Below are 244,440 nucleotides of genomic sequence, written 5' to 3' on the forward strand. Positions count from 1 at the left end.
AGTGAATTGAGAGATGCCAGAATTGTTACCATATTCAAGAAAGGAGATGGGTCGGATTGCAGCAGTTATCGTGGTATTGCATTCCTGTCCAAAGCTGGGAAGATCCTTGCCCATATTCACTCCAATAGACTCACTTTTCTCACTGTAGAGATTCTCTCTCGGTCCCAAAGTGGTTTCAGAGCACTCGGAAGTATGATAAATATATATCTTTTTTGCCAGATAGTTTTAGGAAAAGAACGCCGAGATCTTTACATGGCTTTCATTGATCTTTGATTCAATCAATATAGTGGCCCTATGGAAGATCCTGATGAGATTTGGATAGCTGTTAAAATTTGTTACCATTGTTAAATTCCCTCTGGATGACATGGTAGTAGCTGTCCTAAGCGATGGTTGAGAAACGGACCTTTTCCTTATTAGAACTGGAGTTGAGCAAGGATGTGTGACTGTGCCAGTACTCTTTTCCATCTATATTGCAGCTGTTCTACATCTCATTGGTGGTAAGCTTCCATCTGGGGTTGGCATCCAGTATCATATGGATGGGAATCTCTTTAACATCAACCAGTTATGTTCCAAATTCAAGATAACTAACACCTCCATTACTGATCTTGAATATAGTGATGATTGTGTCATATGTGCCCACTTAATTGAAGAGCTCCAGCTCACTCCTGGTTGCTTCTGTGAAGCAGATGAAGTGCTTGGGCTCACTGTCAGTTTCATAACAATCAAGATACTTTACCAACCCATCCCAAGCCAACCAACTGCTTCTCCACATATTACAATAAGAGGCCAGTCCTTGGAGAATGCTGACAGTATCCCCTACCTGGGTAGCAATCTTTCCCAAAAAGTAAATATAGACAATGATATTCAACATCTGATAAAGTATGCCCATGCTGCCTTTAGAAATCTCCAAACTCCTGTCTTGACCCAAACCAAGTCATCAGGACCCAAACAAAACTTCTTGTCTTCCATATTTGTTGTCATTCCTACCCTGTTGTATGGATGTGAAACCTGGATGACATACTGGAAACACCTGAAAGCTTTGGGACATTTACCACAAGCCAATCCTCCATATTTTCTGAAGGACAGAAGAACAAATGCCAGCATGCTGGCTCAAGCAAACTCTACCAGCACTGAAGCCATGTTTATATGGCACCTGCTGTATTGGACAAGATGCATCTTAAGGATGCCTGGCAACTGGTTCTCAAAATGGGTCTTATACTTTCCACCCGCCAATGGTCCCCATTATAGAGGTGGGCAGGAGAGAGATTCAAGAACACCTTGAAAGCCAATTTGAAGAAATGTGATATTAACTTCAACTTGTGGGAGACTTGAGCATTGAATCACTTCTAATGGCACTGAGATATAGGACAAGGTATAAATCACTGAGCAAATTTCCTTCAGTATGGAAGTGGATAATTAAGACTGACAAAGGAAAAGAGCTGTGATCCAGCATTACCAGGAAGGACCTACTCCTTTCTCCTGGAACCATTTGCCACATCTGCAACTGATCATGTGAATATCAGGTGGGCCTCCTTAGCCATCTCTGGTCTCATGACTCCCCTATTTACTGGAAGACATTTGCCCTGTATCAAGGGACCAGTGTTGCTGCCGATATTAAATAAGACCCAAATACCAGCAACAAGGCTTTTGATCTCACAGCAAATCTCAGGGTTACCATTCATTCCTTCGTGCTCAGTGTGGACCTTTCTGAAGCAAAAGCAAAGTTTTGTCTGCTCCCTGTCATTCACATTCTAGCCTGTGGTGCCAGGACCGTGCCACGGGGTGAGGGCCTCAGGATGGAGAGGCTTTCGGAAGGTGGGTTGGAAGCAAACTCCATCTACTCTTTTCCGTGATTTGTCTACTCAAGGCAGGCAACTGTTCACCCTTAGTCTTGAAGAGGTTTCTCCAATCCCAGGAGGCCTTCCAAGACTATACTACTTACTAGTTTGACAGGACTTGGACTGGGGCCTGCTTTGATAGCTTCAGTCCCTTTGACTTCAGTGGTGATGCTATTATAAAGGAAGAACTTTAAAATTTCCTCAGCCTTTGAGTGAACATCCGTATTCAAGATGTTGCTGTGCCCATTTTGCTGAGGTTTACTATGCTCCAGACCTGCAAGCATGAGTGAAAGAGCAGAAGGGACCTTCCCACCTCTTGCACAGTGGAAGCCAGGGAACTTCATCAATCCCACAGACCTTCTCTTAGTCCCACCACCTCCTTGGGTCATACTTGAGCTGTAGTGTTTCCATCTCAGCAAGTATTTATTCCCCAGGTGAGTTTTTGGGTGCTTTGCAGGTGTGGTTGGCAGGCTAATAAAAACCAGACTGAAAATTTCAAAAGGAAAGGGCTTTAAATGTGGTAATATAGTTTTTGTGGGATGCTGAAGTTCTGGAAATAAGAGTTTGGGAAAAGCATCACTATGGTCTGAGCCTGTTTTTAGGATAAGTGAGGTTATCTCAGCACTAAAAAATCCTGGCCAATGCTGAAGTATCTTAAATCCTTTTGGTTTCATTCAAACAGCATGAGATTGGTTCTGCTTCCCCCTTCTCATACCTAGGTGTGGTGGCCTAGGAGGGTGGGAAATACCCTGCCTCTCCTCCACCTACCTCCAATCCAGGTGATGAAAATACCCCAGTATTAGCACAAACCCAGTCCACTGGTCATGAGGTGCGCACTACTCATCTCTTCATTCAGCAGTGGTTGACCTGCAGAGTTGTGTTCCCAATACTGGGACTCAGCTTAACAAGCTTGGGTAGGTGGCCCTTGCAGTATGAAGCCTAGCAAACACACAGGTGCTCCTGTTGCCAGAGATGCCTCCTCCAAGCATATCACATTCAGGTGGGCACAAAGAGGACATGTGGGAGAAACTCCCCCTGTTTCTGAGTGCAGTCTGTGAGAGCATAACTGCATGTGGGCATGCATTTGGCTCATGGAGGAGCTTTCAGTGAGGACTTGAATATTGGCAAGCTGCTTTTCTCAGTTAACCCTTTTCCTGCCCCTCAAGTGCTGGGGGAAGGTGGGGTGTCTAGAACTGGCTTTAAAAAAAAGTCCCATTACAGCCTTGCAGTAATATTCCTACTTGTCATGAAAAATAGCCAGGAAGCTAGGTGGGAGCACTGGGCTGACACTTCTCTTTTGGTACATGCTATACCCTTTGCCAAGCTGTTGCTTGCCATTCAGAAGAGGAGGAAAGGCTGCTCACTGCTGCACAGCCCAGGGGAGCCGAGTAGGGATTCCCACTCTTTCAAGGGGCACTCTCCACACTGTGGACAGCTGCGCTCTACTCTCCCGGCCCCAGCTAGGGAGCAAGGACTGGCTCTCATGCATCATCATGACTTTGGCCCTTCCCTAGGCCAGGGGTTCCCAAGATTTTTATGCTGACCAGCAGTGACCAGCGTACTGTGGGCAGGCAGCCAACCCTTTTTTATACTCATAAAAATGTTGGCTGCTGGTCTGCAGTATGCCAATCACTTCCAGCCCAGTTTGCCAGTCTGTGGTCACTTCTGGTCTGGCATCCAAATCTCCTGCAGACTGACAACCAATCTTTCATGGCCTGGTACCCAGCCACAGCATGGGGGTTGGGAGCTCCTGCCCTAGGCTATGTGGGGCAGGAAGCAGAGAGCATGGCCTGGGGCACAGGCTGGGTGGTAATTGGTGCATAGGAGTAGATAGGGAGATAGCTGGGGGGTGGGAATAGAGTCATGGAGGATGTTGAAAGAGGAAGGGAATGCAGGACAAAGTGGGGATGTGCAGGAGATGGGGGCAGAGAAGGAGGCTGTGGGCCAGCACAAGGCAACTAAAGATGTACAAGGGGTTGTGGGGTAGGAGTGTGGACAGCTGTTGGGCAGGGCAGGGCCACCCCTCTTCAGCTGGAGATTTAGGACCCTGGTGAACTTGTGGTTAATTCTCATCACTCATGAGGAATTTGACCCACCCGCTGATTTAGGAGCTGCTGCCTTTCTCTTCCCCATGCCCTGTCCTGTTCCAAACTGAAGTGCCCACATCTTGCTCAACAGCCCAACTTGTTGCCTCTTGCATTTGCTGAACCCTGTCCCAGAGCAAGCTCCCTGCCCAGGAATGACAGGGTGTGCTACACCTCTGACCTTGTGCCCTCTTTTAGCACGAGGACCCAGGCCTCCTATTTCTGCAGATAGCCCTTTATAGGGCCTTCTGGCTTCAGCACCCATTTCTCACTGTGTCTGAAGCAAAGACCCCTTCAGAGACATAATATTACCGCTCAGAAGTAGACACACAGGCAGATAAGTAGTGATACAAGGCATTTACTTGTAACTGTTTTCTGGTCCTCGGGTTATTATTTCAGTATACACGGTCACTTCAACAAAGGGAAAGAAGTAAGGAAAGAAAACTTATAAAGCAAGAAAAGAGGAACTAGAGCTTCAGGATAAACACAACACCCCTAAACAATACCCCAATTTAGCTTTGTTTGGTAAGCACCTAACTAAATAGGAAAGTTTTAGTGCTTCCAAAAGATGTCCAGGCTCAGGGTCTGCTGGGCCTCAAGAGGGAGCAAGCTTCACGATGACTGTCAAGAAGGAAGTTTCTTTGTTTTCGTCAAGTACACTGGGTACATCAATGGTACTTGGAGGTTGCTCTCTTTTGACTTTAAGTATCACAATGGACCACAAGGGAGAAAGCAGTCCCACAGATACGCAAGGCCCAAACCATTTAGGACCTTACTAGTCCAAATCAACACCTTGAATCACACCCATAAAGCTCCTGGGACCCATTGCAGACCCTGGAGCAACAGAATTACGTGCTTCTAGTGACCCACCGCCATCAGAAGCAGGGCTGCCGTGTTCTGCACCAGCTGCAGCTTTGAGAAGATCTTCAGGTGCAGTTCCATGCACAGCACGTTGCAGGAATGCAGCCCTGAGGTGACCAAGGTATGGATGATGGTGGCCGGATCCAAATCTGAGCAAAAGGGTTGCAACCTTCCAAGCAGATGTTGTTGGTGGAAGGTGCTCCTAACCATAGCTGCCACCTGCAGATTCAGTTGCAGCGGAGGACCCCCATGGCAGAGGGTCAAACTAGATGATCTACTCAGGTCCCTTCCAACCCTAGAAACTATGAAGACTGAAAACTTGACTGACAAAGGGAGGCTGGACTCTGTCAATGGTAAGTGTCCCAATGCCCCCTAACTCACCACCATCACTTGTCTTACCTGGATTCAGCTTCAAATTGATTTGCCTGTATCCCATTCCCAACTGCATCCATGCAGTGGGAAAGGACAGACTGCAGGGCCTGGGGCAGATGAGAGAGCGAGAGAGATTTTGCTGAGTGTCATCAGCACAGACATGGCACCTCACTCCAAATCTCTGCAGTCTCACCCAGTAGCCTTGTATACACTTTGCATGGGAATGGGCAACGAGACAGAGCCTGTGATCGCCACAGGAAAGGTCCCAAGGGGGTAACGAACACAACCCTCTGGGACCACTCTGCTAGGAGAGAGAAGAACCAATTTAGACCAGTCCCACGAATACCCACCAGGCCATAAAAACACTTTATCAGCACCTCATGCTCGAGCACGTATTAGAGCAGGGGTGTCAAGGTTGTCAAACTCCACTCAGCACCTGTCCTTCAGTAGCAGAGTAAGTGGGGACAGCAGGGTGAATGGCATCAGGGAGCTACACAGACACTGCTTGCACCCCCCAATCAGGCCCTGCCCCTGCTCACATCCTCCCTAAATTCCCAGCTCAGGGAGCCCTGAGGGACAGATGACATGGGTCCACAGGCCAGATCTAGCTTGCGGACCATATATATTTAACACCTCTGAGTTAGAGGGCAATGAATCCAAGCTTACAGGACAGCCCATATGGCAGTTGATGGTCTCCCCCCTACTCCAGTTTCATTGTGTGTGGCTTTTTTACATTGTGTTTGCACTGCTGTCACTAAGCGGATATGCACTGCCTAGAATACAGGTGGGCACCATTACGTTGCATGCTTACCATAGCCTCCATTTTGACTGAGAGGCTTGTCAACACATGCCAGGTAAGCTTTTGCCAACTTATGTGATGATAATGGGATGCTTGATGTGCAAGACATTCAGTAAGTAATCTCAGTTTGAGCCTAGGAAAATGGACCTATCTGGCCAATTTGCAGCTCAACCTTCTTGACAGCAAGTTCCCCACACTTGAATCAGTTCCCTTGGTCTCAGGAGGTCTACCTGGCAGTGTTCATACCATCTGTCGCACTCCAGCAAACGAGACTGCATGCCTCTGCTTTAGGTTCTCTGAGTGTCAGAGATTGAGTTCTTCTAAGTGTGATTTTTGGTTTGTCTAACAATGGTACATTTGACTAACTTTTCTTATGAGAAAAAGTTTAAATGATCTACTTATTAACTGCACTGTATGAATGAAGTGACCCTGTGTTAGAAGGGAACCATGTTCTGTACTGGGCTGTATTAACAGAAGTGTCTTGCAAATCAAGGGGAGTAACTCTTCCACTCTGTTCAGCACTTGTGAAGCCTTACCTGGAGAACTATGTTCAGTTTTGGGCCCCACAGTTCAAGGAGGATATAGATGGACTGGAAAGAGTCCAGCAGAGAGCAACAAAAATGTATTAGAGACCTGGGAAGCAAAACTTATGAGGAAAGGCTGAAAGAGGTAGGAGTTATTTAGTTTGGAGAAGAGGAGAGTGAAGGGGGATTTGATAAGTCTCAAGAGACCTTAAGGGAATGGAGGGGCTGCAGCTGCAGGGGACAGAGGTAAGAGCAATGACTTCAAGCTGATGCAGAGGGAACTTGGATTGAAGATTAGGAGCTTTTCAACTCTGATGGTAGTCAAGCACTGGAGCTGGCTACCTAGGGAAGTTGTGGAATCTCCACCATTGGACATTTTCAAGACAGGTTGGACCGAGACTTGGCTGGATTAGTCAGGATGATCCTGGCTTGTACAGGGGGCTGGGTTAGATGACCTTGTGAGGTCCCTTTCAGACCTATTTTCCTATGATCCTGCATTTGATAGGCTCCTTTTTTATATATATATAATTAAATAACTTATTTATAAGGCAACTGAAGTTTTGGGGGTATAAGACCCAAGGAGCCCATCTAAACTAGGATAAAGTAATCTTTATGGGACTACCAGTCACCACATGTTATAAAGTAGTTACAGTGTCAGACTAAAGGAACATTGCTTAGCGTGCTCTCTCTAATGCAATGACAAATACCAGAAAAATAAAGAGTTTAAATTTTATATAAGCCTTTATTTACAACTTGTTTAACAACTGTACACTTTTCTGTCGCCTTGGAAGCATTATTGTTTTTGACTGGGAAAAAAAGCATTATTAAACATTTCATTTCTAATGACCATTACCTTGTATCTTTTTGTCTATATACAGATATGTATATTAATACCACTACCATGACAATCTGGTAGTTACAGAATAAGAATTCATAGGTGAACTGAAAAAGGGAAATGAATGCTTTGACACTCTAGAAATCCATCTCTTACAGAAATATATCACTGGCAATTTCACAAACAGTTATTTTGGTAACTGGTCAACACCTAATTTAGGACAGTCAAACAAGCTGCTACTGAGAAAAAAAAGTCTCCTACGCAGCACACATTAAGTTAGTATACTGGAAACATGCTTGAGATCACTTAGGTCTGACAGAAATTTGCAGTCACTCCATGATAAAGATACTTAGATAACTTAATTAAAATGAACAGTCAGCATGTTTACTGGAAGTTACCAGTTTCATATGACACTTCTCTATTGGAATTAAGGGACTCAAATAGCAGTGTCAAGCTAGACACTTTTGAGGAAGAGATTAAAATGCCTGGGGCCTGGAAAGCAACTCTGATGAGAAACTTTTGACGTGCACAGCCAGACTGCAGTAATGAGGAACAGCTCCCATACACCGATATAGCTGTTACTCCAACAGACTACACATGGCCCCTCCACCTACTACTCACACATCCTGCTGCAGTGAGGAAAGCAGGCATGTCTACACAATCAGTCCTAAACACTTACCAAGAGAACCATGGTTAAGACTTAAAGGTCAAATACTAGGCTCAAGGGATTATTCACTGCACCTTCCAGAACTGCCAGGCCCAGCACTGCTGTCTATCATGACCAGATCCCTGAGGCCAGAACACCCCCATTCCTCCCCCAACAGAATAGCTAAGTGGTATTGTCTGTACCCCATGCCCTGACCTCTCCCTCCAGCTCCAGTCTGGCTCAGCTGGACTTAGAGGGTTGCGAGGGGCATGGCTCCATGTTCTCAGTGACAATGGTGGCAGTTCTTCCTGGCTGGATGACTTGGGCTAGCATCAGCCAGAGCCCCCAGGATTCAGGAACTTCTGGTGGGGCATTCAAGAGTGGGGATGGGCAGCAGGAGTCAGGCTACTACCTCTCCCCCAGCAAGAGAGAGCAAGGAACACAGTATGGGACTCCATGCCTGACTTTTCTGCCACAGGACAATGGACAACTGCTACTGGGGCAGAAGCAGGGACATGTGCCACAGAGGGAAGGCAGCAGAGTGACACATCTTCTGAGTCCCTTTTTACCTCAATATTCCTGCAGCAGGTGCAGGCTTGCTCAAGTGTCTGTCCCATGACTGCGCACACACAGCACGCACTGAGTCCTAGGGTTGCCTGGGACTTGCACATGAATACCAGGGGCAGCACGTGGGCCAAGGTCCTTGATGAACCTGGAGCTGGGGTCGCTTGAGAATAGGACTTCTGCTCCCTCCCAACAGTGTTACAGTACTCAGTATCGCAAACTTTCTTGAGACCTTTTTGCAAATTCTATGGCTTGAAAGCCAGCCCCTACCTCTGGGAGGTTAGATAGTAGGCAAATTAACCTAGCATTCAACAGTATTTCAGATGTATCTCCTCATGTTTTGTATCTTACCGGTACTGTTCATCCACGTACAAAATGAAAATACAGTAGTATAAATATGTGGAAATTTTAAACTTTAAATAAAGAGCATTTAAAATTAATATTGGCAGAACAAAGCATTTTGAGTTATACTGTCTATATACTGCTAATCTTAGAGCAATATTTCATGGTACAAAAAAAAACAAACAAAAAAAACAGGCATGCTAGTGCAATTTGGAAATGAAATAACTAAGACTGGGATACGAACAAACAGTACAGGTAAAGTATAAATAAGGCAAATAATAAGCTGGCAAGGACATTTTGCATAATACTGAGAGTCAGAAAGTGTCGACTGCTTCTCAATTAGTTACCTCCATTCATGTTCCTTTCTAGATTTGTTTGACAATTGTACACAAAGAAAAGTGTTTCTGAAAGAAACTGACAACACACCTAAATGTAGAGAGAAAATACAACAGCCACAAACTACTGTGTATATACATTAAGTAGGCAACATTTGTAAATAAAATATTGCATGATAGCTTGATGGGGTGTGGCATTTATCAGAGGAACTTTGCTTGAAACATGGGTTGGCTAAGCACCACTTCAAAAGCATTTTCTCTTGGGAGAAATTTTCTTGGCTTTATTTGAATGTTAAAAAAACCCAAAGTGAATCCTTTTAAAGGCCCAGGTGCTTTAAAATAGCAACAGTAATTGAAAAGTGCATTTATGACCTCATTAAGACTACATGTTTTATAGCGCAGCACAGGAAAAAGCATTGCAGGAAGTTTATATGTTAATACTGTTAATTAGAAATAAGTAGTGAAAGTGGATAGACTGAAAGTAAAATGGAGCGCTGAAAGGGCTACATCAATGTGCCAAATGCCTTCTCTGAACTTCTGAATACTGGGTTTTTTTCCTCCAGCAGTCTCACAAGGAGACTTTCTTTGGGGAAGGAAGGGAAGAAGAGGGAGACAGCAAAACTACTCCCCTGGATGGCAAGCTTCTTTGCAAGTGGATCTCTCTCTTTGCAATCAGATGCCCATGAGTCTTAAGTGGTGGAACTGGTTAAGTTTGGGTTATGCAGTCTGGACAGAAAAGCAAGTCATGCACTGAACAGTCCCTGTTTGATAAATAATGCTGCAGGTCATGCAATCACATCACTGCAAATAAAAAAATAAAAGAAGAAAGTTAAAAAGCAGCAAACATTTCATTACCATTATAATATGAGAACAGAACAGGTATTTTCAAAGCAGTTTAAAAGCAAGCCTGTCTTTAGCTGCACGTCTGCTGGCTCCAGGGAAACATTTCCTTTTGGGCTTCAACTATAAGCTTCTTAAGGTAACTAGAGGAATCAACAGAATGAATAATGTGCTAAGCACTGAACAAGGGAACAAACGTGATTCTTGTAGGATGTCCAAACTAAGACAAATCCAAACTTTAACACCAGACTGAACGACTTAACCCAACATCTTGCTCAGAATGCCTCCTAAACCATACACAGTGCACAAAATTATACAAAGTTAGCCTCCACATGCCTCACTCATTCCTGCTACCTGTAGTGGTCATTAAAACACATTTCCTGAAGGAAAAGGTGCCTCTCCAATACTAGGAGTTGTAATCAACCAGAAAGGCAATGGGAGTTGTCCTCTCACCAATTCTGATACATGAGAACTTTTTAAACACTGGTCACAAGATAAAAATATTAGGCTGCTTGCAGGCGTGAAAAAAACAAACAGTACTTTACTTTCAGCTTGGTGCACCCCTGCACCAAGTGCAACACATACCCAGTCGAGACATTAGTTTGACCCAGCTTGCCCAACATCTGTATAGACTGGGTATTTCAGCGGGGATTTTTGGTGTTTTTATCCGACAGCTGACTGAATCAGTTATTAGATAAAAGCACCAAAAAGTTCTGCTGGAGCACCCGATCTATACAGATACTGGGGAGGCAGATCAAACTAACATGATGCCTCTTCCAGTAAAGCTGTGTTTTGTTCAGTTTTTTCCCCATGTCTGTCAGCAGCCTCCATGATTAGGGGGTTCAGTATTAAACAGTTGTGTTTGATACCTAACTACATAGCAGTCTTGCATTCATTTTACACTGACAGCCTTTGGGCATCTCAAAACCTTCTTAAAAAAATCAAATTGAATTCTTCCTGAGAAAATACATAGGACTAAGAAATTCCAGAATATTTCCATCACAGTGTAAGGAGAAAAATAGTTTCATTGGAAGGACTTTGCATCCCATGAATTTTCATCTCACTCCCCCTAGTCATAGTCAATTCTAAACATGTCTTGTGGCAAGAGATACTGGATTGAATTTACTAGAGAAAATATTACATTAAGATAATACTTGCAAAATTTAGAACTAAACATGTCTGTCTGATTGATGATTTAATTCTGCAGAAGCCAAAAGTAAACCATTTAACTCAAGTTGGTTACAGATAATAGTACCCTTCCAAGCCCCAAACTGGCTTTACTGTCCTTTTTTTTCCATCCTTGCCCTCCACACCTAGAGAGAAGAGGTTGTATCTGGTGAAATGTCATAAAAAATGCATAAAATGAACATACACAAAGCATAATCCTGATAAAACCTATATGGAGCGATGTAGGCTTGCTTTGTGTGCGTTATTCACTCCAGCACTGCTAAGTGAGCATGCACAAAGTGATGCAATGTTTGGAAATAATACTAGAAAAATTTAGTCCTGAAAATTTTAAGCAGACAACTTTCTTTGGGTATATGTGATTAGACCAACTAAATAGTTGTAAAAATTGTTGGTCTAATAAAAGATATCACATTTACCCAACAAACCTGTGTCCTTAGACCAATATGGCTACAACCAGCACTCCTGAAAATGTTAAACGTTCAAGTTAAGTAAGATTGCATAGGTTGGTTTAAACAAACAGCCTGTTCTTTGCTCTCACCTGCATGTGAGATGCTTGTACAAGAGAACTGGTGAAGTCCACAGCTAACATAATTTAATAGAACAGATGTGAAAATTTACCCTTGAAGTTGTTAGTGAAAGACCTTCAAAAACTTCCCTGATTCTGCAAAGCTGAATAGGACTCTTCAGGATGTACCAAATGCCCTATGATTCTACAAGGAAGGCTTTAAGTGCTCTTCTGACGAGAAAAGTTCACATGGCAATACTGGAAACGAACCCATTCATTTATTCTTCCAGGAATCACTGCCACAGCAGAGGTTCCTCCCCCTCCCCCTCCGCAAAAAAGTTAGCAAACCACTTGCTACTAAAGCATCATTTTATAAGCTGGAATAAATGCAATATAGAGGGGCAGTTCTGCAGTTGGTGTAAGCTGTCATTGCTCCAGTGACTTCATCAGAGCACTGACAAGATACCCCAGCAGAGGGATCTACCTAGAGAGAAGATTCACTTCCCTGTCCACATCCAGGTCTCTCCTCCATACCGCCGCCCCTCAACCCCCAGTCTAGTTTCAAACAACTGCGGTGACAGTATTTCACAACTTCCCTGGGGGTTGATCCATAGGGAGATATCCCCCACGGACATCCAGTGTAGAGTTTTCCATTGCTCTATTTAATCTTATTCTCTGTATCTAACTCTCCTTATACTATATCCATCTCTGTAGTTTTTACATCTCTTGTCCACCTCAGCTGCAGCATCAGTTGGGAAGAAAAGATGGCCTACAGCCCTTCCCCCAAATCTTTCCTATCTAGTCATGATCAGCAATGTTGGATGTATCTACCCATGTTTTTCTTCTTAATTCAAGCACCATTTATAAGTTAGCATTAAAGCAAAATAGATGTGTAGTTCCTTCTAGCTTTTAGCTAAGCAAATCCCTCACCAACATTTTATATGGTCTTTGCTGAAACTCCTTCAGTGTAACATGTTTCCGGCTGGTACTGAGTCCAGAACAGCACACAGCATATTAGTGAGCCATGGTGAGAAGAAGTAGCCTTAACATTTACTTCACAATTTCATGAAACCTTCATACATTTTGTTTGGGATGGTAACTTAATCTGCTAATTTGCTGATGACAGTGATTATTATTATTACTTTGATTTTCCTACATATATTCCATTGCAAAGGATTCGAGTTACATTTGCACTCCCTGTGCCACACTGCATTCATTACTCTTCGCAGCTTCTGTTTACTTGTAAAAATATTTGCTGTGATATCAGATTCAAAATTGCGATAATTTCTAACCCTGTCATGCTTGCAATGGGTCTTCATAGTGAAGAGAAATCAACAAGGCTCTACAGATAAATTCTAGGCAAGCACTTTGAACTGTGCAACACTCATTCCTGCAAGAAAGTGGCTCCAAACCTGTTGAGTGAGAGTACGTCCAATAATGGCTATAAGAATGGCAATATAAAAGCAAAAAGCAGCGCAAAGGGCACATTTTTAACTGTTGGGAAGATGGAACCAGGCACTTCACATCTACTTGAAACCTGAGCTTTCACCTTCTGCTCCTGTTCAGAAGTTGCTCCAGTCCTTCACTGAAGAACATGTCTATGCTTAACAATACGTGCTGTTGCTACAAAGGGCATGTGTTTTTAAAGTCCTGTTTTACCCCCCAGTACTTCCATTTTGTCTGAGCAGTGCTTTACGCTGCTGCCTCTCTGACATGTTAGACAACCAGCTCAGCAGCAAGCCAAGATTACTGGGATCACAGTAATCAAACAGCTTCAAATAGTGGAATCAGCATGTAGTACTAGCAACTCTCCAGGGAGCTGTGCTATCTTCATCAGTTCTCTAAGTGGCTTTGCATACACAACAAGCAGTGACACAGATCATTGACTTTGTCAGCAGCAACCAGGCTACAGAACCACTTTGGAGCAACTGCATTACTTGAACAAGCATTTACCAACAGAAGGTGAACTCCTGGTTCCAATGGGATCAATAGCAAATGTCCATTGCCTTCAGTAGGTTCAGGATTTCACCTAGAGCATTTACCATGAGCTTTTTCTGATGTCAGCTGTGTTTGGATTAGTTTGACAAGCTGCCTTGAATCTGTTGTTCACTGTTAGTTTTACGTCTCTTGTCCACCTCAGCTGCAGCATCAGTTGGGAAGAAAAGATGGACTACAGCCCTTCCCCCAAATCTTTCCTAGCTAGTCACGATCAGCAATGTTGGATATATCTACCCATTTTTTTTTTCTTAATTCAAGCACCATTTATAAGTTAGCATTAAAGCAAAAATAGATGTGTGGTTCCTTCTAGCTTTTAGCTAAGCAAATCCCTCACCAACCTTTTATACGGTCTTTTCTGAAACTCCTTCAGTTTAACATGTTTCCGGCACTCTACCCAATGAAATGGTAGAGCTGGTTGCAAAGAAGACAGCTCTGGAGAGTCACCATGTCAGGTTTAAAGTCTGCGAGACTGGCATGGCTGAAATGACAACTCCACTGTTCTGGAGACAAGAGGAATGCCTCTTGGCAGGGTTTCTCAATCCATCAGGTAGGTGATAGTCCAAATTAATTTAAAAAATGTAGCAGCCACGAGGGCCGACTCATTTGGTATTCTGCTTCATGCCATTCACAAAAAATACTAAGGAACACACTTCTCCAGAGAGTTTATACCCGAAAAGCCTCCCAGAATGATGTTGCTTTTCGTTTCCTCTGCTGAGGAAAGAAGTTTTTAATTGTCAAAGTCACTGACAAACATCTGTTGTCTTCCTGGACAGGGAAGAAATGTCTTCTGCTCATAACTGAGGACTTTCAGTGTCAAGCGCTCACCAGAGCCAACCAGGACCTCTAGGAAGCCTTCAAGTTTCCTGAGAACAGCACACAGCTGCTGCCAAAATAGTTTAACACTTTTTGCTTGGATTTCTTTTTTCAGGGAAGATGGCGAGGGGTTAGTCTTTTTGGTAAAGAAGTGGTTGGGTATTTTTAACTCAACCAGAATTTACCCCTTGTGCTGCACAGAGCTCACACACTAGACTCTGCCAAATGTCTCCTTTTTATTTGGGAGAGGCACTAAGCAGGAAAGTAATTTTGTTCACCGTCCTGATGCATGCAGGGAAGCATACAAGGCCTGTCCAGAACCAGTCTCAAGGCAGTATTAATCAAATCTCTCACATCGGATTCACCTTTTCATTTTTAAGGGAAAACACACATAATATTTCACCTAAAACTAAAGCAAGTGCAATTATTTCAAGAAAGGGTTTTTGAAAGCTATTTTCCATCGAGCACAAATGAGTTCATTTTAAGACCATGCTGAGAACACACTGAAAATATGACTGTATTTGCACATCTTTCAAATTCTTATTTAGTTAGATTCATATTTAACTAAATTAGTAGACAAACTTGGGAGACAAAACTTCCCTACTGAAAATTTTGGAATTATTTTCATCTGCAAGTAGTTTTTGGCAGCTCATAATGGAAAGGAAGAGCCTGACAGACAAAAATGGCAATATAGCTTTAAATATGCTTGGGTTCCTTTCTAGGAACGTTGTATTCCTTATTTAGAAACATTAAATTTACTTATAAAAATGATTAACACTGGCTACTTTACACAAAGTACTTACAAGTTAGGATGACCAGTGTGGCCTCTACAAAAGACTAAAAAGACTTCGCAAAAACTTTGTACTCATTTTGTTATATGGAGTTCATGAAATTTTTCTTCAGCATTTTGTTTCTTAACACAAAATACAGCAAAACAAATACTAGTTTATGGAGCTAACGAGAGTCCTAAACTGCCTTTTATGCTGTTAGGATAAGCAGCTGTTGTAGTGCAAATACAACTCTCTTACCTAAACCTGCAGGCACAGAACAGAGGGCAGACCACCTCTATAAATATTTTAATCTCTACACGCATAACATCATAAAACAATTCTTTCTATATGATGGGTTTTTGTACTGTAGGAAAAATCAAGATCAAGATGAATTTTTAAGCATATATTTTAATGCATATTTTTAACTTGGAGTAGTTTTAAACAGTTAGTTTTCAATCAAAAGTTCAGATTAAAATATAACTTGGGATACTTACAAAAACGAACATAAGCTATATTTAATGGGGTTTATTGAAAGTAAAAATAATTAGACACTAGATTGTATGCACAACGAAGGGCAAGGATTTTTTTTCTCTCTCAAGGTAAAATTGTCACAAGGTGTACACAGACTAAGTAAGCTTCCCTAGGAGTAAATATATTATGTCCAATACTGACAGGCATTATAGGTTGAGCAACTTCAACTCACCAAGAAGTTAGTGGGCTTAGGGTAAGCAGAATCATGCAAAAAGTGCTCAGCACTTCGCAAGACTGGGTCCTAACCTAACATTAACCACGAAAGCCAGTCACCTGTCTCACTGACCAAAGGGAAGGCATTACAAAAATGGTGAGACACGTAATTAGACAACTACCTGTTAAAAATAAGTACAACAAATGACACAGCCAGTTTTCGACAAAGTCAGCAACAAACTTGCCTCAAGGCACTGATACCATTTATAAGGCAATTGATATAATTATCTTCCAAATCAGTGTTTTAGAAGTAAGTTTTTTAGTGGTGGATGACAATTTGAGCACAGTAATATCAATAGTATTCAGCTGGGCCTCAGTCCATAATGTCTTGTTACAGAATTACACCACTTTAAAATAAATGCCTTTGTTTAAACCAATGAAGCAGTAGCATATTCAACCACTCCAAATATTTCTTAATTTGTTTTTGAATCAACCTGACAAAGAAGAGTGGGGAAAAATATCTGAACAACAATCACCTCTGTCAACAAACAGCAGAGGATACTGGTGAATAAATAAAGCAGATGTGAAACGTTTTAAGGGAAGATGAACTAAAGAAGAGGCTCCCAAATCATCCCACTTCCCAACTGATGCCAAGTGCCAAAAACAGGAGAGACTTCTGCTCATAAAAGAACCAACTCATTTTTGTACCAGAAGCATCCAATACTGGGTGCCATGGGCTGTTGCTATGGGGCACCAATGCCAGTGCCTAGGTCTTTCTGCAGCCAACATGGTTTTCAACAGCTTCATACAGTAATTCTGCATTTCTGTTAACTGTTTTCAGAGATTTTAACCACAGATTACTACACAGTCAAAAGGAAACTAATTCCCTTTAAACAAAGCATCTCATAAAGGATGGTAACGTAGGTAGGCACAAATATACCATTTGTGACAGGAAATGTATGTTTGCAATAATAACCTATGTGAGGCTTTAGGTAAGAGATGAGGGCATCATATACAGTAAAAAGACTCCATTATTATACAGCAACTCTTCTAGATGTTTTCAAAATTTTGGCAAATTTAAAATGGCAAAGAGAGAAAGAGAGAGAGGAAGACTCCAAAAATAAGAGCAAATGGTATTAAAACAATGAGATACCATACTGAAACCCTTCCTGAACTGAAGAACAACTGTGGTAACAAGGCGGGGGGGGAGGGGAGAGAGAGAGAGAGAGAGGGAGAAGATGCTGGTTGAGTTTCCTGAAATGTTGTCACGTGCAACAGAAGTATGCCTGGATCACAGGGTAGTTTCCTTTCTAAAGGCAAGGTTTTTCTACCTTGCTGTAGCTGGCTGGACGTGTCCAGGGTACGATCTCCTTGTGCTGGTGGCTTGCCTTTGTCTAGCCAGGAAGGACTGTCCTGAGCCTGTACTAGCCAGTCTATCTTCTGCTGCTTTTTTATGCAGAGTCATTCCCTAGGAATAAACAGAAACTCATTAGTGAACCTACTGTGCCTGTACACAGTGCTATACTTATGGGAGATGTGGTCTGTACATCCGAAAGTCTGTAAAACTAGTAAGTCAGAATTACAAAACAGAAAACTTAGGCTCCCTCTTCCATGAAGTGATACTTCTGTCTTTGTGGCTTGAAATCATCTTGCTTTTTAACACTGTAAGCTTATGCTTAATTTATCATAATCATAATCTCCTTCAGCATTTGACAGTTACTTAATTTATGACAAGGGTGTTTAGAAAATACAGGTATGCACTCTTTCCCAGTAATCACTTTACATACAAGTCAGTGGTTGCTAAGGTTTTCTACCCAATGAACCATCATAACCCTCAAACTCTCTCATGACCAGCCTGTCCCCTCTCCTTTAAAATTTTAATTGAAGGGGGAAGAAAGTGAATGTGCATCATGTTCTTAGGGATTATTGGTGGTCTACAGCTCAAAGGCTGGGTACCCTGCAATGGGTTATATGTAATTAAAAGTAAATGCATCCACCCTTCAGAATGCACACAGAAAAATGTGTTTCAAAACAGTATACGTTAAATAAATGAAAAAAGGTTCACAATACATGCCACAAAAACAACACAGCTTAAGGTTTTTAATCCTTGTATTTTTGGAATTCCTTACCATATTGTACCAGGCACTAACAATAAACTTCTCCTCCATTTCTCTTTGACTCTTCGTTTTCTCATATTCTTTCTAGTAAAGAAAAATTACCACAAGTTGAAAGCTGTTTGGTAAAAGTGGATGGTAAATATTAGAAAGATAGTCTCTGTGTTCACTCAAAATGCCTAGTTAAAACAGAAAAGTCACCTAGAAAAGGTGATGGGGAAACGGGCAGATTATTACCTCTAATGAATGGAACATTCGGTCACGTTCCTGCAGTTGATTCTTCAGAGCCTGTATCTCAGGAGCTGCACCCTGGTTCTGCTTAGGATCTAAAGTTCGGATAACCTGCAAGAGGTAAACACCACAGTGTAAGTGGATGCCCCGAAGTGGATCTCTCAAAGCACTTCTAAATTAAATAAAAGGTGCCAGGAGCCAAAGGATTATAAACAGGGATCCAGGTTTTCCTTTTGCCACAGAAAAACACAGATTTTCACATTTAAAGGAGAAAATCATGGATACCACGGGTTTCCTGTTGTAGGCTGGCAAAGTTCCAGCCTGCAAAGGGCTGCAAGGACCAAGATGCACATGGCCAGCAATACAGCCAGGGCACGGTGGAAAGCAGCTCCCCCAACTGCCTGCAGGTAAGTCTATAAGGGGGAGAGGGGGGCAGAAGTGACGCATGGGGAGGAGGGACAGACTCAGGCAGCCACAGCAAAGGAGGGAGTGGGGCAGGGTTGGGGGAGCCACCCAGCCACAGTGGGAATGCATGGCCATGGGGCCTGGCTGGGGGAGTGGGACGGAACCACAGGTGGCTCATCTGGGGAGTGGCGGGGGGCTCACTCCCCCATGCTGTGCACTTCGGGGACAAGGGCATGTGCCCCCCACCTAGATTTGTGCATGGAGCAAGGGAAGATGCGGGCTGCCTGCTGCAGGCTTGGGGTTCCCCACCCTGCTGCCCTCCACCCAGGAGCCTCTGTGGCCCAGTGGGCAGGACCCAGCTCAGGAAGGTAGAGCAGGGCGGGGAGGTTCAGTACTGCTACTGCTGCTGCTGGGAGCCCTGTGCCAGCTGCACGGCCAAGGTGAGGCATGCCCTGCCTGTCTAGCAGCAGCAGAGAGGCATAACTCCATGTCACACGCTGCCTCCCTCATTGCTGTTGGGCAGGCAGAGGGTACTTTGCCATGGCAGTGCAGCTTGTGTGGGGTTCCTGGAGGTGGCAGTGGCTGCAGCAGTCAGCCTCCCTGCCCTCTCCCACAAGGTCTCACCTGCTGGGCCACAGAGGCCCCTGGGGGGAGGGTAGCAGGGCAGGGAGCCCCAAGCCTGTGGTGAGCAGCCCGCATCCTCCCCCACCCCCACAGACTCTGCTCAGCTACACTCCAGCTGTGCCACCTGTGGGTGGTGGTGGTGGAAGGGTCTCCACACTCTGCCCCAGCTGCAGCAGCCACCAGGTCCCATAGCCCTGGCAGCTGGGGGCTCCCTCTGGCAGAGCTGGAGGGGTAGAGCAGGTGGCTGTGGGTTGGGAGTGAGGGACACTGGAATGACTGCTGGGAGACGGCATAACTTGGGAGTGAGGGGCAACAGCAGGGGCAGGGCACCAACAGATCAGGGCTGCTCAGTGCCACAAAGCGGGGGGGAGGGGGAGATGCAGAGGCAACAACAGTGACAGTTAGATCCATGTCTTGGTGAGGGCAGGAGGAGCTCTTATTTTCCATGATAAAAAACCAAAAATCAAATACCAAAATACTGACTGAGGCACTGGCAGGTTTCCAAATTGCTTTAAATTTGTAACTATATCAAAACATTGTGTTCAACTGATACATACATACACACACACACACACACACACACACACACACACGAGCGAGAGAGGTTTTATTTTAATTGTGGAAAAATGCAGATTTGGGGGTTTCAAATCAGAGAACTTTGGATTTTTTTTTTATCAGAGAATTTGGTACTTTTAAACTGAGAAAACAAGGATCCCTGAATATAACCATGCAAGACAGGTCTCAGGCACATTAAACTTAATGGTTCAAAGAAACTGAACAGAATTCGAGAAGAACATGCTGTTCTGAGAAGATGAATCCTTTAATCCAATCTTCCCCCTCATGCTAGGGCAGTGGTAGCAAATACCCTTCCACAGCCCAAATCCCTTAGGCAGGATAATATAAAGTCTACTACTGAACATAACAGCAACTGTTCTCTGCTGCATACCAAGAGCCTCCATCAAAACAAAGCTATCAGGGGAAGAAAGTAAAAGCTTATAGGCTTGAGAAACTACAGAAGCACAGAGAACAAGTTTTCCCTCTCAACCTTCACTGTCACAGTGTTAGGGTGTGGAGCATATTTCCCTGCAGGCTTCACTTCATTGCTAAGGTGCATTTGCAGTCACTATTTTCTTCTCAACTCCTGACCCTGAACTCAAGGACTCCTTCTCTCTGGAAAGGAATGGCAGAAACTGGCTTTGAGCTGCTACACTGGTTTCCCCTGGCAGCCCTGCTGCAGTGAAGAACTGGGACCCCAAGGGGATGCACAACAGATAAAGATCCCATCATTAAAGTTTGAAGGGGAGATACAGCTATCCAGCTTGATTTTTATATGGCACATAGTCCAGCGGCATCGGAATGTCTTCTACAATTGCAAGAAGAGAGTGAGTGAGAGTTTTAAAAAACGAGTGGGGCAAGACCAATTAAATTTTTTCCTCATTTCTTTCTTTCATTAATTTCTATTTCAGAACCCTGCACAGCTAATGAGGATAGAGTGATGTCAGGTAATGAAATGTCAAATAGGATATACTGGAACAAAATGATCATTTAAAATTTAAATAGGTCACCTCTACCGGGTGGTATTCACCCAAGATCTCTTAAGGAGATTAATTATTAAAAGTGTCTATTGAGCTGTTAAGAAAGCATATATTTTGTTGGTAAACCTAGCTGCTGCACTGGTGAGTAGTAATCATCATACCCATCTTGATAAAAGACCTTGGAAAATATTAGGGAATGACCATTGGCCTCCAAAAGGGTAAATTAGTTGAAAAATAAATTGAAGAAGGTGCATCATATGCGCCTAGATTGATATATAAACTGGATAAGCTTTACATAAAGGGAAACCATACCTCTCTACACCTATTAGAATGTTTTCAGGGACAACCAGTGGCATAACAGATAAGAGAAAAAGTGACAAATATCATTTGTTTGAACGCTGCAAAAACTTTTGGCATCCTTCACAAGGAGCAAATGTGGAAACTATGAAGTTACAAGAAGATGAGTAATAATGTTCTATAAAGGTCTAGGAGCTCATTTAATGGGTTCTAAAATTCTATCTACTTGGAAGAAACTTTGTCATCATCACAAACAGATCAGTGAAAACACATAAGGATATATGAAAGACTAAGAGTAAAAACATCAAAACACCAGTACATCCCCACACCCTAAATACTATGGTCAGTTATAGCCACTTGATTTCAAAAAAGACATAGGAAAGAGTGTAAAAAAAAAAAAGTCAAGAATAGAACATGATTAGAAGCAAGGGATAAGTAAAAGGTGATATAATGTGGGATTATATAAAAAGTTAATGGGTATACATGAACTCTGAAGGTAATGCCTGAAGCATACAGCAGAAAGGTCAAATATCTGATCTACAAGCTGAATTCAGCCCCAGAGCCCTTGAGGCTCTTAGAGGGGCCAGAAATTCAGGAGTGGTCCTGTTTCAGAAGGTGAGTCTAGATCTGGTCTGTGAGGCTCCTTGCAGTCTGAATTTGGCCAAGGGGGCTAGGTGAGTTTAACAATCTTGGTACAGAGCTCAGAAAGATTAAAAAAAAATGATTACTGTATTTACTTGAATATAAGATGATCCTGAACAAAAGACGAACCTCCCCCACCCAGTAATTAGATTTTATATAAGGAAAATTTATAAATGTGTTACAATTTTCCAGGTGTAGAAACTAATTATTGGAGTTCTATCTTGATTTTGTCTTCCTCTCACTACTACAGCAGGGAAATTAATTTGGGGGGAAGGAAGAGCAGCAGGCATCCCCTGTGCTCTCTGCTCCCCTAATTTCTTCACCCTGCAGCCACTTCCTGCCCTCCCTGTCAGACCCTGCTTTCCCTGAGCACATGGAAGGGAGGGAAAATCATTGATAACATAACATTTATACTTGTTTTAAAATGAGGCCTTCTGTCTGTTTCAGGTTTATCTGTGCTTGCTTTGAGCTGAGTGCACCTGTCCCTTTAAGGTTCATCTGTGCTACTTCTTGGGGTGGTAGACTCCTTTTCCTTCCTCACTCGCACCTAATCCAGACTGTTAATAAATATAATTAAAAAAGAGAGTCACTAAGATATGTGGGCAGGGGAGAAAGTTTTCACTAGAACAGAACCCAGCGGAAAGAAACAATCAAGAATTGACTTTGTGCTTGTATCAAAAGAAATAGGGATAAGGAAGAAAGAAACCATACACGTGGCTTTTAGTGATCACTGGATGCTGAAGGTAGAAATGAGTGTTGCTGAGAGTCCCATGAAAGGGAAGGGACCATGGACATTAAGTGTGTGACTATTACAAGACAGCGAGATATGTCAAGCATATACAAGACAGTATGAGGGGTGGATATTTTAGGAGTACCAGCGAATGGTGGATGATGCTGAGAAGAGAATGGGAGACTTCTTCAGGGAGGAAGGCTGAAGATGCATGGGGGGAAAACATAAAAGAGCTAAGAGAGCTGCAAAGAAAGATACAGGAGCTGCTACAGGAAACTGCAATAAGACGACAGGTATGAAAAGAGACAGAAGAAAAAAGGTAAGAGCTAGAAACCTGGTTTAAAAGAAAGACGAGAGAGAAAATGTTCTCAGCACAAGCACCCTGGATGGGAGAAAACAAAGAGCGGTCCCAATACTTTTTGCCGAGAGTGAAAGTGGCAAAGGGAGGGCTTAAAGCAGTGCACAAAAGTGGTGGTGTCTGGGTGGAAAAGCAGGTGAAAGGGCTGGAGACAAGATTTTATGAAGAGCTACACCAGAAGAAGGAAACAGACAGGAAGATGATGATGATGGATTTCTTGGAAAAGACTGAAGAGAAAGTAGAGGAGGAGGAAGCAAAGAAGATGAAAGAGAAGATAATCTTAAAGGAAGTGGAGGAACATTTTAAAATCTTTAAAAGAGGGAAATCACCAGGAGCAAACAGACCGCCTAGGAAATTTTACAAGAAGTTTTGGGCATGCATAGGGAATGATATAGTGGAAGTGTTCAAGGAAATAGCAGAAACAGGAGAAGCAGGGAAAGATTTTACAAGAGGCATTGTGATCTTACTCTTTAAGAAAAGGGAGAAGGAACTCTTGAAAAACTGGAGATCAATTATGCTCCTTAAAATGGACTATAAATTAAGGGCTAAGATGCATTGAGGACGAGGAAAAACCTCCAGAAGATAATACATGAAGACCAAGTATGTACAGTCCTAGGCAAGAGGATCTCTGAAGTGATGGAAGTCATCAGAGATGCACTGTCCCACATCCGAGAGAGAAAAACAACAGTTATAGCAAACCTAGATTTAGAAAAACCATCTGACAAAGTGCATCGAGACTGCATATTCAAACTGCTAAGAAAAAGCAGGGTTCCCAGAGAAATTAATAGGCTGGATAAGGTTACTGTACAGAGCAGCAGACCAAATTAATGGGCACCTAAGCCGGGCCTTTAAAATCCATACAGGGATGAGACAAGGATGCCCCCTGTTACCAGTACTATTTGAGTAGCAAGGAACCGTCAGCACAAAGAATAAGAGAAGACAAGGTCATAAATGGAGTAAAAATATCAGAAGGGGGTGTGGTAAAATGCCTACTATACATGTATAGACAAGGTCATTTGGGTAAACCAGATTTACCCAAAAAACCTTGTTTGCCTATGCCCTTAGACAAATACAGCTACAACCTACACCCCTTCTATAAATGAATGGCATAAATATAGTAGTTAGAGATAGACTTTCAATGGAAAGGACGTTAAAGCATACAGCAGGGTATGGGGAAGTGATGGGAGCTAAACTAAATAGATCCAAAGGCACAATAATGGGAGTGGGGAACTGGAGGGACTTGGAGAAGTTGGGCCTTCAAAAAGGAGAGGGAGAAATCAGAGTGCTACGAATCTCAATGGATGCCAAAGGGAAGGTAATACGGCGTGGGAAAAGGCGATGGCAAAGCTATAGCAAATACACTGTTCTTTGCCAGAAAAGTGGCAGCATTACACATCCTCGTTAATTAGCAAGGAGTCAGGGGAGGGGCACTCTGAAGCGCTTTGGGTTAGAGTACAAGGCAGTCAAGGGGAAAGGGACTTAACGGTGGGAGTCTACTACAGACCTCCCAACCAGGGAGAAGAGCTTGACCAGGAATTCTTGGGCCAGCTCACAGAGGTAGTGAAGGCTAAGGATGTGGTAGTCACGGGGGACCTGAACTTCCCAGACATCTGCTGGGAAGAACAGTCAGCCAGGTCTGAACGCTCACGTAGGTTCTTGCCCAGAGTGCAGGACCTCCACCTAACCCAGGAGGTGCACAGCCCCACCTTGTTGGACCTGGTGCTGGCCATGGGTGATGACCTGGTGAGGGGGCTGCGGGTGCTCAACCACCTGGGCGACAGCGATCATCGCCTGCTGGAATTCACCATCCAGCACAAGGTGGCAAAGGCATGCAGTAAGGCAGCGGCCCTAGATTTTAGGAGGGCAGACTTCAACGAGCTAAGGAGGATAGTTGGAGAAGCGCTGAGGTCCCGGAGGGGAGGGGAGCCAGGTGTCCAAGGAGAGTGGTCACTCCTTAAGGAGACGATCCTCCAAGCCCAAAGGAAGGTAATCCCAACAAGGATCAAAGGGAGCAGGAGAGCACACAAGCCTCCGTGGCTCACCAAAAGCATCCGGGAATGTCTCCTTGCTAAAAAGGAGGCTTACACCCAATGGAAAGAAGGGGTCATCACCAAGGAGGGCTATTCTGTAGTTGCTCGGGGATGTAGGGGGGTAGTTAGGAAGGCCAAGGCAGGGATGGAACTGGGACTAGCTTCCCAGATTAAGGACAATAAGAAGTCCTTTTTTAAATACATAGGGGGTAAAAAGAAGGTCCCGGGTAATGTGGGGCCCTTGCAGGATGCGATGGGAAACTTGGTCGTCACACCAGACGGCAAAGCTAACATGTTTAATGATTTCTTTGCCTCCGTTTTCCCAGGTAGGGACCAGAACAGCCACCTCCCTGCTGGGCCCCCCTCGGGCCCCGGGGGAGGCACACCTGGGCCATGGGTTAGCGAGGATTTAGTGAGGGAGCTTCTGGAGGGGTTGGACGTAGTCAAGTCAGCCGGCCCAGATGATCTCCACCCTAGAGTTCTAAAGGAACTGGCCGAGGTCATTGCAAGTCCCCTGGCACGGCTTTACAAGCACTCGTGGTGCTCTGGTGAGGTACCGGAGGACTGGAAGAGGGCCAATGTGGTCCCCATCTTCAAAAAAGGCAGGAAGGAGGACCCGGGAAACTATAGGCCAGTTAGTCTTACTTTGATCCTAGGCAAGCTGTTCGAGAAAATTATGCTGGCACACATCCAGGAGGGGCCAGCAGGGTACTGCATGCTTAGGGGCAACCAACATGGGTTCATCAGTGGCAGGTCCTGTCAGACCAACCTGGTGGCCTTTTACGATCAGCTCACCAGATCATTAGATGCAGGGATAGCAGTGGATATAGTCTTCCTGGACTTCCGGAAGGCTTTTGACACTGTCTCTCACCCCGTTCTCATTAAGAAACTGGGGGGCTGTGGTATCGACACCCACACAGTCACATGGGTCGCCAACTGGCTGGAGGGCGCACCCAGAGGGTGGTAGTGGATGGGTCCTTCTCAACCTGGAAAGACGTGGGCAGTGGGGTCCCCCAGGGCTCGGTCCGCGGGCCCGCACTTTTCAACATCTTCATAAGTGATTTGGATGAGGGGGTAAAAAGCACCCTGTTCAAATTTGCTGATGACACTAAGATGTGGGAGGACGCGGGCACACTGGAAGGATGCAACAGGCTACAATCAGACCTAGACAGGTTACAGAGGTGGGCGGACGAGAATAGGATGGGTTTCAACACAGACAAGTGCAAGGTGATGCACCTCGGGAGGAACAACCGGCACCATACCTACAGATTGGGGAACTCCCCTCTTGTCAGTATGGAGGCGGAAAGGGATCTGGGAGTCATCATTGACTCCAAGATGAACATGGGCCTGCAGTGTGGGGAGGCAGTTAGGAAGGCGAACCCTACCCTGTCACGCATCCACAGATGCATCTCAAGCAGGTCCAAAGGGGTGATGCTCCCCCTCTATGTGGCACTGGTCAGGCCACAGCTGGAGTATTGCGTCCAGTTCTGGGCGCCACACTTCAAGAGGGATGTCGACAGCATGGAGAGGGTCCAGAGGAGGGCCACTCGTATGATCAGGGGACAACAGGGCAGGCCCTATGAGGAGAGGCTACGGGACCTGAATCTGTTCAGCCTCCACAAGAGAAGGCTGAGGGGGGATCTTGTGGCCTGTTATAAACTAGTCAGGGGGGATCAGCAGGCATTGGGGGAGTCCCTGTTCCCCCGAGCACCACCAGGAGTGACCAGGAATAACGGTCACAAGCTGGCAGAGGGTAGGTTTAGGTTAGCTATCAGGAGGCGCTACTTCACGGTCAGGGCAGCTAGGGTCTGGAACCAGCTTCCAAGAGAAGTGGTGCTGGCTTCTACCCTGGGGGTGTTTAAGATGAGGTTAGATGAACATCTTGCTGGGGTCATTTGACCCCAGTATTCTTTTCTGCCATGGCAGGGGGTCGGACTAGATGATCTGCTCAGGTCCCTTCCGACCCTAGAAACTATGAATTTAAGGCTATGCTACTGCTGACTGTTCTATATATGGGAATTGTATTCCCACTGACATGACGGCAGATAGCAAAAGTACAGAGGGAAATATGCATGTTCTTCTGAAATGCCAGAAGAGAAAGCTGAAGTGTATGAAGCAAGAGAGATGGGGGCTCCTGGACTCGTGATTGTTCATCTATGTGAAATTTGCAGGCGAGATATACAAAGCGTTAGTAATGGAGGGAGAGGGGAAAGCAGCATATATCACCCAATTTCACACAGCTACAATTTTGAGGAAACAGGGAGTAAGTAAGACCTCTGTGAAGAGACCATGGGCATGGCAACTGCCAATTCATTACATCAGGATGGAAGGTTTCATGCAGAGGTATAAAATAGGAAAGGTAGGGCTGGAGGTCCTGAAGGATCATAAAAAACTGATGATAGCAATAAGGGAGAGAGACAGTATGGCACCAGAGGGAAACTTCACAGGGTAAGTGAAGAAGGTGTGGGGAGCAGTGGCAGGTAAAAAGGGGAACATGCTTACCTACCATGGGTTGTAAGAAATATCTTGCCAGTGAGAGAAGTATGACACAGATGGGACTTGACAAACTCATCAAGGTGCCCAAGAGAGAGGTGTGGGGAAGAAGAAATGGTAGGATGTGTTTTGGGAGTGTACATAGTCATTTGAGCCTAGTTTTTCATTTAAGCCCAGTTTTTCTCCTGCCCAGGCAGGGGGTTGGACTTGACGATCTACAAGGTCCCTTCCGACCCTACTTCTATGATATGCAAAGGGGGCGTGAGAAAGGGTCTGCCACTTTGAGTGTCTCCAAAATAAACCTGTTTTTAGCACAGGAGATGGTACTATAGGGATTCGCACCAAAGGGACTGGAGGAAATGTTATTAAGGATTTTATTAGCATGTGTTAACATTAGTTTATGGCAAGTAAGAAACCTCTGGATGTTTAGGGGTTGGCTTTCACTGAGAGTGCCTGAAACTGGGGCTGCATGAACTGAAATACTACATTGATCTGGACAAGGAAGAGATTGGGGAGGAAGAGGTGGAGAAGAAGTGCAGGAAAATGGATTGGGCACACTTGTTTCACTAAAGCAGCAGAGAGGGTTGATGGGAGGGTTAGAGAGTTTCAGGTGGTTACTGAAGTAACAGTTCTTTCATGGGGTTTTGTATGAAGAAAAAAAGAGTCCTGTAAGGGTTTGTTTTTTATGGGAACTTGATGCATGTTGTTTAAGGGTTTAAAATATGTACCTGTATGTTTTTGATAGGTAGTTCTTTCTGTGCTATTATGTCTTGGTAAAACAAGGATGTTCAATATGTGTAGCTTTGTAAATGTAGTGATGTGTGCTTTTAATAAAAATTGTAAAAAAAAAAAAGTTTTTCATAGGCATCTTTTGGCTAAGATCAAGAATTCTGGCATCAAGGGGAGGGTGTCAGGGCTGGTTCTGGCCCTTCTGGTGTCAACCTGGTATTGTAGTACCTCCAGGCCTGGTGCCAGTTCCCTCTTTGGGGAGCAACTGCCCATTTTGTTTTTTTTTGTTGTAAGGGCCACTCATATATACACACAAAAAAAGAAGGTTCCCATCAGCATGTCTGCCCAATGTGAGCCACGCTCAGTGTCGGCTGCATTTAATCAACTTCACAGATGTTTTCCATACCTGAGCACATGCTACTGTGGCAGCAGTTTAATGATCAACAATGTATTTAATAAAATTTCATTATATGCAAATATAGGACTGTTCTCCCATTCTGACTGTGGAAGAACCTCATCTTGTATTCAAGTAAATACAGTAGCTATTTATAGAACCACTAAGGAACTCATCTAAAACTAGAGCAGATAATACGCATTTAGAATGGTCAAAATGCAGTCTATATTAGAGTGGTTTACTGATACAGGAACACCAGCCTTCTAAAGCACTCCTAGAATGGATACAGATGTGCTTTGTACCCATAACGTAAAATTGCACTGAACCCCTAGCAAAGGAAGCAATATTGGTACTTGTTCAAGCAAACTACGCTTTTGCAACCACTTTTGCAGGGCCTCTGTGACCAGAGGGTGAGAAGGTACATTCTGCAGCCGCAGTTTTTAGTCTCAGAAATCCCATATGCAGTGCAGATATCATATATATATATATATATATATATATATATATATATATATATATATATAGGTACAGCTTGTTTTGGTCAGTGATCATGCGCAGGATGGTGGTTTTACTGACACAAAGCACAGTGCTTCTTTTGCTGAAGCAATAAGTTACTGCCAAGTTAGCTTTCATTTATTGCGGGGCAAGAGCCTACGCACAGGCACATACAGTTCCTGCTTTCATTTACTTTATGGTAACCCATTTGTGTGTTAGCCAGGGGACTATTAGGACTGAAAAATACAAGCCCCATGGCCTTCCTCTACTGTGCTGCAAAGCACTGTTGAATCTGCTATTTATTTTTATTACTGTGGAAAGAGGGCAAGATGCAGCAGAAATGATCAGCTTTGAGCACGCCACACTTACACTTTTAGCCTTTTCCAAGTACTTTTTGTATCGCTCCTCCATTTGCTTCATTTCTTCCTCTTTTTTCCGCAATGCTTCCTGTAATTCTTCAATTTTGAGTGCTGCACACAGAGGTAGAAAAACCCCACATTTCAGAAAAAACACATTATGGATACATATACTTTAATACTGTGCGTTTCACATATTTAATCCCATAGTTAGTATTTATTTTTTCAGTTAAGAAAAGCCCCAGTCAGGATAGAAAAATATTCTGATGCAGAAGATACAATCAATAGCTCAGGTACACATGTGGGGAGAAAGGAGTCTACTCAATTCCCCTGTAATAAAACCATTTAGTCAATGGAGCTTAATGTTTCAGAAGCTGGGGAGGGGAAGCAGGGGGCAGATGCTTTTGACACAGCTGCACCACAGGTCACCACTTCCAGTATGGGAAGGAAGGTGGCTGCTACATGTCAGAGACAGAGGAAGGAGAAAGGCAGGGAGGGCTTCAAAGGGGATCATCATAATGGAGTAGGCCAAGGAAGGGGACATGCCAGGCTGAGTTGCTTGCCACTGATCCCCTGTGCTATAGATTAGATCCAGTCAATCCAGAGGCTGGATCTGGCCCACAGGCTATAGGTTAAGCAGCACTGTGTTAAAAAAAATTAGCTTGTAGACCAGTGATTCTCAACCCAGCTGGGGGCCACTGCTGCCACCACCACGGTACTGCCCTGTGTGCCTCTTCAGGAGGCATGTTGGAGCCAAACTGAGAAGCAGGTGCAGCAAAAAGGATCACCTGCTTACATTACAGAGACAAGTGCAACATTTTCTGCTGCTGTTCTTCCTGGTTTGGCTCCAGCAAGCCTCCTGAAAACAGAGACACATGGGGCACTTTCACTCTTTAGGAGCAGCAGCCTGGAGCTGAATGCTGTTGCAATCAGGTAGAACTGCCCTGCATGCCTCTGTTTCCAGGAGGTATGCTGGGGCCAAACCAGAAAGAGGTGCAGCAGAAATGGGGCACATAGGCTTGCCTTTCTGCTGCAGTTGCTTTGCAGTTCAGCTCTGGAATGCTTCCTGAAAAAAATGGAGGTGTGCAGGGCAGTTCTATCTGCTCCATACACCTCAGTTTCCAGAAGACACTGTGCAGGGTTGGACTGGGAAGGGATACAGCAAAATCATAGAACCATCCGTAGAGACCAGTCTTTAGTAGCAACTAGTGTGTTGATTTTAGTTAAGCAGGAAAAGGAGGGTGAGCCAGTTAAAAAATTAGGCTCTGTCCCTGCTCTATGCAGCCATAATTCTGGATGGATACATTTTTTCATTCTGTCTCTGAAAAATAAGTTGCATATAATTTTCTGGGGCAGTTTTATATGAGAAAATATGGTAATAGCAAAATACTATTTAGTCATTTATAAATGGGTTTTAGTGTATGGCTGTGACAATCAAAATGGCCTGATTGTCCAAAGCCACATTTTTTTGACTAACCAAAAATAAAATACAATAATGCCTTTAAACATTTACACTCCATTAACTTAAAAGTTATACGGATTTTTTTTGTTAAAGACCCTCCCCTACATGCAAAAGATTAAAAAAATGAAACAAAACATGAGTTCTGATGTAGGAAAACTCACAGCTGTTGTTATATCTTGGTTCTAAATCTTCAATAATAGCTCTTTTCTTCTGTAGTTCATTGTTAGCTTCATGGAGCTTTTCACTGTTGCAAATTACAAAAGCATACATTATTTTTCTAACACTCTTTTCCAGGTAAAATAAAAGTCAAACAATGAGAAAATCCAGGTGCTACATTTCTGAGAGATTACAGCACAGCTTACTTTTGGCAATGAGGCATGACAGCAAATGACAAGTGGCTTCAATGTCCCAAGAATGGAAATGTTTAAAAAAAACAGAAGAAAAGGAATTTCTATAGATGATCAGTTATAACATTAAAGAGCTCAATTAGCTGTCCATAAATCTACAATTATTTCATAATTTATAATCAATTGCACAAAGCATGCTTGAAATGAATGATTCGGATAGCTGTGATATTGAGGAAGACTGGCTTAAAACCCCCAAAGCGAACGAGGCCACACCTTTTGTAAGCCAGTTAAACAAGTAATCAGATCTTTAGATAACTACTGCCATTCGGAAAAGTGTAAAATCAACAGAAGTGCATAAATAGTAAAACAAAAGGGTCACACTCACTAAAATGTTATCTTTTATTCCATAATGTATACTAAAAAGTAAACAATATTGTTCAAATTAAAATGGTTCCTTCAGCGCAATATTAATTTTTCCTCTCGGTTTAAGTTTTATAAAAAAGTTTAAATCCTAAGGCCATAAATGGTGGGTTTTTTTACAACTGTTTTTCTTTGGCGAAGCATTTTGGTAGGAAATGCAAATAATGCTTGAATAATAGACTCAAATATTCCTGGGCTGTTTGCATTTCTTTTCCTTATAGATCTTCCAAATACATTATCAAGTGTTTGCCTTACCACTATTGTTACTGGCTAAGCATTGCCTGCATGCCAAAAATAGTTATTTTTCTTTCACATGACAAACACAATATGGAAAAATCTGTATCACTTACAGGTGTTCTTCAAGTTTCTTTTTCAGAAGAATTGACTAAAACAGAAAGTTAAGTATTAGTGATTTCAACATGCTATTGAACTTCAAAAATCCTAGCAGTTATGCTCAAATATATTATATATACAGCAGTTCCACATTACAATTAATTACCTTTTCTTGACCGATAAACAGCCTTACTGAAAGCTGAAGGCTTTACAAGTATTTTTCTGTACTGAATCATTATGGAATAGGTCCATTAATTACAAATAAAACTTCTTTCCTCCCTCCCTTCCTTCTGCTATTATATGACAGTTTGCAAGTTAGACCCCAAGTAGTTTTTTTGAAATGTATAGATACTGCAGCAAAACTTGCTTAATTGGTTGTCTTGCTAATACATTAAAATAACATCAGATAATAATCCAAGAAAATCCTAGTCTCATGGAAACTATAGCCAACCCACGCTTAGTACTCTTATTAGGTTCCTGAAAAAACGAGCATTAAACCAAGCGAGCGTTAAGAGAAACTGAAAGTATTTGACAATCCAAGATGGTGACTGCAAGTGTTTAACGACCCACGATGGCGACCACAAGTGTTAGAATGAAACTTGCTGAGCACCGAGTAGAACCAGGTATCAATTTAAAAATCACCATTATAGCGAAATAGCACTAAGTGAAACAGCGTTAAGCACGGTTTCCTGTAACGGGAATTTTGCCGTTAAGGTTATTAGCACCAAGAATGTCTCCTGAACTTTTAGCTTTCTCTGTTTTCCCATCTTTACTATTTTACTACAGCTGCGGAAATATCTTGCACCTAAATCAGATCTGTAATTTTTAGTTCGTGATACTGTAACTTTATACATTGAAGCATTAATCAAAACCATAAATGCCAGTAAAGGGAAAATTATGTTAAGTAAATAGAAAGCCATACTCACAATAGCCTTCAGCAGAAACCCATGCCAAGAGACAGAGATGACATATTAGTACGAAGCAAAAACAGCAGCCAAGAAAAGAAACTATTTAGTAATTCATGAACATCAACAGTTAAAGCTATGCATTTTTTCAGACGTGCACATTTTTCCTTCTCTGTTCTCATTAGTAGTTTCATTATCCTTTTCCTGGAGAATTAAAAAACTACACAATTTTTCCACACTATACTGAAGTATATCAAAGCTTTCCCACTTCCACACTAGAAACAAACCATGTAAAAGCATAAAAAAGCAAATATATAAACCATCAAGCTAAACCAGAAATTCCAAGAGAGAGCAGCTGCTGTTTAAAAAATATCATTTTAAAAGCAGATGCTATGTTAGTAACATAGAAACAATATGCAGACTTTTTTGGACTGAGATCAACATTTAAAAACATATGTATTTTTAGAGAATGACTCTGAACTGGCCCTCCCATGTCAGATTAATCTATACTACTAATTTCATTCTGAAGGGATTATTAAATACAAGTAAAAAATGCAAGATATCTGGGCCAGACTCTTTCTGCTCTGTGTTTATCCAGCACCCAATTAAGATGCGGTCGTGATTCATGACACAGGCTTCTAAGTGCTACTACAACAAAACTACACAACCAAATAAGGATCACTCTAACTCTTAGTAGGAGTCTGAGCACTTTAAAACATAATCTTTGTGCTTTTGTTCCCAAGATAAGTTCTGTATTTCAAAGTGGGATTTTCTTGTTACGCACTCTAAGCAGGAAGCACATTTTGGCCCATGTCCTTTGATAATGTGAACTGGCTTAACTTCACTGATTCCAATGAAGTTGCAACAATTCATGCCAGCTAAGGCTAAAACCTTGTGTGGGTTATGCCCTTTTGTCCTTGGAATTTTTCCAATTTGTTTTCTAGTGTCTGTAGGAATTATAATGGAAAATGAGCATTTAGCTAATTTTTAATCTTCTGTTACATATGTTGTTGTATATTATCATCTGGCAAAGAGGGTGTGGCTATCATAAGGTCTTTTAACCTGGGTGCCAAAGGGCTTGATCTACTCCCATTTACTTCACTGAGGAAGGATCAGATCATTAAGAGCAACCGGTCTCCTCAAACCGTCTTGGGACCAGAAATTTAAACCTGGATTCAAATCTAGGTACTCCTATCAGCACTCTGATTCAGTTAACATAAAAGTGATAAGTAACTGGCAAAGAGCTGATTTTTCTTGCATGCAACCACTTTCCTTTATCATTATTTATAATGTATCCAAGCTGTGAATGGTGCTTTAAAAACCACCTGCCCTTGAGAACACATATTCTAATATACATAATAGAAAGGTATAAATGTAAGAACCGAGAGTTACAACTTACTACTGACAAAAGATAAAACTAAAGGTGCATTGTGCATTCTGTACATATGCTTTGTACTCTACTGCAGTCAAGCTGTTGTGGGCAGGGAACTCTAGCAGTTATACAACACAATTTAACTGCTCTAGTTTGCTGTACCCCACCCCCATAGATAGATATATAGATATATATATATATATATATATATATATATGCACCATGTAGAAACTTTGGGGACAGTGACAAATGCACCTGAGAAAAGTGGTTAACCAATTCATTCTCGATGCGTTAAAAAAGCCATTCAAAGAGCGCTGTCAACCTGAAAAATCACCTTTCCCCCTCAGAATATTGCATCTATTGTAGCTACATGTAATCTCTGAAAGTGCTGAAACTGGCGAGGAGGAGAAAACTTATTTTCTCCATTAAAAAAAGTGAAGTTTACAATATGTGCAAATGTTATAACTGGCTGCAAGTGGCCCTGCTCAAAACTCACATTCACAGTAGGAGAAATGTCCTAAATTAAAATGCAACTGTGAGCAGAGCCCCACAAACTAATTTGCTTCCTTTTCCCAAATGGGAAACTGTTTTATTCCTTTATATGAAATTATTCTAGAGTAATTACAAGTTTCCTTTAACTTACTGTCATTACACCAAAAAAGGTTTGTCCATTTTAAATCAGTTGGTCACAGAATAACTACAAAAGAAACTCCACAAATATATTCAGGATTTTTTAAAGGCATTTAATATGTAACTTGTCTCTACTATAAAAGAAACTAAGAGGGGGAAGAAATCCTTGGCAAAGCAGTTAACAGTTTAAAGACAGAAAAGAAAGAACAGGTTTTGGTCTTGAAACCCTCAAAATAGAAACATTTCCATCTCCACATCTGACTCCTCCATGGCTAGGGACAGACATTCAAAAAGCTGGAGCATGAATTGATTCAACCTTTGCAGGTTAGTTTAACTTGCCTAGGCTGAACAGCAAAGACATGGGCAGATGCCTGTAGTTGCTCAGGCCAGGTGCCAGGGGTGCTAGAGTGTGCCCACAGCTGCAGGAGAGCTATGCTGGAGGGGTGAGGGGGGGCATGGTCAGTCCGGGCCGAACTGGCCAGAGAGGGGTTTAATTTCCCCCTCCCTGTCTCACTGGCAGGGACCCGAGCCAGGTCTGCTCACTGCTGTAGTAGTGGGCCGGTCTGGCCCCTGAGGCAGAGGGGGCAGGGAGGCGGGTTATTCCACTCTCCCTCTGGTGCCCGGTGAAGGGGATAGGAGCAGGCTTATTCTGCCACTCTGCGGAGGTCAGGGCGGGCAGACCCAGCTGTGGTCCCCCAAGTTGGGGTAGAGGGATAAATAACCCTCCTCCATGCCTCCTCTGCCTCAGGGGCCATGCTGGCCTGCTGCTGCAGCAACAAGGGGGGAGCGCCCAGCAGATCCAACTCAGGTTCCTGCCAGTGGGACAGGGAGGGGGGAATAAAACCCCCTCTGGCCAGACACGGGACCCTGCCTGTCCTTACCTGGCTGGGGAGCAGAGGGGCAGGGTCAGCCCTGCTGGGCTGGAGCAGAGAGCCCAGCCCAAAGAGCATGCTGCGATGCTGTGGGTCTCTGGTTTAAGTTAAACCAGGAAGGGGTCTGGGACAGACACTGCATAAACTGGTTTTAGCCAAATCAGTTAAATCTAATACTACATTCAACCAGGTTCATCTCAAACCGGTTTCAGCCATTTTCAGACTGGTTCATGTGCACCGAACATCTGTTCTGTTACAGGTTTAAGCCAGTTTCTGATCACTTAATACTGGTTTATCTGTAATGTTTGTCCCTAGCCCATATTTGGGTTTCTAACAGAAATACGTGACTTAAGAAATAAAAAAGTTCTACTTCTTCTGGTGACAGGAAAAGGAACTAATTGTATGACGGGTTATTTTTTGTAAATCCATTTTCAAATAAAATACTATGCCGTTTTTTCACCTTTTCAGGTTGGTTGTACTTCCACTGTAAATGTACAAGAAATAAATCTGCCAACATTCGTGGAAAAGACAGAGATAAGGTGAAAAGTTTGAACATAACCACACAGACAATTAATACCATGTAATAATCTGTGCATCACTACCCTTTCCCACCACCCTCACATTTTTAAAGGAGCATTCTTACCAAAGTAGAATTGCTCTCCACATTCAATCAAAACGTAAGTACCTGTCTATGCTCTGAAGCTGTAAGATGCACCCCAACAATTATGATCTGTCCCTTCAGATCAATAGAGTTTCCATGGCCTGGTCTCTAAGGCTAAGTACAGACATTTGGGGAGGTTAAATCCGGTTCAAAATGGTTGCCTGATTTAAACTTAACTCACCCCAGTGCTGAACTTACACTTACAGACCTGGTCTCAGTGGCCAGCAATCAGTCTAATCCTGTAACTGAACTGAAGTTCCATGCACACAAACCAATCTAAAAATGGCAGAACTTGGTTTAAGATAAACCTGGTTCTATGTAGTATCAAACTTATGCAATTTTGGAATTTCTGTCCACTTCCCCTGCACAGCCACAAGACTGGGAAAACACAACCCCAGTGATGCTGTTTTTACTCCCCACTCCCTGATCTATTCCCCCCCAATCCCTTGTTCCCACTCTCCCAAGCCAGCCTTCTCAATCCCCATCCCACAAGCTGCTCTGGGTACAGATGCTTTTATCAGTATTCTCTGCTACCAGAGCCAAGCAAGTAAATCCAGTGGGAGGAGGGGCAGGAGGCACAGGGGTATACATTTACTGGCAGGACCCCACCCCACCTGCAGGTCACGCTGCCCCCCTTCCCCCCCCGCCATTCTCTGGCAGAGCCCTGATTTCCTCCAGCCTGCTGTAACCCCAACCCCCCAGCTAGTCCGCCCATTCTGAATTACCTGAAATCAGGCAGCCATTTTGAACTGATTTAACCTCCCCCCTAACACTCCCAAATGTCTGTATTTAGCCCAGGGGTGGGCAAAATGGCAGATCCAGCTGGTAGCTGGACTCCATTTCCCAGCAGTCCCTGCCCACATTACTGTGGCCAGTTCCCATGGAGATCCCAGGAGGGACAGGGTGGGGTTTCCATGGAGATCAGCCCAAACAGCACGGGCAGGATGTGCGGCTGGGCAGATAGCTATTCCAGTGCTGGGGCTGGGATTTTGTAGCCGTGACAGTGTGGTCAGGAGCCAGGGCAGAGTTGCGATCCACAGGTATAGGTAGCAGATGGCAGCTCTGCCCCAGCTCTGGACTATGCTATCATAGCTGCAAAATCCCAGCCCCAGCACAGCTCCTTGCCCAGCATGCCCTGCTAGATCTGCTTTGGCTGGTGTCCTGCCCTGAGAAGGGGGTTGGACTGGATGACCTCCTGAAGTCCTTTCCAACCCTACTGTTCTATGATTCTACCCTGCAATCAGAGGTAGAAGTGCAACACAAGATGGCATGCTGGATCCTGCCTGGGCTATCAGCAGCAGAAAACTGCAGCAGTATGGGCTTCAGCCTGTCCTGTACCACAGACTCTGATACAAGTGGCTAAGTGTTCAGGTAGACTTGTGCAGCTCTACTTGAAGCCCATCACCCTGCAGCTCCACCTCTTTTGTGCCCAAACTCACTCAGGTTTGCTGAGGTGCTGGGGTCACTCTGATGTAGACATATTCAAAAATCACTTCCTAGATTAAAGTCTCATCCAGAATGACTACCAGGGATTTAAAATTAATAAAATGAATTAAATTGGATACTTATTTACAGTGTTTCCAGTACTAATGATTTTCACTAACACATATTGCTTGAATATACACATTAAACCAACAAAGAAAGCTTTATTTTGCTAACTGTTGCAATTGCTAAAATAGATGTGCTTTGTGGATAATTTGACTGTCATCAGTTCAGGACTCCTCTGGGTTTCTAAACAAAGTAACATGAAGTGTAAAAGGTGATTTTTTTTAGCTTATGTCAACTGAGCCATTTATGTTTAAAATACTATTCCAAGTTTTCATATAAAAAGAAATGACTATATTTACTGAAATTCAAAATGAATCTGAATTTAAAACAACTGACACTCCTCCCCTCAAAAAATTATATTCTATACATGGAAATTATAAATGTGCTATAATTTTCAATGTATAGAATCTAAGGAATCAAAGATAATCTTAAATTTGCCCCCCGCACTGGCATGGTGCAAAAAGCAGTGGTAAGGGGCAAGGGGCCAAACCTTCCACCCCTAGCTCCCCCCACCATTTGTTCTTGCGTGCTTGCCCCCACCCCACCATGCTGTCTGTCCCTCTGTGCCTGTACCTGCCCCCCACCCTTTTGTCCCCTTGCAGCCTGCCTCCTCCTGCTGTCCCCTGAAGCCTGCCTCCCCGTTCTCCACTGCAGTCTGCCCACCCACTCCCTGCTTCCCCTGCATTTTGACTCCCAACCATTTTCTCCTGCAGCCTGTCCCCCCAGCCCCTGTTCAACCCCTTCTGCTGCAACTCTGCTCCTCTGGGGCAGCCAGCAGAAGCATGGCTGTAGCCTGGCCTCAGCCCATTCTGGCCAAGGAGAAGCAGCAGTAGCTCCCAGCCAGACTGGTTTGGAGCTGGAGCCAGAGCAGAAAGTAAGAGGGGAGAGGAGAGGAGAGGTACAGGGAAAAAATGCATCCCCCCACACCCATCCCCCCAGTTTCCTCTGTGCTGCCCCTGGCTGTATGTCCCTTCTACTGCCCAAATGAGCCATTCCAGCCCAGGGCAGGCAGCACCTTGCCTCTGGCTTCAGCTCCAGAACTGGAGTCAAAGCTGGAGCTGAGCTGCCACCACCTGTCCTGTGGCCTAAACTCGAATCCAAGATGAAGCTTTTTCTTCCCTATGCTAACTGGGGGTCAAAAAAACCTCAGCTTAGATTTGAATAAATATGATAACTCAGTAACGGTAAGTTTAAAAAGTCGAAGAAGACAGCTGGACAGACTCCTGATGTTTCGTGAAAACTAACTAGACACAAAAGTTGGAGCATCGGTTGCTTAAAAAGGGTGAAATTGTTTCACTAAATGGGAATTTTCCTATTGACTTGAGTTCAATGGTGATTTACCAATAATTCCAATTAAAAATAAAAACAGATCTTTGATTGCCAGGCATGCTTAGAGGATACCCACCTAAAACCCTGGAAGACAACCAATTAAAATAGCCATCAACTAATGTTAGCTTCTAAAGAGACATTCAGTATGAGAACATCTATTTTTTCTGAGACCTCATCTCAGGAATTTAGGGGTAACCATAAAATTACCACTGGTCCATCTAGTCCAGTATCCTGTCTTTACACAGTGGGGGAAAATGAGGGGCAGGGGCAAACAGGGCACATCCAAAATTTTTCACAGGTTATTCCTCTTCTATTGAAACTTCCGCTGATTTTTTTTTTTTTTTTTTGCAAACTGTCCAAAAAGATACCAAAGTCTTGTTCCTGTGTGGTAACAATTAACAGAGCCCATTATCATGCATGTATATTTTGAGTTTATTTTGTCCCATGTGCATCGTATCTTTTTAATTTTAACGAGGACTAGAATCTACAGAGAAATGCGGAGAAATATATATTCAAATAATTTCACTAATACTAAGTAAAGGTGGTCAACTCTTGCCAAGGCATAGGTGTAAGCCACAGACTGCATGCTGGCACTGAAAGCTCTCTTTCCTGGGAAGGAAAACACTTTCCTTCTGCTTGTCTTACACAGTTAGCTGAAGAGCTGGTGTTACCCTTAATGCTGAAACTGAGGGGTCAATTAACTTCAACTTCCTAGAATCCTAATTTTGGGGAACTAGAAATTATGCTGAATTTACCAAAGGAAGAGGCAGAAAGATGAAACAAATATGGAACGTACTTCACTCCTTTCTCTGTTCTAGGCAAGAGTCTCATTTTACAAAGAGAAGGCATAGTTCCTTTTAGGTCACCCCCCTTAAACTAAAACTAGGAAAACAAAGAACCGTAACCTGGAATCTGCAACTCCACTATATCTTCATGACATGGCATAGCATGGAACTACCAACACATGAAAGGCAACTAGGATAACTGTGGGTATCAAAATACAGATTTTGTGTGCGTTTCTACTTACATCTTCAGTTTTTGAGCCTTGTTCCTGCACAGATTTCTGCAATTCTTCAACCTGGGATTGTACTTCCAGAAGTCTCTGATTTACTAGCCTGAAAAAGAGAGAAAATCCTAAATAATTATTTCTCTCTTTTACAACTTATTTTTCTGTATACTTTTTAAATATACTAACATTTCAGCACATTGCAGATCTGGAGGCACACATTTTGTACCCATGAGAATTGGCCCAATTGCACGCAAGTTGCAAAGTTACACTGAATTTATTTAAAGTCTCAACAGGATTTACAGAAAGTATGGCCTTACTGCTCTGCTCTTCCCCCAAAACAACTCCAGTGGTGAACACTTCAGGCACAGACAGGATTAACTGGAATGGATGCATGCCCAGAGATTACTTCTAACTCAGCACCACAGGAAGCTGTAACACTCATTCCTGCTGCATCAAAGCTACTACTGTTTTTTCTCATGAAGAGAAACTGTGATGCCTGTCCCTTCCAAGGGGAGAATAAGTTTTAAAAAATAAGTAATTTTAAACCTATTATATGTTTAAAAATATTAACAGAAAATTATTTTAATAATGCTGCCATTTAACAACATGCAGTATAGTCAGAAAGTTCAGGATAACTCTTAGTGGTGGCTTAAAAAAAGTAAGAGTGACTATAAAGCAGTTGATTTTTCTGAACAAATATGGTGAAAACTCTTGGATGAGGCATGAGCAGGCAGAACTAAACTCTTTCTTAATTTCCTTACAATGCTTTGCAGCTTATAGGAACGGATCCTTAGAAAGCACATTTTCTCCACAAAGACTCTCCTAACTGATGAAGTTGGGGATGTAGATGTGTTATGATGGTACTGGAGTTCCAGTGACAGAACTCCAGTATGATACATTTTATAGCTTGCATGGCTACTGCTGATTTTTGTCACAGGTACAGCTGTGTATGAGATCTTTGTGATGGCCAAAGGGGAAGTAATTTATTTATTAAGCACCACACACTTATTCTAGGGTAAAACTTAGATGTAGTTCTTTGATGTTTATTCAGAATTACTCACCAGGTCTCTTGCTGGAGTGTAGCACTATTACTTGCTAGCTTCCTGCACTAGAGATCTGCAGAGGTAATTCATATATGAGACTGGGCAGGAGAAGGGGATCGGAGTGGCACTCAGAGAGGATGCAGGGCTAATTTGTGGCATGTCTGACAAAAAGGTTGGCCCCAACAGGTTAGACCATGTGGAATCAATAGTACATAGGAACAACAAGGAGTATGTTCAAAACGTCATATACTAAATAGAAAAGTTCAGTCATCAGGTTTCTTTTAATTCAGAACCTGAGTCAATTGAGTGAAGAGGTCTATCTGGTCAATCAGCTTCTTGACAAAACTCTAAAGTTTTCACTAAGAAATTCCAGTACTTGTGACCCCAAATTTTGCATTGTTTCCACAGGAGACGGCAACAAAGACCCAATTCCACTCATTTTAATCCTCCAAGTAACAAGAAAACCCTGCATGGCAAGAATTAACCAAACGAGATTTGCTGATAACCTGGAGCCAGCGCACCTTCATTTAGGCTCCAAATGATGATAACAGGCCGCACAACATTAAAATGTATGAATATTTAGGGAAGCATGTGCTGGAATAGAAACAATTATTTTCCTACCTGTTTTCGGTCTCCAGTTCATTTTTCCGCAGATTTGCATCATCTAGCAGGCTCTGCAACAAGGCAATCTTTTCATTGTCAGAACCTTCTTGGTTAAGCTTTAGCATTTTGTTCTCATGTTGGAGACGAATGAGTTTCTCCCTTGGGAAACAAAATAAAAAGGCTGCTAGAAAAATCTTGCCACTCTGTGGGGGCATCTGCACTTCATTAATGTGCCTTAGGTACTCTGAATTTACTTTATTACTTTCTTAATAAAGTAAGAACTAAATGAGCAGTACCTAAAGTTACTTTGCATTAACACCAGCACACCATTAATTAATGACGCTTACTGCGCATTAGCCTAATAACACTACTATTCGCACTATTGAGCAGTGTTATTAGGTCAATGTGCAGTAAGCATCTCATGTAGACATGCCCAGTATGGAGGAAAACAATTTACCTCAGGAAGTGTGACTACAGCATATAGGTCACGTTTTCCTTGCTCAGTTTGAGACACAAATACACAAAACAAAATTACACATTTAAATTTCCATAATACAACGTTATAAGATCACTAAATCTGCTTAGAACCTGGAGTTTTGTGTGCAGGTTAACTATGGTTAGAAAATAGCTGGGACGCGGTTTAGAATTCAGTGTTCATTATATCACTAATGACATCTATCAATATGCACAGAGTCAGGAGAGTTAGTTAACTTTCAGTTGCAGTCATTGAGTAACCTCCTAAGCACAGATTCACGCACGCTCACTGAAGCATTAAAAATGATGGCTATCAGGGTCCGCTGCAGATGCCTTGTGTTGGGCATGTGGCTCCCCTAGTCTCCCCATTTCCAGGTTATGATCCCCAGGACCTCTGCCTCATCTCTCCTCCCTCTTTCCTGCCATATCTTGATGTTATGGTAATTGTTGGGAGGATGAATGGTATCTTGAGTGTTGGTCTGCCTGACTAGAGTTGTTCTTCTGCAGGGCTCCACCACCCTTACACTCTGCCCCTTTCCCCTTGGGTGACAAGTTGTACTTCTCCGTTGGTGGAGAGGGTGAGTCACTAGACCTCTGCTCCTCCACCAATTACTTGCTCCACAAAACATCTGTCCCTTCCAGATACGTCTCTCTCTTCCGGTTTACATGCTCCCATCTAGTCTGCCATCACCTTTCTTCCTCCTTGGGTTGGCGTGCTCTTATGGGGTGAAATCTGTTCCCGCTGGTCTCCAAGACTTAACTAAGCAGTTCTCTATAGGGTCCAGGGGTATGTGTTATGACAAACTTAACTGCAACTGGAGTACACAGGGAATCTTACTTCCCCCCTGCCTATCACTCCCTTGCCTGGGAGCATTAAATAAAATAAAAATAAAGGAAAAGGCTCATGCTTCTTTATCTATAGTACATATTCTGGAAAAAAACCCTCTAAGTCCTGGGTTTGAAAGTCCCGCTCAGCTCCTTGTAGCTGCTTAAACCCTGAGAACTGTTTACCTGGTCAGTCCAGACAAATCTCCCCTTTCTCTGGGCTATCTTGGAGTCCCTTGAGGCTAACCCTATCTCTGTGGTATGTCCTCACCCTCTTCCCCAATGAGCTCGAAAACCTTTTCCTGGGGCACTCCCTCGGTGTATCCCCAGACCTGTCTCGTGTGGATCACCCACCACTACCCTAGTATCACTTATCTCACTCGATGGGTCGGGTCAGCCCTTTGTTCATGATCGCTGTATCCCAGGGTTCCCCGTCTCATGAGGGTTTGGCTAACTACTTCTTCGGCACTGCAGGTCTTCCCCTCAGTCCTGCTGCACCACCTTTGTTCCTCGGAATGCCAAATGCTGAGCCTCCCTTGGCATCCCCCTTTTAAACTGCCTGGACTCTTTCTGGGCCAATCAGGGACATGGGTTCCCCTGACTTTGAAGCTGTTGTGATGCTCCAGTTTCCCCCCCAGAGCTCCTCTCTGGCACACTGTGGAAGCACAGCCCATTTTTCCCTGAAAGTCTCCTCTGGTGTGCCACAGTAAGTTTCCCACCAGCACTGCTGCTCCCGAAGGAGTCTAGCAGGGGCTGTGTCCTAGCCCCTGCTACACCTTGCCTATACACTCACTGTGCAGGTCTTAAAGCCGTCTTGCTGAACCCAGTCTATCATTATAGTAGAGACACCAACTAAACTGAGGGGGACCATAGATCCCCAAAAACTTGTATAAGAAGAAAAACGATGAATGCCACCTAATTCTGTGGTCAGCTGATGCTTCATAATAAAAACAATCTGCAACCTGGGGAGAAACAAAGTAAAACAATCAATGGACTGAAAGTCAAGGGGACCAGAACATATTCTGGGCTTGCTGCTTCCAGGACAAGAAAGAATCCAAGTGCATGGAAAACGCATGTTCTTATACAGCCTTTCCTCAAACTTTCCAGAGCTCAAGTTAGCTTTGTCCCCAGAAATGTTCATAAAATTCTTGGAACTTGCAGGGGCATTAAAAAAAGTGTTGGGCCTCTGTCAACATTAAAAGGAGAACCTTTAGGTTAGATATTAGGAAGAACTACTTTACGGTAAGGGTGGCCAGAGCCTGGAATAGGTTTCTCAGAGAGGTGGTGCTCTCACCTTCCCTGGAGATCTTCAAGAGGAGACTGGATAGGCACGATCCCTGCCACCCCCAGTGTTCCTTCCTGCCCATGGCAGGGGGTCGGACTAGATGATCTGTCTAGGTCCCTTCTGACTCATTGATTCTATGATTACTAGGGGTATGGCAATAGAGATTTTTTGGGTTAATACCAATAGCCGATTTTAACGAGGCATATTAGCCAATACCAATCCAATATCTAATACCAGCCTGGCAACTTGGAGAGCTGCATGCAGCTGGTAAGTCTGTTATAGTGGAAGGGGAGGGGGGAAGGAAGGGGCATCAGAGGTGCAGATCAAGGCCCCTGAGGTAAGGGAGGAGTGGGACTGGGGCTGCAGGACAGCTGTGGCTCATCTGGGGATGGGTGACAGGCAGCTCCTGCCACTGCACGTCACTAGCCTGGGAAGCACTTGTCCGAGGGCTCCCACCGCTGCTCCCACCACTCGTCCGGGATGACACGGACAGGGCATGTGCCCCTGGATCTGAGCAGGGCAGGGCAAGTCAAGTCAAGTCAAGCAGTGGGAGCAGCAGCAGGAGGTGCTGGATGAGCAGGTGAGCTCCAGACAAGTGGCTCCCAGACAAGCAACACACAGTGGCAAGAGCCACTTTTCCTCCCTGCATGAGCCATGGCTCCATCCTACACCCGGCCTGCCCCAGCTGGACAGTGCTTGCCCCAGCCTCAGCCCCTGCCCCAGCCTCATTTCTCACTCACTGCGGGGGCCTTGATCTGTCCCTACTCCCACACCCCTTCCTCTCCCCTCCACACCAGACTTACCAGCTGCATGCAGTTATTCAAGCTGCAAGGCTGTGCTCCTTGCTGCTTACATGCAGTGCTGCGCTGCAGCTGCACACATGCACGGGCATTTATCAGCCATATTACTGGCTACACGAGGCCGATTTCCAATACAATCGATTTTCTTTATATCGGTGCCAATCTGATATCGGACCAATGTATTGGTGCACTTCCATTGATAACTTTTTAAAGAAGTGCCAAGCTAAGTTGGTAGTCTGTGAAGCGAAGGTGTGGTTTACCTAAGCCACAGTCAATGAAGTCTCAGAGTATCATCAAAATATACAGCTTGTGAAACTGAAGTGTATGCTTATCATTGTCAAAATAGCACTTTCCATAACAGCTTGTCCGCCTGATAAAACAATAGGAGCTGCCCATTTACCACAAGAATCCTACATCAAAGACATTCTGAGTTGCTTTCTCCAAGTTCCTTTATGAAGCTCAGTCCTGCAGTTGATAGTTACTTTTTTCTGTCTAAAAAAATAAGTACTAATAATTGAATGGTGTCCCATGTGCTATAAGCCTTTGCATATTCACTCACTCAGATTGTAAACTCTTGTGACCCTGATGAGAGCTCTCTTAATTGTAAAATGACTTGCCCAATTTGGGAGAAATAGAAATAATACATTCCAAAGTCCTGATGAGGGCTCAAAGAAGTCCCTGAAATGGTAAGCATTAATATCTCCTCTTCACAAATGCTAGGAAGTACAATATTGCCTCTAAAAGTGCTTTCCCCCTGCCTGTGAAAGGACCAGTGCTTGCAGAGCTGGATGAACCCAACTCTGCACTAAACAGTGAAAATCCTCTCTGGGGCTTCATATTTGTTTACAAAAATTTTTTCTCTGGTATAAAAGGAAAATGGCAAAATATATGGCCTCAATCCAGTAATGTTTCCTAACCCATACATTATTTTCCTTGGTGTTTATTGTAACTAGGGAAGAAATCATGTCTCCAGAGCTCCTGTTCCGACTTCTACACAGTAAGTACTGTCTATTTTTCCTCAGGAAGGAGCTCAGCACGTTTAAGGTTTTAGCCCAGGAGTGGACATTTATTTTGGCTGCAGGGCCATTTAACGAGTTTTGGTGAGCTATCAAGGGACACACAAAAAAATCTTTCAGAAGATATTTTAACAAATTACAGATAAAAACAAATCATATACTAAAAATCAAACATGTACTATAACATATTTATATTTAAAAATATCTTTTTTTCCTGATTTATGTATTTAGAGTATGTAAATAGAGAAGATTGCATAATAGCTCAAAAGAAAGTCTTACTCTTGTATATGGGTGAGTGTGTGTGTGTTGGGAGGGATGGGGGGTATGTACATGTGTGTGGGGGGGCTGCCCATGCACTAGGTCCCAGGAGCTGGCTGGGGATGGGGGGAGAGAGGGGTGGCAGGGGATGTACAGCAGATCTCTCCTGGGTGGTGCAGGTGTGGTCCAGCTCCCACAGCACTCTGCATGGGTTTGACCCTGCCCACTCCCATCCAGGGTAGCCCATCGTGCTCCTGACTGCACCTGCACTCGCTCAATGCCCACCATACCACACTGCCCTGGCCAGTACATACAGCTTCCAGGGGGACTGCTGCCACATCTACCCAGGTACTGCTCAGCTCCCCCGCAGCTCCTTCTCCTCCTGCCCCTTCTGTGCCACTCCAGGCAGCAGGTAATGTTGCGAAGCAGTGGGGATGCGTGCTGGACAGCAGATGCCCAGCCATGCAAGGAAGCTGCAGCTGGGCAGCTCCTGCCCTAACACAAGGGGCTCCAACTCCAGGTCACCTTCCACCCACTTGGCCACCCAGTGGAAATGCAGGTCAAGACTAGCAGCTGCCTGTTTCTACATGAAGCAGAGATTAGGGAGAAACCTTATTAAAACTGAAAAATAAATACCTGTCTTTTCCGCCTTCTCACAGCTTGAGAAAGGGGCACAGATGTCCCCCCCTCTCTTTTACTTTTTAATACTTTGCAGGTCACCTTTCAAGTTAGATCAGGATAATTAAATGAATGAATGCTATGTTTCTAAGAAACTAGTATATATCCCATACGTAAGATGAATCTCGCAGAAATCCAAAGCAAGAGAAAAAAATACATGCATTAATCCTAAAGAAACCTTAAAACATTGAAAAAACATTACAGTTAATGCTTGAAGTTCATTCTAAGGACTACCCAGAATAGATGCATGATTTCACTTACTTAATTTCAGGAGTAACAATTTCTGCTGCCAGACTGTCAGAAGACTCCTGGCTTCCCAGGGGCATCAATCCTATTTCAGGAAAACACAGACTGGGAATAAATATTGTTTTACATAAATACTCAGTTTTCAATGAGCATTTGACACAGTACTTCCCCACATGCGAGTAGTAGTAAAATGTCATGCTATAATAAGAAATTATGTTTGAAATGGAGGCACGCTCATGCTTTCTGTTCCTGTTTTCCTCCATTTTGGAGAAAAAATAAGTTATGGTTTAATGTATGGTTTGCGTAATATGGCAAACAGAATTATAAATCTATATATATGCACCCAGATACAAAATACACATTTCAGAAAACTGCTGTCTGTGCAGGGAGAATATTAGTGCTAACAGAAGATGCAAAGTTGGTTTCTCACCACCACACTTAAAAAAAAGAATCACTTAAAACTGCCTAGAATTATCTGATTTTGGTAGAGACACCATGGAAAAGTCCAGATATACACTGAAAATTTTGTGAAGCCCTGAACAACCAAGAAAAGGATTCATAATGGAAACTATTTTGCAACTATAACTTGGCAGATGCATTACCTGCCTAGTATAATAAATAAAGGGGAATCTACTATATTCCCATGAAACTGTACATTCTTTACTAAAAATTCACTTACAGGTCTCTCTATCCTTTACCTCAGGACGGTCAAACTTCAGTGCATCCAGGGGCTACACATTGCAGAGGCAAGACCCCTGGCCTCCCCCATACCAGGCAGGCTGTGCCAGCAGCATGCAGACTCCCATCCCCCAATGTGCAGGTTGTGCATGGACCCCTTCCCTCCTGCCATCATGTGGCAACAAGGAAGGTACCCACTGGAGCCTCTGGGCCATGAGTTGGACATTTCTGCTTTACCTGAAGTGGTGAGTTGCCCTTCCTGTGCTTGCACACACCGAAGCTCTTCAATCGTTTCTTTAAGGGAATCTCTTTCTGTTCTTAATCTCTAAATGATTGGAAGGACAATTAATATTAATCTTAGCTCTATAAATCCTTTGAAGATTGTTATCAGAATCACCACTGGCACTTGAACAGGATTAATGTGCATTACCAGAAAACATTACACACCAGAGAACCCCAGAGCATTACATGGACAGAATTAAAAACAAAACCAAACCGCTCCCCAGCCCATCCCCCACAGCTAACTCACCAGAAGCAGTGGTTTTCTGGCAGTGGTTGCCTCTACATATTCCCTGCAATTCTAGGTTCAAGGCATCTGTGCCTTGAGATTCTAGTGAGAATCACCCATCGGGATTACTCACCTACCCTTCTTTCCATACCCTTCTATTTCCCTCTCTCCCGTGTAAAGGGAAGCTTCTTCCTGTCATACAAGAAATCAACCCAAGATTCAGAAGTGAGAAAGGCAAGAAAGGACCATGGACCAAGAGGAACCACAGATACTTGTAACTTCTTACTATTCCTCAAGGACTTCTGCATACTACCAAAGGTGGGAGTTCAACAGACCCAAAAAGTATCAAAGACCTTGTCATTTAGTAGAGTACTTGGATGACACTGGAAGAAAACAAGGCATCTGAGGATCAACCCAGAGAGAATGAGGTCACGTTATTTGGGGAAATAAACAGAAAAAACACAAGGACAATATTTGTCCCTTTCAGTGCATTTCACTTGTTTCAAATTTGCACCAGGGAGGTGGGAAGGAATGGTCTTATAAGATTCTCAGCTGTTACCACATGTTCAAGCATCAGTAACAGCCAAAGGCAACTCTTTATTTAACAGTGGTTGAAAATAAACTTTTAAATCTTCTGGCTGGAAAGCTAGACTGTCAGAACTGTGCATCTTGGCATGAATGACAATTTACAGATGATGGACAATGTCCAGAAAACTGCACTGACTGATTGAGAGATGCAAACTAGATCATTACAGCCAGGACTTTGTCAAGCTGGGCCTTAAAACCTCCAAGGATGGAGATTCTACCATGTCTTCAAGTAACCCGTTCCAGTCCTTCACCACCCTCCTAGTGAGATAGAGCTTTTCCTAATATCCAACATAAACTTCCCTTGCTGCAACGTAAGACCATTGGCTCCTTGTTCTGTTATTTGCCATTACTGAGAACTGTCTAGCTCCATCCTCTTTGGAACCACCCTTCAGGTTGTTAAAGGCTGCTATCAAATCCCCTCTCAGTTTTCTCTTCTGCAGACTAATGAGCCCAGTTCCTTTAGCCCCCTAACCATTTTCACTGCCCTCCACTGGACTCTCCAACTTGTCCGCATCCTTTCTAATAGCAGGGGGGCCAAAACTGGACACAGTCTTCCAGATGTGGCCTCACCAGTGCAGAATAGAGGGGAATAATTACTTCCCTCGATCTACTGGCAATGCTTCTACTAATATAGCCCAGTATGCTGTTAGTCTTTTTGGCAACAAAAGCACACTGCTGACTCATATCCAGCTTACTGTCCACTGTAACCCAGGTCCTTTTCTGCAGAGCTCCTGCTTAGCTGGTTGGTCCTCAGCCTGTAGTGGTGCATGTAATTCTTCTTTCCTAAGTGCACTTCTTGTTGAACCATATAAGATTACTTTTGGCCCAATCCTCCAGTTCGTCTAGGTCACTCCGAATCCCAGCCCTACCCTCCAGCATATCTACTACACCCTCCAGCCTGGTGTCATCCACAAACTTGCTTAGGCTGCAATCCATCCCATCTTCCATATCGTTAACAAAAATATTGAACAAAACTGGCCGCAGGACCAACCCCTAGGGTACTTCACTTGATACCAGCTGCCAACTAGATCTTAAACCATTGATCATTACCTGTTGAGCCCAAAAATCCAGACAGTTTTCTATCCACCTTACTTACAGTCCATTCACACAACCCATACTTAACTCAGTGTTCTTGCAAGAATGCAGCGTGAGACAGTATCAAAAGCCTTGCTAAAGTTAAGGTACATCATAGAATCATAGAAAATTAGAGTTGGAAGGCCTCAGGAGGTCACTGGATCCAAACCCCTGCTCAAAGCAGGACCATCCCCAATTAGATCATCCCAGCCAAAGCTTTGTCTAGCTGGGTCTTAAAAACCACAAAAGAAGGGAGTTTCCACCACCTCTCTGGGTAACCTGTTCCAGTGTTTTACTACCCTCCTAGTTAGAAAATTCTGCCTAATATCTAACCTAAACTTCCCTTGCTGTAACTTGAGACCGTTGCTCCTTGTTTTGTCATTTGCCACCACTAAAAACAGTCTAGCTTCATCCTCTTTCAAACCTCCTTCAGCTAGTTGAAAGCTGCTATTAAATCCCCTCTCAGTCTTCTTTTCCCTAGACTAAATAAGCACAGTTCCCTCAGCCTCTCCTTGTAACTCATGTGCCCCAGCCCCTGAACCATTTTCACTGCCCTCTGCTGGACTCATTCCAATTAGTCCACATCCTTTCTGCAGTGGGGTGGGGGGCCAAAACTGAACAGTTCTCCAGATGTGTTCACCAGTTCACCAGTGTAGAATACAGGGGAATAATCACTTCCCTTGACCGGCTGGCAACACACCTACCAATGCAGCCCAGTATACCATTAGCCTTTTTTGCAACACTGTTTGCTCATATTCAGTTAATTGTCCACTGTAACCCCCAGGTACTTTTCTGCTGAGCTGCTGCCCAACCAGTCAGTCCCCAGCCTGTACTGGGGCATGGGATTGTTCTGTCTTAAGTGCAGGACTTTGCACTTGCCTGTGTTGAACCTCATGAGATTTCTTTTGGCCCTATCCTCCAATTTGTCTACATCACTCTGAATCATAGCTGTACCTTCCAATATATCTGCTACTCCCCCAGCTTGGTAATCATCTGCAAACTTGCTGAGGGTGCATTCTATGGCATCTTTCAGGTGATTGAAGAAGATATTGAACAAAACTGGCCGTAGGATGGACCCCTGGGGAACTCCACTTAATACCAGTTGCCAGCTAGACATCAAGCCATTGACTACTACCCTCTGAGCCTGATGCTGCAGCCAGTTTTCTATCCACCTTAGAGTCCATTCATCCAGCCTGTACCTTCTTAGGTTGCCTGCAAGAACGTCCGCTGGTCTACCACATCCACTGGTCTCCCCGCATCCACAAAGCCAGTCACTTCATTATAGAAGGCAATCAGGTTGGTCAGGCATGACTTGTCCTTGGTGAATCCATGCCGACTGTTTCTAATCACCTTCTTCTTCTCCAAGTGCTTCGAGATGGATTCCTTCAGGATCTGCTCCATGATTTTTCCAGGGAATGAAGAGAGGCCGACTGGTCTGTAGTTCCCTGGATCCTCCTTTTTCTCTTTCTTAAATATGGCCACTAAGTTTGCCTTTTTCCAATCATCCAGGACCTCTAATGATTGCCATGAGTTTTCAAAGATGAAAACTTTGTTTTCAATGTCATCAGCCAACTCCCTCAGCATCCAAGGGTGCATCCCATCTGGCCCCATGGACTTGCATATGTCCAGCTTTTCTAAAGAATCCCTAACCTGTTCTTTCACCACTGTTGGCTGTTCACTTCCTCTCCTCTGTTGTGCTGCCCAGTTCAGTAATTTGGGAGCCGACCTTGCCTGTAAAGACTGAGGTGAAAAAAAAGCATTGAGCACTCCAGACTTTTCTGCATCCTCTATTACAAGGCTGCTTTCCCCATTCAGTAAGGGACCCACACTTTCCCTAATCCTCCTTTTGCTACCAACCATAGTTGCAGAAACCCTTGTTACCTTTCACATCCCTTGCTAGCTACAACTCCAACTGTGCTTTGGCCTACCTAACTTCTTCCCTGCATGCCTGAGCAATGCTCTTACAGTCCTCCCTAGTTTTTTGTCAAAGTTCCCACTTACAAGCTTTGTTTCTGTGATTTAGTTTACTGAAGAGTTGTCTGCTATGACAAGCTAGTCTTCTGTCATATTTGCTAGTCTTCCTGCATATCAGGATGGTTTGTTCCTGCACTCTCAGTTAGGCTTCTTTAAAGTACAGCCAGCTCTCCTGGACTCCTCTTCCCCTCAGACTGGCTTCCCTGAGGATCCTGCCTGTGAATTCCTTGAGCGAGTCAAAGCCTACTTTTCTGAAGTCCAGGGCCCTTACTCTGCTGCTCTCCATCCTTCCTTTCCTCAGAATCCTGAATTCAATAATCTCATTGTCACTGCTGCCCAAGTTTCCATCCACTACTACATTCCCCACCAATTCTTCTCTGTTTGTGAGCAACAGGTCAAGAGTATGGTTCCTAGCAGGCCGCTTCAGCACTTGCACCCACCAGGAAGTTGTCCCCAACATTCACCAAAAACCTGTGTACTGCTGTATTGCCCTCCCAGTAGATGTCAAGGTGACTGAAGTCCCCGATGAGAACCTGGGCTTGTGACTGGGAAATTTCCACTAGCTGTTTGAAGAAAGCCTCATCCACAACTTCCTCCTGGTCTGGCAGTCTATAGCAGACACCCATTATAACATCACCTTTGTTGCTCTCCCCTCTAACTATATCCCAGGGACTTTTGACAGGCCTATCTCCAGTTTCATACATGTCCACTGCTTTTCCTGCATCTGCAGAGCTAGTTATCTCATCATAGAAGGCAATTGGGCTGGTCAGGCATGACTTGCCCTTGGTGAATCCAGGTGGCCTGATCACCTTCTTCTCCAAGTCTGGGAGCTTAGAAATGGATTCCTTGAGGATCTGCTCCATAATTTTTCCAGAGACTGAGGTGAGGCTGATTGGTCTGTAGTTTCTTGGATCCTCCTTCTTCCCTTTCTTCAAGATAAGCACTGTATTGGCCTTTTGAATAATCCCGATCACCATGAGCTTTCAAAGATAGTTTACAAGAGTTTTCCAGAGGCTCTGCAATCACATTGGCCAACTCCCTCAGCACTCTTGGGTACAGCCCACATAGCCCCATGGACTTGTATACGTCTAGGTTTTCTAAATAGTCTCTAACCTAGAAGTGGGCAAAATACAGCCCATGGGCTGGATCTGGCCTGCCAGGCACTTTCATCTGGCCCATGGGCATCCATCAATGAACTGTACCTCACCCAGCCCGCCCTTCCATCCATGAGGGTGGGAGGGCGGTGCCCATGTATACACACAACCCTCAACATACTATACTGTGCTTCACTCCCATCCTTGAGGGCCTGGCCCAGCCAGCAGCAGCTTCTGGGTGGCACCGCTGCTGCAGCCTCTCCAGGGGAACCTGCTCAGCTTCCCCAGTGCCTTGCTCACTCTGGGCAGCAAATAAAGAAGCGGTGGGCAAGCTGTGTCTGGGCAGGGGCAGGAAGTGTGGGACTAGGGCTGGTGGTAGGCTAGAGCTGGTGCCCAGGGAGGCAGTGGGAGTGTGGAGCTTGGCTGGGCAGGGTGTAGGTGTGAGGGGTGGTGGGGTGGTGTGGGGACCTGCCACACATTCTCCCACATGGTATGCCGCCCCCGCTCTGGCAGCAGCAGCAGGCAGATGTGCTCATGCCCTGCACAGGTGCTGGTGTCATGCAGCACATGGGGGCAGGGAGCACAACCTTCCTGGCCTGCCTCTATCACAGAGACTCCATGCAGTGCACGTGCAGCTCCCACAGTAATGCAGCACCAAGGGAAGTCCCACACTGAAACCAGCTGCTTTCCCGCCCCGTGCTGCACACATCCCAGGACTCCACCGAAACTGGACAGAAGTGGGCTGGGCAGGCTACAGTCCTTTCTTCCGCACACACCACTGGCTGGAGCTGTGCACCACTAGGCACCAGTGCCTGGCCAGGACACCAGTGCCTCGAGTGCCCCAGACTGCTGCTACTGCTAGCAGTGGGGGTTGCACACCATGTGAAGGCATGTGTTGGAGGTCCCCACAGCCTCCCAACCTCCCCACAAACCTCATATAGCTACACCCTGCCTCCACAACCCCCTCCCACACACACACTACCCAACATACCTTATGCCCCTCCACACACGGCCATACTCCCTCACAACCCCCGACACCCTACCATACACACACCCTCACTCCCAACCGCACCCCACACCCCTCTCACACGATATACAAAAGTAAGACTTTATTTTTTAGTTATTATGCAATCCCCTCTATATACAGTATGCAAACACAAACATGACAAAAAATTTTTATAATTAAATTAAAATTTGTTACAGTAGGTGGTTAACTTTTAGTGTTTGATTTGGTTTTTTTCTGGTTCCAAGATGGCACCATCCCCTCCCAAAAGGAGTATTTCTAGGAAGGGGAGGGACTGCCAGTGGCAAAAGTCAGGAGTTAGGGGGCAGGACTTCTGGTCCCAATATGGTGACCAGCAGGTGGGGCATCTGTCAAGGGTCAGAGCTACCCATGCAGCCCTCAACAGCTCACTAAAACTAATTAAGCAGCCCTCCAGCTGAAATAATGGCCTCCCCCTGCTCTAACCTGTTCTTTCACCACTGAGTGCTGCTCACCGCCTCCCCAAACTATGCTGCCCAGTGCAGTAGTCTGGGAGCTGACCTTGCTTGTAAATACCAAGGTAAAAGGCATTAAGTACACTTCAGCCTTTTTCTCATCTGTGAACATCCTGGTTTTCTCTGATTAAAAAAAAAAATCCCCAATTCTCAGATTCAAAGAAGTAACCCAAAATCCACATTTTTCCATGATTAAAATGAACCACCACACTTCTTTTAATCTGAAAATTGGGAATTAAAAAAAAAAAAAAAAATCAGAGAAAACCAGGATTTGTGCTTATCTGTCACTAGGTTGCCTCCCCCATTCAGAAAGGGACCCACACTTTTCCTCACCTTCCTCTTGTTGTTTGCTTACATATAGAAAGCCTTCTTACACTTCATGTCCCCTGCTAGCTGCAACTCTGATAGTGCTTTAGCCTTCCTGATTTCATCCTTGCATGCCCAAGCAATATTCTTATCCTCCTCCTTAGTCATCTGCCCCAGCTTCCACTTCTTGTAAGCTTCCTTTTTGTGTTTAAGATCACTGAAGAATTCTCTGATGAACCAGGCTGGTCACCTGCAATTTTTGCTATTCTTCCTGCACATCAGGATGGTTTGTTCCTGTGCCCTCAGTAAGGTTTCTTTACAATACAACCAGCTCCCCTGGACTTCTTTCCCCCATCTTTATAAACGGCGGTTTGACGTAGCTTCCGGCACTTGGAGGTCAGGAGCAGTGGGGAGAAGAGGGACACAGGCGCACGTGTGTCCTTCCCACACGTGTGCCTCCTTTCTGGACCCGGAGCGGAGGAGAGTACAGCAGTAGCAGCGGCGGCGGCGAGCGGAGCAGCTGAGGGGGCAGCAGCAGCTGATCCCCCTAAGGTAAGTGGGGCTGAGGGACTGAGGGGCCGGCGCAGCTGAGCCGGATCCGGAGGGGAAGCCCCCCGGGTCCCTCTTAGCCGAGCCGGTAGGGAGCCGCGCTCCCGAGCCGCGCGAACAGAGCGCGCAAACAGGCGCGGTCTGTAAGAGCGTGCCGGCGTTTGCGGCGGCGTTCGCGCCGGCGGGTGAACAGGCGGGGCCCAGAGGCTGACCCCTGCTCTGCTAGTAAGGGCAGCAACTCCTGCGATGGTGTCGACACGGAGTTCTGCCAGGGCCCCTGCCCGGGGGGCGCAGCCTTCCCGGGGCTTGTCCGAGGCCTCCACCCAGGCGGAGCCCACGGGGAGGCTGCTGTCCTACAACCCCCTGGCCTGCGGGAACTGCCCGGCAAGGTCTGGGGGGGCAGGGACTAGGGACTCCTGTACCTGTCCTGTAGGTATCCGCCTTAGGACCCTGGAGGAACGGGTGCGGGGGCTCCTGGAGGAGGTTAGCAGGCTGAGGGGAATCCATGAGGCAGAGAAGGAAATTGATAGGTATTTTCTTTCTCTGCAGGGTGGTACGACTGAGGAGAGGGCAGCCCGGGATGAGCCCTCCACTGCTGAGTGGCAGACGGTTTCCCATGCCAGGGCTATTAACCATGTTGCGGCACCAGTTCCTCCTGTCCATCTGGAGAACAGGTACGAGGCCCTGGCAGCCCTGGAGGAGGAGGGAGCAGTGGAAGATACCAGGGAGGAGACTCTGCGCACACAATGTCCTGTGCGGGCGGTGGGAGTCAAGAGGCCTAAGAGGAGGAAGCGTCGCATCATCGTGATTGGTGACTCCATCCTGAGAGGTACGGAGGGCCCCATCTGTCGCCAGGATCCCTCAGCACATGAGGTCTACTGCCTGCCCGGAGCGAAGATGCAGGATGTGAAGGGGATGCTCCAGTCCATCATCCAGCCCACCGATTATTACCCCATGGTCCTTGTCCATGTGGGTACTAACGATGCGGCCAGGAGAGCCCCTGATCGCCTGATGGAGGACTACCATGCTCTGGGAGGCGTGCTGAGGGAGATGGGCGCACAGGCGGTCTTGGTCTTCTCTTCCATCCTGCCAGCGAGCGGTCGAGGCAGACGCCACGAGATGTGCATAGCGGAGACCAACTGGAGGCTACAGGAATGGTGCTTCGAGGTGGGCTTTGGCTTCCTCAGCCATGACCGGCACATCGTGATGAGAGACATGCTGGGATGGGATGGGCTCCACCTTTCCCCTAAAGGTAAGCGTGTGTTCTCTTCCAGGTTGGTGAACCTCCTTCGGCGGGCTTTAAACTAGGCTCGTCGGGGGAGGGGGAAGATGAGGGCGGAGGAGACAATGAACTACCAGGCCCAGCAACAGCCAGCGAGCCCAGACCAATGGTCAAAAGGGAGAAACAGGTAAGTGATGGGGGACGGGGCATTGCTGAGACTAGGGGGTCAGTGGGCACAACCGTTGGAGGCCTCAAATGCCTCTACACGAATGCTCGAAGTATGGGGAAGAAGCAGGAGGAACTCGCCCTCCTCCTAGCTGTCACCAGCCCTGACATAGTGGGGATCACAGAAACGTGGTGGGACTCATCGCATGACTGGGCGGTGAGTGTCAAGGGCTATAGGCTATACAGGAGGGACAGGATAGGAAGGAAAGGTGGAGGAGTAGCACTCTACATCAAGGAGGAATATACTTCCTCGTTAATTAGCAAGGGGGTAGAGGGGGGGCACTCTGAGGTGCTCTGGGTTAGAGTAAAAGGCAGTCCAGGGGAGAGAGACTTAACGGTGGGAGTCTACTATAGACCTCCCAACCAGGGAGAAGAGCTCGACCAGGAATTCTTAGGTCAGCTCACAGAGGCAGTGAGGGCTAAGGATGTGGTCATCATGGGGGACCTGAACGTCCCAGACATCTGCTGGGAGGAGCAGTCAGCCAAGTCTGATCGCTCACGTCGGTTCTTAGCCAGAGTGCAGGACCTCCATCTAACCCAGGAGGTGCACAGTCCCACCAGGGGAGACGCCTTGTTGGACCTGGTGCTGGCCACGGGTGATGACCTGGTGAGGGGGCTGCGGGTGATGGGCCACCTGGGAGACGGTGATCATCGCTTGCTGGAATTCACCATCCAGCGTAAGGTGGCAAAGGGCTGCAGCAAGGCAACAGCCCTAGACTTTAGGAGGGCTGACTTCAACAAGCTAAGGAGGATCGTTGGGGAAGCGCTGAGGACCCAGAGGGGAAGGGAACCAGATGTCCAAGGTGAGTGGTTGCTCCTTAAGGAGACGATCCTCCATGCCCAAAGGGAGGTAATCCCAACAAGGGTCAAAGGGAGCAGGAGGGCACATAAACCCCCATGGCTCACTAAGAGCATCCGGGAATGTCTCCTTGCTAAAAGGGAGGCATACACCCAATGGAGAGATGGGGTCATCACCAAGAAGGACTATGTTACAGTCGCCCGAGGATGTAGGGGGGCAGTCAGGAGGGCCAAGGCAGAGATGGAGATAGGACTAGCTTCCCGGATTAAGGACAATAAGAAGTCCTTCTTCAAATACATAGGGGGCAAAAAGAAGGTCCCGGGTAATGTGGGGCCCCTGCAGGACACGATGGGCAACTTAGTCATCACGCCAGATGACCAAGCTAACATATTTAACGATTTCTTTGCCTCTGTCTTCCTAAGTAGGGACCAGTTCAGCCACCTCCCTGCTGGGCCCCCCTCGGGCCCCGGGAAAGACACGCCTGGGCCAGGGGTTAGCGAGGAGTTAGTTAGGGTACTTCTGGAGAGGCTGGACGTGTTCAAGTCCGCTGGTCCGGACGATCTTCACCCTAGGGTTCTACAGGAACTGGCCGAGGTCATTGCGGGACCCCTGGCGCGGCTCTATGAGCACTCATGGTGCTCTGGTGAGGTGCCGGAGGACTGGAAGAGGGCCAATGTGGTCCCTATCTTCAAAAAGGGAAAAAAAGAGGACCCGGGAAATTACAGGCCAGTTAGTCTTACCTCAATCCCGGGTAAGCTCTTTGAAAAAATTATCCTGGCACACATCCAGGAGGGCCTTGCGGGGGAATGCATGCTCAGGGGCAACCAACATGGGTTCATCAGTGGCAGGTCTTGTCAGACCAACCTGGTGGCCTTTTATGATCAGGTCACCAAATCATTAGACGCAGGGGTTGCTGTGGATGTAGTCTTTCTGGACTTCCGGAAGGCTTTTGACACTGTCTCTCACCCTGTCCTCATCAAAAAGCTGGGAGACTGTGGTGTCGATGCCCACACGGTCAAATGGGTCGCCAACTGGTTGGAGGGCCGCACCCAGAGGGTGGTAGTGGATGGCTTCTTCTCGACCTGGAAGGACGTGGGCAGTGGGGTTCCGCAGGGCTCGGTCCTCAGGCCCGCACTGTTCAACATCTTCATCAGTGACTTGGATGACGGGGTAGAAAGCACCCTGTTCAAGTTTGCTGATGACACTAAGATGTGGGGGGATGTGGGTGCACTAGAAGGGTGCAATAGGCTACAAGCTGACCTTGACAGGTTGCAACGGTGGGCGGATGAGAATAGGATGGGGTTTAACACTGATAAGTGCAAGGTGTTGCACATGGGGAGGAAGAACCGGCACCACACTTACAGGTTGGGGAACTCCTCTCTTGCCAGCACGGAGACGGAAAAGGATCTTGGAGTCGTCATTGACTCCACGATGAACATGGGCCGGCAGTGCGGGGAGGCAGTCAAGAAGGCCAACCGTACCCTGTCATGCATCCACAGATGCATCTCGAGCAGGTCCAAGGAGGTGATCCTCCCCCTGTATGCGGCACTGGTCAGGCCGCAGCTGGAGTACTGCGTCCAGTTCTGGGCGCCACACTTCAAGAGGGACGTGGACGATATGGAAAGAGTCCAGAGGAGGGCCACTCGTATGATCAGGGGTCAGCAAGGCAGGCCTTATGAGGAGAGGCTATGGGACCTGAACCTGTTTAGCCTCCACAAGAGAAGGTTAAGGGGGGACCTTGTGGCCTGCTACACACTGGTCAGGGGGGATCAGCAGGTATTGGGGGAGTCCCTGTTCCCCCGTGCGCTGCCAGGAGTGACCAGGAATAACGGTCACAAGCTGGCGGAGGGTAAGTTTAGATTAGATATTAGGAGGCGCTACTTCACAGTCAGGGCGGCTAGGGCCTGGAACCAGCTTCCAGGGGAAGTGGTGCAGGCTCCTAGCCTGGGGATTTTTAAAAGGAAGTTAGATGAGCACCTTGCCGGGGTCATCTGACCCCGGTGCTCTTTCCTGCCAAGGCAGGGGGTCGGACTAGATGATCTACCTAGGTCCCTTCCGACTCTAGCTACTATGAAACTATGAAACTATCAGACTGACCTCCCAGGGGATCCTGACCATCTGTTTCCTGGGGGAATCAAAGTCTGCTTTTCTGAAGTTCAGGATTCATAATCTGCTGCTCTCCTTTCTTCCTTTCGATTATCTCATGGTCACTGCTGCCCAACTTGCCATTCACTTCTACATCCCCATTTTGTGAGCAGTGTATCAAGAAAAGCATAGCCCCTAGTTGGTCGCTCCAACATTTGCACCTGAAAGCTGTCTACAACACTCTCCAAAAACTTTCTGGATGGCCTGTGCACTGCTGTATTGCCTTCCCAGCAGATGTCAGGGTGACTGAAGTCCCCCAGGAGAACCAAGGCCTGTGATCAGGAAACCTTAGTTGTCTGAAGAAAGCCTAATCTACCTCATCCACCTGGTCTGGTGGTCTTTAGCAAACACCAACCATGACATCATCCTTGTTACTCTCGCCTCGAACTTTCAACAGGCTTTCCTGTTTCATACTGGAGCTCTAAGCAATCATACAGCCCTTTTACATAAAGTGTAACTCCTCCTCCTTCTCTTCCATTCTGCCTGTCCTTCCTGAACAGTTTGTACCCATCCATGGCAGTACTTCAGTCAAGCAAGCTCCCACCAAGTCTCTGTTATTCCAGTCACACCATAGTTCCTTGACTGTGCAAGGACTTTCAATTCTTCCTGCTTGTTTCCTTGGCTCTGTGTGTTCATGTACAGACACGTGAGGTAACTAGCCGATTGCCCTACTTTCTCAGTATGATACAATAACCACAGAATTGAAAAATAAACCAAATGGGAAAGTATGGGTTAGGAATCAACTAAAACACAAATTTTTACTGAACAGTGTTCAGCATCAAGCCTAATTCTTACAAGCATTCCAATTCCTTCATAAAGAAACATGGCATGTGCTAGATAGCAAAAGGAAACAAAACTAAATCAGCTCGGCTATATTGCATCAAATGGAAACTCAGGTCATCCTGAAGTGAAGAGATGCAAGGGTATATCAAGTGATAGCATCCACAATCTTTGTATCACTCAACTGAAAATAGAACCAAAAAAGAATAACTCCAATAATTTAGCTAAGAAAATATACAGCACAAAAGTGAAAACAAGAGTATTGTAGAAATTTCAGTCTGAACTCAGGAATGGCTCCAAGGCACTGTCAGAGACAAAAGATGAAACAGACTGGAATTAAAAAAGAATAAAAGGAATGCTAAGAGACAGTGATTCAAGCTAGAAGCAACAGAGCTAGACACCAACACAGGCTGAGTTAAGAGAGGAAAGAAGAGCACTAAAGGAAAATCTCTTGTATAAACCTATGGTAATAACAACAAAACATAGCTAACAGTGAAGGAAGAGTACAAGAAATAAGACAAAATAGTAGAGAGCAATGCAAGGAAAGATAAACAAAGAAGTGTTGAAGACCCAGCTGCTGAAGCAGCTACTATAGTACATTGTTAGGGTTTAGAGTTGTTTACCAAATGACTTGGGCATCATGTGAAAATTAAAAAAAGAAAAAGGCAAACAAAAAACTGGACAAAGGAAAAAATAAGATCGCAAATGAAGCAGAAAAAAGAAACAGATGGGCAGAAGAGTTTTTTGTTTTGTTTTTTTGGGGGGTTTTTAAAACAAAAATTCCTGGCAGACATAGGCCCATTCCCACCAGATTGTGATGGAACACATGAACCTGAATTTGACATTAGCACCAGTCTAAAAGGGCAAAAGACTCACAGGCTGCAGGCTCAAAACAATGATGTGCCAAGAGATGATCAATCTCCAGCAGAATTTCTAAACATACTTCACATCACCATTCTAAGGAATGAAACTAGACTAAGCCATGGTTTGGGACATATAACAAGAAGGTCCAGCACCCCTGCCAACATCATCCTGCAGGGTGCTGTGGACAGATGAAGAGGAGGAGAAAGGCCTAGGGCAAGCTGGCCCACCAACGTCAAAGACTGGATGAGATTAAAACTGACTGATTGTACAAGTATTGCAAAAGACTGGGAAGAATGGAGGAAGTTATTGCTCCATCAAAGGTGTTCCCAATGGTCGGTGCAACCTCGTGACTGACTGACTGAGCTGTTCACTGAAGTCTGGTAAAGAGACTCCTCTTGAACAGTGGGAATATGGCATCACTGTCAACATGCCCATAAAAAGAGATTACACTGACTGCAATGACTTGAAAGGAGTCCCTGTACTCTGCTGTAGAGGAAGGCTCCTTCATTGTTACACACAGGGTGAATGAAGCCTTTTCATCTTTCAGATTTAGATCTGTTACCTCTTTCATCCTATATAATATTTACAATGAGGAAAATGAAAAAAAAAGGAATACACACTAATGATAATCATGGAAGGATGCATAAAGTGACTGGCTCCTGTCATTCTCAAATTGCACTGAGTTTCAAATACAACAGACAGTCTGGGTTTAGGAATACTTATCAGTCCCACGGAATACCAGTTCAAGCGGTCAATGTCATCAAGGCCCTATACAGAAATTTAAAACACTTAGCAAGGGGGAACAACCAGACTGAGTTGATCAGTATGGACATTGGTGTGAAATGGCTATACTCTCTACTGCTGTTCATAACTACTGGCAGGATAAAGAAGCAGCAGATAGGTAACACAAACACTGGTAAACAAGGGTAGTTGGCAAATGCCAAGGAGACCTAGACTTTACTGATGACACTGTTTCAGAGCAACAGCCACTACTTCCCTCCTTCCCTCCCAAAACTGCAGACATTTAATTAGGCCAAAGACCCAAAATCACTTATGGCAAAACAAACATGCTTGAAACTGAGATGTCAAGCAACAATATCAAAGGCAAAAAACAAATGAACAAAAAATAAAAAAATGCATCTATCTGAGCAGCAAGCTACTGCTGAAACACAGACTTCAAGTGCAACAAAAAAGGCAAGATATATTTGCAGCATTCACTAAACTTAGCGGCAAATGGAAACCCAAGATTCATATTCAGTTCAAACAATTTCTGCGTTTACGTGTGCTTGCAAGAGCTGGAAATTTACTAGAAATCAGACAAGAGACTAGATGCCTCTGAAACATGCTATTGAAGGTTCCTAGGTATTGGATGGACAGACTCCATCAGTGATGAAGAGAGCAGTCAACCTTAACACCACAGAGTGGATAGAGAATGCAGCAAATGATGTGGAAGTGTGGAAAAGACTAGTTTCTGTACGTACACCAAACCTAGACTGGAAATACTGAATAAGTGAATCCTCATGAGAGTAGGGGAAAGTGCACAAGTAGACATATCTCTAAAAGACATGCAAAATTCACAACGCAGATACCTTGATCAAATGAATGGAAATGTGTAGAGGCCACCTTAAAGAAGGTTACCTTGAAAAAAATTTTTGAGTGCAGCTCTAGAGAAATATTCTAAGAGTTCAAAATATAGATCAACATTTCAAATAATATACAATTATAGTTTGGATTTCTAATTTCTTTGCTGATGGAAGGCTGAGGACGACATCTGGGAAAGGTGCTTATCTGAGGGACCAATGCAAGAAATTGGATAAATGCAGTATGCAGAAAGGCAGGAAAAAAAATGCGAAAGAGAAAAATGAATGTGTTATGAGTCTTCATTTTGAAAATATATTGCATACTTTTTAGCAGAGTTACCTTGAAACCATTCTTTCCAACTCCGTAATTATTAGAGTTTAACAATTATAAAAACATAGATAAAATAAGACAATTTTAAAATGAGCATATATGGTGCATCTAAACAGTTAATTCTGATTACCAGGACTGCTGATAATGAGGTAAACTGCACCAAACACCAACAAAGAAATATGTAGACACTTACATCTTTCTCTTTTTGAAGGCTGTCTACTTTTTCTTTCAGTAATTTGTATTCAAACTCTAATTTATCTGCTTTCTTTGATTCTTCAGATAATCTGTTTTGTAGTTCAACTACCTGCAAGAGCAAGAAGCAAACATCTGTCTATATGTATTAAAACACAAAATATATGAAAGAACAATAGTTATGTCATACCATGAAACCTGTGTTAAAGTTAAAGGAATATTCATCTACACAGAACATTCTAAATGACTTGTTCACCTATTCTTTCAATTATCAATATACTTAAAGATGTCCAAATGCTACAATGTTAGTTTAAATAAATTTGCAGAAGGCAAAGAAAGCCATAAAAACCCTGCAGACCAGCTGTAACACTCTACATTTAAATCTGAATATGACCTATGTAAAAGTGAAACTGAGACTGTACAGTGTGATGTACACATGCAGCATGGCTTCCAGACCAACTGGAGCAATGGTCAGATCAAGTATGCTGGGGCGGGTGAGGGGAAGGGAAGGGAAGGGAGTCTGTGAGTCCAATCTGGCGTGTGTACAGGGCCTACATCACTCATTCAGCTTGCAGGGCTGGATGAGATTGACACCTTCTGTTTAGGAAACAGAAAACTGTCCTTTGACATTCTAAAGTCTAGAAAGCAGAATAGATAAAATCCTAGAAAAAGTCAGAAGTACTTTCTCTTGTGTGGCTATTCTCCAAGCATTGTTCTGAGAAATCAGGTCCCAGCTTACTTTTTTTTCCCCTCATTGCTCTTTAATTCATTAGTTTGAAAACTCAAACTCATTTCCCAGAATTCCTGCCTCAACTCCAAAATCCACAGATAAGAGAGGCAGCTTTCTTTATTTAAGAAAAGAAAATACTACATTGTTAGGGTTTAGTGAAAATTCCAATGGCCACTATTGAACAGAAGATTAATAAATGGATATTTAGAACCATAAAACAGAAAACGTAATAAAACCAGGCACATAATACATACATGCATGCATATATAAAACAGTTCAGCAAACTTTGCCTGGCCAAAGTTCCATACCTTTGCTAAAAAAAGAGACAGTTCTAACACTTGGTGTATGCAGCACACAACAGTTTGGATAGAACTGTGCTGAGGAAAGCTCTAACTGGAAACTCTAAAGCTAAATAGAGAATCTGCTAAGAAACGTACTGACTTGTGGACTGTTGAACCCACCATGAGCCCAAGTAACTACTTTCAGAGAAAACAGCATTACACCTGTATTTCAGATTAATATATTCTAGATACTTTTAATCCCATTTGGCAAACCCAATTGCCTGAACCAATCATTTCCATCTTCAGTATTATTATTTATTTAAAATGTTTTTTAGAAATTCAGAGTAAAAACAGGTCATCCATTTCTGAGAACAAGGTCAGAGAAAAACAAATTGGACTTATTTTTTTTAAATATCTCACATTAGAGAACAAATCATTGACACTTCCAAAATAACTAGAGACTTTTGAAAACTGAAGCTTTAATATTTCTCTGGCTCAGTTCCCAGCTTGCACACTGGGACAATAATATGGGGATAAAAGAATAAATAAATACACAATGAGGATGAGTGCAACAGAAAAGCTCATGCTGAAATAATAAATCTTTACTCAGGATTTTTGTTAGCATGCAGTAAATTGAGCGCAGAGTAATAAACTAAGTGTGGACAATAAAGAAAAAGCTCATTTGCTGAGCACTACCCAACCTGTACAATTAAAAAGGCAGGGGTCCAACATAAAAAACAAGATGTGAACAAAGATGGTGTTAATATACACAAGGGACTGAATAATCAAAATTGTACCAAAATGTGGGATTCTTCATCATTTTATTTCTTGATGCTACAACATGAACATTATTTTTTATAAGGAATTTCAGACAAATGAATAAATGATTCTCAAAGAAATTCCTTCATAAACTGGAATGAACTTCTGTATGAGCTATTAGGAGGGTGTAAAGCAAAGACCTTCAAACTCTATATCATACAGCATTTGAGCTAAAAAAGTAATTCCATTAGCCACCATCAACAGTAGACTATATCCTCCATGTCCATCAGACATTAGAAGGGGAGACACAGCACCAGTATTGTTAGTGTGGTACAATATTTTTGCTCGATGGAAATGTAATACTGGAATCTGTATTCCTGGCTCTCCGATGGGCATATGGTTTAATGCTTATGGCAGGAGGTAGTCAGGACTCCTGTTGTTCATGATGCTGTATATTAATGCAGTGTTCATACATATGTGGGTTTCAAAGGTAAGCATTCAAGAGGCTCCCAGTTTTACAGACAGCACAGACATACACACAGACTTGGCATATTTATTCTGAGACTGTGTGGTTGAAGTAGGAAACTGGGGTCTGCCCAGATCAGAGACTGGAGTTTCTTTCTAAGATCATGCCAGCAGTAAGTCTGTGCAAAGTAACAGATTCTCAGCTGTGAAATCTCATCTGTAAAATGCAGGGGGCGATGGGAAGAAGAATTAGCTGCATATAGTTGCATGGTAGAGGGACAAGGAGTGAAGCTGCCTCTTCCAACACCAAGACTCAACCCATGCTGGTTTTGCAGCAATGGCAGCTTAGTGTCATGGAACACCCGTGAGCTGCCACCAGGAGGTAGATGATGGCTAGAAATTGATATTCAGAGGTCTGTTTTTAGGAAGTGGCTTGTAGGTAAAGTAGATATGCATTGGAACAATGGTCCAGGGGGAATAACAAGGGTTAATTGACTTCTAAAAGCCTGTTTGTGATGAAGTTTCCTTCAAGGCCCCTGTGTCTGGAACCAGCAGGCACACAAGCTAAGCAACTCAAGACATGTACCACCATGCTCCGTAACATGAGATAAGGGACTCTTCCACATTGGCCAGGTCACAGTGTCCAACTGCAGAGCCCTTGGGATTTCTGGTTTTGTGGAACAGACTAAATCAGGAGGCCCAGTAAATAACCAAACTAAGATATGTGAACGTGATGGGTTTGGGAAACACAGGAATACGGTGACAGAACAGAATGTGGACAGTATGACGACCACAGGAAAACCAATCAATAATACCCAGGAATGAAGAGTCATTAGAGAGGAGAAAGGATACAAAAGGAGGTATTTCAGAGCAGTAATGGGCCTCCCAGAGGGGAACCCAAAGGTACTATGCCCAGAGGACACAGCACCAGCCCATCTGACCCACTCCATGGAAAGGGAGAGGGGGTTGGGCCCTGGACCTCAACCTCCAGGCTGCTGACATCTGACATTCAAGAGAGAACCACAGGGTAAAGCTTGCGCACCGGCCAGACATACCTTCCCACTGTGAGGGCCTTTAGGGCTGGTAGATATAGAATTGTTTCCATTATTCTTATCTGCTATCATGGGTGACTGGTGCCTCCCGAGTTGGGGGGGCACTTGTCCCCCCAGCAGCCAGTTAGTGACCGGGGAGGGGTGTCCCCTGCAGCCGATCCCACCAACCCACAAGTGCCACTGGTGCTTCCGGGTGCATGCGATCGGCCATGGTGGGACCACAGGGATTGCTTCTCTTGGGCTCTCACTCCTCGGCCGGCACTCTCAAGGGAGACTACCCTCCTGCCTGGGAACGCTGGCTATCAGGGGGTGCACCAGCACTGTCAGGGGGTGCATGTGCACCCCCTATGCATCATCACTGTCTGCTATTACTGTGTATCAATAAAAATTGCCTATTATTGAATGGAAAGGTCGTGGTCAGTCTGAGGGTTTGGGTCTGCCTGGAACAAGGTATCTGGGTCATAAATCCAGTGCCAACAGTAGGCATCCACCTTCTACCCATGGTAGAAGAAAGTCACCCCCCACTGTAGTGAGCTGATGAACAAGAGATGACATGCTCACTGTTTCAAAGCAACAGCTGGGTACTTATAACACCCATGTCACATATATGCAGCAATATCTGCATTCTGTAGAGCGTTCATTCTCTAAGTAAAATTGGAAGAGGTCGTCCCTGGGTCATGCTTTTATTTTCCCCAAGCGTCTAAATGGAGACCAAGAGCCAACAACCACATCTATACCATTTTTCTTGTGACGATGGTAACTAACACCTGCCCAATCAATCCCATTCTGGTGCTCCCAAGACCTGAAGCTAGGACACACAGACAGCTTGAGAGCAGTTCCAAGTAGCTCTGAGACCCTGAGCATACATTGTTCACACTTCTGAACTCAGATGCATTTCAGCAGGTTCTAATGGGTGGGGCTAATTTCCTCAACAGCAGATCTACGATCAGGAGTGAAGCAGTAAAGACAGGGCCAGTACTGCAGTAAGACTTGGAAACCTATCTGAAGCTAACGAGGAAGCCTCCTTCCATAACTGTAAGTCTGACCAGGGCAGAGGCCAGTCCAGGGGAAGGAAAACACTTGATGGCTGGGAGAAAAAAAAAAGCCCAAATTGCTACAAGACTCATTACCTTTTCCCCTTGTTCTTTTCTTCCCTCCTTTCTTGTAGAAGGAGTAAAGGAAGGAAAGGCAGGCAACAGAGGGGTGACCTGTTTGCTCAAGGAAGTGACAGGAAATTGAAGTCTGAAGGGAAAGAGGTAATGCCTATGCAGACAAGACACTGGAATCAGTACAGGAAGAATACTGTACCCAGCTCTTTACTGGGAAAAGGAGCAGAGAAACATCATAAGGATGTCTGAACGATAAGTGAACTGGACTTACAGCAAGAAAGTCAAGGAGCTCTATCTGTTTAGTTTATCAAAGAAAAGCATAAGAGGAGGAAGAGTTGGTCACAATCTAAGTATCTGACTAGGACACAAATTCAACATAGGGCTCTTCTTAAAAGGAAAAGCTGTAACAAGAACCAACAGAGGGAAGCAAAAGCTGAAAAAAGTGTAACAAGTAGGTTACTGAGCTACTGGAACAAATTATAAAAGGTTACGACAGATTCCCCTTTACTGGGATTTGTTAAATCAAAGTTTTTGGGGTTTTTCTGACCCTTGGAAAACACAATTGAGTTAAAACACAGGTCTCAGATCTGAAGCAGGAATTAATGCAGTTCCATCACCTGTGCTATGCAGCAGGTCAGACCAGATGGCCATGTTGGGTATTTTTAGCCTTAAAATCTATGAGTTTTCAATCTAAGTGAGACTACATTAATGAATATTTTCCCTTCCTAGTAAGTGGAGTTATATAAGCGTAATGTAACAACCTATGAGGTTTCTGAGGAAAGGAATATTACAACAAATCAGATGGCTTCCATGGAATATGGATTAGTTCTTTTTCTGTGAGGTAATGGACAAATTATTAACATAAAAATCTGAGCCATATATAGCACAATGGCAGTAACTATTTCTGTTATCACCTGTCTCTTGTATGTTTCCAACTGGCTCCGTGCTGCATTGGCTTTCCTCAGCTCTTCTTCCAAGCTTACATTGTTTTGCATGTATACAGTGTTCTTTTCCTCTAAGAGTTTCACTTGCCGCCGCAAATCGCCCAGGTCTTCCAGCTTCTTTTTGTATGATTCTACCTGGCTTTCCAACTTGGCCACTTTATCAGAAGAATGCCTGTGTGACAGAGATTGAGAAGTTGAACGAAATCTGTATTCAGAATGTTCAGAAAGTGCTCTGCAGTTAGCATTAAAATCACTACAGAAATGGCTCTCATATACCGGGAGAAACAAACGACTACTCCTCTCATCTAAAACTTCTGCTATATTTTTTGGATTTCGCACCATTAACCTCCCAGCTTCACCACTCACTATTTGCACAGCAGCATTATAGGTACTCTCTCTCTCACTATATTAATGATATCTACCAACTTCCTATGGGATCCTTATACTGCCTTCTTGTCTCATTCCATGTCAAATTCAAATGATACCAAACAATTTCCCTCTCTGACTCCAGATCCATTCCCAAAACTCACTTCTTTCAAGCAGTTATTCAGCACGATCACTGCTTTTGTGCTTTTTGCTCTTTGTTTCATGCGTAATGATAGAAGAATAGTTTGTTCGTTTAAAACAATAATAAATCAAGTTTGAGGCACTGAGAACTGTTATGCCCATCTGCATTGCAGGTTGTATCCCCCCTACATGGTGGTAGTTTAGTCGTCTAGACTCAGAGTTCAAGGAACATTAATTTCAAGCAGGGCTGAATTTATAATAAGTCATATTTGGATAAATGTTCATTGAGAACAAGTGACAGAAATCTCAGCTGAAAGAATAACTGTAATAAAAGATTAAATATCTAGAATAGGAACTTAAATGAAGACAGACTTCCACACCCATAACAAAGAGTAAAAATACAATTCATACAAAGTGCTGTATGTACTGCTGGTGCTCAGTGGTTTAAGATCAGCTTGCCAAATAATATAAATCTCTACCTCATAATTTTAATTATAATTTCTAATATACAGGAAATTTTAGAGATGAATGCTAATGAACTCTGTATATAGCTTACTATAGGAATATAACAAAAACATGAATCCCAAGAGTTAGAGGACTATCATTTACCTGAGAACATCCATTTCATCCTTCAATGACTGAGCCTCTTCTGCTAAAGTGGTTAGTTCTTCATTCTGCTGTCGCAATTCTGCAATTTCCTTTTCTAGCTCTTCACAACGTATTCGATAATCATCTTTGGCTGCCTCTAATCTACAGAATTGAAATGAAAGTATAGGTGAGAAAGGGCATATTCTAACCATGGGCCAGAAAGCACAGGGATGCAGTCTGGCACCTGGGGCACTCGCAGCATCAGCCACTTTTTTTCACCCTCCTTCCCCACAAAGTCAGTGCCCAAGGTGGGTCCCCATTCACCCCACCCTAGTTACACCACTGCTATAAGCTATAGTTACCATTGCTCCTTTACAGTCACCTTCAGGAAAAAAAAAGAAAGAGACACACAAGGCCCGAGACAGCACCACAGTAAGGACAGACAGCAGCGGTGCACTGATATAGATTTCTGGGGCCGATACCAATAGCCAATTTTTAAGGAGGCATATCAGCCAATACTGATCCACTTTCCAATACCAGCCTGACAGCTTGAAGTGCAGCTGGTAAGCTGGTAAGGTGTAGTGAACAGGGAGAGAAGGGGTGTGTGTGTGGGAGGGAGGGGGCAGATCAAGGCCCCTGCAGTGAGGGAGGAGCGGAGCTGCAGCTGGGGCAAGTGCTGCCCAGCCACAGCATAGGACAGAGCCACAGCTTGTCCAAGGGGGTGCACGGGGGGGGGGGGGGGGCAGCTCCTGCTGCTGCGCGACACTGGCCCGGCAGCTAGTCCAGCGCTCGCCCAGCTGCTCCCGCCACTCATCCAGCAGGGCACGCGAGGAGGTGTGTCCCCCCAGATCTGAGGGGAGGGTCAGGGCAGGCTCTTCCTGGCAGGGCAGGGTTGTGTGGGGCAGGTGGTGGCAGTGCTGGGAGGCAGGTTGGGGGGGGGGGGTCTATGGCCAATTTTGAGATAGCTGCAGCCCCCTCACATAGCCCCATGTGAGCACCACCGCCAGCCACATGCGCAGCCTGCCCTACCAGAAGGCTCCCACCCTGCCCCATGCAAATCTGGACGCCCCCTGCCCCCCGCATGCCTTCCTAGACAAGTGGCAGGAGCCACCAGGTGAGTGGGCAAGCACTGGACGAGCAACTCCCGGAGGAGTGGCATGCAGTGGCGGTAGCCTCTCCCCACTCCCCTGGATGAGCCATGGCTCCATCCAGTGCTCACCCTGCCCTGCCTGGGCAGCGCTTGCCTCAGCCATACTCCTCCCTCACCGTAGGGGCCTTGATCTGCCCATCCCACACTGCTTCCCTCTCCCCTCCCTTTCCACCACATCAGACTTACCAGCTGCATGCAGCTTTCCAAGCTGCCTGGAGGTGCTCCTCACCGTCTACATGCTGCTCTGCGGCTATGCACATGCATGGGTCATTTATCAGCCATATCAGGCCAATTTCCAATACAGTCAATTTTCTTTTTATCATTTCCGATCCAATAACGGACCAATATATTGGTGCACCTCTAATAGAGGGTAAGCAGTGCAACACTAGGTAAGCTAAAGTATTGAGTTCCTGCATCTGGGGTATGGAGGTTTTACCTTGCCTATACCCATACCTCAAAGTCAGCATCAAACACTTCTGCTTTGCAATGCAAGGAAATGCATGCTTTCTGACATCAGTTTTCTTGCAGAGAAAGTGAAACCCCAAGACATTCATCAGATTAATGAACACCTTTGTTAAAACATATCTCTGAACAGTATTTTTTCTCCCTGAAACAAGTCTTAACATGAACTCTTTTTATGCCAGCATTACTTTCAGTGATCAACATTCTACATTTTATATACTGTATTTATCCAAATCTAAGACAAACCTCCAATAATTATATCCTACATATGGAAAAATTAAAATTTGGGGTTTTTATCAATTTTTTTAAATATATTCTGAAAGCTTATAGCCCTATGCTGTTTTTATGGAAGCTGTGGATGTTCAACACCTATAAAAAAATCAAACCACATATTTAGGTAGCTAAATAACTATGTTTTGGCTTATGTGTAAACTATGCTGAACACAGTCTTTGCCTTGAAAAAATAATCCACTACACACATACAAAAAGGCCATAACATAACAAGATACAATAGAAAGAATGGTAAACAATAGCTGGAATACTTTATGGAAAGACAGCTCTTCAGAGAGGCAATGCAAACACTAACTGGAAGAGAAGTGAAAAAATGTTCAGAGCCGGGAATGAGCGAAGGGAATACTTTAGAGAAACTCTGGTGATGACTACCAAACAATGTGGATATGACATTGGCAGCACAAAACTGCAGAAACTTGAAAGTTAAAAAGTCGTCAGTAAAGGATGTCAAAATGCTGGAAGTGAGAGAGGTCCAGCAGTTGTTAATTTAAAGAGGCCAAGGAGAAACTGTCTGAGCCCCCAAAGCCTGGAATAGGCTCCCTCCAGAGGTGGTGCAAGCACCTACTCTGGACTCCTTCAAGAAGCATTTAGATGCTTATCTTGGTGGGATCCTTTGACCCTAGCTGACTTCCTGCCCTTGGGGCAGGGGGCTGGACTCGTTGATCTCCGGAGGTCCCCTCCTACCCTAATGTCTATGAAATCTATGAAACAAGAACTGAGACAAAATTTAGTCAGTTCAAACAGCAGGAACAGTAGTGTAACTGAGGACAACCAGGGCAGCTGCCCTAGATGCTGTATTTGGGGGAGCACAAAAATAGTTGTTGCTGCAGCGGTTGGCTAACCACACCACTACTGCCAACAGCACAGCAGCTGGCACTGCCCCGCATGCCAAAGCTGCTCAAGGTGCAGAGCTGCCCAGTAAGGCCTTTAGGCAGGACAAAAAGTAAGAGGCAAACTGATACTAAGATTCCAGCCTTGACAGAGTGAAAAAACCAAAGAAACAGAGGCCAGAGAAAAGGAGATGAGATATTTTTAGTGAGAAGTGGACAGCTTTGGACATAGCACAGCAAAGACAAGATTACTGCATTTTGTACCAATGAAATGAATGAGTTTGTACCCACATTATGTCCGGTCTACTGCTCTTTAGCATTGATGTGAAATGCAGGCTAGGGACTTAAAACTCGAAAGACCTCACACAAGGAGAATACAGGAAAAGAAGAGGGGGGAATTAGAAAGAAGAGTCCTGGTAGACGTATGGGAAGGTGTCTAAAGAAGAATAACCAAAAAGCCAATAAAACAAGTCAGCAGGCTAAAATAACCAGACAAAATTAAAAGAAGCCTGAATGAAAGTCACTGGAGGGAGAACAAAGTGTTCAGAGTTGAATGCAGTGTGCAAATTAAAAGAAGAGAAAAAGGAAGAAGCAGTTCAATAACTTTAGCTCAGGGAACACGGTGTGACAAGTTTCAACAGAATGAAGACATTGATAAATCAGCAGGGATTTTGGTTTTCTCCGTCTAAAAACTGCTAATTCTCCAATTTAAAACCCCCCAAAATCCATCTTTTTCTGAGCTTAAAATGAATCATCGCTATATAAATAGGTATCAGTTGAACACAATGTTATACTGATATATTTACAATTTTAAAGCAATTTGGAAGCCTACCAGTGCCTCAACCACTAAAATAAAATAAATTCTAAATACCTATAAATGTTGACATTCAATTGGGGGGGGGGGTTAAATCAAGGAAAAATCAGAGCTCCACCCACCCCCTTTGCTCACTAGGATGTGGGTTCAGCTGCGGATGTCCCCAACCACTACTTTGTGGTGCTGAGCAACCCCGATATGCTGGTGCTCTGTCCATGCCACTGCCACCTCATTCCTAAGCCACAGCCCCACAGGCTCCTCAATCCTGACCTAAAGCCCCATGGGCTCAGCCAGTGCCCCTCACTCCCAACCCACAGCACCCCACCCCTTCCACCCCTGCATGGCACCCCTTGTGTGTGGGCGCGCATACACCCCTAGCACCCTCTGTGTAGGAACGCATGCACATGGCGCCTCTTGCTTGATTGCCCTCCTCCCACTCTTTGCAGACTGCTACTCTGCCAGCCTGAAAAGGGAAACCTGCCATTTCCCGTGTTTTCTCCTTAAAATGAGAAAATCCACATTTTGCCACATTTTTCCATGGTGAACGGAAAACCCGGATCCCTGATAGTCAGACTTCAGAGTGAGTCAAAGAGTTAAAGGGCACCTGAATACCCTACTTGTTGACAGTGTAAACGTAAAAAGAAAGGAGGAAAATGTTCATTAGCTAGAATGAAAGATAGGTACCGGCAAACGCCTTTTCAGGTTACTGGAAAGGAAGATACAAATGAACACAGAAGCAGAAGGAATCAAAGACGGAGGGGGAGAAAGATAAAGCATTGGAAAGCCACAAGATCAAAAGCACGAGTTTTGAAGTAAAGAAAATGTCAGAATAAGATAGGCTTTAAAGTCAGAAATAGGGCAAAGGATGCTGGAAAGTGATCCTGCCCTACTCAAAATGCATAATCTTGAGCAGAAAAGACCAGAGAGGAATCAGATCGGACAAAAGGTTTAACGTTTGAAAAAGACAGCATCTTTATTGATCTCAGAAGTAGTGGAAGGGACAGCCTGCTCACTTACACACATACACTTGAACTTCAAAATACCTTTTGTTTTGGGCAAGGAGCAAACAGGGCAAATTTTAGCCTAAAAAATTAATTTTTTTTTTCAAATCTGAGCTTGTAAAATAATGGAACATAACAAAAACTTAATTTTAAAACAGTAGTGGTTATGCGACCCACAATAACAACTCAAGGCAACTCCTAAGAGGAATGAAACGTGTATTAGTTAAAAATAAATATCTGGTTGCTGGAATAATTCAAATGGTGGCTGCCAGTTGTAAGTGAAGCTTACCGAACTGTGGATTTTTTTTTACCTGAAGGTTTCCTCTTGGAGCTGTTCTAATTGTGTTTGCAGTTGCAGATGCCTACGTCCTGCAGGGCTGTTGGGGTCTTCAATAGAATCAGATTGATTTAAACGTTCCATCAGGATTTGGTTTTCAGCTAGTAAACTACTTTTCTCCTCTTGAAGTGCTGCAACCTGTTGCAATAAAACAACAAGTTGCAACTATGACATTATCATGTTCAAGACCAAATTTTGCAGGCAGATGGCAGACTATTAGCAAGACCCATGACTGAACACCTAAGGTCTCCTAACAAATATACTGAGGACAATATGTTCTAGTTTTAACTATTTATCTAATTCCTATGTGATGCAAGCCAAGACACCAGAGCAATGGAGATATAAAATTAATATGCAGACATTAATGGTTTAAGATGTATTTATCAAAAGACATCTACAAATCAACCAGCTGAATTTTGAAAGAAAACAACTGTTGTACTGAAATCTTATCAACCGTTCAAAACCAAGAATCTAGAGTCCTTTTTACTTTGAAATGTGACCAACTAAAAAACATTTGCATTCCAGGTTTACTTTAGTCATATCTTCTAGATTAGGACTGCTTAGTCAATTAGTAAAATATGATTTCTCTAAGGTCTGGTCAACACTTGTTTTTTGCATAACTATTTTGATTGCAACAAGATTTTTTTAAACCAAATTAAATATACCATTACAACAGAATACTTGGCTTGGCTTATTTCCTTCTTGTACATGGAAAAGTTAAACCTGTATGTAAAGCACCTTTATACTAATAAAATTGCACCACTACTAGGAAGATTGTACTGTTTTGACAGTTCTAGCAGATTTAAAATAGTACAACTATTAAGCATTTGTTTTCATTGACAGATCTCCATGCTACCTCCTGTCTTTAGCTGTCTAAGAATCAATATATCCCTTCTCAATCTCATGCTACAATTTCCATAACTTAATTGTGTACATATAACAAACAGCCTACCTGCATATCTAATTCATGGCACCTCTGAGCAATTTCTTCTTTTGTTGCTAAGGCTTCATTTAATTCTTCTGTTGTTTTCTTCAACTATTATAAAACAACATAATATTTTTTTATTGTCACCATAACATTATAACATATTTAAGTAGTCTGTAGCCATAAAGCTGTTGAATTATATCACTGCATAGTTTACTTAATGCTCCTGGATTACTGATTTTGAAAAAGTCAGTGACAGTTTTCTATTCTATAATAAGAAAAAGGGGCACCTATGGTTAAGCACAGACATGGCCTAATTTATGTAAGGAAGATAAACACATCAGAAGGCAATGCCTGGACCTGAACAAAATACATAATTCTACATACTGTGCCCAAGAACCTGTGCAACCTGAATGTTAAAAAAGGTATAATCTCTGTAAATTTAAACTATCAACACCACTTTTCTTTACAGGTGCAAAGAGTGAACAGTTTCAGTTTTAACTATTTTTGCAACTACACAAAGGATTGGGAGATGGAATACAAGGAAGAGACAAACAAGGTAAAACCTGTCTAGCCACTGGGTACCACCACTCGATGTACAATGGGGAAAGTTACTGTGGTGACAGAAAGTCTAAGAGCAGTTTGAACAAAGACATTTACTCTCATATACAAAGTTTAAACATTCTGTTAGGTCTGTAAAAAGAATCTTATAGCAATTGAAAGATTTATGACTTCCACGTTTCTCAAGGAATACAGTTGGAAGTCAATGTACAAACCGAAAAAGCTGGTCTGAGAAATATGCACAAAACATCTTTATTTGACATATATATGAAAAATTCTTTTAAAAAAACTATTCTTCACAAATATCTAGTCTACTTTAGTGAAAGGTACCTTTTTCATTTTCCAAGACTACGTGGAACAGCTGACCTCTAATATTAACTCCATCTCTTTCTTAGTACAGACTAAATAGTTTAAGGTGCAACAATGCAGAAACAGCATCATTCTCCATACTACAATTCTGGCATCTTAAAGGAATGGCATATAGGTAGGTAGGTATAAGGAGAATATAAGCAACAGAATGTGCTTTCTAAAAATGGGCATATAATAGATGATAATACATGTGCAATGTGGTATGACATTTCCCCATTTTCAGCCACTGAGGGATTTTACCAAAATTTCACAATAGGTCTCTGGTCTGCTTGAAGAATTTTGGAGCCAGATCTAAGCTATGAACTTCAGTGGGAGTGTCTACATGTTCACTGATACACATTAAGTTTAGTACCTGTAATAACAGGTACTAAACTTAATGCACTGTAATCAGCACTACTGCACATTAGCACAAACGCTTTTTTGTGATGCTTAATGCTCATTGGACTAAGTCTACTGCGCATTAGCACAAAAACTTTTTTTTGGTGATGCTTAATGCTCATTGGACTAATCTATTGCACATTAGCACAGCTTCTGCCAGCCACGCTAATGCTTAGTAAAATTAGTCCAGCGGGCATTAAGTGTCTCAGGCAGACATGCGCAGTAACAACACAATAGGGCAAAAAGTTTTCCTTACTGCTAATAAATGCAATTAATTCATATGCATGTGTGTGCACAACAAATAATACCATAGTTTAAGTGTTGTATCTACAAACTATTCATAATGCTTAAAATGAATCTTATTCCCCAAAGAAATATTTTCATTTTAAAAACAATATAAATGATAAAATTCAGAAAGTATAACCCATACAAAAAGCAAATTCGTAACAGTATTTTTTTTAATATGGCCCATGCTGCTGTTAGACAAAAAAACCCCCAATAAATACATGTAAGTGTAAATTCTGACTAATTATCTCTCAAGACAATGGTGCTTTAAGGAGGAATATTACATTGAAAATTTGAATTTTGCTGTTCCTTTTACTTCCCAAAAAGATTTTCTACCAAAAAATTAGAGGCAGCTAACTTGATAGTATACCAGAACGACTGGACACCAATTTCCTGTGATTAAAGAAAAATAAACATCTGGTCTTAGATACCTGACGATCAAGGTCAACGTAAGCATCATTTCCAACAGAGACTGGTGATTCTTTACTCATCAACTGCAATTAGATTACACTGGATTAGAAAAAGCAAAAGATTTATTTGTATATTAAAAGCTAAGCTTTCAATGAAAAAACAGGTTGATCTTATATTTATGGAAGCTTTCTTTGACAATAAGACCTTGTGTTTTCACTGTATTTTATATACGGGGTATATGCAAACAATTAGAAATGTTCAGGACTTAAAAAAGATACAACAAGCATGTAAAGAGACATCTTATCTGATTTGGTTTTCTCTGAAAAAAGCACATCCATCATTTATCTCAAAAGCCTGGAGCTGTTCTTTGCAGAGAACTGTCAGCAAACACCAATACAGCAATAAGGATCTGTTTCTAGAATTTCATACTAGCAATGTTTTACAATGTTCCCACATTACGAACCCTCATAACCTCCCCCCACTCCAAACTGGGCACCTCATGAAATCTTTCTACAAAGAAAAGGAAATTGGTCTTGATATTCTGCAGGCTTGTTTGAATCCCTATATTAAGAAACTATGCTCTAAAATGAACATTCTCAAGTCTGAAACATTACCATAAATTATCTGAACTGTTTTAGTAAAACAAACTGTATTTTGTAATGTGGTCAGGATGCAGAGAAAACAAACACTACCCCTTTTAGATATAGGCTGCCAGGAACACTTTAAATGAATTAATACAATTTTCCCAGAGGAAAATAACAGGTAGAAAATAAAATCCTCCTTCACTGCAAATGGCCACCAGTCTTTTAAAACAGGAAAATGGCTAGAATAGAATTAAAACAAAAGCAAAAATTCCCAGACCAACCCCCTTCCCCACCCCTCTAAAAAAACCCCACCCAACCAAAAACAAAGCAAAAATAGTAAGATGAAGGTAATACTAGTAACAACAAAGATAAAAGCTACTAAGTTGTAATTAATCAAAAACAAGAAGGCTTCTTCCGCTTTTCTTCAGAATAGTTGCAACATAGTTAATGTCTTAGGTTTTCTTCTATACTGTGAATTGTAAACATAAATCCCCATAAAAATTACTGGTCATATATCCCATTGGGGGCCAAACTTTCTGGTAGATGCGTCACAAATTAGCTCTCCAGCCTCCCTGAGTGCTACTACTCTTGCTTGGTCTGCTGATGTTTTTTGCCCTATTTGGCACTGTGCTGCCTGTCCCCTCCTACAATCAATCTACCAAGTGCCACACAGAAGCTGCCTCTGCCACTTGTGGCATGCATGCCATAGGATGGCCACCCTTAATTTATCCTACTCATCAATTTCAGGGCAATGCTGTTACCTTTTCAGTATAATTCTTCATGTTCATTCTTCACTTAGCCTGGTATTTAAAATCTCTAGAGAGGGAGGTTTCCATTATTTCCTGCAGAGGACCAGGCTGTTGTAATACATCTCACTATCAAAGTTTCTCCTATTTATTTCCATTCACTTTTTATTTTGCTAAAATTTTGCCCCATCATATCTGGTTAAACCACCATATACAACGGATCTCTCCCCTTACTCCATATCCACACGATTCAAGCATATATATACCACCATATACAATGGATCTCTCCCCTTACTCCATATCCACACGATTCAAGCATATATATATATACATACACACACGCACACACACACACACACACACACACATAGATATACAGATGCTTGAATCGTGTGGATATGGAGTAAGGGGAGAGATCCGTTGTATATGGTGGTATAACCAGATATGATGGGGCAAAATTTTTTATATATATATATTACCCTGCACCTTAGCTGTCATTGGGCAAGTTACAAATATTTAAAATAATCTAAAAAGTCCCTTCAGCCAGGCACCATTTTTGTCATGAGTCACTACATTTCTTTTAGTTTATCCATAACTTCCTGATCACAGGTTCCCCAGAAAAAAAAAACCCAACACCTATTCCATCAACAGAACCAAAAATCTTATGAAAGAGAAGATAAAGGCTCTAGCCTGTGATACAATACTCCTACAAAGCTGAGTCACAGGACTTTCTTGTCACCACAGACTATCAAATGGCACACGCTAATTTACAGAATTTACCTGAATCCCAGATTACTCTGAATTTAAGATGACCCCCCAGTAATTAGATTTGATGCATGGAAACGTATACATTTATTTTAATTGTCCATGCATAGAATCTAATTATTAGAGGGTTGTCTTAAATCTGTCCCTCTGCACCACTGCAGTGGTGAAAGCAGTGGCAAAGGGGATAGGCAGTGCAGGGGAACCGTAGGGGTCAGTAGTGCAGGGGGCAGGCAATGAGGGAGTCAAGCAGGCTGCCACCTGCTCCTCCACACCTGTCACTTGTCCCTTCCCCCACATTCCCCCATGCCTGCCTTCCTCCTGTTGCATCCCCCTTACTGCCTGTGCCACTGCAGCCAATGGCCCCACCATTTGCTCCCCACTCCCCCAGCTACCACCTGAGAGGTTCCAACTGGGCTAGGCTGGACTGGGGCCAGAACAACAATGTGCTCTGTGCCCTGGGCTGGAGTGAGGGCATACCTAGGAAGGTAAGCAGCAGGAAATGGGGGAGCAGAAGCAGATGGCAGGTGGAGTGGGGGGCAGGGAGCTGGTGTGGTTCTGACTCTGAGCCTGGGTTGAGGCCAGAGTCATAGTCAGAGCTGCAGCAGCTGCCCACTCCTGTGCTTCCTTGTACTCAAATCCAAAATGAGGGACTCCCCCCATTCAACTGGGGGGGAGGAACCAAAAAAATTGCTTTAGAGTCAAGTAAATAGTCATTTACTACAATAATTTTCTGAGCTACATGTCATTTAATAATAATATTCTCTGCCAGTATTTTCTAAACTTTCTAGCCCCACAAACTTTATTTCCATCAGAGGTAGTCATGCTATAACCCAATGTATACAGCCATCTTACAGAACATTAATAAAGATATTGCAATAAACTCAACACTGACTCTTGGGGTACTCACATACTTATTTCTCTTTCTTGGCGGATGACTAACATCACTCTATTAAAAAGGTGACTGGCTTCAATTCTGCACAGAAGTATGGAAATGAACATTCTTAATCAAGCCAGTTTCATTTCTATAGGGTTTTTTGTTTGGCATTTCTTGGGTTTTTTTAAGAATGTTATACTAAATACATTACTTTGAAATATTAACGAACCACTTATATTACTTTCACACACTTTTTAAAACATTCCATCAAAAATGTAAATCAGATCTCTCAATTATTGCTGTCCTAGAAATAGAACTATATCCTCCACACTAAAGGATCTTCTGAGCATATATTAACCAGCTACTTCCTTGTCACTGCAGTGCCTGGGCACTGAAAGTACCCTCATCTCCCCTTTTACCTGCATCATTTCATGGACTATTCTGGATGCTTCAGAAATTGTTCTATGTAGTTCTGTGGGACAGTTTGAAGTGGTAATTTTTGGATTCTTTGAGTAAATGGTTTCATGCAAACACAAGGGACTGGACTTGATGCCCCACCTTGGAGGTGGGGCCTCCAAGTCCTATGTTCTTATTCCTCATTATAGGTTTTCTATTGTTTGTTGGTACATAATAGTTTAGATTAGGGGTCAGCAACATTTTTGGACAGAGTACCTAAACACCCACAACCTTGACTGGTAAAACGTTGGTGCGACAGGGCTGATGGTAGTGTCCTAAGGTGCGCATGGTAAGCAAGATTCCTTTGCATGCCACACTCTGGCACTTGTGCTGCGGGTTGCAAATTCCTGATCTAGATACTTACAGGTCCGTTTCTTCTTTCCCCCAAACATTTTATTAGCAACTACTGCTTAATAACCTTAGCCAAGTCAACGCACCCAGGGGTATGGTGAGATCTTTTGAAGGGTGTGGCAGGTATGAGAAGATAAAAAGATGAAGTGCAGGCTCAGATACAGTCCTTGCTTGGCCCTTTCCCTGCCCCCCACTGCCCAGCCTCTCTGCAAAGTGGTGAAAGAACTGTAATTAGTTTTTGAAATGGGCTGCCACTCTAGTCATAAAGGTTATGAAGAGGTGTTTTGAATGCAATGAGCAGTGCCTTGAATCTAAAAAAATTTGAGCCCTACTGCCTTTCCAGGGTTAGCATTTCTCTTTTTGAAGATAAGCTTCCCACTTATTTATTCTCCAGCATTAAAAGCTGCAGCTCATTTCCTTAATAAGCTGTGTTACTTATCTTCTTGACCTACCACTGCATTTCAGAAACCTTCAGATTTCCCAAATATTTCCACACATTTTTGTTTTCAGTATGGGCTGGCCTTCTGCAGCCATAATAGTTGGGCCATACAGAATCATGCTCAGTGGCAGAGAAAGAGTACCACTGGTTAATATAGGGGTGTCAAAGATAAAGCCCACAGGCTAGGTCCAGCCCATGAAGCCCTATCATGTGACACCTAGTGCTGCCCTCGAGTCTCTGGGTTGACCCACAAGCAGTACACAGGGCACACAAGATGGCCTTGTGTCACACACAGTGCCTCTAGCTCTGCTACTCCAGGTCTCTGCTACATATGATGGCTGCTCTGGGGCTGTAAAGCACTTCTGTGAAGTATATTCCTGGAGAGGCAGAGGGGCTGCCGCATGCAGCACAGCCCTGGCACTGTACCACACTGGCCACCCCAGGATGCAAGCTAGATCCAAACTGTTAGGCTAATCTGTGGATCTGATTCAGTCTGTGGACCAGCCCCATGACACTGATCTGGCCTGCAGGGCTAAATGAGTTTGACACCCCTTGGTTAATGTGTTTCAAATACAGAGATTGGCCGTCTCACCTGCAAAAACCCAGAAGCAGGTAAAGACAGTGCTCCAATTTACCCTCTAAAATTACATACAGGCAATCTCCGCTTAGCGCTCTTAATTGGTTCCCGAAAAACTGAGTGTCAAGCAAAACCGAGTATTAAGTGAAACCAACTTCCACTTCTCACTTTCTAAGGTCACCAGAATCATTCTTAGGACACGCCCATGATTGTTATAATGAAACTTGCTGAGTGCTAAGTGGAATCCGCTATCAATGTAAAATGAGCATTATGGCAAAATAGTGCTAAGCAAAACAACGTTAAACAGGGGTTGCCTGTATATATTTTTTAATTTAAATGGTGGGTTCATAGTGGACACAGGAATCTGCCTTCATCCATGTTACTGCAGCATTACGACCTTAATTTCAATCCAGCACTCATAATTCATTTTAATGAAACCTCTATTACTGCCTACTGATATAGCGTATTTTCTTGCATACCCCCTCCCAAGTAAAACATCCAAAGAATGAGATGTAAGGCAGAATGTGGAAAAAAAGATTTTCCAGAGGCACAGCTGGCTTGTATGACAGCATACAGGAAGTGAGACATAGCAGGAAATAGTTAGGAGGAGGTAGCAAGCCTGCCATACCAGAACACTCTCCAGGCTGCCATATTTCCAGGATATACTGTTTCCAGGAAGACTTAAGCCTTGTCTTATATTCAAGTACTGGCTGAAGCAGGTGGCTGCTGAGATCCCAGCTTCAGGCCCAGGATGAAGTTAGAACAGAGTCCCTGCCTGTCCAGGCCAGGGTGGCTTGTGCTGCAGGGGAGACTGCCTTAGCTACCACTGCTGACTGCCCCAGAGCCAGAGATGCTGTAGAAAGTAAGCAGTGGAGGGAGGAGGGGAAGGGAAATGGGGTAGTGGGCCAAGGGGCATGGGTCTGGCTGCCTGACTTCCCACCACTGCTTTCCTGGCTGCAGCAGAGGAGGCAGGTGTGAATTTAAGATGACTGCCCCAATAATTATACGCTATACACAGAAAACTTATAAGATGTTTATCATTTTCCAAAAACAGCATCTAATTATTGGGGGGGTCATCTTAAATTCAAAGTCATCTTGGATTCAGGTAATTATGGTAAGTTCCTGTAAACAATAACATATTATTTCCATACCATAATGCTTATCAAGATATTATAGACTGCAGCCACTTGCCACTTTTACAGCCAGAGCACTTAGCTTGTGCCTAGAATTACCACTTGATTCAACCCCTTGTGTTTGCAGAATCAGAGTGAAGCAGCAACCATTCTGAAGGAAGCAGACACCATGCCATCATAGCTACCTATTCCCCCTGCTTATATCCCAGTAAAGAAAAAACAACTTCCCTGCTTAAGACAAGCACCCCAATTTTGGAGGGCTGATTTGGAGGAAAAAGGTATGTGTGGCATATAAAAAGCACACGTTTGCTGCTTTAATCAAAACATTCTTTAAAAGCAAAATTAATCTATCCCTTGGTAAATGAGTGGATTTAATTTCAAAGCCACAAATGAAACAATAACTTGGGTTACAAGATAATTTCTTCAGTTTATATTATGCCATTTTATAGAAAATAAATGGCATTTCTTCTGATATTTGTATTGTTACTTTATGACAAAGTTACCTTTCCATGCTCAAAGGCATATGACAAATGGCATTAAAGAAAATACTTACAGCCATACTAGTTTTATAGTATTAAATCCTTTATCCATTTTAACTGGTTTACTCATAAAGGTTGAATTAATTTGAGTTGTCATGGATACAAGATGATCATGGAATCTGCGCGCAATGATTTTCTTCTTTATCATGTATATGGCTTAAGTTCTGTATTCTACAAACACAGCACTGCAGCTTATTTTAGTCTGTTGTAATTTCAAGATGCTTACTTCATATATATTGCTGCCTCATCCTACATAATGTGCAAACTCAGTTAATTTCCTTTGGACACCCATTAGGGTAAGGTTTCTTTTTCAGGCAATTTAGTTGCTTTTAAGAGACCGAAATGTATGCCTGATGTGTTCCACACTGTCTAATTTTCCCCACTATTCCTGATGGGCTCAGTGGAAGATCATCCATAAAGCAAAAAACAGTTTAGACTAAACACAAAATGAACCCTGAAAATAATTAGGTGACAGCATAGGAAAACTGGTATTTGCTGACTTCTGGATAGTTTGGAACCAAAACAAGGAGCAAAGTCCTATGTACTGCACAACCTCAAGCATGTCTGACACTGCCTCCAGTGCTCTGCACTAAAGGTTCTATTTAGACTGCCTGCCCACACATTCACTCTATGGGAAAAGAAACCCGAATGTCTCCAAGTCTAACATTTACAAAATAATGGAATTTCCCACCATTACTTTGAAGTTTTATTTCTCTAAATAATTGGTCAGCAGACAGTGTATAAGACTCCTATGGTTTGGATAAGAGACAAAATGGTATCTTTGTAGAAAACCTGCAGTTTCATTTAATGTATTCAGAAAATAAATTCAAATGCACCATACTGAAATCGGTCAGTGTTCAATTATGGATTATCACAGTCAACATGGAATTAACATTTTTTATTCTTGTTCACGTGCAGAATTAAATGGAACTCCAGCGGTGGACTGGGAGGAATGCATCAGCAAAGACACTAGTGAGTTGTTACTTTTTCCTAGAGTACTTGCCAGAAAACCATTCCATTTAAAACCAGCAAAATCTGTGCCTTTATTTTTATTCTCTCTCTCATTAATTTGTTCTGCATTAAGCAACTACCTATGACACCTGTTTTGGGGTCATCCAAGAAGCCAGTAAGCTGTTTCAGAAACACTAAAGCTGAGATACTGAAATTACTTGATGTGAAGTTACTTTGCCTGAAATCCAAGAACTGAGATAAAAATGCTTTACAGCAGGGGTGGGCAAAATACAGCACACAGGCCAGATCTAGCCTCTGGGTAAATAGCTGCCAACTCACTGGATCTGGCCTGTTGGCAGCCAGTGGCTCTGACCGCCACATGGTCCCAGGCAAGCGGCCCAGTAGCATCAGGCATCAGCTGCGGACCTGGACAGGGCTTTCCTTGCAGTGGGTGGGCGGTGGCATCAGCTATGAATGCAGCAGGCAGGTTTAGGAGCCTGGACACAGAACCTGCTGTGGCATTCACAGTTGACCTGCTGCCCTCCCAGCGCAGTGGAAGCTCTTGCCCAGAACCTGCCAGCAGCATCAACTGCAGACACAGGCAGGAGCTGCTGCTGCACCAGGTGGGCAGCAGCATCACTCTCTCCTTCTCTTGCCCCCCCCCAGCCTCCTCCCCTCTCCACACCCGACTGAAGCTGTCACGGCTGCCCTCCCGTCACGACAGCAGCTCCTGCCTGGGTGCACAGCTGAGCATCTGGGCTCTTAGTGAACTACAGCTTCAGTCAGATTCTGGAGGGAGAAAGAGAGAGGGAAAAGGGACAGGCAGAGAGAAGAGAAAGACAGAGACAGATATGGATGTGGCCCTCAACAGGTCCCCAAAACTCATAATAAGTGGCCCTCCAGTCTAAATAATTGCCCAACCCTGCTTTACTAGTGTTGGACCTCAGCTAAAATATTATTAACTAAAGCCCAGCAGCTGAAGCACTGATATTCAACTGATCTACTTAGCAGAAGAAAACTGGCAATAATAATGATAGCCATCACTAAGTTTCACTGTATGAGTTTATCTAGTTTCTTGGCATGAGGCATTATGTTGAAATGAGACAATGAAATTATTTCTAGCATATAGTAAACCTACTAGTCTAAATGTTACTTAACCTACCAAAACATAATTATTTATTAAGGAGGTCTTTCCTTACAATACAAGTTTAATATATGGCCTAGTAAAATCTTATATTTCTAAAATAATTTTAGAATATATAATACAGTATATTTATTAACATACTACAATTTACTGTGAGAAATAATTAAAGCTAAAGCTAGACTACAGCTGACCAAAAAATGAATGTTTCACTGCATATTTTCCCCTTTTTATCATATTTGTTTGCCACCCATTTACAAAACTCAGTACTTCATAACAAGTCTCCCCATTATTTGGTGCAAATTAACAATGTTTCTTTTCGTTTGTTTTGCTACTTATACAAAAAGTATTGTAGTGTGTATTCAGGAGCCACAGGGAAGGAAAGGTAAAGGAAAGGGAACCCAGTCTCAAAATATCTAGAAGCTTAAATCTTCTAGATTTAAAGAAAAGTGGGACATTTACCTGAACTCTATTACATAAGAAAGGCTTGCTTAACAAATTATGTTTTCCCTAATAAAAGGAAAACAACATTATGCTAATTTTACAGTTTTTAACTTCTGTGCCCCTTCTTTTAATTACTTCCCATTGAACTTAACAAAACTAAAAAAAATCTTTGCTACAATACTGTAAAGCTGAATTATTACATAATATGGGCACTCCAGCATACCTCCTGAATGGCTGTCATAACTACATGTTGAACCGACTCCTCCATCATCATAATGGTCTGGATGTATTCTGAAAACAAGAGCATTCCAACATGTTACTATTTAAACTTCAGACTGTTAAACTGAACATGGGATAAAGGCTTCATCTATTATGTGGACTACAACGTGGTTATGGGTGATGGAACCCCTGGCTTAATCGGTATCCAGCCCCAAACTAGCTAGTCCAGTTGTAGATTAATGAAAAGGCATGCTACTCAGTGCTGCAGGGTTGCTGGTTGTGGCCATGTTGGTCTAAGGACATAAGCAGGCAAGGTTCTCCAAGCAGATGTGATATCTTTTATTAGACCAACTACACAGTTGGAAAAAAGTTATTTGCAAGCTTTTGGGCACTAACACCCTTCTTCAGGCACAGGTAGACTGCTGTGTTCTCCAAGGTAGAAAATGTGTGAAGGAATGCAAGTGGTCAGCTAGAGGCAGGTTACCTAGGTTACCTGGGGTATCAGATGTCAGGCAGGTTGTAACATGTCATAAATCCAATGCCTAAATTAAGTCCATGATTTTTTGTATCCAACAGATTTATTTATCCAATGTATTTATCCAACAGATTTATGAAGCCCCAGGACCCCAGGTAAGGCTGGCTCAGCCTTACCCTGGACTGGCCCCAGCCTCCCCTATACCACCCAGGGTAACTTCCCACACTCCAGAGCGCACAAGACACGGCATTCCCTGGGAAGAACTAGCAATGGCACAAGGTGCACCACCACTAGTTGTGCCTGGGGAACCAAACATCTACACATGTCTGGATGTGGCCCCTGAGAGCAAGTGGCAGAAAAGATATCAGATCCTGTATCACTTGGTACCCAAACCTACATAATACCACTTTTTGCAATTACCTAGAGCCATCTCCCAAATGAATAACTAAAAGATGAACTCAGTATTTTTCACCTGTGCAGCTATTTTTCACTTCATGGAACCAGAAGGAAGAACATTTTTTTTTTTTGAGAAAAACATTAAAAATTATCATTATTACAAGACTTTGTAGAGTTGGAAGACAAAACAGTATCCAATGTATGGTGGCTGCACAGGCACATAGTTGGTGTATGTTAACACAATCTAGGATGTGCAGTTTAGTCATGCAGCCTATGTTAGCCTGGGGTAAGGTCACTAAGAATTTTCAGTGCAATGCTATGGAAAGAAGAGAAACAAGACCTCACATATGTAGTAACCACATCAATACAGAGTTTTGAGGTTGTAAGACATTCTTAGACAATGGTTTTCGGACACAGTGATTGGAAGCAGAATCAGTTCTGCAGTTCCAGCCTGCAAAGCTCAGTTAAGCTTATAATATAATGGTACTTATTACCAGTAAGACAAAATAATTATATGACCTATACTAAATCAGACAGCAACCTCAGGAACACCATCCTCTTAGGTGATTTATGCATCAAATCTGACTATCATGAACTGCTCTGAGAGCAAAATGCACATTCAAAATTGATTACCTTGTTTCTGTTCACAATTCACAGCACATCCCAAAATAAGCTGAAGCATTCTCCCAAGCTCTGCAGTATCTGAGTGCTCTCCAATCAGGTTAACATCAGGAAGGGTGAAGTCATTAATCTGCTGCCCTAAAATCTGCATGAAGACATAATACATTTACATATCAATATGCACAGCTGAGAGAAACAACTTGCATTTTTGGTAGTTTTCACATCCAGCTTTGAGATATTAACTGGAATAAGATGGGTGACTTCAGCCCACTTGCTGCTGGACAGGGCTCTCAAAACACAAAGTCTCCATCATAGTTAGACACAATCAGTATTTCAGAAATACCAGACAAGGTTACCTCGACTAACAAGAATAATGAACTCTCTCTTACCAGAAGCGACATCTATTTTTCAAGTTAGGAAATGAAGCCAGTAATGTGGCAACAGACAAAAGGTGTCTGTGTCCTGATCAATACAAGGTAAAAATAAATAAATAAAGCAGCTGCCTGTTATTTTTATTAAAAATTAAAACAAGCATAATGATTTAATTACACCTCCAAGACAGGCTGTAAATCATACCACCAAGAAGCTAGAAATCCAAGTACTCTCATTATCCAAACCATATATTTTTAATCCAATGGCTTACAAAATAGGGGACTGCAAAACTCTTGCTAGTCCCTTGGTCTAGCAGTTCTATAGACTTGATACAAAGGTATTTAGTAAGTTTCAGACTCAAGACAACTTATTTTTTGTCTTTAGAAAAAGTCTAGTGTAGTGGCTCAACACATAATTGAGTAGGAAAATGGGGTCAGAAAAAGAAAGACTGAAAAATCATAAAGAAGAAAGAGTACAATGGACCTGAGAAGGAAAGAAGACAATTATACTAGATATGGGGTGGGCAAAATATGGTCCACAGGCTCGTGCCCAGCCCATGAGGGCCCTTTGTAAGCCCTGGACCTTGCTGCTCCTCTGCAAGCCAGTGACTCCATGCAAGAGGCTGCAGCTGTGGCTGCTAAGCAACCAACTCCCCTCCCCACAACCTGGCCTGACTCCTCCAGCCCCGAGCCAGTGGGCGCTGGAGACTAGAAGACTAGGCATGGGCCTGGGCTCCCGTGGCTGTTCCCAGTCTCCCTGCTGGTATGCAGGTAAGGGCTACACCGGACCAGGGTCACAGACTCCCACTGGAGAAAAGGAGCTGGGAGTCTGGGGAGCCAGGCAAGGCTGGTCCTGCATGCTGCAGAAGCTGCGCATTATGGGGCTGGGTGGGGCTGGCCCTGCACGCTGCCACCATGTGCGACCCGGGACTCGGGCAGGAGCACTACTGGGCTGGGTGGGGCTGGCCCTGAACACTGCCAACATGTGCAGCCTGCGACTTGGGCAGGAGCTGCATGTTATGGGGCTGGGTAGGGCTGGCCCTGCATGATGGCACCACATGCAGCTTCAGGCACTCGCATGTTCCATGGGCTCCAAGGATCCCCCGCACTACAACTCCCCCACAACCACGCACTCCCAACCCGTACCATATCCCCAAAACACACTCACACCCTCCCACCACCAATCACCTCTACAAACACTACACAGAACACACAAAATCAGGACAAAAATATTTTTAAAATAAAATTAAGTTATAGTAGATTTTTGATGTTTTTTCCTGTATATCATTAGGGTTTTTTTCAGTTTCAAGATGGCAAACCTCTCACTTGCAAAGGAGCACTTCCGGGGCAAGGGGACACACTTTCAGTGGCAAACATCAGGGGTTAGAGGTGGGACTTCTGATCCCAAGATGGCAGCAACCAAGGGTCAGAGCAATTGTCAAGGGATAGGGCTACCCTTGTTGCCCTCAAGAGCTCACTAAATCTTATTAAGCAGCCCTTCAGCGCAATAACTGCCCACCCCTGTACTAAATATACAATTACTGTACGCAAATTTATATTTTGGAAGGATCTACATGAATATCAGTAGAGAAAATTTAAGAGTTTTTCTCATTTGCTCTGAAAAGGCTCTGTAGGAGTTGAAAATGTGACTATACTTAAATATAGAGGGAAGCCTGGGCGACAACAACCATGAAACCATCATGTTCACTGTCCAACATGAGGCAGACAAATCTGATAGCAGGATTGACGTTTGGACTTAAAAACTGCAAATTTCAACAAGCTTAGGTCACTAGTAGGGGAAGTGCTATGGGACTAAGGACTGAATGCAAAAGGTGTGCACAAAGAGTGGTTGTTCCTTAAGGACACGATCTTTGAAGCACAAAGCAAGTCGATTCCATGCAGAGAAAACGTAGCGGAAGGGCTGAGAAGCCCTCTTAACTAAACACGGAAATCGCGGTTCTCTTAAGAAAGAAGAAAAAGGCTTATAAACAATGGAAGCTCGGGGCAGGCCCCAAGGAAGACTATGCCATGACAGCCTGCATTTGCAGGGAACAGATAAGACAGGCCAAAGCAGCAACCAAACTTAGATTAGCAATGGGAATCAAGGACAACAAGAAGTCCTTCTTTAGGTACATAGGAGACAGAAGGAAAACAAATGGGAGTGTGGGGCCATTGCTCAACAACTAAGAAGAGCTGGCTGCACCCAGGAGAAAGCTGAACTGAATGACTACTTCACTTCAATCTTTCACCAGAGCAAAGGAAAAACAATGCCAGGTAGAGTACAGAATGAGCATGGTAGGAATAACTGCTTTCCTACTATTGCCGTAGAATTGGTGTATGACCAATTTAAAAAAATTAGACATATACAAGTCAGCGGGACCGGATGATCTTCATCCAAGAGTGCTGAAGGAGCTGGCCAAAATCATTGCAGAACCCCTGGCAAAACTCTTCCATAACTTGTGGTACTCTGGAGAAGTTCCTGAGGACTGGAAGAGGGCCAATGTTGTGCCCACCGACAAGAAGGGCAGGAGGGAGGGCCCAGGTGACTATAGGCCAATCAGCCTAACTTCCCTCCTAGGGAATATCCTAGAAAAGTTCATCAAGGAGTCTATCTGTGATAAGCCTGCAGAACGTAAGGTTCTGAATGACAGCTAGCATGGCTTCATCACAGGCAGGTCCTGTCTTGCTTTACCAACCTCATCTCCTTCTATGACCAGGTAATTCACCACCTGGACACAGAAGAGAGCAGGTTGACATTGTATACTTTCATTTTCAAAAGGCCTTTGATCTAGTTTCCCACTATGTCCTAGCAAGAAAATTGGAGGATTGTGGGCTTAACTCTGAAATAGTCAGGTGGGTGAGCAACTGGTCACAGGATAGGACCCAGAGTCTTGTAGTGAACAGATCTGTGTCATCCTAGTGAGAAGTGGGCAGCAGTGTCAAGCAGGGGTCAGTGCTTGAACTTTTCAACATCTTTATTAATGGTTTGGATGCATGGGTGAAGAGCTCACTGGCCAAGTTTGCAGACGACACCAAGTTATGGGGAAGCATGGTCACACTTGAAGATAGGCTACAAATGCAGGCGGACCTAGAGAGGCTAGCAAGTTGGGCGGATCGGAATCTGATGTAGTTCAATGTCAAGAAATGTAAAGTGCTCCATCTCAGGACGAGCAACCCCCAACACGTCTACAGGCTTGGGAGCACCAAACTGACCAGTACTATAAATGAAAGGGACCTGGGGGTAATAATAAACCACAGTAGGAATATGAGCCGGCAGTGGAACGCTATAGCCAGTAGGGCAAATAATACTCTGGTATACATCAATAGATGCATCTCCAGCAAAACCAAGGAGGTGATTCTTCTGCTCTACCCAGCACTGGTGAGACCACAGCTGGAGTACTGTATCCAGTTCTGGGCACTACATTTTAACAAGGACATGGACAAGCTTGAGAAAGTCCAAAGAGCCACCTGTATGATCAGAGTCTTATACGGCAAACCATATGAGGAAAAGCTGAGGGATCTGGGACTCTTCAGCCTGAAGAAAAGAAGGCTGAGAGGGGACCTGGTAGCAGCTTACTGCTATACTAGGGGAGTACATCAAGGGTTCAGTGAGCAACTGTTCACCAGGGCACCCAAGGGGAAAACTAGAAGTAACGGTCACAAACTCCAGGAAGACCAATTCAGGCTCAACATTAGGAAAAACTTCTTCACAGTCAGGGTGTGCAGACTGTGGAATAAGCTTCCTCCAGAGGTTGTGCAATCACATACCCTGGAAATCTTCAAAAGGAGATTAGACAGTCACCTTGCTGGGGTCACCTGACCCCAGTTATCTTTCCTGCTTGGTGCAGGGGGCTGGACCTGATGATCTTCCAAGGCCCCTTCTGGCCTTACAATCTATGAATCTACAAGACATGGAATTAAACACATTTCTGCAGATAGGAAAAAAAATTCATTAAGCAGGCAAAAATGAAAATGCAGCAGCAGAGTTACTTTTAAAGAAATCTGTAAGTTGTGTGCAGAGTGCTCTTTTTTGTAAATACAAAGAGCCTGAGAAACAGCTTTGAAGAAAAATATTTATATACAAATATTTAGTGACAGTATATAAATGATGCTTGGATATTCTGTTAAAAACGATACATTAGAAATTTGCTGCCCAAAGCAGAACTGTAGCAAACCACTCAGATTCTTTCAAAATGTTCCTTGCTTTTTCTGTCATGCTGGTGAGGTAAAATTGTAAACTAAAAAATGAATGTTACTGTTAAATATAAAAATAAGCAATATAATCAGTAGGCTATTCCTTGAACAGCGTGGTTTTATAGCCAATTCCATTTTGCCTTATAGCGTTCCCAATTTTTACATGTAATGCATGTTGTCATATTGACAATGTTGTTTCATAAAAGCTGTTGGAGGAAGCTGGAGCATTGAAGCATCCAGTGCAACACAATAAAAATGCAGGAGCTGCTCTCGGATTGTGAAGTAAACAAGACTGGTAGATCTGGCTGATAAAATAATAAAAGTAAAATAATTAACTGTATGAACTTTAGGCTCCAGAACAAATACTGAACTGATGTCAAAGAGGATGCGTCATTTGTAGCTTTAGGAAACTATGACCATGTTGTTTTGGACAGTGACGTTATTTCTACAAAGGCATAACAAAAAAATAATGAAAGCTTAAATTCTAAAACTGAATTTTACTGACGTCATGAAACAAACAGGGACTCTGAGCTCCAACTTATACCTCAACCGGGTGGTAATACTAGAAATAGATGCCAAGCAGCATCTTAGAGATTGTCCCCTTACACATAAGGACAAGTTATCAAATTGATTTAATTTTTATAGCTAAAGTAGCTTTATTTTCCAAGGGCTTTTGCCTACACCACATGAGAATTCTAGTATTTTTACGTCAGTTTGTGCAGAAGGACTTTGCCAGGATGGGCTAAGACACGGATGGCCAACCTGCAGTACAGGTAGCCCCAGTATATGGCATGGTGCAACTCAGGGAGGGGACAGAGAGCACAGGGAAGGATTCAGAAAGCAGAGCAGTAGATCAGGCATGGAAAGAGTGGGTCAGAGTGGCACTTGAGGAAGGTGCAAGGCTAACAGGTGGCATGCCTGTCAAAAAAAGATTTGCCCCTCCCCCCTCAATCCTCCCCCCCCCATCCTCTTCCCCCAGCTAAGAAATGAGAAAAAACAGACAGGACAAGCAAGGGACTTGAGTGGATCTCCACCACCACAAGCTCTGGAAGAAATCTCAGTCACAGCCCCCAATTCTTCCAGTCTTTGAGGAATTTGTTATTGTTGTCATCTAGTGAATCGACAGCTAGAGCACGAAGCTCACTTACTTGCCAAGATCAAATTGCAAATAGAAGACAACAAACTTTTCCTATCAAAGATTTCAAAAAGCTACCATAAGCAGCCCAAAACAAAGCAAGCCAAGTCCAAAGGCAAGGGCCACTGCTTGTGACCTGTCTGCTGCTGCCCCCACCTTCTCTGCTGTGCGGAAGGATGCTCTCTTGCCTGCCTCCACCCTACTGCAGCTTCTGCCACAGCCAACGCTTACCATTCCCACAGCCATCAACAGCTGCAAGTAATAAATTCAACAGCTGCAATAAGGGAGTATGAAAAGGAGAATAAAGAGGGCTGGAGTAGCAGCAGGCAGTGCTGTGGAAAACTGGAGCAGGGCGGCTAAGAGACAGAAGCAGAGGGGACCTGAGGCACACCCATCACCTGCCCCTATTTGCACTACTAAGCTACAGGCCAGATTCAGCTGAAAATCCATGCTCCACAATGCAAGGTATTTATTACAATACATCAAGCCTCATGAATCCAGAGGCTGAGAAACCATTCTTTTTTTCCCCCCACCTCCAACATGGCCTGACAGAAATACACGCCAAATCAACTACAAAAAAAACACTTTAAGCTTAAAACAAAAGAGGAAGGGTAGTTGGTTTGCATACACAGCTGGTAAAAGGATATATGTGGCCCTTTACAAACTAGACCACAGAAATTTTACAATAAAATGAACAGATGCCCTCCTGCTAGATTTATTATGAGTAGCTAAGAGGACCTGATGCCTCCATTAACACTAGTTCACAGTTCTCACCCTCTTGACTTCAATGTAGATATTCAGCCCTTTTGAGAAAACAGAGCCCTATTAAGTATGGATTTAAGAATCTAACTTCAGGTATCCACTGCTAAAAATCTTGGTCCTTTTCCCCCATGTGTGCCATTCAATCTATCTTCCTTTCCATGATATTTATCTGCAGCTAACATTCTTAGAAAGTATGAATGTGAACTGTTTCAAGGGAGAGAAAACCTCTGAATTCTTCATGCACCAACCATCCTCCTTGGACATAACAGGGAGTAAAGTCCAGAGCTGAGGATCCCTCACTGAAAATGATCTTTCTGTCTCTCTCATGGGGGCTGCCTGCCTCCAAGACTGCACAAGTCTCTTTTCAGGACACAAATGCCACACTAGTGATATCTGACAGCTCAGAATTAATACTTTTAATCAAACCATCTACTGAGGGAGATGATGAAGGATTCCACAAAAAAAAAAAAAAAAATGAAAGAGTCAAGGTTTATAGGCAGCAAAGGAGAAAGCCTGACAGAATGGCAATAAATCTTTGAGGGGAGGGAGGGCTGTCTATAATGCTTCTGCAGTGCTCCCAGGAAACAAGCAACACCCACCCATGCCATTTCATACACACTAGACCCAGCATGAGGCAATGAAGCCAACCTCAAGGCAACCCCTGCTTGGCACATGCAGAGCAAAAACTGGCTGGATAGGTAGGCTTCTCAGAGTCACTCTCAGGACTGCTGCAGAAGCAGTATAGATATGCTCTCAAAGAGGACCAGCACCTGAGCACAACCCATTTATTTTGGCAGGACAGCACTGGAGTGTATGGAAGAATGGATAAAGGTACAGATTGGCTGCTTGTTCTTTTTTCAAATTTCATTTCCTCATGCATGAATCAGATTTCTGAAAGAGCTCACTTCCAAGGTAGGTACTCTAAATTGAACTGGTCAGATTTTTAAACAAGTGCTACACATCCAGCAGAAGGAGGGTTTGCTGGATGCTGAAAACTTTGGAAATCAGGACCTAATGGTAAAGGAATCATTATGATGTATTAAACATTAAAAAAGCATAATAAAAATATTCAGCAAGAGAGAAGCCAGCATGGAGTACTTAAAGCACCTCTTACCTCATGATTGTAATCCAGTATTCCTTTTAAAATTTTCTTCAGGTTGCTCACCTGTTGGACAGAAGGAGGAAGAGGGATTAAAATACACAGAACCAAATTTTTAATATTTTTATTTATAAATTGTATGGGCAGACATTATGACATCACAGAAAATAATCATAAGTGTGATTTTAAATGGAATCACATTAACATATATCTATTTCTATTTTTAGTGAGAAGTATTTTATCTGAACAAATCAATCAACTAGAATTGCAAAAATTATTATATAAGGCTGTTCTTTTTGATATGGGTCTAAATCTAAAGCCCATGCAAGTTAACACCATCCATACAGGCTTTAGATCAGGTACTACTAGATTTTCCAAATTTAGGCTGTTTGCAGACATGGAATCCCGCCGTCCTCCTCCCCACCAGCAGCATTTTATTTCAAACTCAGCATGCTCCTACGCCAAGCCCAGGGCATGCCCAAAAGAGGTATCACATTAATTGGATACTTTTAGTATCCAATTAGTGCTTTTATCTAATAGAAAAGAAAAAGGTTGGCTAAAGATGAACTGTACAAAGCAAGAGAGATGGGGGGGATGGGGGCTACCAAACTTGGAATTGTTTGTCTATACAATATATGTAAGCATGGTAGGCAAGGCAGTAACAGAGAGAGAGGGGAAAGCAGTGCATATCAGCTGATTTCACAAAGCTGCAATTTTGAGAAGATGGGGAGTATATCTGACCTCTATAAAGAACCCACAGTTGTGGCAACTGCCACTTCATTACACCAGATTGGAAGGTTTCATGAACAGGTATAAAATAGGGAAGGTAGGCCTGGAGGTCCTCAAGGATCATAAGAAATTAATGAAACCAGTAAGGCAGAGAGACAGGATGGTACTGGTAGGAATCTTCACAGAAGGACAAATGAAGGTGTGGGGAGCAGTGACAGGTAAACAACTAAAAGGGGAACATGCTGACCTAGCATGGATGGTTATAAGAAATATCTTGCCAGTGAGAGCTGCAACACAGATGAAGCTCGATGAGCTCATCAAGGTGCCCAAGGGAGAGAAAGTGGGGAGGAAGAAACAGTGGGATGTGTTTTGGGAGTGTACAGATGCAAAGAGGGTGGGGAAAAGGGTCTGCCACTTTGAATGTCACCAAAATAAACCTGTTATTAGTAAAAGAGATGGTAATATAGAGACTTGCACCAAAGAGACTGGAAGAAATAAAACTAGTTTATGGAACATAAGAAACCTCTGCGTTTTTAAGTGGCTGGCTTTCACTGTAAGAAGAGTGCTTAAAGCTGGGGCTGCATGAACTGAAATACTACATCAACTGGGACAGATCAGAGATCAGAAAAGAAGAGGCGGAGAAGTGGAGGAAAAAAGACTGGACACACTTGTTTCACTGAACCAACAGAAAAGACTACTGGGAGGGGCAGAGAAGTCAGGTGGTTACCGGGCTAATAGTTTTTCATGGGGTTCTGTATGAAGAAGAAGAGTTCCATAAAGGGTTTCTTGTGGGAAGCTGATGTATGTTGTTTCAAGGTTTTATATATGTAGTTGTATGTTTCTGATACATAGTTGTTTTTGAGATATGAAGTCTTGGTAAAACAAGGATGTTCAGACGTGAAGCTTTGTAAGTGTAAGGTGATAAGTGTGTTTTTAATAATATTTTGTAAATAAATAAATAAATAATTTTGAAAAAGGTTCCCATCAGTGTATTTGCCCAATATGGGCCATGTGTTTTATGGGAATGCTCAGTATGGGCTGCATTCAATCAACTTCATAATTGGTTTCCCTGACTGTGCACATCCCACTTCTAGCAACAGCTTAATGATAGACAATGTATTTAAAAGGGGGTGGGAAGGTAGGTTCTGATACATGAATGTAAGATGAGGGGATTTTCCCCACCATGTTGACTGGGGAAAAAAAAACTTATATTTGAGTAAATAAGGTAAATGAGAATAACATGACACTATTAGGATCAGCAGAAATGCCTCCTACCTCATTTTTCTTGTTACATGGAATAGCAAAGGAAATGCATGCAAGAGGCAGTGATTTAATAAGAGACAAGGCATCTGAGCAGCTTCTAGCTTCATATCTAGCCTGGAATAAGAATATTTGGCACTGTATATTTTCTCTGGTGGCAAACAAATCCATGATGGAAGTATCTAGTACAGGTGCACCGATATATTGGTTGCATATCAGATCAGCACCAATAAAAGGAAAATTAATATTATTGACTATTGGCTTTTTTCGGCCAGCGTAGCCAAAAATGTTGCCGATAAATACAATACATCTTCTGGCCAGGGCCCCCAGATACCAGGTGCACGCACGCAGCCGTATGCATGCGTGCAGCCATATGCATGCACGAGGTCAGGAATGCAGCCAGGCAGCATGAAAAGCAGCTCCTTGCAGGTAAGTCTGTGGAGGGGAAGGGGCATGGGGGACAGAAGGGGTGTGGAAGTGGGGGCAGATCAAAGCCCCCATGGTGAGGGAGAGAGTGGGGCAGGGACTGAGGGCGCTGACCAGCCAGGGCGGTGAAAGGGACCCGGGGCTAGAGCTAGGAGCAGGACAGAGCAATGGGCAGCTCATCCAGAAGGCATTGGGGGGGGGGCAGTGGGAAGGGGGGGGCAGTTCCATGCTGCTGTGTGCACCCCCCCCCCGGGAGGAAGAGGGGTATGTACCCCTCCCAGATGTGTGTGCAGAGCAGATACAGACTTCTCACTGTGGACCCAGGGCTCTCAGCTCTGCTGCCTTTCCCTCGGGAGCCCCACACTGGCCATGTGTCCCCTGCCTGCCTGGCAGCAGCGGGGGCAGTGAGTTGTGCCTTCTGTTGCCGGGCAGGCAGAGGGTGCATGGCCGGTGTGAGGCTCCCAAGGGAAAGGCAACAGGGTGGAGAGCCCCGAGCCCACAGTAGGCAGCTCATATCCACATTTAATATAAAGTGACAAGCAAGGGGCCTTTTAAGAGAAGTTGGGGAGACAGTGGTCTTTGTAAGCAAGATGCTTTCTGATCTCTATCCCTCCAAGGGTCTACAGATGTAGATGTGATGCTTGTTGCAGATGGGAGTCTACAATTCCCACTGGAGAGGAGTTCTTTGCTTCCACAAAGAATGAGAAGGAGGTTTTAGAGGGCAAATACCAGTGTCTCCAGCACAGCCATGGCAGACAATTGAAAGGGAAGGACTAGTAAGATTAGTTAAGGTTTATATGATGAATCTGACAGGTAAACTCACAGGCTCTTAAATCAGTGATCTTGGTCTGAGACTGGTAAACCATGTCCTGATTTCAGTGAATGGGTTTCAGATAAGAAAATTCCTCTCCTCGAAGGATGGGAAAAGGAAAGGAGTATTTCCTTCTGAAGCTGGTACTGATTTGTAGGGTGCTGTTCTTGGTATAAAAAATGTAGATATTGAAGTGATATCAGAAAAGTAACAAAGGATATAGATGCTGAAGTTGTTCTGGTCCTACTTGGCCCAAAAACTGATCCTGCATCACCAGCCTGAATATTACAAATAGGGTTTTCTGTTCAATTCCCAGGAAGAGACCAAAAGCAAGCTACTCTTTTTGCACCTGTAAGGCCTTCCTTTTTCAAGAGGAATATAACCACTAACAAGGATCATGACTAGCCTATTGTTCTGGTCTACCTTGCCTCCAAATGAAGGGGTCTGTACCAGCTTTCAGTGCTGGAGCAGCAGTCAGTGCCAAGCTGATTTTCGGCAGTCATGGGTAGCCTACGAGTATAGTGTCAGAAGTTTAACCATTTACCAGAGCTGGCACTGAGTCACCGCTCAACTCACAGGGGAACTGATTGACTAGGACTTGAAAAAATAAATCCTGTCTCGGAACTTAACATTATTCACTTGGATCCCAAGTGCTCTTCAGACTGCTCTTCTGAGATTATCTAGACTCTTGGCTAAAACTTCACTCACACTTAAGGCAAACTACCACAGGTACCTAAGAATAATAGGTGAAGCACACAATGTTACCTATAGGCTATTAAACACTTTCAATGTTAAGGTTCTTATTAAAACACTAGCGCAAAAGCTCATAAGAAATAGGCTACTTGTTATAGGGTACCATGTTTCTGTTATCCATTGTGTCATTACCAACTTGAGCTGTTCTGCCTGGTCTTCTATAAATCAGGTATCCTTCAACATTTCCAAGCGTCTCCTCTCTAAACTCCTTTGGATATTTCTTCAGACAGTGACAATTTTCCATGCACAGTGCATTTGGATTCAGTCCTCCACACCGTACATGAATCATACGTCTCATCACAATGATCTTTGCTCAACAGGCAATGCACTCTTGTACAATTAAATGTTTGTTTTAAAGTTCTTGTAATGCTTGTTGCTTCAATTTGTCATCAAATCCTGCAAATACTCTGGAAACTGTCTTCTTGGAGGCAGTATCACTATACCCTTATGACAACAACTCTGGAATTGACCATCTGATGGTCTTTCATCTTGGAAGTTTAAAGAGTTCCAAAACTGGCATACCACATTCATCAATCCACAACAATGTTCTTTAATCTCATCTTCAGTGAATCTATTGTTGTCTACTCTTTCAGCCTGTCTTCTGTTGCCTCTGCAAACCCTTTGCCTTTCCATTGCATCTCTTCTACAACGTCCTTTTTGCTCATGTTTCATTTTGTCTTACTCTTGCCATTCTTTCTGCATGCAATTATTGTCTGTTCTCTGCTTCATCCATTCTCTCTGCAAACCCTTTGCCTTCCCATTGCATCTCTTCTACAATGTCCTCTTTGCTCATCTGTTTTGCTTTGTCTTACTCTTGCCATTCTCTCTGCATTCGTCTATTGTCTGCTTCACCTTGGTAAGGCTGTTATGGGTTAAAGTACGTGAAATAAGTTTTGCTTGGATACCAAGAGTACACCATAACTAATTGAAATCTATCACTAAAAGTCCAGAAAAGTGAGCGCAAATATGGTTTTTCAATCCTGACAGACAGAATGACAAAGACACAAATGAAGGAAAATATTACAGAGAACTAATGTTGTGAATGTATCATCATGTTGAAGCAAATCTGGAATAGTTAGGGAGTCTGAAGACAGCTGATTGGTTGGGGTATGTAAAAGTAGGAGAATATTAAAAAAAATGAAAAGGGGATATCCATAAATATGTACCTAGCTAAATGATAACAAATAAAGACAGAAAACATGCAAGGGGTAATAAGATGTACCAAGCATGACAAAAAACAAGAGATTACTGTGGCTATGCAATTTGCCAAAATAAGTGCTCTGAAAGCCAACAGCTTAATCACTCTCTTTAGGCAAAACAGTGAAACATGCTCTCAATCCCAGAAGGCACAAATGGGACACCTAAATTCAAATGGGGGGGGGGAGGGGGAATGGTCTGACTACATACAGTCTCAACCTCCAGTTCTCCAAGTCAATCAAAAAATGAGAAGTTGTGATCACCTTCATTTATGGATCTAAGCATCTGTGATAGGTTCATAGTTATCTTTCTGGCCATGAAATCTCGTATCTGACAAGACAAGATGCCAACTTATACATCTGAAAGCAACAAGGAGAAAAAGTCTAGATAGCTCAGCAAAAGGCTGACCAAAATTTTGGTTAGCTAAGATGAGATGCTACCAAAGCAGCCCATACACCACAGCAATTCTTCATTCTCTGAGACACCAAAAAAGCCTTTCATGTTAGGTTAACTCCACCATCCTAAATTATCTTCTCTGGTGTCAAAAGCTCAAACAATCTCTACCTGACTGTCAAAACATCCAGCTCCCACCATCTCCTAAAAACTTTTACAGGAGTTATAAGTATTATTATTACAAAAATCTGCAGCAAATTCAAAATCTACTGGAAAGGACCTACCTAAAGTCACAGTGATACAAAGGGGTTTTTGCAGCCTGCTCATAGTATGTAGAGCCAATATTGTGGGCATTTCATCATGGCCCACCCCACACTGCCGATTGGTGGAGGAGCCCCAGTAACCACGCCCCTTGTTGCCAATTGGTGGAGGGTGCCTTCACTCAGTCTACATCACTACCGGTTTTTTCTGGTTGTTTTCATGTGAAATTGTGGCCAATGCAGGATTTTCCAGCAATTGCAGACAATACTCTTTTTCACAGTTTCCATGAAACAAAGATTTAGGTAAGTTCCTAGCTACAGTAAAAGGTCTGTTAACCAGAATCTTACAAGCCGGCATGCTCAATTAACTGCCATGCCGGCCTGTAAGATAAAGTGAAAGCAGAAGTGCCCACCGTGGCACTTCCGGTTTCTCCAAGCCCGAGGCAAAGCAGCCTGTGCTGCCAAGCCCCAACAGCCTGGGGGCATAACAAGCTGCGCGAGGCTCGCCTCCCTGTCCCATGGGAGGGACAGTGGGACACCCCAGATGCAGCAGGATATCTGGAAAGAGAAGATTTTCCTAAAATGCAAAAGGAATTGCTATTTGGTGTTGTAGGAATACACTGCCTTATTTTTACCTAAAGACAAAAAGTTTCTTGGAAAGATGACTTCAAGTCAAATTGATGTTTCTATCTTAAACTTGTGTCAGGAGATGTAGCAACTCAGGAGGTGGGAACCCAGCTGAAATTGAACAAACTGCACTTGTTGTGTTTACCTTCTATTAACTATTCTAATCACTGATAATCTTCCTGCCAGAACTGTCAGTATCAAACTGTCAGTAGCTGTACTGATTTTTCAAGCCACAGATAGTCTGATACAGGTGACAATAAGGTTCTGATGTCTTATCTACATATGCTAGTAGGCATTTTAGGAGTTTCCAACCTGAGAGAACCAAGAAGGTAGTTTGTTCCTTTCCCAGGTAGATGATAGGAGACACTGACTGGTCTACTCTGTGTAGTGATGTTACCCAGTTATCACATCTAACTTGGCAGTTTCAGTGTCTGTATGAACTTAAGAGTTTGTTAATTTTATGCCAGTTTAATTCAGACAAGAAAGAGAAAATTGGTAAGATGGCCTATAGGAGAGAGGGTGGCCACCACTTTTGAAAACAAGCTTCGTTAGAGCCATAATCATCAATGTAGCATGAAGTTGTAAAAAATGAAGTTAAAACTAAGTTACAACATATCTACAGTTCCATTTCATGAATATTTTCTTAGCTGGATTACAACAGTAAATAATAAATGTTGTTATTTAATTCATTATACTATTTTTCTGTTATATCAAAACAAGGCATTCATTCATCTTTAAAAACATATTTGAACAAAACATGCAATTATCTGTTCTAATACCAGACTGTCTAATGAAAATCATTGTTTAATATGTTATGCAATATATGAATAGCCACTATTTAAAAATACTAATGGGAAAACACACCTGGCATATATTTCAGTCTGATATTCCATTCTGGCTTAATGCCTTTCCCATACTTAATGTCACCTGAATCTACCTGGAAAGAGACTGGGATCAAGTCAGAGACAGTATTTTAACATTTCCCACAGGTCATGACTTGTAGACACTCCCATATGGATTAAAGAACAAGGAAGTGAGGTATTTTTCTTTATTAAATGTTTTCTACTTTTATTCTTTTTTTATTTTTTTACATACAAGCAACACACTGGCTGGTTTCTAATTTATACAGCTAACTACTGGTAGGAGTAAAACCTACTGAGATAACAGCAATCAGAGACTGAAAGCTGATGTGCTTTCCCAACTTTCAATTAATTAGTTAAAACTGCTTATACTTTCTTTGTTTATGCCTGTTAAATTGAAAATCCTGACAAAAGTGGGAGAAAAAGCTCCCTTCAGTCAACTGCAATCAAGCTGAAAAAGGCACAGCTCAATATTCAGCCTACTACAATATTATTTTGTGGAATGGTTCTCCAAATACTTGAGAAAAACATATAGAAAAAAGAACTCTCATGAAAAAAGTAACAGTATAAAACTTTTTTTATAGCAATAAATCCTTGATCTGAGATTCTGCTCTGAAAAGTACTTCAAAAGGTCTACTGCAGGCTTGAACATATTTCACAGCTGACCGATTTTCAGGTCAAATTTGTTCAACTTATTACTCATGGTTTTTCCAGGCTCTCACTCAAACCACACTAGAATCAGTATGAAACAGTGTTTGTTTATAAGCAGCCGGGCAGGCCTACATTCAACCAGGTTTATCTCAAACCCGTTTCAGCCATTGTCAGATTAGCTTATGTGCACTGAACATCTGTTCTGTTACAGGTTTCTGAACACTTAAACCAGTTTGTGTGTAATGTCTGTCCCTAGCCCAAAGGTCATCTAGTTCAAACCCCTGCCTGAGGCAGGGTAGTTCCTATCCAAACCATAATCTAAACTCTATATAAGACTACTGTCATTCCTGACAACACAGACCTAACGTCCCAACCTGCCACAGCTACAGCAGGGGAATCACAGCAGCCAACATCCCGCTTCTATGAAATGTCAATATACGCTTAAAAGATCCCTGGTAGAGGGCCATACGCCCCCCTCTCCCCAGTCTGTACCAATCTAACCATGAGGTAAAATTCCTTCCTGACCCCAAACATGGCAATCAATCTGACCCTGAGCAGAGGCAGGTCTCTAGCCAGGAACCTCTGCTTTTGCTCCCAGCAGAAGCTTGGCACCCAGTCAAAGTCCCCAAAGCACATAAGAATCCCCCTCATTCCTACGTCTGCCTCCAGGGGGGACTGGTCAGGGTGGAGGAATTCCCCCTGTCTCTCCACCCATCTCTGTTGCTCTTACTGTCACTGTTCCCAGATGAGCCCAGCCACCATGCAGTCCAGCTGGAGCAACTTTGACACTTCCCTCATCCCCAGACAGTGGGGAAAGCAGTAACAGTAAGCAGAAGGAGGGGAAGAGAGAAAGGGACATGCCTCTAAGCATGGAGGAAGAAGGGGGATATTCTTATGCGCTTTGGGGACTTTTTTTAAGTCCCCAGAGATGCTCTCAGAGTTGACTGTCCCCACTGGTGCGTGTGCGTGGGAGGAAACTGGGAGCAGCGATAGTCACCCTCTCAGTGCCAGGGGTTGCTTCTGCACTCCTCACCCCCCCTCTCCCCCACCGCCTCTGCCAAATCCTGAATCTGCCTCAGGCCGTCACTACAGAGAAAAGGAATAGAATTTTACATTTTTCACTGAAGTTAAATGAAGCATGAACAGTACATGGAAACAGCCAAGTAATAAAATGCAATTTTCAGCTGGACACTTTTCACAGACCATTCAATTTGTTTTATAAGATAACTTGGTTGTGCATTTCTTCAATTTATGTTAATAAAAAGTTCTACTATCATTCACTTTTCCTCAAAAAAAATTTCCAAACTTCAAAGTTCTTTAAAGGTTTATTTTTCTAAATTACTGAAACTTACTCATCTTTACTCCAAAGTAAATTTATATAATAATAAGCCCTTAACTTGATATCTTCAACCATGAAGAAAAAATCATTTTCGTTTACAAATAACTTAAATTGAAAACATCAATAAAACAGATATTTTAAACAAACTGACTTGCAGGCAAGAAATACATTAAAATACCTTTAACCGCCAATTGTCTCCTACTTCGGTTTTGATTCTGTTTAACCAGTTCTCATCAAAATACGTTGGATCTCTGAAAACATAAAATGTTTAAAAACTGTTAATACCTACTTCAAATACTGAGAAGTAATTCCATATGAATGCTAACCGATGCTTTTTTAAAGTGACTATGGATATCTGGGTATTACTGAGTCATCCAGCATCTTACTTTATTCTTTCTTCCAAATATGTGTACTCTGCTCATCACAGCATTATCCTATTGTGATTGGTAATGATTAATAACCACAACTTGTGAGGAAGTTATAACTCTCCTAGGATGCAGTGAGCTAATCTATGTCCTCTCCAGAAAGTAGAAAACTTTCTTTCCAATGTTTACAAGCCCATTTGCTGATGCCTCGAATCATAATGTATGAATGCTCTTAAAGTACCATATTTAGCTTGCTGGGTTTTGGGTTGTAGCTGTGTCAGTCAAAGGACAAAGGCAGGCAAGGTTCTTTAAGTAGATGTCATATCTTTTGTTAGACCAACTGAGTAGTTGGGAAAAGGTTCTTGGCAAGCTTTCAGGTGCAGTCACCTTTCTTCAGGCACAGGAAGTTTCTTCTTCAGGCATAAACTGCAGAGACTCCCCATGCCTGAAGAAGGGCGATTGTGCCCAAAAGCTTGCCAAGAATATTTAGCTTGCATACTTGTAAATATTTATTGATCAAATTAACCTTGTGTCAAATCCAAGTGCATACATGGATTTTCAATTCTTGCTGCAGTTGCCAGGGGTTGATTGGAAAGTACCTAACTAAACACATCAATAATGAGATTGCACTGTATAGCAAACCCGCATGGGACTGGGAAGAAAATTCATTAAAACAGGGTTTTCACTATAATAGCACTAGTTAACTGTCTCCATCATAATGAAAAAAAACTCAACCATTCCTGCTATTGGGATTATTAAAAACAAGGGTTTTGTTATAAACAGGGTTCATTATAATGAGGTCATTCTGTAACTCCTTAAATTTCACCTAACATCCCCATTCTCATATTGTGGTTCATATTCTTTACTGAAAACTTCTCACATACAGCATACGCTGGACTATACTATACATCTCGTTTTTTAAAAGCAGAATGTAGAAAAAAGATTTTTGCAGTTATGGCTGCACAGAGTAGAGACAGGCTATTCTTCAGCTGGCTCACTTTCTTTTTCCTGCTTAAATAAAACTGAAACCCTGGCTGCTGCTGAAAGACTGGTTTCTATGGGTAGATCTATGATTCTGAACAGAGAAAAAGTTTCCAGGACTGTAAAACAGGAGGAGAGAGACCAGAAGCAGTAAGACGACAGCAAACTTGCCCTAAGAAAGGTAAGGCTTGATTAGTGGAACATCAAGACTATTAAAAGGAAATTTTTGTGAACACCTGTACTATGAAGAATAATGAGCTATTAAGTTAACCGACTCTCTTAGCTATCTGAAGAGTAATGCCAGAGCTGCTGCACGGTGGAGCAGATATCAAGCCAGGATGCTTCTATCCTGGGCAGAAAATCAGCTTCCCCAGATAATACACACAACCTGATTTTGGGGGTTGATTCTTTGGGGTAAGGGCACACGTGTCTGTGAGAAAATATACTATGTCTTCATACAGACATATTAGGACTTTCTCTGCAGATTTCAGGGACTAGATATATTAAAGGAGAATGTTCCTTACTAGTTACTATCCAAAATCATACTTCAAAAATCTAATGGATTCAAAAAATCATGGACTAAATAAAGGCATTGGATTTATAGAACAATATAACCTACCTGCCATCTGAAAACCCCAGGTAACCTTTCTTTTTTCCCAGCTGCATTTTATCACCTGTCAACATTTCCCTCTTCTGTTGTTTTCTCCCTCACCAGCCTACCTCATGTCTATTAACTCCTCCTATCCCCTCTGATCTTCCCTGCCATGTACTTGCATTTTCACAGACCTGCATTTTGCATACTGCCTTACGCTTCTATTTGGACCCTAGAAAAAAAACTAGCAGACTCTTCCTAAGCCTGACAAAAGGCGCCTGTGCCTGAAAGCTTGCAAAGAACAGTTTTTCTAACTATTGAGTTGGTTTAATAAAAGATATTACATTTACCCATATAACCTTGTCTGCCTATGTCCTTAGACCAGCATTGCTACAATCAACACCACGAAAGCAGTTTTTAATTCAATAAAACAGAACTTTAAACAGGGTTACGCTCCTATTTTTAAAGGCCAATGGAGCTAAAAAAACAATTCTCAGTTCTGGTAAGAAGCATGTGAAAGATTCCAGATCAGACTTTTCCCCCTCTGCTGTATAGAGGCTTCTAGACTGGCAGGGGTGGGAACTTCTCCTAGAACCCATACACACATAACTTGATCCAACCCTTAACATGAAGCAGGAAGCCAAGCTCAATGAAGCAGAGAAAATACAAGTTAGTAATTAAGGGGCACCTTCCCTTCTTAAGACATTTCTATGTTCCATGAAGCCATGCAAAAATATTAGATCTAACTCAGGTACTGAAAACAGTATAGCCATGTTAGTGTGGGGTTCTCCCTGGGATAATTAGTCCTGCCAAGCAGTTGTGTAGATCAGGGTTGTCCAATTCATAGCCCTCAAGGGTTTAATTTGCATTCCCCAGTCTCTGTCCCAGCTATCACTCCCCTCCCCCACTATTACTCTCACTGCAACAGCAGCCACGGGCTCTTTCTCCCTCCATCTTCCAGAGAATGAGGCGACATGGTACAGCCAGTGCAACTGAGGAAGCCCACAGCCTGGGGCACCCACAGTCTGGAAGCTGGGGTACCTGTGCAGTGCAGTACAGCAAGGGAACACCTGTGCTGGTTGTGGCCTATGCAATGTTCAGTCTCCAGCACTTAGCTGGGCAGCCCTGGCACAGATGAATTCCTGGAGGAGTTTCATATTATTATGATTACAGTATACTCCTTCTAGTACATGAAACCTAGAAGGTTTGGGGCTAGCTAGGCATCTCTGCATGACACTGTGTTGTACCTTGTAAAAACCACCTTAGTATTAAAAGACTGCCCCAGCTTAATAAAAAAAGACATCCTGCTGTGAGTGCTCCCATATTTTAGATGAAAAATAAAACCACAAAGCAAGCACTGGAAGTCAGAAAACTGATACTTTATTTACAGCTTTACTCCTTCAGGACACAATGTTCTGATCAGTACCTAGACTGGTCTTAGACTATTAATTTATCTGCTGTGCAGTTAAACAACTGCTGTATTCTGGCCTGAGGTAGCTGAAGTGGATCTCATATCCTGCATAACAGGATATAAGGTTCTTATTAAAGTCTGAAATCCTGTGAGGAAGACGTTCAATCAATGGATCTTATGCACTAATATGCTATGTGATGCAAATGAAAAAAGTCAAACCCATATTACTGGCTAACCAAGAAGTCAGTCTTCGATGGGGGGGGGGGGGAGGGAGAGAGAGAGAAAGTGAGAGTGAGTCAGTGTGTGTTGGTGTTGCTACTGAAATTCTAGCTCCCACTTATTTCCCTATAATGCCCTCCCTCATCGTCTTCGTGAAAGAGACAGAGCATTGCTAATGGCAGTGTATTAATTCAGACAGATTCTAGTTGTCATTTAAAAACATTCCAGCACAGAGTATGTGTTGAAAGCTGATTAAGTATGCTGGAAAGAAATGCTATTTACAACTATAAAGCTGGAATAACAGTTTTAATTATTAGCAGATCTAATGACTCCAGATTACTCTTTTAAAGATGCAGTTCAGCCCCATGACAGTCTGTGCAGCACTGTTGACACGATGTACAAAAGAACAGAACAGCAAATGCAACATCCCTGATAACGTTTCATCTAGTTTTGCTGACAGAAGTTTCTAAGCATGTGAAACTGACTTTGTCTAAATAGACGTCAAATGACCTCTTGCCCTTTGTAAGTGGGTAAAAATCTAGAAAGGAAGCTTGGCTCCTCTCTTGACAAAGTTAATTGTGGAATAGCAAACCTACTTCAAAGCAAGTGATGCTTAGAAGATTTCTATTCATTTTCTACATTGATACAAATTTGCCTAAATCTGAAGATTAGTGAGAAAACAGCTGGACAACTGTAGCAGCATCAGGTCTGCTCCAGTTTCAGGTCTAGAACTTCAGGGACTCACTGATATTTTTGGATGGTCTGCTGGCAATAGATCATGGCCGGGTGTGTAGTATGACATTCTATCTTGCAGCAGATGAGCTAATCATTAAATGTTGGCTCATGAGAATGATTTATGTGGAGATGAATGCCTCTCTCTGCCTTGCTGTCAAGAAAGAACCATAGGATATTCCTGGGGTCTACCACAGGGTTTGCATTTTATGACTCCAGTTATAGCAGGCCAATTAGCAGAAATCTGCCATTTTAAGGTTGCTGTGTCATCACTATATTGATACCTAATTTTATATTTTCGTTTGAAGCAGCTGTTTTGAAACAAAAGACAGACAAGAATGAAGTAGCGGCCACAAGGAACAGAAACATAATGCGTGTTCATTATTCAACAAGTGCCAGTGAAAAGGTGCAAAATATCGATGTCAGCCTCACCCAAATTGAGAACTGGGGCCTACATTCGCACAGTAGACAAGAATAACCATAGTTAATATTTTTCCTTGGTTACCATAGTAACAAGGGTGATATGAACACCTAGATATCTGCCTGCATTGAGTTGGTAAAATTCGTAAGTAAGGGCCTACTTACCCTGGGGAGAGGCAAAGCCATTTTCATAGCTTGCTCATGGCACAAAGGATCAATTTTGCGGGCATTTCTCAGCAGCCCCACCCCTTGCCACTGATTAGCAGAGGGGCCCTGCCATCGCTGCAGAGGGTCAGTAAGCCTGAAGCACACGACAGTGGCTGCAGGAATCATCCTATTATCTAAGTATCACAGAAAGGATTGAGAGATTGTAAAACAGCATATTTAGAACAACACACTGGTTTTTTTTCTCTTAGATTGATTTTGCGGGAAATCATGGCCGATGGAATATTTCCTGGCAATCGCAGATATTGCCATTTTTCATTAAACCTGTGAATTAGGTAGGTCCCTATTCATAAGATATCTTTACCTGGCATCCAGATGGCTCTTCTCACTATATGATTAGCCCTAACATATGCTATATTTCAGGGGGCAGAATTCATAAATGCAGGTATCATCGTCCAACAGCTCCCATTTGTATCTGCTTCTAAAGAACATGTAGCTCCTAGCACAGGCTCCAAGCACTACAAGATTCAAAGACATTCACAGTGAGGGGAGTGCAAACAATGAGTATCTACAGCACCCTCCACTATTAAATAACTATAAAAGCAATAGTTATTGGTATTCCCATAACAGAAAATACCGTGTCAACTGTTGTGGAAGCAGGAGCTATCTGAGCGTTCTACCATACCACCAGAGTCTAAAGCAACTGTGGAAATATTAGATCTGGGCTGTCTAACAGGCAGCCTGCATACAGTCCCCAAAGAGTTAGCATGTGGCCCATCCAGCTGCCCCTCACCAACCCCAGCACAGATCCTGCCACAGCAGCCAAGTTCTTCCAGCTCCCCTTCCCTCTTACTTCCTGCCCTTGCTCTGGGGGGAACTGGACAGTGCAGCAGGAGAGGGCTACAGTGCCCAAGCCAGGGGGAGGGGAAGAAGGGGAGAGAAAGGGCCAGGCTGCTTGCACTGCACGTGACAAAAGGGAAGAACGGGGCTGCCTGCACGGGGGAGGGCGAGGGAGAGAGGGGCAAGGCAGACTGCCAGCATGGCATACATGGCTGGGGGAGGCGAGCAATGGGGGAAACCAGGCTGCCTGTGCTGCTGTGCACATGAAGGTGGATGTAGGCATGCTGGGTTGCTCATGCTGTGAGGGAGATGTTTCCATGGCAGCAACCAACCCCCAGGCCTTTAGCCTGTGCCTCCTGTGGCCCTTAGGACTGCAGCCCACATGGAAGTTTCTGGAGTAGGACTAGGCCCCAGGGGGAGCCATGACACCCCCTGATAGCCATCTGACTTGTGCCTGACTTGAGCTCTAAGACAGCCCTCCCTTGACTATCTGCCTGCCATGCCTTGTTCTTAATAAAGATTAGGGAAGGGAGATTACCCATGAGCCTTAGAGCAAGCCTTACTCTGTTCAAGTCACCAGCTGGTCCATCTTGGACCCCACTAGTCTACTCAGTAATCAAGATAAGTGGGCCCACTTAGCCTGTCTATGTCCCTTCAGGGCATTGTAGCTTTAAGGACCAAAATGAGCAGGTTCATCTGCCCCTACATCACACCACAAGCCTGGCAGATGTCAATGCTCTCTGGTGTCCCCTCTCTAAGCTCTCAGACCACTTGGTCTCTCACTCAGCCCCTCGGGGTCACCCAGCCCTCTCCCGCTGGGCTTTTGAATCCTTGGGGTCACCCAGCCCCCTCCCTGGGCTTATAAACCTTGTGGTCCCACTCTCTGGGCTGCTGTCTCGGGTCTTCCTAAGCAGCCTCTCTCTCGCAGCCCCACTCTGGACTACTGGCTTGCTGAGTGGGCCTTGGGCCTGCCTCCAGCAGGGCTAAAGGCTTGCAACTTGAACAAGACTACCAATGTAAAATAAAGGCCACTTGCCTCCATAAAACCATTCCCTCTCTGCCCCAGGTAGCATTTCCTTGTTCCCCACTCTGCAAAGTGGCTTACCCTAATTCCTGGGTTATTCAGGAGGCCTTGCTGCCCTGAGCTCCACTGCCCGACCGGTTCAGGCTCTGGGCTTACATGGCAAAGCCCAGAACCTCTTCCGGCAGGTTGGTCTCTAATCAGCCCTCCACACCACCTGTGCACTAAGCATCCTGCCACAGTTCCTACATGTCCAGCAGCTGAACAGCCTTATGCTGAATCATTTGAACATTGACTGCATTAATGCAGTCCTTCCAAACCAAGTACAGAATCCTTTGAGGTCAAAGCCTTCACTGACTTGTGTGTCAAACCTACATCAGAAGTACAGAGAAGCTTTCCCGGTACTCTACACATAACTATTTGCTCACAGGTATGACACCAAAGAAGTCTCACAGCTGCCTTAGGGGACATGAGCCAACAATGTTCAGAACAATTTCTCAATACCCAGGAGGAAGTGGTCCAAGAAATCGAGAGTAGGAGCAGAGCTTGTCCCCCAGACAGTTTAGGAGAGATATCTTTTATAATGTGAAATTTGGAAGCCCAACATTTAAGTAAATAAGCCAAGGAGACCGGCTAAGAACCAGACACCCATGGTATCAGGTGTGCTCAAAAAGAAATCACGTTTGCAGAATCAGGTGCCTCAGAATCCAGGGAAGGATGATCTGACAAGTCCTATTTAGACCAGTGGAATAAGAATTTTGGACTGGATAAATACCTATTTTGATCACAAACTGAAGCACGGACCTAAAATATTTACTCCACAAATTTTGAAAATCTTTTTTGCCTTTGAGGTGAGAATGACTGCTACTCTAAACTTTGTGAGCAGCTTATTGGTCCTCTCAGAAACTATAATTCTAGCGTGAAATAGTATCTTTATAGACAATTTTACATCTTAGCTATACCCTTTGTATTCTTTCCACTTCGTATGAATCCAGTTTTTCCTCTACTTTAGTGAGCACTTCTGTAAATGGCATGCACCAAAATCAACAACAGCATCCTGCAAGGAATGCTGAGCATGTGGTACATACATTAAATGGCTTGTGCCTGTTATCCAATCATGGTGGCACAGTATAGTGCTTCAGAGAAGTTCTTAAAGAAGTTCCCCCACAACTGTTACCAAATATGAAACTCAGGCATTACAAGCAGCTTGTATTGTTTGCTAAGGTCTTGGCTATTTGTTAAGTGAGGTGAGGCAGTAGAAGAGATAACTGAAAATATAAAATGGAATTGGGATGCATCAGTGGAGCCTACAGAGAAGGGGAAAACATGAAGCCACATACTAAAATCTCCAACTTAAATGGGAGGAAAAACTTCAATCTGTTATCTCTCTCCTCCTTCCCCTGGCCCCCGCCCCCCAGTATATTGAACTGGAGGTAGGGAGACAGAGACATAAGAGCTGAGAAAGATCTATGAAGGACCAAAGAAAAAGTTATTTTTCCATCCAGTAAACTATGGTGTTTCCATCTGCTGGAGGCAGAAAGAGGCAAGCATCTTTAGCCAGATGATCCACTATGTATTCAAGCCAAGAGCACTTCGCTTCATCTCTAACATTTATGACCTAGGATCTTGGACTGGTACGAATTACCAAAAGATCTGGATGGCATACAAAAGATATCAAGACAGCTGCAAGAAATCCAGACAGTGGTCTGGATTTGCATTTAAAAAGTTGCACTGGAACCAGCAAAGCAGTATTCATGTTCCAAGGTAAGTGCCATATTTACCCCTGCACATCCAAAAAGTTAGTAGCTTTAAAGAACCTGATCTGCTAAAATGGCACAAACAAACATTCACTTCTCACAGTGAAACTCTGAGATAGTTTTCAACACAAGAAATGTTTTCAGGAGAGGGAGCAGTATAGGCATTCAGTCCATTCCCCAAACCAGGCAGTCCTCAATCCGGTCCAGGAGAGCAGGGAAGTACTGAGGCAAAGCACCCAACCTTTTCTAAACCCAGTAGTTCCTGATCTGGGGAAAAAGTGGGGAGCATTACCCCACTATTGCCAACCCATCCTAGACCAAACAGGAAGGGAGTGTACAGGTGTTCATTCTTGTGAGAATTTTGCTCGCAAGAGAGATCTTTCAGGGTCAATGTTGCTTTGTATGTTCCTGATTTCTACTAGGAGAGGAGCAGTTCTCCCCATAAAAACATAACACCTGTACATGTTCAAAGGATCATTTGCATCTCAAATTTCAAAAGGTGCCAACTTTAGGATTAAATGACAAAAGTATTCTTGAGGAATTAGAGTTTAGCAATCTGTATATCTGTTGGTAAAATACTTCTGCTTACTCGCAACAAAGTTGTCACATTTTAATGGACATTGGTGAAAATTTCCAGAAGTCACCAGTATGCTGAAATGTCTTAAATAAATTATTTTTCTTTTTACAACCTCATTCTTTTAGTGGCCTTATCATCAAGAAGATCTTTGTTATATAACTTGCTTCTTTTATTGATATTGTTCTTACTGTAAATTTAAGACAATGACCTTATCTGCCATTGAATGAAAGTTTATCTTTTTTCTGTAATACCTTTGTTTGATGTGACCAGAACTTTAAGGATAAAGTAAGACAGGCATACAGAAACCCATTTTTGGACCTTTAATACTTTTATACTTGCATATCAGAAAGAATTTGGGAACTTTACAACTCATTTGACAGAACCACAGAAAAGTAGGGCTAGGAGAAACCCATAGAGGTCATGTACTTCAGCCCCCTGCTTGAAACAGATCATCTCTATTCAATCCAAACCACTGCACAGAAATCCTTGCCTAACCTATCCCTAAAACTACACAATCAACCCTGCCCTACAACTACAAGGTATATTGCCCAAAGACATCAAAAGCACTCTAACCTGCCACAGGTAAAGCAGGGAAACAAAGGCTGTCAGTGTCCCACCGCTGCAGAGGTTGTTAAAACCAGTCAAACAGAAGACATCCTAATCGGCAAGCCATATACCAAATTCTTATTTGTTTAGGATCCGTTTGTTCCCATTACCTGTTTGCTCAATGAACTCAAATTCTCAGAATAAGTTTCACATGTTAAGCACCGTGTCAACGAAAATATGACTGACAGAATAGTGATGTGTGTGTAATGGACACAGAAAAGTGCAAGGCATCTGGATTCCTGGGGTACAATAACTCTGCCATTGATTTGCTGAGTAGGCTTCTGCACACTGATTAATATCTCTACACCTCAGTAAACTGAAGTGCAAAGTGGATTTAATACTTCCAAGTTCATGAGAGAAGGGGTTGTTATAATTAATTTCTTAAACCCAAGATAAAGACTGTAAGTATATAAAATTTCAGTAATGCATGTTTCTTTGAGCAACACAGTCATGTCCCTTCACAGCCTACTGCACATGAGACTAATGTTTTTTTGTCTTTATGAAGAAAATGAGTGCTTGCCTACTAAGAAATCTTAGGGCTCCCTACTGTTCAAAAGGAATTCAAATTTCTTACAGTGCAGATGACCAATTCCCTGCTCCAGAAGATTCTCATCACAGACTGATGTCCCATGATTTCTTCCTCTCTGCCATCTGCCTTAATAAATACCTAATGGAGCCTTTCCACCAGAATGGAGGTTAATGAATATAGGTGAGCAGACACCAGTGCAATGAGTGTTATGAATGTGATGAGCTTCAATGGGAAGAAATGCCAGCTTTATTTTCACATGAAACCATGCCAACATCAAGGGTACCAATATGCAAAATCAGTATTCCCAATACTCCATCTCATCTAGACCGGTTTCCTTGGCTGCAGCTTGGTTTCCCACAGAAAACTGACTCCCTTTGAAAATCTAGTATCATTATAACTGGAATTTTCTTCTGGTTTAATAACTGCTTTTTTCCAATGCTGTTTTAAAAATAGATGAATTCTCCTAGACAAAGTTCTTAATGCTGTCTAGAACCAAATTTAATGTTTTCCTTCTCCAGTGCAAGAAAGTGACATTCTTAGATTACAGTAAAAGTACCTGTAGCAAAAACAACCTACAGACTTGGGTACAGGACTGCAGTATGAGACAAAGTTAAGCTGAGCAACCTTTAGAAATATCAGATAGCATGGTTCTGAAGGATAATACAGCTTAACTTTCTCAAATAGACTGAGCTGAAGAAAGAGGCTTATGTCACTTGACTGATTCCAAGTATACATTCCAAATTTGTGTTTTTAAGATGGACTTATTGAGAGATTCTAACCTCAAACCCTTGATCCTTCAGATTGTCTTATGAGTTTCATAGATTCACAGATTGTAAGGCTGGAAGGGACCTCGGAAGGTCATCGGGTCCAGCCACCCACACCGGGCAGGAAAGACAACTGGGGTCAGGTGACCCCAGCAAGGTGACTGTCCAGTCTCCTCTTGAAGTTTTCAGGATGGTCTGAATGAGCGAAAGGCAGCACATCTTTATCCTAAGCTCTATAGCCCTTATATGTAGTTAATAGTTTCATAGTAGGTAGGGTCAGGAGGGACCTGAACAGATCATCTAGCCTGACACCCTGCCACAGGCAGAAATGAATGCTGGGTTCACAAGACCCCAGACAGATGATCACCCAACCTCCTCTTGAATTTGCCCAGGGGTGAGGACCACTTCCCTGGGAAGTTAGTTCCAGATTTTGCCCACCCTAACTGTAAAATACTGCTTTCTGATCTCCAACCTAAACCTATTCTCCATCAGCTTATTACCACTGTTCCTCATCACCCCAGGTGGTGCTGGGGAGAAAACGGCTCTACCTATTTGCTGTTGATCTCCCCTGATGAATTTGTAGGCAACCACCAGGTCCCCACTCCGCCTCCTCTTGATGAGGCTGAATAGGTTCAGGTCCCTCACTCTCTCCTCATAGGGCCTGTCCTGCAGCCCTCTCACCAAGTGGGTGGCCCTCCTCTGAACTCTCTCCAGGCTGGCCACATCCTTTTTAAAGTGCGGCACCCAGTACTGGACACAGTACTCCAAATGCAGCCTGACCAAAGTCGCATAGAGGGGGAGTATCACCTCTCTAGACCAGCTTGAGATGCATCTTTGGATGCATGACAAGGTATGGCTGGCCTTGCTGGCTGCAGTCTGGTATTGGCGGCTCATGTTCATCTTGGAGTCAATAATGACTCCAAGATCCCGTTCTGCCTCTGCTTCCAAAAGGGCAACTCCCCAGCCTGTATGTATGCTGTGGATTCCTTCTCCCAAGGTGCAGCACCCTGCATTTATCTACACTGAACCCCATCCTAGTCTCATCTGCCCATTTTTGTAATCTAAATTTAGCTGCAGCCTCTCTCTCCCTTCAAGTGTGTCCACCTCGTCCCACATCTTAGCGTCATCAGCAAACTTGGGCAGCGTGCTTTCCATCCCCTCATCCAAATCGCTGATGAAGATGTTAAACAGTGCGGGCCTGAGGACTGAGCCCTGGGGTACCCCACTGCTCACATCTTGCCAGGTTGAGTACAACCCATCCACCACTACTCTCTGGGTGCACCCCACCAGCCAATTTCTTACCCATCCAACTTTCCTTTGCATGCTCTAAAACAGCTCTTTCAAATGGCTCCCAATCAGCTTATCACCTGGTTCAGATATAGTAATAAGGTGTTCGACTCATGTGCCAAGGTTTCATGCTCTGAGGCACAAGCAACACCTGGCTAAGATAATACAAATAATTGAAAGAATCCACAAAGGCAGCCACCACTATAAAACAAAACAAAACAAAACATGCAAATGTAATTATCTTTCACCAAAAAAAATGCATACCTGATCGGTGATATGAAAAAAAATAATCAAGATCAGCCTGTCATTATAACTCTTTTGTTCCAAAATATGTCTTAGAATGAACGGTTTATTGTAAAATTAACACTAATAGATCAATATCTACACATTTGACATCTAGCATATTTGCACAATAAAGTACAATTAGCAACTTTTAAGAGAGCCAAACCTGATTGAGTTTGTCACAAATTATTTTACCAGGCTTGGCAAAAGAACTTGCAGTCGCTTTGCTGACCTTCATTACAAGTCACTGGGTGCATAAGTAAAGCAAATTCAAGCTACGATTCATTAAAAAAACTGGACAAAGTGACATGCAACATGCAAGTAACTAAAGCAATGTTCCACAGCTACTACAAGAACACAAGTTGTATGTTGTATGCTTTTCACTTAAGACCCACCTATTAAAGAGATTTCTTAAATCTCTTGGAAACAAAATACTGTATTTTTCATATACAACACAGTTGCCTTCAAAAAAAATTAGTACCCCCAAAATTGAGGTTAAGCAGGGAAACTGATTTTCTGCCTGGGATAGAAGCACCCTGGTTTGATTTCTGCTCGACAGTGCAGCAGCTGTGGCTTTACTAGTTACGCAGCTGAGGGAGTCAGTGGACTTTGTTCTTCATTGTACATGCATTAACAACAGTCTCCACCATTTTAATGGTATTGATGTTTCACTAATCAAGCTAACCTGTTTTAGGGCAATTTTGCTATCTGACAGCTGCTCCCGTCTTTCCCCTCATATTTCACAGCCCTGGAGACTCTTTTAGCTCCTTTAAAAATCATGGATCCAACCATGAAGACCACTTTTCAGCAAAATCTAGGGCTTCAGTTTTAGTTAAGCAGGAAAAGGAGTGTGAACCCGCTGAAGATTAGGCTGTGTCCCTGTTCTGTGCAGCCATAACTGTGGAAAAATCTTTATTCTTCATTCCACCTTTCAAAAACAAGTTACATATTAAATTCCAGGGCATATTGTATACAAGTAAATATGGTATCAGGCTAGGCTTTCCTGTTCGTTTTTGTAGGCAGCACTCTACAATCTAAGTCCTAGCAAAAAGTTAAAAATACAATCCATAAAATGAATGACATCTCCCCCTCCACTGCCATTCATATTTATTTGGTATATATCAATCTATTCTTATCATCTCTATTTTTAACTGTGTTCAAAAAAGTTAGGCAAAAACAGGCTAGCCAACCAGTGGATTTAGAAAATAATCTTACATACTGCTGATTGATCACAATATCAACAGTACAATAGTCTCTAAAGAAACAGCATAATAGCCAGACAGGTTAATTTACCACTATGGAGTCCTTTTCTTGAATGTTGAAAGCAGGAATTTAGGATAATTAAAACTAAAAATCTTTACAGAGTTCTCTGAGATCACATATTCTCTGTATTTATCTTCCCACTGTTACCTCCTACTTCAACAAGTGAGAAGGGAAAGGAAGTTCCTTTAAGATTATTGCATTATCTAGATTAGTGTTTTCCTTTTTTTAAAGACCCATAACCCTGATACTTAAATTTCGTGATACAGGAAAAAAAAAAGGAATGAAGGTGCTAGTTTGTGTCTGGTAGGTCAAATTTTAATTTTCATGTTCTTTGTATTCTCTTTAGTGTCTCCTCTAACCAGAGAATGGAAGTCTGCAGCATTAAGACCTTCTTAGAATTTCTAGGGAACAAGAACATATTTCATAGACATTAGGGCTGGAAGGGACCTTGCAAGATCATCAGGTCCAGCCCCCTGCCCAAAGAGCAGGAAGTCAGCTAGGGTGAGATGACCCCAGCAAGATAAGCATCCAGGTGTTTCTTGAAGGCATCCGAAGTAGGTGTTTGCACCGCTTCTGAGGAGAGTCTATTCCAGACTCTGCAGAATTGGATAGTAAAGAAGGTTTTTTTTATGCCCAGTCTAAAACAGTCTTCCAGCAGCTTGTGACCGTTAGGACCCTGTCTTCCCTTGAGGTACCCTGCTGAACAGACATTCTCCCAGATCCTGATGCACACCCCTTATATACTTATAGGCTGCCACCAAGTACACCCTGAGCCTAGTCTTCTCCAGGCTGAAGAGTCCCATGCTTCTCAGCCTCTCCTCATAAGGCCTGTTCTCTTGACCTCTAATCACGTGCATGTTATTTCCTGTATTTTGTGCCATCAGGCTTACATTTTTTTGGTCCTTAATTCCAATCCTACATATCACAAGTCTTCTGAAACTATTTTAAAGCATTCTTGTCAAAAAACAAAGTGTCAGTTTCCTTCCTCTTTATTCTGTTCTGTAGATAGGCAAAGTCCCTTTACCCATCTGGAACAATGGAATATTAATTCTAATTTTGTAACTTTTGTTTTAGAGCACAGGTGTCTTTTGGCCTCTGTGGGGCTCTTGGAAATCCTTGAAATATAGAGGTGGGTCCTACTACTAAATTCTAGGGTATGGAGCCCTGTTAGGGATACATTTCAGCAGTGGCAGTGTAAGAGACTGTCATATTAATTCCCATAGCAACATGAGCCATCAGCCCCACACCTAGAGGTGGGTCCGGACCAAGCCAACAAGAAGCCCTATGGTTCAAATCTGGCCAGGGGTGGGTGGGACCAAGCAAGTTGGACAGCCCTTTTTTGGAGGATCTGGGTGGAGAACATTTTTGTTCAGCTATTAATTAACTTATATTCTGTATCCTCTTTGTTATAAAAGGAATATATTTAGTCTCTAGACTCTATAATTCTATAGGATCTGACACAGTGAAGCAGAGATCCATGAGAAAGTACCTCTTCAGCTGCTGTCACAAAGTATAACAGCCTGCTGTGTCTTTATGGAGGCAGATAGTTTTGGCTACATGTTAAATACATTTCAGGTGTTTGCCCTGTTTCAAAAGAAAAGCAGAACTCTCTCTACCAGGGATATACAGAGATATAGGATAACTCGAAAATAAGCATTTTAAAAAGATTATTATTCTGTATTTTTTAAAGTTGTGTTCGTTACAAAGACCCCATCTATACATTACATTTAGGCTGCAATTATCACATTAAATGCAGCATAAATTACAAAGGTGCTGCACCCAACTGAAGGCACCATAAAATAGGAAATGACCCATAAAAATGTGCTACATATAATACATATGTGTAACGCTGAACATTTTTATGGCTGACTTGTATGGCGCTTTAAATTTACTGGGTAGCTGGGAATGACAATCAGATGACTGTCAACCCAACCTGGAGCTTCTCCCACCAGGGACTTTTAACTTGCAACCAGGCAGTTCTGGTCACTGCTGCTGGGCATGGAGTTTAAAAGTTCCAGCAGCCCAGCCAAAGCTGGCCAGTATGGGATTTTGACAAACAACTGATTGTCAGCCCTGGCTGAACTGCCCTGGGTCTTGAATGGGACGCAGAGCTGTCCAGGCCAGGCAAACAATCAGCTGATTGTCAGCTCTGGCCTCAGGACTTGAAATGGCCTTGGTGTGGTTCAAGGCCCAGCTGACAATTAGCTGTTAGCCCCACATTACACCAGGGCCAGTTCAGTCCCCAATGCAGTTACCAGGGAATAAGCTAACAATCAGCTGATTGTTAACTGGGCTCTGGATCTGTGAGCACTCAGCTTTCAATTTGCTGCTGCAGGGGGAGCATGGAATTAGGATCCCGGGTTTCCCGTACACTGACAAGTAGAAAGAGCACAGTCAGGATCTGAACTCCAGTCCCACAACTGTGCATGTGGTATGGCAGGAGGCACAACTGTGGGGACTGGGGATTAGATCTCATGGTATCTTTAAATGAACACAGTCCAGAATCCAAAAACATTTCAAGCTATCGGATACATGTACCAACTTCACCACTGGTCTGCACCATGGGTGTCAGAGACAGTGGGAGTTGGGCTGGCTGCAGTAGTTGTTGCTATTCAGGCACTCCCCACAAGTGGGCACCTGGGACTGAAGCCCTTGTCACTCAACCCTTGCTAATACTACTGTACACAGACGCTTTAAAAAAAACAAACCCTACATTTACTGCTAAGCTACATTGGTACATCAGTGTATTGCACCTTATACCCCATTTGGCTCTGAAATCTTCACCAAAATGCATGACAATGCATAATTATGGAAGTTTTCCTTCTTTTTAGTATTTTTAGAATTTACATCCTTGAATAATATTAGATTGTCTCAGTTTCTAATAGTTCTGTTCTGTTTATCATAGTACATGAATTAAGTTTCCTCATGTGACCTTGCCAGTTTGACTCAGCTATGATCTGTAGAGACTGACTGTGGAGGATGAGATCATTTCTGAAGTGTGTTTAGTATTTGAACTTTCCCCACTGACATTACTAAAAAGAATGTTAATGCAGCAAGTTATTGTATGCAACTTACTTATAGCAACCTCAAGATTTATCACCACAACTTGTAACTTATCATGTGTGGACATTAATTTTGATCAAATCTCATTTATAAACTGTTTTTCACTACTGTATTACTTATATTGAAGTCAAACTATTTTTGCACATCTTAAAAACATATTTCCATTCTAAAATAAAAGGAGCAGCCAGGTGACAACAAAACTCAGCTAAACTGATACAGTCCCCCATTCTGAATTAAGGAAACACACTATATTTAGATGAATTAGGCACACATTTCTAAGGTATCTATTCTGCATGCCAAAAATACATAGATAAGCAAGTAAACAAACAAAGATCTTACATTTTCTGAAGCACCTGGGCCATCACAACCCCATTCGTTAAATCTTCCACAGTTTGGCATGGTGCCTCAACATTAAATGTCTGGATCTGAAGGGAACAAAAACAAATGGAATTATCTGATTCTGTCTAGTGTTTTTTAATAGAACTACCATTTTCAAAAGTAACACAGTTGTTACCAAGCAACAGTAAATGGTACACAACAGCATACAAAATTTAATGGAAGAAAGAATGTAAGCTCCCAGTTTCATTAAGTGGTCAAGGACTTGGTCTGTCTTGCATCGCATCATGTCTGCAATGCCATAACATGCATGGTTACAACCACAACTCTTACAAGTTCTAAACAAGATCTGCAAACATGAGTGACCAGTTAGGTTCCAAAGGAAGAAACTGTTAAAAATACTTAATGACGTATAAATACAGGTGAACTTTAAAGTCATTGAAACATGAGCTTCCAAAGTTGCTCAACATTTTACCAGATCCCCCTCCCGCCTCTGCCCTGCCAGTTTCTATCAAGGGATGTTAAAGCCCTCGTTTAAAAAAAAGCACTTACCACCCAGACCTCCCATTCACTTTCCATAATTACACAGTTTATACATGTACACACATTCTCCAGGGTTGGAATAGGGAGAGGAATCCTGCTAGTACTAGCAGACATATAACTGGACTACTATTTACTGTAGGGTGCTCAGCTATTACAAATGACATAAAGGCTACATAAAGAAAAACTTTGTCTCTTAACCATCACGCTTAAAGATCAAAGAAGTTAGTTAGTAACTTTGGTTCAGAACTAGTGACAAGGATATGGACAAGTCTATGTATCATATGAGGCAGATGAATGCTGGTTTCTAACATAGAAATGTACAGAAGATGAAAACGTGAGTGGATCTTTGGTCTGCACATATTGGGACAAATTTAAGGCACCTAGCCTAAATTGCCAGTGAAATTTCCAGAGGTACTGGGAAACAGCACAAATCTTTGGGGCAGAAGCCTAAAAGAACAGTGAACAGGGTTGCCAATCTTTCGTTATCTCAAATAAAATGCTCTGGTGACAGCATCTCTCATGAACTGTTTTGGAAAACAAGTACAGATGAATACTCAATTTGTACTTGTTGCTTGGCAAGAAAAGCTTCTACTACATCTTTTGAAAATACCACCTGGAGGAGTCTTATGGAAAAAGGTGTGGCAGTACTGTGAACAGGCAAGGATGAGCAAGCTCAGAGCTCATCAAGCAACAGTATAGGTACCAAAAAACCCGGTATGTTAATAGGCAAACCCCATCTTCAGGCATGAAATGTATCTAATGCAGTGCTGCTCATGGGTAGAAAACATAGATGAAAATTTGTTCTGAAGAGCTGAAACAATCAGCAGAAAAGGAGCATTCTGAGTCTGTGCTGCTTTTCCCATTCCACAGCAGTATCGGACAATGAGGAGAAACTTGCATGTGTGCAGAAATATGAGCAGCCACCACCCTGCAAAAGATAGCTAAACTACTCTGATATCAATGGATAATGGGGAAATGCGGTCACGCTAGAAAACAGACTGGCAATTCAGGCTGACCTGGACAGGCTCACAAGGTGGGTGGATCAAAACCTGATGGCATTCAACACAGAGAAATGCAAGGTGCTCCACCACAGGAGAAAAAACCCACATCATACCTACAGGCTCAGCAACGCTATACTCATTAGCACGACTGAAAGCGACTTGGGGGTCATGATTGTCCACAAGATGAACACGAGCCCCACCAATGCAATGCTGCAGCCGACAAAGTGAACAAAACTCTGGCTTGCATCTACCGGTGTATCTCAAGCAAGATCCAGAAACTCATAGATTTCAAAGGCATTAGGGCTGGAAGGGACCTCACAAGATCATTGGGTTCACCCCCCTGCCCAAGGGACAGGAGGTCAGCTGGGCTCAGATCACCCCAGCAAGATAAACATCCAAGCATTTCTTAAAAGGTACCTAGAGTATTTGCTGGCACCACTTCTGAAAGGAGTCTATTCCATACTGTGGAGACTCAGACGCTAAAGAAGCTTTTCCTTATGACCATGCGAAAACTGTCTTCCAGCAGTTTGCAACCATTTGACCTTGTCTTCCTTTTGGGTGCCCTGGTGAACATCATACTTACAGACTCGGCAGTGCTACACTCACTAGCGCCACAACCAAAAGAGACTTGGGGGTCATGACTGACCACAAGATGAACATAAGCCACCAATGAGATGCCGCAGCCAGCAAAGCAAATAAAACCCTGGCTTGCATCTACTGATGCACCTCAGGCAAGACCCAAGATGTCATCCTCCCACTTCACTCGGCCTTGGTGTGGCCACAGCTGGAGTAATGCATCCAATGTTGGGCTCCACACTTTAGAAAGGATGTGGAGAAGCTCAAGAGAGTCCATAGGAGAGCCATGTGCATAATCAGAGGACAAGAGAGCAGGCCTTATGAGGAGATGCTGAAAGGCATAGGGCTCTTCAGGCTGGAGAAGCAAAGGCTCAGGGGGGACTTGGTGTTCAGCCTGTAAGTATATAGGAGGTGTGCATCAGAAACTGGGAGAACATCTGTTCACTAGGGCACCCCAAGGGAAGACAAAGTCTAATGATCACAAACTGCTGGAAGACTGTTTTAGACCATTTAGTTTAGAAAAACTTCTTTACCATCAGAGTCCTCAGAGCCTGGAATAGACTTCCCCCAGAAATGGTGCAACCACCTACTCTGGACACTTTTAAGAAACACTTAGATGCCTGTCTTGCTGGGATCATTTGACCCCAATTGACTTCCTGCTTCTTGGGCAGGGGGCTGGATCCAATCTTGCAAGGTCCCTTCCAGCCCTAATGTTTATGACATCTTTACCCCCCTCCTATACCTTCATTCATGAATCTCTCCCTGGCTACCTAAATGCAGGGTGAAGAGTGCTTCTGGGTACTGACAGCAGGACACAGGTTGCTGACAACTACGTGGCTTGCATACCTGCTTGCAAGCAAAAAGAATGATAAAATATTTACCAAGAACTAGAGTAGTTCAGACAATGAGTCTGCTTTCTATATATTCTTCAGCAGAACATGCATGTGGTTGCAACAAAGAATACTATTACTTATAGTTGGTAGATTGCAAAGATCAGAAAGAGAGAACACCCACAGACTTGCATGCTTTGTTTGAATTTAAATTTTTTTAGTATAACTTTGTACAGCGAGCAATAAAGGAAGAGATAACACAACTTGTTTTTAGATTGGCACAGTTTATGCTATTAAGCTTTATTGATTTGTTACAATAAATACAGTATCTTTTTATATTAAACATCAGTGATCCACAAAAACACAAAGCCATTTAAAAAAAAAAAGAAAGATTATAAGCATCCAGTTGCAGAAATAACTTTCCCTCTTTAGAAACAGAGCGGAGATGAAAAAATCTTTTGTCTGGACATCACTTAGGGCTGGAAGTCTCTACCCTTCCCTTCCTCAAAGCAGCCGGCTGCCAGACTCCCAGCACTTCTGCAACAAGGGTAAACTCAGACAATGCAAAATAGCAACCTCTGCAAATAAGGTGAGCGCTGAGGAACAGAGGCAGCACAGGACAGCTTCATGAGATCAATCCCCTGTGCTGGATTGGACTCCTTTGCCAACTCCCAAAATAGAGAATATGGAGAATGCCCAAGAGTGAGCTGAAGAGCAACTCAATCCAAAAATTTGTATCCTGCACTTTGTTGAAGACATAATAGTAGCCAGCATGGGTCAGCACAGGAGCAGGGTCCAACTGTGGAGATGCAGCAGCAGCCAGCTTCCTCTGTGCCTTTAAGCTGACTTTAACAGCAGCCACTGGAACTCGGCTCTCTGTCCATTCCTAAGAGATGTATTTTTCCAGGAAGTTCTTTGTTCTCATGCCAGAACTGTTTCTGGTCTCAAGTGTGTCCAAGGTTGCCCTCATGTTTTATTCCTCAAAGTTGCAAATTCATTCTAATTCTCAGTGCCCATTTTTCTGTGGTTTGATAATCTCAGATTTTCTTCTTCCAACTTGGAGTCTAGATGGCACGCACAGTTGGACAACATGTTCTGAAAAAGAAAATCACCATATTAACTAATACCTACAGCAGTTCTTCATACATTCCATAGAATATCAAGGAATAGCACAAATCATTATTTCCCTTCATTTGTACAGTTCAATAATTAATCCAGAGTCAGACAGCTGAGAATAGCAAGAATAAGCACTCTCAATTGTCACACAACACTCAAAACTGAGTAATGCGAGACTGATTTAGATCAGGGAACAGAACCACATGCAATAATGTCAGTATTATTTTTTCACTGTAATTAAAAACATTTCCCCCCCAATGTCATTTCAGGAGACATTTAGAAAATGTCCCCTTTATTCACTTGCCATGTTGAATTTGGTATGCCGTGGTCAGCTGCCACAAAATGCCAACCACAGCCCTTCTTCTATGACCAAAACAAAAGCAACCCAACCTCCAAAAACAAAAACAATACCCAACACCCAAAAGAAACAGGTCTACTGAAATAAAATGAGAGGAAGGTGGCTGAAAGAAGGGTCAAATATGGAAGGGGAAACAGTTACAAGTGAACAGAAGGACAGTGAATTGTGCTGTGGGCAACAATGGTTTAGGGAAGCAGTTGGCAATCTGTGGGCTTGATCTATAACACAGAAGGCATCACCAGGGTCCTACTGCCTTCTGTGCTCAATTTATTCTTTCTGCTGCTGTGGACTTCTAGGAGTGCAGGTGAGGCCCATGACAGGGGCTGGGTTGCAAGCAGCAGCCCACAGCGACAAAAGGTTACCAGCCTATGGTTTAGGGAAATGAGGAGTGGAAGAGTGAGGGGGAAGAATAAGTGGACACTGCCATCCACACGCAAGACTTATCTGACCATTTATTGACATTACTGGCAAAATTTAGAAGAACTCACTTTTTAATGATTTAGTGTAAACATTCTTTTCAGTTCTGGAGTCTGGAAAAATCAGCCCCAAACCAGAATTTTTCACAATAATTGGCTCCATACCTGCTGCATAAAGATGGTCATCCACAGATCCTAGTTCCTCTTGTTGAAACAGAGCATCCTGAGAGCTAGGCCTCCATCCAGCAGACAGATCCTCTTACCAAGGCAACTTAGCCAGGTTCTTTGACCCCCATCTTCTCCTAGATAATCATGCCACAAGTCACTTTTTATTTTGTTTTTAAAAAACAGTTCATAAATGTATCAGTGTAAATGAAGCAAAATTTTAGGGTTCTGCCCAGAATCTTGTAAGAACAGGAAACTTGAACTTTCTGATGCTGTCATTGGTATTAGAATGTGACTGAGTCTTTTTATTTTATTGCAGCATATCTTCCAAGCCCATCTTATACTATGCACTTGAACGATCAATTGTACACAAAAGCACTTATTTCCACTGGTCAGTTGTGCTTGGATTTCCTCCTCATTCTGTGACATTTGTGCCCAAATATATGAATATAGCAGACAACACAATCATGAAAGAACCTCTTTCAAGACATCCCGGTAACATTTGCAATGCTCAGAAATCACAAAAGCTGCTGCCTGCAGTGCAGGCTGAGCTCGTAACTGAGCTCCACGTATGGTTCTACCATTTGGGCAAAATCTCGTGGCCAAGCTAACTTTCGTGCAGCATGGTGAAATGTGATGTCACTTAAACTGGTGTGCTTGTGGACTGGAATAAGTAGACAATATGAAGCAGCTTCTTTTATTACACTGTCCCTGTATTGAAACTTAACTACAGCAGGATGAACTGTTTCAGGCTGACTTAGTATTCAGACCTGCTTAAAACCTCTAGTCCAAGAGATGCCTGGCACATATTTAACCACTAGGGAAACACAAAGGAGGATGCAAGATGTTTCATAAGTGTGGTGGAAGGAGGCATAGGTTTCAGAAAGGTCCTTTCTTCCCACACAATGAAGAGGAGAAAAAACAAGATAAAAAACAAGGCTAAGGGATTCAGCCTGCACAACGAGCAATCACAGTAAGAACATGCATGTCATAAAAACCACATACGTTAAAGTTGTAGCCAATAAACAGGCCACCCCTACTCTAATACCTCTCATTTTAACTGTTGTCTATTTATTAACTGCCCTTACCTATTCCTTTTGATGATTCTTTTTCCTTAAATAGCATTTACCAATAACATTCTACTAAAATGTGACCTCTGACCATTTACAATCTTGCAGGACACAACCATTTCCCCCCACCTCTCCCAACACAGTGGAACTCCAATTGAGGTTATATAAGAAGAACCACCTCAGTTCACTTTGGTGGCCCTCAAGGTCTTTACAAGTCTGGATAAGTGGAAGTGGCTGTATAATCTGAACCCACACATGTAACAGTTTGAAGAATCAGAGTTACTGCTACACATCCTAGCTGCTTCATGTTTTCACTTGTGGAAGTCTAGTAAACAGTGCAAACCAAAAGATGATGAGCTGAGAAGTTTTAATTAAAAGAAAAATGATAGAACTGTTCTTCAAATTAGATCTAGATGGCATAGTAGTTCTCAGTAAACATGTGACAAAACCCAGCTACTAGACCAGAAGATTAATAGTATGGAATTATTGCAGAGACAAGCCACAGGAAATTGAATAACCATAGGAAAGCAAACAAAGACTGACAATGCAGACAAAGCAAAGCACATGCTCCAATGAATAACCTAGTTTATTTTCAAGCCTCAAGGCCCTTTTAACTTCTACAATATAGAAGCTGGAATGAGGTTTTGAGACTAAAACTTGAAGAGTAATAATCCGTTTTGAGACGGGACTCAAATATTATTTAGATGCAAAAAAACCCCAAAACCTGGATGAGAATGCACAGAGCATCCTTGTCAAATGCCATAAAGCTAGGAGCTACAGTTGAAGCCTGCAACTCAATTTTCTCACAGCTGTAACTGCAACAAAAAATGCTGCTTTCAGTGACAGGTGGAGTAAAGCGTTCCCAAAAGTCCAAAAGGTGGCTTTAGTGGCACTAATCTGAAATACCCAATTTGTACAAGTTCTCTGACAAGTGTATAAACAAGTAATTTTTCAAGTAAAAAATAGCAGCTGTGTGCATTTTCATTAATGACAAGAACAGGCCGAGAAACCTCAAGTATAATAAATATTAACAACACTGATGACATGGATACAAATTAACCACACAGGCAGAGCAAGGAGGAAGAATTCACACCATCCACAAAGAATGCTGGGGGCTGGTACCACCAAAAGGGCCAGAAGCACCATAAAATGAGGGGTGCTAGAATAGAGGCTATGAATCTGCAATTGTATGTACAGAAATGTACGTACCACAAAAATCCATAATGCTACAACTGTACATAAAGATCTCAACTCCTATAAATATCCAGTTTCTCTCTACCTGCAGAAACACTACCCTATAGTGAACTTCCATGGCAGAAGGAAGGAAAAAGAAAAATGTAGCTGTGTGAGGCAATATATGAGAAACTACAAGTTACCATTAGTAGTAACTCCTTTCTCTCTGTCCTAATATCACTGGAGACTTACTATAGACAACTAGCTAACATTGTTTAAAACTGCAGGAGTCAAAGAGACCAATCCCTTATTTAAAAAAATAAGGATTTGTGAAATTATGCCCTGAACATATAGCACCTTACAATTTCAGATATGGTTATACTGGAACTACATTATAAGGAAGCTGCCACCTAACATGATTGAAAAGACCTGAGGTATTAAGTCAAAAAACAACTCAACACAGGCTTTAAGCCGAAGGCGTTTCTGATGCTGCACCTACAGCAGAGAAATGAAGTCTGTAGTTGAATCAGATGTACTGAAAAAAATTAAAATCGGAAAGGTAAATGCATATCCATGCCAGATTTACTGAATCAGATTAAGAATGGTTGGAGATCTGCCCCAGGTCAACACTTGTACTGTTTTTAACTGCTGTGGCTGCAACACTGTCTGGGCACTTATTTGGGTCAGATCCAGGACGGTGTAGCGGTGCAGCTGCCTCTCTCTAGTTGTGCGATGCATGACCGGAGAAGGAAGAGTGCCCCTGCCCCTGTTTGCTTCCCCATGCTCCCCCCCAATGCTGAATTCAGAAGCAAAGGAAAGAGAGCAAAATTAACACTCAACCCCTGGGCTCCTTAGCTGTATGAAATGAGGGATTTGCATGCCACAGCTGCTCATCCCCTCCTTTCCCCTGCTGCTGAATACAGCTGGGATGGGGGGAGGGGCAGGGGCACAGGAAGGGAGGGCAAATGTCAGTGGCATTCACCCCTCATACCCCAGAGCCCTGAGGGCAGGGGCTCCAGCCAGAGCCTGCACCAATCAGCTGGGTAGCTCACAGTGCTCATGGCACTTGCAGAGCTCTGACAGAAGCTGCACTGACTTGCGGGTAAGATCAGAGAACTCACTGACATCCATGACTGCCATGAAAGGGCTGTAATCCTGGATCCACCAGTGCATCTTATCCCATAGGAGCTAACACTTTCTCAGAGGGGACGGATACTGGATGGTTCCAGAAGGCAGCACTGCTTCCCAGCAAGCGACAAACTAGAGCCCTCTGCTGACTCAGAATTACAGGAAACCCTCACTATTTATGGGTTCAGCATTTGGGTTTCAAATATTTGCAAATGCCAAACGCGCATCTAAATACACTTACAGGAGCTCCTCAGGACCTCCACACTTGCCGCCGCTGCGTTCCCGCCATTGCCAGCACAGCCGTGCCCCACTGCAGCTGCCAGGGGCACTGAGTTCATGAACGCAGATGGCATTCGTGAACACAGTGCCTTATTCGTGGATTTCACCATTCACGAAACATATCCCCCATAAATGGCGAGGGTCTCCTGTACTAGTTCTGAGAAGCTGGCAGGGGAAATACCATGACCACTAAGGCAGTTCTGCTAGTCACACCCGGGGATAACCACTTTTCTGGCATGGGGTAGTACCCTTGAAGGTAACATATAGTTACTCTCCCACGATCATTTCCTGTGGGAAGATCTTGGCTTTACACCCACTTTATGGAAATGGGAGACTTCTCCCTAGCTTGCCCCGGGGCCTTACAGCTGCGGGCAAGCAACACCTGGGCTCAGCATCCGAACCCCAAGCCTCCAGGCTTGGGCCTACACGTAGCATACCTGCCAAAGGATTTGGAAACGTTTGAAGTCCCAGGTGGGGTGGAGGACGTTTGCTGGTAGTAGGGCCACTTACGGTTTTTGGCTGACTCATGGATTTGGAATTGACTTGGCTAATTTGGATTGGAACATGAAAAATTCTCCATAAAAATAAATAAATAAATAAATAAATAATGACTAGTTCTGAGAAGCTGGGCACCAGTCTCCTGCCTCTCCTTTCCTGTTCTACTTGCTGTTCTCTTGGCTTCCTCCAGAAACTTCTTGTTCAGCTCCCAGAAATGCAGGAAGCCAAAGCTCTTCCTACCAATACCAGGACCCCAAGTTCTGAGGGCAAGTAAGTGTATGAGAGTTTCAAAGACAACAAAATTAAAGGTAGACAATCTGTCCCCCCCGTAAAGCTACCAAACACAAAGGTCTAAGTCTTAGAAAGTAAAAAGTTCAAGGGATGTCGCACAATAAAACAGGATGTCGGCACTGCAGGTTAGCAATGGGAGGAGCAGCTTCAGCTTGCCTGTATCCATGTTAATAGAGAATTATTTTAGGCTGAACAGGTTCTGAAATCTGTGGAAAGTCTTGTATAGTCTCATTCAACCTCTAGCAAACTGGCTGAAGCACTTCTGTGTGGATGTGATTTACCAGTGTTCTGGGAGGTTAAACCAGTTTTTAAAAGTCAAATTCTCTCAAGAAAGCAAATCTCAAATAGTTTAGTTTTCTCTAAAAAGTAGCTAAAATTACTCTTTTGATATCCAGAATGAGCAACAGCTCCTGAGAGCCACTACAGAACTTGGAGAAAGTCAGACAGTGACAGCAACTAAGATTTTTAAAAAAACCTGTTTCACTGTAAATCAACAAACTTTGTGGTCCCCTTTACAGTTTCGAGAAAATCTCTCTCAGCATAGAGGATTTTAAAATGAATTCAGCTAAGCAGATTTTTAAAACCAGGTGGGGCCATACTGAGACTAGCCAGTCAGAACCATTGAGTCTGTTTCAAAACCACCCTCATACACAAAAATTTTAAACTGTTAGAACAGCCAAGGAAGCCACACATTCAGCTGAGAGACATGAATATAAACAAAATGTTTTGACTCACCATGATGCTATTTAAGAACTATTTACAAGTATTTCTTATAACAACCAAAAAAAAGGAAGTCAGTTTCATGAATGCCATCCTAGATCAGGCGGTGTACCTGTACTTTCTGCCCATGGAATATTTGAGGAACACTACTTGTTCCTTCCTTACAGCTCTCTCCTGCAGTGGGATTAAGGATCCCTACACATGGAGTGTTGTAGAATTGAGGATTAAGCTATCTAAAAATGGTCCTACAGTCATATGGCTAAGCACATGACTCCTCCACATTAACAATGTCATGGAGGAAAAGTAACAGTAGTCAAGCATTTCCATTTTAAAAGATTTTTTTTCCGGGCTTTTACCTTTGTCCAATGTTCACCTTTTACGTTCATATTTCCAGGACGCTTCTTTGTCCCAGACTTAGTTTTATTCTGTTTTCTATTTTGGGATGGAGGAGGCTCAAGCAAAATTACTCTGGTTTGCAAAGAAACTGAAAATAAATGCTTTCCAAGGGTAACAAAAGTTTCCTTCTTTTACTGAACAAATCTGGTCTCTGCAGAAAACAAGTTGAAAAATGGCACGGATATAGCTTCTAGCTCAGGGGCCCAATTATTTAGACCCAAGGGCCACATAGGCTGTTTCGGTGAGATGTTGCAGGCTGGGTCAGAACCCCTCCTCCGCAACAACTCACCAAAACTCCCCATGTAGAACATCCCTGGGCAGCAGTGATCAGGAGTGAGAGGAGCAGGCAAAGCTGAAGTCAGAGCAGGGTCACGAGGTGGTGACAGAGGGGCTGGGTCAGAGCCACAATCTGTTGCCCGCACACCCCTGCAACGGGTGCAAATTTTATGGGTGGGGCACACAAGGAACAGATGTCAGCTCTGCCCCACCCCAGCCGACAATCCTGACCCTGGACGCAGATGCAGCTCCCCACCAGCCTGCATTACCTGTCCATCCAGCTCCCTGAAGCAGCATCCAGGGCTGGGACTGGGATCTTGGGGTGGTGACAGTGCCAGGCTGGGGCAGGGCTGGAAACTGCTGCTGGCCCTTGATGGGAGGCCACAGCACCCACAAAGGAGAGAGGAGGGCTGCATGCCCTGTGGAGGAGGCTCAGGAAGAATCCTCCCTCCCTCTTCCTCCAGCCTGGGGCACAAAACCCAGAGGTGGGGAAATGAGAGGGGCCAGGGGGGTGACTCCACACCCCCCACCATGTGTAGTGGCCAGGACCAGGCTGAGGGAGGCAGGTTGCACTGGGGCATCCCTGTCCTATGCCAGCCTATAGCTCACCCAGGGATGCCTGTGCAGTGGCTGCAGGCCCCAGCCCTGCCGACTCAGAGAAGTGCAGGGACAGCAGCAGTAGCAGAAACACTGGCAAGGGCATTGCATCCGGGGTCCAGTCTCTACAGAGACCTGCCTCCAGCCCAGGATGCAGCTCCCCACCTGACCACGCAGTCTTCATGGAAACCGGCCCCCGGGGCAGCACCCTCACTGGGGCTCCTGCCACTACCCCCATGCCACTCTGCTCTGTGCTGCTCTGCCCCATGCTAAACCAGCCAGGCTAGGGGCTGCCACCACCACATGGGCATCCCTGGGTGAACTGTGGGCTGGCACAGGATGGGGGTGCCCCAGTGCTGCCCAGGAAGGCCAAGGGACCCACCACAGGCTGGGCAAAATTGCTCCGCAGGCCATATTTTGCCCAGCCCTGTTCTAGCTGGTACTCCAGACTTTGTCTTCAGGTACTACTAAATCACTGAAGTTGCCAAGTAACAACAGTTAAAAAACAAGTTTTATTAGTTTTCAATGACCCTTGTCCTCCTCTGCCAAACAATGAGTTATTTTTTAAGTTTTTAAAAAAAAGTCTTCCAACAGTCTATTGATACTAGACGCACTGAGTAAAACATTTGCATATAGAAAAGGCAATAGGAAAAAATTGTGCATCCTGGGACATTTACCTCACTAAGCATGAGCTATACAAATTCTACAGCTATTTGTCATACAGTTTGTAAAATTTCTTCAACTTACCATCCACTTTAATATGAGAGTCCCACATTTTTAAAAAACTCCGTATCAGATCTTTCTTAGTTCCATATTCTCTTACAAGAGAGTAATAGAGGTTTTCATGCACTGGCTACAATTTAAGGATTTAGGTTGTAAACAATCTAAATTATTAGCAATTGTATCAAAGTGTTAGGCTCAGACAGACTGGTGTAAATAGGTCAGGTGACTTAACTGGGGTACACTATGGTATTAGAGGCAACTTAATTTCCCTACCCCAACACCCAGCTGCATGCTATAATACCATTGGTTGCACTGACTCAATGGTAGTCATGCCAGAAAGATCTTTGGTGGGTTATGTGTTTCCAAACAGCTAGTTGCCGCCAAAGTTCCACAGCCACATACCATTTTAAGCATCCATGCTTGAGTAGGTAGGTCCCTGGGGCACTGCTGCCTCAATTTTAAGCTTAATACAGTCCTTAAAATACAGAGAGCGTGTTCAAGCACTGGTCTCTATTTGCCATTGTCTTGCAAGCCCTCACAGCACTGATTTTTCAACTTCACAGCAAGCCCTTTAACTTCACCATCTCCACAATGCATTGCTTTTCTTTCCCCAGACATGTACAGAAATCTGCTCTTCCCTAGGTCTCAACTCTCCTGTCCTCTCCTGAATCCTTGTAGCATTCAACACCAGAACAGATGGAGCAAGAGGCAGGTCAAGTAGCTTTGCAAAAGAGGACAGGCGCATTAGCAAGGATACATAGGGGTTGAGGGAGAAAGTAAGAGACTGGACTATCGATCCCACACCCTTGCCACGGATATGGGCATGGTCTCCCCAACACATTACATGCAATCCTCCTCCAACCAGCCCTCGGTACATCCCATCCCTCTGTACATGCACGCAATGTTGTCACAGAGCTCCCGGGTCTGTCCCAGTCGAGGATGTGGGTGGGGCAAGGGAGAACAGGGTTTTCTGAGAAGTCAGTGACCTCATTGCTCATTTCAGAACCCTTACTGCTTAGTCTGTCTCTGAAGTTTCACACACAACCACATTTTTTAAGTGCAGCAGGATTTCTCTACAACCACGATGGCCACATTCCACAATTCCACAGTGGGGAGGTATACTTGGCAGCCTTGTTCACTTATTCGTGAGGAAATAAAGCACGGACCCAAAAAATTACCCTGCGAGTGCCAAGAACTAAACGAATTATTCGAAGTGGAAGGGCAGTTTCGTGGTTTGCTCCAGCTATTACACGGGCTGGAGAGAAAGCAAAACAGCTGTAAGCCCAGATTAAGCAGCCAGTGGATTCTAGCTGGTTTCCGCGGCTCGGGAGCAGCGCAAGGCAAGCAGGAGCATCCCAGGGAAAGAGGCCAAATGCAAGTGTGCAGAAGGCTGATTTGACAGGTGCGCGCCTGTCCGTGCTCCCCCGGGGGGTCCTGGCCTGGCCTGCACACACAGGCTCTTAGCTGTAACAGCCAAAAGCGTTTCCAGGCACCTTTTTTTAAAAAGGCGAAGCTAAGCAGCGAGGCCGAGCGCCCAGGCCAGGAGAAGCCGAGGGCCGGCTCACCGGGAAGCGAGTCACAAGCCGCCCAAGCACGGGACAATGACGGGGGGATTGCCGGCCCCCCCAGCGCGGGGTCGGGGAGCGCGGGCCGCCGCCGGCCTGGCTGTGGGGGGCCGCGAGCGCCCCGCAGAGCCGGGAAGGGGAGGGGAGGAGGGGAGCGGCCCGGGCGCAGGGGGTCCGGGCGGGCGGGGCTCACCCAGGTGAGCAGGCTCTCCCCCAGCTCGGCCCGCTCCAGGCTCTCCACGTTGAACATGGCGCGGCCGCCGGGTGGTGCCGCCGCTGCTGCAGGGGCAGGGGCCGGGGCCGGGGCCGGGGCCGGGGCCGAGGCCGAGGCCGGGCGGGTGGCGTGGGCCGTGGCCGTGGCGCTAACGGAGGCGCCGCTCCCCGGGGCCAGGCTGTGGCGCAGACACGTCACCGCGCCGCCGCCGGGAACCGCCCGCTCCGCTTCCTCCGGCCGTCACCGCGCCTGCGCCGCCACTGACGTCATGCCGGGGGTGGGGCCGGGGGGCGGGGCGGTGTCGGGGTCCGGCCCGGAGGCTTCGCCTGCGACCGGAACGCAGGTAGTGGGACCCCCGCTCCGTTCCCCCCACTTCCCCGCTGCGGAGCCGGGTCGGGCCGTGCCGCCCCCACCGCCCGCGGGTGTGCGTGCGTCTTCCTCGAGCCGTTCGCGCCCGAGGGCTCCTCGGCAGCGTCGCGCTTGGATGACTGGGGCCGGGGCTGGGCGCGCGGCCCCGTCCCGGCCCCGGCGCTCCTGGAGCTCCAGGCGGCCCGGCCCGCGCCCTTCCCTCGGCCAGTCCGCCCGTGCCCGGCCGTTCCGGCTCTGACCTCCTGCACGCGAGGTGCCGGCGCTTTCGGAAGTTACTCAGGAAACCTGCTTAAAAAAAAAATTTTAAAAAAAAATCAGCCTCTTGGTTTCCATGGAAGGCGGCTGCTGCAGTTGGGAAAAACGGCCTTGAAATAATGTTACGAGCCTTGGTGACTGCTACAGAGCGCTCAGTGGCTCCGCTTCAGTCTTCATGCAGAGACTCTTGCGCCGGGCACCGGATGTGAGGCACCTGGGGGACACCGAAGGCTCTCGGGTCCATGCTCCTTCACAAGCACCTCTTCCCTTCACCGCTTCTCCTTTCTCTGCCTCTTTGCCCCATGGTTTTGCTAAGGTTTTTGCATCGTGGTCTGTTGGTTCTGGCTGGCAAACAGGTACGATGCCACGCTTACGTTCTGTTTCTTGTGAGATGTCCCATGCAGCAAAAAAATTAACTTTTGTGCAGAAATCAAGTGTTAGCTGTTTTTTTCAGAAAACAGCTATAAAAGGGACATGCCTCTTCCACAGTGGTAGTTGTGCTGCAGCATCACGTTTCCTTCCTCTTCCTCTCTGGTTAGTCAGCATAAGAAGTCGGCTCCTTAAACTATCAATAATAGTCATGCGGTTTTCTTCCAGGCAAGATTTTAATCTCACTCCTCATAGTTTAGCTCCAGAAAACAGTGGAAACTTTGATTTGACCCTTTAGTCTAGCATCTTTAAAGAGTCCTCCACTTATGAAGTTAGATCAGATAGATATTTCAGTAGTTATGCGGTTTTGCCCACGGTTTGGACCACCACAAGGTCACTGCACATTCTCAGCGTCACAGTAAGAGAGGTTTATCTGTGCCATCAAAACGGTGTTTTAATTCTGTAACATCTTCCCTCGGTTTGAATTTTTGAGAGGTAAGGAACATTTAGCCTCTTCTTGGATTGCAAAGGTAATCTGTATTTTCTTTGTAGCATTTCACCCTCTGAAGTATCACTCCTTCATCAAGAGCATAATAACTGTTTTCATCTTTCTTGTCTAGGAAAAAATGTTCCCTGGAGGCTATTGACCTCGGACTTTCCAAAGACCTACTTTACTCGGTAAGTGTCATCATTTGTCAATGCCTAAAGTATTTTCATGGAAGGAAAGGACACTCTTTCCAATTAACCTGTTCTTTTCTCCAGTTTTTTTTTTTTGGGGTGGGGTGAGAGCGGGGGAATTGTCTTTAATGAGAAGCTACCAAGACTGTAGAGATCTCTTTCTTCAAGGGGCGTGCGTGTGCGTACCTACATACTAACATACTCTGTGTGACTCAGAGTGAGTGAGTGTTTCATGGATATTGTTGACTGCATGGCTGAATAACAGTACCAATGACGCTAGCTGTAGTTTTGCCTGTAGCAATTGATGTGACTTGTGGATGTTATGTAACGAGAAGAATATTGTTGGTAGGTCCAATTAGTTACATAGTAACAATGATACTATTAATACTCTTGTATGGCCCCCCCAGTGAGACTCCCTCCAAACAGTAATCCTTTGTTTCAGTCATCCCACAAAATGTATTTTGTCACATAAAACATTACTTTTATTTTAGCCATTGCTCTCTTACTCCTTGTGCTGTTCAAAAGTTGTCCTTCCTTCAATTTCTCTCTCAATATTTACAAAATGTAATAAAAATTGAAGTCTAATATAGAAGCTTACTAACCTACTGAAATGTGTAATGTCCCATTTATGTAGGCCTCTAGGCCTTTTCTAAAGAGTCATTTCCTTCCATGAACGGTAGGGGTGTACCAATAAAGATTATTTGGGCCGATACCGATGGCTGATTATTGACCAGCCATATCAGCCAATACTGAGCCAATTGCCAATATGCAGCACAGCAGCCTGGGTGGTAAGTCTGTGGCGGGGAGGGGCATGGGGGAAAGAAGGGGTGTGGGGGGGGGAGCAAATCGAGGCCTTTGAGGTGAGGGAGGGAGGAAGTGGGGCTGGGGCAGGAGCAGGTGCTGCCTGGGTGGCCTGGAGCACAGAACAGAGCCAGTGGCTCATCCAGAGGGCGGGGAAGGCTCCCACCACTGCGTGCACGCGAGGAGAGGCTCGGAGGGCATGTGCCTCCCTGATATGTCCATGGGGTGAGGGCAGGCTGCTGCTGTGCACTTGCGCTCAGAGGCTGTGCTCTTCCCAGTGGCTGCTCTTCAGGTGGGCAACAGCAATGGTGGGAAGAGGGCTTTGGAAGTGGGGGGGCTAGAGCCACTGTCATAGACCCCCTCCCAGCACCGCTGCTGTCTGGCCCCCCAGGCCCAAGCACAGCCCCCCCAAGCATAGCCACCAGGAAGAGCATGATGCAGCCCCCAAGCGTGTAGTGGCAGCTTGCCCCCTCCCTGCGCACAGATGTGAGGGGCACATGCCTTTCCCAGGGTGTACGCAGTGGTGGGAGCCGCTCCCCTCCTCACCCCCTGTGATGAGCCACCAGCTCAATCCTACACCCCACCCTACCCCAGGTGGGCAGCGCCTGCCCCAGCTCCACTCTCCCTCACCGTGGGGGGTCTCAGTCTGTCCCCACACAGACTTACTGGCCAGATGCTGTGCTTCTGGCTGCGTGTATGCTGCGGCTGCATGCATGCATTCAGCCTTCGTTGGCAACATTATCAATTATGTCAGCCAAAAAGGCCAGTTGCTAATAAAGTCAATTTTAGTTTTATTGGTGCCAATACAGTACAAACTGATGTATTGGTGCACCTCTAATGATTGGGATCTGACAATATTTCAGATCCCAAAAATCACATCCTGCCATGCCACAAGTCATAGCAGGATATGTGATTTTGGGGATCTGCGATAAAATTTGTCAGATCCCAATCACTTGTCTGCTAAGACACAGCTTGCTGTACCTGCCTCCCCTTGGCGAGTGGAACTAGGAATCAAGGAGCTCCCTGATTGTTAGCTGCCTGTACCCAGCACAGGTAGAGAGCAGCTGTGGACTGTGGAGCTTCCTGATCCACAGCTGCCCTCATCACACATCTTGAAATAATGCACATGCAGCCCACATGTAGCTGGCAGCACGTGTACTGGTGACAGCTTGAAGAGGTATGGATGGGGGATGTCCCCATGTGGGAGGAACCAATAGGTTATCCCCCACAGGAGGACAGTTAAAGTCCCACTTTAGTCTAGTATTGGGATGCACAGTGTGACTTTAAATATCTTTGTGTGGGAGGAACTGATAGGTTCCCCTTGCTTATGCTGGCAGGCTTAAAATCCTGCTGTTTAGCCAGCCACAGAAATGTTCCATGTTAAAAGTAGAACATTGTTGTTCATTTTCCATTTTTATAATGGAATAACTTGCCTGAATGTCTGAAATGTTTAAAGAAAAGTTGTAGGGTGCTCACTTTTAACCTGCAATAAATGTCTGGAGGGGGCCATAGTCACAAAATCAACAAAAGCCCTATTGGCTACTGGAGGCAACCCCTGTAAACAAATCCCCATTCTATGAAGATGCCATCTGCCAGATGGCTTGCTTCTGGCTCTTGCACATGCCTGCACTGCAATAAGGACATGGTTACAGTGACAATATAGCAGCACAAGGTGACATCCTGAATATGTATGTCAGGTCTAAGGTTGGCTTGTACAGCCCATGCTGAAATTCACATTCCTATATCTTCATTCTTATCATTACAACGAACTTGGGCGTGCTTTCAACTCTTAAAAAACAAGGTTTTTCTAGTAATACTGGTTATTGGACCAACTGTGTAATTAGGAGAGAATTTTTGTTCTAAAAGGCTATGGTAGAAGGTGAATCAGGTTTATTAGGCATCTCTTTGGCATATTATAAAATACTGGAAAGAAGCCACAGAGTGTGTGTCTGCAACCTTCTGATATTAGGTTCCTACAAAGCTTAATATTTTAAAATTTCCCATTTAAAAAACCCCTCTGTCATGCAGTCTTAATACAGTCCATGAAAAAGTATTTTCAGTCACTCATTCTTGTCAGATGAAGTCTTCTATGTGGAGGATAATTGTTCTGTTAACTGTAATGTCACCTGATAAAATCAGTAAATTTCAGGTTTTCATAACTGATGAATGATTTTCTAGTTAAAATAATAGGTGGTGCTAGAGCAGGGGTGGGCAAAATACAGCCTACAGGCTGGATCCAGCCTGCGGGCAGGTGCCTGCCAATTGACTGTATCTGGCCTGGGACAGCTCATGCAGTGCTCGTGCCCATGCTCCCTGATGGCCTCAACCCTGGTCAGTGCACGCAGCTTCCCAGCAGGGCTGTTTCTGGTACTGCTGCAGCTGCCCAGCTCCCCATGTCTCCAGCGGCAGCTCCTGTCCCTGCTGTGCCATTGTGGGCAGCAGGTAGCACTGGGAAACGGCAGCATTTGCCATGGAGACGTGGTAGGAACCACAGAACCAGCCAGGCAAGGCGAGGAAGCTGCAGCCAGGTGACTCTTGCCCCAGTGCACAAGGTCCATCTCCTAGTCACCTTCCACCGACTCTGCCTGCCCGATGCCATGAGCAGCCACTTGCAGGTGAAAGGCAGCTGGGAGCTGGAGCCTCATGTGCGGGACAGGAACTGCCCAGCCTCAGATACCCCCTCCCTCTCCACCTCCCCGGCCGTCTGATTGAGTGCATGGTGCCCAGCATGCATCCTTATGGCTGCTACCACCACTTCCCAGTGCTACCTGCTGCCCAAAGTGGCACAGTAGGGGCAGGAGGAGGAGCTGCTGGAGGCAGGGGGATGCTGAGCAGTACCTGGGCAGATGGAGCCGCACCAGGAACAGCCTCATCCAAAAACTGTGCACTCCGGCCGGGGGGCGGGAGCCCAGCACAGGCTGCCCCAGGTGGGAGTTGGGGAGCTCGGCCCCATGCAAAGCACTGTATGGGCAGCTGAGGGCCAGAAAGGGGTGAAGGTGGACCACACCTGCACCTGTATCACCTAAGCAAGCTCTGCTGCACACGCCTCCTGCCACCCCATCCCTCCCCCCACCCCCACCTAGCTCCCAGGACCTAGTGTGTGGGCAGTGCCCCTACACGTGCACCCCCCCTACACACACACACACACACACACACACACACACACACACACACACAAAATACAAGAGTAAGACTTTATTTTGACGTACTATGCAAGCACCTCTATATACACTGCTTAAAAAACATAAATCAGGACAATTTATTTAAATAAAATTAAAATATGTTACAGTAGAGATTTGATTTTTTTTTTTAGTATGATTTGTTTTTCATCTATAATTTGTCAAAATTATATTTTCTAGAAGATTTTGTGTGGCCCTCAGTGGCTCACCAAAACTTAAGTGGCCCTCCAGCCCATCCGGGTGCTAGAGACTCTACCAAGTTGATGCTGTATTTCCTGCCTTGCCAATATTATTCCTGTGCCCATATGCTTATTCCTTTGAGGCCTGTCTTCTGCATTCACTGTTAAAAGATCCCTTGGATACTGCACATAATAGACTAAAGAAATGTAAGAGTTACAGAAACTGGGTCAGATCAATGGTCTGTTTTAGAACAGTCTCCTATTTCTGAAAGTGGCCAGTACCAGCTGTTTTGAAGGAAAAAACCTGAAAGCAGAGAGCAACCTTTCTAGAAGGAAAGTTTGCACATAGGCCCCAGTGTTTGGAAGTTGGCTTTTATCCTTGATAAAGAAGGTTTGTTGGTATGGGGGATGGAACCAAAATAACTAATAAGTTGTAATTTACATATCTGTTCTTTCAAAAGAACTCTATTTGTGGGCACTCTTATTTAAAAATAAGTTAAATTACTAAAAAAAATGACTTTTTATAAATAGGGCAATCATATTAGAAAACTATAGTTGTGAATTAGACCTACTTATTTTAGATCTATTAACAATGTGGACAAGCTCTCAGGTCTTTCTCTTGCTTTCAAAACACTTATTTTTGAATTATTTACTCATATAACTCTTGCTGTCTTTTTAAATGTTTCATCTTTTGCCTTATCTTTCCATTACACTAACACAGGGGTTTTCAACCTTTTTTAGTCTAAGTACCCCTGGCAGCCAGATGCTGAGCAGGGTGGGGAGCGTGCAGTTGAGCAGGAGAGGAGGGGCAGAGCATGGGTGGCACCACTGCCTCCCAGGAGCACAGCCAGGGTGGGAGGGAAGCTCGCTGGGCTGGTGTATGGCAGCGGTGGCCACCACGTGCAAGCTTCCCTGACCCACAGAGGGGAGCTACTGGCCTCGCCATGCCCTGACCCTGCTCCTGGGAGGCGATGGCACTCTGTCTCTGCCTGCCCACGTGTACTGCCTAGGACTGGCCCAAGTACCCCTGGTTGACAACCCCTGCACTAGCGCATTTTTATTCTAGGCCTGGGTTTGATAAATCATTTTTAACTGGTTTATCTTTGGGGCCTCACCTCCAAAACAATCAAAGAAACTGATTAGTCTTTTCAGAGGCAGCATTTATACCAGTGTGAGACAGCATGTAAAAAATATTAGAAGCCTAGCCTATTAGCACAGTCCTTACTGATGTTAACTGTTTAAGAGATGAGTGTGTTCTGCCAATTTTGCATTAAGAAAAAAATGCCTAGGAGAAGAAAACTGTCAAAATGTCATCTGAGAAATGGTATTTCAGATAGTCTCCCCTTGTCCACTCCAAATTCATCGTTAAAATGTTACAGTCACATCTAACCTGTTTTTAAGTGATTCAGCAAACTGATAAACTCTGTGCCATGCCCTGAAACTGAACAAAAGTATGCAAGCTGCTGGTTTCTTGGTTACTCGTTGAATTTTTCAGTAATAGTACTTCTGTTTCTCACTTTGTCATTTCTAAACCATTCCGTAGCCCCACAGAAAAGACCTTTACTTTTTACTTTCATTATACACGTGATGCTTGTGTAGTGGTTCCAGGATATTTGCTATCTGTGTGGGGAACATAACAGCACATAATACGTGTCCCTGGTGAACTAGGAAGAGTTCAAATGTGCAAAAAATGCAGTAAAATTTGGATATTCTGACTTTGGGTAGCAGTCAACAATTATTTTATATGTTGTAGTAGACACTGAATCCCTGGCACGTGGCATTGCTCTAGCTGTGCCACATTAATAAGAGTCTTTGTAATAATTAGAAATTCAGAAGCATGATGAGATGATGCATCTTTACTGAAATGCTTCTTTGTGCCTTTAAATTTTTTGTTCTGTATATGTTCTTACAAAAATCAAGTCTGCTTTTGTATTCAGGATGAGAAAGGAGAGATGCAGAACAAGAAGACAGCTTCTGACCAAGGCAGTTTTTTTTAGTAGATAGTTAACCTTGAAATAGTCTGCTTGCTTAGGGCACGTAATTCTTTGTTGACAAGTGAGTAAATTATCATTTGTGTTTATCATTAGTCATGAACACTATGATAGAGGGCAGTCGAGAAGATTTTGTGCCATAGTAAACTGTACTGGTCATATTGCAAGGCTATATTTCCATTCTTTGTCTCTCCAAACACCTCCAGTGTCTGCCAGCAGTATGTGCTTAGTTACATTTTGCAGTCATCAAGGATTGTGATGTAGATACTTCTGGCCCCTGGCTGAGCACTATGGGTGTGTACACAACTGAAGAGGGCACTTCTGATCACTCTGTAACTTTTGCACTTTACACAAAGCACGTAATTACAGTGTGACAGACGGTTAGCGTTTGGTGTGGCGGGCTTGCAGCCTCCAAGCATTGGCCAAGGCCAGGAGGCAGGCAGTTCTGTTGCCTGCCTCCCAACATGCTCTGCAGGCTCCCCAGGCTGCTGGAGACTACCCCCAGGCTGTCAGTGACAGCCTTTAATCCTAGTCCTGCCTTTTCCCTCCAGCCAGCTAAGACCCACGGCCTGGCTGGGCAGAGGGAAGCAGGGATACTGCATCTCCCTGCAGTGGAGAATCCTCCCTGGTATCAGCCAGTGGAGCTGGCCATGAGCCAGCCCAGTGCGCTGCAGGGGGAAGGGGTCTCTCTCCCCAGGAGTCCTCGGGGGGCGGGGGGATGGGTCTCTGCAGAGACCGAGACCCAACCAGCTGGTCCCACTGCTGGGGGGAGGGCTCTGTGTCCCTGAGGTTCTGCCCAGAACCATCCCCATCGCACAACCAGGCAACTGGGGACTGCACAGCACCCTGGTTAGGCAGTGTCTCCAACCACAGCCACCAACTTTGCCCCACTCCCTCCCTCCTTCACTGTGTCCACCTCAATCTTCCCTTCCCTCTTCTCTTCCCCACCCCCCCTTGCCTATGCCCCACACCCTAGATTTACCTGCAGGCAGCTGCGGGGAACTGGTCTCCACTGCTGCCTGGCTTTATTGCTGGCCGTGTGCATACGCACACATGTACATGGTGCCCCCTGCATCCGCTCCCCCAAGCTCCAAGAACTCTGCCAGCCTGGAAGGGGAAACACTCCGTTTCCCGTGATTTTCTCCTGTAAAGGAGAGTCCGCATTTTTCCTTAGCAAATGGAAAACCCAGATCCCTGCTGATCAGGCTATAGTGAAATCTGGGCACGGTCTGTACTGAGATAGTTTACGAAGTCACAAGGCAGCTCCATTTTCTTGAGGCCTGGCAAGAATTGGTGTCATGGAACTAGGGGGAGGAGGGTAATTTTTTTTTCAAAACTGGTCCATACTACTGGCATGTGTGCCTTTGTTCCACAGCTTGCTAAAAAAACAGGTGCTTCCTGAATCTTGAGTGAAGGGAAGTTCCCTTCCCCCCCCACTTTCATTTCCTTTCCCCCTCCTTGCTTCCCCTTAGTAGCAACCAGGAGGAAGAAATTTCTGCTCCCAGCAGCAATGTCCCAACATTATAGGCACAGTTCTAATATACTTTGAGAGAGCCATAAAGCAAGAACCTTCCTATGAGCTGTTTTACCTAGCCAATCTCAGCTTCTGTGGAAGGTGTAAGCTTTCTGATACCAGTGAGTACTTGATGGCTGCTGTTCACTCCTCATTTTGTGTGAACAGACCCAATCCAGCAGCAGAGCATGACCAGTAAAGGAGGTGGACTACCTTCCCTTCCTTTTAGCCCTCAGAGGTTCCCAGGAGGTCATAAAGAAGATGCTCTTTTAGGAGATATAACCAGGTTATAAATGACACAAATTTGCAGAATTTCAGTCTTGCTAGTAACACTGCTTTCCCTCATGGATCCCCTTCACCCTTTTCTTGTGTTCGGCTTAGGTCCTGACAGAAGTGATTGTTCACTCATGCTCAGCAAACGGCTTTAAATTAGTAGTTCTCAAACTTTTAGGATTCAGGGCACCCCACCACAACATTGTTGTGTTTGGTAGCATCCCATTTGAGAACTACTTTTGTGCTGTCTCAGCTTGATCTCAGTGATTCTCAACCAGGGTGCTGCTGCCACAGCCAGGTAAAAATACCATGTATCTCATGCACAGCCAGGCCAGGAAGGGTTGTGGGACACTCACGCCTGCTTTTGCCTCCATTAGGATTATTGATAAGCCTAAAACAGGCAGGAGAGACTGCTCTTGCTACAGCCCTTCCTGGTTTGATTCCATATGGCATTTCACAGAAACAGAGCCATATAGGGCAGGTAAAACTGTGGTAAATGGCACCCCATTTGAGCACCACTGTTTTAAAACTTTCATGCATGAATCTCCCTTAGTTTCTAAAAAGAGAAATAGTAAACTCTTAAGACAGTGCTTTGAGCAAAGTATCCTAAACTTTAAAGTAAGTTTCCTAGGTTTAAGTACAAATGAGGGTTCACCTTCACAAGCAGTTTTATTTACAGAAAATGAAAACAACAAATCAGATATATAAAAGAAAATTTACAAAGCTAGAGAAGAACTGTGCAATTCTTCCTCAATTTTTTTTGATTCTCAGTAAGGCATAGTGAGAATTCCCTATCATTATTTACGTGGATCTGGTGACTTAAATGGCTATCTGTAGTTTAGCCTGCTTTGAACTCTGTGATAGCCAGTCCGCATAGTCCAGTCAAGGGAGTATTCCTGGCAAACAGATAGGCAAAAAAAAAAGTTGGATATAACAATTGCAACCCAGAGAATAATGGCTAGAGGTCTGTGCTCAACTCGGAGCTCATTGTAAGCATGTGCATGTGTTTAAATTCCTTAAACTAAATTTCCTTAAGAGTTTTTTCCAGGGCTTTGCAATAGATTCAGTACGTGGCTTAATTTTAAGAAACAGCAATTGCAGGTTAACATCTGATATTCTTCTAAATCTGATGGCATACACTTTGGAGAACATTGTGAAAAGTAAATCACTATGGATTTAGACAAAAGTCACCTTCCCTTCTCCCAGCTCCTTCAGTGAGAGAATCTTCAAAATGAACCTCAACTGCTGCTGTCTGTGAGGGCTCTGCAGGGATTTTACAGACCATTTCTGCTTTGGCGGCTAGTTGGAACAGCAAGAGCAGGACTCCCGGAACCATTCAGTCGTAGACACTTCCCTTGCAGCTTGTTTCCCACATCTGGACAGATCCCCACTCCCTCTTTAGAGTGGGCCTTCATCCAGGAGTGAGCCATGTTAGGAAATAGGTACTTGAGGTAATCAGGGGAAATATTTAGTAAAATTCATGGATTGTCTCTGGGACAAAACAAACATTATCAATAAGATTTTTCCTAGCATTAGAAGATGACAATTTCAGCAATCCATCTTTTATGCATTGCTGTATTAGAATATGTTTAATGGAAAAGCTGGTTGGAAAGGGAATAAATATCTCCTTTTCTGCCACATACAGTTCTTAAATATTATATAGCAAGGTTTAAACCAGTGATTCTCAGCCTTTTTAGACTCAAGGCACCTCTCATTATACCCAAGGTACCCTTCAGAAAATGCTAACTGTTAATTTTCTCTTTTTTCGAGTGTGGAAAAATAATCGAGCAATTCCCCTGTTACAAAGAACTCAGAAAGACCACAACAGATCAGAGTGTTTCTGACACTATGGTTTCTTAGCTGTACTTGCTGGCTTTATCCTGTGAATCTTGCTTGTTCACCTGTTGTGTCAGGAACAGTTTAACATAAGGTTCAGATAGGACTGTGGGTTACAGACCTGGGAAAATCCATCAAGGCTGCCTGGGCATCTGGGGTCAGCAGGGAGCACAGCAAGGGAGTAGATCAGAGGGAAGGAATCCCCATACATTTTGCTTTGCTTCTGCTGCTCATGCTAGTAGATCCTTCCATAGTAACTATTATTGTCTTGCCATGTTAAAGAACAAGGCTGCAGTGTTGGTTTAGCTCATAAACTACAATACCTTCAGACAGATTTCATAGACATTAGGGCTGGAAGGGACCTCGGGAGATCATCGAGTCCAGCCCCCTGCCCAAAGGGCAGGAAGTCAGCTGGGGTCATAGGATCCCAGCAAGATAAGCATCCAATTTACTCTGGAAGGTGTTCAGTGTAGGTGCTTGAACCACCTCCGCTGGCAGACTGTTCCAGACCTTGGGGGCTCAGACAGTAAAGAAATTCTTCCTTATGTCCAGCCTGAAACGGTCTTGCAGGAGTTTGTGACCATTCGACCTCGTCATCCCTTGGGGCGCTCTGGTGAACAAACGTTCCCCCAGATCCTGGTGGTCACCCCGATAAACTTATAGGTGGCCATCAGATCACCCCTGAGCCTACAGATATGTCTGAGTTTGTCTTTGCCTTGGGGCCAAACGGTTCCATTGGGAAGGGAGTTCTTGGGATGATTAGCATAGTAGTAGAGGTAGTAGAATAGTGAAGTAATGAAGTTTTGATAGGACAAGGAAGGACAGCAGAAATGTAAGAATTGTGATCTCTGAATGCCACCTGGGCTTTGCTGGAGGTATTCATGTTCTACAACTGTATTCCTGGTGTGATGAGCTTGCCACAGGAGATTTGCAACAGGAAGTTTCCTCATGAGTGGAGATGGAGAAAAAAAAAGAAGTGGTAGTATGCAGTGCAGTGTAAAGAGGAGCCCAGTCTCTCCATTCTTGAAAGGTTTCTCATCAGTATAGCTTTCAAACTCATCTGCACAGGAGGTCGTACCCATGTAATTATACCAATATGGTTAAGCTGCTGTATTTTACTGCTATCACTCTTTGTGTGAATACTGACTCTTCTTTTAGAATAAGAGTACCTGTTTTTAGTGTGGCTTAGCTTATACTTCTTTGGAAGCAGTTTAACTCCAAAAAAGCACTATTATAGTGAAATAAATAAGTAAGGGAGTTATACTGATATACTCTAAAGCAGTGGTCACCAACTGGTTAATCTCAATTGAATGGTTGATCATGGAGCCTCTGACAGTTCATCTCAGTCTGGTGGGGGGGGAGACAGCTTGTTCAGCCATGCGGGGGGGCTCCTCCCACTGCTTGCACCCCAGCAGAGGCCCAGGAGGCATGTGGCCTGTCTGCCATGCTCACCCTGAGCCTGCTGTAGGCAGCAGGTGGCAGCAGGATCCTGGTGCACTTCCCTGTGGGGCTGCGGCTGCACCGCTGGGATCCACGCTGCTGCTCTGCAGTCGTCCCCCCCCCAGGTGAGAGGTGTGGACTGGCTGGGATCCAACCCTGTGCCGGGGCTGCCCGGACTACACTTGCTGTGTACCCAGGCTGGAGGAGCAGGATTCTGGGGTGCTCCACTCTGCCCCACGTGGGCTGTGTTCAGGAAGGCAATGCTCGTCCCCTGCCCCCTGCACCTGCCAGGCTCTGTGTCCCAGCCTCCCTCCTCCCACTCTCATCTCTGGGCTCCAGTTGGGACTCGCTTCCCCTTGGCAGAACAGCAAGGGCTGTGTCCCAGGGCTGAGAAGGGTCCCAGACATGCCAAGAAATGAGGGGAGAACCTGCCCCTGCTTGCCCCAGGCTGCTGGCCACTCCCCGCACCAGCCCCACCACAGCTCTGGGCCAGGGAGGACGTGGCTCTGCCTGGCCAGGATTGGGACAGGGCTGGGGGGAGAAAGCCAGGGAGGGCAGGAACTCACAGCCCAGAGCCCCTGGGGCTCAGGGACTACTGGGACTGGGGCGGGAGTGAGCCCAGGCAGTGCCAAGGAACAGGAGAGGTCCACATGGCTGATCCCAGCAGGGTGCTTTTGATAGTCTGGCAGGAGATGGTGGGGCAGGAGGAGATAGATCCCAGATTGCTGTTTATTTCAAAATGTGATCTTCACCTTAAAAAGGTTGGGGACCACAGCTCTAAAGTTATAAACACTCTTATACCTGGATTATTTTCTGCGTAGACAAAGCCTCAAAGCCCTGGATTCTTCAGGCACTACTGCATAGTCCCAGGACTGAATTCTCCATGCTAAAAACACAGCCACTCACACATTTTTCCCAGTACTGGCCTCCTGCACAAATTCACCAGTCAAGCCCCTTCCTATCCAAGAACTAACTTTTATTTTGCTCCTCAGGAAAAGCACAGGTTATGTTAGGTTGTCTGTAGTAAGGGGAATAATTCTGTATCGATAGAATTTTGAAAGTTCAACAGTGGCCTCTACTGAAATCCAGTGTGAAATTTGGGAGGTGAATGGATGTTTTGTGCTGAATTTGGAGATTAAATTTAATTATTAAAGTGAGAAGCAGGAATTTTAGTTCTGTCTTAAATGGAAGTCATAGCCATTTCCAACTACAAGCACCTTCATAATATTTAGAACATGTTCATAGTAAGAAGCTGGCTTAGAAAGGAGCATACAAAAGAACGAGTCCATCAGAATAAGCATATGATGTGAGTGGGAATTGAGATGCTGAATGTTTAAATGAAGATACTGGATGATGATAATACCCCTGTTACAGCTGTGTAGGTGGCACTTAGTGCAAGTACATATTAAATAGATAATAAGTACAGAATTGTGTTGTGGGCTTCATGCAAACTGTGGATTGTATGCCTTCAGATGCAGTGGTGATGGGGACCATATAACTACACAGACTCAAAAGAATAATTAGTGTATCTACAATAATAGGATAATTTTCTTGACCAGCATGAAATATCCTTCTCATTTCCTTTCTTGAAATCATTGTCACATAGTATTTGGGAGGTCATATTAAAGAGATAAGCCAAAGGTATTATTAACATAGTTAATAATATTATTAAAGTAGAGTAGAATATAGGACCTGGACTGTTCCACAATGGTCTGCTGTTTTTTTTTATGTATCAGTATATCAGAAAACTAATGTGCTAATTCCAGCTTTCTTTAATTTTGATTCTTAGCAAGTCACTGGTTTGCTGCCTTCAGAAGAAATGTTCTGTATAAATATTTCTCTGAATTTCAGTAGTTAAACAGACTGTGGCACACTTGCTTGAGGAAAGCCATAATTAGCAGAAATTATAACCAGTGTTGCAGAAGTAATAGTTCTTGTTCAGGTTGAGGCACGTCTTGGTCTCGTTTCATTTATTTCATGTATGGTTTATTGTCTCATTTTAGTTTTCACATATATAGGAACAATGAAAGGAATCTAGCCTTCAGTTGTATAACTTTTCTTCAGTTCTACAGTACTTAAAATAATATTGTATGCCTTTCTACTACAGGACCAGAATATGTTGGCTTCTGCTTCCTTACTGCTGTAGAGGGCCTGAATTGAGTAGCATCCCAACCTAAAAAGAGCAAAGGAACTGCACAGTACAGGTTTAGTTTGTGTAGAAGAGGTGTTATGGTGTTTTTTGGCAATGTCAGCAGTAAATCAAGTGGAGGAGGATTTGCCCAGGATAAAAGGGTGTTCTCTCCTCTACAAGTTACGCCTCCTTTGCTGGCACATATTAATCTCCATGACTTAGTGGGTTTTCTTTCACTTCTGCATTATTTATTTTGCGGTTGGTAATATCTTCTCCACTGACATTTTTCTATCAATAAGAGCCAACTCCAGCTGTAACTTAGTGACCATTAGCCGTGAAAAGTCCCTTTGGCCTTCACAGGTGTGAAGCTAATACAAAAGTGGTATGTCACGGATTAGAGCAAAGAGTACCCTGAGGTTTCTTCGTTTATCCAAGGCTTGGCCAGTTGGTTTACCAGCTGTAGTCAGTAGTGTACTTTAGTTTGCGAGTACTTAATTCTGAATCTCTGTGTTATCAGGTTAGGAAAACTGAATGGTATGAAGGCAGATAAAACAAAGAACTGACACAATTCCATCTTTTAAGAACAGAAAAAGTGCTTATTAGTCTAAGTCAGCTTAAAAACACTATTCTTTTTTCCTTATAAGTATATGTATAGAAAATGATTATGAAAAGTGCATCATCTTCACCTAACTCTGTTCTCTTTGAAATTGTTGTGAAAACTCCCATTGATTTCTATTGTAACCAAGTTAGGCCAACTTTCAGGTATTTATAAGTTCTCCCACCCTATAGTTGCCATAGGTAGAAGAATGTTCTGTAAGAACATAAGAATGCTATTTACTGGGTTAGACCATAGGCCCATTTAGGCCAGGATCCTGCCTCTCACAGTGGTACAGAGTGGATACTGAGGGAGTGAGTGGACAGGGCACATCCAGAGTTGTCCATGGCCTTTTCCTCTCCCATTGTAGCTTCCAGCACTCCGAGGTTTAGTTCTAATTCAGAGGCTGCATCCCTATCTACCATATTCAGTACCTGATGGTGGACCTTTCTTCCAAGAACTGGTCCAGCCCCATTTGAATTGGGTTAAGCTGCCAGCCTGCACAATATTTTGTGGCAGTGAGTTCCACAAGTTAACTTTGTGCCATGTGAAAAATAACTTCCTCTTGTTAGTTTAAGCCAATGTTTCTCAACCAGGGTACCTTGAGATCCTTTCTAGGGTGTCATAGGGCATTTGAGACTGTTAAGCATGCGGACATGATTCACAAGATAAACCCAGGGATTTCAAATACAAATTTATAGTGTCAGGAACATTCTGACCTGCTGTGTTCTTTCTGAGCTCTTTGCAACAGAAGAATTACTCTATTTTATCATAGTCAAAAAATTAATGAAAACTAAGATCTGGCATTTTTGAGGTGTGGGAATCAAGCTCTTGATCATTCTTGTTGCCCTTCTCTGTACTTTTTATAGTTTTTCTATATCCTTTTTGAGACATGGGAAGCAGCTAGCCCAGCTGGAAGGGTCTGATGCTCGATTCTAAGACAAGGCTTTGTTGTCTTCTCAATGAACAGGGGGAAAAAACCTCATTTTGTAATGACGTCAATATGGTAGTCCCATGTCGTCCCTGTCCCCCCAGTTTCCTTTGTTTTTTGGAATATATTCCAAGTAGTGAATAATCTATAGATTTAAGAGTTTTATGCATGCATGTATGTATCTACATATGTGTGTATGTATACATGTGTGCACATTGGTATGCGTATTTTATATATCTTCTTTTTATATTTTAGACCTGGAATGGCCAGTCAACAAGCAGAAGTTCAGAGCTTGAAACTAAGTAATGATTCAATTATAGAAGGAGTGAGTGACCAGGTGCTGGTGGCAGTAGTACTCAGTTTCTCTTTCATTGCTGCTCTGGTGTGTATGCTTTTAAGGTGAGACAATGTTGATAGGAGTTGATTAACATAAACATTCTAATATTACTGTCACGTTTTAATTTTTTCCTGTAAGTGCATAGTTGGTTTAAGTTACAAGGTAATTATGAATCTGTTATGTGAAGGTAAACTATTTTTTGTAGCCTCACTCTTGCAGCCATGTTAAGGGAAAGCAGTAACACTGTGAAAGAGGGGAGCTGGGTGTGTGTAAGGGAAGGACAGAAAACTCTGGGGATAGTGTGTTTTGAGTGAACATTTTCATATAGAAGTGATGTGTGAGGAGAGCTAGTGAATTTAGGAGATGTGATGACTGCACCCTTTTTTAAATGAAGAGAAGTCACAGTTCAGAATCAGTGCCTGAATTAAAAGTCTGAGCTGTGAGTGAAGAAACTATTAACAGTAATTATGATCTGCCAAGAGCTGCAGCTCTTTAATACAGTCAGTACAATGAAATGCTTTCATCAAGTCTATATGCCGTTATGAGCAACTAAATACTGACAAAATAAAGCCACATATTTTCCATCATCTCATAGATTCATAGATTGTAAGTCCGGAAGGGACCTTGGAAGATCATCCGGTCCAGCCCCCTGAACCAAGCAGGAAAGATAACTCAGGTGACACTCTGAGTTAGTTGACACACGAGAGCTGAGTTTGTGAAATCTTAGCTTATCTAACAAGTTGAAGGGGGCCAGACTACTGTCTAATGCAGAGGTGTACCTGACAGGATTTGCACTCTGGACAGCTACAGGTTCTGGCTGATGTCCAGGACCTAGGGGTGGAGGCAAGAGAGCTGTAGTGTCCCAGCAGATGGAGATTCCAGCTGTGCAGAAAGGGGGAAGGATCTAGGGAGTGGAAGGAAGGAGGCTTTAAGATCCAGCTGCTATGGGTGTAGGTGTCCTCCAGCCAAGGACTAATTTCTTCTCCAGGTGATATTTTGTTTTCATTGCAGGAAACTGCACACTGAATATGGTAGGAATGCTTGCCTCATTTAGTGCCACACTGGATTCCGAGAGCTAGGATGCTAGATATTCTTGCAGTCATTTCAGGTTATATTTTTCCCTTTTAAAAAACAAGGCAGATAACATTAAGGTTAACCTATCAAAAATCAAGAAATGTCAAAGTAAGGATTGTACTTGACTCTGCCCCGTGTGTATATTTAGACAGTCTATTTACATAATCACCATTTCTTATTTTTTCCAGTACAAGGTTTATTCCTGTCACCTTACAGAACAGGTCTCCTTAGGAGTTCTTGCAGCATTTTTTGTAAACATTGCATAGTGAATGTTCTTTTCCTCATTCACTGAGTATCTTGTGTACATATATGCTGCATTTAATAGATTTCATAGTTTTTGGGGGTCGGAAGGGACCTCAGTAGATCATCGAGTCTGACCTGCTTTGGTCAGGAAAGAGTTCTGGGGTCAGATGACCCCAGCTAGGTGCTTGTCTAGTCTTCTTTTAAAGACCTCCAAGGTAGGGGAGCGCTCCACCTCCCTTAGAAGCCCACTCCGGATTTTGGCAACCCTCACCGTAAAGAAATGTTTCCTAATGTCTAATCTAAATCTGCTCTCCAGCAATTTATGGCCGTTGTTCCTAGTAACCCCAAGGGATGCCCCGGTAAACAGAGTATCCCTTATTCCTTTCCACCCGCCGGCCCCCCCCCCCCCAAATGAATTTGTAGACGGCCCAGATGAAGTGTAGTGCCTATTTCTTCATCCCACCAGGAGAACACCATGTATCTGGGTCCAAGAAGACAGTTTTCCTTGAGTGTTCCATGGGGATAACTGTTCCTCTGGTATAGTTTAGTACCTGTGGAGGTGTTGGGGCTTTAAGCCCACTTTATGGAAATGGGAGGCTTCTCCCTAGCTTGCTCCTGCAGCCATATGGCTGAGGGCAGGTGAAACTTGGGGGCATCTGAATCCCAAGCCTCTGGGCTTGGACCTGCACATCGGATGCCTGCCAAAAGATTTCGGAAATATCTGAAGCCCCTGGTGGGGGTGGAGGATGTTTGCCGGTTGTAGGGCCACATATGGTTCTGGACTGACTCATGGATTTGGACTTGATTTGGCTAGGAACATGAAAAGTTTCTCTAAAAAAAAAAAACCTGTAGACAGCCACAAGATCCCCTCTCAGCCTTCTTTTGTGGAAGCTGAAAAGATTCAGGTCTCTCAGTCTCTCCTCGTAGAATTGTACCTGCAGGCCCTTAACCATACAAGTACCCCTCCTCTGGACCCTCTCAAGGTTATTTTAGAGCCCTAGATGTTATTTGTACATCTAGGGTTCTAAAAAATATTGTCTGTAGGAAATGTAATGTAACACAAAATAAACACTGCATAGCTAAGTTATAAATATAGGAATACTGTGCTAAGGTTGTATGGTTAGCCTTACTTGAACAGCTTTGGCTCCTTAACAAAAACATATCTTCTGTAGATAGTATTCAGACAACTAAATCTCAGTTGGATGATGTTTCTAAAAAGGTCATAAAGATTGGGGTGTGATTCATACTTTTAGTTGATTTTGAAAGTGAAACAAAGTCCTGGCAAGCTGGTGCTAAAATATGTATATGCTTGTACACATGAATATGGATTAACTTTGAGTACTCTGGCAGTTGTTTATTTAGGATTAAACAAATAAATGCTTATGCTAAAAACACATGTATGCAATGTGAGTATTACACAGTTAAGATTGCAGTCAAATAATACAAATTTTGCAAAAGTTCCTATAGCCATTGGGCAAAATCATAGAATCATGGAAATGTGGTGAAAGGAATGTTAGGAGAGCTCTACTCCAGGAATGGCCAACCATGTGGCATGGGCAGCCTCTGTATGTGGCATGAATTAAACTGGGGAAGGGACAGGCAGCACAGCAGCAGATGGTATAGAAACCAGAAAGCAGGACAGCAGATTAGGGGAGGGGCACCAGAGAGCAGAAAGCAGAGCAGTTGATTGGGCAGGAGAAAGCTGTTGGATGGCACTTGGGAAAGGTGGGCTAATTTATGGCACTCCTGCCAAAAAAGTTGGCCCCAGTGATCTAGTCCAACCCCCTTCTCTGATGCCCAGGACTACACCTGAGAGAAGTTTGTCTAAACCGAAGTGCTCAACCTTCAGTTCACAGGCCAGATATGGTCCGTGGAGCCATCGCATCTGGCCCATGGGGCTGTCCACAGGCGGGAAAATTTGATGTGGGGGGGGAGCAGTGGCCATTAACATGGTCACTCTTCCCTGACGGACTCCCAAACCCCAAGCCTCCCACAGCCAGTCAGAGCTGGGCTATGTTCCCTTTCCCACTGTGGGTCTGGGCAATGCCCCCTCCCCCCACATCTGGATAAGAGCTGGGCCAGGCCTCCCCTCCCTCCCCCCATGGGGCTATGCCCCTTTTCCCCCCATATTTGGATCAGCAGCCATGCCTGCTTTCCCCTTCCCTCTGCTCCCCCAGCCAAACCATGCCTCCTTCCCCTGGTGCAGGGCTGGGTTGGGACCAGGTTGTGCGGCTGGATGGTGCCCTCTTTGCCCAACCTGGATGCTGGATTGGGACCACCAGCCAGATCCAGTCCTCAGACAGACCAGGCACTGCCCATCCAGCCCACTGGGGAAAAGGGTTGAACATCACTGGTCTAAACCATTCTAATGAAGACGGTTCCACAGCATCACTTGGTAGCTTGTTCAAGTATTTTTTCACCTGAACATTTAGAATATCATCTGAGGGAGTATTGAGATCCTTGCTGAAGCTGCTATGTATCCCATCCCCTACTTCTCTGTCAAAGAAGGAAATTGGATTACTTTGACATGATCCTTTAAAAAAAAAAACAAAACAAAAACCCTAGCTGCTTATCACATTTTAGGTACCGATAAATTGATTTCCTGATGTTTGGTTCTAGATGGTTTCTGGGCATCAGGTTATGCTAAGTGATCTATATTTCCTTGAGTTGTACATTTACCCCGTTTTAAGAACAGGTATTATGTTTGCCCTTCCCAGTCCTCAAGAAAATTCTGTGTCCTCCATGACGTCTCAAAGATGATTACACCAGTTTAGAGATTACTTTAAGCTGGATCCTCTAGTGCTTGGGTGAATTTCATCAGCCCCTGCCAAGCTGACTATATCTGTCTTGCTTAAATATTTCTTAATTTGTTCTTTCCTTATTCTGACCTGCACTCTTAATTCCTAGTTAAAATTAATTTTGTTAAGCATCTTATCACAGTTAACCTTTTTTGCGCAGACAGCTAATAAAGAATCAACTATATTCTCTGATCTTTTCATTATTTGCTCTTTGTTTGGTATAATTTCTTATTATTTCCTTTGTTTTCCTCTCTAAAGGCAGTTTTAAGAATGATAAATAAAAGCTAAATCCCAGAGGTACTACTGTATTGTGCATCTTGAATATTTAATGGTTTACATGATATGTCAAAACAACAAAAATGTGAATGTACTGAGGTGTCACAAATGGAATAGGGTTGTTAGTTGCAAGGCAAGGGCAGGCAGTTATTTCGGGCGGATGGCCGCTTACCAAGTTTTGGCAAGCCATCAAGGGCTGCATGGGTAGCCCCAGCCCTTGACAGATGCCCCACCCCCTAGATGCCATCTTGGGACTGGAAGTCCCGCCCCCTAACTCCTGACCTTTGCCACCAGAAGTCCCTCCCCTTGCCCCCCCCCCCAAATTACTCCTTTCAGCAAAGGGGTTTGCCATCGCTGAACCAGAAATATACCAAATTATATTCTAAAAATGAAACGTGTACCACAACATTCGTTAATTTCATTTCAGAAAATATTTTTGTCGTGATTTACATGCATTTGTGTAGTGTCCATAGAGGTGATTGTATAATAGCTTAAAATAAAGTCTTACTCTTTTATATTGTGGGAGGTATGGGGGTTGGGTATAGGTTTGTGAGTATGTGGGGAGGGGGTGTGTGTGGGTTTTGTGTAGGGTGTGGGTAGGAATGGGTTTTGTGAGGGACTGTGAGTGTGTGGGGGGAGGGTGGCTGGGGAAGGTTGTGGCTTGTGTGGAGGGGGAAGGTTTGCCCACAGGCTGTCCCCCTAAACACCCTCCTGCAGCAAACAGAGCTCCTGCCAGCACTCCTGCAAGCCCAGGCTCTGCACTCTTGCCACTCCTGGCCCCAGGGTACTGGCATGGGCCCCACACTCCCAATCACTGCCACTTGCCCCCCATCTGTCACTGCTTCCCTTCTCCTGCTTGTTCCTGTCGTTCCCCTCCCCCCCTCCCACTACTCTAGCACCGCATCCCAGCTGCTCCTGTGGTCTTGGGGCTGCAACTGGGAACCACATGGTGCCAGCAGGCAGGCTGGGAGGTGAGCAGGGAAGCAGCAGGTGGGGAAAGGGGCAGCGAGTGAGTGCACAGAGTGCAGCAACAGCCAAGCTCAGGCTTTTTGAATGTCTGTCCCTAGCCTCAGTGTCTGAACTTACATGCATGCCAAGACCATGGCTGCACTAATGGAGTTACCACAGGATAACGAACCTTGAGGCTAAAGTCTAAGGTGACTGCTTCAGTACATCTGTTGTGAACTAAGTTAGTAGTGCTAGGAAGAAACTACCTCGTCTGAGGGGGAAAAAATGTCCTGGATTAAAACATTTACATGGATTGGAACTGAAACAAAAACTTCCAGGTTAGAGTAGATTTACCTTGATTTAAAAAGTATACCATGTAGTTGCAACTTTTTCTGCTTCGGGCACTTGTGGTTTTCACAGCCTAAAATTTTTAGCTGAGTTTAATGGCTTCGCCCTGATGCACTATGAGGTTTCCATGAATCCTCTTCATGAGGGAAATAAGTGATGGATTGCTGTTTCTACCTCTTTCCCACCATCCCTTTCCTCTAATTTCCCATTAAATGATTTTTTTTTTCATGTTTAACCTCTACGCTTGTTACTGTTGGGGTCCTTAGTGGTTTCTCTCCTATCTTCACTATTCAGTTAGTTGCTCCATATTCAGAAACAAGAGGCACACCTATCCTTTCTTCTGTTCAGTATTATTTCCTAATCTTTCAAACAGCAGATTCAGTAGGGATGGACCTTAAAAGATCATTTTGCTTTGTAATAATAGGACATGTATGTACAGCGAAGGAAAAAATAAGTAGGGAACAGGATTGCTTCCAGTAACAAAGGAATTAATAGTAAAGGAAAAATTTACTTTGGAGATGGAAGAATCTTACAGCTGATGATGGATATAGAAACTTACAATCAGCATGGTTTGGTTTGGTTTTTCCAGGATAACAATTTTATTTTGATTTACTAAAACTTGAATTTTCAAGTGAAACAGTTGTGATGATTAGTCATAGCAGAGTTTTCTCGTTTGATGAAAGGTCACAATTTGAAATATTATGAAACACCTTGATTATGCAGTTTTCTTAATTATATACAAACTTCCTTAAAATCATTTATGTTAAGAGTGAATGATTCCCTTCCCCCTTTGGCCTCTTCCCTCCCCATCCCACTAGCTTCAGGTTTGGTTTTGTTTAATCAATTGCATATTTTTCAGCGTGTGCTGCCAGTCATTGTTCTTTTGCTTTTTTCATTTCCTTTCATAGAAATGAACATCAGAACATTCACCCGGAAAACCAGGAACTAGTGCGAGCACTCCGGCAGCAGCTTCAAACAGAACAGGTGCCATGCTAAATGCTGAAAACATTCATCCTCGTAATAATGTCTTGTATAATGTTTCTGCTTTACTGCTGAGGCTTGAAATATTTCTGAAACGAGTCATTTTTGAGTGACGCACACATTTTTTTTGTATGTAAACTGTGCTAGAACCTTATCATTTACTTCATCAAGCTTGCAGTGTGATTAAAATCTCTTCCATTGATATGATGATTATTCTTTTCAGTTTTAGCTCCTAGGAAATTAGGCAGATCCTTTTCAAATTAACCCAGAATTTTTGGGATGCTCTGACAGTTGTTCAGAGATTCTTAAAGCAGTACAGGGGAAGTTCCAGTTTTGTCCACAAGAGGGTGTTAAGTAGATGGTAATGCACACACTTTGCTGTATGCTATGCCTCTGGTGGTACAGGGAAGGAGAGTCAAATCTGGAGTTCAGTTTGCAGCCATAGGAAACCGGGAAGATGTTTTGACTGTCTAGCTGAACTTCTTGGAAAACAACACAGCAGCCAAGGCATAGAGAGCTTAGGGGGAGCCACTCAGGGCAGCTGTACACATTGCATCCTTCCCTGGCCTGTATGGGGAGAAGCAGGACGAGAGAGAGGGGAGATTCTAGTAAAGCATTGGAACAGGTTACCCAGAGAGGCTGTGGATTCTCCATCCTTGGAAGTTTTTAAGTCTCAGCTAGACAAATCCTTGGCTAAGATGATATACTTGGGGGTAGTCCTCCTTTGAGCACTGGGTTGGACTAGATGACCTCCTTAGTTCCCTTCCAACCCTATTTTTTACGATTCTAAGAATGGTAGTAATGTAAATGAATGTTGCTGCAGAATTATGGTGGTGTTACAGAAAGAGCATGCAGGATCTTGGTAATAAGGAGTTAGCACTTTCCCTTGTCTTTTAGATTGGAGCATGAGCTCTAAGTCATAACCATGTATCTAGAGCTATAGGTGCTCTTTATTGGCAACCCTGTAGAAGAAATATAAAGATCAGCCATGACACCATCAACATGATGGAACTGTTAAGGTTCATAGGCAATTATCTGACATCTGGGCTTCTTACCAGGACACACATGAGCTTATGTGCATATTAAGCCTTGGAGCAAAAATTGATCATTATAACTTACGGCAGCGCAGCTCCTCTACTTTTAGCATATGAAAAGCTATAGTCAGATACTGAGTTTGTCACTTAGGGTTTTGCTTATTTAAACAAATAGGACTGTTTCTTAAATGTAGGAGTAGAAAGGTCTACTTTCATTATCCTCAGGAAGCCTGAAGTATATCCTGTATAAAAGAGGTGGAGGATTTGCATGTCATAAGAACTCTCCTATTCAACTATTTTTTCTATTTTTGCTCTTATGTTTAATGTTGGAGTAATCTTGTTTGGCTGAGCAAGTGAAGAAAGTATTCTATTTTTTAACTCAAGTACTATTCTAAATTGAAGTTTAATCCCTTGAAACAAATTGTTTTTTATTTTTTTATCCCAACAGGATGAATCTGCTGGTGATAGACATCATTTCTACACTGACATGTCTTGTCCAGTCTGTTTACAGCAAGCTACTTTTCCCATTGAAACAAACTGTGGGCATCTTTTCTGTGGTAAGTAAAAATCACCACCAGAGAAGTCAGTTAACATTTAAACTGTTCCCCTCCTCCTGAGGATATAGTGTTTACATTCCAATGTCCCCAGTGATTTGGAGTAATTCATGACTCTGGGAGAAGCCTTTCTGTTCCTCTCAACTGAGAAATCCTTAAGTAAATACTGTATTCCATGAATCTAAGGCTTTGTTTGACTAGGAGAAATAGTATAGTTCAGGCTGGGCTTAGCTAACCCCTGCTAGCAGAGGCCAAGATAAAATCAGTTCCTTTCTTGTTGTAGATGCAACATGTCACTGAATTTTAGACAGCTCCATTCTGCTTCTCCAGGACCATTTAGTCGTTTTTATTCCTTTTCTCAAAATTCTCTCTTCTGATGTGCAATTACTTGCCTATATTTCAGATAGAGAATCATAGAAAAGTAGGGCTGGAAGGGACCTCCAGAGGTCATCTAGTCCAGCCCCCTGCATGATGCAGGATCATCTCTATCCAAGCTATCCACAAATCCACTGTCTGACTTGTTAGCAAAACTTACACAGTCCTTGTGTCAGAGTTAACTCCCTAACCTGTCGCAGGTAAAGCAGGGGGACCAAGGCCGCCAATGTTCTGCTGTGGCAAAGGTTGTCAGAATACATTTGAAAGATTCAAGGAAGAGGACCATGCCCCCTGCTACAGAGGAAGGCAGAAGCCCCCACAGTCGATACGAATCTGACCATGGGGTAAAATTCCTTCCTGATCCCAAATCTAGTGATCAGTCTGACCTTGAGCAGAGGGGCAAGACCCTGTAGTTAAGAATCTCCACATATAAGTCTCAGCAGGAGGATTGGCACACTGTATTCAAAAACCCAGCCTTGAATGCAGCCAATATCTAGTGCTTCTGAAGGTGGGGGAAAAAAACCCCTTGAGACATCTAGGAGCAGGAGGGGGAAATTTCCTGGCCCCATGTGGCAAACAGCAAAGCCCAGAAGCGTGGAAAAAGACCCAGACCAGACCATCCCTGACCAATGTTTATCCAACTTTTTCTTGAGTATCTCCAATGATGAAAATTCCACAACCTCCCCATTTGCCTTGCTGTTCTAAGAGTGAAGAAATTTTCCTGCTATCCAATTTAAACCTGCTTTGGGTGCAGCTTCAGACCATTGTCTGCAACTTACTTTCTGCAGCACAAGAGAAAAGGTGGTATTCCAGGTACTGTTTTATCAGAACTACCCAGAGAAAAGAGAGACAACTACCAGTCTACTGTATAGCTTTAGACTTTCATTTACATTTGCACTTTGACTTACTTAGCACTTTGCAGACTTGTTCCTGATGTCAGGGATCTTGTTTATTTGTAGAGAGGTAGAATGGAGAGAACAATAGGAGAAAAAAGTGAGTCAGGATACCACTATATGTGTGTGTGTGTGTGTGTGTGTATATGTATATATATATATGTATATGTATATATATATAACTTCTTTCAGCTGATCCATTTTTAGAAAATATTTGAAAATTGAGACTCTTAGAAAGTAGAGCCAGGTATAAATGCTTTTTGTTTACCTTAATTTACTGGTATCCCTCTAGAAAGGGATTATGGTGAGTTCTAAAAGTGAAAGGCTTAATGGTAGTGTTATGTTATGGAGATCAAGAATTATGTATCCCAATTTTTTCCCACCTTAATCCAGTGGTTCTAAAGCAGGATGCCGCATCAACATGGGGTGGCTTGAGATCCTCTCAAGGGTGTCACACAAAGTTAGCACTATTAGGCATGCAAACATGATTCACAAGATAAATCCAGAAATTTCCAGTAGGAATCCATAGTATTAAAACAGTTCTGACTTGTTGTGTTCTTTCTGAGTTCTTTGCAACAGAAAAATTGCTTTAGAATTTTTTCCATAGTCAAAAAATTAGTGAAAACTAAGACTTGGCGAGGGGTGCACTGAGTCTAACAAGGTTGGGAACCAGTGCATTAACCAAAAGAAAATCCACTGAAAACATTTTCTGCACTATTAAAATAAACAAGTTCCTAAATAACACTAAGAAGAATGAGGTAATAGGCCAGCAATTCCTACAATTAGTTGGAATATTGTTTATGTGTGTTACCAGATTTGAATGTACAGTTTAATTCAGTTGGAAATAAATTAGATGCTATTCTTGAGTTTTTTAACCTAGTCAAAAAATGAATCAGCTGTTTTCCATATCACACGTTTTCATGGAAATAAAGAAAAACCATGCATCACAAACTACACAAGTTTAAAGAACAAGACCATAGTTCTTTTATAAGCTGAATTCTCTCTCAACCTAAAGAAGACTCGTAAAATACTCCTGCTATGAAAGCTTTTCAAGTATTTATTTTCCAAATACTGATGCAGAAGCTTTTTTCTTTTCTTAAAGAGTTAATACAGGTATTAAAGAATTAATACAGATAATCCACCAGGATTTACACAATTAATTGCTTCCAGAATTTGAATGAATTTGGTTTAAGTATCTGTAGTGAATATTATATAAAAGCCACCAATTATAAAAACATGTGATACCTGAAACTAATACGTAGAGGTTATAGTGTTGCTCTTTCTTAAAACCTGATTCCTTATTTCTTTATGAAAATAATTGTTTTAAATCAGAAGCATCTACTACAATGTCATTTGATATTTACCTCCATTAGGTGCCTGCATTATTGCTTACTGGAGGTATGGCTCGTGGCTGGGTGCTATTCGCTGCCCAATCTGCAGACAAACGGTAATGCTTTCTGTAATAAAAAATCCAATATCTAACTCCGGTGATAGGCCCTGATCCTGCAAACATATATTCATATGCAAAGGGACAGAGGCAGGATATTGAATGGGAGGAAGGAAGGACATATGGAGCTGAGTTGAAGGTAGGCAAGTGAGGGACAGACGACTAGAGGTAGAGTGCATGGAGTGGGCAAGACTCTGAGTGGGATATTGAGGAATAAAGGGGAACAGACAACATAATGATGGTGGGGGCATAATGGGAAAAAGCAGAATATCAGTGCCAAGCGGTGGGACAGGGATAGCAGAGTGCCTCTCTGATCAATAAGTAAGGAGATCTTTATGCTTGCATGTGCATTTCATATTGAATTTTGAACCCCAAATCATCTTACATGCTTTTGAAGGTAAAAGCCTGAACTGAAAACTTAAAAATAGAAGAAATTGTAAAACAAAACACACAAAAATCTAAGGTTCTTTTTTAATTCTCCTGTTTTTTAAGCTAATCTTTTTCATTGTTAAACAAAGTTGTGCATACTGTGCAATTAAAGCTAGTAAGTATGTATACTGGTTTCAGTCTTGAGGGCTTTATGTTGCTTTATGTTCATAAGAACAGCACGGTAGCTTGGTAACAATTTTTCTTCATCTTATCGTTCATATGCAAGAGACAAGCAACTTATGCCATTCATCGTAAATAGTGACAGTAAAATGTTTACCATGCAGCCTTTCATATATCTGGCTTTGGTCATATGATTTACAAAAATAATTGGAAATATTGTAGAGACATTTAAAAGTACTATTTGGAATATTTGTTATATTTCTTTGCTCGTAAAACCAAGGTACATTAGTAGCCAATTTATTATTTTTTCTTATGGCATTTAAATCATGTTATCATTGGAGTGTGCCTCAAATATTAATTCAATTATCCCCCTCACCTGTTAGACAGGAAGGTTGTTATATCTCCATTATATAGGTGGGGGGCTGAAACACAGAGCGGTAAGTGACTGTAATGGATTATTAGTGGCAGAATACAAGTGAGGTTTCCAAAGATGTATAATAAATTGCAGAGTAACATACTGCACTGTATTTATCATAAAGATCTTCAGTTTTTCACATAAATAGTTCCATGACATACAAGTGTATATATTACAGTTGTTTCTATATAAATACCTAAAGCATTCAGGAATATGTGTACATGATGCAGTCTGTGTTCTGCAAAATTAAATATTTGCATCAGAATTAACCTCCAAATATATATATGGATATTCTCCCTTCTTTACTTTGGCAAGAACATTGAAAAAAATCTTCTTTTCTTGACTCCCCTCCCATTTTTCTTCAGATTAATCCCTCTACCCTCAGACTTCCCATTACAGCTGCCAGCTTTCCAGTTAAGGAGATTCTTAATGGACTCCAGGACTTAGCTGTCAGGGTGATGCACTATGCTACACTATCATAATAGCCATGATCTCTGAAGAAGTTTTGGCTGACTATCTTTAGGCTGGCATACTTAGGAGGAACACAGTTCCTGGAGTTAACCATTGTGTTATCATAGAATCATAAAAGTAGGGTTGGAAGCAATCTTGTAGATCTTCAAGTCCGACCCCCCACCTGGGCAGGAGAAAAACTGGGCTCAAATGACTCCAGCCAGGTAGGCATCAAGCCTCTTCTTAAAGACCCAAAGGTAGGAGCCAGCACCACTTCCCTTGGAAGTTGGTTCCAGATCCTAGTCGCCCTAACTGTGAAGTAGTTCTTTTGGATGTCTAATCTAAACCTACTCTCCAACAACTTGTGGCCGTTATTCCTTGTTATGCCAGGGGGCGCTAGGAGAAACAAGGTCTCTCCCAAACCCTTCTGGTCCCCCCTAGTGAGTTTATAGACAGTCACCAGGCCCCCCCCTCAGCCTTCGCTTGTGAAGGCTGAACAGGTTCAGGTCCTGCAGTTTCTCATTGTAGGGGTCTGCCCTGTTGTCCCCGGATCGTGTGGGTGGCCCTCCTCTGGACCCTCTCAATGTTGTCCACATCCCTCCTGAAGTGGGGCGCACAGAACTGGACACAGTACACCAGCTGTGGCCTGACCAGTGTCGCGTAGAGGGGAGGATCACCTCCTTGGCCTTACTTGAGATGCACCTGTGGATGCATGACAAGGTCCAGTTAGCCCTGCCAACCATGACCTCGCATTGTCGGCCCATGTTAATCTCGGAGTCAGTAGTGACTCCAAGATCCCTTTCTGCCTCTGTGCTCTCAAGGGAGTTTCCCATGTTATAAGTGTGCTGCTGGTTACTACTGCCCAAGTGCAGCACCCTATACTTGTCAGTATTGAAACGCATCCTGTTTTTGTTAGCCCACCCCTGCAACCCATCCAGGTCTTGCTGCATTCTTTCCCTCCCTACTAGCGTGCTCACCTCACCCCAGATTTTGGTATCATAAGCAAATTTAAACAGGTTGCTTTTCATCCCGTTGTCCAAATAGTTGATAAAGAAATTGAACAGCGCGGGCCCAAGGACCGAGCCCTGGGGGACTCCGCTGCCCACTTCCCCCCAGGTCAAATCCACAAGTTGTGTTCAGGTTTTGTTGCCTTAGGCTGCAAAGCAGGGTCATCATTAAGAGAATGGAAGTATTTGTTTAATTTGGCATAAGATTTTCATAAGAGGAAAATGACTGGTTCCAAGTACTGAAGTTGATTTTGAAAATGGAACTTCAATTCCTAAGTCACAGGCTCTTTTGAAAATTTCCCCCTTGATCCTGTTGCAAAGCTGCTGTGCTTGTACATTGTTTATACTTAGCAAATATTCTTTAAAATATCTTATTATATCCTTTTAGAAATATCTTAAATTGCTAATTCTTTAAGGCTTAGCAGCTGTACTTGACTATGGCCATGTACAGACATCCAGTTTCTCCTGGGAGAGTCACTGCTCTCCTAAGAGAAACCTGAAGTGTACAGATACTCAGGATTTTTCTCACAGACCAAAAATGGCTGCTCCAGGAGAAAAATAACCTAGGAACAACCCAGTTTAAATTACTCCAAGGAGAGTTTCTCCTGGGAGAGTAAATACCTGTACACATTCCCTTCTGAGAGAAGCCACAGCATTGTCTTCCAGCATCCCAAGGGAATTTGCTTCTACCCCTGTCCTGGAAGACTGTGTGCACTTAGGCTGGACTCTACTGCTCCGGCTAAGCAAGATGTGGAACAGGCCCCTTCCAAATCCCCATACTGGGCTGCAAGGAGACAGAGGCTGAGCAGTCTGGGTGATCCAATTAGGACTGCCCTATGTACTACTGCCATCTGTCTCCTAGCAAACTGAGTGCCTACAGAGCAGGCTGAGCTATGTCTACAGGGGACCCCTGGCTGTACAGTATCAGCAGTGCAAGCTCCTTGCTCTTCAGAGGCTTAGCATTTGAATGTGTTCAGGGGGTTCCAGGTATGTTTTTCTACCAGGAAAACATACATGGAGAAGTCTCCCAGATCATTCGAACTTGTATACTCAGCCTAAGTAAGTAAATCCTGGGTATTGGAAACTAATTGTTTTTAGGGTAATGTGTAGAAATAAGACAACACATCTAAAATTGAAAGAAGTTTGTTATACTATAATTGTACTTACATTGTGAGGTTTTGCATTTCCTCACTATTGCATTTCATTTATTAACCAATGTAATGTAATACGTGCAGGTGACATTATTTTTACCACTCTTTGGTGAGGATCAACCAGATGCAGCCCAGGTGCTTCAGGATGTTAGTGATTACAACCGGAGATTTTCAGGGCAGCCGAGATCTGTAAGTACAGCAGGAATAAGTCAGTGAACCAGAAACAGGTTAACACTAGTTTACAGAATGTGATTTTTCTTGTGTGTGTTTATGCTATGCAAGTTTTTCTTAGTAAATACTAGCTGTTTTAGCTGTAGGAGCAATAGTTGGTACATTGATATATGTCTCTTTATGACTTGCACTTAAAGAATATAACCTTGTATTTCTGTTGTAATTACTTACATATTTACTCACATACCACATGCACCTATGATTCTCTTCCCTCCTCTGCCTCCCCCCTTCCCCCCCAAAAAATAAAAAAATTAGCCAACTAAAATTGGATTGCGTGTTTTAAACAAGGAAATTGATTCCCAGATTTGAGGCATTAGGGATGCTGGAATGGCTGCCTGGGGCTGTGCTGCCTTTTTGGAGTGGCAGGGCCTAATTCTCAGCATTATTCACCCTTTCCTTGCAGCTCCAAAACCCAAACTTTAATCCTGTCACAGCTGCTGCTTGAAGAGCCTGATCCTGTGGGCCCTGGGAATTCTTGTGGAGGATCAGGTCCCTCAGGCCCCAGAAGTGTGCTTGCCCAGCTTTCCCCTCTTACAGAGATGCGCCCCAGGCGAACTCTGGGGCATGTCTGTGTAAGCAGGGAAAGCTGGGTTGTTTCTGCCTGCAGGAATACGTTCTGGACAATGTCTGGTGTGTCTTGGTAAGCAGGGAACATGTTTTCCATTGTCTTGCAAGATCGGGTCCCTGCCCAATGAAGTAGATCCAGTTGTGGCTGACAAATCCCACCCACTGCTGATCCTCTTAATTTGGCAACAGCTAATTCTACCCTATTTTAGTTTACATGTGTGAGTGTAGCCCCATTTTGCTAAGCACTGTTCATATACAGATACTATTTCTACAATATAGATGTGTGCAGACAAATCCTAGTGACTTCAATGGATTCTGTCTATGCATCTAATTGTAGAACTGGAGCTTTAGTAAGAGACACTGCTCAGAAGATTTTATAATCCAAATAGACAGAATGGAGTGGGAGAGAGAGAATTATCCTTAGTTTACGGGGGTGGGGGGCCAAGGGGCACAGAAATTAAAAGCCTAATCTAAAACCACAGGACTAGCCCTCCATTCTAAGGGTAGTCTTAGAAGCTTTTGTAGACTTGGGCAATATTTCCTTTTAACTTCTATTTTGTGGCTCCAGCTGTACTGGGAAAGGAGCCATTATTCAAAATAAGGCTCAGAAAAAAGGTTCAGCTTCCACTGAACTATGGCTAACTAGTATGGATGGAACCATGGAATAAAAGATAAAAAGAATGGAATCCCAGTGAGTTTGTTTTCTAACCTTCAAGCATGACAAGTCCCTTGAAAACCCATACTGGCCACTGCTTTATATTGTAGTTCTCTTTTTAGAGAAATTGTAATCCATTGCTCCTTGACTATCGGGTCACCAAGAAATCTCCAGATGTTTTCCATACTGACCTTATTTATATATGTTTTCTTCACTTGCAACCTACTTGCTAAGTTTCTAATGCTCTCAACACTTTGTTTTCCTGTACTAGTTATTGTTTATTTACCATTTTAATAGATACTACTACAGTCTGGTGATTTCAAGTCTTTTTCTTTACTATACTGAACTAATATAGCTTGTATTCTTTGCTTTGAAATTCATATTCTGTTCTCATGTTCTCAGCCAGTAATTTATTTTCAGTAAAAAACAGGTCCAGAATGGTTTCTCTGGTAACAATGGCCACTAGCTGAATCCTAAAGTTACCCTTTTTTCCTTTATAAATTAAGAGCTATTTTAATGCAGTTGTGGTTTTTGCATTTGCTTTCACACAAATGAACATCAGAATATTCACTCAGAAAACCAGGAGGTACCCTTTAAATGCCTCCAAAATATCTGGGAGGTTAATGTGCTTCCCAAATTAATTATGGTGCAGTTTCAAGTACCACAAGGGCTGGTCCAGGATGTTCAGTAATGTGACTTGATGGATTCCAAAGTTGGTATATATAGAGGGTATCAATTTCATGCTAAGGAAATTAAATCCCTTTTAGGAGGTGTCTACTTTCATGTACTGTACCATGCTACAAAAGCAAAGTATCAATTTTCTTTCATTTTGTTTGCTCATAGATTATGGAAAGAATTATGGATTTGCCCACCTTACTGCGTCATGCTTTCAGAGAGATGTTTTCTGTTGGAGGCCTCTTCTGGATGTTTCGTATCAGAATATTCCTCTGTCTGCTAGGAGCTTTGCTGTATCTGGCTTCACCTCTGGATTTTCTCCCTGAAGCCCTATTTGGAATTCTGGGGTTTTTGGATGATTTCTTTGTCATCTTTCTGCTGCTGATATACATCTCCATCATGTATCGGGAAGTGGTGACACAGCGACTGAACAGGTGAAAGGAATGGAAATGGCCAGGATGCTGAAGCTTGCATGAAATGTTGGACAAAGGGAACCATGGCACAAGTATGATAATAAAGCACCTATATACATTTTCTTTTTTTTTTTTTTTTTTTACAATTACATCACTTTTACTCGGTCTGCTTATGCAAATGTAAGGGGTTAAAACTTAGCAATGTTGCCTAGAATTTTTAGTTTGTGTATTACATACTCTTAAACAATGATGAGGTGAGATATATGATGTAACACATTGCCTACATCTTCTTGCACTTGATGAGCAATTGTATGTAATGCAAGAGCATACGTACACAGGTATAAAACACATCTTCAGATCTATGCTTTGTGAAAGGAAAGTTCTAGCAAAGTGGTTGCATGACTGTTAAGAAAACAAAGTATTTGGATTAACTTGATGTATTAGGACACAGTGTTCAGGTTAGCAAATTGCCTCATGTCTCACCGTGGTGGGTCAAACACTTTTTAAAGAAAAACAGTTTGGCATCTCTCTCTGCAAAAAGAAACCTAAGGATAGCAGCATTACAGTGAATTTTGCTGCTGTCTAATATTCCTATTACACAAATATTAGGAAAAAATCAGTATTGCTTAACTGCTGTATACAATCACAAGCAGTTCTTACAATTTTACTTTTCTGTTTTGAAATAAATGCTTTCCATTAAAGTAAAATAAAGGAGTAATCATGACTATTATGCATTCCAGTTAGATAATACTGTGGTTTGAAAGAAGCACATCTTTCACTTAGGTTTTGTCTACTGCAAGGGTATTTGTTTGAATGTGAGGTACATCACACTATTGTAAATTCTGCTTTATATTGGTTCAGTTTAGATAAACTGAGAGTTTACAGCACTGCAACTACATCTGAGTAGCTGACCAGTCCAAAAACACTTACGGTGCCTTTACACGTACTCTGGGGTGGGGTTAATTACAGCAGTTCTCGGGAGCTGCTCTAATTAAAGTATCTGCAATGTCTCGTATTCAGTGGCCCATGCATCAAAATGGCAGTGGGGGTGTTTTACCTAAAGCTTGTTCTACGAGCTTTAGTTAAAGTGCCCCCACCACCAGTTTGAAATGTGCGGATGCTAAATACATGCAACACACAGGCCACTGGAGCATTTTAATTAGACTGAGAAAAGTCAATTAATCAAGTCTACACTGGCTAGCACTACGGAAGAAAGAGACTTGGGGGTCATCATTGACCACAAGATGAACATGAGCCTGCAATGCGATGCTGCGGCTAATAAAGCGACCAAAACGCTGGCTTGCATCCATAGATGCTTCTCAAGCAAATCCCAGGACATCATGCTCCCCTTGTACTCAGCCTTGGTGAGGCCACAGCTGGAGTACTGCGTCCAGTTTTGGGCTCCACAATTCAAAAAGGATGTGGAAAAGCTTGAGAGAGTCCGGAGAAGAGCTACGTGCATGATCAGAGGGCAGGAAAATAGACCTTACGATGACAGGCTGAGAGCCATGGGGCTCTTTAGCCTGGAAAAGCATAGGCTCAGGGGTGATCTGATGGCCACCTATAAGTTTAACAGCGGTGCTCACCGGTATCTGGGGGAACGTTTGTTCACCAGAGCGCCCCAAGGGATGACGAGGTCGAACAGTTATAAACTCCTGCAAGACCGTTTCAGGCTGGACATAAGGAAGAATTTCTTTACTGTCTGAGCCCCCAAGGTCTGGAACAGCCTGCCATCAGAGGTGGTTCAAGCACCTACATTGAACACCTTCAAGAGCAAATTGGATGCTTATCTTGCTGGGATCCTATGACCCCAGCTGACTTCCTGCCCTTTGGGTGGGAGGCTGGACTCGATGATCTTCTGAGGTCCCTTCCAACCCAAATGAAATCTATGAAAGTCCATTCCGATGCATGAACATCAGAGCAGGCATCGGGTATGTGTATAGGTGCCCTTAGATGCTGGATTCTGTTTTTGCTCAAAAGTCTACCTGAATTGGGGATGCTATGGGGATGAGAACATTACGATGAAACAAAAATGTAATCTTATTTGACATACAAAAAACTAGAACTCCTGATTCCAAAATTATACCTTTTTATTAGACCACTGGAAAATGGCAAGAAAACTGTCCTTTTCTGCAAGCTTTCGGGATCAAAGTCCCTTCATCAGGCTCTGGGAAAAGTGTAGATGGTAGAAGATGGTAAAAAGTCCCCACAGGTAGGAAATAAACTTCATTTTTGCACAGAGGGAGCTGAAGATGGAAGTCTGTCCCTCTGGGTAAGACACTCATGGACCCAGAGGGACAGACTTCCATCTTCAGCTGAGTTGAAAATATTTTCATTTCATAAAATAACTTCCACTAAAGAATTAACAATGTCACAAGTGATTCTGCTGGTGTTAAGTACTTTTTAGATAGAAGAAAGATAACTATTTTTAAAGCCAAAAGCAAATATTTTAACTTCCTGAATACTTGAAAAGAAAAATAATAGAAATAGCTGACCCTCTGCCCATTTACATGACGTGAATTGGGACATGTTTTTTAAAGGGATCTTAGTACGGCTACCATTTCTTGTGCACATAAACATACACTTTAGTACTCCTACATGGATGAGGATGGTAATATTCACATATCTTTTAGATACAGCATGCTGCTGATTCTGTCACGGTTGCACTGGTGCTTAAGAAGCACATGCACTGATTTTACTTTTACAAGTATAAAGCCTTTTTGAAAATTTACTCTTGAATATCCAGAGCTATGTTGTTGTTAACCTGGATCATTGAACTTTTCTTCATACCTGTCCTATATTTGAGATGGGTGAAAAGAGAAAGTGGAGGAGATTGAAAATAGAATTTTAAAACAAAACAGAACGTTTCATTAAGTGAATTCTCTAGCTTTGGCTACTTTCTGTTGTTCTTTAACTCCTCACTTCAGCTTTTCCCTTCATTTTTGTCATCAACCAATATATAGTGAAAACTTATGGGCTACCTCAGATATCAGTGTGCTCTTGTTCTTTGAATCCTGCTTAAAGCTGGGGAACACAAAACCTCCTTGTATATGCACTGTTAAGGTGTCACAGCAAGGTGGTATTCTGGAGTGTTGGGGGTGTAGGCCTGTGCAGTGCTGCTGTGGAAATTTCTGCCCTTAAAGAGGTCTGTCTGGCTAGTGGCAAATCCAAGTGGTTTCTGAAGGGCAGGGAAACTTAGCCTCCTTTGTCTTATGGTGTTTGACCCTCCCCTTAACTTGCTTAGAGCACAGCATAGTCTGTTGGTTATAACCAGTGGAGCCCTCTCTTAGATTTGATACCTTGTTTTTACGTTTTTGTCCATGCCCCTCTTTACTCTCAGAATGCCCTTCCTTAGCTGATCTGCAAGCCTCTCACTGACTCTGTCATGTCCCTTCTTCCACCCTCTTCTGTCACAATACCTATGCAAAATTAGTCAACTAAGGAGGCTGTTCCCAAAGCAACGCTTTCTGCAGTTGAGCACAAGCCATCACTGAGTAACTGCCTTAATCTGGCTGATGTTATTCTGTTTCCTCCTCCGCCCTTTCCTTTCTTGGCAGCAGTGGGTCATCTCATCTTTCTGATCAGGGGCACTCAGTACGCCACTGGGTACTGATAGGAATAATATAGTCTTCAGTTCAGCAAAGTCCATAGGTATATGCATTAATACTCGCTGAATCAGGACCACTTATCCATCCTGTGGACCCTGGGCTCTTTGGTATTCTGTACCTACCATGTACTATGAAACTAATGATATAGTGCAACTCAGTCATCAGCAATAGAGGCTTAAGAAGACAGGTGCTGCACTACGTCAGCTGATACAAGAGTTAAAGATGCTGACTGCTGAATTTGCTGTTCCATTTTGCCCCCACTCTCTTTCTGCTCCTCATCACCATCCACTTTGCCCCCACTCTCTTTCTGCTCCTCATCACCATCACTTGCATGCTTGTCTAGACATCTTTTGTCCTAGAGAAAATTCTTCACCAATCACTGCCTTATTTTACTGGAACCGGTCTCCATTGTTTGAATGTGTGTGCGTAGAGACAGGAGTCCTTTTTATGTGTTCATTACTATGGTATCGAGCACCAATATGGATGCCTTTCTAAGTCTTAGCAGTAAATGTCAATTCCAGTTACAGGACAATGTTGAATAGTCCTTTCAGAACAGCTGCCAATAACCCATCATGAGATTGGAAGCTTTTGCGTTTTGGTTGTTTTTTTTGAAGGATTGCAGTGGCCTTCACATCTAAAGGATAGGTCTATTCTGCAGTCAGGACAATACTGCAGGTCATGAAGACCTACCCCAGCTAGCTTGGACACTTTGTGCAGCGTAGCTGTTGCAGCACAGTATAGGCTTCTAAGCTTCTCGGAGAAGCTGAGCAGTTCCACTGAGCTTTTAGCTACTGAAACGCACTGCAAGCAGCACTCATTTAAAACTAGCCAGGGTATACAAGCTGCAGACATGCTTTTGGCATAGCATAGACATACCCCAGAAAATGATGCACTGTCAGGTTATTCATTGGGATTTTCTCCCCTATTCTCAAGCCATGTTGAAAAAAACTCAAACAGTAGCACCTAAGCAATAACAGAAAAAATTACAAGTTGTGAAAGGTTGCCACCGCCTCCCTGTAAGCTGTGACTGTGTTATAAGACCATGAACAAGGGAAAAACCAAAACAATACTTCCTAGCTCCCATGGAATATCCTGCAGCATCCTACGGCCTCACCATGACCCTTATTACAAATGCTGTATAGAATGATCTGTTTCTGGGCTGGTTGTGATCTGTAGCATCAATGTCAGTTTATAGAGAGAGGCAGGCTGCTGGATGTTGCAGGGAGAAAATTGCTACAGGTCCCATAACAGCTGTTCAGGGCTATGGTCTACATTCAACATTAGATTCTCTAAGAACTCTTAAGATGCCTGCTCTTTTTACTGACAATAAATCACTGTTAAAATAAGGGTGCCTTTGTTGATTTATTTTACTGGTTTTGTGGGTTGGAGTCTGTTCTGCCTTCTCCCTTAAGATCTGGTTACAGAGGCTTTTCTGTAAAGCCACAGTCCTGCAGCCTGGTCACTATTGCTCTTGTTCCTTTAGTACATGGTTCCTAGAACTCAGGTCTTGAAGTTGTTTTTGTCATTGAGGGGACTGACAGAAGGATAACATTTGCCTGGTGCCCCCTAGCGGATATAAACATTTCCCTCCAAGCAGTTCAGCCATTACACAAGCAACAAAGCTTCTAAATTAATGAGCCAATATACATCGTTAAACAAGCACACAGCAACCACCCACCCACCCACCTGCAGTAAAAAAAGGGAAAACATTATTAGCGTTTTAGATGCCTTAGAAGAAAGTTATGTTCAAAGCGAGGTGCAAGAGCATTCATCCTTTTGGAGTAACTTAGATTGAAGTAACTGGGTCCATCTACAGGAGACATTTACTGTGCAGCTGACTAATTAGCAGTGCAGTAAACATCTCGGGGCCTACACATGTACCCCTATTAGGCTGGAGTAAATGAATGTACTCTGCAGAAAGTAGTACTGGTAAATACAAGTATTATCCTGCTATGGAGTAAAAAACTGCAGCAGCACATGTGTAGATGCTGCAGGGGCTGGATAGCACCCATGAGGGTGCCTCAGTGCAGGAGCTACCTGCTGGGTAACCCTATGTTAAAGCTCCCTCATCCCCCAGGCAGTCCCTCTGCAGCCCGCTGAGCCAGGGAGAAGCAGCCCCTGGCTGGCAGGCTGACCCCCCCGAAGCTGCCTGCCAGCCATGGCTGCTGTGACCCGGCTCCATATGCTGTGCATGAATACATTCTGGAGCTTATTGCTCTGGATTTAATTGCTCCTGGGTGCACATTCAAACAGTGCACCCAGAAGCAATTAACTCCAGAGTAATAAGCTCTGGGTTTACTCATGTACAGCAACAGATCAGGTGTAGATATACCCACTGAGTAGTATTTCTGTTAGGGTAAGCGTTCCCATGGGCCTGACTGAACCATACTATAAGCCTCTTTCTCCCTGGTCTTGAGTAGTGATCGGAGGTCAGATTCTTAGATTTGCTTGAGCCCTCTATGGCTGGGATGGTTCAAAGTTACTAGCATCATCAAATTATTTCCCCCCTCTTGAATTTGGCCAAGATCTGCTACCAGATTTCAGTATTTAATACACATACACACATGTTATCAGATTCATGGCCACTGTGGAAAAGTCCCTTGAAAATAATGGGAGAGAAACAATAATGTCTCAGGGTTCTATAAATTACTTCTTTGTATTGGTTTTATTTTGATTTAAGCAATATGTGATGTGGTATATAGATCTACACAGCACCAGCCCATATCTCATTAACAGAGAGTCTCATTAACTTGCACTGCTTGTCACCAAACAGCAGAATGGAGCAGTAGGTGGGAAGGCTGGAGGCTGCCTTGGAGAGGCTTCAGAGCAACAGCTTGAGAGGAGCCATGGAAGAGGTAACATGAGGAGAAAGAGTGATAAAGTAGGTAGCCCAGGGAAGCAACCAGGGATATTTGTTGCTTGGTACAAATGTCCCTGGCCTGGAACCCATAGAAGAAGATAGGCATAGATTACCCTGCAGCCCCTCCCTTTCAGAAGGGGATATGATGCAGCTGAACATGAAGGGACTCAGAAGTAATAAGACACAACCCAGGGGAAGGTCCAAGCCTGAGCATATGGCCCTTTGGAGGATGAGTCCAGGCTTCCTTACCCATGAGAGGACTTGGACTCTGCCAGCATAGTTATGCTGCTCTAGTTACTGCTGAACACATCTAAATGGGTGGTGTATCACTTACTGTTTCCAAAGTGACATAAGCTAAAGCAGGAAAAGCACTCATACCAAAGTAAGTGCGTGCACATGGCAACTTTTACAAGATAAGCAACATACGTTTTCTTCGGTTGATGAGACCACAGACACTTAGTTCTTATTGAAGGTTTAAATCATTTAGACATTGAGTTACTTCAGCATTCCTAACCCTGGCCTTGATCCCTCTCCACCTTAAGTAACTGGAAAAGCTCCCACATGTGGATGGTACATAAACAAACTGTTTCCCTCTCTTCCATAGCATTCACTTATTCTAGGAGTTAGGAGTGATGGCAGTATCATCTTTCCTTGTCAAAGAAGCTGATTAATTTGAAATTGGTTCCTCTGAGCTGCTGAAAGTTGCTTTTGTCACTGCTTTTCTCTTCCCCTGGTACAGGCTCTGCCCTCTCTTACAATACTGGGAAAAGGAGATGGCCCATGGTGTCCAAATGCAAAAAGTACAAAGCTGATTCAAGGAAGGTTTGTTTTGTTTTTATTTCTTTGTTGTTTAACATACTGGACAATGAACTTGTGGAGCTCATTGGCAACAGCTTCCACTGGGTTCCCATTAAGTAGGCTTCAAATGTAAAACAGCTATGTACATTATAAACATAGTGTGTTAATCTGAATGGAGTTTTTAAAACAGTTGGAAGGGACTGGAACTTGCTTGTCAGGAATTTTCTGACAAAGCGCTGATCAGAAATGCTTATTCATTGAAACCAAAATGTTCCTTCGAAACTTCCTGGTTTCTACAAATGCTCGATGAAATGCAAGCAGGAGTCGAGCAGAAACTTACCTAGCGTCCATCCAGCCTGCCTGTAGGGAGGGTAAGTAGCCAGGGCTCTTGGGTTTGTAACTGTATAGCAAAAATTACCCTATTGGCTGCCTCAGATTTGAGAACCCCAGGGTTTTCTTACTCCATGTCTTTGGGAGTTCCTGCCCTACAGATTCTCCCAGCATGAGGGACCCCATAGTTTCCCAGTTTTTTTCCAGGGCTCAGCTCTGAAGCTTGCAGGCTGAATTTCCTTTTGAAATTTACTAAATGAAACATTTCAGTTATTTCTGCATATTTTTTTCCTAGATTTTTCCCTTTCTTGCGACATTTGGAAATATCATGCTGAAGTGGATCAATACCGTATTCAGAATTTCCCACTGAACAAAAAAATTGTGGACTTTTGACCACTTCAAATCTAACCTGTCATGCTTCAGAGCAAAAACTAATCTCTCTGATGCCTTTGATTATTTTGTATTTTCCCACTGTGGGTTTCTGGTCCCTGCTGGAGACGGAGCACTGAATCCCTCATACAATCCAGTCTGGCAGTCTGTGGGCACCTAAGCCATCTGCTGCTTTCTGTACCCCAGAGTTGAGGAGAGCACCTGGCTTAGAGGTAGGGAAATTCTCCTGCATTTGGAGTGCAGGAAGAAGATGAGGTAATGAAATGGGGGCTATATCTTTACACATGATTCATCCATGCTTTCCAGTTGCTACCAACGGTGAGTAAACCTTCTGACTGATGAATGTTAATTGAGAAGTTGTCATTCCCAAAATGAAAAAAAACTAGTGTGGGGACAACATGGAGAGGGATGCATGGGTGGGACCCCTTCTGCCACCTTCAGTACAACCAGTCTGCCATTCAGATTCAGATGTCAAGCCTGAATCTTCCAGATTTTAATCCAGAGCCAGGGTAGAGAAAATATCCTATCCTGCTTGGGAAGTTCCTGGGATTCTCATGGAAACAATTCTCTGAGACAACTGTGTCCCTATTTTAGCCATTAGGACTTTGTCAGTAGAGCTGTTTCAAGGCTTGTTTATTCTGGTGACATGCCTCCTCCCCTGTACATTTGCCCAAGCCTCACCAAGCTGGCCAGCTTTTCCATGCCACAGTACCCTTGTGGCTGAGGGAAGGTGCCCTGGGCTGGTAACCAGGTATTCCAGTCATGCCTCTTCTCTGAGTATTGGTAATGTTTCTCTGTTCTTGTTAGCAAGTATGTTGTCACCACTGGCAGAAATGAGAATAAAAATGGAGTCTCTTAACAAGACCACCTGGGGTCTTATTTACTGAACTACTGTCCCTGTCAGAGTAAATGTTTCAAATCAGTACATAGTAAAGCTGGGTGCAACCACTGCTTTGACCACTATACTTGACTCCCTCCCAGATTGAAAGAACCTAGGGATGCAGCTAGGGAATGTTACACGGCTATCTTAGCAGTCTACCAAACACCACCAGTAAAGTCTGTGCCTTGTTCCTGCCCCAATAACTATTCCTTGTCAAGGATAACAACTTTCTGGCAGTTGCTCCATTGACACAAGAATGATGGTTATACATTATAATTGCCTTAGCATGGGCTAGCAAGTTCTGGTATCTGGATACACTGAATCTCTTGACATAAGCCCCATCACCTTTCTTTTCTTGCTAAACAACAGTAAGTCTCTTAGGCACAGCCCCTCATTATACTGACAGCCTGACTGATAACCAAAGAAAACAACTGTTCAGAGGTTCAGAACAATCTGCTCCAAGACAGGAAAGCCTCGGCTAGACCGGCTTGCAAAGTCAAGTTGGGGAGATTTTTAATTTAGGCATCATGCCACCAGCTTTCCTACAAAAAAAACCCCATTTCAGCAATTTTGGATTATTCACTAGCTCTGAAACCATCTTGATTTTCTGTCATCTTCATTTGGGACCATTGAGCAGTGGTGCCTGCACGTCACACTCCTCTCCAGGACCCCACTAAATTTCCTCACCCTATGATGAGGAAGAGGTTTCCCTCACAGTTCAAGAGCCCTCTCCCACTTGGGACCCCAATATTGTATTAGCAACATTGATGGCTCCACCTTTTGGTCTTTTTGCAACTTGCTCTCTATACCATCATGTTGACGGAGACTGCATTTTTAGTAGCCATTACAGGGTAGTGGAGATCCATGTCCTAAAGTGGGGGTCCACCTTACACAGCGTTTCATATAGAGTAATTCATTCACCTCTCAGTTTTCTACTCCAAGCCTTATTCACCCTCCCTGAGGGAAACCAAGCTTCACCCACTTGATGCAGGAAGAACATTATCCTTCTGCCTCAGCAAGACAAAACACTTACGGGAACACGCCTAAACTGTTCACAGTCTTTGTCAGGAGTGTCCAGTAGCCTCACGGAGATCTTCAGAAAGGGTTTCCATCTGTATAAATAGTATTATAAGATTTCCACATTAGATCCACTGGACCAACGTTACCTCTACTTCCCTGTTTAAAAAGCATCCCTGTTTCTGAAATCTATAGAGCAGCTTTGGGGAGTGCAAATATTTTACAATACGCACCATTCCTTGGTAGAGGCTTCTAGATTAGAAGGCAATTTCAGTACAGCAGTTTTGAAGCCTTTGTTTAAATAGGAGTCCCACTCCACACCCCAAGCAGACAGACAACTGCTGGCTAATCACCCAGAATGGAATCCATTTGGACAACTCCTTGAAGTAGCTGCAATCGGTGCTTCCTCTACAGTAACTACAGTTCTTTGAAATATGTGATCCATGTGGATGCTATGACTTGCCCTCTTTCCCTGCCACTTTTTAGCCCTATGGCACTGCAACCCTGTACTAGTGAAGGAACCCAAATGAAAATTGAGCTAACTCTACCTGGCGCCTGGGATGCACTGAGAAATGGGGCACTGATGTACCCCGTAATGGACCCTATTAGCCAAAAAAAATCTGACCTCACATGCAGAAGACACAAATGCACCCGGAATGGGGATCCATGTGGCCAGCAGGTCCTGGAACATGAGGGTAAGTAACCACCTTTCCAATATGGTGAATGTGTTTCATTACATTCCTAGGAAATTTCCTTACAGATGTAAAGCAGATGTTAAAACAGTCTAAAGGTTGCAAGATTGGGCAATCAGGGGATGCCAGAGTTAATCTTGCCAAGGCAGCTTTAATTCAGCCCCCTCATGTGTGGGCAGCCTCAGTACTGGCACTTTCTAACTCCAGAGCGCTCAATTTTGTGACTTTTAATCCAGCTTTTGTACAAGTTGTGATGCTGGTACTGTAATGTGGATTACATCAAAGGATTATGAGATGAATGGGGACAAGGAGGCAGAGGGAAGAAGTGTTTTTTAAAAGATTTAAGGTAGCATGGTACACTGGCAGTCTTAGGGATGTGGTTGGTTGCCATTCCTGGAAGACAGAGCACTTTGCAAACCTTGCCATACATTTATCCTAGCTGCATCCTGTATGGTAGGGCAGTGCTGTTATCCTTGATTTACAGATGGGCAACATTGACAAAGAAGGCCAAAGCAGGCCCAAAAGAGGGCTTAGGTGGACATCTGGCACCTAAATCCAAAACTATGATTTCCAAAGCCCCAACTCAGCAACTTCATAAACTCCTTTAGTGCCCCTCTGTTTGACCTTGCAGTGCCCTAGGCATCTGTACTTCTGTTTCTGGACAGGTCCAAAATTGCCCTAGTCTGAGCAATGTTGTACTTAGCTACTATCCTCAGCCCTTTGGGACCCAGAAGGTAAGCCAAGTGGCCTGCTCAGAGTACATCTAGCACACACTGACAGGGTTGAGTCCTGCACAACTGAAGCTGAGGGTTTATTTTTAAAACACCTTAAGGATGGGCTTCTGCCCATCTTTTATGTAGTAGCCTACATAAAAGTGCCCAGTAAATGGGAGACCCAGGATCAATTTCCCTTCAGCCTGAACAGTTCAAACCAACATCTCTCCCTCCCAAAAGAGTGCTGTAACCTATAGGTTTGGATCTAAATTAGGATGTGGAGACCTTCCACCCCTTCTATGGGAGTTGTACCAATGTGGAGGGGTAGGCAAGATTCATGAAGCCAGAAAGAGAGCACCAGAGCAAGATCCTGTAGCCATGTGGTGAGGACAGTCAGCTGGGAGGGGAGATTTAGCTTCCAGTCTCCAGCCTCCAGCCTATTTATGCATTTTACATTGACATGCATTGTATACAAAACCAGCAGTGATCCTGGGAGCATTGACAAGAAGCCAGGCCTGCCCACACCTGGCCAAGCGCCTGAATGACTATGTTCTCCTGACTCTTGAATGTTCGCTTGCCCAGTGACACCGCTTCAGTGGGAGGGCTGGAAGGTGCCCCTACCTCAGCATAGCATACAGCCCTGGTAGAGAGGACATCCTCATGGAAGGTGGAAGATGTGGGTTTCAACTCCTCCAAGCTAGAGAAAGCCTGGGACCCTGGTTTCCCACTTCCAGGCAGAGCTCCCTGCCCCCTGGGCTGCTATGTAAAAGGTGGGCATTGCTGCCACATTTTAGAGGAAAACTGGGGAGCCCCCCCAGCTCAGATCTGGGAAAAAATGGCTGTAGACTCCACATCAGGAGGGCACTTTGGGTCACTGATCCTGAAGGGATGGAGGGACTTCCCCACAGCCTTGATGTAGAAGCTAAAGCTCCAGGGGGAAGGTGGGACTTTATATATATGCCTGTGTTCAGTATGTCCTAGCAAGCCAGCTTCCCAGAATGTGTGTGGGTGGGTGGGAGGGGGGTCCCGCATTTTCAGAGACACTCACCTCTCTCCGTTGACTGTCCAGGGAGTCCAGAGACCTAACTCTACCATTTGGACTCTACTCTAGTGGTGGGGGGAGGTGTCTAGAAGTTAACCAAATACTCTTGGATCCATGCCCAAAATCACACTGAAATCTGTGGCAGAGCAGAGCCAAGCCTCTCCAACCAAGAATCAGGCTGCTGCCCTAACTCCTGGATACATCAGAGGAAAGCTGTCCTGAACGGAGGCTGTTGCATGAACGGGGAGGGGTGGAGTGAGGCATGGGAAAGGGTTTGATGAGGCAGGAGGAACCAGGCAGAACATAGGCTCATATCCTCAGCAGTATGTGGGTGTCCATTTTCCACACCTTTGAGGAGCTGAGCCACAGGTTAAAAGGGCAGAGGTAAGGGAGCATGAAAAGCTGAAGCTGGGACTTGATACAGTATGGAATAGGAAGGATCTGGGCAGTAGGCTGATGTGAAAGCATGATCCATGCAACACTGGCTTCAATCTTCATTGAATTATGGCTCAATGAACTTGCTGCCACCAGACATCAGAGGTCCAGAGTTCAGCAGGTTAAAAAAAAAGAGTTGAACCTTTGTATATAAAAAGGACAAGAAAGTAGAGAGCAGGTAGTAAATACCAAATAGAGTGATTCCTTCAAAGGTTATCAGTACTCAGGCTTCAGGGCATGAGCCAACCTCTGTTTATTGGGATTCAAAAGAAATCCCCACATTGGCAAGTGCTCTATGGTTTCTACTGCAGGATTCCTTGCATTTCCCTCTGAAGCAGCTGCTTAGGGCACTGCCAGAAATAAGGTACTGGACTAGGCGGAGCTCTCTAAGTCTATTACCACCTATGCTTCCTATCCATATTATCTACATGTACCTGTCAGTACTTCTGACTTGCCTTCCTCTGCCCTACAGTTTTAATACCTGAGTGAACTTGGAAGAAAAAACAAAAACCTTTATGTGACAACATGCTTCCACCTTTCCAGGGCACCTTAGTGACTATATACAACAAATTCCACTTTATTTAAAAAAAGAAACCCCACAATGTTTGCCCCTTGTTTTCCAAGGTTATTATTTGTTTCTCATGATTAACAGATGCTTAATTGGTAGGAGAAAAGGAGAGGGATGAGGGAAGCAAGTGATAATATTAAGCCAATTGCTCATTGCTGGCAGGTGACTAATGAGGAGCTGTGGGTATATCAGGTGTTACTAATAGTTTGGCTAGAATATGTAGTGCAGAAAGCTGTTCAGCTTCATGCTGACATATGTTGTGCTTCAGAGTAGAAAACTTAGGGCTTTTTTTTCTCTCTGGAAATGTACTTGCTCCATTTGCAGTAGAGGGAGATAGCAAGGGCTGACTATTTATAGTCAGCTAATATTATTATATTTGATATGGGAACGTTATTTAACCACTTACTGCAAGTTCTCTGAATTTGCCTGGGGTGGGGACTCCCATAGGCTCTTATACTCGGTAGTTTTGTGTTTGGAAATATCTCTTCCCCTCCAACCACATCTTGGGCTACCTGGTGTCAAGCAGGACATTTTGCCAAGTTCTGTTGCTTTTGTAACCTATAGAAAATGTGTGGGATATTTTTAGCTGCAGATTTACTCCAAACATGTATGTGCCATATGTGAGCAGTTTTAAATCAGACAGATGTATTCTTCTACCAGGTCTCTTTAGCATCCCTTCTAACCAACCTGAAATCTCTCAATTCCCTATTCGAATGTTTTCCTTAGATATCCTCCAGCACTTTTCCTTCCCTGCCCTCTCCCTTGTTTCAGCAGGATGCTTGAGGATCAACTAAGCAGAAAATAAATGCCATATCAGATGGGATAGTCAGTTATTTTACACCTCTGTGAAGTCTTTAGCTTCATTCTTGGGGAGTATCCTTTCCATTGGATCCTATCACCCTAGGTAACCACACAAGCTGGAAGTGATAGTAATGGGGCCAGTTCAGTTGCCATCACGTTCCAGTGCTAGCCACCCATGGAGGATATTGAAGAAATATGGGCAGGCTCTCCACGAGCTGTGTTTCTCTCATTTCGATGAACCTAGATCCCAGGTGGATAAGGGGAAACACTGTCTTTGGTATGGGGCACTGAGTCTTACAGCTTGATAACTGTATATCTAAACCAGTGATATAGTTTCATAGTTTCTAGGGTCGGAAGGGACCTGAGTAGATCATCTAGTCTGACCCCCTGCCATGGCTGGAAAGGGTACTGGGGTCAAATGACTCCAGCAAGGTGTACATCGATCCTCCTCTTAAAGACCCCCAGGTTAGGAGCCAGCACCACTTCTCTTGGAAGCTGGTTCCAGGCCCTAGCCGCCCTGATGGTGAAGTAGCGCCTCCTGATATCTAACCTAAACCTACCCTCTGCCAGCTTGTGACCATTATTCCTGGTCACTCCTGGCGGTGCTCAGGGGAACAGGACTCCCCCAGTGCCTGTTGCTCCCCTCTGACTAGTTTGTAACAGGCCCCTAGATCCCCCCTCAGCCTTCTCTTGTGGAGGCTGAACAGGTTCAGGTCCTGTAGCCTCTCCTCGTAGGGCCTGCCCTGTTGTCCCCTGATCATACAAGTGGCCCTCCTCTGGACCCTCTCCATGTTGTCCACATCCCGCCTGAAGTGTGGCGCCCAGAACTGGATGCAGTACTCCAGCTGCGGCCTGACCAGTGCCGCATAGAGGGGGAGGATCACCTCTTTGGACCTGCTCGAGATGCATCTGTGGATGCGTGACAAGGTATGGTTGGCTTTCCTGACTGCATCCCTACACATATGAGGTGGCCTTGAATCCAAATGACATAAGCTGATGCTGCGGGCTACCACAGACTGATGTATATTTACTGGAGCAGCAGCTGGAGAGACTGGATTTCAGGTTGGTTAAAAAAAGTCATTATATATTTAAATCTCATGAACCTGGGGTTCTTCCTATTTTGCCTTCTGGTTCTTAAGCTTTTGGGGTTCACGTTTCCAGAATATTCCTCTCACCCAGGAGTTGGGACTTCTGAAATAGCACCAAATACCACAATGCTTGCATAAAAACCACAAGAGTTAGCAGAACTGTGTCACCAACACCAGTGCTTTGAAAATCCCAGTCAGAATGACTTTCCTGCCCTGACCTGCAAGGCAACCCCTCCTCTGGACTGAGGTCTCCCTCTGAGTCATTTCAGCCACACTGCTCACTGAATGCAACCAAGTCAACAGGAACAGAGTGAACTCAAGGACCAAGTCAGGTCCCTGCAACCCTTGTCCTGCCTGACCTCCTCTTTACTCCCTTATACTCTTGGTATTGCATCAGCATTGTGAGAGTATAGGCTCAGATCCTCAACAGGAGGGTTAGGTATCTAAATATCTTTCAGGTTCTGTGGGCATAAGGTCTTTGAGACAAGGACCTAGTCTTTTTAGTTCCACTTTTATACAAAAGACCTCAGCTTTTGTTCTTAAGAGGAACTGCCAGGTGCAAAATCTCTTAGCAAAATCTGCCATTTCTAGTAAGGAAAGGTGAAAAAAGTTGGTGATCATGAGGCAGGGGCAACTGGGAGGGGAGGTGTGTTGGAGCAAAGGAGTTGAATCAGTCTGTCACGATGTACCCAAAAATCTTTTGCTTTACTCCAAGTCATATTTTGCTGAGACACTACAGATTGCCATAGATGTAAATCTGTTGACTAAAGGGCAGTTACTCCAGATTGATGTAGGTGTAACTGGGGACAGCATTTGGTCTTTAATGATAAGTGCTGGAGTGATAAGAAAATAATAGAAATTGCACTAACAATCTGTATTACATACCTGAGGGTTTATAATTCAACTACAAAAGAATAATTCTAAGCAACCCATAACGAGCTGCCTCTCTGTAATGAATAATAACTTAGAACTAGATGTGGTCAAAGATTTTCTAATGAAGATTTTGTAGATGGAAGATGGGGTTTCATTGCAAATTGATTTTTTTTTATTGGAAAAATAATTTAATTATCATCATCATGTTAAACCTTTTCTTATATACAAATACATTTTTAGAGGAAAATTTTAGGAAAAATATTCTAAGTGTAAAAATCTGAGGGGAAAAATATTTTTTCAGAATTTTGTATTACAGTATTAGTTTTTAAATGGCTAGCTTTCTGCTAAATTTATGACCATTTTTGAATGGACAAAAACTGGAAGATAGTCGGAGTCCAGGAAAATGTACTGACTTTCCAGAGGTAAATTTTCCAGGATAACGTAGCATTAATTACTATAAGGCATTAATACTTAAAAATGACAGGGATCCTTTAAAAACTGGTAAATGAAGGAGAGAACCATATTCCCACATCTTCAAAATTCCCAAGGGAATGTCAAAATTTTCCTACAAGAAATGTCCAGAAGGGATTTTTTTTTCCCCCCATGACATGTTTCACAGGAGGAATTCCTTGGTTTAAGACAGTTTCACTTTATAGTTAGGAAAAGGAGAATCACTGTATGCAACAAGTAGGTATCCCAGGTCTGGTCAGTTGTTGGCATGCCCACTTGTCCTTGGGCAAACTGCCTGCCTTTCTTGCCTGCCACACCTGATGTTAATGATTATATGATGTTCATCAGGTGGGAGGCTGTCTATTTACTTGCCCTGATGACAAGAGCCTATGTACACAGCTCTGACCACCCCTGTACTGTGTCCCATGCCTTGCAGATGTTCCCCCAGTGCTCCACACTGGGACCCAAGCTCCGGAGTCTCACACAGGACTCTCACCCCCTACTGGAGCTCATGGTCCCAATGCCTTCACACTGGGTTCTTTCTTCACTCACACATACTGGGCCTCCAAGCCTGCACAATGGGATAGGGACTCCAAGCCCCATCCCCTTGCCTTCCATGGGCTATCCCCTTATCGCTTTGCCTGGGAGCTCCATTAATAGCTCCCCAAGACTCAGGGCCCCACCCCCCTGCAGCATCACTCTAGCTCCTATGTGCAGCCTCAGAGCTCAGCTGTGAGTTTGGGCACTGCCTTGGGTCTTTCCACCTGACCTGGGCCCTGCCTGAGCATTCATAGTGAGTCTGAGCTCCCCCTGCTTGGTCTCACTACTCACCAGGGACCTGGGGCTGGGGTTAGAAGGCATCCCATACTCATCTCTCATTGGGGAGGCAACTGGCTTGGCATTTCTGGGGAGCTGCCCCACCACAGGTAACTCTGCCAGGCCATACTTCCCCAGCAGGGTGCAGTTTTCAGTCATACCCAGGACCAGGAGCCTCCAGCCACCCCCATAGCTCCTCCCTTACTGCCAAGGAAGTTCCAGGAGCAGCAGCTCAGCCAGATGTTGTCTCTCTGACTGCTGGCAGCACACTGCTGCTACTTTGTTGTTCAGGCCCCTGCTCTTATAGGGAACAGCTAGGCCCTGTTCCCCAATCAGGCAGTGGTGCCTAATTGGGATTGCGAGCAGCTGCAGGTTGCCTTGCTGCACTGAACCGATAAAAGGCCGATAAAAAGCACCACTGTCCATCTTTCCAGAAGCAGGTCAATGGAATTCTACTGCTGTTAAGCTTCCAAACTCCACGTGGATGAAATGTAACCCATCCACTCCACAATCATCCCTGTATGATGAAGACACCTGCTTCAAAAAGGTCAGAAGGGCAAGAGTATCACGTTTCAATCCTAACATTACAAAATGTCAGGTATATAATGAGACCTGAAGTGAACGATTCATACCTTACTTCTATAACTGGCAATGGGTGCACCCAAATGGCACGATGGCGTGGTTTAATAGATTTTGGAGTGCCTCAAATGACACAAATGAAATAACCGAGTGCGAGTATAGGGATAAAGATGGCGTATGGAGATGTCAGTTTAAACTGAGTGACCATTACACCGGCCCTTTAGGGCATAGGGACAACAAATACTATCCCCCTCTTTTCTGGTGGAACCGTGACCCCCTGGCCTTGGGAGGGGAGAACAGGGCCTTAAAAGGACATTATTGGATTTGCGGAAGGCAAGCCTATACGGTACTGCCACAAAGGTGGACAGGAACCTGCTATATTGGGGTAATTGTACGAGCTTTCTTTTTGCTACCATCTGAGGTTGGAAATAAGTTGGGAGTCTCTTTGTATGATGATTGGAAAAGGACCAAGAGAAGTATTGATGTAAGTTTGACACGGGGTGGCTCCCAAAAGTGGAAGGAGGATGAGTGGCCCCCTCAAAGGATTATTGAGTATTACGGACCAGCTACATGGGCCAGTGATGGGAGTTGGAGATACCGGACACCAATATACATGTTAAATAGAATCATCCGGTTGCAGGCAGTCTTGGAAATAATTACTAACCAAACTGCCACTGCTCTCGAGTTACTGGCCCAACAGAGTTCTCAGATGAGAGAAGCCATATACCAAAATCGAATGGCCTTAGACTATTTACTTGCAGAGGATGGTGGAGTCTGCGGAAAGTTCAACCTTTCTAATTGTTGTCTCCAAATAGATGATAACGGAAAAGCAGTCTTAGAGATTGCCAAAGAAATTAGGAAAATAGCCCATGTACCAATACAAATGTGGGAAAACACATGGGATAAAGACTGGTGGTCTAATCTACTTGGAGGACCCTGGTGGAAGAAAGTAGGGTTTGTATTTTTGTGTGCTCTGACTGGTTTGATTTTTATTCCTTGCCTTACTCCCTGTCTCACTAGATTGATAACCACCACAGTTGAAGGGATGCAAGTTGCAGCAGTCCCCCTCAAAGCGCAGACTGTAGCAAAAGTCATGGTACTCAGAAAAATTCCTCGTAATTATCTTGATCTGCCTAAATGAAAATGGGGAGCAGAAAGCATCTTGAGGGGGGAATATTGTTAGAAATGGAATATTGTTAGAAATGCACAGCTTGCATCTTGCACCTGATAAGAAAGAAATACTGCCAAGGACTTTTTTCTTTCCCAGCCTTGCCACAGCCTTTCTTATGCTAAATTGCATACTCTCCCCCAGCTTCTCCCTAGCCTTTCTCATACAGATTACAGAAGCTGGAATTCAACTGACAGTGTCCTTGAAAGGGGGGGGGATTTGAACTCCTAGCGACCTGCTGTAGTTTCTGAGCATGCTTAATTAGCTGATGCATATTTACCTCTCCGCCCTGCATACTTAAGTAGTTAATTATACTATACATGCGATGTATGTAGTGATGTAACCACATGTATGCTTATATGAAACGGAAGTGAGCTGTAAGAGTTCCTGTTTCTGCACACGTGCCCAGGAGGGAGAAGATAAATATTCCCTGCAAAATTCCTTTGTGGGTTCGGAGTAATCTGAGTTCTTGACTCTGCTCTGACCCTATTTGCAAATACACCTTTTGTGCCATCTAATGAGTGTGTGTCTGTGATTTTTGTGGCCTCCAGAGAAACGAACCGCCTTTGTGCAACAGGCATGTGTGCATGTGTCTGTGTGAGTCTGTGTGCATCAGTGTGTGTGTCTGGTTGTGCATGTGTGTGCTTTTCTGTGCGAGTCTGTGTGCAACTGCATCTCTGTGTGTCTGCTTGTGTCTGTGTGCATCTTTGTGTGTCTGTGTGTGTGCATCTCTGCGTGTGCGTGTCTGTGTGCATCTGTGCACATCTGCATTTGTGTGCATGCATTGTGTGTCTGTGTGGACGTCTGTGCATCTGTATGTGTATGTTTGTGTGTGCGTGTGTCCATGCATGTGTGTTCACATGCATGCGCATGTATCTGTTCATTGAAGGGAGAGTGTGTTTACGTTTGTGTGCCCGTGTGCAGCAAGTGAGTGAGAGGAGAGTGCGTGCCCATCTGTGTACATGCCTGGGCGTGTGTGCCTCTGTGTGTGTGTGTGTGTGTGTGTGTGTGTGTGTGTGTGTGTGTGTGTGTATGTTTGTCCATAGCAGGGGAGAGGGCTAGGGAGCAGGGAGAAGAGGGGGGTATGTGCCCCCTACTTCCAGCCCAGCAGGGTCCACCCAGCCTCCCCTGCCAGCACCAGGAGGGGAAGGGGTCCCTTCCCCTCCCCCCATACAACCCAGCTCCCATGTGGGGAGGGGGCCTCCAATTTTGAGTTTGTCCAGGGCCTCAGTACACCTTAATCCTCCTCTAAAAGCTTGTGTACTCAGCACTCTCATATATGGTGGGGAAACATGGACAACTTATGCACATCAACAGAAAAAGTTAACGTTTCCTCCTGCCCTGTTTACACTGCATACTCAACATCAAATGGAAAGATTAAGTTATCAACACAAAAGTTCTTCAAAGGACAAACTTACCAGGTGTGACTGCCCTGCGCAGACAGAGACAACTGTGCTGGCTAGGTCATCTCAGCAGATTGGAAGATGGACGTATACCCAAGAACATGCTGTATGGGGAACTATTGGAGGGAACAAGAACAACAGGATGCCCCAAGATTCTCTAGTAAGACACATGCAAGAGAGATATGAAGGCATTTGGAATTGATCCTGGCTAATGGGAAACCTTGGCAAGTGATCTGAACAAGTGGCATCATCATCTCCACCAGGGCATTAAGGTCCATGACAGGAATCGGCTCCAACAGTTTGCAGAGAAAAGAGTCGGTGGGAAGCAGGCAGATCCTGAACGACCCAACCATGACACATACACTTGCAACTACTGCCACAGATCATGCAAATCTCGGATTGGACTATTCAGTCACATGAGACACTGCAAAACATCTGTTGTAGGCTTCAATATCCATCATCTCTCACAGACAAAAAGATGCTATAATGTAACAGAAGTGTATGCATTAACAAAAAGTTTTTCAGGAACTCCAGCAGGAAGGAAAAGGATCTCACTTGGACACCTTCATGGCATCTGGATGCCTCCCAGGTGCAATAGGCTGTGACCTGGTGTCTCCAGTCCAGGTTATGTTTCTTACCCTCATTGTGAATTTTACATAGCTTTTCTCTAGTATTTACCGCTCTTGATGTATTACACTTATCTGTGTCTGTGCTTCCAGAGCCTATCTAACAAAACTGCTCTGAGACCCATATTTTTATTATTAATAATAATATGAGTGTCGAATAAAAATAGGCCCTTCAGTTGTACTATAATGCCCTTGGCTTTGGGCACTGTACCACTATTCCAGGAACTGCTTCAACAATTGGGCAGTATTTTTGGTACTGCCTTATAGTCAGCCAGGGTATTTATAACATACCAACAACATGATATGTAGTCTCCAAAGGGTTAAGCTTATTAAATACCAAAATTCTGGTGAAAATAAAGCAATTCAAATGGGAAAGGTGAATCAATTCAAAGATTAGTCACTAGTGAGTAGGATTTACAGAGGAGTAGAACGAGTGTGAGAATGTAAACTCGCTTTGCGTCCACCCACTACACCATGTTTGCTTGTTAAGAAGCATTAAGCAGTAACCAGAAGGCAGGTTTACTGCAGTTAGGGTCAACAGGCTAGATTCATCTCCTGGGAGTAGATATTGATTCTCTGCCTTAAATTCTTACCATTGCAAGAATGGAAACTTTTATTCAATAACACAGCCCATCACTGGCTGACGAGCAACTAGGTAGATGTCCAACAGGGATTCTACAGTGTTTTTGTCCAGTCTGTTTTTAAATAGCAAAAGTTATGGGATTTATACACCATCCCTTTGGAGAATATTCCACAATCTAAGAGGGCTGACTGTCAGGAATGCTGTCCTGTTATTCAGCTAAAAATGTATCCTTAATTTCATCCCCATGTTCCTATTCATACATCTTTGTGCCACTGTTTTTAGTTCTTTACTTCCTATTTTTTCATTATTTGTATTAGAATAACACCTGGAGTCTTTGGTCAAAATCAGGACATCTCAGTGCTAGGTGCTGCACCTATGTAATGGGTATGTATTCACTGCAGAATTAACTTAGCTGTTACCCCAGTCTGGCTCCCAGCTACACATAAACCTCTGAGCTGGTTTTGAGGATGCTTTCAGTCCAGGCTAGCTGGCACAACTCCAGGCATGGGTGTTCCTTCATTTGGGCAGGTAACCTGCCCATTTTGCAAAACAAAGGTTATTCCACTCAAGTGCTGTAAGTTCTCCAAAGGGTTTCCCACCCTTCCTCACCAGGCTCCCAGAAGGACACATAAGTTCTTCTACAATTCACTGGGAAAGATTCTTAGAACGGCTTAGTTCTAGGCAGCACCCAGAGTCAGAGGATGAACACTGAGATGTCCTACGCACAGGAGTCCTGTAGCAGAAATAGTGCAGTACCAGCAAGGACACAGGACCTTGCCAGGTGGTTGCTCATATCTCACACTTGTAACTAGGTGGTTACAGAGGAAAGCCAGGTCGTGGAACCCTAGTGCCCTCTCAAGGCTCAGAAACCAGGAGGCAAAGAAAAATAACTCAGTGTGCATCATTATTTGAAAACTCCAGGGTTTTAACCTAGTCTTGTGATTTCTTGGCACCCAAGTAATGATTTTTGAACCTCTGGGGCTGCCAGTATGGATACATCTCACTTTCCCTGACATATATACCCATCTTATTCCCTTTGGCCTCTGGGGCTCTCAGTACATCACTGTGCTTTGGTCCTGCTCTCACTGCTTTTTCGTGGAGCTTCACCTAGCTAGAAATATTGCTCAGTTGCCAAAATCATGTTTTACTGAGGCAACCCTTCCACAGAAGCCAGTAGGGGCAGAGAAAGACGAGATGACTTAAGTGAAGACTTCGGCACTTGCTTCCATGAAAGCATAACACCAGTCCCCAGAAAATAATGTTCAAAGTTTGAATATTGTGTTGTTTTTATTAAAAAAATTATGCCAAGCCATCTGCTGCTAATGTAAAAAAAGATGTAAATAGATGATGCATAGTGTATAGTATGTCACATGAGTGCTCCATCTGCCATGGGGAAAGTCAGCATTCTTCAGCAGCAATTCTGGTTACTGAAGAGTGATCCATGGTACAGAGCAGCATTTGTAAGACTTTGATCAACTCTGAGCATCCCTTCTGGAAAAGGGAACCAGCACTGCCCTGCTCCTACCTTGCTCTGAGGTGTTGAAAGAATGAACCACCACTCAAAGCAGAGGATTTAGCTTTTGACACAGTAACCCAGGGGGAGGCAATTATTTTGGGTGGAGGGCTGCTTACCGAGTTTTGGGAAGCTGTTGAGGGCCAGATGGGTAGCCCCGCCCCTTAACAGGTGCCCTGCCCCTAGTTTAGCAGACTGCATGTGAGCTGCACATGATGAAGCCAAGCAGACCCCATGCCTAGGCTCTGCATGTCTGCTGCCCCACCCGGGATCCCTGCTGGTCCCAGGGCACTTGCATGGGCTCTGTGCTCACCCACCCGCCCCCTGCCGTTTCCCTACATGCTCCCCTGCACACCTGGCTGCTGGTCCCCGTGGCCTGCGCCACTCCCTGCCACTTGCTGCACTGCTCCCTGCGGCCCCCGCTGCTTCCCGTGCTGCTTCCCATGGCCCACACCGCTCCCCACTGTCCCCGCTGCTCACCATACCACTCCCCATGCCACTTTCCACACCACTCCATGTGGTCCCCACTGCTTCCTGTGCCACTCCCCACAATCCCTGCCACTTCCAGCACCGCTCTCTGCAACCCCTGCCATTCCCCGCGCCACTCGCAGCAGCCCCTGCCGCTCCCTCTAGCACCTCTGCCGCAGCCGCTTCCCTCCACCCCCTGCTGCATGCTGCTTCCTGCTCTGGCTCGGGGTTGGCCAAGGAAGCACCACGGGGCTCCCAGCTGCTGTGCTATTCACAGCAGTTCCCCCCCGCCACCCTACAAGCTTACCTTACTTTCCACTCAGATGGGGGAGGGGAACTGCTCCAGGGTTGCGAGGCCAGAAGCCACAGAGGCTTTTAGTTGGGGGCTGAGGGTGGGGTTTGGGGGTGGGGTGGAGCTGGGCCAGCCTTGCTGCCCAGCCACAGGCTCTCGCGGGTCCTGCTGCCACTGACTGCTTGTCATATTTGACGGGCAGCCAGAGGCAGATAAAAATTAATTTTCTAAAAATTTTAGAGGCCTTGTGGGCCACATAGAACGGGCTGGTGGACCGGATCCAGCCTGTGGGCCATATATTGCCCTCCCCTGCAGTAACCTTTCCCCTTCTTTCTGACATGTTTGACTACAGTGATGTAGTTGACAAGGAGAACCTTTAACCCTATTCAGGTGGATAGTAGCTTTCTGCAAATGCAGAGAAATACACTGCTGTGTTTGCATTGAGGTTATGTTTTCAAGGCTTGCTTTGCAACTACACTAGCCAGAGACTGTTGGTTATTTAAAGCAGGGCTAACTGGCAGCTTGTGGGCTGCATGCAGCACATGAGATGTTAAATTGTGGTCATCCAGGTTCCTGCTTAGACACCAGTCCCCTTATTGCTCTGGCTGAACAGCAGCCAGGGACTCTAGCCTCCTCCTCCCTCCTCCAACTGCCACTCCCTGCCTTTACCCCAGTGGTTGGGGCAGTGCTACATGGCCCAGAGAATGGAGGCTAAGTCTGGGGCTGCATGGGGGCACAGTGTGGGATGGGGTAAGGGGTGATAGCATAGGTATATGGTAGAGCAGTGTGGGGAGGATGCCTGTATGGTGAGTGGCACATCGAGTGAGTTGTCCATGAGGCACAGGAGCCCACAGCTCATCCTAGTGTGGGCTGTGTAATGTGCAGCCCTTGCTAGTGTGGCTTGCAGGGAGTGCACCCCCAGCTGCTTGGAAGTTGGACAGCCCTGATTTAAAGAAAGCTAAGATCCCTGTGAACAACTGAAGGCCTTGCTCTGGGCTGGGCAGGGCTCTGTGCTCCAGAGAGCTGGGCTGGCCCCACTGCCAACACATAGAGGGTGCGCGTGGGTGCACATGCACCCCCTGAGCATGGTGGTGCACCCCCTATGAAAAGGTGCTGCTCACCAGCCCCCCTCCCTCACTGCCAACACCACCAGCAGCATCTGTGGGCAATTCGTGATCTCTGCTGGCCACTGCCACTGCTGCTGGCAGTGTCTGTGGGTGGTTGCTGAGCCCTGGTTGGCCCTTGCTCCCCCCCGGCTGCCTATAGGAACTCCATGCTTACCACTGCCACAAGCATCACCACCACCTGCTGGAGCTCGCCGGCCCCCCCCAGCTACCAGAGGCACACAGCATTCATGGCTGGCCCCTGCCCTCTGCTTCCTCGTTGGAGCTCTAGCAGAGACTTGTGGGCACAGCAGCGTCTGTCTAGCTCCCCTGCCCCACCCCATGTTGCTGCTTGCTGGTCAAGCAGGGATCACTCCCTCCTCTCTCACACAGCACAGACAGTAGCCAGCATATGGTATGCTAGCTAATGCTGAGAGGTGTCTGTGTAAGGCAGACAGGACAGTATCCACCTAGGGCTTTTTGGAGCTAATCAACAGGTAACTGGTAATGTCCCTCCTTGAAATGTTCCCTTCCTTGGAAAAAGTTGTTTAAGAAGGAGCTTGAACTAATGAGAGAGGCTTTGTTTTCTGATGGGGCGCTAAATGCTGATAACAAAGCTGATAAATGCTCTATTATCAATGGGGAGGGGAACCCCTCCCTAATCAGAGCATCCTGCTGGGGCCTGGCCACCCCCTGCCCCTCAGCTTAGCCCTGTCAAAGGGAAGGGAGGGCTGCTCTAGTGCCCCCTGGCTTCTAGCCTGAGGCACTGCAGGCATGTGCCTGAATTTCCTCTGTCCAGAGGGGATGTCTAGACGGTTACAAACCAGTTTGACCTAGGAAAGTTAGACTAACCTGCAAAGACTGAATCAATTTATCCTCAGGCTTTTTGACTGTCTGTACTTAGCCTTATTCAGGAGAGGGACTCTGGGTCTGCTGTGTAGGTGCTGGAGACCAAACATATACAGGTTTCCCTCAATTTATGTTGTACATGTGTTCCTGGAGAACAGCGCATAAATCAAATGTGCATAAAATGAACTCACTTTACAATGTAACAAATAGGGATAGGTTCCCATGGCAGTGAGGGAGGGAGAGTGGGAGTGAGGCAGGGACTAGGGAAGGGGCTGGGGGAGGGGTGCTGCAAAGTAGAGGGAACAGAGCAGCATTCACCCCAATCCCAGCTGCAGCAGCCCTGGGAGCAGCTAGTACCAGCAGCCTGCAGCTGCTGGGCTGCACCATGCTCCACCTGCCCCACTCACCTCTGCTCCTGGGCTGCGCTGTGCCCTGGTGCAGGCAGTTGGTGTTGGCTGCTTCCAGGGCGGCTGCAGCCAGGGCTGGGGTGAGTGCTGAGCCCTGTGCCGTCCAGGGCTCTGCTTGTCCACACTCACCCCAGCCCATGCTGTGGAGCAGCCCCGAGAGCAGCCAACACCAGATGCCTACATCATGGCATGGCACAGCCCAGGATCTGGGGTGAGCCGAGGCGCAGGGGGTAGGTGGAGCACGGTGCAGCCCAGTGACTGCAGGCAGCTTGCATTGGCTGCTCCTGGGGCTGCTGCATCCGGGGCTGGGGTGAGTGGGGCCACGGCCCTTTCCCCTCCCCCCACAGACTTACCTGCTTGGGCGGGGGGGCATCTATGCTGATGGCATAAGAGCGAATTTACCTTCCATACAATGAATTATGGGTCTACTAAATATGCTCATTGCATACAAGTGAATTCATGTATAATGAACTTGTATAAATCAAGGGAAACCAGTAGTTCTGTTGCTGGGGTTTGTGGGTGACTCCCCAGGAGGGACTCCAGAATAGTCCTGTTGAGCTTTTGATCCTGCCTAAAATCATTGTCACATATCTTGTATGCAGTATTTCATCTGGGCTTATTCCTGCCTCCTGAAAGGCTGTGGAAGGCAACCAAGGGGGTTGTACCTGATGGGAAGCCAGTGAGGGATCCACACAACTAGCTGGGGTCAGGACCCCCTGCTTTGCGTAACTAGAGCATACAATGGCAGGGCATAATAATTTACAACGGTATGCCAAAGAGTATGATCTGAGCAGGCCCCATTGACTTCACTTCAAAAGCAGACCAGGAGCATAGGGAGAAGATTGAGACGTGACCTTGAGCTAAAGTTTTGGGAATCTGCTTGGGCATGGAGGGGTTAAAAATTATATCCTCAGGCTAACTACCATGAACAGAAGGAGAAGCCTTGAGTTCCCCAGGCACAGTGGCAGAGGGCAGAGTGGGATCACAGAGATTGTCTAGGGTGAGACAGGAGCACAAGACACCTGCTTCTGGAAACAGGCCAGTTCCCTGGAGGCTGAAGGGAAAGCCTTGCCAGCACCACCCGATTAACTTTGTCATTAACTCCTTGCCACTAACCCCATTAACTCCTTCCTAGAACCACCCCATTAACCTATCAACAGACAAGTTCTGCTCAGAAAATGCTCAAATACGTGTCCCTGATGGGAGAAAGGTTCCCAGTCAGATAGGATGGGGTCTTCTGTATGGAAAATAGAAAACCACTGCTCTAATGGGTCACGCTAAAGACTTCTAAGTGCATGTTAAGTAGTTGAATTGCAATATGCAAAACAATGATTTGGAGGACAAGGAGAGCAGGGGAGATGCAACTGACTGCTGATGTCACAGCATTGCTACTTAACAGTTTTATGTAACAACAGTAGAGGCTGAAGCAGAAAAGCAATGAGGAAAGGACTCTTCTTCTGCTCTGCTCTCACAGTCCTAGAAAACAATAAGAAAAGGTATAGGCAGATGGTGTTAAGGAGGCCCTGTCTTTGCAATGATGCCACCTTAGTACTCTACAAGTGACAATGCATGACACACACATATACACCATTAGCAAGCAAGCCTCCCCATGCCTTTGGATAATCAGTATACTGGCCATTGAAGAGGTATGGCTCCACTGATTCTTTCAGGTCTGAAGGAAGCCCCTTTTTGCAAATAATTTTTACAGCAGTGTGTTAATTCTGTCTGCATGGATGAGCAAACAAGCACTGCCTTGTCTCTGGTGGCCTCCTTCTCCACCCTTCTTTGGCTGCCTTTCAATTATCTGCCAAACTGCTTTGCAGACAAATATTTGTTCTGTGGTCTCAGACACTACCTCATTCCTGTTTGTCCAGGCTCTTAATTCAGGACTTTGAATATTGTGCTTATCCCATCAACACCCTGAAGTGTTTAAATGGAAATTAAGTTAGGACAACACAGACCTCACTCTATACACTTCTTAAAAAAAACCAAGATCTTACCTCTAATAGTCTTTGCAAAGGGGGAGTGAAGGGGAGTACTGGGTGAGAGTTACTGGGCCATTACTCCCACCTACATTATCAGGTACTCCTGTCTCACCAAATCTGGAAAAAGCAGTTGCATCCATGTCTGAAAAATTCAGAACTACCAAGTGGTGAGAAATGCAGCACTAAAATGGAACAAGCTGCCCCCACAGAGGAAGACAGATGTATTTAGTGAATCTCATTGTGGAAGCAAGGCTAAAGAAAAGCCCTAGGCAGCTTCAGGCCAGATTACTGAGGGTTTGTTTTGCTGACAAGCAAAGAAAAAAACATGATTTTTCTTTAGCTTAGAGCTGGTTCCCCCATCATGCGCGTGCGTGTGTGGGGGGGGGGAGGCGGTTATTTGTGTGTGACTGTGTTATGTATTTGGTTTTTCTGGAGTCCCCCACACAGAGATGCTAACTAGATAAAATTATTAGTCACCTACCACTGAGTGCAAGTGCAGCACTTGAAATGGATCAGAAATGTCTCCTGCTTCCCTACAGATCAGCAAAAAGCTGCAGAAAGAAAACAGAGGAGGAGAGAAAAGCAACAGGTTCATTTTTGCCAGCTGTCACTAGTATATTGGAAGTATGAGTTTTCTATCCTGACAGTTCCAGCTCTGGGGCTCATGTGATTATGCAAAAATTTCATCTTCCATTTAAAAAGGAATTTTCTAGCTGTCATGTTGGGGGAGAAGAGCTTAAAAACATGACACCTAATGTCTCAAACATCAAGTGAAAAATAAAACTCTCAAATGTTATTTTTAAGCCAACCCTTTGAACACCAGAGTGTACAAATACTGCCAGTTCTTCTTGCCGTGTCCTCAGAGAAGACCCTAATGATGCTGCCTGTAGGAATCAGGGATTGAATGAGGGCAGTTCTATTGCTTTCTGGGCTCCAAGGAAGATCAGACAGGACTGTCACTGATGCTAACATTAGTTCCTAAAGCTGGAGGGGGAAGTATACTGATTCCCACAGCTGTTTCTTCAGTACTCACATGGGAAGAACTGAAGAGCAGAGGCATCCAAAAAGTCAGCTCTGACTATGATGGAAAGTGAAAAAGACTTTCTGTGCAAAGACTTACCTACAAAGAGGTTACCCTGGAAGAGCCCACTTCAGGAAAACTATGCTGGAGCTGGAAAGAACTCTGTACCAGGCATTAGTGTGAAGCAGTAAACATTAGATGAGTCCCCTGGCAAGAGTCTGACAGCAGCCTCCATGGAGGTACAGGTCCAGCTATATCAACAAGAGATTGTTTGCAAAGGCGGGACCCACATCTCAGTGCTGCTGGCACAGCATATGGGTGGAGTACAGCAAATGTGGGATTAAGTTATATAGGCTTATAAAGTAGAGCTAGCATGTGTTTAGCTTGTAGTAATCACTTCATGTGAAGTCAGTTCTCTTTCAGATCTGTCTCCTTCCTTGCAATTCAGCTCTTAGAACAGTGATTCTCAAACTTTTTGGATTCAAGGGACCCTCCATAACTTTTCTGAATTGAGTGGCAGCCAATTTCAAAAACTAATTTATACCTGACAGTATTCACCTCTTTGCAGAGGGGCCGGGCAGCAGGGATGAGGGATTGGCCGGGCAGGGAGAAACCTGAGTTTGAGCTTATCTGCTTATCTCCTCACACATCCTAGCAGCCTTCAAAGGATCTGCACCCTGAGTGACTCACAGCACCCTGGTTGAAAATCACTGTCCTAGGAGTGCCAGGAAGTCTGTTTAGTTTCTAGCGGCCAAGGTGAATTGATAGCAATACATTTTAAAAGCAGACAAATAGGCAGGATGGGTGCAGGTTTCTTGACAGAGACCGCTCCATATCTGCACAAGATAGACCCATCACTGGTCCGCTTGCAGGAGATTCTAACTTCTAGAAATGACAGTGAGTCACATTTGCCCAGTGCCATGCTTAAAGAAACCGAAAAGGATGAGCTGGGTGATCTGTTGGGAAAGGTCTGTACTGAGTCACACCCAGAGGAGATGCATGCATGTCTAAAAATGTTATTAGTACAACCTAAAGTTTGGGCTCATTGTCCAAGTGCTCTTGCACAGTGCTTGGACTCTCTTTTGCACAGTTACTAGAATGACTATTGACTATGAACCATCTACAGTATTTCCTCTCCCTCAGGATGGCAAACCAAAAGCCAGCTCTACAGGACAGCAAGGTAAATATTTCAAAATAATCAGTAAGTAAACATCTAGGGAAACTTAGGGAAGACCTGCACCAAATCAGAGTTGAGTTAGAGAGAAAAGTTATGTTTAACAAACTTAGCAGAGCCTGCCAGCCAGCCAACAGCTGGGAACTTCATTTTGTTCCCTGAAATGATGCATTAAAAAGAAAAAAAAGTTAAAGAAGCCTCATTTAATCTGAGACCACAAACAGGAAAATCGCTAAATTACAAGGTTATTGTAGAGCATTGCTACAGGGGAGAGTTAAGGTACAGCATTGCTAGGGCAAGCGGAAGCCTTTGCCATGGATTTTCATTTCAGAACATGTCTGGGTTTCTTCAGCCTTCCTTCTGAAGTTTCTGTATTTCTAATGCTTGCAGGGATAATTACACTTCTCTGTTAGTGTTTTACCCTTGCATTACCAATATTATCTCTTAACTTGAAATGTAGCTTCATACAGTTTCTCTCTGGGAATTTCCTTAGGGGATTTTTTTAAACCATCAAATATTTCATACGTCAATAGTCAACAAGAAACCCAAAGAAAGAACCGCCCTTTGGTATTGTCCATGAGCTGAAGAAATGTGCTGTCAGCTTTAAATAATTTAACCACAAAAAAAACAACAAAACCAAAAACAAAACAAAACAAAAAACCCCACAGGCTTTTGAGGTTGCATTCACCAGGTCACGCAAGTTTTTTTTTATGCTTTTCTTGAAGAGCACAGAGTAGCTGACTTGCTAAGCGGAGCTTCCAGCTTCTTGACATGGATAGAACAATGACAAGTAGCAAAGATTTTTATGGGGAATCTGACCCTTCATCTGCAACTGACTGACTGGTTCACTTATCTAGGATTCAGGGTGATTTTAATATATTAAATAATAGGTAAAGTAACTAAAATAGCAAGAGGGGGAGACCCCCCAATTCAGGAGTTTAGGAGACTGAATTCAAATGGGGGTGAGGACACAAACACCCTTCTTTGGGAGGGGAAGCTAATACCCAAGCCTGGGGAAGATAGAGCAGGAGCTTAATGAGGTGCAGGTAGGAAGTAGAGGCAGGACTAAGGAGAATGACCAGGAGCAGCCACAGCAAAAGGGGTGTCAGAGGCAGGGGCAGATCCAGAGGGGGCACAGTTATGCAGACACATCCCCCCTTTGATTCCTGCTCCACTCAGCAGCTGTTCAGGGGGAACCTGATGTGCCTGGATTCTGTTTCCTTTATAGAAGGAGCCTGGGGGGAAAGGCATGAGACAATGTGAGGAGAAGGGAAGATGAGAGATAAATGGGTAAGCAGTGCAGATCCCTAAGCAGATCCCCAGGAGCCAGGGCACTGTGCTGCTGTGGGGGAAAGTCCCACCCCTCTTTCCCTCCACCTGGCCAGCATAGCTGTTACAACAAGGCAACAGGGAGTGGGATAAGTGTCATTGAGCCAGGGCAGGTAGGGGAAGTCCCATCCCCTTTCCATCCACCTGGTCAATGTAGCTGCCTACTCTGAAGCCAACAGGTAATAGGCCAAGTCAGATTCATCCAGCCCCAAGTGCTGGCCCCAACCCCATGCGTGGCACATGGCATAGGTCCAGGGTGTGTACTGCACACAAGGCTGATCTAGAGCACACGGGATCTCCAGAATGCAGGGTTGGTCTGTGGGCCCAGTCCATACTGGCCCCAGATCTCGTGTGCAGAGCTGGTTTGGCATGAGCATTATTTGCTCTGGGCAAGCCCTGCACACCTGCAGTGCACACCACAAATTGTCCCCGTATGCTGTGGCTCTGTGGGCAGCCCAGCTCTGTGCAACACATGCAGCATATGGGGCTGAGGCCAGCATGTGCTGCACACAGTGTGCAAGCCTGGCCGGAGACCCACAAGCAGCACTGTGAACTGCACAATAGAGGTCTGAGAGTCAAATCTGGCCCACAGGGCATATCTTTGACACTCCTTGGCAAAGCAGTATAGAGTCCTGAGCTATGCTCTTCAGAGTATAGCTCTTCCACATGCATGGCCAGCTGGGCTCCACACTTCAACCTCTCCTGTAGCTGCACATAGAACAGCAGCAGTGACAGCCCTAACTTGCCTTTAAAGGCAGGACTTTACCGTGTCCCAGAGCCATGTGACTCTGCAGCCACCTTTACGACACTCCTGCCATACTTGTTGCAGTCTCACATCTTATAGATCTTAGTCATTTTGCTATTTAGTTCCTGAGGTAAAGATTTTTTCTGATAGCATTGATTGGACCAGCTGGAAAGTTGGGGCTGATTTGGGACACGGTGACTTGAAGAAGGGCGCTTGATGCCTGAAAGCTTGTCCAGCAGTTCATCCAACCATACAGTTGGTCTAATTAAAACTATCACAAAAATCAGTTCTCAAACATTTCCTGGCTCATCACCGCTACAACAAGACTCGGACCCTGTTCTTGAGGCTGAGAGTTAAGTATGAAGTCAACTCTTTGTATTGCTTGCCTTTCTCTACTGTACTGTTCTAGGTATTAGTTCTGTGGTGCGTTTGTAGAGTCATAGCTTTGACTGAAATCAATAAGAAAAGAAAAAGAACAGACTGGTATCAGTCATTTTTATAAGAACTGTGCTTCAACAGTGGGAAGTGATTGCTCTGTTGGAGCTGGAACTGAAACATGGAAACCACCAGATCCTGAGTCTATTGCTGAACGTCAAGATCAAACATCAGTGCCAGATCAAAAGGAAATTGTGTCTATTTCAGAAACTTGCAGTGACTATGACATACAGAAAGCTTACCGTCTAAGTAACTGCTTAAGTGATGAAATCAACTATAAACTGCTTACTCAACTTTGGACCCCTAATGCAAGCTATGAATTCCCTGTGCATAAAGTCTCAGAGAAGAACTTGCAAAAATTGAATCATGCACAGCTGATGAATTATCTACTCACATATTACAGTGACAAATGTGATGGTGTCTTTTGTCGTAGGTACCTGCTATTTGCCTCAATAGATATAGGAGGTGAACAACTTTATTAGTAACTGTTATAAGTTGTAGTTATTTACATGGCCTTGTAGACTTAGAAGAGAATATAGGACCCTCTGCATGGTACCTAGTTGGTATATGTTGCCTCAATCTCAAACACGCAGTTAGCCATGCAGCCTACATTAGTGCAGGGTAAAGGGGGTTTAGAAATAGCAGTGCAACTAATAGGAAGAGAGGTGAGACTCCATATATAGTAACTGTATTTGTACAAAGTTGTAAGGTGGCCAGACATTCTTAGACAATGGATTTAGCCCATCACTGTAGTACTTGCTACTGAAGGAAGACACCTGCATAAGTCTTCTTTTAACATGGGGATTTTGTTGTGCATCAGCAACCACATGATACTTCACAGAAAGGAAACAATCTGATGGCAAGGAAACCTAAATGACTGGAGGTTTCTGTTCTGCTGCAGCTTTCATCAGCCTTTGCGGCCATTCTGAAGTATTCTTGCTTCACCTGCCTGCTCCACCACTGCGGACTTTTACTTTCATACGCACAATAAACAAAGCAAGGTAGTGTACAAATGGAAGAAAACTGAAAGAAACTTGCACCTACCTGTCACAGAGGCTATACTGTGTGTAGGTAAAAATGTCTGCCACTTTGAGGGAAAAACAGCGATGGTGAGGTGATATGCACAGTGAGAATAAATCTGAAGGTGTTTTCTAATCATTTCTATGTCTCCATTGCCAAGCTGATGACATAACTTTGCATAAATACATACTAAATGTGCCCAAAAGTGCAAAGTACACTAGCAAAATGATTCAGAATGAAATGATAGAAGCATGTGCCATCATTGTCAGAAGCAAACTAGTATATGAAATGAGCCAGGTTTCTTTACAGTACTAGCTGAAGAAGCCATGGACATTTCGGGTACGTCCACAGACACAGGCACGTGCGCTTACAGCAGCTCAAATAGAAGTGGTGCAAATTTGAGCTTTTTGCCTTAGTGCACGTGCCCGAGTATGCACTTTGGTGTGGTGCAAGTTGTGCCACTTGGGGCAAAATAACCCTGCCTGGCTCCTCCAGGATCTGCAGCCAGGGGGAGCTAGAGCCTGGGAACTGCCCTGTCCTGGCCATATCAGTACAAAAAGCTGCCCAGACAAGTAGCTCAGGAGCTTCTGGGGCCTGGCCAGCTGGTACCTGGGGACACTACCCCTTGTGCCAGCTGGACTACTGAAGCACCCCTGAGAGTTCCCTGCACTCTCTTACCCACTGCAGCAGTCTGGCAGTGGGGGCTGCTGCCTGGCTGTGACCTGCTGCACAGCTGCCAAACTCAGATGGGGACTGCCCAGCAAGTAGAGGCATTTGCCCCTCTGGGCCAGCTGCCAGTGGGCTGTGGTTGCAGAGCTGGCCATGTGTGCCCCCTGCACAGTCATCTGGGCAGCCACCACCTACTGGAAAACTGAAAAATCGCTGATTAAGAAAAAAAACCCAGTCACTCTGTAAAATATCCCTAAATCCCTGTTTCTCCACAATTAACACAAAAGACCACTATACATAGAGAGAGGGGGAAGGGGACTGTGGGGGCTTGGCCATTTTTAAAGAAGCTACTATTTGGGGAATCTGGTAGGCTCTTAGAATGGATATTTATCTAGTCCTCAGTTGAGGATGGAAGTGAGAGGTGAAACACAGAGTATAATGTGAACTGCTAGAAGAGATGATGGCCTGTCACCTGTCTAGGAAAAGAGCCAAGAAGGACCACTGATGTGAAAGCTTTTTGGAGGGAAGCTGAGGTACTTTAAAATCTTGTGGCCAATTTGATCTCTCTTGGAACCAATCCTCAAACTAAAAAATAATGTTACTACTCTTGGGGCTAAGGAAAAGAACCAGACAGATTTGAAGAAGCATACATAGGTAGAAAAGGAAAATTTCTTTGCAAGACTGTTCTTCTTCCTCAACCAACTTTCTGCTCCAGCAGCAGTGCCCAATCTTTTTCCACAGCAGCCCCATTTCCAGGCTCATGCCTCATTTGTGGTTCAAGCCCAACTAGCATAAGTGAACTTCTGTAGGGCTGATGAAGCTGGTCTTCAAGGGCTTCAGCCACATTTGGGCTCACAAGCTGTAGTTTGGGAGCTGCTGCACTGGGGGCCTTTAATAATGCTATAATGCATGTGCACACATGAAGTTGCTGCAGATGCAGATAGTAGTACTGCTTGTCACTACGATTAGGTCTCCCAGTCTTGGGTACTAGAAGATTTTGTGATATTGATTGCTTAGGACAGTGGTGCTAAAACCTGGCCCGTTAGCCTGTTCCAACCCATAGAGCCATGTCATCTAGTCCAGTGTGGGGATAGGGAATACTGTAACAGGTGTGCTGCAGAGCATTTTTATTAATGTAAGCATACCCTGGGTTGGAAAATGTTGGGAAATACTGATCTAGTCCATGGGGTTCCCAACAGGCTCATACATTTTGTGGTGGGGGAGCAGTGGCAATTCATGTTGATACCACTCCCCAGCCACAAAGTTTTCCAGCCCTGAAGCCAGATGACATGGTCCCATGCACCAGATTGAGCCAGCATGCGTGGCTGGGATGGCAGGTTGGATCAGGCTGATGTGCAGGGCCAACGCTGGGCCCCAATCTGGAGCATGGGGCTGGGGATGGCCATCAATCCCACACTGGGTAAGCCCATCAACTGATCCCGTGTAGGACAGCTCCCACAATACTCATCCAGCCTACAGGCCAGAAAAGTTGAGCAATGGCTTAGGACATTGCAAAACTTGAACTATTCAGATGGCTCAAGCTAACTGCCTGTCTCCAGATGAATCTTTTAAGAAATGGTTCAAGACTCAAGTAACACAACTTGGGTGGTCTAAGAACATGAGTCGAGAATCTACATTGTTTTGCTCACATTCAAATTCTTAAAACTTTTCACCAGCTTATAGTAGTACCATGCTCTGGAGAAGGGACTTATAATTTGACAGGGGTGCCACCTGATGTCAGAGATTGCCATCCCTGCAAATATTTGCCTTGTTTTCAATATGAAGTGCTATAGCAATGCTGTCTTCTGAGTAATCAAACCCTGCATCCCAAATTTAACACTCAAAAGTAATAGATGCATTAATCTATTAACTAATCCACAATTTGGGGCTCAGTTTATGTACCACAATCTCCCAGTAGGAATATGATCGTCTCATCTACAAAGAATGTTGTAAGGCTAGGGTTTGATAATGTTCAGAGAGAAGGCAGGGTAGATTTTCAACTTACAGACCAGGTATATTCAAGCCCTGGCCTGCAGGCCAGATCTGCTACATGTGCTTGTGTGCTATGTCAAGCATACAGGGCAGCACAGGGTATGAACCCAGCACGTAGGGCCCAATCCAGACCACAGACTGGCCCTACACTAGTCATCTGGCCTGCAGGGCAAAAACCTTGAGCATCACTGTTATAGCCTAACCAAAGTAGATTTTATAGATATATAGCGCAAGATTTCATGGGCTGAAGCTCACTTCATCAGATGAAACGTCTACCCTGCTTTCTGCTTGACTTTAGACTAACGGGGCTAACTATGCCTCAACGTTCAAACAGCACCAAGGCAATAGCAAAAACAGCATAGGAATAGCCAGAAGGAAGTCAGTTATTTCATATTGTGAACAACATGTGGAAGATGAGGCCTGGAGCCACACACTGAATGTGGAAATTTAAAAAACCCATTGTGTGCATGTGTGTATATATTAACTACCCATAAGCTGAATAAGGCAGGACACTTATGAAAAAAAGAATGCAATCATGTAATAACTATTATCAATATGCATGTACCAAAAGGACTGAATTAACAGTGCAATGTTGACTTTGCAAGTCTAACATTAAAAAAATGTTTTAATCCCATACAGGAGAAACAAACAGCGTTTTCACTCTCTCCAAGACCTAGTGAAAATCCATTCTCTCTGGATCTTGTGCATGTGAGCTGGGAATCTTCCAGGCACCAGAGTTTACGGGCCCAGCATGAGATGCCTGAGTGTGTGTGTTAACTTAGCATGTTACTAGCAATCTGTGGGTTTAGTATGCTATTATACTCAGTCAGGAAAGACTTGTAAATCAGAAAGCCATGGTTATCTACAACAGGGCTGTCCAACTTTCAGGCAGCCAGAGGCCACAAACCAGGGACACACACGTCACAGGGGCCACAGAATCTATAGTTTATAGTCAGGAGAATGATCATAAGGAGAGCCGCCTTATTCAGCAGATATGCTAAGGGAGCAGAGACAGTGGCCATGATAAATGGAATTTGAATCTAATCAATGCTGTCAGTTATAGTCCTATTCACTTACTACTAACGTGGAACTTGTCAAGTTAAATGGGTGTCAGACTTTTTTAAAGTCAATCCTTTGAGTCTATGACAAGTGCAGACTGTATATGGAAGATATTCAGCATTTTTACAGGAGTTATTCCAAACCATACTGCACGCTGGAATAACTGCTAAGCACAAGAACAAAATGACTACCACTGGAAGAAGGAATACCAACGCAAAAAGATATGAATATAAAGCAATTTTATTCTTTCAGATATTTATATCAAAGAAATAATACCCAGGGCCAATTACTTTACATACAATATCTTCCTTATAAACTCTTCTTTTAGTTTAAAACACGTGTACAAAATTGCACATTGTAGATAGCAAAAATCATAAATATGTAATCTTTTTGCATGTAAACAATTCCAGCACGAGGATGAATGTTATACATTCCAAAACATCTAAACCTGCAGTTTTTTTAAAAAGGAATCTCAGTACAAGTCCTAGTGTTACGAACTGATAATGAGCAGATTTCTAAATTCTGTAATACACAGAAGCACATGACAAAGCACAAGGCAAGTCGCCTTTTAGTCACAAGTGCTTAAAACAAAGGCATTAAATCCAGTCCTGCTTCCCTTCAAGTCCATGATAAATTTCCCATAGGTCTTAAGTAGCAGTAGGACTGAGACAATTATTCCAAGATCGCTGGCAGTATTTATTAAATTTTTAAAGCAAGTAGGCTACCACTGATCAGTAGAAACCAGGAATATCCTTGTAAACATGAATTTATCACTACAGTCAACTCAAAAAGGTACAGTATGCTTCTACACATAGCACTAAATTAAGATAAACTTTTACATTTAATCAAGTGCAAATTATCAACCAATATTTTCCACTTTGAATAGTAAATATTTTGATTCTAATAGTACTTAGTCTGCAATAGTAATATGAAAAAAAGTCCAACAATCCTCAGTTGAATTTTATTAAGTCCTGTAGCTTCCACTCATTTAAGTAATTTAAGTAATGAATTTTACCATGGTAGAGGGTCGGCCAGATATTGTCAGGGGCAGGGAGGAGTAAAGAGTGGGGTGGGGGTGGAAATCTGCCCTGAACAAAAACGGAGTCTCAGATGTCAAAGTCAGTTCAGCAGTTAGCTTGGTCCATGTACAAGAACGCTGCCTGAACAGAAGTTATTTCTACATCAGAATTCCAAAATACTCAAAAAGAACTGGGAACCCTTGAGTATATCTAAAACCACACAAATTACAAACTTACATTCTTAAAAAGATCTCAACTTTATTTGCTTGAATAATAAAATCCTTCCTGATAGGAAGGTCTAGAAATTGTTTGTGAAGCCCTCTATACTGGTCAATAATTTAATAATGCAAAAAAATAGGAAGGTACAATACATATGAAACTTGAAAGAATCAAGAGAAGCATAGAAATAAGCCACCACCCATCAGTTCTGTTTACACTGTCATAGTAGCAGAGCAGAACTTGACTTGCCAAGGATTACTAGATACTCTTCCCTACAATTTATTTTGAACACACGCATTTAGAGAGACAGTTGTTCCCATTATGTGTCTGAAACCTCTGCAAAAATAGAGGCTTGTAGTCTACATTTATATATGAGCTGCTTTTGGGAATGAAAGATTTTGTGGATACTTTAGCTTTTGAACAAAATCATAGTTTATAGTAGTCAGCAGCCTTGCTAAGTGGGAGGCAGCGGAGATGCTTCTTACTCTGGAGAATGAGACTCTTACTGCCCATCTGTTCTGGAGTAAAGTGACACTGTTTTCTAGGGGGAGGGTAGGAACCCTAGACTCCAGTTGCAATTAATAGGACTCCAGGCCCACAACTTGCAAAGCTTACAGTTTTACAAAGTAAGAAACCTTGTGCAAAAAAATAAAATAAAAACATGCAATGTTAAATGTTCTATCCAGCCCCATCACTTCTGCAGTGCTGGCTTACAAAGGCTGTGACATTCTGCAGAGCATGTGCAACCAGACTAGTTAAACTATTTCTTGCTCAGAAAATGCTGTATAATAACTAGTTTCATAATTACCAGTATGGGCTTGCCCAAACACTGACTCCTCTTCACAGGAGTCACTAAACAGGCTCCACCTAGAGTAAGGGCTACAGTAATGCCTACCAGGTATATGACATAGTCAGTGAATTCCTGACATCCTTACACTGGGAAACTGTTCAGCCTAGGAAGAAATTTCAGAAAGCCCTTGACAACTGACCTTAGATGAACAGAGCCCAGCAGAAAAGAATTCTCAATAACTACTTGCCTGTCTACACTACAGGAGAAGTGGAGAAACTTCTTATACCACCAGTTGAACATAGTTTGATATCAAGTTGTGGGGTCTCCTCATTAATCTGTACAGGCATGAATCTGTACAGAGTTTAATTAACCCTCCAGCTTTAGGTCTACCATGATTCAGAAAGCTCAAGTAGAAGTGGATCCAAGACAACACACAGGGGCACTTATCCCAGAGCAATCTCTACAACCACTTTGTACTGAATTATTCTTCCCATCCTCTTCTGGCCTTGCAAAACTAATGGATCCCTTTCCTAAGTAAACCTCCTGTGCATACCAAGTATAAATCACAGAATGCTGCTGCCTGATCATTTTCAGTTAGGACATGTGAAAGACAGTAATTTCACAATTCAGTATTGCAACATTTAAAAATTAACTTGGTTATTCCTCTTCCTCCACCCCAAGTTTAAAAAAGCCACAGTGGTAAAGCCACTTCAGGGAACATCCAGAACTCAACAGGCAAATTTGTTTTAACTCATTGTTCCCAGGTTAGAGTAACTCTAAAAGTTTCTGCATTTAGTACTTTGCAACTAATAAAAACAACTCTGGGGTGTAGTGTTGCTAAGGAGCAGCATTAAGTAAGTCCCAATATCTAATCTTTTAAATACAAAGGAACCCTCAAGGGACTAGCAAAAACTTGTTTCCATCTACAGCCAATGCTCAACAGATGTTAAGGAATAACACACAGGAAAGGCTTGAAATTAGAGAGCTTCCTTAAAGTCAGGGTGTAGTTGCCTTCCAGAGTTGATCCCAAGGGAAGGTTTGACTTTTACTAGAGAGCAGAATTCTACCTCATCAGTTTTGCATTCAGATTCAGATGCTGCCTGATTAATTGCGATGCAATGGTTACCATCGTGTCAAATAAATCAAGAGTTTATGAAATTACAGTCATCAAACACAACAGAGAGGGGCAGAATTCCCAGAAATAAGTAGTATAGAAAATACTTAAATAAGGAAACAAGCAATCCCTTGACTAAAATACTCTTAAAGCTGATGTTCAAATATGGAAGGGGGAGCATCAAATTTATCTGGGGAAAACCTAGAAAGGTATTAAGTAAGTTCAGCTGAAGAGACTATTTCAAGCTTGTTAATTCACAGAACTATTCCCTCTTTAATAATAATAATAAAACGTAATACGATACATACTCATTCAGCTTTCTGGGATGTGGGGAACCATGTTGCTTATCACAGACATACCGGCCTGTCACGGGATCTCAAAACCAGAAGTCTTGCAGAATTTCCAAGTGCTATAGGAAGTTGCAATGACAAGTCACTGACTGACAAAACTCTTGAGGTAGCACTGGTCTGAAACACCATTGGGGAATGAGAAAGTACTGTGTAGTACCATCTTGCACACATGGAAATCAAAGATCTTGATTGCTTGTGGTCATGATGCTTCTTGATGCTCTATAGTGAAACTGTGTTTAACCCCTATTGTAGTTGTTCCTATCCAGCAGTTAAGTAATCATCTTCCTCTTGCAAAGGATATTTACAAAACAAAACAAAACAAAACAAAACAAAAGCTGCAGGAAAAATCTACATCATCATTTCCAAGTCTGCCAAGTCCATTTTTCCATCAAGAACCCCACTCAGGTGTAAAAGGAGAGAAGTGTTAGCAAGGAAAATTGCAACTGACTTATTGGATTATTCATATCATCCCAATTATATTACCATATTCCACATTAAATATTCCCCAATATATTTGGTCATAGAAAAAAAAAGCTGAAGGTACTTCAGAGAAAAAAGTCAGGAATTTTCCTATATCCTCCTTCTACCTGTAAAGCCATGTTTCAATTGGCATCTATACATGTGCTCCAGGGTGGGGGGTGCTTTAATTAGACTGGCTGCTGGACAGCCACTTTAATTGAAATGCCTCAGCATCACTTGTATTCAGCATTCTGCATTTCAAAATGGCTACAGGGGAGCTTTAACTAAAGCTCGTTCAGCAAGTTTTAAAGCACCCTCCGCCATCTTGAAATGTGTGATGCTGAACACGTGAGTTTGCTCCAACATGTTCAGGCACCCTTAGAGAGTGCTCATTGTGATGCATAATATTTTGAACAGTTTACAATGGCTTTTCTGTATCTAGATACATCACACAATCTTAAGGTTGGTTCAATCCTCCTGGCTTCCAAACATCCATAGAAGTGCTGCATTCCCCATTGGGCAGCTGCAAATCTCCCCTTTCTAAAAAGATGTAAAGCTCCCACTTGTCAACCTGTAGGACTGCAAAATTATATACATGTAAACAGACCTCTCTGGTCCAGCACTGGCATTACCTATGATGGGTCTCAGGCCAAGCCAATGGTAAAGGAAAAAATAAAGATTTTATACCATTCTGTCAAGTTCCAGTTACCAGTCAGAGACATTACTAGTAAAGTCTGTGCCCTGAGACAGCACTTCCCAAACTTGGTAGGCACTCACACAACTCCCTACTGCAGCTGCCACTTACCCTACTGCTAGTTGCTGGTGGTAAGGAAATTCCACAGGAAGACAAGTGGCAGCTGCTCTAGGAGGGGATGAGGGTATCCTACACTCACAGATTCCCCAGGAGGCCTTCATTATAGTGCACTCTCTAAATCAGTGCCTGGGGATGGTGCCCCAATTGCACTACTGCTGCTGGTTGCTGAACTTTTAGAAATCAGGCCACTTTGTTTTGGCATCCAGATAGAAAATGAGTTCTAGCATTAAGCCTACCTGTTAACGTCTTCTAGCTTTGGTTCTTCTTATTTGTAAGAGAGATCATGGGTTTACAGGAAAATACGCCTGGAAGGGACCTCATGAGGTCATCTAGTCCAGCCCCTGCTCAAGCCAGGATCACATCTCTGACTAAACCATCCCACCCAAGTGTCTCTCCAAACTGCTCTTGAAAACATACAGGAATGGATATTTCACAACTTCTCTAGATAGCCTGTTGCAATACTTGACTAACCTCATGGTAAGAAAGTTCCTCCTAATCTCCAACTGAAATTTCTTCTGCTGCAGCTTGTGGCCATGGCAAGATAATGCTTAAGATCACCTACCTCACTGATGTTGAAGGAAGGAAGCTCACCAGAAAGATTGTGAAACATTATATAAAACACACTCCAGTTAAGGGAAAGAGAAGGATTTGCAACTCAATTCAAAAGTATGAGCAAGATAAGAGACACCAACCTTGAATTCCACAGCCATTTTTTGATTTCTAGATGTGACAGACATTCTCCATATTCAATCAATATTTCACAGGTTGGTTGTCTAGGTAAAATTACTCAGACTTAGTACAATTTAGTAATACTTCACAGTCAGTCATATTCTGAAAGCATATCTATAGCAACCATTACACAATTTCTCTAGAGAAGCTATTTTAAGTCTGGGCTATTTTTTAAAATTAGGACCACTTTCCATTTGCAACAATATACGATTCTGGTGTCAGACAAAGAACTGTTGCACTGCACGTCACAAATGAATTCACAACTATTCACAGCTATGAATTCTGTCAATTCAAAAATGCAACATACTTATAAGAAACTATTTAATTGCCAAAGCACTGCAACTGTTTACTGTGACCAGTTTTCAGCAAATAGGAGACATGAACTGCAGTAGTTAAGATATTAGTAGTAAGTAGGGTTTTACAATAAAAAAAGACTGTATCAACAATTAATACTATAATCAGCAGTACTGAATTGTTTTTGTTATATGGCAGAGAAACTAAAAGTAACAAAGATTTGACACAGGATTTGGCAGTCCAACACAACTGGATTTGGTTGCTGTAACATGGAAGGCATAGTTCAATCACATACAGGGTCTTCATAAAGTCCTTGGGCACAACCTAAGTTATGAAAGTTTAAAAGTGCACAAGGACTTTATGAAGACCCTGTATTATACCCCAGTATTCACTACAATTGAAAAAAAAAGCAGTTGCGTGTGTGCCTTGTCAATACACATCTTTACGGGTAAAGGGGAGAAAACACACAAACCCAACAACAGTCTTCACTGCTGTTTTACATTTGAATATACATATGCTTTAATTGGACATTTTTATTATTATGATGGGGTCAATTGGCATCCGATCTGAATGGTCAACATTTAAAGCACAGATATGGCACAAGAAGTTGAGAGTACCAGTGTGAAAATATTGAATTTTGTCTACACTTTTGCCAACCACTTGGATTCATATTTAAAAACAAACCCCCAACAGAGGAGAAAGTTGGCAGCTTGATTGCTTCCAGTGGCTGCAGCCTACTAGCTACAGTTTAATTGGCAGCATCCCACTGTGAAGGCTGCAAGGGCATGGCATTTTACTGCATCTTACACACCAATGGAGATTCATCTTTTGACTATCAGTGGCATATAGAAACGCTATATTTTTGAATGCTGGGAATAGCTTCAAAAGACCTAAGATACAGCTGGCAGATAGGAAACAATGGCTAAACAAAGTCAATGCAAAGCTTGCTGAAGCACAGTTCAAGTTGCAAGTTGTAGGGTTTGGGATATTTGCCCCACTGTTCTGGGGGCTCTTACTTCTTCAGTGTTTTCTGAAATTAACATTAATCAGCACATGTTGCGTAAGGCCTCATGCCACAAGGAAAGTTTTACTCCTGAGCCAGCATCAACCATACAGAACACAGTTTAGCAGAATGAATGAGTTACAAGTCATTTCATAGGCCAGACTGGCATGATAGGAAAAAGAACACTTTCAGAAGAATGGCACAAGAGTGTTTGGAAGTTTAGCAGCTCCTGTCCACCACGAGACAGTCTGGTTTCCCAGTCAAGTGCCGCCAACTTGCCCAGAGCACTGTCTCTCTATAAACTTGACTTAAAAGTCTGGATGTAGTTTGCTGAGATTTATCTTCCTGAAAATGAGGGTATTTCAACTGATTTCTTCAGCCACAAGAGAACTTCCAAGCCTGAATGAACCTCATAAGTCAGGTACACTAAATCTTCAAGCTGCCCTGCAGCAAGAGGCTGTATCTTTGCAAGGTTTGCAGTCGAATTTCTGGTATTATCTTCTACAGCAGTGAAAGCTTTTCAGTCAAAATTCTGCTTTCCTTTGATCATTCTTCCTATGTGCTTTTAAAATGTTGGCTTCTGACAAACACTGAGCGTATCTGAAGAGTAGCATGTCTCGCTTCATGATGCTGATCAAATGAAGCATTAATCAGAGTAACAGGATGGGGAGTACTTAGTATTTGATCATGTCACTGTTGCACCCAGTTAAAAATACTTGGAAAATGCCGGTGTCTTTTGTAGATCAAAATATGAGAGAGAACATTTTTTGGTAAAAATAAGGAGAAAAGTTTGAGAATCACGGAAAGAACAGTCGAAGCATCCAACAGCCCCCAAAAGGGACAAAAACTGTTAAATGGGGGGGGGGGGGGAGGGGGGAGGAGGGGGGAGAGACAGAATAGATTTATATAAAATAAACCTGCAGGTTATGACAAAGGCCCTGAAGAAACCGGAATTTTCAGAAGCTAAAAAATAATCTGCAAGCAACAGTTAATTTTTCACCTAACTTCAGGAACAGAAAAGAAAAGCCAAGACGCTACTAAATGGCAAAAATTCAAACAGGATTTTGTACCTAACATTTAATTAGGTCATGACAATCCAATTGCCATCTTCAGTGTGACTAATGATTAGGACATACAGGAAACTGAGCATGTAGCTGAAGTGTAATGCCACCAAGTCTTATACAAAATACCATTTAGTTAAAAATGTACCATGGATTATGAGTTGCTTGCTAATAAAGTAGTAACCATTTCCAGCAAGTCCTCCATGTTGACAAATGTATTCTACAAAATGCCTTAGGATTTAATATTGGGACCTATGTAAATATTTTGAAATAAAGACCATTATATCTGTAAGCTTGTAAAATGAGACTGGAACATATAAAGATACAAATGCATGAAGAAAAAAAAAAAGGTTTCTGGGGCACTCCACCCAGCAATAAAATGCAGCCACCATTACTGCAAAACAACTGTTGCAGTGTTTTGTTTTGTTTTTTTTAAGAGAGAAGAACAGTGGTTTATGGCCTGGATTATGCTGTATCTATGTTAAAGTTGCCATTCCATTTTTGGACAGGCAGAATTAAATTGCTCAAACTGTACTTCAACACTATGGCCTTGAAAAGAAGCCTGCCCTCCATTCCCTTGGAAAAATGCTAGGAGATGTGTTTCATGACCCAAAACATTAACATCTCTAGGAGTAAATGTTAACAGGCAAGGGCTTAACACCATGTTGTAACATTTGAGTGTGGAAGACAGAAGAGTACCATCTACCTACTTATTTACCAAAATCACAATTCACACAGCCTTTCACTTGGATCCAACAGGGAAAGTCAATCTAGAACAAAATGAGCACTTTCCCTCCCATCTTGCTTTCCCCAATACCAAGCTCATTGAAAAAAAGCAGTGTTTCTGTTTCGGAGCCCAGATCCAAGCCCGCCAAAAGGTTCTACCCAAAGGGAAAACAAAGCCATGAAAGAAACCACTTAAACACTGGTATATCAGCAGTGATGCATCAGTACCCATTTTACTGTGGGTAGCAATGAAATCACGTGAGTTACTGACATACATGCAGAGAGCTTATACATAGCATCTCAGCTGCCCACAGGTCCCACCCCTCTGCCCAAGTAAAGCAGGACTGAACAGAACTCCTCCCACTAGTCAAGTGACATGAGATCCAATATGGACTAAACAGACTGAGCGTCAGCTACTCACTCACTAACAGCAAGTGGATATGAAGGCATCCATGTGAAAACTGAAACCCACAAACACTGCTCTGTATGAAAGTTTTAACTAGATCACAGGAGAGAAATTATTTTTATATTCTAAAACTAAATGAAAGTATCAGTTTAAGACATTGTTGTTAGTGGCACACAAGCAAACTTCAAAGTGGCCCTCAGAGATGAGAACAGAGGACTTCATAACCTCATGAGAAAAGACTCCTACAGCCAGATGAGGAAACAATAAATAGAAAATAATGAAGAACACAGACACTGGTCATTATTTGATTCACAATTTGCTGTCACTCCCAGGTGGGTTTCGGACTGCTGTTATCTGGAAGGCAGCTGCACAGTGCCGTGTATAAAGAATAGAAGAAGGGATCAAGTTTTCTGAAAGCACTTGCATCTCACTAAATTTAGTGACATTTCACTAAGATGCTTAAGCACCCATCATTTTGGAAAATAAGACACAAGTATTTAAGTCACTTGAGTGAGTAAAAATATTCCAAGTCCATCCCACGCTTGTGGGTTGTGTATACTATGGAGCCTCTGCTGCTAAAGCCATGTCAGCAAAGCCCCTAGTGAACACACAGGCTATGCTGACAGAAGGTGCCCTCCCTCCCCCCACCCATAGTGAACATCACCAGCTGAGAGAGGAGCGCTCTTCTGTCCGTCCAGGAGTCACACCGCTGGCATGGATCTTTTCACACTTGTAGCTAATGCACTATACTGGTAAAACGTGGTAGCTGAGCCCTAACCTTGTGATTAAAAGCACCATAAGCTTTATTTTCTCTGAATTTTCAGAACTGGCAGGGGAGGAAGGAGAGCAACAAAAATGATACAGATTTTGGCTGCCACTCCCACTGGCAGCATTTTTGGCTACCACTGAGAAAGACATACTTATACACTGTTGAGGAGGAAATAAATAGAACATTAGCCCACTTTAAAAAGGTGGTAAACAAGCAGACTGACAAAGAAAGGAGCTCATCTTGGAGACTAAATTATCAACAAGAATGGTAATCTGTTGACAGAGACAGCTTATTCTATAAAACTACTCCGGCATTCCCACAAATGGCAGGAAGGTGATTGCAGAGAAGACAAGCAGTGTTTTCTGGCCCTACTGGTGATGAGTTCAAGGGGTCTTTATGCTGATCATGTATTATAGTTCTGCAAGTATTTTGAAGGGAGGGTTATTGTGGGTCCCCTACAATGAGGCTTATACCCTTCTCTAGGTACTACGGAATGACATCTGTTAGGACTCTACTACTTCTGAAGAGTGAGAAGCATCTACAGAATAAGCAATAACAGGCCAAGCATCAGGTATCTCCCCCAACATTTTTTCCTGAGAACTGCTACAAAGTCCTCACCCAGCTGCGTTCCAAGGGAAAGTGCAAAATTTGAACAAATGTGTTAGAGCAACAGTTCCAGGGGTTATGCCAGGCCCTATCCTGCAGCCAGATCTATTCCCACGTTGCTGCACTGACTTCAGTGCCACTCTGCGTAAGCCCAGGGCTTAACTGCAGACATGGTTCCTGTTGAATGGACTGTCAGTGTTCATGGAGAAAGTTAAATTTAAAAGCATGGCAAGCTACAGGACTTGTTCAAAGCAAATTTGGCCACGTGCTCAAAATATGCATGCTGAAGTAATTAAAAAGCAAAGTTGACCGCAGCGTGCTTGAGCCATTTATCTAAAACATACCAAAAAGACTGAGGATTGTGTCTACTCAGAGGAAACCGATCCTTTTTCACCCCTCCACGTTAGTTAAATCTAGGCAAAAAGAAAACAAAGATCACACTGGACTCCCACCCAGGCACTCACTTCCCATTCTAACTTCAACTCTTTCCTTTCCCCTAGAGAAAAGTTTATTTAGAATAAAATAGAACAAGAAAAAATTTATACAGATTTCTTCTGAAAAAATAAATCTAGTTCTCCGTTATGTTTCTATGATTTATTCAAACATAATGGATCACCATTATAATTATTATAGCTAAAAAACAAACAATCTGAGCCCTTTTCTGTATAGCACTGACTTGTTGCTATACCCAATAAAGAGCATGCACACTTGGAATGTACACAGTGAAAGAAAAAGCCTAAGTGAAGCTCTTGTCCTCCTCCACTACTATGCATTAACTACAAAAATAAGATTTAGGCAACAACCAGAAAAAGTTTCAAGTTTCAATAACTAACTCACTATCAATGCCCCAAGTTTGCACTGGCACAAGAAATGCGGAGCGTACAATCTAGAAAAGCGTTCTCCTTCTGGCTGAGCCGGTAATACAGTTCATTTGTTCTCGCCTAACTTTTGTGTAGAAGAACCTCCTTCTGGCAAGACGAAGCTTTTAAAACTAGATCCTTTCAAGTGCTTTGAGAACTTGTGTAGTCAACCTAAACTTCTGACAGGAAATTAAAGCTCTGTAGCAAGGCAGTCTTGGAAAAAAAAATCTTAAATCAATACCGAGGGGAGAGGGAGAGAGACACAGATTACAAGATCATACAGATCTACACACACACACACACTTTTGGAAATAAAAAAGTACTAATCTGGCTTTTCCAAGCTCCGAATAAACATATTAAAACACCATACGGTGCCTCAAAAAATAGGCTATCTGCAGGGAAATAAAGTTGAATTTCTTTTGTAAACAGGAACGCTTTTAGTCCTGAAATCTCTGCAGACTTCTCCTGTTCTTCAATAAAACTCTTTTTTTCTAGAAAGAAAGAAAGAAAGCGAGCCCCCCTCCACACAAAGACCCTTCCTTTGGCAGGATCCTCCCTGGAAGTTGGCTCGCAGAGTGAAACCCCCCCCCCGTACAAAACAGCCTTGTGCTAGTGCAACATAAATATACCTTAACAAGACGGCTAGAGCCCAGCGTCCTTCCTTTCCAGGCATCAATAAATAAGCAGCGACCTTCAGCCTAGGTCCTGAACAGCTCTTTTGTCAACAGCCCCTCCTAACCTCTAGGCCCAAGGCCTCCCCGGGCCCCACAGAGCCGAGAGGCGTGGGGCGAGGAGCGGGACAGCTCTCCCCGGGGGGCTCCCGCTGCTGCGGGCGGCCGGGCCCTTCTCGTCCTGGCTCGGGCCCCTCAGCAGGCGCTGGTCTCGGGCGCGGCGGCGGCGGCGGCAGCGGCAGCGGCGGGCTCGGCGGGGCCCTCGGCGGGCGGCGCTGCGGCGGCGGCGGCGTTGATGTGGCAGCCGCTGGAGAGGTGGCTGCGGACGCGGCCCTGCAGCTGGCTGACCTGGGCGCGCAGCAGGCTGGCGGTGGCGGCCAGCTCCGCGTTCTGCCCCTTCAGCGCCTTCACCTTCTCCTCCAGCCGCGCGATGCGCTCCAGCTTGCGGCGCCGGCACTTGGAGGCCGCGATGCGGTTCCGCAGCCGCTTGCGCTCCGCCTTCAGCCGCTCCTGGCTCTCGGCGTCCAGCGGCGACAGCGGCGGCGGCGGCGGCGTCCCCGCGCCCCCCGCCTCGGCCGGCGGCGCCTGCACCTCGGGCACGGTCTGCGGCTCCTCCGGGGCCCGCGCTGGCAGCCTCCCGGCCCCGGCTCCGGCCCCGGCCAGCGCCGGCGAGAAGGGCAGGCCGGGCGGCGCGGGCGGGTAGGAGCCGCCCGAGGGGCTGAGCGGCCCGGCGGGGTTGTAGCTGCCGAGGTTGGTGTAGACGGCAGGCGGGTCGGCGGCGGCGGCGGGCGGCGGCGGCGCGGGCCGCGCGGCGCAGCAGGGCCCGGGCGGGGAGAGCGGCGCGCCCAGCAGCTGGTTCTGCTTGTGCAGGTCGGCCAGCGCCTTCACGAACCCGTCCACGAAGCCCTCCTGCTCCTGCGTCACCTGCTGCCGGTACAGGAAAGGCCCTGTGGCGGCGGGGCCGGGGCCGGGGCCGGCGCCTTGGATCAGCAGCTGCTCCAGGTCGGCGGCGGGCGGCAGCTTGAGCAGGGGCAGCTCGGCCGGGGCGCCCGGCGCAACCAGCGCCGCCTCCGGGCCGCCCCGGGGCCCCGCGCCCGGCGGGGGGGCGGCGGCGGGGAGCAGGCGCAGGGCAGCGCCGGCGCGGGCCCCGGCCCCAGCCCCGGCCGGCCGCAGCGCGAAGGGACCCGGCAGCGGCGCGGGGGAGGCGGCCGCCAGGTCCCGCTTCTTCCCGGCGCCCAGCAGCAGCTTGTGCCCGGCCGCCGCCTCCGCGCCCGGGCCGCCGGCGCCGAAGCCGGGCAGCGGCACGAAGTCGGGCAGCAGCTCCAGCCCCTCCTCGGGGAAGAAGGGCGCCTCCATCTTCACGCCCACCCGCCCGCCGCCGCCGCTGCTCATCGTGGCGGCTGCAGGGACCCCGACCCCCCTCGGGGGCCGGGGCCGGGGCCTTGGCTGTGCGCTCGGCCGCGGGTCAGGTCGGGGTGGCTCGGCCCGCCGTGCGGGGCCAGCGGAGCCGGAGCCGCCTGCACGGGGCTGGCGTGGGGCAGCGAGAGCCCCGGGAGGGGAGGGGCGGGGCGGCGCCGGGCCCGGCCCTCGCACGCGGCTCCGCGTCGGCGGCACCCACCCCGGCGCCTCGGCGAGCCCAGGAGCGAGCCGGCCCGGGGAGGCGGGGGCCTGGCTCGGCGCCCGCGGAGCACGAGCGAGGCGCCCGGAGGGGCTAGGGGGCCCGGAAGGAGGAAGCGAGCGCGCTGCCCCCGCCCGCGGGCGCCCGGGCCTCAGCTTGCTCGGGCCAGGCCCGGAAACCTTTGGCAAGCCTCCTTCACCTGTGGAGAGTGGGTCAGGAAACTTCTCAGCGTTGGGTTTGGGGTTTTTTTTCCTGTGAGACAATGCAAGTTTGTGAGTTTTGTTTTTGCGGGGGATGGGGTTCTTTTACAAATATTTCTGACTGGAACTGGTTGGACTGCCCCATCTGAGCGTTTTCAAACGTCGACAGTTTTGTTTTTCAGCTCCCGACATTTGGAGACTCTCGCCTTTTGTCCTCACTGGGGACACACAAAGTGGAGCCCTCAGGTGACTGCCACGTGGGACAGCTGGATTCTGCCGAGTTCTGCCAATAGTATCTTGTTCAGGGATTTTAAAGTCATTGGCAACACACAGGGGGTGCACATGCACCCCGAGACTGGCGGTGTGCCCCCTGCGAAAAGGCGCCCCAGATAGTGTCGGCTCCTGCTTGCCAACCCCCCTTGCCACTGACACTGCTGGTGGCGTCTGCGGGTAGTCCCCAATTGCCACTGGCCGCTGCCACCAGTGTCTGCAGGTGGTTGCCGACCACTGGTTGGCGCTCCCCACCCTCCTCCCTGCTGCTGACAGTGCCGCCTCTGGGAGCTCACTACGCCTCCCCAGCCTCTAGGGCCACGCAGTGGTCATGCTTAAAGCCATCCTGTCAAAGGTGACAGCTCATCTTGACATGTTCCTTTTAGCTCACTAAGCAAGTGACCGTCAGGACTTGTTATAACTAATCCACAAAAAATAAAGCAGTGCTCCCTGTGAGTTCTCCCCCTGTTCTCCTGCCACTGGATCCTCCCCTCCCCCCCAGCACATTTCTTCATCCTTTCTCCCAACACAGGGGTGTTCAACTGGCACTGGCCCTTGGAGCTAGGGCTTCCCAGGGGTTTGGAAATTTGGTGGTAGTTGGCAGCATTAATTGCTGCTCCCCTGCTGCCAAATTTCTGGAACCGGTGGGGAGCCTGCACGCTGGATAGCGTGGTTCTGAAGTGTGCTAGATCAGGTGCACAGGGCTAGGCTGGCACTGGGCGCTGGAGCCTGATCTTGGCATCAACCCTGCAAGGCATCTCGCCCACAGACCAGCTTCAGGCCACTCATCTGGCCCACAGGGCCAAAAAGTCATCCATCACTACCCTTGGACACTTTCATTCATTGATTATCTCAGAGCCAGGCTCCCTTTCTGCCCAGGCACCTGCCTGCTCAGCCTGTCTGCACCGACATTGCTCATGCTCACCTGCAAGCTGCTCAGTGGTATTGGGCTATGGTGCTATGCCTCCCAGCTCTGTTCCAAAATCAACAGGAGGGGGAGAAGTTGACAAGCACGGAGCCCTCTGCGTGACCTGCCAAATGGTTTTCCTCTTCACCCAACATCGGATAAAGGAGCATTCCTTTAGGGGCTGCAAGTCAAAGAGTCTGAGGAAAAATTTTCTGGTCAGCACATTATACCCCAGCCTCCTGCTACGTGCTGTAGTCTGCCTTAATGCTGGCCCACAGCTGGGTATCACCCTTTATAGCTAGCCTTAGGGAACACTTTAGGGAATGGTAGCTAAACAAGACTGAGAACAGAAAGAGGATGAGAAACAGGGGAAGTATGACAGGTATTAACAGAGAGAAATGAGAGCTTGAGGGGCCGGAGTAAGGAGGGTCACTGTGAGTTTCTGAGAAAATGAAGGGGAAAAGGGATATTAGGAAAGGCACTGTGAGATGGGGACAGCTTGAAGGGGTACATGGAAAGCAGATATCTAGGGAAGCAGAAAGACCAGCAAGAATTGGCTGGGGGACTTTCAAGAAATACAGGATTAGAGAATTAGAGGGTTGGTGGAGAAAAGTGGCAAGGAAAACAGAAGAAAATAGGTCTGGCAGAGACCAGGGAAACTGTGGGGCTTTAGCGAACTGGTGCTTATGGCAGGGAGGATGGGGGCTTTGTGGGGAAAAGAAACAGTGGGTTATAGAAGAATATTGAGGATACACGTCAAATTACGTTACCAGGGACAATAGTTTCTCCTGAGAGATCATATTTATATTCTGGAGAAAGAGGGTAAGCCTACAGACACAATGAGAACTGGTATCCAAAAAGGTAGTCCAGGTCCAAACAACCAGGCTACCATGTTCCATCTGCATAAAGTGGGAGGCACATCACCCGTCTCTTAAAGCCCAGGAGGTGTGGCAGGGCTGTCACAGCACACTAGTTACCTCCTCAGCAGGGAAGAGTTGTATCACAGACAGAGCTGATTTGAGACAGACCCTTACAAATAAATCCTGGGGTAGGAAGTGGCTGAACTTTCCTTCCACGGACAACATTAGAAGCGGACCTCTGCCATCCATCCTAACAAGCTACTGCTGGTCATTGTGGTGGGAAGCATTTTCAATGTAGTGATCTGAAGATCTACACTGTTGGTGTGGAAATCCTAACAATGAAAGGGCAAAGACCTCCCCCCCAATAAAAACAAGAGAGATGCTTATTTTAAACTGTATTGTCTATCTTATTTAGATTTGTTACTGGGGTCTGCTGAAATCTGTGCTGGAGTTGCTGTTGGGTGAATGGAGTAGACACAGGTTCTTCACGTTCCCAATTTCAATAGTACAGTATACTAATTTTGTCACAAGTTGTTATTTTTTAAAGGAGTGCCCAGATTTTGTGGAGTACGGGTAGTCCTCGGACTTAGAACACAATCAGTTCCTAAAACCACGTCTTAAGTTGAAATGTGGTAACTCGGAACCGATTTTTCCATAGGAAGCAATGTTATAAATGGGGGATTGTCTCCTGAACCAAGGCCCGATACCCTATTTTCACCAAAAATAACCCAGAATTTTGTACTCAATTAATTATAGATGAATAATGTAGCTACATTAATATGTGTTTATATTGTAAACAGCAATCATATTGATTTGGAAGGACTTCTCTGAGGTGACTTTGCTGGACTTTTTGAAGGGCTCTTGGCTGGAGTCTTCTCAGGAGTCCTGGCTGCAGGTTTTTCTGGTGTTTTGTCTGCTTTCTTGAAGTGTCCAAGGAAGTTTGGACAGAAGCTCTCCAGGGAGATGGGCGATGCAGCAAACTGGTCCTCTTGCGTGGGGTCGGCTCAAGTGTTGTAAAGTTGAAACTGATGTCAGGAAGTGGAAACAGTATCCATTTATAATACCTAAGTGGGAAAGTCCAGTTTTACTCCCTGCGGCCAGGTCTCCTCGCAGGAGCCCACCCCTGCAACATGCCCGGGGCTTTCGAGGCTGGCACCCACCTCGCGCTAGGACAGCAATACTCAAAGCCTAGTCCCAACACGCGGGAGCATCTCCACTGTGTGCCCTGCAGCTCATTGCAGAATATGTCACTGCAGTGCAGCCCCGTGCCCTCCTTCAGCGACTGACCGTAGGAAGGAGCTAGTCTTCCCCTTCCCGCGTGAGCTGCAGCGCTCAGAGCGGCGAGCGAGGAGCTGCTGGGCGGGAGCGGGAGCAGCAGCAGCAGCAGCAGCAGCAGCAGCAGCAGCAGCCGCCGGGGCAGGAATGCGACGCTCGACAATAAGGCACCCGCTCGAGCTCCACGTGCGCGGCTACACCCCCGCAGAGCGGGTGAGCGCGAGCCTGCCACAGGCCGAGAGGCGCGAACCTGACGCGTGGGGGCAGGGTCATGCTACAGGCAGGGGGCGGGGCCATTGCAGCTCGCGTCCGCTCTGAGCCTGTGCTGCCATTGGCAGGGAGATCGAAAATGTTCCGCCCACGCGCGGGGAAATAACCAATGGAGAAGTGAGACTGGGAGCTCTCGCGAGAGTTTCCATGAAGCTGGCGCCGCCATCTTGGAGTTGGGAGAGGCCGCGTCCTGTTTATGTCGCTCCTAGGGGGTCGCTGAGGGGGGATGGGCGCCGGGCACTGAGCTAGCGGGGTCCATGCGCCCGCCTCGCCCCCGGGCCGAAGCATCGCCGGCACGGGCGGCCCCGAAGCGGCAGGATGGTGCAGTCCTGCTCTGCCTACCGCTGCCGGAACCGATACGACAAAGAGAAGCCCATCTCCTTCCACAAGTGAGCGCGAGCGGCACGGGGGGCGGGGCCAGTGCGCTGCTCCGCGCGCGCCCGGCGGTCGGGGGCGGGGCCTGTCACCGCCAGGAGCCTCGGGTGCACGCGCAGCCCCACGTGGAGGGGGGGCCTCGCGTGAGGGGTGTCGGGCGGCCCCTGGCGGCCGCACTGCGCATGCCCCTCTGCCACAGGGGGGTGTGCCCCCCACCCATACCGTATGCTCCATAGCATCATCTGTTGCCTACCATGAATTTGTATATGTACATCTATATATATGTGTGTGTGTATGTACATGTGTTTACTTGCATATGGATGTGTGTGTGTATATCTGATGCTGTTAGTCGGTGAGGTGCGTCTCTAGCCTACTCTCTGGTGCTCTCTGGCAGGCGGTGGTAGCCTGCATCTCATGAATACCTACACACGCCTGTGTTTAGGTCTCTGAAATCGGCATGCCTCAAATGAGGCCTTGCATGTGGCCCAATTGATGTCCCCTGTTGGTGCCTGGAGTCAGCTGCTGGGACAGGCAGCTGGCTGGGGGGCAAAGTAGTGGCAGCACATGTGGTAGTATCCGTGTGCTGCTGCGTTCACATGTAATGAGAGTCTCAACGGGAAGCTGACAGTGCCTCTTGGTTGCAGGTTTCCTCTTACAAGGCCTGATCTCTGCAAGAAATGGGAAGCCGCTGTGAAAAGGAAAAATTTCAAGCCAACAAAGTATAGCAGCATTTGCTCAGAACACTTCACTCCCGATTGCTTTAAAAGGGAGTGTAACAATAAGCTCCTAAAAGAGAATGCCGTGCCCACAATATTCTGTTACACTGAACCCAGTGAAAAGGTAACCATGAAAACTCCTCTTTAAGGAGTGACTGACACTTAAATGTACATATGTAGATATATTATGCATGCTTTTTTTTTTCTTTCTTTTTTTTTTTTTTAACCTCAAGGAGAACGGTAGGAAGGAGACTGTTCCCTGTGCATGATCATAGTTTTGGTCAACTTATAGGCAGGGATCCTGGTTTTCCATTATAAAAAACCCAGCAATTCTCTGATAAATTGTACATTTTCTGATTTAAAAATCCCCAAATCTATGGTTAAAATTAAATGCCCCCCACATACCTCCCCCAGCCCTGCAGGTGTCCCTCACTCCCGCCCCCCAGCCCACCCAGTCCTGCTTGTGCCCCTGTCCTGCAGCCGTGCTAGAGGAGCCCACAGCTGCCAGGGCTATGGGGCCAGGGACCCAGGTCCATAGCCCCCTGCCCCCAATGGAAGGCAGCAGCTGCTACAGCAGAAGCATGAGCTGGCTCCCTCCACTGCTGCCTGCCTGTTTTGGGCAGGGCTGGCTCCTCATGGCAACGTGCAGTCCTGGGGGTCAGGGGGGACCTGTGCCTCCCAGATCTGTGGGGGGGGGTATGCACTGTCCCCATGTATACAGAGGAAGTGTGGCTGGGGCAGTGTGGAGCTTGCAGCAGCAGGCAGCTTTCTTGTGTGGCCCTGCTGTGCCAGCTGCACGTGCTGCAGTTCAGAGGGCCTGGGGGTTGGAAGCAGGGTGGGGAGTACAGCATTTCTGACTCACAGTTTGTAGCTGGCCGGCACTCCAGCTGGGGGAGGGAGGGGGGGTTCAGTCTCCCTGCTCCCGGTCGGAGTGTCTAGCGGGCTGCAAACCCCACCTTGTGGCTAGGGAGTGCCCAAGCTGGCTGGAGGCTCGGAGTGTGGAGGTTTGCAGTCAACCAGGCACTCCGGTTTGTAGCTGGGCTAGCACTCTGACTGGGAGTGGGGAGGCTGCAAACCCCACCCCAGCCAGAGTGCCCATCTGCCTTCAAACCTACCCACTCCCTCAGCCCCTAGCCAGCTTTCCCCCACCCCAGCCTTGTCATGCAACCCCCAAGCCACACTTACCTCCAGCAAGAATAGTGAGCCTGAAGTAGCCTCTGGTAAGCCTTGATATCAAGCCCTGCCCTTGCCTCTCTCCCTTCCTCTCTGGGCAGGGTTGAGGGTTTCCTGCCCCTTTTGCAAACAGCTCTTGCAGGCTGGAACTCAGCCATCCTGCAGAGCTCTTTGCAAAAGGGGGAAATCCACTGGTTTCTCTTCTAAAAGGGAAAATCTGTGTTTTCTCCGATTAAAAGTGGGACATCCATGGTTTTTTCTGTTTTTCCATGGGAAATGGAAAAGATGGATCCCTGCTTATAAGGCAGTGGTTCTCAACCTTTTTCAGACTCAAGGCAACCCTGGATAGACTTGAGGCTTTCCTTGGTAAATGCCAGCTCTTAGTTTTCACTCTTTTTTTGTGTGTGTGTCTGTTTTGATTATGAAAAAGAATAGAGCATTTTTTCTGTTCTAAGCTACCACCATAGCTTTCTGTTTGAAACCTCTGAAGTTACTTTGTGAATCATGTTTGCCTACCTAATAGTGCTAACATTCTGTGGCACCTGGCGGCACCCTTGAATGGATCTCAAAGCACCCCAGGTGCTATGGCAGCCTGGTTGAGAACAAAGGTCCAGAAGGCTGGAGAAATAAGATATGGTTATTGGGCAATTTCTTCACCCAGAAAACATGACCCATTGGAGGTTGCTCTCAGTTGACCTTGGGTATCATGATGAGCCAGAAGGGAGAAGATGGGCCCTTAGGTGCATAGTGGGTACATACAAATCTGCAAATGATCTCACCCAGCAGCCTCATATGCACATTGAACAAGAGGGTCAATAAAATGGAGCCCTGGAGGATCTTACAGGAGAGGCCCTGAGGCAATGATGAGCATTCTCTGCTCAACACAGTTTGGGACCTTCTTGAGCCAAGAAAGAGTGGAACCATTTGAGCTGTGCCTTTACCGTCTTGAAATCAGCTGCACATGCAAGTTTCTGAAAAGTAGTCTACTAGAGCAGGGATTTTCAACCTTTTCGAATAAGTGTACCACCTGTGGCCAGTTGTGGGGGGGAGGAGGGGTGGTGGGGCTCTCTCAGCCCATCTGCGCATACTCCCTAGGGCTTTCCCAAGTACCCCTGAGGGTACACATACTATTGGTTGACAACCCCTGTACTAGAGGTTTGACTTTGTCAAAATGCTTGATCTCTTATTCTTCACATGCGAGTTTAATAGACCCACTATAAGAAAAATAGTGTCTTTTAATCTGAGACCTACAACTGGGATTCTTGAGGCTTTCCAGGGCCTGGTGATACTTTGGGCACCTACAAAACCTTTAAACCAGTACCAGACGCAAAACTGATTTGCTTTGCGTCAGGTTGAAAATTTGGAACTGAGGGTCATAAAGTCCTGTTCACTTTTGAAACTGTAGATCTACAAATATATTTGTTACACTGAATACCATAAGTGAGACATGTTTATTTGCTAACTTCACCCGTGCTTTTTGCTTTACGTCAGACTCCTGCAAGTACTGAAAAAGGCTCGCAGTGTGGCAATTCGCTCTGCCATTCACAAAATGGATTAAAATGTATTCTGTCTTGTTATTTTAGACTGAAGAGTTTTCAGAGCAAGCAGAAGATCTGTCTCCTCCTACACCGCCATTGCCGCCACCACCTCCACCTCCACCGCCACCGCCACCACCACCACCACCACCTCCTCCTCCTCCTCTGTTGCCACCTCCCCCATCAAATCCTTCCTTTCCTTTATCTCAGATAGATGCAAGACTGGTAGATCCAAGTATTGGATTATTAATGCCTCCTCTCCAGACCCCTAGTAATCTAGCAGTTTTCTGTGATCACAACTATACCGTAGAGGATACAGTTCATCAGAGGAAGAGGATTCAGCAGCTGGAAGAGCAAGTGGAAAAACTGAGAAAGAAACTCAAGACAGCACAGCAGCGATGCAGACGTCAAGAAAGACAGATTGAAAAACTGCGCGAGCTCGTTCAGTTTGAGAAGGAGAAGGACATATTGGCAGGAAAAGGCTACATTATTCTACCCAATGACTATTTTGACATTGTAGAAGTACCTGCATAAATACACTGACATCCCCTTTGAAGGGGCAATACCAGGTAGCATCTTCAGGCTAACACAGTTCAGTTTAAAGAATAAATACTCTCTAATTCTGTATGTAAGACTATTTGAGATTCTAAAAGAATAAAGAAGCTATGTAATGTTAAATGGATCACATTTGTTGTTTCTTCATTGTCACTTTGACCCTTTTTTGTTAAATTGAATTAATGTTTTATATAAATCTCAGAATTAGAATCTGCATTTAGTTTATTATCTCTGCTTTGCTTCTAAGAGAGGGGGATACAAGGTTAAGCATGTCTAAAATATGTAACATGTTCATAAAGAGTTTTCTTGTGCTGCAGTGGTGGGAGCAGTAGGGAGGGGAGGCAGGTCCACAGCTAAGAGTGAAAGCTTCGTCCTACATGTACAATAGTCTAGATATTCAAAGGCATTTATCATTGGTCTAATTGTTCCCATTAAGGTTAACTTCCACTGACTTCAATGAGAGAAGAATTAGGCAATGGTGAAGCAGTCAAAAATCCTGCCCTATACTCTGTCTTATTCCATGCATATTTCAGGCTGGAATAACTTTCTAACCTCCGTATAAAAGCATGTTACACTTTTAAATTACGGCATAATCCTTAATCTCAGTGCACCTCTGCTGCAATAGATAACTATGTACAGTCAGCCTTACTGTATATTGCTATGGAAAAACCATGGATGGTGGAAAACTTGTTAAAGACTCATCTGACAAACTGCCTGTTTGAGGAGATGCTTTCTTCGGCAGGCCAAATAACCTGAAGAGCTGCACTGGAAATTCCTTCAAATAAAGGCTAGGTTTCTACTTTATATTTGAGATCAAAAAGGAATTGAGTGATTACTTCCTTCTATTGCATCTGATTACTTGATGTCCCTGAGATATACAGTTGGTGAAGAGAAGTGTGTCGACTGTATTGTACAGGCTGTGGATGCTTTGGATCCATATAAATTGATATATATAACAAAGGGGAGCCTGGAACTGTGGAATAGCTCCATTTTTCAAATGGGTGTGGTCAACACTTTCAAACAGGTGCCTAACATGAGACACCTAAATAAATGGCCTGAAGTTCAAGGGTGCTGACCAATCTCAACTTTCACTGTGACCAAAATGTGACTTTCCAAAAAGCATGCACCAAGTCAGGAACAGACCAAGGTCAGACTTTGGGATATGCTGACTAAACATAGACAGCAAGCCTGTCATTAATTTTCCAGATGCTGTTGTCTCCTGCCATCCTCATAAGACTCCCTGGGTACGTCCACACATGCAAGCACATGCGCTTGCAGAAGGTCAAATAGAAGCGGTGCAAATTTGAGCAGGGGCTTTTTGGTTCAGCACATGTGCTTGGAGGTGCACTTTGTGCTACTTGGGGCAAAATAATCCTGCCTGGCTCCTCCCGGATCTGCAGCCAGGGGAAGCTAGAGCCCAGGGCCAGAACCTGTGCTGTCCCCAGCAGTATAAAAAGCTGTCCTGGCAAGTAGCTCAAGGCTACTCGCTCTCAGGAGCTTCTGAGGCGCAGCCAGTTGGTACCTGGGGACACTACACTTCGTGCCAGCTGGACTGCTGAACCAGCCCTAAGAGTTTCCTGCACCCTTTACCCACTGCAGCAGTCTGACAGTAGGGGCTGCTGCCTAGCTGTGACCTGCTGTGAACCTGCCAGACCCGGATGGGGACTGCACAGCCAGTAAAGGCATCTGCTCCTCTAGGCCAGCTGCCAGTGGGCTGTGACTGCAGAGTTGGCCTCTGTGTGGCACTACTGCCTTGTGGGCCCCCTGACCGGCCATTTGGGCAGCTATTGCCGAGAAGATGTTCCAGGTGTGGTAGCCTGCTTTGAACTGGCAAAGCATGTCCCCCTGGCTCCAGTTGGCCAGGAGGTCAGCCATCTCTAGCTGGGTCCAAGGTACCAGCTCTGAGCAGGCAAGGTCCTGCCACTGGGCTCCCTAGCAGGAATTCTGGTGTTCCTTATTGGAAAACTGAAAAATCCTCGATTAAAAAAAAAACCTAGTCGCTCTGTAAAATACCTCAAAATCCATGTTCCTCCATAATTTAAACAAAATACCACTATAAAGAGAGAGTGAGACAGAGACAGCGATCAGTCAGGCAATGTTTTATTGATATATCTACAGTGTTAAAGCAATGTGGAAGCCTACCAGTGTCTCTATCATAATAATGTGAACTCTAAATACATGTTTAATGAATTCATGAAACATGAACATATATATTGTGGCTCTCCCACAGGGGCTAGGGCCCCACACAGGGGCTATGGCTCCCCAGCAGTGGCTATGGCCCCACTCAGGGGTTACGGCCCCCACACAAGGACTATGGACCCCCAGCAGGGGTTATAGCTCCCCAACAGGAGCTACTGCCCCGCAACAGGAGTTACAGACCCCAACAAGAGCTATGGCCCCCACACTAGGGCTATGGCCCCCCAACAGGGGTTATGCCCCCCCCAACACGGGCTATGGCCCCCACACAGGTTACAGCCCCACAACAGGGGCCAAATGGCCCCTGCAGGGCCTATCTCTGGCCTGCAAGGCCCACATGCCCCACCCCAGCCCCCGAATATCTGCCCTACCTGGCCCCATCCCCCACCAGCTGCTACAGCCCCCCGATGGCTGCCTCACCCAGCCCCACCCCCTGCTGCCTCAGTCCCCCCCAATGACTGCCTCACCTGGCCCCATCCCCCACTTGCACCCCAGACCCCCAACCCTAAGTACCATTACTTCAAAAAAAAGAAAAAAACCCAAAAAAGTCTCTCCTTACCCTAGAAGCAGGGGTGGGGGGGTGCTCTGGGGCAGCACAGGGCAGCGAGGGGCAGGAGGACCCGGGTTGGGGCTGCCCCTCTGCCCCGCACTGTGCGGGTGGGGCCCCAGTGATACAGATGGCAGCTACAACTGCTGGTAATTGCCAGGGGGCGGTTGGTTTTTTTTTTTATATGGGGATGCTGGGGTGGGGGTGCAGGGATCAGGGGCTTTGGGGGAGTTGGGGGGGCTGGGGCCAAGCAGAGCAGGGATCAGGGGCTTTGGGGGGGCAAGCAGGGGATAGGGCAGGGCAGGGCTGGGGGAGTGGGCAGGGCCAGCAAGGGTCCCCCCCATAGTTCCCTCCTCCAGCCCCCCCAACCCCTTACTTACTGGTACAGGAGCCCTGGTGCTGCAGGATGCTGCCTGGCAGGCCACGTGCTTCAGCACCAGGGTGAGGGGCCAACCACAGAGATGCTCTGGCAGCCAGAGCATCTCTGTGGAGGACCCAGCCTGTGGTTGCCTCAGGGCACGGTCCCTGCCCTGTGGCCTGTCCCGTTTTTTTAAACTGTTTGTTTTAGATCCCTGGGTCTAATTTTCTCTTTGTACTGCAAACTTGCAGCACGGGGAACATTTTTTCGTTCCCGCACGTGCCTGTTGCCCCATGTCAAAGGGGTTTGAGATGGGGCAAGAGGCACGCGTGCACTTGTCTCAACGTGCCGCATGCGTGCAGATATAAGCTTAAATTTGTAAGTTAGTACAACAGTTAGGAAGTTTTTACAGCAAATAAGACATGGACATTACACCGCTGAGTTAACGATGCTCATAGTTTTGAACAAGAGCCCTATTGTATGGACCTTGTTTTATTTGTCGCAGAAAACAGACAATTTTATTAGAAACTAGGAAAACTATTCTTTTTGGTCAAACAGTATGCAATGTGAATTTTAACTCTGGTTAGCAGTTCTAATTCATGATAGCTTTAAATTATCTCTTAGCTTTACTATCTTTTTTAGTATGGCACTTCAGAATGAGAAAGGATGTTTAGAGCCTCCACTACCAGGTATCTGCTTTCACTAGCACTTGGCATATGCAAGGATCTGGGAGCATTTTTATTCAAATTCAGTTTAATTATATATACTCATTGTTCATTCCAAGTAGAAATTAAAAAAAAAAGATGTCTTAGCTTTTGGAGTACCTTCTTTTTCCTTTTTCTTTAAATACCCCTTTTATAAAATATGGTTTCTCCTTTTAGTACCTCATAAGGATGTTTTGTGGTTTCAGATGCTTTTTTTCTGTCTCTGGAAATATAAAAACATGTAAATCAGCACTCATGAGTCTTGTTGCTGCTGCTCCCATGTACGTAAAATAAAAATAAACTTAAATTGAAACAGTAGTGAATGCAAGGAAAGTTAATTCTAAAAGGCTACCAGTATTCCTATGTTGCTTGCATATATTATACACCACATACCTTATATCCGACTTCATTCTCCTTCAGCAATTCTATAAAGCTGTACTTTGCAAAGCCCCAAGGAAGAAGTTTTTACTGAATGGTTTGTTCCTGTGAAGGACCACTCATGATTAAAGATTAAAGATAAAATATGTAGGACCGTTCATGGATTTAAACATGTTGCCAGCTTGAGAAGCCTAAATGTATGTTCCCTCAGCAATGCTGTGAGCCATCCTGAAAGCAGTGAGCATTTATTCCACAGTTCATGTTGTTTTATAAATTCCAATAGCCTGTGCTGAGGTAGAGAAGGAGCTGTGACTCGAGCTGCTTTTACCACTTCTCCCATCACTGAGGGAGTGGGGGTTTCTTGATGTCAAAACAAACCATGAAGTATATTTTAGTCATACTAGGCACATCTACATACACTCTTTACTGCCCATTACTTTAATTTAATGTGCAGTAAAGCATCACTATGTGCACTGCAGTTAGTGCACAGTAGCTTAATTTACTCTGGTGTAGGATAATCCCATCAAACACAGGAACTATTCCAAGCCACAATAAATTACTGCACTAAAATGCATATGTAGATGGTGATGTCAGGATTAGTTTACTTTAGCTCAAATTGAGCTGGACTATATTCAGTTGCATTATTTGCATGTGTAGATTTTCCCACTGATAGTTTCTCTTTTACAATTCTTGACTCTGGTGCATAGGTGATGCTGGGGCTGCTGAGACTGCCCGCAGGTGGCAGCGCAGGCGTTGGTGGTGAGGGTGGGCCAAGCTGAGCGGGGACAGTCCGCAGGCAGTCATGGTGGTGGTGGCAGAGACGGGGGGGGGTCCTCCTGCGGCCAATCGCCGACTGGGGAGGTCCCACCATGGCCAGACACTGAGTTTGGAAGTGCCAGCAGCGCTTCTCCGGGCAGTGGGGAGCAGGGCATCAGCACTTTGCCTGCCCCCCCTGCCCGTTGCCTAAGCCGAGAATGCTCACTCTTGGGGGGGGGGGCACAAGCACTTTCAGGGGGTGCATATGTATCCTACATGTCTCCTGTGCTCTGGTGCTACTGTGGGAGAGGACCTCTGTCACCCCCTTCATACTATAAATCACTGAAATACATGGCAAGTTTGTAAACGCTCAAAGTTCGACCAGTTGTTTGTCCTGTTGCAGGTGATAGTGCTGCTTGATCCACTGCACGCCCTTCTACTAATGTCCTTGTTTCCTGTAGCCAGTGCCATATGGAAAGAAGCACTGGAGGCTGGTCACTGTAGGGCAATCAAGGAAAGGGTTTCTGGCTTTTGACTTAAAACCAACAAACACACAGACTAGTTTCCCCAACCTTTTTTTAAGTTCCTTTGAATGGGGCTTTCAATGGAATTCATGTTATTTTCACACACGCTGCTGTAAATAAAAGCCAGTGTTGCTTCCTGTTTTTGCTGGCCACAGGTCCCCTCTTTGCACGTACAACCACCTCACAAACAGCTTCTGAAAAGTGCCTGGGGCTGAAAAAAATGTGGGAACATAGCCTGTCTGAAACGTTATTTGTGTTCAGTTATTGCATGTTGATTTCTGTTCAAAAGTAAGCTGCAATTCAGCTAAACCTGGTCACAAGGAAAACAATTCTAGGAAGTTACAAGGCACTCAGTAGCCTGAAATGTTTGGGAAATAAAAAGCCCCAACATCAGAATCTGGACTCAGAGATAGCTTTGTAACTCTCTTTAAAAGAGCTTCTACTTCACTGGCTGTAGTGTCAGCCCCTTTGAACACAAACACTTCTTCCTGCTGCCCTCCTTTTCCTTTTGCCATTGTAGGAAGTTTTAGTTTTATGTAGGATTCCCTGCTTCAACGAACTCTGTGAAACAACAAGGTCCCTGCTTCATTAATAAATATCCTGTGAAAGTACAGATATTTGTTTACATCTCTGTTGATTGTAAGTGTCTTTATCTCTGCATCCCACTGGAGGCAGAATTCATCAGACCAGGATCCAAAAATCACCTTGGTGGGATTTATCGGGCTCCAGTCCCACACCTTGGAGCTGTAGTGGTTTTGAATGAGGGCTTTTGCATCTAACTGTTCAGTATGATTCTCATTTTGATTGGTGGGAAGAGGAAAGACAGCTAAATGTTGGGAAATTTTGTGCCCAATTTTTATCCAAATAATTCTGTCATCATGCACTCTTTTGTAAAAGAGTAACATTTTGACATTGTTGTTGAGAGACTGGTTTGGTTCTTAGCTGAGAATGGCCACAGGTTTTGATCTATACACAACTCTGCTTCCCTGCTGTATCCTTTTCAGATGGACCTGGACAGGGGAGAGGGAAAAGAAGTATTTCAAGTTCTTGAGCATAAAGTAATTTTAATTAGTCTAGAGCAGTGGTTATCTACCTTTTTTCATTTTCAGACCCCTAAAAAATATCAAATGGAGGTGTGGACCTCTTTGGAAATTTCAAATTTCAAGTGATTTCATAGATTTCATAGACATTAGGGCTGGAAGGGACCTCGGGAGATCATCGAATCCAGCCCCCCGCCCAAAGGGCAGGAAGTCAGCTGGGGTCATAGGATCCCAGCAAGATAAGCATCCAATTTACTCTTGAAGATGTTCAATGTAGGTGCTTGAACCACCTCCGATGGCAGGCTATTCCAGACCTTGGGGGCTCAGACAGTAAAGAAATTCTTCCTTATGTCCAGCCTGAAACGGGCTTTCATCTTAATATTCTCATTCCCATAGCATCCCCAATTCAGGTAGACTTTTGAGCAAAAACAGAATCCAGTATCTAAGGGCACCTATACACATACCCGATGCCTGCTCTGATGTTCATGCATCAGAGTGGATGTTCATAGATTTCATTTGGGTTGGAAGGGACCTCAGAAGATCATCGAGTCCAGCCTTTTGCCCAAAGGGCAGGAAGTCAGCTGGGGTCATAGGATCCCAGCAAGATAAGCATCCAATTTGCTCTTGAAGGTGTTCAATGTAGGTGCTTGAACCACCTCCGCTGGCAGACTGTTCCAGACCTTGGGGGCTCGGGCAGTAAAGAAATTCTTTCTTATGTCCAGCCTGAAACGGTCTTGGAGGAGTTTATAACTGTTCGACCTCGTCATCCCTTGGGGCGCTCTGGTGAACAAACATTCCCCCAGATACTGGTGGTCACCCCGATAAACTTATAGGTGGCCATCAGATCACCGCTGAGCCTGTGCTTCAAACTGGACCCCTTTGAATTGTAAGTGTGGGTATTTACCTACTTTTAATTGAGCAAAGTCACCTTTCATGGACCCCTTAGACATAGTCTGCAGACCCCCAAGATTCCATGGACCACAGGTTGAAAACTGCTACTTTAGAGCAGTGGCTTGCAGGCAATACATTTCCTGTGAGGTCCTCCAACATTGTTCTAAACCACAGGAAATAAAAAAGTTAAAAATAACTTGATAGTTGAGTAAAGCATGATGTTCCCTGCAGCATATTACTCAGTGTTATTACCCATTGACCAGAAGTGGTTGGGAACCATTGGTACAGAACAACAAGAAATGTAGGGCACGTTTTTGTGCTTATTTTTCCTAAAGCTAATTTGGGGCATGTCCAGATGAGTGGCAACGTGCAGGTATTCCCCGTGCTGCTACTTTGCAGTGCAGGAGGGGGAGGTGGGGTTGACCCCGGGAGATATTGGGGTCAAAAATCCCACACCAAAAAAAAGCAGGGTGGCACATGTGGCGGCAGCCATCTGTTGCCATCTGCTTCAGGTCAGCATCAGAGCCTGCACCCACCTGAACAACTGTGGAAACATCTACCCATTGGGGACATCCATCCATTGCGAACATCCTTGGACTCATCCACTGCTGCTGAGCCAAGTAATTTCCACCCATCCATCACCCCCCCACCCCGCTTAATCCATCCTCCTTCAGCTGTAGCCCCTTTATCCACATCCAATGTCACATGCAAGTACAGCACCAACTAGAGCAGGGAGAAGGTAGTGGATCTCATTGCCATTTGGGGAGAGGTGGAGAACCAGCAGGCATTCTGTTCAAGCCACCAAAACCAGGCTGTCTTTGCATGGAAATAGTGGTCTGCAGACATGACTGTGACTGGGCCCAATGTTTTTCCACGTGCAAGGTATTGAGGCAGCGATGTAGTCCTCACAGATGAGTTCAGCAATGACCCAAGGCATGAAGCAGGTCAAGGATTCCCAGGCTTTCTCAGACAGTGCTGAGGACTTGGCAATGGACTTGAGTTTAGACAGCAAATGGTCAGAATCCTTCAGCCACCCCCTGTCCACAGCATCCTGGTCAGGCTTATTACTCTGGGTCAGCATTCCAGAGTGAAAAGGCTTGCAGCCAATTCTTGGCCTTCTGAGCTCCCCGTTGGTGGCTAAGCTGCCCTCCTTCCAGTCACAGGGATCCAGTGCATGAGAGGACCCCACATGTGACAGGCCCCAAAAGGTGTCTGTGAACAGTAAGTGGCAGCCCAAAGCTCAGCCAGGGTAGGGATAGGCTGGGGATTGCTAAAGGAAGATCAAGGCAGTGAAATGCTCCCTGTGGAACTGCATGGCCTCCCTTGGGAACCCCTTTCCCATCAACAGTGATTGAAAAGCACTTAAGATAATGGCTTAACACCTCAAGCAGCCTGCCACCTTTTCTCAGCAATAGCTGGCCCACAGTTGTAGAGACCCTCCCTGCTCTACCTGGCTTCATGCCTAGACATCAAAATAAGGCACCAGGCATTGAACTGAGGAATATAGAAGCTTGCCCAGCCCCCACTCTGGACCTTTTCTCTCCCACCTAGTGGCTGCTAATCACTTGGTCACTGCTATTACCCAAAGGTAAGCGTGTATTCTCTTTTAGGTTGGCGGATCTCCTCCAGCAGGCTTTAAACTAGGCTTGTCGGGGGAGGGGGAAGATGAGGGCGGAGGAAGCCTTGGACCACTAGACCAAGCGGCACCCACAAGTACAGCCCAGTCTAGACCGACAATGAGCAGAACAAATACCCAGGTAAGCAAAAGAGGCCAGGGCAATACTGAGATTAGGGGGCCAGTGCACACATCTTCAGGAGGCCTCAAATGCCTCTACACAAACACTTGGAGTATGGGGAACAAGCAGGAGGAACTTACCCTCCTGCTAGCTGACACCAACCCAGACATAGCGGGTCTCACAGAAACGTGGTGGGACCCAGTGCGTGACTAGGCGGTGAATATCAAGAGCTACAGGCTGTACAGGAGGGATAGAACAGGGAGGAAAGGTAGGGGTGTGGCACTTTACATCAAGGAGGAATACACATCCTCATCAAGTAGCACAAGGTTAGAAGAGGGTCACTCTAAAGTACTCTGGGTTAGAATACAAGGCAGTCGCAGGGAAAGAGTCTGTAGTAGGCGGGGGTCTACTACAGACCACCCAACCAAGGGGAAGAACTAGACCAGGAATTTTTAAGTCAGGTCACGGAAGTAGTTAGGTCAAAGGATGTGGTCATCATGGGTGACCTTAACTTTCCAGACATCTGCTGGGAAGAGCAGTCAGCCAGGTCTGGTAAGTTTCTGCAGGACTTCCATCTAACCCAGGAGGTGCACAGCCCCACCAGGGGAGACGCCTTGTTGGACCTGGTACCAGCCACGGGTGATGACCTGGTAAGGGGGCTGCAGGTGCTCAACCACCTGGGCGACAGCGATCATCGCCTGCTGGAATTCACCATCCAGCGCAAGGTGGCAAAGGCCTGCAACAAGGCAGCAGCCCTGGACTTCAGGAAGGTGAACTTCAATGAGGTAGGGAGAATAGTCGGGGAGCCACTGAGGTCCTGGAGGGGAGGGGAGTTGGGTGTCCAAGAACAGTTGGTCGCTCCTTGAGGAGACGATCTTCCAAGCCCAAAGGGAGGTAATCCCAACATGGACCAAAGGGGGCAGGAGGGTGCAGAAGCCCCCATGGCTCACCAAAAGCATCCAGGAATGTCTCCCAGCTAAAAGGGAGGCGTACACCCAATGGAAGGGAGGGGCCATCACCAGGGAGGACTATACCTCGGTTGCTCAGGGATGCAGGGGGGCAGTCAGGAAGGCCAAGGCGGAGATGGAACTGGGACTAGCTTCCTGGATCAAGGACAACAAGAAATCCTTTTTTAAATACATAGGGGGCAAAAAGAAGGTACCTGGTACCTGGTAACGTGCAAGACATGCTAGGAAATCTGGTCATCACACCAGATGACAAAGCTAACCTATTTAACAATTTCTTTGCCTCCATTTTCCTGAGCAGGGACCAGATCAGCGCCCCCCCACTGATGACCACGTCCTTTGACCTAACTACCTCCATGACCTCAGGCCCCAGGGGAGGCACATCCAGGCCAAGGGTCAGGGAGGAACTAGTCAGGGACCTTCTGGAGGGACTGGATGTATTTAAATCAGCTGGTCTGGATGATCTCCACCCCAGAGTGCTGAGGGAATTAGCTAAGGTCATTGCAGGACCCCTGGCACAGCTTTATGAGCACTCGTGGTACTCTGGTGTGGTGCCAGAGGACTGGAAAAGGGCCAGTGTGGTTCCCATCTTCAAAAAAGGGAGGAAGGAGGACTCAGGAAACTAGGCCAGTTAGTCTTACCTCGATCCTTGGTAAGCTTTTTGAGAGAATTATACTGGCACATGTCCACGAGGGGCCAGCAGGAGAGATTATGCTTAGGGGCAACCAACATGGGTTCATTAGAGGCAGGTCCTGTCAGACCAACCTGGTGGCCTTCTATGACCAGGTCACAAAATCCTTAGATTAGGACCTGCAGGGGTGGCAGTGGACGTAGCCTTTCTGGAATTTTGGAAGGCCTCCGACACTGTTTCTCATCCCGTTCCCATTAAAATACTGAGGGACTGTAGCGTCAACACCTACACAGTCAAATGGTTCGCCAGCTGGCTGGAGGGGCGCACCCAGAGAGTGGTGGTGGATGGGTCATTTTCGACCTGGAGGGATGCGGGAAGTGGGGTCCCCCAGGGCTCATTCCTCAGGCCCGCACTGTTCAACATCTTCATCAGTGACTTGGATGAGGGGGTAAAAAGCACCCTGTCCAAATTCACATAAAGCACTAAGATGTGGGGGAATGTGGGCACACTAGAAGGGAGGAATAGGCTACAATTGGACCTAGACAGCTTACAGGGGTGGGCGGATGAGAACAGGATGGGATTCAACACCGACAAGTGCAAGGTAATGCACATGGGAAGGAAGAACCAGCCCCATACCTACAGACTGGGGAACTCCTTTCTTATCACTGCAGAAGCAGAAAAGGATCTTGGAGTCATCATTGATGCCAAAATTAACATAGGCCGGCAGTGTGGGGATGCAGTCAGGAAGGCCAATCGTACCTTGTCATGCATCCACCAATGCATCTTGAGCAGGTCCAAGGAGGTGATCCTCCCCCTCTATGTGACACTGGTCAAGCCGCAGCTGGAGTACTGCATCCAGTTCTGGGCGCCGCACTTCAGGAGGGATGTGGACAACATGGAGAGGGTCCAGAGAAGGGCTACCCGCATGATCAGGGGTCAGCAGAGCAGGCCCTACGAGAAGAGGCTACGGGACCTGAACCTGTTCAGGCTCCAAAAGAGAAGTCTGAGGGGGGATCTAATGGCCTGTTACAAACTAATCAGAGGGGACCAGCGCCATTGGGGGAGTCCCTGTTCCCCCAAGCACTACCAGGACTGACTAGAAATAATGGTCACAACCTGGCATAGGGTAGATTCAGACTAGACATCAGGAGGCGCTACTTCACAGTCAGAGCAGCTAGGATCTGGTACCAACTTCCAAGTGAAGTTGTGCTTGCTCCTGCCCTGGGGGTCTTTAAGAGGAGGCTAGGCGAACACCTTGCTGGGGTCATTTGACCCCAGTACTTTTTCCTGCCAAGACAGGGGGTCAGACTTGATGATCTGCTCAGGTTCCTTCTGACCCTACAAACTATGAAACTATGAAACTATTGAGGAAACCTGTGGTTTACCTAATTCCCCACCCTACCCACTTCAGCTTGGGGCTCTGGATACTCCCAAGAAAGTCCTGTTGGCACAACCCACCATCCTGTGGCTCCCCTTCATCCCAAGCAAGCATGCAAAGACAGAGAGAAGATAGCAAGTGGCTTTTAAACTGTAAGAGCAGTCACTTGGTCAGCGCAACCCCCAGTGGTTGTGCAAATCCCCCAGACAAGTCACTTAAAGCATCTATGGCCATGCAGCACAGCGAGCATGATTTGTATGTTTGTACAGGCAGGGCAGGGTGACTAGGGCAGCTGCCCTGCATATTGACTTGCGGGGTGGTGGAAAAAAACAGTTGCACCCATAGCCTCACCTTCATGCTGGTGGTGTGGCAGCAACCAGAAGTTACTGCTGCCCCTGTGCATGGCGGCTATCCTGGACATCCGGTTGCATTGGTACTCCTGTGTGTTTGCAGATTCTTGTCAAAGCTGTCATCAGGCACAGACCCCATTTTCAGTAGCTGTGGTCACCAGGCGCCAACGTCTATGAGGAGTGGGGAGGATGGATGCCTGCCCCACAAGTCATTCAAGATTCTCTTAGTCCTTCTGCTCATCAGACACAGTTTGTACAGTCATGGGCTCTTTCACAGCTGCAGGTGTTGGTATTCAGCAAAGGCCAAACTCCAGTCCTCTGAAACTCATACTCCTAAGTATATCAACTTGTACATCAAGGCATGTCAGGCAAGAGAGCAAGGCTAGAAGCAGAGGGAGGTGGACCACAACAGTTGCAGTGTGGGTCTGGAAGCAGACCCCATTACAGCATTAAGCTAGAGCCAGGTCTATGGTGATCTTGGTCATGTCCTACAAATTGATAGTGGCTGGTCAGGTACACCAATGTTCCTTGACATTTCAGAGTAGGGCCCTACACTAAGTTAAGCCATTGTAGCACGGCCTCCCTTTCCACAAGACAAAGTAATCTGGGATCATCATCTCTTGCAGTAAGAGTAAGGCAAAACTGTTTGGGCTGCCTTGTGTAAGAACAAACAACTGCTTCCACAGTGGGGTCAACTGGATCAGGGTTACATCACCTAGGAAGAAGATGTCCTGGGTTACAGACAACACAAGAGCAGTTAGGTGTCCCACCACCATCAGGTACTTTTGACAGCAGGACACATGCCACCAATGCCAGCATACTTTCTCCACCCTTCTCCTTGCCAAGTGGCCAGGTCAGTCCCAGGGAACTCATGGAGCACTGAGTCCTGTGGCCCTTGCCATTCCCCTGCAATGTAAGGATGTGCCTGCCTAGCCACCCTCCCCTCCCCCGCATTGTTCTGAGTCTAAGGAGAGCTGAGGGGACAGTGAATTTACCATGTTGAGAGTCAACATGTTAGCTTGGCTGAAAGGCCTTGCAAGTTGCAAATTTGGTTGGAAAATTCTTCATGCTGTCAGGGCAGCAGTGAGCAAAACAATGAACTCTTGTTTTCTATGCTCTCCTTTCAGACCAGACACCTGTAAATGGCAGTGACAGTAACTTGGCACCTGGTAATCTCTCAAGGACCTAGACAGAGACCTGGGTCCAGAGAATGGCCAGAGAGAGGGGGGCAGCAGACCACACAAAGATGGACATGTGGGGATCCCTGGTGCCAGTCCTGGGTCAAAGAGTCCAGAAAGCGGTGGGACAAAGTGCAGATATACCATCACCAGTGAATGACAATGGTCAGGCTTGGAATCAAGCAGTCCTAGCATGCTGCCATGTGGCTTCCCAAGTAGCATGCAGAAGTGTAGGCCTACTACACATTATCTCTGAGTGGACAGAGGTATTGATTGAGTCCACAAGGGTCGAGTGGAATCCATGAGCACCTTGTTGTGTCTGTACTTGTGCTCAAGAGCATCCTTGGTGCTCTTTGCATCAACCCCTAATATAACAGTTTAGCCGGACTGTCCGGGGTGCCTGAAGACATGTGTTGCCACCTGGCTTCATGTTCCCACAGCACTCCCTCACAGATGAGGTAGGTATAAGTACCCACCAGCTGTCAGCCATGCTTACC

General features: G+C 44.6%; 4 protein-coding genes across 6 annotated transcripts; 2 read left to right on the forward strand and 2 right to left on the reverse strand.

The window, feature by feature from the left end:
* Positions 1-7,200: 7,200 nt before the first annotated feature.
* On the reverse strand, positions 7,201-137,108 carry HOOK3 (hook microtubule tethering protein 3). Its single transcript, XM_090038949.1, has 22 exons — positions 136,905-137,108; positions 122,994-123,079; positions 105,959-106,031; positions 96,490-96,540; positions 88,926-89,058; positions 87,426-87,493; positions 78,223-78,285; positions 76,226-76,309; positions 75,248-75,411; positions 70,410-70,550; positions 69,264-69,465; positions 63,955-64,065; positions 48,463-48,550; positions 47,563-47,632; positions 41,984-42,124; positions 40,338-40,425; positions 32,011-32,045; positions 31,055-31,137; positions 29,445-29,545; positions 18,350-18,454; positions 18,128-18,199; positions 7,201-17,466 (listed from the first exon to the last, which is right to left on the reverse strand). Exons 1-22 carry the CDS (start codon positions 136,959-136,961, stop codon positions 17,326-17,328), a joined length of 2,157 nt encoding a protein of 718 aa, XP_089895075.1. The 5' UTR covers positions 136,962-137,108; the 3' UTR covers positions 7,201-17,325.
* A 107-nt stretch (positions 137,109-137,215) lies between these two features.
* On the forward strand, positions 137,216-171,610 carry RNF170 (ring finger protein 170). 3 transcript variants are annotated; one of them, XM_090038953.1, is made up of 8 exons: positions 137,216-137,268; positions 138,539-138,596; positions 153,721-153,864; positions 160,398-160,473; positions 161,953-162,061; positions 164,700-164,773; positions 168,430-168,534; positions 170,642-171,610. In XM_090038953.1, exons 3-8 carry the CDS (start codon positions 153,728-153,730, stop codon positions 170,909-170,911), a joined length of 771 nt encoding a protein of 256 aa, XP_089895079.1. In that variant the 5' UTR covers positions 137,216-137,268; positions 138,539-138,596; positions 153,721-153,727; the 3' UTR covers positions 170,912-171,610. The 3 variants fall into 3 exon arrangements, with proteins under 3 accessions (XP_089895079.1, XP_089895077.1, XP_089895078.1); XM_090038951.1 differs by having other exon boundaries at positions 137,247-137,905; XM_090038952.1 differs by lacking the exon at positions 153,721-153,864 and having other exon boundaries at positions 137,248-137,905.
* Positions 171,611-208,889: 37,279 nt separating this feature from the next.
* On the reverse strand, positions 208,890-222,091 carry LOC149868641 (transcription factor JunD-like). The gene has a single exon (XM_090038954.1). The coding sequence runs from the start codon at positions 221,947-221,949 to the stop codon at positions 220,753-220,755; it is 1,197 nt and encodes a 398-aa protein (XP_089895080.1). The 5' UTR covers positions 221,950-222,091; the 3' UTR covers positions 208,890-220,752.
* Positions 222,092-225,471: 3,380 nt separating this feature from the next.
* Positions 225,472-230,434, forward strand: THAP1 (THAP domain containing 1). The gene is made up of 3 exons (XM_090038955.1): positions 225,472-226,346; positions 226,977-227,172; positions 229,805-230,434. Exons 1-3 carry the CDS (start codon positions 226,276-226,278, stop codon positions 230,288-230,290), a joined length of 753 nt encoding a protein of 250 aa, XP_089895081.1. The 5' UTR covers positions 225,472-226,275; the 3' UTR covers positions 230,291-230,434.
* The last annotated feature ends 14,006 nt before the right edge of the window (positions 230,435-244,440 follow it).

The sequence above is a fragment of the Crocodylus siamensis genome, chromosome 3, assembly GCF_052110815.1.
Source record: "Crocodylus siamensis isolate JL-2025a chromosome 3, ASM5211081v1, whole genome shotgun sequence".
In the NCBI taxonomy this organism is placed as follows: domain Eukaryota; kingdom Metazoa; phylum Chordata; order Crocodylia; family Crocodylidae; genus Crocodylus; species Crocodylus siamensis.

Bases quoted from the DNA above. Each gene is read 5' to 3' on its own strand.
- HOOK3 (XM_090038949.1), bottom strand. From the start codon at position 136,961: ATGTTCAACGTGGAGAGCCTGGAGCGGGCCGAGCTGGGGGAGAGCCTG. The intron at 31,138-32,010 runs GTAAGTGATACA...AATTTGCAACAG, and splicing joins AAGAAACTTGAAGAACACCT to TGAAAAGCTCCATGAAGCTA. The intron at 29,546-31,054 runs GTGAGTTTTCCT...CTCTGTGTGCAG, and splicing joins ACCAAGATATAACAACAGCT to CACTCAAAATTGAAGAATTA.
- RNF170 (XM_090038951.1), top strand. From the start codon at position 137,725: ATGCAGAGACTCTTGCGCCGGGCACCGGATGTGAGGCACCTGGGGGAC. The intron at 137,906-138,538 runs GTACGATGCCAC...TTTCTTGTCTAG, and splicing joins TGGTTCTGGCTGGCAAACAG to GAAAAAATGTTCCCTGGAGG. The intron at 160,474-161,952 runs GTGCCATGCTAA...TTATCCCAACAG, and splicing joins AGCAGCTTCAAACAGAACAG to GATGAATCTGCTGGTGATAG.
- LOC149868641 (XM_090038954.1), bottom strand. From the start codon at position 221,949: ATGAGCAGCGGCGGCGGCGGGCGGGTGGGCGTGAAGATGGAGGCGCCC.
- THAP1 (XM_090038955.1), top strand. From the start codon at position 226,276: ATGGTGCAGTCCTGCTCTGCCTACCGCTGCCGGAACCGATACGACAAA. The intron at 226,347-226,976 runs GTGAGCGCGAGC...TCTTGGTTGCAG, and splicing joins AAGCCCATCTCCTTCCACAA to GTTTCCTCTTACAAGGCCTG. The intron at 227,173-229,804 runs GTAACCATGAAA...TTGTTATTTTAG, and splicing joins ACACTGAACCCAGTGAAAAG to ACTGAAGAGTTTTCAGAGCA.